The sequence below is a fragment of the Pleuronectes platessa genome, chromosome 7 (assembly GCF_947347685.1).
Source record: "Pleuronectes platessa chromosome 7, fPlePla1.1, whole genome shotgun sequence".
Taxonomy (NCBI): domain Eukaryota; kingdom Metazoa; phylum Chordata; class Actinopteri; order Pleuronectiformes; family Pleuronectidae; genus Pleuronectes; species Pleuronectes platessa.
Genome location: NC_070632.1, coordinates 15,837,781 through 16,078,660, shown reverse-complemented (window position 1 = coordinate 16,078,660; position 240,880 = coordinate 15,837,781). Strand labels below are relative to the sequence as shown.

The window sequence follows — 240,880 nt, the reverse complement described above, 5'->3', positions numbered from 1 at the left end:
CTAGAGCAACATTTTTTCCGAATTTCTTTTCTTCTGAGACAAAGGTATTCAGTAATGAAAAGGACAGAACGATGGGGTCACTGTTGCCTTACAAGGTTGTTGATTCCAACCTCCTGGCAGAGCAGGGTGGCTTTTCTCTGGATACTCCAGCTTCCTCCCTCAGGCCAAAGACGCACAGACACACAGGCTAACTGGAGACTGTCTGTAGGTGTGAGTGTGAGTGGTTGTCTGTCTCTTTGTGTCAGCTCTGCAACAAGGTATACACAACCCCTTGCATAATGTCAGCTGGGATCGGCTCCTCTCCCCTTGTGCCTCTTAATGGATAAGTGGTATAGATAATGGATGGATGATAATAAAAATTGACATAAAGACCTCACTGACTCAACATATCTCTCTTAAATATAAAGGCCTACATGATTATTCATTATACCTGACATGGCTTTCATCTTTAGGATATGAATTTAAGTTGACATTTCGAACGATATCCATAACCTGGAAACCTTTCTAACTTTGAACACGTTGAAAAACACCAGATCTCCCTGTTCCTTCTGATCTGGATCTGCAACCTAATGTAATGGGTTCGTCCCTGATCCACCGCATCCTTCCACCTAGTTTCATGTAAAAGATTCAATAGTTTTTGTCTAATCTTGTTTACAAACAGACAAGCAAACCAACAGGGTGAGATTATAACCTCCCTTTTTGAGGGTCGGCTACTCAGTATTGTTCTAAATGTCATCTCCTCTTAGAATGTGGATGTTTACAGGGGGAAATAATCAGCAGAGTAAGACTAACAATGGCTGAATGCACATCATCAATTTATGTTTACTGCATGTATTGAGTCATTATTTCGTAGTGATTGCCTGTATTACACAGATAGCAGTCAGATGGGTCGCATTCAGTATGTGCTCCCTTCCTGCTTCACGGAAACCAACAGGAAGAGCTGCGGGGGGCGCTCCGAGTCCAAACAACATGACTCACCAGCCCTCAGAGGGAGTTCACATCTCAGAAAATGATTCTCTATACACGTTCAACAGCGACATGTCCCTTCAGCAGCTCAGCGCCATGGAGGTGTCAAGATGAAACAACAAATGGCTGCCAGACATACTGCTGCTGCTGCAGCTGCTGCGTACAGCCTGTTATTGAAACGTTAAATATTAAATGTGCCCCTTTGATAGATGTGACAATATCTGCAACTATTACCTGAGGGCCTTGTACCTTAAGCCTGCAAGAATGGAGGATGGTGTAATACAGTTGAAAATACAGAAGTACGTAGGGCGAATCTTGGATTTGTCTTCATCTGGGGCCATAAAGGGGACAGAGTTTACACAGAAAGGCAAATCATATGACCTGATTCCGTGAGGTGCACATTTAAGTCATTATTTGCTTACGGTTACCTCAGTGTATAAAATTATATTTATTGTTATCGTCAATAAGACTGTAGTTTATTGTTATTTCTCCTGGATCTGGATCTGAGGAGAACTGTTTTCTGAGTAAGAGTCAGAGTATAGAGCAATTATAATCTACTTCATAGACATTATGGTGACATGGAAACTGTTGTGTCTCTGTCACATTACATATCATGTAATTTAGCTGATGCTTTAATTCAAAGCGACTTCCAAGTAGTTCATTCAACATCTATGAGGGGCCAGTTGGGTTCAGCATCTTGCCCAAGGACACTACGGCATGGGCTGGGATTCGAGCTGCCGACCAACACCAGAGCATTGGACAACTGCTCAGTCAGAAACCTCTTTCCCTAAACCATTACAGCAGTGCAGCCTTAAGTGCAGCAACACTGTCCTGAAGATTTCAGAAGTAGGGAGACATTAGGGAGATCGATTGATTGAGCAGGTACTTCCTGTGTGTACTTCCTGGCACATTGATTATTTATTTAAACAAATACATCTCAAAGCTATGGGTCACTATAACTCCCCTCTCAAGTAACTGAGAATCTGATGTTGAGGAAAAGTGTGACTCCATTAACCACGTTAAAAGTACAACCACCACAGCCAGACTGTCTGGCAAATACTTTGACCATGACTGCTCAGTAAGACATATCACAAACACATATTGGACTCATTTAGAAGCTATAGGAAAATTGAGTAATATAATTAGTGTACATGCACAGGCATTTTGTAAAACGGGAATGTCGTCGATTGATAAAATAAATGTAATCTAGTTTGAGTGCAGCCAGGTGAACATCGTCCGCAACAACTTTGTAATTCAATAAACGGGACGACTGAGTTTAGAATCCTAAAACCTATAAGCTAAAGTGGGGCATATATTGACTCTGCAGGTCATTTATACAGCAATATTTCCATTACATGATGGTAACTCCAACCTGGTCTGTTTGCCTATCGTCTTTAAACAGCTTACATTAGTCAGCAGCTATCACTTAAGGCAACATTAAGGTTTCCATAAATCATAACACTCCAGCCTCCTCCTGCATGTTTCCAAAGTGTGCAGATGAAATATCTGGCTCTTTCGAATGAAGAATCAACTAGATGGGCATAGAGAGAGAGAGAGAGAGAGAGAGAGAGAGAGAGAGAGAGAGAGAGAGAGAGAGAGAGAGATCCACAAATTGTTTTCTGAGAAATCAAGGAATATGGTGAAAACATTTCTTTTAATGATAATATATGTCCAATAATCCTGCTAACTAGCAGACACACAGATAAACACACAGACCATAACAAACTTCTTGGCTGAGGTAACAATTAGAGCTCATAAAAACTGTTTTACACAATTGGAATGGTTGTAAAATACCAATGGTTCCAAAACATGACACGGACATAGAGCAGAGTGATGCAATTGTCATATCCTCCAAATCCCAAATCTACACAAATCTACACATCTCGGTTTTGATTTAGCAGTTCAGTGCACATCAGTTTTTTCTAGTTTTCTTTCAAGGAATATTTCCTCTTTTCAATGGTGAGGGATCTAAATCAATTTCAAATGCTTGATAATTGGTTCAGTGGTAAAAACTTCACCCAGCTTCTAGCAGAGCCACCACGTCACAATTTGCCCCCATGCCCCCTGCTCTGCACACCACTGAACATCTTCCACACGGCTCAACACAGATGAAAACACGGCCCTATCAGCAATCAGGACATAACCCAGAGTTTTGCCATTTCCATCTTTGTCCCTGGGGCTGTGATGATGATTTAGAACAACTAATAGGAGACACAGCACTCATGCATTAAATACATCATTAAAGTGAATGACGCTGGACATGTTTGCTGGAATTCCCTCGAAAACACAGTCACAGTCACGCTCTCCTCCCGTCAGAGCAAAGCTGATGCTTCAGCACAAAATCACACTGAGCTTTCCCGAGTGCTGTGCAAACATGTCACTCATAGAATTAATGTCACATACACCAGAAAGACACAGGAAGTGCTCTTGAGAGTTATTATTCTATTTAATGCACATGCATTCATTTCTCATTCAGGGGAAATGACATGAAGGAAGCATCCATGAGTGATGTACCCTCACTCACTTCCCTGTTCATTCATTCAATATCTGAGGTCATAAATAAATCAATCCTAAATCGGATTTAATAGAAGGTTTTTGGACTGAGCGCATCATCCAATTTTAAATAAATGAACTTTACAAACACTTAACTAACAAAAGGGAACAAATTACATACAGATCTCATATGGAATTTAGTATTCAGTAGATATTATATCATGATAGTTTTACAGATAGCTGCAGTTTGGTCATCCGTCATAAATGAGTCAAACCTACCTGAGGAGATGCCCAGAGCCTGTGACAACTTCACTTCCATTGCATGAAGTTGTGCCTTCAATTTAAATCCTCCATTAGTAATGTCCTGTTCGACAACTTGTACAACTACAGAGGAGGTGCCGCCTCATGAACCTGTCCTCCCCACGGTGCTCCACCTTTGAGCTGTGAAAGAGTCCGGGTGTTGCAGCCGAGAAGGATGGGTGGAGTTTAAAGTGTTGTCGGGGCTGCACGCTACAACATCACAAACTACCATCTTATGACTGTAGAATATTGATTTAACGGGATCGGAGCATCACCACTCACCTCACATGTGGAATTTCTTATTATTCTATATGAGAATGACAACAAATCATAAGAGATCCCCTTTATCGAAGGTAAGTTTGACCTGAATGGGATGGATTCCACTGCAGTCTGATGTGAGCATGTGGGTTTATCATACTTGTGACAGATTTCTTTATTTTAATTTGAATTAATTTAAAAATGTATTTTTCGTGGTGTAGACTATTTCCCATACTGAGTGTTCTTTCAGCATATCAGTTCAGTGGACTGTAGTACAGGGTTATTTATAGGACAGCTGATGCATTGAACATTTGTTTAACCAGCTATGTTCTGATTCCCTATGGATTTATTCTGCTGGTCATAAGTGCTATTGCAAGCTTTTGTTTTGTTTTAGTTTGTTTGTTATATATTACAATTCAATATATATGCAATCTATATTTCAAGAAGGGACCAATATATATATATATATATATATATATTGTCACTATATATATATATATATATATATATAGTGACAAAGTAAGTAAGTGACAAATTATACAAATCATTAACAACATTATAAAGTCCAAAGCATAATTTGCTGTCATTTAAAATATAAACAAGACATTATTGCTTTTAAGAGGTTTTAATTTCCTTGTTGTGTTAAATTTTGTAACCGGCAAACATATTAGGGGTTAATAAAAATTGTATTATAAACCAAGTCGATGAGGGTTCTGAGACTTTCCATTTTGATTCATGAATATGGCCATAATTATAAGATTAATTTAATGTGAGGAAAATAAATTCTCAGAAAAAAAACTTCAGTATTTTTATATGAAATCCAGAAATGATAAGTTGTGTGAGAATACAAAGAGAGGTTGTAAGGCTGTTGTTTCCAAGGTGGATAAAAGAACATATCATAATGAAAAATGAATAGCCCACAGTTGTGTAACATTAAACTGCTGTGGAATAAATAGGGGATGGAGTTTTGTAATGTGCATTTTTAACTTTGGGGGCAACCTTCAAATATGTTTAGGTTTTCTTTTTTTAAAAGTGCGAGCCCGGATACAAGCTTCATAATCTCCAAAACTCGTTTTTGACATGGAAAATATTCAACTTGTGGCCCCAGAGGATGAGTGAGAGAATGGGACTGTCAATGAACTTTAAAATGTGGTGGTGGGATGAGAAAAAATAAGGGAACATACATATACAGAATTGCATATCTTCCGACCTTAATATAGTCATGTCTGTATTAATTATTGGTATCATTATTGCTGTTATGTTTTATTGTTTTACATAAAATGTGAATAACATTATGTATATGATCTCAAACTAGAATAACATGTTATACCTAATTATATATATACGCATGTATAAACTGTATACATAGATTTGATCACACTTTGTTATAACATGATTCATGAAGATTTATTTTCATTTCAAAACATGAGGTATACATGAGAGGGAATGAAACAAAAAGTACTGTGGTCCCGGTAAACAGCAAAGATCACAAGAATCTTAAAACTAAGCAGAATAAGTACAATTAAATAAAAACAATAAAACAAATGAATAATCTTATTACTACTGCTACTTATACTACTAGATAGATAGATAGATAGATAGATATAGATATATACTTTATTGATCCAGAGCAAAATTTTGGCTCTAGAAATACGAAGACTAGTACCACTACTCATAATATTATTATTATTATTAAATAATTTACATACAATTTCCACCATGTGATCTGCAATTGATAGCGGATTGATATAATTTTATTTATATAGGACATTTAAAACCACTTGGTTGACCAATGTGTGGTGGTGAGGTGAGTGGTACGACCAAAGAACAGTTAAAACGTAAAACATTAATGCATTAAACATACATTAAAGTTCAAGTAATACAAATAAAATACAATTCTAGCCTTTGATGCTGAGCTGTCAACAAACAACTCTGCAAACTTTGGTAACGATTTGAGCATGTTGAAGCCCTCAAAAAGGTGATTATGGTGTTTGTTTTGTCACTGGTCGCAAGGTGGCGCTGTTCGGCAAACTATCAGAAGTATGGTTTCCACACTGAGCTACGTTCACAACCACCAAACCCAGTCGAACCCAGTGGTTATGAACTAATTCCACCACAGTTAAGCTAATGACACTCACGCTTACATTCACTAACTGTGTGGATTAACATTATCCTCTAGTAGCATTAGCCTCTTTGTGTGAAGAAACTCTGACGGTTGTGTACGTTTTGTGTCTCTGCCACGGATGATTAACAGTTTTCATTATGCGGACGCCGTTGAACGCACCCTGGCGGAGTTGTCATCCAGCTGAACTCTGACCAAAACACACACGGAGGCAGAAACCACTCGACCCAGACGTCTGGACCGTCACATCCTCCAAATGCCGAGGCGGTCGCGGTGGGCGAGCGTGTTTGCTAGGCGGCCTGAGGACCGGGGCTTGTAGAGTAGCGCTAACTAGCTAGGCTGCTAACGGAGGCTAGGGACCGTTAGCTCATCGTAGCGTAATGCCAGGCGAGCCTACACCTACTGCAGCTGCTGGGAGTGGACACCGCTCCTTCTGTTGCCTTAACCGTGAGCCCGGTAGTGCGACAAGGGCTCGGCGGGTAGTCAGGCAGCCGCGTGAGCTACAAAGCTAAACTCACCCTCCGCTGCGCTGTGTGTCTTTTCCTCCTGTTGCTGCCTGGAGTAACCTGCCAGTATGGGGATGTGCTTATCGTGTTTCGGCGGGGACGACGTCGTTGTCACTCCGGATCCGGTGAGTTCCCGTCCTGCTGCTGTTATAACCACCCATGGCGTTCTCTAATAAAGCTAATGGACGTGTGAGTGAACTAAAGGCCTTACTTGGGCATGTTCAGGAGGCGCTGACCGGGTCTCGCCTGTGTAAACACTGACCCTGGCGAGTCTGCCCCATTTTAGGCCCAACATGGTTCTCAGCCCCCCAGAGAGAAAACCGAGTGAAAACTGTCAGCTGAAGTTGTCTGTGTTTGTTTGTTTGTTTACCAGGATGCGAGGAGACGACAGTTGGCCGAGGCCGCAGAGAAGAGACAAAAAGAGGTGAGTAGATAAACACTCGTTCACATAGTTCAATAAACAAATGCATTATATTGCCACAGCAGTGCATTGAATCCTGCTGCAGCGTCTCATGTGGCTCAATCGTATTCTGTTATCCAGAGAGATTGTTTGCTGACTTTCAGGCTGAACTCCATTGGGAATGCCTCCAAGCATAACACTGTACAATTCAACAGCAAGACACATTCCAGCATAATGACAACCCCCAAATACCTCCGATACAGAGCCATCAAAGACTGAACTAGGGCTGGGCGACATGGCCAAAGATATCATTATACTGTGATATAATATAACACCGTTCACATCAGTCGATATCAGTAATTATCACGATAAACGTGAAACCAGAATGGTGCACACTTCTGCCAAGGCCGAGCAGTCCCCTGATGAAACTTCATTTAAATTCACAAGACCTGAATTGTTATTTACACCAAATGCTCATGATCATAACTGTTAGTCCCCTAAACATGTCAGGTAATTTCCTCAAGATCTATGAATTACCTGAGTAAACAAGGAAAATGTTTTAAAAAAAAAAGATGCCCTATCTCACAATGTTGTAAAGTGGGGTAAACAATAAGCAACTGCCCCCTGACAGTGATCAACTCCACAATGTAACGGTATCTCCCCTGACCCAAATCGCATTCATCACATAAAGTTTTGTGGTAACCGGTCTCGCAGTTTTTGTGTCATCCTGCTGACTAACAGACAGACAAACAATCAAACCGATGAAAACAAAACCTCTTCTTCAGGAGCAGAGAACGACAAACACTTAATAAATAGCAAAATGTTTAACAAATCTGTGTCGGAACTATTAAACAAATTCTGTATCATACCTCCTCACTGTGCATGCACAACTCACAAGCCTTCATTTGTACTGAACTTTTGTTACGTTGCTAGAGATGAAAGTGATGATTGTTCTTGTTGTGTCACCGAGAAAGGATTTGTTGCATGGTTGTTGTTTCAGACTGCATTAGTGTCAGCTAGATGTATCTAATCGTTAACTGAGTGAAGTAACCTATTGTTAAACACATACATGCACCACATTTGAGGTAGATGCACTTGACAGTGTGGTGAGTCATTTTTTATTGTACAGAAAAACCTCTTTCAAACCCGTAAGAGCCATGTCAAAGTTGTAACGAGGTAAGTAGACATGGATCAGAATAAATCCCCCTCTTGTCCAGGTGAATCCTTTAACTGCCACATCCTCCCGCTCTAACTCACTCCTTTCCTCCACAAATTGGCCTCCTCACAATTCACACTGTGAACTACTACAGATTCAAATCCCAAGCCCTAATTCACCGTCACATTAGCAGTACTGCGCTATTGGAAACGGCTTTAGCCTTAGTGCCTTATTTGGCACTTGAATGCCTCTCCCCTTGCTAGTTGTGATTGCGTTTGCCTTGTGCTCTCTGAAAAGCTTGTGATAATACGATGTATGAAAAAATGATTTGACACCACATGCATGTTTTTGAGATTGCCTTGTATACGACCCTAACAACACGAACAAGTATTCAACAAGTTTGTACCGGAGCAAATTTCCTTTTAGACTTCTGTCACTGTCCGCTCTGTTTTTCAGACAGCATACCGTGGTGTTAAAAACCCAGAAGCGGTCGAGAGGAAAAGGAAAAAGCAGGAAGAAAGTGAGAACCAGGCGATGACAACGACTGCGTCTGGTGGCGGCGGCTTGAGGGTTCGTTTTGTGTTCATCCTCGAGCTGTGTGACTTTTAGAGCAACAGTGTCATAAGTGCCGTTCCTCTGGGGCATCGAAGAACAGATGTTTTATTTGATGTCAACTTAAAAAAGACTCTTACTGTTTGTTTTGTTACTCAGAATGTCTTCCCATTAGAGCTGGGCGATTTACATGCAATCGTTTGTCATTACTTCAGACGCCAAGAGCATACTTTGATATTCAAATATTGGAAATATTTACTGGTATCTTAAACGGATCTGTACCTTAAACCCAGGAAGCTCTATCTAAATAAAAGGGCGCGGTCACACAAACGCAAATGTACCAGTGTCGAACCTGTGCCTCCTGTTCACCTCCGATCTGTGCGAGCAAAGGTGCGAATAAAACATTGACCTCACTTGGTTGCCATTGGCTGCAGTTTTCATAGTGAGACAAAATGGAGGAGACCCTGATATACAGTGCCTTGCATAAGTATTCACCCCCTTTGGACTTTTCTACATTTTGTCATGGTATAACCACAGATTCAAATTTATTTCATCGTGAGTTTATGTAATGGACCAACACAAAATAGTGCATCATTTGGAAGTGGGGGGAAATATTACATGGATTTCACAATTATTTACAAATAAAAATCTGAAAAGTGTTGAGTGCATATGTATTCACCCCCTTTACTGTGAAACCCCTAACAAAGATCTGGTGCGACCAATTGCATTCACAAGTCACATTTGCAAGTCACATAATTAGTAAATAGGGTCCACCTGTCTGCAATTTAATCTCAGTATAAATACATCTGTTCTGTGACGGACTCAGAGTTTGTTGGAGATCATTACTGAACAAACAGCATCATGAAGACCAAGGAGCTCACCAAACAGGTCAGGGATGAAGTTGTGGAGAAATATGAAGCAGGGTTAGGTTATAAAAAAATATCCAGAGCTTTGAACATCTCTCTGAGCACCATAAAATCCATCATAAGAAAATGGAAAGAATATGGCACAACCGCAAACCTACCAAGAGGAGGCCGTCCACCCAAACTGAAGAGTCGGACAAGGAGAAAATTAATCAGAGAAGCAACCAGGAGGCCCATGGTTACTCTGGAGGAGTTGCAGAGATCCACAGCTGAGGTGGGAGAATCTGTCCACAGGACAACTATTAGTCGTCTACTCCACAAATCTGGCCTTTATGGAAGAGTGGCAAGAAGAAAGCCATTGTTGAAAGGGATCCATAAAAAATCCCGTTTGGAGTTTGCCAGAAGCCATGTGGGAGACACAGCAAACATGTGGAAGAAGGTGCTCTGGTCAGATGAGACCAAAATTGAACTTTTTGGCCTCAATGCAAAACGCTATGTGTGGTGAAAACCCAACACTGCCCATCACCCTGAGCACACCATCCCAACAGTGAAACATGGTGGTGGTAGCATCATGCTGTGGGGATGCTTCTCTTCAGCAGGTACAGGGAAACTGGTCAGAATAGAGGGAAAGATGGATGGAGCCAAATACAGGGAAATCCTTGAAGAAAATCTGATGCAGTCTGCAAAAGACTTGAGACTGGGGCGGAGGTTCATCTTCCAGCAGGACAATGACCCTAAACATACAGCCAGAGCTACAAAGGAATGGTTTGGATTAAAGAATGTTAATGTCTTAAAATGGCCCAGTCAAAGCCCAGACCTCAATCCAATAGAGAATCTATGGCAAGACTTGAAGATTGCGGTTCACAGACGGTCTCCATCCAATCTGACTGAGCTTCATCTTTTTTGCCAAGAAGAATGGACAAACCTTTCCATCTCTAGATGTGCAAAGCTGGTAGAGACATACCCCAAAAGACTTGCAGCTGTAATTGCAGCGAAAGGGGGTTCTACCAAGTATTGACACAGGGGGGTGAATACTTATGCACCCAACAGATGTCAACTTTTTTGTTCTCATTATTGTTTGTGTCACAATAAAATTTATTTTGCACCTCCAAAGTACTATGCATGTTTTGTTGATCGAACGGGAAAAAGTTTATTTAAGTCTATTTGAATTCCAGTTAGTAACAGTACATAATGGGAAAAAGTCCAAGGGGGGTGAATACTTATGCAAGGCACTGTAAGCTCTGTCAAACCAGTACTTGTAGACGTCGCGCATGGAAATTAGAACCTTCCTCTGCTCTTCACTGTACAACCAAATAAACACTCGTTCAACGACCACAACCTCCAACGGACGACAGACTACACGATCGATTACCGCACAAATGTATGTGATTCATTTTGGCAGGCGTTTGTCATTCGCCTACATTTGTGTGTCGGTGCCCTTACGCAAAACCAACATTTTCATATGTGTGTGTGTGTGCGTCTGTCAGAAAGCTCAACGTCTTAATGACCAGACTAATCTCCACCTTTGTTTTCCCTTGCAGTGGCAGGTAGGATGAACACCCTGATGGTAGAATCTGAAGTCTTGACTCGGAAGTCCGAAACACCATGGAGCATCGCTGCAAGATGACTTGACAGATGTCCGAGCTGCTGTCCATTGGTCAACTCTTTGGTTCTATTATTTGCCTATTTGATGGTGTTACGAGACAAACAGCTGCCGCGGCTTGATGCAAGATGATCTGACGTGAGGAGATAACATCAGGACAGCCCCCTTGATGCCAAGTTACACAAACCAGTGTGGACCCTCGGACAAATCGAGGATGATACACAGTAATAGCAAAAGCAGGCTATTTTATATTAGACCACACAAAAACAACATAACTCTAAACTCAAGTTGTGTATCTGGGAACACTTTGAAACAAGCTTGTCTTCAACACTCTTATAACATGAGCTTCATCGCTGCACCTTTCCTTTCATTTCCACAGTCGAGGATCAGTATTCACCGTTGATCTGTTCATGGCCAAATTACTTTTTCTGTCCCGTTATACAAAGGACTCATTTCACAAGATGGACACAGTTTATGTTTACATAGCAATTTAACTGTGCTTATTGTAGTTTTGTTGTACAATAATGAGCATTCATATACCACTTATTTCACCCTGTTCATGCTCTATGAGTCGGTAAGACAAAGGCTAGTGCAAACAGGGCTGTAACTTGTTGCTATTGACTGAACCTGTTATTCTCTTTGCTCGGAGTGTTTCTGTGACTCATCTCACATTGAAGACTGGTGCAGAAGGTAATGTGAGTTATGTCTTCGAGATTTTACGAAGACTATATGGTCAACAACCAGGCATATACTCTGCAGCATCATATAGTTGATTCATTCGTGATGAAGGAATTAAGCACTGAAAAATAGGGAATGATTTATTGAACTTGTGCACACAACCTTTTGCGCTTTGCACTGGCCTTTGTTACCCCCTTTTAATAGAGCCTAATTTCAACAGAACTTTTTTGGGTTTTCGCTGCACAATTCCAGTTGAATTATTCAAAGCAAAACTCTGACGTGTCGCCTGCTTGATTTGAATGAGATATCAATTGCGTTTATATATTGCAATGTGACAAACGGAAGCTTTTGTTAGACACCTATTTGCACACAGTTTGTCAATATTTGGTACACAGCAAATAAGCCAGCTTTCTTTCTATGTGGAGAGAGAAACTAGTAACAGAATTATGAAGAAACTGAAGGAAAGTGAATTGTGTATGTTGTGTTTTTTTCTTTTTTCTTTTTAAACTATGACTTGCTTTGACTGAGTGCATTTCTTACAGCCTTCACTTGATCCTAAATGCTTCCGGTGCTCTCTCCTTTTTGTAGAACAGGAAAGCCAATGGTATTTGCTACAATAAATCACATTTCTGCTACTCTTGTTTAAATTTTATGTGTGGAATTAAAGTTGATGAGAAAGATGATCCAAGTTCCGATAACATTTTGATATTGCAATTGAGATTAGGTTTGCTGATCTAGACTTAGATGGATAATTTATGAGTCTTCTGTCCTTTCATGTTAACTATATAAAACAGGACTGATGAACGCTGAACACTTCAAGTCACTATCTTCCTCTGGTGTTTGTTTTTCTGAGCTGAATTTGTCCTGAAGGAAAGATAAAAAGTTGACCCAGTCGTGCTTTGAATATCATCAAAAGATACTTCAACCTTTTTAAGATTCAAGTTTTGAGAGTTTATTGAAAATGTACATCTGAGAACAGAAACTGGTCTTATTTACTGCACATACACGTCTGTGAGTTACACTGCACAGCCACTGACCTCTCTGACAGTCCCTCATTACATTTCAAAGAAGAAGTTTGACAAATGAACCGATTGAATATGATCACATCGAGAATTAAGTCTCATCACTGCAAAAATCTAAACCTCGGAAACCGATTCCTCCTCTGATTTCAGCGATTGCACTGCCTCTAGAGGCCAATAGCAGTACAAACCCAAGAACTGTAGATCCTCAAATAATGTACATGTTATATCACAAAAAAACAAGGTTCTGTTAAACTACATACTGCAACTAGTGCAGGTGATTGTCCATGTTCTCACTATAGAAATTATATAAAACAGGAGCTACTCTAACAATTATCTATAATAAAATGACAGTTGTATAAAATTGCATTGCATAGAATAGTCATCAAGGATGTAAACAAGTGAAGCATTGAGACACTGAGACAGCCTCGTGACATGAGAGGGTAAAAGCTACTACATTTTATGGCTGGCAATTGGTTTGAAGGAGAGACATGTTGTTCTACACAAATACTACACAGTAGACTGCCACGTAAATATTTGGTTCATCACATGACTTTGGCCTGGAAGAGTTCCATGGACGATGCAAGTTCAGTTGAGTGTGGCATCTACTAGAACTATTTATATTTTCAATGTACTGTTAATGCATTTAGGACAGAAATATCAGATAAAGTCAAAAAGAAAACATGAAAAACAATGCCTTGGTGTTGGAATCCACTCCAGGTCTCCAAGGAGAACTAGCTTCCTGAAGACCCTGGAACCCCCACAACTTACTCAGCTTTATTCAGAAAATGTATGTTTTCGATATATATATATATAATACAGACAGGTACCACAGGCCTTCTGCATTCAAATAAGAGCATGTGCACTAAAATCTGCAAAAATCGTACCTAGAAAAAGTATAACTGTATATTGCTTAAAATACGATTAGAGATTGATAAACATCACAACAAAATTTGTACAGTTATTTGTACCCAGTTGAAACGATAAAAAAAAAAATTCAAAAGCTTTAATTTTACAATTACGTAAAATTTAATGAAACCTCCTTGTATGACTGCAGCCTTTATGTGATCAAAAACTTCCATGTGCCTCTTTTTTTTTTTCATAAAAAACAAAGCATCACTGTTACACCAGTGAGGTTTCCATGAATGTCTATAGCCACTGAACTTTTATAAAACCAGACATTTGTTAGACATCCATGTCCATTAAAGTGTGGAGGACACAACAGAGAGAAGTTGTCTTCTGTGCTCTTTTATCAATGGCTCTTTTATCTGTCTCATGTCCTCACTTTTTGCTGCGGTAGTGGGCTGCCACCACCAGGTAGCTGTCGGGGGTCAGGTCCTTGATGTTAGGGGACTTGCTGCTGACAGGAGACATCTTGCCCTCCACCCGGGAGAACTGGAGCATGCGGCACGGGTCGTGCTTCAGCAGGTAGCTCTCAAAGGTCTCCCAGCCTCCGCCCACACGCACCATCACATGCTTGTTGTGCAGCATCTGCAGAGAGAAACAGGATTAGGGCATCTCCTCTGATGTCGCTGTGTGTCAAAGGAGAGCTTTGAGCGGGGCGCTGAGCTCTCCCCTCTGCAGGACTAATGTCATTTCCCTGATTGACACAGTGGGTTGAATTCGAATGAGGAGTTAAGCACGGCTTTGATGAGGCCTCGGACTGGACTATGTCCCTGGAGGGAAGCGTTCTAAAATCTCCTACCAGCCTAATGCCTTGATGAGCAGGCTACTGGGGAACACAAGATTGATAAGTAACGTGTCACTGTTTGATTTCTGGAATTACAAATATGACTAAGGTGCTTGGTATACTGTTATAAAGTTCACCAGCTAAAATCTGTATATATAGCACTGATCAAAAATACAGCTGAATCTTGAATATCACTATAGTTATGCAGGTATTTAATCATAAAATGAACCTCCACAATATGTCATGATCGTCCAAACAGTAATATATGAGATAATTCAAATGTACATGATATTTCATCTGAACCAAAGTGGTGGCAGGGACAGAGGAAATATGTTTCATCCAAACCTGAAAACATTATCCTCTGCTTAACCACAGAATTATAAGCTGTATTTTTTTTGTCCATCATTCAATCTTCAACGTTTGCTTCCAGATGATGACACCTGCCGCACCAGGGCACATTCTCAAGGTTGGCTACCATGGCAACGTCAGCCATTATGATAAAGAGAAGAAGAAATGAAAGGCTCTGGTATATTGGTGGCTCAGACACTTGCATTCCCCAGAGGCTGCACACATAAAACATGTCTGACTCACCATGGAGCCCTATCGCCCCTTTCCTCATTAAGACATCATTACCTCTCTACTAACACAAGCTTGTTTACTGAACGCCAGAGAAAGCAGGTCACTATAAAGGTCTCCAAGTCGTTATATTTGTCCTTAACAGCACAATCAGGAGGATCATGATTCAGACCAATTTCCAGACTAAATCGTTTGATAAAAAGGGTAAACTGCCTCGTGAGTCCGTCACCTCAGTCTGGCCCGATATGAGGCTTCCTGCCCTGCAGCTCCATGACATGCAGCATTTATAAGCCTCTAAAAAGAATCAATCTAGAGGGCAGTGGCGGGGCACCGCTTCCAATCACCAGCGCCAGGCCTTCAGGCTTTGTGACTGTGGTTTTAATGGACCTGTGTAATGGTGCCGAGTGGTTTCTATCGCACTGCTTTCGGGGCAAGACCCTAACCAGGGCCTTTCCTCTCCTCAGTAACCCAGAGCAGGGATTGGGGCCCGGGGCTGAGCTGCGACAGCACTTCTCACAAACACTGCGAGGATACTCTCGCCCCTTGTTGGAGGTACAACCACCTCATTTATTCCCGGAGCTGAGAAGGTCATGCTGTACAGATTATTGTGAGGTAGAGTCTCACATGTGCTGCATGCCGCTGTTGTCCTCGCCAGTGACTGGTCTTTGTGTATTCATGCCGATTCAGTGGAAACAGTTACTGGAGGGTGGGGGTAAAACTATCAGAGGAATTTTAATTAGAGGATCTTCTCAGTGAAGAGTTCACACTCAGAGGCAGAGGGACAGAGGTTTAACTCTCGCTTTCGGCTTGAGCAAATGACGTATCTCACATACTGTAACTGTGACTAATGCACACGTGGTGATACTCATGTAACTCTTGTGTAAGTCTGTGACATCGTTTGCACGTCTGTCTGTGCTATAGGAATCTGTCCTCTGTTGCTCTCGTCTCTCTTTTTGTTTTCTCGGGAGGGAAGTTCAAGGTTGTGTCTGTGTGTTGTATTACGTTTCACATGATCTGGAATTCAGATTTTGTAATGATGTTTGGAAATGTCTCATTGCACAAATGAACACAGACATTTTTCTCCTGTAATATGTAGCTGTGATTAAAATATATGATATGAGGACAATCCAGACTTTTGGCTCTGCCTGTGGAGATTTCTGATTGTATGAGTTGTGTTAAATGATTGATGTCTCTTTATAATTTATTTTGTGTGTGATTTTATACAAATTAATGAACAAAAACAAGTACACATATTTATTACCACTTTTCTCTTGTGCACTTTTACATTTGAGCTGCAAGTACATTATACCTTTAATACTTTCATTGTGTAAAATTCACAAATAAGTTTTTATATTAACTTGTGTATTAATAGTGTTTCCATTATGTTTCATTACGTTTTATAAGGTATAGAATGTGAATACTCTCCCATTATTGCGCAAAATGTCCTAACAGCTGATCCTGAATACATGTAAACATGAAGCCATATTACACGGTGATGTTATACAATATTCAGCCTGATAAAGAGAATCTTCTCCCTAAACACAGTATCGACCCTGTGACTGTCTCTCTACACCGAATTTATTTGGTTTAAAGTTCATGTCAGGGGGTTGTGTTATGTGTTGTGATCTGAAATGAGGGTTTAAATCCCTTTAAAGTGGACGTCTGACAGGCTGCACTGTGAGCTTCTCACCACTTGGTTCCTTGGTTGCTCAGCAACACAATGAACACTTACAGCATGCAATTATTTAAACCCACACGACTACAAATAATAATGTTATGAATTAGATTCTTATTTTTGTCACAAATATTTGAGAGCAGCTTTATTCATCCATACCTTACACTAGTAGAAATTGGATTTGGTTGAGGTTTAACATCAGTAGTTGTAATATAAAGTGCTGACAGCAGAGGACAGCCAAGAGTAAACTCAGTTTTGCACGTCGACACATCCTAAACATACCGTCAGCAAGAATCAATTCACATTCTTTGAGGTGTGAAAACTGGTTGCGGGTTGCCAAGTAACCAGGATCCCAAGGGGGCCGATGCTACATCTCTAATCTGTGTTAGCCGCCATTTATATCTCTTTCTCTCTCCCTCCACACCCAAGTCGGGTAACGTTTCCTGGGCTGGTAGATTCAGTGTGATTATACGATGGGATCGCAGCAGCCAGTGTTGTGCGGATTATTACTTAGCAAAATATATTTAACGAGTAATAACTTGGTCATCGCATCATATGGAAATGTGAGGCCTCTGCTTTACTTTTATGGCCAGTCAGCCACATTATGTTTGGCTGAAGATGGACATTGTCGGCATACCATTACCAGTAAATGAGACCTCACAGCAAAGACGCGGCTCTCCAGACACAATGGATGATTCATTGCAGTGCCGGCCCCAAGTGTCAACTTACTGCCATATGCTGTGTGAATGGAGAGGAGTTGGCACTGCAGTGTGAGATCTCTTTGTTGTCGGCCCTAAACCGATTTGAAAACTAATAGAATGGATGAAATGAGATGAAAAAACATATAAACTCAAACTGAAGATTTCCTAAGTCCCTGTGTTGTGCTCTAAAATATATTTGCAGGACAGATACTGGCAAGTTTTTGGTGATCATATGAGTGCACTTATACTGCATTTGCAGTTGCGCTGTATACAATTGTGACGCAGCACTAAGGTGGTGCATAGTTGGTCTATAACCTAAAAAACACAACATTAGGTACACTGGTGGAAACATTATCCAGAGTCATCTAAAGACCAGTTAGAATGTGACATAATGTTTAGGTGGAGAATTTAAAGTCCTCCACAGGAGACAGTGGTATTATATGCAAAAAGTACCTGAAGCTTAAAAATAATACTCATTAAGTATGTCAATGTCAAATAGTTTGCATGTTCTCCCACTCTTCTGTGTGCCTGTGTTTGGTTTATCTGAGTGATCCAGCTTCCTCCAACAGTCCAAAGACTTGCAGACATGGGATCAGTCGATCAGAGACTCTAAACGGACCATGAATATGAGTGTGAATGATAACTGACCAATAACAGAGATTTACATTTTGTTTTGCTGGAGCTTCTCTCAACTGTTTCAATTGTCGTAACATATTTTTAATGCCGATAAAAAGAATTGTGTGTAAATTATATCTATATCTTCTGTATATCTTTCAGGTCATAAATAGAGCATAAAGAGAGCACAGCACATCTAGCATAAAACTACCTCAAAAAGAGCACATATTCAGTTACTAAATATACTCAGTCACCATTTAAAAACATAGAATCTGAGTACTCTGTGTACTGTGTTTTCCCCGTGAATAATCGTCATGTTGTTCACTGTATTTATTGTTATTTCACTAACACTCCTCCTTTTGTCTCTGATAATTATGACAGTACACTTGACACCATTCACAACAGTAAGCAGAACATTCATCAGCTTCGGCCTGTAGCAACTTCAAACGCCCAATTTAACATTTCTAATGGGGCTCACGTAATCTGGAATTCAGCTCCCCCTAACTCTGCAAACTCATCACCAGAGGGATTTTATAATAACTGTGTTCGGAAATTCCTCACTGCTGAGTTCTAAAACCTGGGATCTGAACTTCAACAGATGAGCACAGTTATTTTTCTTTCTGAAATGTGCTGTTATAGTTATGGTGATGAAGATATATGATGAGAGGAAACTCCAGACATTTGGCTGTTTGGCTCTCTCTGTCGGCACATATTTTCTGATTGTAAGAATTCCCTTGTGTGTTTATATATTTTAAATGTCTCTTTATATTTCATTTTTATGTGATTTTATACAAACTAATGAACAAAAACATACACAGATTTATTACCACTTTAGTCTCAGAGACAATAAAAGGCAGCTTACATGTTAATCGATAGCACTTGGACCATTTTCTGAATGGGCACTTTTACATTCAAACTGCAAGTGCATTATACAGTTGATACTTTTCCGTATGTAAAATCTTTATTACATTTGATATGTTTCCATTGTGGTGTAAGTTTTATGAGATAAATGCCTTTAAATACTAAACCAAATGGTCCATAAACCCAATTTTTCCTGGTTCTGAATATATCTAAACCTGAAGTCATATCATAGAGGGATCTTATGAAATACTCACTCGGATGAAAAGCATCTTCTCCCCAACACGGTATCGACCCTGCGACTGTCTGTCTACACAGAATTTATTCGGACACCTGCAGGGGGGGTCATTAGCGATACTTCTTACCTGTAACACACACAAAGACAACCTCGTCACAGATGTTTCCCCTGTGAGATTAAAAACAAAGCAAAACAAGAGGTGACTTACAGCATCATCCAACAGCTTCCCTGTGCTTTTCTTGCTGGACGTCACTTTGGGAGGAGTCGGGGAGGCAGAGGGAGAAGGAGAAGGGGAAGGAGAGGAGGCGGGAGATGGAGGGAGGGGCTGAGCTGGAGATGAAGGCGATGGAGGAGGTAGAGGTGCTTTCTCTTCTTGCTCAATCTCTCTCTCAAGTTGTATGAGGCCTGGAGGCTCCACATTGTACCTGCACCAAGGGAACAAGAAGCATCCATAAATTTGGTATAATACAACATTCTAACCAGGATTGCATTCAGTGGAGCGCATACCTCTGACAAGGCCCCTTATGAAACCACATTTAAATTCACTTGATCTGACTTCAATTTGAATAAACAGTCTCCTTCATTCAATTCAATCAAGTTTCACTAAATCCACACACTCATAAATATCAGTCCCCCAAACATGCCTGATTTTTTTAATCAAGATACATGAATTATTATCTGAGAAATCAAGGAAATGTCCAAAAATGCTAGAATGTGAATAAAAAAGAGTTCCTGGATTCGTCCCTAATTCAGATCTGCACCAACATTTATTTGATTCTCCCCTGATCCATACTGCAGCTTTCCAGCAAGTTTCATCTAATAACGGACAGGGGTGAAAACGTGATCTCCTTGGTGCGGTGATAATGATCTAACAAAGCATGAGGGATTCATGGATAAACTGAAATAAGTAAAGACAAATACCGTGATGATATCCGCCCCAACTCTAAAAGACAGAGGCACACCTCCCGTGGCTGCCTGTGAAGAACTGCAACAAGAGATAAAGTTTCAGCATTAGGTTTTTAATAATTATAAAGACATTGGATGATATCTGTCATAAGGCGATAAATGAGAGTGAGAGTGTGTGTGATGAAAAAGACAAAGATGTAAACTTATAAACTTCATGCATTCAAGTGTTCCTCTCCTGTGTAATCCTGTTGACCCAAAATCATATTTGCATTGATCAAACCTGGGATGTACACATGGACTTGAGGTGCATATCTACACGTCACTGACTATTGGACCACACAGTGAAAGTGGACACGGGATGTATGACACATGTGAGACACCACACCATGCATGATAGCAAACCTGGTGTTGTTACATCTACTGCTGAACTGATAAATCCATCCAGAGAAAGAAAGGTGGTAAGAAAAAGAGAGAGAGAAAAAGAAAGAAGGATGATGTCAGCTGTTGCTGAAAACAAGTGTTTTCACAACATTTTTTATTAGAATTACACGTCCCCTGCATTTGCAGGACCAGTGTTCGGAGCTTGCTGTGTGTAATTTGGCCTTAGAAGATGATTTACATAGTTTAAATTTCTAAGAGATGGTCGACCAGGCATTAGTCAGGAATTGAATATTTCAGGTATTTCAGGTGCGGGCAGGGTCACAAACTGTACAGGGGATTTTTCAGTCCAGACATAACTGCAAACACATTTCAGCAATTTGAGAAATCCTTTCAATAGAGAGACAGATAACAAACCCAGAGCCTGAATGAGGAAGAGAGCAACAAGGCCCATGAGATGAGGAAAACATTTGCATAGCGTTGGCCTACTTTCCCCACTAACTCACAGCCTTCCCTCTGTGTGCGCTCCCTTTGTTTTGCTCCAGACATTTTGTGCATGGTCGCAATTTTCAAAACCCGCTTGTCCTCATCACCAGCTTGAGCTCCCAGCAGCCCGCTGTCCTTGTGAGTCAAATTAACAGAAGGAGCCGAGGCAGGGCCTGGAGATGTGAGTCCTCTGAGTCACAACAGGGAGTGAAACAGTTCAACCCGTTCAATACTGCACCTGCACAATCGAGCCTTTCGCTGGAGGTAGAAATCTGAGTCCGATGGCCTGGCAGTGCCACTGACAGCCAAAGACGGACAGTTAAAGTCTGTATATGGATGTTGTTTGTCCTACACACTGATTTTCTGGTGTTTTGATGTTTATGGAAGAAAAAGAAGCAGACTCACCTAAATCCTCTGACTCAAACAGACACGTTTCACCAACTCCAACCTGACGACACCAGGCCAGGAAGTTAGCTGTGTTGTCCCGTGCAAAGAAAGAGCCAGAGGGGGCACTCTGCCGGCATGGTATCCTCCGATTGGGGATACTCTGTGGCTGAAATAAAGGTTAATCGATTATTAACCCTCAAAAATGAATCTATGGGATGGAGAGTATCCTCCAACATTGTGTTTGACAAAGGTCCGTCCGTTTCCATCATAACACTGATCCACAAACTCTCTATCTACACTGATTTCCTCTCCATCTGCTGAGGCTCTGGTTTCACTTCAGGATCAAGGACCACTTTTCATATAGATCAATATGGGAGATGGCGGTTTAGAAAACCCCCGGCTACTTTACCAGGCCTTCTGTGATTTGGGATCAAATGACAAGCTTATGGGTTTCTGCCCCCACACGGTCTGCTCGCAGAGATTTATGCTCCTTCCTGTGGTTTTATACAGGATATGTGCGCCTGTGCTAAGAGAAAGGTGCAATGAGCTCATGCTGGAAATATGAAGGCTTTTCAGGGTATTTTTCTTTTCTTTTCCAGGCTCGACTTTTGACTTCTTTTTTTTTTCCTGGTATCCTTTCTGTGGTTGAATTATACTTTGCCTTCCAGGAGAAATAATCTCTAACAATCATAAGGACATGTTATCATTTCTGTGGTTCCTCATTGAATTATCTGCAACTCTCCATGTCTGAAACTGGCACAGGAGGTTCTCGAACCTTTGGACGACACCATGTTTAAAAGGACGGGGACTAGGAATAAGAACAAGGAAGAGGAGGAAGATTATAAACCTTATTGATGATCTATACCTGACAAATTCTCAACACCTCTACTGCTGTAATTACACTATAAAAATAGCGTTGGAACATATATGTAGGTTTTATAACCACTAGTGCAGGACCCATTCTAAAACTGCCTGGACTGTTCTCTTTGTTTCTGCTGAGGAGCTACTTCGGAATTGTTCCTTGTCATTAGTGAGTTCTCCTGAAAAAGTTCTACAGCATACTATCACTTTTTATTGTTTGTTTGCTGGAGTTTTTTTTATAAACAGTCTTTGTGCAGAGTGAAGTTAGATTACTTTGTGTTCATCCTACCTGGTTTATCTCCAGTGCAGATTTTGAAATCAATATTTTTCATAAATTCAAAATCTCACAACAATCCAAACCAAAACCTCAGTAGTTTAGCTAAACATAAAGCATTGCAGCAAAAAAGTGCTGATGGAACTTTAGCACTCGTGAGCCCTGAATGTCTGTGTCAGATTGATATGGTGAAATAAAAATAATCAAATCATTAAAATGATCTGGCAGCGATTTAGACCCGCTGTTTGATGCAGTTGCAGACCCTGCTGTAGTTTATCTGAGGACATAAAAAAAGACGTGTTCAACTTGGTCCACAGATTGACACACTGCCGGACCCCCCACTGATGGATAAAGAGCTCTGGTCATTTGTTAAATCAATTTTTTATCAATATTGAATATCTCCCATGTCCAAATCGCACAAAAGTTTGGACTGCGCTGCCCTGGCCCACTAACAATAGACCTGCCAAGTGGGATAATCAGCCACTAGCTGAAGCAATATGTTGGGACTGGTGTCATTCTTCTCATCCAACTCTCTGCCTGAAAGTGAAAAAGTGCAATGATGCTTTAAATGTTAACAATATGGTAATAAATCATAACAGCTGACGAGAGAGTTGTATTGAAGTTGGCACATGGCAGACATCTGACAGCTTCATTCATCTGCAGTTGATATTGATTGATGTAAACACGGTGGAAGATGTGTGAGAGACGACATCTACAAAGTGTGATATATCGTTTCTCTCTGCTGCGATCCCTCAGTCCCACCGCACACACCACATCAACTTAGACTGGGACTTGAGCGCACATGGAAGTGTTCTCTAAAGTGGTGTAACAGTCGACAACTGCAGCCAGCGAGGGCCGAGATGAGCTGATAAAGGAACAGCTTTTTGTCTTGAATCATAAACCTTGACATGTCATAAGATGGGTGACAGCATATCAGGCCTTATATGCTACAACAAGAACAAAGGGCAATAAATCTAAAATTCAATAAAACATCATAACGTAGCTTTTGTTTGATTTTAAAACCTGAGTTGTGTCTCAGGCCTCCTTCTGCTCTCTATTGGCCTCCGGGATCAATAGGCTCCTCTATTTCAGTAGCTCCTCTGACGTCCCACGGCCGTTGACCTCAAGTATTTCCTCACATCTGTGCTGCTGCGCTCACACTGAGATCAGGAGACCCGATGTCATCAGCGCAGTCATGCCTCTGTGCAAACATCAACAGCTCTCATAGAACAGAAAAGAAGAGTTTTTGGCTTCTTTTCCTCCATTTGAAAAGAAACACGACCTCATCCATCTCACTGAGCATCCCATCATCAGACACCAGCTCAGTGTGTACATGTAACTAACTTACTTTGTTACTGTACTTTAGTACATTTATCATGGATCTATACTTTACCCGAGTAGATTTATTTTCAGGTACTTTTCACTTAAACCATTACATAAAATGGCAAATATCTGTACTTTCTACTTCTCTAAAAATATTGAGTTACATCTTCATATTGCTTTTTTATAATAAAAAGAGGGGAATCGATCCACTGATCCAATCAGAGCAGGCAGGTAACATTAGACCCCGCCTTCTGCAGCAGACGTCACCACCGAGAAAACCATAATGAGGTTATAGATCATTGCAGTAGGGAAAAGACTACACTCAGCAAGTACTTTTACTTCAAATACTTTAGGAATATTTAAAAACAAGTACTTACTTTACTAAAGAAAAGATAATTTGGTGCGTTTACTTGAGTCGATTTTTGTCCATTTATTTATACTTTTACTTCAGTTTGACTACCAACAGCAGATGCTAAAACAATCCAACAAATGTTCATGTTTACAAGATAATGGACTTTGTCACATTGACAAAGGTTAAAGCTCAGGTTGGTAATCCTGGAAGAGCTAGAGCCAGCTACACATTGAAAATAAGCAACCAACACATCCCACCTCCTCCCCTCAGTCCTTGTGCGCAGCCTGACAACTGCTAGTAGCCAACTTTTCCAATGAAATGATTGGTCGTGTTTATTACTGTCCTGCGTGGGCCACCGACACTGGCTTTTAGTAAGAAAACGTTATTTATTGATGGCTATTGGGATGAGGAGAAAATTTCAGCAAATAAGATTAAAAGTATCTCAGAAACCACTTACCAACCCTACCTTTAAAACATTCTCTTTTTATTTCTTAATTCTCATAGAGCCACATTTCACTCTTGAGGCCTGTGAAAAATGTTAACACAATTCAGGTTTGTCCAAATGCTCTCAACAGCATGCATCCAAGACTTGAAAATATATATAAAAACATTTGAACACAAGTCCTCGAGGAAACTGTCGACCCCAAAATTGACTCGCAGGAGCCCTGAAATTGATACGATCTAAAGATTTGCATTATTATTTGTTTTCTTGAGCACTGACCATGTAAAATACACATTTTCCCTGATTGCTCGGGTAAAATGACAGATAACCACGTGCAAAGTTATCCTTTAATCTTCCCCAATTCAATAAACCCTCACTCAAGCCTCAAAAGAAATCAACGTTCAACGTGGTTCTGCCAAATCTCACAGGGGATGTGGGGCCCCATCAGTTAGTGTGTCCTTGCCAGGCTCACTTTTTTCTTTTTTTGCCCCGCTGAAGGCTGCAGGCCCCCATCCCCCATCCCACCTTTGAGCGCTGCTTTATAAAATTGTGGAGGTCCAAGCAAAGTGGGGAATCACGGCTGCTGCTGAGCTGACGAAACCAACGTAGCACAGAGGGTGGAAAACAAATGCAGAAGACCATTTTAAATTTTCATCGAGAGGTTATGATACTGACATTTCTTTGGGACGAGTATACAGGAGCTTTTATTGCTCTGATTAAGGAAACGACTGATATGGTCCCAGTGATCGTCAATTAAACTTCAGTGCTGCTGCCTTCAAGCTGTCTGGTACCAATACTTTTTATACCACAACATGAAAAAGGATTCGAAGTAGGGATTTGAGTTAACAGCATTCACAGAAACTGTGTTACTTAGTCTGGATTTCACTGGATTTAGTAAGATGGATTTCTTGATGATAAAGTCGCAGTCTGATCGAACATTTCAATTCCGTCTTAATGATGTTTCCCTGCTCTGAAACAATTTTTTGTCAAATCATTCAAGCTGAAAGTCCCTGAACACTTTCGGCCCAGATTTGTCTTCAGCACATCACTTTTCACATTTCACTGTGTCTGTTATCAAGCCAGACTACTGTAGTGCTCAGGTTTCTCTGTACCTTTGTGTTGCCAAGGGCAGGCGGGTCTCCGTTGCTTTGCCTGAACTTCTCCTGCAGTGTCCCAGCCAGCTGGCACAACAGGAAGCCATTGTCTAAGCGATCCATGAAGCTCTCGGCGGTGATTTCCAGACCTGACCAGGGAAACACATAAAGAAAGCAGAGACCAGCTCCATGAATTCATCATAAAAGTGCTCATGTGAAAAATATATACTGTATAAGGAAATAAAATCGAATCTCCAGCCTGTTTCCCGATTGAAGCTGAACCTGACTCAATGTTGTTGACTCTCTCAAACCGCTGATTGAGCTTGGCTAACGCTGCAGGGTTCGGGCAGCTCTTCAGAGACCAAGTGTTCAACTTTTATAAGAAGATTCAGGGGAATCTAGGGGGGATTTTCTGGGAAAACACCATGAGGTGCCAGTCATACATACATATGAAAAGTTAGCGTCTGCTCATACTTAGTAATGCATCATTATACTGCAGAGTTGCACAGATAGATTGGTGATCAACATGTGGTGTCCAGTTGACTGACTTCCAGAGGACCATTCTTCCTTAGTTAGATCACTGTGAAATAGGAGGTGGTGGCAGGGGGGTGTCTGTGGAAAGAAACCGGAGAGATTTTTTTTTTTTCATCCCTTTTCAGTTTCTTATAGGAGGAGGGGTCTTGGGGTTCGACATATAATGAGTTCCAAATGTTGTAAATGAGCCCAGAAAAAAAGAGAGAGAGAGATTGAAATCTTGAGAAATACTCAGTGAGCTCTCGTCTTATACGCTCATACTCTCCCTCGCTTTTCTGTTGGAGGGAAATATATTCCAGAGGGCTCTCAGGGAAATATTTAAATTTATATACTCACTCCTATGAATCACTGAGTCTCTTCAAACTCGCTGCTTAACAACAATGACTCATCGGTATATTCAGAATTCCACCTCCCACTCAATCAGCAGACTCATCCTTACACCAGGACGCTCCTCCCATCTGAAACTGTAAACCCTCATCTGCATATCAACGCTGGTTGTGTTCACTGCTTCTCCTCTCTGAAGCCTCCACACCCTTGATCCCTCACCACAGCAGACCACAGGTTTCCAGCTCATCTGGTTCCAGTGCAAACACACACTCGACTGCCAGAGATAACAGGGAAGATAATGAAGTTGTGTTACGTTGTTCGCAAATAGACAGGAATCCGTCTCAGGGACTTAATTGGCTTAGTGTCAGTTTGACAAATGCCCGCTGGAGCGTACACACAGTCTGCAGCATGGTTAATAACTCCCAGTTACGAGGTGAGCAATTTGAAACACAGGCACAAAAAGAAAAGAGAAAAAACTCATAAATGAGGGAGTAGAGTACCACTCCTCATAAAGTCCAAACAGTTTTTGATAAATCTTAAAATAAATCTTCTCTCGGAAAAACAGTGCGAAATCGTTTAATTCTTACATCGTAATAGTCTGCTGGTAGGATTCGAGTGGATACTAGTGGGTCTGTGCTGCTTTAGAGCAATGGTTCTATATACCAGTTTTGCCTTAGAACCTTTTTGTTAAGTCCTCAAAGGGATAGTTTATCTGACACTTGGATGAGACCACACAAGCAGTATTGAGTCTTGTTATGTATTTTTTCTGTTGTTTCATTACTCTTGGCTGCAACACTGTTTACCCCTGAGATTCCAAAAGAGTTTTGTGGACTCAAACACTTCACCCACCCCTCCATAGGCATAGTGGTGAGTGGATGAGTGAATTTTCATTTTTCAGTGAACTATCCCTCTAAATGAAGCGATGTATTTCTCCCGTTACAGGGTGGATGCCTTAAAGTTGTGATTTCTCAAAGGGATTTTTCTATTCGCAGTCATTTTCAATAGAATTTTCTATCTTCTAATTTTAGAAATCTGTCTGTATGTGACTCAAATATCTTGAGAACAGTTTTTCTGAACGACACTTGTCTGGACTCATGTTAAAAGTCCAAGGAAGTGCGGTGTCAAGTTTGGTGCAACTTGGACACCCGATACAGTTAATCTTGATCAACTTTGAATAAAAAGCCGACCTGCGCTCTGTATCAGCGGTGGATGGGACTCGATCACAACAACAGCGCGTTCACAACATTGGCAATGGCAACTGAATCTCCAGTTCGGGGTCCTGCAGACTGCGTCAAGCTACACTGAACTGGCAAAGCGTCAGAATCAAGCATTCAGCTCAATCCCTGCATGTCGCTTTTAAAGTTTCAGAAAGAAAACAACAACCAGCATTTCCAGAGACCAAGCAAATAGCCTTTTCCAAGCAGGCCGGTTTAGAACAGGCAATAGTATTGTGCGAAAACTTAACCGTCTTCATACCTGCCCAAGGGTTTAACAGGAGTCACCAGATTCAGATTACATCCGCAGACTGTGTCATACAATTGTTGTGTGACTCCACTTTTGAATAAATGCACTACACAGGCAAATATATTACACAAAAACAACCTTACACAAATCTTCTGCTGATGCTCCCTCCTCTGCCTATTCTCCACCACTGACTGTGCAGCTTTCAAGAGCTGTTAATGATCCCCATTATTCAATTAAGGCAAATCCATGGGAGAGTGTGTGGACATGGATTCACACATTCTGGTGCTTTAAAATAGTTTGTAATGAGGTTCAGATTGATTCCAAGTCCCTGCGGAGGTGTTTGTATCAGCAATACCAGTTCAATCACTGTTAAAGATAAGGAAATGTGCAGGATTTTTCATGTCAGGTTATAAGAAGGGGTACGGAATAAATTAGCAACAACGCCTGCAAAGTTAAATTACTTAAAATGTTGTTGCTATGAGAGATACTAATGCAAAAATAATGCAAAATATGAATTATTATTGGATTTCTTTAACTCTTACTGACTGTGTGTAACTGCAACATGTACCAACAGTTAACATTTCAGCCTCTTGGCTAAAGAGTAATAATTTGATTATGTTATATTGTGGCGTGCACTCAGGGGTGTGTCCTCTCACCCAGTCGGTTGATGGGTAATGTTAGAGGCTGTAGCTATATATACTTCCCGTATGGGGAACATGTGCCAGTTCTTACTTGCTACTGAATAAACCACAGTAAACAGTACCTGCGTCTCTGCCTTTCCTTGTCTTGCCACAATATTATATTATATTAACATCTCTTGATCTCTGTGCTACAGTGAGCGTCACTTACCGAGGATATCACTGAGCCACAGGGCCAGGTCCTCCTTCATGGGCAGCAGGCTGGCTTCATGTCGACTGGCCAGCCACTGGTGGTACTGCTGCATGTCCGTAAGGCCGGGGCCGATGGGATGTTTGGGGCTCAGGGAGCTGCACATGGTTCCCTACAGACAGCCTGAGGAAGAAGAGGGAGACACAGAGTCTGAGGCAGTGGCAAAGTGTAAACCTTCAACGATAACATCTTGTAAATATCAATATCAAACAGGGTTTATTTTTATTTCATTTAATTGTTCATCAGTATGTCCTTATGTCGTGTTTTTTTTCTCCTTTCTTTTTCCCGTATCTCGCATACAACTCAGTAACGTTGTAATTCAGAGTCACCCATTCAATGATCTCTCAAGTATAGCAAGAAATAAATGTTGTAATGTGTAAGTATCAACTTGCTGTCTAAACAAACATTCAAACACAGAGTGTAGTTGTGTACACAGAGACACTGTATATCATTTGTCTAATTTTCCCAAGCTACCTCTGGCAGGGAGCTCATGTTTTCTTCTGCCTTTGTTTGTGCGTTTCAGGATTATGCAAACACCTACTGCAGCTGACCTGTGTAGATGGGTGGGGCATGACGCAAGGAAGAACCCATCACATTTTGGAGAGGATCCGGATAAATAGAGGATCCAGGATCTTTTTTTCTTTTCTTCCCTTTGTCTCTTCTCATAGGCGCGTTTTTCCAGACCCCTACACGGAACTGCAGGGACCATATGAATAATCTTGATATATGTACATAAAGGAAACACTTGTGACTTCCTGCAGAGGTGTAATCATCAGCATAGATGTTACCAGGCCAGGGTAAATGATGATGGCTTGATGGGGCATTAGCCTTGTCAGAGGTTTGCGCTCTTCCAGTGTCCTACTCCAATATATTTCTGGAGTACACGTTGTACTTTTAACTTCACTACATTAACTCGACAGCTACACCCACTTGTTACTTTACACACTCAGATCGTACACAACCTATAACCTGCTCATTAATACGATGCAGTGTAACAAATTAAACTACCAACAACATAAACAGTGATGCATCGGTAAAAACTAAACTATTATGATGTATGATGGAAAAGCTGAATCAAACAGCACTGACATTACTGCACAATTAGTTAGCATTTGATACTTTGAGGTAATGTAGCTCTGCTTTTTCTAAATTCACACTAGTATTTCTACTCTCTACTATAATTAATGCTCTAAATGAATCAACATGACAACTTTCTCCAATAACAACTGACATTCAGGCCCTTTATTCTCAACAGCAGAAGAGGAGGATCACATGAATATAAGTGAAGAGAGTTGTGAGTGCATTTGTTCTTTCGGCCAAATCCCGGTGTGGTTTACAGTCCAGCTGGTGATATAAGGCTTTTTCATGGACCCTGACAGCACAGAGACAAGAGAAAGCTTTGATGGAAGCCATCAGGACTCTCATTCAACAAACGCCGCACACAAACAAAGAGCTCCTTCAGATTACCCTGCTTCCTATATGACACAGACTATCATAAAAGTCTAATTCATGCAACACTGCAGCAGCCCTTAGGTTATAGAGCTGGTGCACAGACTGATATTAATATTAAGAGCAACATTTAACAGCTACTTACTGCCTGTAAAATGAAGTCATTGAGTAAATGAGACGTTCCTCACAGTCTTTTCCTATATCACGCTACAGCACGCCAAGTGTTGCCCTGCATGAGCAGGTCCCTTCTCATCTCAGTCCAGTGTCACTCCATTAATCTGGGACCAGGGAGCGACTGAAAAAACAACTGGTCTCCAGATGTAAGACCTGAGCGAAGCAGCAACACACATCAACTGCTCGGTAGCTAACAGTCACAGTTTAGAAACGTCTGTGCTGTGATTACTGTGTCTCTACAAACTGATATGTTCAGATTGGTGGTGCAGAGAGGAGTGACAAAGTCAATGGTTTGCATCATAAGGACTGAGGACTATTTTTACTAAAGACTTCCATTGGCATGTTTGTAGGGGACTTTATTTTGAAAATGAAGGCCAATGAAGGCCAATGTTCAAAATCAGATTTTCTGTACATGTGGGGCTTTTATGGTTATTGATGGAGCAGATCCTTAACTCTTTTAGTTCAAAAAATTACTTACAAGAGATGACAGATGGATGATATGACTGGTGGTGGCAGTCATCCTGTATGTTAGCTATATTTTGTGGGTGCATTGAAACAATGTTATCTGTAACCTGGAAACAAGCAGGAACATCTTACTCCACCTAGGCAAATAGCAACATTTGATGCAAATGACAAGGGGAGCTTATTCCAACGAGGAAGCAAAGCTGCCATGAACAATTAGTTCACAGTGAGATGTCTGAAAATGTCTTCTGAATACCGAGGCAGTGTAACACAATGCAAGGAATCTGACCTTTAAGGCAGTGAAACATTTCAAGGTCCAACCGGAGTCGGCAGCTACCAAATCACACCGCGGTGCAACGCTGGACATCAGGACGTTGATGTCCGACCAAGGTTGTCCTTTTTTCCTGAAGACAAGAGCTGCTGATTGTGTACAAACACTAATCTCTGGAGCTCAGCAGTCGCACACAGGTGCAACATTCCCACGTCCGCTGTGGTGCAGGCTGACAGACATGTCTCCAAGTACGAGACCCATTCATAAGATACCCACATTGGTGTTGTGTGTGAAATAAAACAATGGTGTTTGACATGTGTGTCGATGGGGTGCATTGCAAATTCATCTTTTTTACCAGCCCAATGAAGATGTTAATGTATTTTATCTGTTTTAACTCTGTTTTTAATATACTGCATATTTTAAAGAGTCACTGTCTAATGAAAAACATGTGTATCCATGTTTTGAATTTTTTCAGATAAATGACTCCTTTGTGGGTTGGGAAATATCTTGGACTTCTCAAGCTGTACAATTGTCCCGGAGCATCTGGAAATGGAACATTTTTGACCAACAAGCATTTGAATTTATTTGTTTTAATATATATCTTACATAAACGTCATATTTTTTTCTGCTCATATGACTCAAGTATACGGACTTGAAAATCGTTCTTTATGTAAACTTGAATCTATAGTTGGAAAGTATTCTTCTGCACCATGAACATCCTGCCGGGATTCCCCCACATTTTTCCCAGGGACGAGCCTTAAAAGAAACAACCAGCTGTTATTAAACATACTCGGTTCCTAGCACCACACTGTAGCCTGACCTCTTCAACTTCAGCCCATAAACAGCACCAGCGCTCTGGCTTGTTCTGCTGAACTTGCTGCCTCTTCCACTTCTGTTATTTCCAAAAGTTGACTTAAGAGGATGACATTGAAATCAGGAACAGATAACCCTCCTCGCTCAGGGATATCCATATATAAATATATATGATCTCAGTCCGAGAGGCCTCATGACTTCAGCATGCAGTCACAACATGGCACAGTCGGCTGCAGATCCCTCCAGGAAAGGCACACGGGTGGGAATTTTGACTGCTGGATCGCATCAATTAGAAAAACAACAAGAGTGGGTCTGTCCTGCTAACCCTCACAGACCTTCATGCCTTCCTCCTGCACGACAGTAAACTGATCTGGAGCCTGATTTGTCCACTTAAACAAGACAACTTATAGAGTTTCTGTACTGCAGATAACTTCTGTGTGTTATGTCAGTGAGTGTTGCGTTCAGGTAACAGCAGCTGAACCAACGTCTCTTTCAAAAAACATAAAATATTGTCGTACAACACAATGCTTGTTCATACATACACAATCTCATGCCACACGTTTCAATAAATACTCAACTGTGATACTGATTTAATTTAGATTTAATTATTTTACAATGTAAAAAAGTTGCCTCAAGCCACAAATTAAAGATCCCTGTGTGGTAGACATTCAGCATTTTGAGAACACACAGGTATTGAGACCTACTTGTGTGATAACTTGCTTTTGGACTGCGTTGCATCTGCCCCTTAAACCACTCAGCATTACATTTCCATTTACCACTGCAATACCATGTTTCAAAGCTGTCTCCTCTTTTTACAACTGCCACAACATGAAAACAACCACAACAGACATGTCAGCATTCTGGAAATAGGATCAAGGGGCTGGATGTCTGATGAGTTATGACTGAGATCCAGCCATGCAGGCACACACTAATTAAAAACCAATGAAATGACGGAGCTGCAACTGAAGAGAAGACCCCAGAGTGGATAGTTATACAGATACCTTGAATTAATCTTAGAAGAATTCAAATACAAGTTTATTGCAACAAGTTTATTGCAAGAAGAAACAACATTGAGCCCCAACAGAAGATGACATTATTCAGAAGACATTTTTTTCAATGTTTGTTTTAGTACAAGTTGCACCCAGAGCACTAATCCAGAACATGCATATACGTCTGGTATTAATTTGTCAGTATAAGAAAGCAGCCAAGTCGTGTCGTGAGTCGACAAAATGCTTCATATGTTTGTGTTTATGTGTGTGCGTGTGTTTGTAAGTGTGTGTGTGTGTGTGTTTGTTTGTGTTTGTGTGTGTGTGTGTTTGTTTGTGAGTGCGTGTGTGTGTGCTCACCCTGAGGGTTCAGCTCGCTGGTGTGCACCTTCCTCTCTCTCTCTCGCTCTCTCTCTCTCTCTCTCTCTCCCCTTCTCTCTCCCTTTCTCTCTCTCTGGTCCTCTGAGCTGCAGGATCCTTGTGTTCATGCTCCTCGCTGCGGTGCATCGACCCACAGGTTACTCTCCAAAACACTGAGCCACTGTGGACCGGGGAGGTCTCTCTCTAACCGCGCGCGTGCACGAGGGTCTGACTTCGCGCACACACACACACATGCACACGCCTACACACGTAGATGTATGTGTGTACACGCTGCTGATGGCAGGGAGGTTTTCTCCAGCACTGCCTCCCTCCCCTCGTCTCCCTTTCCTAATGTGACATTTCTGGATTGAAATAAGCAGATCAGTTCGAGAAAGTCAAGTCACATTGATTTCATTGATTTCTTCCTTGTTTTTAAATGTGCGCACACGTTATTTGATCCCATATATCTGACCTGTGTTAAATCTTGTAAATTTATATTTACTGGGATTACTGGGGTTGAATCACACCGTCGTGTAGTTATATAATAATTAGTGGGGAAACATTCTATGATTAAAAATAATGTTTATTCTCTAATTTAGGTTATTGTGCTTCGTTTGGTTTACTGCAGGTGGATATATTATATAATACAAATAAGATACAGTCTATGATAATAAGTTATACTTTCTTTAATATATGTTTGACACAGACTATAATGTAAGTTAGATAATTATATGATACAAATAGGATACATTTTATGATAATAACTTTGAAACATTCTATAATGTGTTAGATACATTCTATAATAAGTCAGATACATTCTATAATAATAATGGATACAGTCTATAATAAATAAGTTGGACACATTCTATAAGAATAAGTTAAATACATTCTACTAGATTAGATGAATTATATTATATAGGTTAGATACATTCTATAATAATAAGTTATTATTATTATTATTATTATTATTATTATTATATGTGAGATACATAATATACGATTAAGTTGGACACGTTCTATAAGAATAAGTTAAACATATTATATTATATAAGTTAGATACAATCTGTAATATAAGTTAGATACGTGTCTACACATTTATTTCTAGGGTATTTAAAACAAAAATATTATATAACCATAAAGAAGCATAAACAGTTTAGTTTCATAACTGTTGTGCAGTTACTCATTAGCTTTTATTTTGAAGGAGTCAGTTGAGCCAAGCTTTTTGCACCTACGACGCATGCGCAGTGGCGGAGTTAACTCAAAACAGCAGCGGGAGAGAAAAGGAGAAAAATAAGTGAGTTCCCTCTAGAATCGTCACGTGGTTCGTTCTGTGTATTCTCATCTGGTGATGTTTCTAAATGGGTCCTATCCATACTGAGTGGGACCACAGCTGTTCACCGACACGTGTTCAACGTTAGCCACAGTTTGTTAGCTAAGTTAGTTATGTTAGCTTCCTGGCGGCACTGGACAGGTTCTCTGTATCGTGTCTGTCCTCCACCGTGTCCCGTGTCTGTCCTCCACCGTGTCCCGTGTCTGTCCGGGGGCTGAGCCGTGAAGGCGGAGAGCGCCACATGGAGTCGGCTCTTAGAAACCTGTCGAGCTCGGTGGAGCTGCTGGCGGTGGCGGCGCACAGCGGAGCGGTGGACCAGTGGGATGACCACAGCCTGTCCAGTGCGTTTGACTGGGCCCGGTACTGCGAACACCTCTTCTCCAGGTTTCACAACAACCCCGCGGTCAGAGGAGCCATGGAGGAGCAGCTCCAGCTCACCAATGGACGTCTGAGAGCGGCGTTCCCCGGATCCACCGAGGTGTCCTTCCCCGACCTGTCCCGGTGCCAGCACCACCTGCTCATCGGGCTGCTGAACAACCCCAAGCTGCCCATCTCCATCATGAAGCTGCTCTTTGACAGTAACGCTCCTGCAGACAGCGGCTGTGTGGATGTGTCCGGCCTCTGCAGCCGCATCATTCAGTGCAAGTCTGCGTGTAAGGTCCTGAGTCCTCTCACTCCCCCCTCAGCTGTGGGGGCTGATGCTGAGGTGCAGGGGGGGCTGCTGATGGAGAGGCTGGGTGCCCTGATCACACATGGCAGGGCAGAGCACTTTTTAGACTCAGTCCTCCGGGGATGTGAAGGAGCAGCAGCAGAACACTTCTGTCTGGTCATCGCTGCAGCTCTGCTGACAAGGACAAACTCAGAAACGGCCTCACATGAAGTCCTCCTGGACTGGCTACTGAAAAAACAACCCAGCACGCTAGAGCGCACGTGTTCTGCTCTGCCCACCGCACGTCTTATGGACCTGGTCAAAGAACACCTGAAATTTAGAGACGCCTACCGTGATGTGCTAAAAAAATGGGCCTCTGAAATGGAGTACAGCATAGGTGATGGGGAATGGGTTCAGAGCAGAACAAACCCCCCAGCGTCCTTTCAGAAACTGACCGAGCACTTTCAGGCCTTGTTTGAGACGTGTCCCTCTCTGAGGGACGATGTAGAGAAAGAGTTAAATGCTTTAAAGATTTCTGACGGAGACTTTGATGTCAGAGGTCTGAGTGTGTGGGGAGACCTCCTGTCGGAGTTACACAAGTGACTGTCAGACGTGAGGGTTTAAGAGCTGTAAAAGATCCTCAAATACAATTAAATGTTTACGTCTACTTATATCCTGATGCTTGGTATTAAACCTCAGCGTGTTGAAAAAGCCCTGATTATTGAACGCTGTCATCAAAGGATCCACTTTCTTCCTGACTTCAAGTCTTTATGTCTTTGGTAAAGTTTCTGTGTTTAAGTATAATTCTGTTAACAGTATTGAAGCTCAGGTGTCATATTAGCGTTCTTATCGAAACCATACAATCGGGACCTATCCCTGTGTTGGACAGTTTTGGTATTTTTATACCGTTTAATTGAATTATTCATGTCACCTTTTTTTATTGCATCATATAATTATACACAAACATACACAGAAACATAAGGACAACATATTGGATACATTTACATAATGGAAAAAATAGCAAAAATCCTCACATTTGCAAATCTTTGCAGGTCTGAAAGCACTTGGCATTAATGCTCCTGCTGTGAAATTTAAGCCATGAGCCTGGTGATAATCAAAGTAACTTATTTTGAGTCAATACAATCGGACATTTGTTCAGTAGAGTTGGACAGATGGTAGCATCACGTGCTGCTTGTAATCAGCAGCAGCAGCAGCACGTGACCTGACTGAATTTCATTGAGAGCACTTGTCAGGCGGGGAGTTGGCACTTGTTAAATTGCTCTCTGGAGGTTCAAGGCTACATCATGAATCCCACCTTACCGTCCAATAATTGAATGATTATAGATGTGTGGTTTCAAAACCATTGTGCTTGTGGTTTTCACAGTGTGCAGACGTCAGACTGAAAATTGTGCGGATCTATGGAGAGAGGCTGTCAAAATGTCAATAAGAAAGCAAAGACTGTGTATTCCATTTTACCCTTTCCTGCCCACACCTAAAATCATTCTCAGCCCCTCACACCTTCTGCTACTATCGTCTTTCACCTCTCGATCTGGATGTCAACAATTTTGATTGGATTAATGCCAGTCATGTGACTCGACTGCCAATTCACACAACTCAGGCTGTGGCCCGTGCGTCGGAGCTCCACTGTGGCGAGGGATCAATTAGTCAAATCAGGCGTCTTCAATCACACCCTCCACAATAGCCGGTGTGTGTGTGTGTGTGTGTGTGTGACGTAACTCTGGCAGACAGCGGATTAGAGCCCCAGCCGCCGCCTGTGCGATGGGAAACACCAACACGGCCACAGCTCATTTAACACACCATGAAAGCAATTCACGTAGAGACAGACAAGGGTCACTGAGCAAGGGGCCGCCTGTACACAACCAATTTATTTCCAACCGATGAAGAACATATGCAGCAAGCTGGATGGAAACCAACTGTGATTAAAGGGATCCCACCTGCTCCTGTGTCATAAATACATGCAAATTCATATCTTTCACATTTTCATCAGGTTTTTATCAGATTTGATTGGAGAATTCAAGAATGTGAGAAGAAACTGAAAGTGTTTTTTTTTTTTTATTTGAACTTGAAATTGTATTTTTATTCAACAAACTAATGAGAACCCGTGATACCAAGCAGCACATCTTCATTTAGTCTTTCACAGATTTCTTTATTTTAGATTTTGTGTTCATCACCTTCTCTTCACAGCCTCACACATGGCAGAGCGGGTGATGCGATGCAGTCATGTGATGATCCAGACGTCTGCCTCCAAATGAGAGGCAACAAAAACAAGAGCAGCAACGTGATGTAGCGCTACACCCGTATTTACTTCATTCGATAAATACCTACCTCTTGTGTGACAGCTAATGATGAAGTAAATACCCATTGTATTCAGTGCGGCCCTCTGCTCTTAACCTCCCGGTTAAATTACAGGGTTGTGTTATTGTGTCCCTTCAAGCAGCAGGAGGTTGACACACCCTCTTAATATCTAGAAAACTAGTCAATTCAACCGTGTTAAACTGTCTACACTAAATTAGAGGCTGCGTTACAAGACGTAGACATGTTCGTGTCCTGAACAGTGTATTTAGTGTTGTAGTAAGAATCCATTGTGAGGCATTTATGTCCTTGTAGAAATACAAAATACTGTATTAGCTCCTCTAACATCTCCCTGACTTTTTTTCATTATTTCCAATGTAATAATGCAACAAACCACAGTGAGATGTGCTGAGGGCGACTGCTGCTCTGCAGCGTCTACAGGCTCCTGAAGGATAGCGTTCATTAAAACTCAGATCCAGCCCCCATCTGGTGGTGTGAAAAGGGAGTCCTCAGAGGGGTGGGGGAGGAGGAGCGGCGAGGGGAAGGGAGGTGGGGGTGAGGGGGGGGGAGCAGAGCCCTCCCTCGGCACGTGCCTATAAGCCGATCCAGCCCGGCCCTCGTCTGGCCTCGGTGACGGATCACAGACGCAGGAGGGCCCCTCTGCACACCTGTGTCCCCACGCTGAGGATGCAGCAGCATCCACCCTCATCAGACATGCACTCAGAGCCGGGCAGCGACATTTAATTTTGTTTGTTGCAGTGAGACTGGAAGGAAAAGATGGCTGTAATGTGAGATTTGTTTTGTCTGTACAGAGCAAGTGTGGGAGAAGCTTGAGAGAAAAAGATTATTCATTTCCTTTTACATCCCATGATGTCAGACACTCAGAGATTCTGTGGCTGCAGAAACATTGCTGCATTTGGCGCAGATCGATTATACTAATAAGAATAAAAGAAAGTAGAGCTGGAATGATAAGTGAGGATTAATAATTACTGAGGTAGTTTAGTAAGAAAAATTGACATAATTATTTAAAGCTTTAAAATGTGAACTCTTCTTTATTGTAACATAAATTGAATATCTCAAAGTTTTTCATAAAACAACACTTGAATACTTAACTGTGGATTCTAGGAAACTGTTATGAGCATTTTCTGGTTTGTTCCAGACCAAAGGATTCATTGATTAATTGAATTCAGTAATTGAGAAAATAACCAGCCATTCAGTCGATCTCTGTATGCATCTCTAAAAGACAATGCTTTATGTAATCAATTTACCCTCATGTGGAAAACAAGATGTGCAGGAGATTATCTTCTTATCCCGTCATCATTTCATCCAGATATCGAGAGTATCATCGTGTAAAATCTTATCAGCCTCTCATCCTTTGTCTGTGTGTGAAAGCTTACGACCATGTAGGAGGGTATAAAGCTGTCTTCATTATGTTATACGGGGGGAGGGGAACTGGATGGACCCGTGATAGATTGCCTCAAATGAAACTGTGGGAGATGCAGTTCTATGGTGGGAAAAAACAATCGGATGTAGAAATCTCCTTCCTCTGATCAACGCTCCCTGCAGAGTTGGCAGCGATGGAAATATATCAGCCTCTTTACTGTGGTAAATGTTTGATGTTGTTAAAAATGTTTCAGGACAAGTGTACGGTTAAAACTAATTATCACAAAGGGTTTTTCATTCGGAAATCCCAGAAGAAGCTCATAGCAAAATCAAGAGATTTTAAAAGTAATACTCAGAAATCAGTTTGGAGACACGTTCACCTTTTTCTAAAATATTTGCGTCAGTGTGTTGCAGTGGGCGGGGAGACCAGAGACACATAACATGTTATTCCATGTGAGACAAGTTGATTTGGGGGAGGCCAGCTCTTCATTAATAAAGCAATTAGCATGGGAGGAGAGGGAGGTGTGTGTAAATGCACTTGCCCCGACGTACTGTGGTGTCATGCCACTAAAGAGTAATTACACAATGCTGCTTTGACATTTTTTACCTCATGAATGGATCTTTTAGCGCCTGATGGAGTTGATTTCTAGATTGTAAATTAAAGGGTATCCGGGGTGTGGCGTGGCGGAGAGATTGCTCCGAGCGTTCTGGGTCGGGGACGAGGGGGGAAAGAAAAGAAGGGATCAGGAGGGATAATTGCATGCAGGCGGAGTCCCAGGGGAGGAGTGCAACCCTGTCATCAAACACTCATTCTGGCTGGGCCTCATCCCATTACAGTCCCCCAGGAGCCAAACTGCACCTGCCCCCCACACTGACGACTACTCAATCTCCTTTCACTTCACCCTCAGCGTTTACGCAACTCCGATCGTATCACAATGACTAAGACTTTCAAAAACACAAGGGGAGGAGGTTTAACTTGCAGGTGAATGCTGGGAGGTTTCCCACCTACTGTACATACAGGAAGGGTGGGTCGATGCCAGGTTTTGTCCAATTACCGTGCACCCTGACAGGACAGGCCGTCACCCGTGCAACGTCCGTGACCACCTCGGCTGGTTGGGCATGAGGAAACATGTTCCACGTGGCTGGTGACACAATTGTGTTTGCTGTCAAATTAACATGTCCGCCACGCCGAGGAGCCGGCAGCGGCGAGAGCGTTAATGGCTTCTCCTCCGATTATCTGCCCGGCTGAGGAGGGGAAGATTTATTGTGATTGTTGCCACGGCTGCTGCTACTGGAAGCGTTTCAGACATGGAGCTGCTTCCTGTGATCGAAGCACCAGTCAACACACCAGACTCAATGCTGCTGCCACACTGCGGTGTCCATCACGTGTTAACACCTTAACCACCGCCCCCCCGATCCTAGTACCTGTCGATCATTTCCTCCCAGGTGAGAGGTACGGAGGCCCTGAGAGAACAAGACGCTGCGGCTTCAGGATAACACATTCAAATCCCCAGTTGCAAGTACAACACAAACAAAAGTAAGACAAACTCAAGGAGCACGGGAGAAATCCGAGAGCAGACGTTTCATGCGTGCACAGAAGCAAGGTGAGGATAAGAGCTGAGGCTGGAGCGCAGGGAAATCTGTCTAAGCTAAATATCTGAGTGCAAGCGCACAGTTTTTTCACAGGCAGGGCATATTTGAGTGTGAGTGCAGGGTTTTAAGTGAAAGCATAACAAAATATGAACCTGCTCTCACAGTGAAAGACCATGCTCTTGAATAAAGCATAGGGAAAAAGATCCATAGTGTTGACACCGCAGTCTGGATTTGCATGAGTTTTCTCCAACCGCAGTGATTTGAGCTCTCAGGGCCACCATATTGTTTGAGTGAAATCACAGGCTTCATTTGCCGGGGGCTGCAGATTTTTTTTTCTTTTCCTGCACGTCTCCACCCTGTTGAGTCAGAGCGCCACTGAAAGCCTTCAGAGGGGTGTTTGATTTATCCAGAGTCTTAAGCAACATCGAGCCTTTCTTCCTGCTCCAGGGAGAGACTCAGAGTGATGCATGTGAATGGATGGACGCCATCTTTTCCTGAATTATTAAGTACCTCATTGATGGGCTGCACTTTGTCAGCCTCCACAGAGCAGCGCGTTGAATATAGTGATTTGTATAGTATCTACAGACATTTGGAGATTTCTCTATAGTGCAATGAGCATAGAAGATTGTGTGCAAACCAGGGCTCCAATTAACCATTAGTATCATTGTCAAAGTTTCTTATTTCATAGAGCTTGTCATCAGTAAACGTTCACATCTACTTTTTTGTGTTTCTTTCCATAATAGATTATTAAATCAGAGGATTCATTTGAATTTCTAACACTCTATGCAGTGATTTACAGCTAAATAATGTAACCATTTGCATTTATTACAAATGATTGCAGAATTAAATTGTATTATTATTATTATTAGTTACTGAGGTATTTGATTAAAATGCAAATGAACTGTGTCGTCAGTCTAATAGTTTTTGATTTCTCATATGTATAAACTAACAATCCCAGCTACAAAGGCAAAAGGACAATGTGACCGTTCTCGTCTCCAAAATGAATTCTTGATTCAAACTTTCATTCGAAGTCTTCTATAATTTAAAACTCCAATGTGCTCTGGAATTAAACAGTATTGATTTGCAACGTGATTGGATTTAATGCGGCGGATTGGTCAATAAGTGTTGCACATATCACGGTTGACCACAGCTGGGAAAAAGAGAGGAGGTCACACTGGGGAAAGCTGTGTTGCGAGTATAATACAGCAGATTTGTCTTCTTTCCTGTACAATTCAGAGAGATGTGAGATGCTGCTAAAAGATTTAAAGGTTCTTCATATAATTTTTTGCACCTTCATGACACCTCAGCAGCAGATTTTACCTGACACATTGAATCCAGGACTCTTTAGAAAGACAGACAATGATCCGATGGTCTGTAAGGCTGTAAGCTCCAGTAACAGCGTTAACACTTTGTATACCTCTCTCCTTCCACCAATTACCAAGCTACAGTGTCCAATACTCTCCAATGGACTCCAGAGACCGACGCCATTGATTTACTAATGAGAAACATGGAGCGAATATAGGAGATGCAGGACACTGATTGGAGAAAGTGGGTAACTGGTTAGTCCGGCTCCGCTCTCCGAGGAGCTCTAACCTTCAAATAGCTAAATAAAACATGTCCTCCTGTACTACAGTAAATAGCACACCAGCACACAAGGTGAAACAATGTTTTTTTGTTTTTATATATAAAATGATATGAGTATTTTTCATAACACTTTTTGACATCAACATACCTCTTCATTAAACACAATATTAGAAGCCATAAAATCACATTTATCTGTTTTACATAAACTCCAGGCACAAAGCCGTAATAGCATCTTTTGGTCATCTTAAAACAATCTTAAATATTCATATATTTTTTAAAACATCCTTGCAGAATTCGTACAGCAAACGAAGTAAGAGAAGTGTTCAAAGAGCAAATAAAGTCGGGTGGAAGAGCCATCTATTAATTCATTATTTCATGAGGCCCACTCAAACGTGACAATATCAAAGTGTCGATAAAAGTACTTTTGGTGACGATGAGAACAACCGAGAAACACAAGAGATCACGAAACCTGGTTGTTCACATACAGTACTGCATTCCTCGCCGTCAATACGCAGCAGCACGTCCCGAGCGCCACGAGCACTAAAGCCGGACTCTCCAGACACCAGTAATTTGTTAAAACACACACCTTATTGTTGATCATCACATGACTCCAAAACAATCACAGTTAGATACAGCAAGCCAGTGTTACGTTACAAAACAGGATGTGATGGGGTGGCGGCTGGTACACAGAATTTATTGCAGTGCACACCAAACATCAAGAAACAAGGCCTTCCGCACAATCACCGTCGAAACCTTTTTTTTTTTTTTTTTTGATTTGTCTCACATCACAGCCAGAACCTGATAATGAAAGTTCATTTGATCGTTATTATTATTAGTTATTAATGGCAGAAGACACTTTACCTAAGAACAATGCAGTATAGGCGGAATGAGGACTACCAATGACGTGTGTGGCGGCTGCATCTGAAACATTGATCTGAGCAAATTCATGCAACAAACACACTAAAACTCTACGGTTCAACTTCACTCACTCTATTTTTGTCGTGTAGTATATTATAGGCTTTGCTCGAGTAGACCTTTTTTTTGCAAGCAGACATCTCCCTGAAAAGGTACTGTCCATGAAAAATATGGCCTTTTTATATTCATGTTAACACAGATCAACGACCCAAAATCCACAATAGTCTCACAGAAACAGTATACAGGTATATACAGTACATAAAACACGTTTGAGAAACGGAATAGAATCTTGTTTTTAGAATACTTATTGTTTCAGTGCAATCAGAGTGGTATGTCAGAGAGAGACCCTACAAGATGGTCGACTGCAGCGTCATGTTGTTCAAGTAGATTGATGAGGTTAGGGCGTCTAAGACGTACAACATGGGCCTGCAGTTTTCTTTTCAACCCCTAAGCTCTACTCTGGGTACAACATGATAATCTAATGAGGATTGTTCTGCATTGCAATTAACTATTTCTTTACATTGGCTTCTTGGAACTAGAAGTAACTGTCTTACTTGAGTACACGGAATGGATTTAAATCTCTAATATAATGCTTAATTGTGCAATCTGCGGCGGCGAGTCTGGTTCTGCACACAGACTCACCACAGCTGTCCGGTTTAAGAGTAGCCGCGCTCGGCGTACATCTTTCCCGCCGGTTCCTGCACATACTCCTCCGTCTTATCCCAGTCCTGCACCCAACCTCCGTTCTGCTGCGAAGTGGCCCCGTAGGTTTTTGCCGGGGCACCCATTGCTCCGTAACTCTGCGTGATGTCACCCGTCTCCTCCGCTAGTTCATCCTCCTCGATGAAGCCGCACTTCTCGTCGCTGGTTTCCTCGGGGTCGGCCCATGGCTGTTTCTCCCCAGATGCAAAGATCCCATAGAACACCACGCCCCCATAGTGCACCATGGCAGCGATGAGGAAGACATATTGCCACTCTTCCCGGGTCTGGGAACAGAAAAGAGTTGTAGCCCAGTTGAGTCACTTCTTTAAAAAGGCCGCCACTACCTGTTTTTTCAATCAGCATAGGATATATATTGTTTTTGTCTCTTTCTTCTTCTCATTATTTATATGGACAGAAATTATCTGAATCAAAGTAAGTTGTGAGGCTGTTTACTTCTGTTTCCAGGCCACTGTCAATCAAATCTAACCAAACCAGTCCACAACCACAACATCTTCTTTTAGTGTTAATATTGATACTTGACTAGTACAAAATGTCTCTCTATCCTCTTCAGCAATTTGTCAAAGTAAAAGCACAGCGTTTGTTTTGTTGAAAACGAGCCATATTACAGTTTTTATTTTGAAAAGCTGTGAAATTGGGTCGGAAGATTGTGTCTGTAGCCGAACAGATCGACATGTGATGTATTAAATAAATTACATAGGGTAAATCTTTAAAACTTATACACAAACCATACAGATTAACAGGAATAAAGGCAATTCTGTTTCTTTTTATAAAAAAAAAATTATAATAAAATCTTCACTGCCCATAAACCAGGTAGGATGAACACAAAGTTTGTGATCTCACCTCTGCACCACAGACTTTAAAGAATATCTATCTTACAGTTTATATATGTATTTTAAAGTAGCACCTGAACATCACAACAGGTCAAGTGAGCAGCCCATCCCAAACGGACATGTTTAGACGAGGCACTGCACTGACAATTCAAATTCAAGCCATACTTTCAGGGGTTATACAAACAGCTCACCTTGTTCTTTGTCATTGCGCCAACTATTAGAGGGCAGACCATCCCAGACAGGGTTCCCACACCGTTGGATATACCCATGAGGATGCTGGCATAGCGTGGAGCGATGTCTAAATGGTTGACATTGAAACCTACAGAGCAAAAACAGCAAAAGTTTGCTTTGTATTTGAACAGAGATGGGATAGGATTTGAGACATAACACACAGTTGTAAGACTCACCTGATATTGCAAAACCACTAAAACCCACGGCCAGAACTAAGAAGGAGATGGCCATCCCCTTACTGTGAGAATAACCAACCACTAATAAGAGAGTGGCCTCCATCCCGAAACCTGAAAGCAACAGAACAAGGAGTTGACTGATGCACTGATGGCAAATATATAATGATAATAAAGACCTAATGGTTAAAGCCTCACCTCCACAGTTCATGATTTTTCGGACCATGGTGGTGGACATGATGTTGTGGGTCCGCAGATAGTCGGCTAACTGGCCACCTAAGGGCACGATGATGGTCATGACCAGGTGGGGTAGAGCCGACACGACTCCAACCTGAGGATCCGTGAGAAACATCCAGTGATCTCTCAGCCTCAGAACAAATCTTTGTCTGTGCTTCAAACTCTGACCCCAGCATCACATCAGAGCAATAATTCATGTGCAGCAATCTCAGCGTGTCTACGGGCTCGTCGTGAGGCTGAACCACAGCTGCCAAACCCGCTTGATTCATGCTCCACACACTCACAGGAGGGCAAAGATTATGTATCATTTCAGATTCTGCCATTAGGAAGATACATTCATTCAACACGGAGGAAAATTCACCAAACCGAGCATCTCTTTACAAAACTGCTTCACATAAGTCCTTTCATTACACTAAAACCCTTATTTAAAAGTCAAGACAAAACATCTGACAGAGCACTCTGGGTCATTTCATTTGAGACCTGATTGTTCATTAAACTGCAGTAACAAGTGCTTTGTGAGTTCTGTTCACTGAGGATCAGTGTCACAACTCAGGAGAATAAAGACCCAGAGTTTAAGTGACACCAACTCTTATATACAGGCTTTCATTTTTTACTTATTCCACCAGACGCATCGATGTTAGAAGGTCGTCGTCAACTGTGCACAACATCACTCACACTCCAGCCACATTCTTCTGCTCCCAATAACCAACTGTAACAACAATGGATTTGTGGGAACACTATAGTACACGATACAAGCCAAAACAAACCCTATCTAGGTCTTAGCTAAGAATCTTAAAAATGAGATCAAATTTATTATAAGACCTTTTCCAGGACTAGTACCAGGTATTATGAGGGATTTATTTACCTTGCTGATTTCAAAACCAAACACCTCTTCAAAGTATGCAGGCTGGCTGATGAGGAGCAGATAGAACGTCCAGCTCCTGCAGAAGTTGGCCACGATGATTGCATAGACGGGCATGGAGGTGAAAAACTTCCTCCAGGGGGTCTTATATTTCTATCAAAAGAGGCAAATCATCAGCTGAATGTACACTAATCAACGTGGAGTGATGAATAAATGGATACAGGCTGAGGACTCACTTCCATTGCGCCCATCAGCTGGGCACTTTCCCCGATGCTCTCCTCGATGTATTGCCGCTCCTCGACGGTGATGGTCGGGTGCTCCGCTGGACTCTCATAGGACACCAAGACCCAGAACATGTACCAAATAATCCCAAAGCATCCTGAAGAGATCGAGAGAGAGAAAAGAATCAAGCTGGGTTTCCTCTACAGGATTAAAAGTTCCCTGTCTTCATCTAACCGCAAAACCATTGTCCAGTCGACCTTCATGTCAGTCCTCGTCTATGGAGATATTCTATATTGTCATGCAGCCCCATCAACTCTCCACCATTTAAACCCAGTATATCACAGAGCATTACGCTTCATCACAAATGAAAAATTCCGTACAAATCTTTGTTCCCTGTGTCACTCGGTTGAATGGACTTCATTATAAAAACAAGGAGAGACAGTCATTTCATGTTGTTCATCTTCAAAGCTCTGCTGTTAAAACTTTCAAATGACCTAAGCTCTCTCCTCTCATTTGAAACCAGTACAAACAGCAAACAATCCAGTAGCTACTTAGCCCTAGAATGTTGAACAACAGTCCTGTGTTCCCCTTGGTAATTTTAAATTTGACTGTGATGTTTTTTTATGAATCTTGTTACTGTTGTTATTGATTTATTTATTTTTTTATTGCGTTGTTTAGCTGTTGATGGTTTGTTGCTGCTTGTGAAAGTGTCTTGTTCTCAGGCCTCTCTTGGATAACAGATATCGATCTCTGTGTGACTGCTTGGTTAAATAAAGATTGAATAAAAATAAAAAAACATCAGTCACACATAAACGTTATTTTAAATGATCGTGGCTGGAAAGCAATAGTCTGCCCGATGGAGATTGGCTGCAGAGGTTTTATTGCATCATCTAGGTATCTATGAACAAGCCCTGCAACAGATCATAACTGAAACTTCAGGGACGGCTGATCACTGCAGTGGCTCTGGATCAGGAGGAAAGACCCCAACTGGGCCCCAGGATGTCAGGGAAACACACCCTGTGGTTAACCTGTGCTGGTACTACCTTATCAAAGGGTGTCATGTGATTTAAAAGCAGAAACACCCACTGACACTGAGGTAAACAACTGATGATTCGTCTTAAACATCTGCTGGTGATCCCTGAATATCTGCTGGTGGTTGGCCACTTCACATCAAACTACAGGAGAAGACCTTAAAACATACAAGGGACATTCACCACATTGTCCTCAAATATCCCAAAGTTTTAAAACATACATTGTAAAGGTTGTGTGATCTTTTATAAGGTGTTAAAATTCAATGAATTCACGAGGGAGAGACTCACCGTACACGTAGAAGACAGAGGACCATCCCGTGTACTGGACCATGATCCCAGCCAGAGGCATCGCTATCACCGCGCCAGCATAAGATCCTGAACAACACAAAATATTATGACCTAGCAGAAATTGATCCTGGCGGCTTGTTCACAGAGAAGTGTGGTGTAGTCTCAGTGTTTGGTGACAAGTGTGGTCAGCACACATTTACACACATTGTGGGGCAAATATTTTGTCATCCTAAACCATTGGTGCATTGGAGAAGTAATGTGATGATAAAATCGATATGATACTATTGAGCCGATGGCCCATTTGAACAGAAGTATGATTATGTGCGTGTAGGTGTTGTACCACAGAAGGAAATGGTTGCCAGACGACTTCTTTCCAGAGGTGGCGCCCACTTGCTCCAGATCCCGTGGCATGCTGGGTAAGTGACTCCCTGCACGGTGACAGATGACATGACAGTCACACACTGAACAACACACACAAGGTGCTGATAATTGTCCTTCAGCTCCTTGATTTGCTAACTCTATCAATACAATTCATATCTACTTTTCCACTTCCACTCAATAGAATTGACATGATGTGTTGATATTCTGCCTGATTGACGCGGTCTGTCCTCATTTGCCGACGACACACAAGACAAATTGTAGTTAATAACAGACGATCTGATATGCATCGCAGCTGACCTTTCTAATCGAGACTAATGGCCGAGGTGAGAGTCGGAGCAAATTCAAGCTGACTACCTGCTTCACGGAAGAAGAAGGAAAAAACTGAGCTGCTCCCATTAAATCTTCATTACACACTAAGTGGCATACAATCAACTATTGATAGACACAAATTGCTGAGGCTTGCAGTGAAATGCTAATGTTTAATTTGCAGTAATAAGTCGACGGTTGCTGAGCACAGGCCACTCTGGCTCTCTGTGGCTCTCTCTTTCTCTCTCTCTCTCGCTCTCGATGGTCATGAGCTGCTATTGAAAAGCGTGTATACGCAGCCTCACAAAATAACAAAAGGACGACCTTCGGTCTGATAACAGCGTGTCTCTCTGAAACCATGTTTTTTCTCCTGAGCTGTGGGATCCGCCTGTATCAAGTGCTTTCTATCCCTTTTGTGATTCTATGTCAACGTGGAGCAGTTTGGTCCTGGCAAACAACGCACAATATCGCTGTTACTCAGGCTTCCACTGTATGTTCACTGCTGTTTGCTGTTTATGGACTAATCTGAAAATTGTATGCAGTAAAATGGAGTGTCTTCATAAGGGGCTCTAATTTCCAGTGTAAACCCGGAAGTTACGCATGAAACAGATGATTTCTGCAAAATCATGGTTAAGTATTGAATTTAATTCCATTAGTGGTCGGGTTCAGTTGTCGGTTTCATAACGAGGCATAGTTTTTTCTTTTTGAAAAGGTCAAAATCTGATATGCAAAGTGCAAAGTGTGTGGCTGTACCTCCACCAACCCTTGTAATATCCTCACAAAGATGACCAAGCCATAGTGCCGGCGAGCGGCCGAGGGGATGAACATGTTCAGGATGGACGTCAGCACGATGGCAGCCCCGAAAACCCTGGACAGACAGTGCATCATGAGCCATTGCAGACAATATTATCCAAACAAGATCATCGTCTAATCCAGCAAATAAAACATTATTTGAAAATTCCTCATAGAGGTTCTAAGCACTCATTAAATTAGAAACAGCCAACAGAACATTATATTATGTTGTTTTTTTTCCTAAGAAACACTGATGAGGAAGATAAATCAGTGCTAATTGGATGCCAAACACACACATACACACACACGCACGCACACACACACACACACACACACACACACACACACACACACACACACACACACACCACACACCAGGCAGTTCTTCAGTTTCCAGGGGAGTGAGGACAGGAGGTGTTTGTAGCAGAAGGCGTCAGTGAGCTCAGCTGATTTGGCTCGATGAAGCTCCTCTTCTTGCATCTTATTTAGTCTCAATTTCCCTCATGGAAAATCTCTTTTTAAAGTCTTATAAATTTAACGCACGAGGACTTACAACGTGACATCTACATGGTTATATTAACAAGCAGATTTGTTGGTTTTCTTCCACAAAAGGTTGTTCTCTTTTGTAATTTTTCCGTTCCTTTATTCTGTTGTCGATGAAAAATCTGTTGTCAGTGAAATAATGTGCTATAGATGTGGTGAAGTCGTAACTACAATCATTAGAAGCGGGCTTTGGCGGGTGTGGTTGCCCTGCTGCCTGTGAACATAAAGGATTAGACACGGTGGTCCCATGGGAGCTCATTAACATGAGGAGGCACGCCCGGCGGGCCTGAGCCAAATCCCCCCTTTATCTGCTGTAAGGTCAGACTCCTTTTCTCCGGGCCTGACGTCCATATGACTGACTAACATCCCCAATATTCCACCCCCTCCTCCTCCCCACCATTTACATTATAGATCACAACATGGACATGTATATACATATATAAGATGAGGGGAGGGGCCAGATATTTATAAACCTCACACTCGCTCCCACACTGTTTGGTCACAGCTCGATCGAGTGTTTTTTACCTGTTTGCGGCCAATCTAGAGGAGATGTACCCTCCTGGAATCTGAGTGACGATGTAGCCCCAGAAGAAGGAGCCATGGATCATCCCCACCGTCTCTGGGCCCCAGTTGAATAATGCTTTCTTTCAGACAGAAAAATACAACAACAAAAAAAATGAAATTAGGTGTAAAATAGATTGTAGAATATATATAAATACATATTTAAAGACAGTGTTGTACCTGATAGAGAGAGAGAGAGAGAGAGAGAGAGAGAGAGAGAGAGAGAGAGAGAGAGAGAGAGAGAGAGAGAGAGAGAGAGAGAGAGAGAGAGAGAGAGAGAGAGAGAGAGAGAGAGAGAGAGAGAGAGAGAGATATTTATATGTATTTCTTAACCATTTCGGGATCTTTCACTTGCGTTTATCTAAAAGTTTGTTTTGGTAGGTTTTCCTCTATAGTCTAGGGTGAAGGGCAGAGGATGTCTCAACGTGTTCTGAGGCAAATTGCCATTTGTGAATATGGGCTTCACAATTGTTTGGGGATATTGATCAAATTCTACATCTAAAAGAATGAATATTATAGATTTTCCGGCACATTATGAATGAAAATAAAACATCCTAAACAACCTACTTTGTCCATCATGTAAAATACATAATTAAAAAAAAACACAGATATGCTCAGAGTTTTTCCAAGTGGGTTTAGACATTGAAACCAATCGAGCAGTGTATTGGCTCAACCCCTACACCCAACCCGCGCGTGTGTGTGTGTGTGTTAGAGAGAGGGCGTGTGGTTCTTTGGGGAGGGGGCACCTCTTTGATGATGATCTCGCCGTTCACGTGGATGGTGTGGTTGTTGACCATGCTGACGATGGCCACACCCAGGTTACACCGGATGCCGAAGGAGATGCAGAAGCCGAGGCCGCTCAGCATGGCGATGATGTACCTGCGCGGCAGCCCGAAACACGTGCAGTCGCACAGGGGCGTCTTCCGCTCCTGGTCCTCCCGGGGTCTCCCATCCTCCGTCAGCTCGATGGCCTCACCTGTCTGCTGCCGCTTCTCCAGCCTCCTGCACCACAACACCACCACATGCTCCACTTTAATAAGACGCCAAATTTACGCACAGTCGAGAAGGGGATCCATGGGAATTAAAGATCCAGGCAGGTCGAGGTGCTTTTAAAAAGCTGTCAGTGGGATTTATTGTACATATAGATGTAATAATTGTCTGTGAAAACTTTAGAAAATAGACCTCCTGTATTTATCATGTATTTATTCACATCCTTAAGGCTATTTCCAGCTTCTGCTCTAGAGAAAATTAGCTCCCATCTTCCCATTGTGGCCTCAACAATGTCTCCCTATGTTTAAATGGCACAGGCCCTTACAGGCTGCACCGTTTTATTTAAAACCAGAGTTTTTTTTTTTTTTCTTTCATTTACAGTTTTAACTCTCCACTCTTTCTGCAAAACAAACGGCAGCCAGGCAACGGAAGAGAAAATGACCTTCATACCGCATTGCAGCAACATCAGCACCATCGCTGCATGTTTGGAGGATTTTTTTAATTCATTTTTCGCTCTTATTTTTGTATATTTTGTTAATTCATCCCCGGCGTTTTTCGCTCTGGAATTTTATCGCAGGATTATGAGGTCAACATTCAAATGCATACATATGATTGAAAACGCGAAGGCCTCATCCTCTGTAACATCAGGCCTTGTTATACAGCTTAAATAAACCCGACAGATTTCTTTTCGGTCATGTTTCTGTGTTTCACGTTCAAATCGAGCAGAAGCGAAAACGAAAGATTACCAGAATAAAACCGAGCGCAAATCATCAATCTTAAATTAATGCATCTTCAAAATGTTTCTTATATTAAAATTTTCTTATTTAAATTCAACCGCTGGCCATTGAAATTGCAAATCAAATAAGGATAAAAAGAAATTCAACGTATTCATCAGTGGAAGGAATGTCCCCCTACACCCAGCTTCCCCTACTGTCATTTACAAAAATGAACATCTGTTTCCTTTATTTCGCCATGGGTTCCTTGTGTCACTGTAAAGAATGTAAAAAGGTATTTGATAGGAAGTCAATCGATCTTGGATTTATACAGGTGGATACACAATGTAATAGATATCCCCCGACCTTGTGTCACGACTCGTTCTGTTGCATTAATTATTAAAAAACACCCACAGCCGCTGGTGGAGGGGGATCATCCTCCTGGGAAATATCTGATGCTTAGAAATTCGGGCCACACCATTGCTGCTTTCACAATCTCACACCCCTGATTCATCTCATAAACACCACATTTAAATTATAATTCAGGAATAAGCAGGTTGTTAACACACGCGTGCATTGTTTAATGTGCATTTCCTAACATCTGGATGTGTTCTGTGTTTGAATTCCTCGCCACAAATTGGATCGGGTGATTTAAAGACATGCAGGAATATCCTAGTTCCTTCTTCTTACCTGTGCAGCTTCCCCAGGGCCTTCCCTGCGATTTGTTTGAGCCCCTCTTTCGAGGTGGGCACGGCTCGCTCCGTGTCTGGCTCCATATCCGAAATCAAAATTATCGAGATTTTTCTACAACACTACAACAAATTGGAGTGCAGCATACAAGAGCATATTGTTGAGATATATATAATCCAAATAGCACGATTCTTTCCTTTAAACGGAAAACGTCTCGAGGTCCTGAAGAAGACGAGGCAGAAAATGGAGAAAGAGGAGAATCGTGTTCAGTCTGCTTCCACAGTCACTAAACAGCAGTCAAATAAGTCCGCTTGTGCCTTGCGCAGTGTTAATCCATGCAGTGCCATCTTAAGATCCGGCCAGCGGTCAGAAAACACACCAAACTGGAGGTTACAAATAATAAAAGTGAGATATTCTGGTAAGATTCTTGCACAAGCCGGAGAAGGTGGAGGTGAGTGAAGCTGCGGTGAGGATCTGAGGTGAGGCAGCAGCCGGAGCTTCAGCACCGCGGACAGCGCACAGCTTCTCCACCTGTCAGCGGCTCCGCGCACAGCCCCTCCTCCATCCGCTCACACAGCCCCTCTCCTCTAATTCAATCACACTGCAAGAGGCTGAAAACCTTCACAGATCATTATCGTGCAATGTTCTAATGTTCATTTCCCGTCCCCATGTTATTTTTAAAGGTAATACAATCTTCTCTAAAATCATCCATAAAATGTTTAGTGACAATATATTCCAAACATTTTCAGCCTAGCATTATCAAAACGTTTTCAGAGGTCGTTTTTATGTTTCAAGAATGTTCTTATAATCTTTGAACCGTTATTCAAACGTTTTATGGTGAGAGCCTTGATAGACCAACGTTGTCAAAACGTTTTCAGGGGCAGGGTTTTTTAATATTTAAAAAAATGCCATCATATTTATCATGTTTTTGTTCGGTAAACATTGTCAGAAACCGAAACAACCAAATCAACCAAAAATCTCTTGAAATGTGACATTGGAAAAAAAGTATTTACAAACTATATTACAGTGAGCACATGACCTCAATGGTTGGTGCCCTGCTGGCAAGTAGGACAATGGGGTCATGACACGTTGGCCTGAGGGTGGCACACCAGGCAAGTGAATGAGGTCACTCAAGTTGAAAGGGTTACATCTTTGTCCATGAATGTGCTTCCTAAATTTCATATATTTATATATAGACAGTAAAAATGGAATATATGTGGATACCCATATATTTGGGATTGGCCAATATCAGCAGGTAATAACTGGATTCCAGCCCCTCACACACTTCAGGCCGACCACCCATCAATGCGAAAAAAGTCAGACCTGAAGGCCCACGGGTACAATGCATGGCTCAGGTCGAGCAAAATATTTCACCAAGCTTGAAATGTGTCTGAGAGGTTTTCCACACGGCTTGGTATTAAAGTGTAAGTGCACCAACAATCATGAGGGTCCTTAGATGCAACATGCAACAATTTATGCAAACTGGACTTCAACCTGAGTGACAGTGAAACGCAGCATTTCTTTCAAATTTGTGAGAAAAGCGCCATCTAGTGGCAAATGCAAACATGTGTGTAGTGTCACCATGTCCAAACGAAATGCTCAAGTTGGTGACAGTCAGACAGACCAATGTAAAGCTAGAACACCACTTCCTTAAAAAAACGTCTTCATCTGACTTCATAAAGCCTTCCTAACACAGAGCTCTCACAGATTTCTTGTCACAGGAGCGATGTTACATGAATTACCAACACACTATGTATGTTGCTTTTAGAGTGTCTGGACAAAAGGAACTATTAATGCTTATAGTCCCAATCAGACTGGGGTTGTGTAGCCAGTCAGCCTCTTGTGGACACAATGAGTAAGAGAACATAAAAAAAGCAAAAATAACTGAACCTGGCAAAATAAATTATTAAATATATTGTAATCAGAATGTGATTGATATAAGGACACAATGACTTTGAACTTGACCTGTGTTTGATTATTCCTTCCACCACTGTATATTTAGTCTTTTTGCTCTCCTGTATTCTATGTCTCCTTTTCTCTTACATCACAAGCAGGTAAACATCCCTCAAATCTTCTAATAAGTTCAAGAGTGCTGGTTTATTTACATTATAGCAACATTACTTTATTTCTAAGCTGAAAGTGATTTCAGCAGCAACTAACGGTACTGTTATCTATGGCAGCACCAGCTGGATTGGCACAAACAACATTTGAGACTGAACAGAGTTGCAACTTTTTAATTGACAAATACTTGCATGACAATTAATTTGTAAGCGGTGTAATGATTGGTAAAACTATATGGGAGTAATCTTTACATCCCATATCGATTAATGTGATGATGATTACTTTGCTACACTAGCGTGAAGCTTCGCCTCCTGCGAGCAGATTTTCCAGGAGGTGTAGTGCAGTCTGTGTGGCCACAGCCACACTCTTCCACGTGTGTGTAGGTGTAGCGAACCACGTCTCCATTCAGGCAGTTCAAGTCCACAGTGTGTCTGCTGGTCTTTGTCTCCTTACAGCAGGAGCAGGAATGCTGCAGAGAAGCTAATGCCTCAGAGTACCTGAGTGAACAAGGGGCAGGATGAGTAAATAATCTACAAACCTGCACAAACTGCACCAAAACAGTTTTAACTTAACTATGTGCGTCTGTGACTTTCCACAAGATTCATGACCTATCCACAACCTCACACTTACTTGCTGAAAGTATTGCAGGATCCTTCACAGTACGGCATGTCTATCATCTCAGAAGACATACAGTCGTTTTGCAATATCTGGATTTTCATGGGTACCAACTTGCAGGCTTTCTCCTTCTCTTCACCTTTTCAGAAAATACACATAATTAGCACGTTCTTATACAAACACATTCTAACTAAGTGTAGAAACTGTCCAACTTACATATTTTACAACAACCATTGGCTGCAGTCTGAATTGTATCCTAAGGAGGAAAATAAACAGCGTCAACATAATTTGTTTTCGTTTAGGTCATCGCAGACACACAGTCGATCCGGATTCTTTAGACAGAAGTGATACTTACAGGGTGGCAGTTGCTCTGCTGGAAAGGTGGACACACGATATGTGAGCTGGTCGTTAGTAAAGTCTCACCGCTCTTAATACAGGTGTGATGCTCACACATGTTCTCAGGTGGTGACCAGGTTTCTCCCGGCTGGAGAGCAGTGTGATGGACACACACACGCACACACACACGCACACACACACACACACACATACATACATTGAAAAACTGAGGTACTTCAGGATATTACACTTCCAACACTCATGAATCGCAGTCCATCACTTACCGTCAACAGATGCTTGGTACCGTTCAGACTGAGTTCACAGTGTGTCTGTACACACTTTCCACAACATACTTTTGGATCAGTTTCCATATATTCATATCCCTGAGAGAAAGAGGAGAGTTAAGTTTCCAAGTTCAAAGTGTTCAATAACTCTGAGAGACGCTCTGACGAAGAACAAGCAGCATTTTCATGTATATGACCATAATCATTTATGTTTCTCTTACCTTGTCACAGGTTTCTTGACATTGCTTAAACTCACAGGTTACTTTGAAAAGTTTAGTATTGGGGTCCACCTGAGTACTACAGATACAGTCTTGACAAATCGCAGCAGGAACTGGAGATCCAGGCTTGTAAACAAAAAAGAAACGGGTTTTTGCCAGCCAGAATTCAAAGTGCACCGGGATTCGTGAGAACAAAAGTGATATTTTAACAAATTATTAGACAATCATTCTCTTATTTCCATTTCTTGTTTACCTGGTACTCAGCCCCTTTGTGGACACAAACTCTTTTAGGCTCTAGAAAAGGAAAAGACAACAAACATAATGTAAAAAAGTCTGTGTGGTCATTTTTGATATAAATACAAACTGAATTAACGAGCTCACCACATGTAAGTTCTAAACAGCATTTCCCCTCAGGGACACTGACGACTGGCATATATCCAACTGGACACTTCATGCTGTTAACTGGGCAAGTGCTGCTTTTACATTCTGTGGAGATGGTAAATGATGATAGTAAATGATAAAGCGCCATCCAGGAGAATCCTTGTTACTTTAGAACGTGGAAGAAAAATGTGCACTGATGCTGATTGTCTTACGGCAAACAAGGGAAAAACAACAGCTGTCTGACGGATTCGTTTGGTTGACAAGGATGAACCCTGGACCAGTGCAGGTTTCTTCAGGTGGCACTGGGCAAACCTTGGGCTTACAGGTCACAGTCTTAGTGGACTCCTCACAGACGCAGTCTTGGCATTTGTACTCAAACTGCTCATCGAACTGAAAGAACACACCACAGCAGTTTTTTTAATTCCCTATACCAAGGAAACAATACAGGTTTTGATTTAAGCTGATGTTGAAGAGAAGCATGGCTCACCTCACGAGGAATGCCCTCGGGATCAAGACACCCTGTTGGAAAATGAACATCCTGTAGGACTTCTTGATTGAAACAACATATCCAGCTCATTATTAAGACTTTGAAGAGAATCGCCACACTTACCACACTTATCAACACACACGCCAGACTCTTTGTTGAAGAGTTTCATTCCATCTGGACAAAAGCAGCCCTCGGTAGCATAGTTCATCATTACTTCATCAGGACTGTAATATTTGATGATGACAACAGAATGGTTAGGTTACATCATTTCTTTCAGACCGATAAAACCGTCGATTACTTCTACTGTTGTCTATAAAAAATATTGATTACCATATGCCATTAGGCTCTTATTCTCTGTCTTCTTCACAGTGACCCATAAAAAGACTACAAACCTTTGTTGTTAAAACTTACTTGTCTTCGCAGGTGGGCTGTTCTACAGGACTACATGGTTTGTAAACTGTGTTTGATGGGCAGTCACTTGCTGTTGGTGAAGAAAAAAAATCAATTGGTTCTTTTTAAAGTATTGTTGTGTGGCGTTTAGTATGTTTCGATTGCAACAAATCTAATTTGAATCTCGTGATTCCCCAACACTATGAAATAATTACATACCACACAGTGTAGTGTGGTTCCTCCAGTTTAGGCAAACCCCAGCCTGGGCACAGGCAGCAGCATAAGTCTGCAAACTTGTGCACTCCACTGCTGGGTTTGAAACATGACAGCTGTCATAAACACAACCTCGGTAGAAGTTCTCAATGGACACAACTGGATGGCACGCTGCAAAGATGCTGTGAAAGTCAAACCAACAAAAACACATGTCAAAACTCTATTGAATATTGATGACAATATGTCAAAGTTCAGGAATGTTTATAAACTACAGTGTATTACAGAATGCCTACCTGCTTCTAAGAAGGTCGCACAAGCTATCCGGCTTGCATGGAATTAACTCTGGTGGAGGGGGAGGTACTTTGGTGGGCAGCACAGATGGTATCTCACATTTGGGTTTGTCAAGGTCTTCGGCAGGCCAATAGTCAGCCATCACTGCACAACTTTCAATCAGCTGGCCTCCAGGCAACCTGCAGTCATTGGCCTGGTTGTTGTCACAAGTTCCTGACAAGTGAGTAACAAAAACAGGTAAAACAACAATCTGACCAAATATTAATGATTTTCTTATATGACAACAGGAGAGTGAGAAGCTCTTACCACAATGGCCCTGAGTGTTTTGGCCAAAGTATTGAAATGGAAGGTCAATGCTAAAGCCAGTTATTCCAAATGTAATGACCACTTCTAAACGGGGGATCTCCAGAACCATGTTAAGTTTAGAACTTAAGATCTTAATGCCGTTTTGTGAATAAGGTAGCTTCAGACGTACTCCATTTTTCAGAGCCTAGAGAGAAAATAAATATATTATATGCTGTGAAAATATATCTTCACTGTAATTTCATTGACAATGGAGAGATTTTCAGAACGTGATATAAAACTGCCCTATTGTCATTTATTGTTTTACCTCCAACTGTGCTGCTCCCATAAGATTATGATTTATAAGTTTGACCATTTGCGAATTATATGATATAATCAAAGATCGCGGACAAGAAACATCTTCAGTTGGATCACAATAGACGTTGTCAACATAAATCTTCAGCCCATGCTTTGGTAAAATCTCTTCCATCAAAACGTAAGTGCAGTTTCCTTGGTAACTGTAGAACAATCCATCAAATGTGATGTAATGAGGATCTCCCCAGCCTTCACATGAACCTAATGACAAACAAGAAAAATCAAAATCAAAATCCAATACGTATTTACAAGAGTGAAGAAGTATGTTGTACAACCTTAATAAGCTAAAATGCTTACAGTCACAAACATAATATTGGCAGCAGTAGTACTTGTCCCACACAAGAGTTGCATTGTGTCCGTTGGTACAATTGATGGGCACGGGGATTGGACATTCATATTCAACAATTTCAATTGTATTGTTCTCAAGGCATTTGGCCATGGTGCAGTTGCAGAGAAAGAATGTCTCATTTTGCTAAGGTAGGAGAGAGAGAGAGAGAGAGAGAGAGGGAGAGAAACGGGTTAAATCAGTGATATTTAGAAATATTGTGCAAAAAATGCAAGAAAGCCTGCTTTCTTAATCATTGTTTCCCTAAATGTAATTCAAATATACAAAACCATTTCAATAACATTATTCACTGTTTATATAGAGTTAAGTAAAACGGTTCTTACTGTTACATTCCAAGTAGGACAGGTAGGAGGTATTGTTGTAGGTGTAGTCGTAGGTGTAGGTGTAGTCATAGGCGTGGTGCAACTTTCTGTCTTGTTGAGAATCTCGCAAATATCAGAACATATCATTGTGAGACAAACATCTGATCCAAGGTCATTCCTGTCGTATATTACATCCCCTAATAGTGAAAACAAATGAGAATAATAGTTAGACATGGAACATAGTTACTTAAAATTTGCGACATAAATGTAATTGTGAAACCTAAATGTCTTTTACTTACCTGGCTTGTACTGCTTTCCATTAACTATGCAGTAGCATACTGTGGTGGCGCTTACAGTCTCTGTGGTTGTGCTTGGCTCTGGCGTTGTTGTAGTAGGTTTTGTTGTTGTGGTTGTAGACTCTGTGGTTGTGGTTGGCTCTGGCGTTGTTGTAGTAGGTTTGGTTGTTGTGGTTGTAGACTCTGTGGTTGTGGTTGGCTCTGGCGTTGTTGTAGTAGGTTTGGTTGTTGTGGTTGTAGACTCTGTGGTTGTGGTTGTGGTTGGCTCTGGCGTTGTAGTAGGAGATTTGGTTGTTGTGGTTGTAGACTCTGTGGTTGTGGTTGGCTCTGGCGTTGTCGTAGGTGGTTTGGTTGTTGTGGTTGTAGACTCTGTGGTTGTGGTTGTGGTTGGCTCTGGCGTTGTAGTAGGTTTGGTTGTTGTAGTTGTAGCCTCTGTGGTTGTGGTTGGCTCTGGCGTTGTTATAGTAGGTTTGGTTGTTGTGGTTGTAGACTCTGTGGTTGTGGTTGGCTCTGGCGTTGTTGTAGTAGGTTTGGTTGTTGTGGTTGTAGACTCTGTGGTTGTGGTTGGCTCTGGCGTTGTAGTAGGAGATTTGGTTGTTGTGGTTGTAGACTCTGTGGTTGTGGTTGGCTCTGGCGTTGTAGTAGTAGGTTTGGTTGTTGTGGTTGTAGACTCTGTTGTTGTGGTTGGCTCTGGCGTTGTTGTAGTAGGTTTGGTTGTTGTGGTTGTAGACTCTGTGGTTGTGGTTGGCTCTGGCGTTGTAGTAGGAGATTTGGTTGTTGTGGTTGTAGTCTCTGTGGTTGTGGTTGGCTCTGGCGTTGTTGTTGTAAGTTTGGTTGTTGTAGTTGTAGACACTGTGGTTGTGGTTGGCTCTGGTGTTGTTGTAGGTTTGGTTGTTGTGGTTGTAGACTCTGTGGTTGTGGTTGGCTCTGGTGTTGTTGTAGGTTTGGTTGTTGTGGTTGTAGACTCTGTGGTTGTGCTTGGCTCTGGCGTTGTTGTTGTAGGTTTGGTCTTTGTGGTTGTAGACTCTGTGGTTGTGCTTGGCTCTGGCGTTGTCGTAGGTGGTTTGGTTGTTGCGGTTGTAGACTCTGTGGTTGTGGTTGGCTCTGACGTTGTTGTTGTAAGTTTGGTTGTTGTGGTTGTAGACTCTGTGGTTGTGGTTGGCTCTGGCGTTGTCGTAGGTGGTTTGGTTGTTGTGGTTGTAGACTCTGTGGTTGTGGTTGTGGTTGGCTCTGGCGTTGTAGTAGGAGGTTTGGTTGTTGTAGTTGTAGCCTCTGTGTTTGTGGTTGGCTCTGGCGTTGTAGTAGGAGATTTGGTTGTTGTGGTTGTAGTCTCTGTGGTTGTGGTTGGCTCTGGCGTTGTTGTTGTAGGTTTGGTTGTTGTGGTTGTAGACTCTGTGGTTGTGGTTGGCTCTGGCGTTGTTGTAGTAGGTTTGGTTGTTGTGGTTGTAGACTCTGTGGTTGTGGTTGGCTCTGGCGTTGTTGTAAGTTTGGTTGTTGTGGTTGGAGACTCTGTGGTTGTGCTTGGCTCTGGCGTTGTTGTTGTAGGTTTGGTTGTTGTAGTTGTAGACTCTGTGGTTGTGGTTGGCTCTGGCGTTGTTGTAAGTTTGGTTGTTGTGGTTGGAGACTCTGTGGTTGTGCTTGGCTCTGGCGTTGTTGTTGTAGGTTTGGTTGTTGTGGTTGTAGACTCTGTGGTTGTGGTTGGCTCTGGCGTTGTCGTAGGTGGTTTGGTTGTTGTGGTTGTAGACTCTGTGGTTGTGGTTGTGGTTGGCTCTGGCGTTGTAGTAGGAGGTTTGGTTGTTGTAGTTGTAGCCTCTGTGGTTTTGGTTGGCTCTTGTGTTGTAGTAGGAGGTTTGGTTGTTGTGGTTGTAGACTCTGTGGTTGTGCTTGGCTCTGGCGTTGTTGTTGTAGGTTTGGTTGTTGTGGTTGTAGACTCTGTGGTTGTGCTTGGCTCTGGCGTTGTCGTAGGTGGTTTGGTTGTTGCGGTTGTAGACTCTGTGGTTGTGGTTGGCTCTGACGTTGTTGTTGTAGGTTTGGTTGTTGTGGTTGTAGACTCTGTGGTTGTGGTTGGCTCTGGCGTTGTCGTAGGTGGTTTGGTTGTTGTGGTTGTAGACTCTGTGGTTGTGGTTGTGGTTGGCTCTGGCGTTGTAGTAGGAGGTTTGGTTGTTGTAGTTGTAGCCTCTGTGGTTGTGGTTGGCTCTGGCGTTGTAGTAGGAGATTTGGTTGTTGTGGTTGTAGTCTCTGTGGTTGTGGTTGGCTCTGGCGTTGTTGTTGTAGGTTTGGTTGTTGTGGTTGTAGACTCTGTGGTTGTGGTTGGCTCTGGCGTTGTTGTAGTAGGTTTGGTTGTTGTGGTTATAGACTCTGTGGTTGTGGTTGGCTCTGGCGTTGTTGTAAGTTTGGTTGTTGTGGTTGGAGACTCTGTGGTTGTGCTTGGCTCTGGCGTTGTCGTAGGTGGTTTGGTTGTTGTGGTTGTAGACTCTGTGGTTGTGGTTGTGGTTGGCTCTGGCGTTGTAGTAGGAGGTTTGGTTGTTGTAGTTGTAGCCTCTGTGGTTTTGGTTGGCTCTGGTGTTGTAGTAGGAGGTTTGGTTGTTGTAGTTGTAGACTCTGTGGTTGTGGTTGGCTCTGGCGTTGTCGTAGGTGGTTTGGTTGTTGTGGTTGTAGACTCTGTGGTACTTGGTGTCTGAGTATTCTCTGACGTTATGGTTATATGTTCACTGACAAGGGGGACAGTTGATGGTTCTGATACTGTAGGACCTGTTACTACTGATATAGAAGTAGTTGTGCCCACAGTTGTAGTAGGTGGTTTTGTTATTGTTGTGTGTGTTGTTGTTGTTGTTTGAGACTCTGTGGTTGTGGTTGGCTCTGCAGTTGTCGTAGGTGGTTTAGTTGTCGTTGTTGTTGTCGTTGTTGTTGTTGTTGTTGTAGACTTTGTGGTTGTGGTTGGCCCTGCAGTTGTCGTAGATGGTTTGGTTGCTGTGGTTGTAGACTCTGTGGTTGTGGTTGGCCCTGCAGTTGTCGTAGGTGGTTTGGTTGTTGTGGTTGTAGACTCTGTGGTTGTGGTTGGCTTTGGCGTTGTAGTAGGAGGTTTGGTTGTTGTTGTTGTAGACTCTGTGGTTGTGGTTGGCTCTGGTGTTGTAGTAGGAGGTTTGGTCGTTGTGGTTGTAGACTCTGTGGTTGTAGTTGTAGCAGGAGGCTCTGTTGTAGATTTTATTGTTGTCTCTTTTGTACTTGAAATTATAGTTGGTGTAGTTGTATGAGTTGTGTGCTCACATGGACAACATACTCTGATCTTATAGTCAAAACACTTTTGTGGTCTAAACTGGTTCTCTTTTTTACATATTAAACCAATTCCCAAATCACAACTGACAACTTGGCCAGTTTCAGCCGTATATTCATCGAGGGTCATCTCAGGATAAAGTACTGATCTACAATCAATTTCTTCTGGGGTTTTGCAAATTTCTTTACCGCTTTTTGTAATATTCTCATATGTTTCCCAGTCATTTTTGTCCGTTATTGGGTCATGCACATTATACCATTCTGACCACTCACACGTGTCAATACAAGGGGTTGTGCCAGATTTGGTTGTGGTTGGCCCTGTAGTTGTTGTTGTTGGTTTGGTTGTTGTGGTTGTAGACTCTGTGGTTGTGGTTGGCTCTGGCGTTGTAGTAGGAGATTTGGTTGTTGTGGTTGTAGACTCTGTGGTTGGGGTTGGCTCTGGCGTTGTTGTAAGTTTGGTTGTTGTGGTTGGAGACTCTGTGGTTGTGCTTGGCTCTGGCGTTGTTGTTGTAGGTTTGGTTGTTGTAGTTGTAGACTCTGTGGTTGTGGTTGGCTCTGGCGTTGTTGTAAGTTTGGTTGTTGTGGTTGGAGACTCTGTGGTTGTGCTTGGCTCTGGCGTTGTTGTTGTAGGTGTGGTTGTTGTGGTTGTAGACTCTGTGGTTGTGGTTGGCTCTGGCGTTGTTGTTGTAGGTTTGGTTGTTGTGGTTGTAGACTCTGTGGTTGTGGTTGGCTCTGGCGTTGTCGTAGGTGGTTTGGTTGTTGTGGTTGTAGACTCTGTGGTTGTGGTTGTGGTTGGCTCTGGCGTTGTAGTAGGAGGTTTGGTTGTTGTAGTTGTAGCCTCTGTGGTTGTGGTTGGCTCTGGCGTTGTCGTAGGTGGTTTGGTTGTTGTGGTTGTAGACTCTGTGGTACTTGGTGTCTGAGTAGTCTCTGACGTTATGGTTATATGTTCACTGACAAGGGGGACAGTTGATGGTTCTGATACTGTAGGACCTGTTACTACTGATATAGAAGTAGTTGTGCCCACAGTTGTAGTAGGTGGTTTTGTTATTGTTGTGTGTGTTGTTGTTGTTGTTTGAGACTCTGTGGTTGTGGTTGGCTCTGCAGTTGTCGTAGGTGGTTTAGTTGTCGTTGTTGTTGTCGTTGTTGTTGTTGTTGTTGTAGACTTTGTGGTTTTGGTTGGCCCTGCAGTTGTCGTAGGTGGTTTGGTTGTTGTGGTTGTAGACTCTGTGGTTGTGGTTGGCCCTGCAGTTGTCGTAGGTGGTTTGGTTGTTGTGGTTGTAGACTTTGTGGTTGTGGTTAGCTCTGGCGTTGTTGTAGTAGGTTTGGTTGTTGTGGTTGTAGACTTTGAGGTTGTGGTTGGCTCTGGCGTTGTAGTAGGAGGTTTGGTTGTTGTGGTTGTAGACTCTGTGGTTGTGGTTGGCCCTGCAGTTGTCGTAGGTGGTTTGGTTGTTGTGGTTGTAGACTCTGTGGTTGTGGTTGGCTTTGGCGTTGTAGTAGGAGGTTTGGTTGTTGTTGTTGTAGACTCTGTGGTTGTGGTTGGCTCTGGTGTTGTAGTAGGAGGTTTGGTCGTTGTTGTTGTAGACTCTGTGGTTGTGGTTGGCTCTGGTGTTGTAGTAGGAGGTTTGGTCGTTGTGGTTGTAGACTCTGTGGTTGTGGTTGGCTCTGGTGTTGTAGTAGGAGGTTTGGTCGTTGTGGTTGTAGACTCTGTGGTTGTAGTTGTAGTAGGAGGCTCTGTTGTAGATTTTATTGTTGTCTCTTTTGTACTTGAAATTATAGTTGGTGTAGTTGTATGAGTTGTGTGCTCACATGGACAACATACTCTGATCTTATAGTCAAAACACTTTTGTGGTCTAAACTGGTTCTCTTTTTTACATATTAAACCAATTCCCAAATCACAACTGACAACTTGGCCAGTTTCAGCCGTATATTCATCGAGGGTCATCTCAGGATAAAGTACTGATCTACAATCAATTTCTTCTGGGGTTTTGCAAATTTCTTTACCGCTTTTTGTAATATTCTCATATGTTTCCCAGTCATTTTTGTCCGTTATTGGGTCATGCACATTATACCATTCTGACCACTCACACGTGTCAATACAAGGGGTTGTGCCAGATTTGGTTGTGGTTGGCCCTGTAGTTGTTGTTGTTGGTTTGGTTGTTGTGGTTGTAGACTCTGTGGTTGTGGTTGGCTCTGGCGTTGTAGTAGGAGATTTGGTTGTTGTGGTTGTAGACTCTGTGGTTGGGGTTGGCCCTGCAGTTGTCGTAGGTGGTTTTGTTGTTGCTGTGGTCGTAGACTCTGTGGTTGTGGTTGGCCCTGCAGTTGTTGTAGGTGGTTGTGTTGTTGTTGTTGTTTTGATTGTAGACTCTGTGGTTGTAGTTGGCCCTGTAGTTGTTGTTGTTGGTTTGGTTGTCGGGGTTGTGGTTTTGGTTGGCCCTGCAGTTGTAGTAGGAGGTTTGGTTGTTGTGGTTGTAGGCGCTGGGGTTGTGGTTGGCCGCACAGTTGTAGTAGGAGGTTTGGTTGTTGTGGTTGTAGACTCTGTGGTTGTGGTTTGCCCTGTAGTTGTTGTTGTTGGTTTGGTTGTCGGGGTTGTAGACTCTGTGGTTGAAGTTGGCCCATGAGTTGGGGTTCCAGTTGGTGGGGCTGTAGAGCTTTGGGTTGAAGTTTCAGTTGGAGTGGGGGGTTTTGTTGGTTCAGTAGTTGAAGTGATGCAGGTTTCATTTCCAAATATCACTGTTGCATTGATGCAGATTGCATAGTAGCACATTCCCAAGCTATCGTTCACATTATAAATAACTTCATTTTCTTCATATCGCGTCCCATTATAAAAGCAACCTTCACATTCCTCCACACAAGTCTGGTTGTGCTCATCAAATATGGGTTTATCTTCTGGGCATACAGGGTAACAGCCTGTAAAATTCATAACATAAAGTATCATAATATTATAAATGTATTATATATATCTTTTATAATGAAGACTGAAGCTGGCCAATGGATGTCTGAAGCTGATTTGTTATTTTTTTGATTAAAAAAAGTCAAATTAATCATAGCTGCATTCACTGTGAGAAAATGTCTTACCTTCAAGATTGGGTATAGGGTTAATACAAGTTCCTTCTGGATTTAGACAGGTCTTGTAACAAGGTTTGTGACAAGGGTTGTAATGCCACATGCAGTCTTCTGGGTTGTTGTAATAATCACAAAAGACAGCTAGGAAGAAAAGAGACAAGATACGTAAAGTATTTGGAGTAAAGGATATGTTGATCCAGCAAAACGAAATAAAGTATCGTGAGGTTAACAAGAACTCAAGCCTGAAAAAGGTTTAGTTTGAACTAAAAGACAAATTCTCAATAACTTAATGCCGGGGCCATAAGAGCTTTGTAATTTAAAAAGGGATTAATGGGCCAGAAAAGTCTTAAAAAACATAATTTTAATGACCAAAGGCCACAATTGTTGTTTACTTACGACAGATGTCTGGAGTTCTCCATGCAACACAGACTTCAGCTTCATTACAAGCTTGAGCATAAGCTGCGACCGCTGTGCAGAAACACTCACAGTCTCCTCCAGTGTCACAGGCACATGAGTCTTTCACGCAGTTTTCATAGAATGGAAGGGGGTTTACCTGCTCAGTAATAAAAGATTGATGTATTTAATATTTCCAACAACAGAACTTTACGTGATGATAGAATAGAGACAACTCTTATCACCTTATTGTGGCAGCCTTGGAACGTTGGCCCGGTTATAATGCTGCACATCGATTTTGCCCAGTGATGTCGATTGGGTGTCGCTTTGCAAGGGTCGACACTTGTTTCTGCATCTGGGCAGGTGCTGTGCACTTTCCAGCTGTTTGCAAATTCTGTGGGAGTGCTCACCTCCAGCTGACCCTGGGTGGTGAAGTCATTCTGGACATCACCGTCAAAATCTCCGCACAGGCCACACACCTTTCCCTGCACAGACAGAAGGAGTCTGTGACTGCTTTTACATGGAGACAATATTACATTTGAATATTCTTCACACTCTCGAGCATTAAAAGGAACAAATCTTCCCTATGCCTAAATGTATTTTGATATTGTAATACTATATAGTATCATGAATTGTGAATATTATGCCTCAACTACCTTTAGATCAATGGTAGTGCATAGCAATATCATTATTTTCCCATAGTGGTGTTGAACTACAAACATAGCTACACTACAGATGAGGTAAAAAGGTTACACCATATTGAAACTCAAGCAACTGTTAACATGAGAGATTTCAGTCATCATCACCATAACGACTACTGTGACTCACGCTGTGCTGGGGTTCCAGGAGGACGCGAACAGTTGTTTTGCGATCCCACATCACTGCCACACCGATGGAAGATTCTACCACCAAGTACAAGCCGACCTTTCTTATATTAATCGGAATATCAGGGCCGTGTCCCAGGTCCTCCTTTTCGTATTTACCCTTTGCTAGTCTGATTTCCGTTCGCTGTAAGGTTAAAAACATTTCTGTTGCTTTGACTGTCACACAAAAAAATGCAATTTGATTTGTCAAAATGTTTTTAATCTGAAATGTCCAGGCCAGAAATCAAAACAGGTGTTGTTTTGGGATCTTACCCCAAGTTGGATCCTGATAGTTTTGGAGCAGGTGGTGCCTGTAGATCCACACGGTACATTCTCTGTGACAATTCCAAAGTTGTGCTCTACAGTTGTATTGCCACACTTGTTCTGAAAAGAGAGAGCACATGATTTGCTTCATTAAGAGACACCACTGAACAAATCCCACTGTCACTTGACCTTTATACTTGTCTACAATACATTGAAATTGTTAAAGAACAAGTGTACTTCATGCTGTAGTTAATGGACCTTCTTTTTTATTTTTACATGCAGTTATTTAAAAAATCAATGCTGGTTAACATACTTAAAATCTTCATAAGCATTATATATTGACATTTCTAAAACTGATGCTGAAGTTTATCAATGATATGCAGTTGTATAAAAGCCATATCAATGAATTTCTGGCACAAGCACTGAGATTACAGAATCCAAAATCACATGCTATTTATATCTATAGTTCAAATCATTTACTATTTGGATATATTCAGTATGATGTAGAAATTCACAATGGAATGAATAATGAAATGTGTAAAAATAACAGCACCTTCTGCAAAAAATGTATTGCTGACTACAGAGAATAGATTTACCATCATGGTCCCAATGAATGGCCTAAGGTTTTCAGAGACGGTGTCTTCTTTTAACTCCTGGCTAAAAATGTAACTTTTTTCGGGAAGCCATATTCCTGCATTTAATTAGATTGCTATTGTTCTTTTATCTCTATCATTATTCTTTATGTACCTTCCGCTTTTCTATGTCAACCAACTCGTTTCTGTTGTGTATCATTTTGTATTTTTTTTGTAAAGTGCTTGTTAGTATTAGTATCAGTATTACTAGAGTACTGAGTTACCACTGCAAAGGGAGAAGTGAACGTGGGAATACGGGATTTCCATCACATTATGTCATTTGGATGATGTCTACATTCTTTATTTACCTTGACAGCAATGTAGGCACAATCTCCTTGAAAGGCATATGTTTGCTCATCAAATGTGGAGTAGTGACCACTTCCATAGATGATACAAGTTCCTGGACATTTTTTGTCTGTGCATTCCCACTTTCCACTCTTGCAGGTACTAGATGGATAAGAAATGTTTAAATACAACACAGTGCAATCAAGTGAAATAAACAGACAAATAACATCAAATGTGTTGATACGTCTAATAAAAACAAGGTCATACCAGTTGTTACACTTGTCAGGAATTGTTGCCCCTCGGGCGTACAGATGCCCGTCGTGCTGACATGGACATTCGTTCTCTTTCACACAGGAACCTTTGCCATCATCAACGAGGCCACTGGGACACTGGCAACCTGATTCACACTCTGTGAAGTCCTGGGAAGGAAGAAACACCATAACTGTCAGGAAACGACCATAGACACCAGTAATGTGTTAGGCCACATTGGATACAGCAGCAAAAACAACTCACACAATCGTTGTTGTCCAGATTCAAACAGGTTCGGGCACACTGGACTCCAAGCTCTCCTGTGCCCGGAGAGGAGCAGTTGAAAAACTCTTTTGGAATAGGGCATTCTGTGACAGAGGGAGAAACTGGTTGAGTCTCCACCTTACACAAATGTGGGTTGAGGTTGTGCAGGAAAAATAGGAAATACATAAAACAAAAAAAGACATACTTGATAAGCGGGCTCTCCAAGAATGACAGTGAAGCATCCCATTGGTGCAAACACTAGAAAAGACACCACAGACAAGAGATTGAACACATGGGTATTTCAAAACTATTCACCTTGGATCTATCTTATATACAGTAAATAAAACCTAGGATAATAAAGGCAAATGGCAACAAAATGGGAATAATTATATCACCAGTGTTCGTCCTTGATGCTCATGGACTTCCCTGGCTTGATGTATGCTTCGTTGTAGTAGCAGGGACACTTTGCCATGGGGACGCAGACGCCTTTGTCATTCAGGTAGAGACCCTCAGCGCAGGAGCAGCCGTCCACAGGCAGGAAGTCGGAGGAGCAGCTCTGCTGATTTGAGCCCAGCGATTTGCAGGTCAACTGGCATCTCTGATGTTTGTTAGAGAAGGTCTGAGATGCCGGGCAGCTACTTGAGTATTTGTCTGTTTTGGGCACAATTTTGAGGATGTTTACTGGGAAAGGGATACTGTTAACTGCAGAATGCATCACCTCAGCAGAATGAAGGAAATCCTTACCGCACACGTTCTCTCTCCAGTCTTTTAAGAACACTCCCTTCGCTGCACAAGCCCGCGCATAAGAGGAGAAGACGGCGCACAAGCAGGCCTCACTCTTCTCACAGTTACAGCTCGCATAAGTGCATCGCTGCGGAAGGGAAAAAATTGTTTTAAGGAACTACAATGACATCAAAGGGTAATCAAATAATTGAAATTGTAGAAAGATTATTCCTGTACCTTGTAGTACATCTCAGGATCCACTGCTGAGCGACACTGTGCAAAGGTGCTGTTTGGTTTCAGCAGCAGGGCGCACCAGTGTTTGGCGTACAGCTCTGAGAATGAAGAAACAGACACTTTTTAACTTTTAACTTCTACAACTGTGTTGAACTCTCTTGTTGCCTTGAATAGAAATTGCACGCCGACTACAAAACATTGGTCTGAAGCTGGAAATCCATCTAAAAAACACCAACTCTACTGTTTACCATTCTCTACACTGAGGGAACAGGGGTCGTCCAGTCTCTCATCTCGGTCTCGACACATGAGGTTGGCCTTCCAGGAGTTACTGAAAGTGATGGCTGTTCCTTCCACGATCCCCTGAGGTGTCTTCATATCATCAGACAGGACCATGTTGTAGTTGCCACATAAACCTGAAGACACAAGATATTTTAGTCAAATCAGAATCTTCAGAACCATTTATGGAGCAATGCTCGTGAGCTAACTCAAGCCCCACTCCAATGGGGTGATATACCTGTCTCTCCACAATCATCTATAATTTCACCAGTTTGAAGGCCTATTTAAACTGCACAATCACTATATACAGAATATAAAGATTTAATCATCACTCCCATTATATGTACATAATCATATCTGGGAAGTGCTGAAGTCGGAGCCTAGACGTCATACACTTACTAACTAGTTTTATTATTACATGTGTATGACAGAGCTGTGACAGACTGATTTTGTTTCAGCTTTCGGCATTTTTTTCAGTTCAATCTGTCCGTCTGCTCCATGTAAAGACGAATGTAAAACTCACCTCTTGTATTTGCTCTGTATCTCGGATCCAGACTCACATAGACTTGCATGACGGGCACATGCTGGATCTGAATCTGCAACCCAAACCTGGTCTGGAGCAAAATGTGAAAGGACGAAGCCTGGAAGATGTTGATGTCACCTGTGAATAAAGGAAGAGAAAATGGTTCATCTGTTAAAGCACGTCACAAATAAAAAAGAAGACAATGACATTTTGTATGCAGAGTTTATTATGGTCTGGCCCACCTAGAGCCTGGTAGGGCAAACTGATGGTCTGTGTATTCTGCTTCACTTTTCCATCTGAAGTGAACGTTAATACCTGGATAAGAACAGATTGAATCAGTGTTGCAGAGTTGCAGATATCAGTGTGAACCAACGAATGACTACAGTCTTCTGAGGCGACAGAGTTTAACTCACATTGTTTCTGTCATTGTTCAGCAGGATCTTCAGGGTTTTCAGACAAGTATCAAACTCTTGGTTTGCACAAGGCGCCAGCTGGATCAGGATGGTGAACTTTGGACTTGTGTCGTCCTAAAACGTAAAGCAGAGCAACAAATTATGATAATAAGTTATTATTTTACATCAGCATATTTTGTTATTTCTTCCATTGAAAGTGTACAAAGCTGTAATTCGGTCACCTTGCTGTCCACCTTGGCTAAGGTGTAATAGCAATCTCCATGGAAGGTGAAGGTTTTCCCATCAAAGGTGGTGACATGTGAGCCCTCCTCGACTGCACATGTAGCAGGTGTTTGGAGGCTCTTACAGGCCCATCTACCTTCCAAACATGTACTGAAATAACACAAGTGATTCAAAACCAACGAAACACGCACCCAAAATAATTCATTTTGTTTACACTATGAGATATGTCACATACCACTCTGATCGGTCTTGTCGGTAAACCTCACCGGAGTCATAGACCTTGTCGTGTTTGCACTGACACTCAGATTGAATGATGCACCCTCTCATGGAAATATCATCAAACACAGTTCCTGAAGCAGACGGTTATTTCATATGATAAGTATGCAAAATTGTGGAACTGTTCAAAATGTGTTGCAGGAAACATGTGAAGAGCACTCACCAGGAGGACAGAAGCAGCCGTCCATTTTGTGGTCCTCACACAGTGAACTCGTGTCCTGATGGGAGCAAGTGTCCAAACAAGGTGAACCGCTCTCCTCATACACCATGTTGAGGGGGCACTGTTGAGCTGTGAGGATGAAATACACTTCAAATCAACAGAGGTAGGATGTGGCTCGCTTGGATTAATTTGTGTTTATCAAAAGTTGATTTGTATGTAATATTAGATTGATTGAAAATGTTATTTAAATCAATCACATGTTACAGAGGTGTATATCAGAGACAAAAGGTGAGGCCAAATAATCTGTATCGCCCCCTGGTGGCTGGCTGCAGTATAAGTCATAAACCCCTGCTCCCCCATGTTAGTCCCGACAGATAAAATAAAATTCCACAAAAATGGTTTCGGTCATTTAGGTTGTTTGTATCAAACTGATTTTTGTTCAGGTGTCAGTGCTTTCAGATAAGTTGTAAATGGGGTGAACCGTCATGATTGACGGTTGACACTGACTCCCTATTGGTCGAGGGTGTGCACCAATAGGACCTCGATACCACAGCTTCACACCTCGATCACCACTGCCCTGAAACCGGCCGCACATGATGTCAAATGAGCAAGATGGCAACAGCTGTTATATATTTTTATACATTATATTTTAGCCTCGTTTCTGTATATCGGGAGGAAGCGGAAAACTGTGTGTTAAACTTCTGAGAAATGGACTAGTTGTGTGTTGGTTGTGTGACTACTGTTTGCAAACCACATTGCCCCTCGGGGACAATACAGATTACCCCTCTAATAATTTTCAGAGAGTTACACAATACCTTCTTTCCAAGAGCAATTTAAATGAGCTGCTTTTCCCTGAGCTGATTTCAGAACAAAAACATACAAAAACAGAAGAGACAACAAACATTACCACAGAACTGAGGTGTCCTCCAGCTGGGAGGCTGCCCTCCTGCATGGGAACACTGTCGAGAGAACTCAGACATTGTGCTGCAGACACAGAAGTCGTTTGTGAGGTTGGCGCAGCCGCACATGTCCTGCACGCAGGCCTGGATGTAAGGTTCAGGGTCGATCAGCTGGACGCAGGAGCTCCAGGACTCTGAACGCAACATCTGGTTACAGGTGGTTTGCTGAAAGGGAGGAGATGATAGGACCAGAGATGCTCCGTTGAAAATGCTGCACATCAATATAGCTGCTGCTAAAAGGCTGTGGACAAAAACTCACAAATTTCGCGCATGACTCGGCCACATTCACAGCGTCCAGTGATTCATAATCCTCTTCATAGGGGTCCTCACAATCTTCGTTTGGATTATGGACTTTGTGTTTGTTGCCAAACTCAATTGGGCTGATTCGGCGACCTGCATATAATCAAATTATATTTCGTCACATACAAAAAGGTTCAGCGGACGACTGATGAGCTGACTAAATACAAAAAGTGAACAGCACGTATACCATTGTGAACGAACTCATCGTAGACTGCAACACCATTGAAGTCTCCACAAAGTCCACATGTGCGATTGGCATAGTCCTGATCCAGTTCCACCTGCACCAGAGCAACACAGCAAGACATCACAACAAGCCTTTACAGCAACACTATACACTGAGCAGCAGCAGCGCACATGGTGAGTCATTCTTGATATTTAAAAGGTTTCCTCACTGAATATCATTGATAAAAAACTGTTTTTTAACTGATCTGCAGCTCGGCACTTCTTGTAACTGCTCATAAGGTGAAAAAAAAGGTTCAGGGTGAGGTGAGGGGTTGAAAACAGCATCATCCTCACTATTATATTTTCTGTTATTTAAAGGTAAAAGAGTTGCAGTGTTGCTTTACACCATTGTAATAACTTCGATACCCTATTAGAATACTGAAACACAAACACAACACATGCAGATTATGATGACCTCATCAAGTGAACTGAATCATGTGATTTTACACGATCTGAGTGTGAATGAGAAGAAGAAAGAAGAAGAAAACTGAAGGACAGCCTGACTTTGAAGCTGATTTATTCTCTTCTAACTGTTATTGAAAGTAAAACACGTTCCAATAGGCTCCCTTGAATTAAATAAAGGAGTCTGATTGTTAATATACACTCCTCGATATCTAACATATTTGAATTAAAGAGCAGACCTCATGTTGAGCTGTGTGGGTGTACTTTTATCTGACGTATCAAACCATCAAAGCTCTGAAGATACAACAACGTATTTTACCATGATTGCATCGTCAGTGTTCCACATGACCGTGATGCCCACTTTGGAATGGAGTTTGAGGTAAACAGCATTTTTTTCCACTTGGACCCCTGCGTTGTAGTACGGCAGCTTGACACTGGAATAAGAGAGGGTGTTTGTTTTATTTACTGTCAAAACAAGCAGCTTCTTTCAGATGCTTCACGTGTTCTTTACTCACGGCTCGTTGTTCACAGTGACCAGCGTCTTGCTGAGTCGGAAGGACAAGTCACTGAGGGTGACCACCACGTTGCTGACAGTGGGGTCTCCATCATTCTCCCTCCTCCTCATGTGCACTGAGAACTCCTGGTAGGACTCGTGGCAGTCAGAGACCAGATTGTAGTCACACATGGCAGGAAACTGGAACACGTCCCCGTCGAACGTCTTGAAGTGCTCGCGGCCCCACGTGCTGCAGATGCTGCTGACATGGTTCCGAACTGAGGAAAAATACAAAAGTGCACAAAATAGTTTTGAATTATTAAACGTTTATTAAGATGAGATTATTCAAGTATAATAATCCATTCGCACAGTCCTGAAAAAAGTCTTACCCAGTCGGGCCTGTACATCATCAACAATAACAAGAGCCAGCGCAAGGAAACACAACCCAACACATCTCCCCCTCATGATGCCTATGTGGGCTTTCTGTTTCCAGAGCAGGTAACAGTCAGGGGACCTTCAGCAGCCTTTTATAGTCAGATTGCTCAATTCTTTACTCCCACCCTCTTTCTTAGTGTAGCTCAAGTTTTATTACCAATACATGACAAACATGTGCTGAATGGACGTCCAACGCCTTTCACAAGTCCCATATAATCATTACTTTGTCCTTATCTCTCGATTGAACAAATGTGTTTACACTTCAAATACGTAGCAGTTTGATAGAGATGAGCAGCAATAAAAAAAAGTGTGATCCTGTTTTTTATTTGTTCTGTAATAATGTACTCGGGTGAAATCTCTGACCACTCAGTGTCATGCAGGGAAACTGTAGTTGATATAATGAAGTGACACATAGATGGTTCCGCTTAATTAATGCTGATAACAACATCAACGTAAAACACTATCAAAATAATTGAAACTACAACAAAGAGATATTTTGAATGGATGAATATATACGTTAATCGAGATAATAACACTTACATACACGAAACTTCCCAACTGTATTCTTGGTTATATTTAAAGTATTCAAGCAGATGGGTTTTTCATTTATAATTTTATATAATGTGTTATTTCTAAGGCATGGTGAAATTGGATTTGTATGGATGTTGATAGTTCAGTTAACATCTGAACATACATATATACATTATATATTTATATATTTTAAATGAAGGGAGACAAAGATAAGTTCAGAACATAAATCTAAATCTAAGCCTAAATCTGTCGTCAGTTAACAACATGTTAGAGAATGAAATTGAGCATTTTATTTTTGTGTTTGTTAAATATGTATTTTTCTGTAATATTACCTGAATGTGTTTTGAATGTGTTGGGACTCTGTATTCAAGACCTACATGTAGATTGCAGGTGTCCTTTATACCGACAGTCTCACTTAAACATGCCGTGCACGAGACCAGACAAAGTCATGGTAATTGGTTTGTGTTGGGCCCATAAGAGCCGAGTGTTTAACCCCAATATAACATGTGAAAACTGTTCTAGATGCAGAGAAATCCTGAAACTTAAAAGTCCTTTTACAACTTAGGAAGTCCGTAATTGCTCCAGCTGGTGAGTTTATCTTTTACTTTCCACCTATTCCTCCCGTCATCTTTTCCTAAAGCTATTTACTCATTGGTCTTATCTGTGGTTATATCCTGGATACACATCGGAATGTATTTCTGCACGGTCTCGATTTCAGTGGTAGCTCCTCCAAGTGCAAACAAGGCGGTGGACCGCTCCCTGAGGAGGACAGCTGCATGATGAGGAAGGTGATCAGTCATCAGTGGTCCAGCAGCATATGTCAGCGCTGGTACAGGAAGGAAGCTGCTCTCACCAAATTACATTAAGACCGTTCTGGATAGAGGTGGAACTATTTAGGATTCTGAAATGCGTGCTGATATTATACTGTTTATCATCCAACACATTTCCAATAAAAACTGACAGATTTGACATTTTAAACCAGGTACTGTGTCAGAAGAACTCAGCTGACTTCAATACCAGAAATCAAATACATGGATTTATCTATTTGTCTAATATATTCTATTGAACAGTGTGGGCGGAATTGTACTCGACAGTTGGAATTAAAATGAGGACTTAGGTTAAAGGAAAGTTTTTCACATGTTCCATTAGTGCAAATATCAGATGTGAAGAATAAAAGATTATATTCTCATGTGATTCTATGACCACAGGGCAAGACCAGTCTCCTGGAGTGGAACATGTGTGATCAGGAAAGAGGGACCAGGACGATTAAACGGGAAAATTCAAACCTTAAATCCAAAAATCTATTAAAGTGTAGGTTTTTCTTCAGGTCATTGTGTTGTTACCTCCAACGAGGAAGTTATGTCATCGTCTGCATTTCGCAAAAAAAAATACACAACCAACATGACTCAAGGAAGAAGCCAATTAATTTAGGTGTTGATCCTCATTAATATTGTGAGATGAGGTGTTTTTAAACATGGATTTTTCAAAAAAGAATTAGTGGATATTTTATGAAAAACAAATAGACATCTTTAGGAGACTGATATCTATGAGTGGTTGGAATTTGTTGCAGATCCAAATATAAATCTGGATCTAAATGTGGTTCTAGTTTTCATTTTACATTTTTTTAAAGTAGATACACACATAGGAGCCAGCTGCTTTTTAGCGTGATAAGTCTCAGCCAGAGAAGGCGTCAGTGTTTGCGTTGTGCCAGGGCATGGCCCGCTGTTTGCATGAGAGCATGTGAAGTTCAGACTGTGTGTGCTGGTACAACACGAAACCAAACAGTGTCTACTGTGACTTCTATTTGGGAGCGTTTAGCTGAAGAAAAAAACTCTCATTAGTTATGCAACTAATGGTAATTAGATTCAATATTAAGAACAGAAACTCACCAGAGGAAGAGTGGGTCTGTTAATGTCAGCCAGCACCTCAGTCAAACAGATGTGAAATGAACTGCAGCAAAAAAAAAAAAGCCTATTTTTGTTGTTGTGTGACTGAGCTCGACTTTTCTGTGACTGTTGTGGATTCAGGAGATTATGTGGTGATGGGTTTTTTCTCTAATGATGAAGTACTGGCCTCTACTGTGGAAGCTCAGTGGTTTTTTCCCTGGTTGTCGTAGCTGTAGTTGGAACCTGATGGTCCTGTTGATCACGCTGTTGTAACCATTGTATTTGTAACTACATCGGGAGGCTGTGTTGGTGACTGTCCTGTGATTGTTGGTGTTTGTTTTTCTGTCTTTGCTGAGAAGGTAAGGTTGTCTGTCATTGTTATTGGTTTTGGTAAGATTGTGGTTATTAGTTTTACTGTAGTTATGATAGAACTAGTGCTGTACATGTTTATAACTGTAATTGAGGTTGTACTGAATCTTCATGTACCTGTGGTTGTACACTTACATATAATGCAACATCTGACTCATATTTTGTAGTCCAAACAAATAGGAGCTATTCCACTATCTTTACCTAATGCCTATTTATTTATTGATAAATCTTTGTATTGTCTTGCTGTACAATCGCAAAAAATGGGTTAGGGTTAGGGTTGTGGGATTAAAAAAATTGTGAATTCAAGTATTTTAAAGATATACGTGATATTCACTCATGTGGACCCACTGTGGGGAGTACAGTCTGCAGTCAGCCACACAGAGGCAGTGTTGTGTAAATTAATTCAAGCCTCGTAGTCTCAAAGCTTTTTCCAGCCCACGTTGATGAAACAACGCTCCATGGTTGGACACCGGCCAGTTTGGGGGACACATAGAAACATCTCCGTACCTTTCCTGTCCCAGAGTTCACCCTGCTGTGTGGACCTGAACACCGCTTCAGGCCACAACCTCCCCAGTATGATACAAAGTGTTGAGTGATGGGTCAAATGCTGTTTAATTTCCCCTTTACAGTGAAAGCTACAAAAGTAATCGAGTTGTCTAACAAAGAAAGAATACAAAATACAACTGAGTAAAGAATAACATGTGTACATTCAAAGCAACTCAGTGGAGGCTTCAAGTCATAAGCACCCACAGAGAAGCATTAAGTCTGGGCTAAATCCGGGCTAAATCGAGACACGTCTATGATTTTAGGTGAGGCAAGGTTTATTCAGACGTGGGGGTCGAACATTCAACTATTAAAAGAATAGTTCTCCAATGTGCAGCGTGATACACTGGTTTACAAACCCTAATATAAACAATAATCACTAAATCACTAAAACTCCATTAAGCATGAACAGAGAAATAATCGAAGGATGGCAGTTTCATTCGCCCATTACATTATCAAAGCAATAAATAAAGTGTTGACATAGTTTAACGACCCCCCCCCCCCTTATCCCGAAGTGAAGCCAAAATATCCTCTTCAATCCATCTAAAATTATAGATATGAATGCTGCCATCTTGCAAATTTGGAGTCAGAGTAGCGAGGTTCGCCTAGAAACACACACTCGGCTGTCAACAATGATATTTCATTAAATTTTTACAGCATCAAATACATAATCGAAACCAAACGTGAAGGAAACAGAAACACTTGAACAGGCATCGGTGTGATAAGAACTGTGTAAAATGCCAGGAACAAACTTTACGATTTTTTTATTTGACTTGCATTCAGACTTTTATGCCTCCTCCATGTCCAATCCACCAACACGGAGGAGGCAGGGTTTGTGATGTATTCTGAAGACAGTCACCAGGTGACAGTTCATACGCTTCGGCAGGTCAGTTTCCATCTTTTAATGCCGTCTACTTTTTCAAAAATGGATTTCATGTGATTCTCAGACATATTCACACCATGGTAATAAGGGATCTGCTAATGTTGACTTGACACTTTATGCTATTTATGATGTGTCTTTATGTGTATAGTATCGGCTTTGTGCTTTTATTTTGAAAACCATTCATATTTAACATTTAACTAGGGATGCACCGATATGGAAATTCTTGGCCGATACCGATACCGATATTTAAAATAACAATCTGGCCGATAGCCGATACCGATATTTGTTTATTTTCTTTTTGTTGTTATTCATTCACCCTTTTGTGCCAGAAAAATAATTAAATCATTATTTAGAAAGCACTATTTAAAAAAAATTCAGCCCTTCATCACTCTTATCTTTTAATGAGCACAGATTGAATCAGATTTATGAAACAATCTTTGATTTAACTAAACTTTATTTAACAGAGACATATTATGCCCATTTTACCGCAAGTTGAAATGGTTCCTTGGGATCTTAATGAAATGTCTGTAACATATTTTGGTCAAAATACCACAAGGGTAATTTAAAACAGTACCTTTTTACCCTGTCTAAAACAGCCCTGTTAAAGTATCATTATAGAGAACGCTCTTCTCATTGATTTACGGTAGCAGTATTGCCCGTTTATTAGATGTGTTACGGCTTCTGTGTGTATGACGTGTGTTGTCAATTCCCTTGTTACCTGTGCATGAGACGGATGAATAGAGCCGGTGCACATGAGAATAAAGTACTTAAACAGACGCTACGCTCATACTTTTTACACCAAGTTACACTGCGTGAGTCAAGATAACTTAACAAGCCCTCCTCAGTTTTACCTGTTTTGAGTGTCGGGCAGAAATCACATCGCGTCAACACCCACCGTGGCCCTTCGCAATGCTTGTTTTAATTAAACAGTCGGATTCCCCTGGTCCGCACCAGTTCTCAGTCAGCTGCTAGGCGCCAGCCGGAGGGTTCCCCCAGCTGAGGTGATCCGCGAGAAGGGCCCGACACGCGTCCAGAGTGGCCGCCGCTGACCGCGTACCCGGTCCCCTCCCTTCCGCGCCGGCGATGAACACCGCCCCGCGGTACAAGAGAAAGAAAGCCCCCCCAGCAGTGATGCCGTGAGGTGCCACCGGATGAGGACCTCCCGGTGCCGCTCACTGAGCCTCCGGCGGCGCGGAGAGGAGGGCGACGGAGGGACAGCCGCGGCACGTGCCCAGCGGTTTTACCACAAATATGAACATCGGCCAATGATATCGGTGAAAGTCAAGTTTATTACCGATAAGCCGATATCAGTAAACGAGGCGAATATCGGCCGCTACCGATGTTCGGCCGATAAATCGGTGCATCCCTACATTTAACACATTTAATCATTAACCATTTAATCATTTGTTGAGGATATGATGGATGGATGATGGATTATTTCTCTGTACAATAAACAAACATAAACCAGAACATTACCATGTCTACCATCAGCAATGATGAATATCATGTGCATAAATGTGCTTACATTACAAAATGTATACAGCCATTACTGTCATCAAGCATCTGGAGTCTTCATAATGAACATTCACTGTAGGTAGGCTAAAATCAATCACCACCAAACGTTAGGAGCTATTAGGAACTAACAATTAATAAACATTTATTTAATTAGAGGGTATCATAAATAGGAATAATATGGATATAAAATAAATTATTTTAAATAGGTTTGGACAATAAAATTATCAATAATTATTGTAATATAGTTTTCATCAATAGCTGTAAAACAAAGCTTCGGGTAAATATAGTAAGGAGGTATAACACTATACCACACATTTAAAAAAGGTTTTGTTTGTCATTCTTTGCCTTGGAGCAAAAATCCGTCTTTAAACTTAAAAGAAACAATATGTTATTTATAATGATCGATGTCAAAAGATATCTAATTTAGATATCTTGCTGTAATTTATGACGATATCTTCCAGCCCTTATTTAAAACCATTTTCACATTGCATTTCCAACAACCTTATTTGTGGCCACATGGTCTCAAACAAAGGGGAAATGGCTGAACCCAGACATAAATAACATTTATCTTTGGGGCCTAAACTGTATAGATCTGCTATCAGTGTGTGAGTATCACAGTAAGTGATTCAAATACAAATATCCAAAGTTTTCTATAGTTCTTTGGGATATGTTATAGTGCAGGTGATGGCAGTGCGCACTCGGGTGTGACAGCAGACACCCCCTGCCTCCTCCTCACTGTCCTCCGGGCCCTCTTGGATACCACAGAGTCCACCTGCATGCCCGGACACTGGGAGAACACCACCGTCAGAGAGCCCTGGCACGCTCCCCTGAACTGGCGGCCTATACAGCAGCTGAACAGCGGGTTGATGCAGGTGATGAGGCTGCAGAAGCACATCTCCAGGGTGAAGGCCAGGTCCGAGGCCCACCAGGAGGCTGGGTCGTCCGGGTAGACCGCCCTCATCACGATGGCGGCGTTGCGGCTCAGGTGGTAGGGCAGGTAGAAGAGGGCGAAGAGGACCAGCGTCGCGCTCAGGACGCGCCGCAGCCGCAGCCGCTGCCTGTTGTGCGGGTCGGTTCGGCTCGGCCTCCGCCGCAGCTCCCGGACGCTTCTCAGGCCGCAGTAGCAGATGAGGAGCAGCGGGAAAAGGAAGCAGAGGATGGAGCAGGCCAGGGAATACGGTAAGCTCTCCCTGGTGTCAGTCAGCAGGACGTACAGGGTGCACACGGTGCGGTTGGTCTCGGGGCACGTCTGGATGAGAGTCATGCAGGCCACCGGCACGCTGAGGAGCAGAGTGGCCGCCCACACCACCACGCACAGCAGGCACGTCTTCCTCCGGCCCAGCAGCACCAGAGAGCGCAGCGGGTGCACGATGGCCAGGTACCGGTCCACACTCACGCACGTGACGAAGAAGATGCTGAGGTAGAAGTAGTTGTGGTAGAGCATCCTCACGGCCACGCACAACGGCAGCCCCAGCCTCCAGCGCAGCCGGTCCACGTGGTAGTGGACGAGGAGGGGCAGGGCCAGCAGCCACGAGGTGTCGGCCAGGGTCAGGTTGAAGAGGAACACGGTGCTGCGGGTCCAGCGGCGCAGGCGGTGGAAGAAGATCCAGAGGGAGAGCAGGTTGAGGGGCAGACCGAGGACCAGCACCACCAGGAAGAAGGACGGCATCACTGTGAGCTGGACCAGCGGTGAACCCTGATGTGGGTCCAGGTCACAGAAGGCTCTCTCTGGAGGCTGGAGATTCACCATCACAGAGGTTCAGCTTGGAGTTTTCACATGCAGTGTTAGTTCAAGTTTGTCTAATCCAACACCTCATTTAGTTGTAAACCAATATGGACACGAAAGGGGGAAATTATATTTCCCCTAATAGAAGAACACATAAGCTTTCAATCATCTTCATATTTAGCCACAAAACTCTGTAAGAAGCTGTTCTAGCTGTTCCATAAATCTCTTAATGTCCCGATAACATGTTTCAAATCCGGCCCGACCCTCTCCGACCTACCTGGACCTGAGTGTTTCCCATGTCTTTGTAACTGTGCTGAGAGAAACAACCCTGCCAACATATTTTGGTGTCGAGCACGCCCACCTGTGTGAACAAACACCCAATAGTTATCAGTGTTTTTTCCAGGCCATCTGTTCTGGTGACAGCAACTTTCATGTTTTCGGCAAGCAGGCCCACATTCAAACATCTCCCACAACTGCTCAAGTTCAACAGGTACTTTATTTTGGAGAATAGCCTTTTTTTGCATTACACATTTGTGAATATGAACATTACAAAAATGTCGGAACTAAATGGATGAAAATATGAAACTTTCAGCATAAAGTAAACAGGTTCACCCTTTTCATGTATGTTAACAGTATAAAATCAAATGTTATCAAAGCATAACAAGGATACAGACATTAGGAAAAAAAGTTAAAGAAATAAAATAAAGAGAACAAGGTTGTTGGATTTATTAAGGCATCAACAGGCATAGATCAGCAAGAAAAACTAGAACAGACCAATTTTGCTGGAGTGGTCACACCTGCAAAAAGGGTTTAGTTGCCTGAGTTTAAAGCAGTTTTACATTAACATTAACTTAAAATACTTCAGTTCTACTCTTCACTTGCATGTATGCATTCAAATGTGAATCCTTACAAAACGCTACATTTTATCTTTGTTTAACCCCAATAACAATGCTCAGAACAAGAAACTCCTTACTACAGTAAAACTCTTTGTAAATAAACAAAGACCATCGCACACTTCTAGTTTGAAACACTGATTATCATTATGTGGTGGAAGGACAACAAACAGATTGACATGTTTATGTCTTGGTAGTGAGCTTTTATTAAGTGCTTTGTGCAAAATAAAAAAAAAATGTGTGTATCTTTCCTTCACCACAAAGACACAGCTGAGGAAACCGGGAGGCTGATGTGCTTTGTGTAATGAAGCACACATAGTTGAGTAGGCGGGGGCTGCAGGCTTTCATTAGCTCTAACGTGTTGGTAAACAGAGGCACATTAAAAAGGGATCTCTTCACCCTCTCAGGGCTTTTTGCTTCTCATCTCCAGGAACAAGTCTCACTGTCAACAGTCGACAGCTGCTGCAGCTGCTCAACAACTGGCCATCTCAGGACAAAAATCTTGCCTGTACTCACAGTAATAACAGCAGTACACGTTTCTCTTCATAAAAACCTACTTCACAAGTCGGTTTTCGACCTGGAGCAAGTGTTGGGCTGTAACAAGGTCAGAGCAGGATTCTTTTAAAGCCACTAGGGTGAGGAAAATCATTTGGTAAAAGTGTGTTACTTCTGTGTCATGACCACAATAATGTCAAATAAACAATACTCACATTTGTGACAATAAAAAAAAAAAAAGTCCAGCATTAACTTTTAGTACATGACACTGGAACCCTTCATATCACCGTACATACAAACAAACAAATATTCAAAAATTGAAAATAAGCAAAATCAGTTTCCAAATAATATTGATAGTCTACTGGCAGATATATAAAAACAGTGGTTGTGTTATATAAAGGCATCCAGTCTTTGGTTAAGTATGGTGGCAATTAAATAAGTAGTCTTTTCGACACAAGATCTGAATGATCCTCATCACTATAATTACAAAAATGAGTGAAAAAAGCCATAAATATAAGACAGCATTTAAATTTTAAGTCAACATGCATGGAGATGTGGTCATTGTGTGCACTTCACAATCAGCAGCATGGCTGTGAATGATGGAAACCTCTATAGCTGTTCGATAACGGTCTGTGTGTGTACTGCACAAACAACACAAGCACTGCGGTAAAGAGATGTATCATAATACATAAGCAGGTCAATCTACACATCACCATGTCATCCCATCTTGTCCAGCTGATCCAGAAGCAGCTCGCTGGGCTAGAGACACTCTGACAGCACCTCATGCTTGGATAAAGATGGATAGATCATGGGCTCGCAGCTACAGTCATTGCTACAGTTGTTGTGGCTGAGTTGCTTCTTCAGCTTCTCCACCTCGTAGTTGTGGAGATATTCCTGGACCAGGTAGCGCTCTCTCTTCACTCGAGCCCTCACGTCAGAGGGAACATCTGGGATCATCCAGGCCACGAAGAACTTCACCATGAACACGACATGCTGCAGAAGAATAGAGTACAATGGGTTCATGTTGGAAGAATTACTTGAAGAGCTGAAGAAGAAATTCTGTGAGGAGTTAGACTTTGTATTATAAAAGAGAAACATTGTTCTTTCTTCACTATCTACAGCTCAAGGGAAGAATCTGAAGGTCGGTCCATGAGGTCACTAAGTGTTGGTGGAATTACCTCCATGATGATAATGAAAGCAAGCTTGGCAGCCAAAATATGCCAGAACTGCATGGTGTGGGAGTACTCCTTCTCGTGGCCCGAAGGGTAGCGGAAATCACGATACCTTCGAACAAAGAAAAATTGTTTTATGATTGCTGTAGCCTTATTTGATTCAAGATTGTTTAAAGTCATTTTTCAGTCCACTATGCAAAAGAGAATGAAATAGTATTTATGCTACTACTATGAGTAAAGCACTTCTATACTTGACACTGCAATTGGCAAGTACATTTTGTTAGAAATACTTTCTGCATTTGTAACTCAACTTAACAAACAAACACACACACTCACCTGCAGGAGGTGATGGAGCTGTTGAACCAAGCAGGGTTCTCCCCTTCCTCAGGGCTGTTGGCCAGTGGGAACGCAGATATATTGAAAGACGACAGGCTGTTGTTTATGTAGCCTTTCATATTCATCTCACCATCTGGGTGATAGGCATACATGTACACGAGCCGAGGGATCATATCAGAGGTGAAGGCCACGATGAACGCCTATGGAGCAAGGGAAAGATGGTGTGAGGACAAAACCACAGATACAACTGGGCAGATAAGGAGCAGTCACAGACAGTCCAGTACTAACATTTGTGACAACGGAGAGGACGGCGATCCCGCTGAGGATTTCCTCCCAGGCCCCGATGCTGTGGGCCTTGGATGCCACTGGGCGTCTGTACTGAGTGGTCAGCTTCCAGGCATCCACTCTTACTTCAATGATGTTGTTGATCAGTGCCAGCAGCGGGGCCAGGGGGAAGGAGGCGACGAAAAGCGTGATGAAACCAAACTGGATCACTGGGACAAAGTGAGGAGAGGTTAGTGAGACGCAGTATGATGGAAACAGCACCATCTGTTGTATCTCAGAGGACACTGCATCTATTTATCCACTTACCGACCTAGCTACGGATAAATATTCTTACTGAATGTATACTTTATTAAAGTATTGAAGTTGGATATCTGTACTTGAGAATTTGAATTGACTTAAATGGTGACTTGGAGTTTATGCAGTTGGTCTTGGCTGCACCCTAAGTTTCAGGTATGTCTTCCTCTGTGTAGTGGATTGGTGTTGTAATGAATGTTTACCCATTTCCAGGTACTCGTCGAAAAGACCCAGCTGTCCAAAGCACTGCAGATCGTTGTCCTGCTCCCAGCGGCTGTAAAGACTCTCTGGGTGTTTCCGTGCCTTCCTGCTGCCCCACCAGTTCATCAGCCACCTGAAGGAAACAGTGGGGTTGAGGGAGAGCTTCAAATGGAGCCACAACACAGCTAAATAGAAAGAGATGATTGTGGCACATTCAGATGGAATACTCACGGGACCAGAGCCTCTTGGATGTTGCCCCACACCTGTTTACCAGTCATCACTATCACCAGCTGGGTGGTCAGCTCAATAAGACAACCACCGGGGTCACACTAAATTCACATGTGGAGATAGAAAATAAACCAAAATGAACTTACATTCTTTACCTAAGCTGAGTTATTGATGCTAATCTTGCCGTATTGTGTACCTCTTCATTCCTCAGTTTGCTCCACTCGCCAAACATGTAGACGTATTCTCCAGGATAGCCGACAAACTTGCCCTTGAAGAAGGCCACGTAGAAGCAGGAGGAGTAGTAGTTGACGAACTGGAAGAGGAACATCTTCACCGTCAACTTGTTCTCATACTCCAGGTGTGTCTTTGGAATTTCTGTCACATAGTAAAAGGTAGCAAAAGATAGATTTTAAATACATAAAATAAATAATAACAACTTCTGCCAAGGAGGTTATGTATTTGTCTGCATTTATGTTTGTTAGTTAGCAGGAATACGTAGAACCATGACTCAGTAAACACATTTAATTTTGTTTGAATCCTTATCATCTTTTTTTTCCTCTTTCTCTAACATTGCGACATTCTGTGATTTACAACATGCTTGCTTACTTCTCAAAAAATAATTATGTATATTATTTAAAAGCATGTTACTGGACTGATATGTTTGAATGTGTGGAATTCGCATCAAAATGAAAGGCTGGATTAAGGGATTTTCAATTTGGTTTTGATAAGGGAATTGTTGAGCCTACTTACAAGACTGTGATAATATGCACTGAAGTGTGGACAGATGAAGACACGGAAATGTAACTGTCTTGTTTACATCCTCTCACTCTGGCCCTCACCCATATCTGTGATCCAAATAGCCACCTTCTCATACATGAGGTTGAGGATCATGATGATGACAAAGTTGATGCAGGAGGCGGTGACAGAGGTGGCCAGCTGTGGCGTGATGTAGGGGCCGACCACATGCAGCTGGGTGGTGGGGTTGTCCTTCATGATGCTGGCGAAGGCGGCGTACACTGCCAGGCGGTACGCTATTACGCCAATGATGCAGGCAATGATCAACGAAATCTTCCGGACAGAGACAACAGTGGCAACATGAAAGACAACTGCATGGCACAGCAAGGCACGAGACAAAAGGTACAGTGAGAACACCACAGCAAATCACAAACAGATACAGGTGAGTTACAGCCAACGGAAAATGTTAGAAGACAGGCTTGAGTTGTGCACAAATGCCCCATGAAAACCCAGCTACCATAAGCTAGCAACTAGGACACAATTTAATGTTTTTTTTACGTAAGCAAGGATAATAGTTGTAAATTCAACTAATATGCATAAAAGTTTGGTCTTCAATGTGTCTTAGTTGTAAGAGTTAAATCATTTTGACATAATTGCTATAGCTAATAGTAAACGCATGCATACATATAGACAATTGTGCTCATCTCAGCTTTTACATTATTTACAAGAGCTACATTTTAAAGAGGTTTTACGCAAACTGGCTCTGGTCACATGATACTGGTCATTGCATAGACTGTATGGATGGACGACACGTCTCCACTTCCTCCTTTTGTGCAAAAATGAAGCTACAATCCCCCTCGGTGCCACCATCTTACTCTTCTGACACCATTTGGAGCCAGAGTCTACGCAGTAGTGATCATGGTGTAGAGCCACAGTATCGAGCTGCCACAGATACACACGTTCGTCAAATAGTGAGTCTCAGCTGTCAATCATGAATTTTCATGATGTTTCCATAGCATCAAATAACGAATTAAAACGAAACTTAATGACCCCTAAGAAACTATTACTGAGTTTACTGAGCCAGATTGTTTTTTTTCCATGTCCCACCCACTAACATGGTTGAGACATGGTTCATGACCCATACTGTAGCCAACCACCAAGGGGCGATAAAGATGATTTTTTTACTTCTCTATGGGAAAGATGTCACGATGTCCATCTTTACATACAGTCTATGGTTCCATGTGATGATGATGAACACTATGATGGGGAAAGGTAAGTGACACAGGGAGGAAGAACAGATGGAAGATAGTTGAAAGCAGTGGTAATTAATGAAGAACCAAAGATACTATGCTCACCCAGAAAATGACAGTGGCTCCAGATAGACATAAGCGTGCACACTTGCTTGTTATGGGTAAGTATGGCTCCATTTCCTACATCATAACCAAGCAAAGCATGGACAGAGAAGTCAGTAACCATTTGTTATATCCTGAAAAGACCCCTCCAGGCCAAGTCCCTTTAATTACCCCTACCCACAGATAAGGAGAATCCCAATGAGAGTTTTTTACATGTAGGAATTTAGGCGTGAGTCCAATTATTTCATCGAACAGACTCCTGCTGAAGTCAAGCTCTTGCAAAAACCTCTTTCAAGACACCGATCCACCAGACAAACAGGAATTCAGCAAAGAGAAGGAAGTTCGTGCCTCCAAGTCTTTCCAGAAATGTCGGTTAACCACACAAAATACATCAAACCAACACTTCTCCCTTACCAACATTGGCATTCCACATTAAGTGCCACCCTTACCCAGAGGATCACGGTGGCCCAGCACAGAAATAAGTTGGCCAATAGATCTGTAGCAGTCCTGCTAAGAACCAACTCTGATTCCTAAAGACGGTTGGAATGTGGTCACAACATATTAAAGCACCCTGTTGCTGTTGCAATTCAAGTCTGTGCCTACTACTGTCACTATTTACAACTAATTACAGAACTAATGTTCTTGATTAGAAAAATCTCTATTCAAACCTGCTTTTTAGTAAAGGCACAGGCCTAATGAATGACTGCAACCCAATCTGTAGAGCCTGTATTGAATAAATACAACACATGCTGTATCGTGTAATCGTTCTTAGTCCTTACAAACAGTTAGCTGTCTGGTAAAGCCTTGTGGGAGCTACAAAGAAGTAGAGCTGCACATTAGAAAAGTATCATACAGGATATTAGTATTTCATGAGCACTCAAACACCTGAGTGATGTGGTTCAGCTTGCGTTTGGAGCACTTGGTCTCGTACTCTGGCCGGAGCTGCAGCTGCTGTTGCTCCTCCTCAAAGTCGACCAGATCCCACTCATACTCTAGACGAGCCTGCCGCCTCTTCCAGAGCTCCAGGAACAGCGTCACTGAAGAGACATTCAACCACACCAGGTGTATCAGGCTAACTTAACTTTTTAATCTCTATTAACATGTTTAAACACAAAGTCCTCAGTTTATAATATCATCAATACGAGCCTTGCGCAGAATGGTTTTCTCTAGCGTTTATGTTGTACGGGCCAATATGAAAATGTTTAATTCAAATAAATAAGAAATACGTGCATTTATGTTTACATTTGAATTAATACAAGTTCTGTATATTTGGTTGTAGTTGACTTCAGATTATTTATGGTTAATTTGTGAAATAGCAAGCCCCAATTATATTTCTTGGTCATAAAAGTTTTGATAAAAACATCTTAGGAATCATCGCCAATTTTCTTTGGCTGATATATATGGGTACCAGAATTATTCTCAATACTTTATATCTGTATCAGCACTCCCTAAAAATGTGTATCAGACCGGCTTTGATTAAATGTACTAGACAGTGATGTTGTTGAGGTTTTCAAGTATAATTGTTCAGTGCTTTGACCTCATTTAACTCTAATATATTACAGAAATGTCAGATCTTAAAAAATCAGCGAATGAAACCAAAGCTTAACGTAACAATTAATTAAAATCATTGAGTTAGCAAATGGGATTTGAGTAGTATAGTTCAACAAATGCCACTAGGTGGTGCACTGGGTCAGAAGATATAAAATACAAAGAGATAATATCTTTACTCACCCCATATCCCCATGAATATCGCAAAAAACACAGTTCCCACATTGTCAAATAGGTGTGATTGCTGAAAGAAGGGCATGTTTGACAAATGGTGAGATAATGAAATACTTGATTGACATTTAGTTGTTGCCATCCTTTAAATGTCACATATGTGGGTAGAACATGAATCCCAAACACAAGCAACTCAGGAGGAAAGTTAGGAATCTCACCCATGAGGAGTTACATGTTGAGTTGAGTTTCCAGAAGCCACATTTCTTGTCACACAGTGGGCACATGACGATCTTGCCTCCAATCTCCGCACTGCATATTTCTTTACTGTTGGGAGATGAGTACATTTTTTATTATCAAAAACATACAATAATATCTAATAATACGTTGACAAGACAGGCCAGTTCTCTTTGTAAAACTCACCTCCACTCATTGTCCTTGTAAGTGAGGACTCCGTAGACGAAACAAATCGTACCAACTATTGCAGCAAACAACAACATCTCAGTGTAGAAACCCAGCCAGGCAAAATAAATACCGATCTTCTCTCCGTAGTATTTCCTGTTGGAAAAGGAAAGACCAAATTGATTGTGAATTCCTTTGCTGTTCCACTAAAGTTGAGTTACTACACATCAGATATGACAATTTTGTTTTCAGATCTTGCCTGACAAGGTTGAGGGGTTGCTCCTTGAAGAAAAAGAGGAATCTGGCCCAGTGTTTGTACAGACTGTATCTCTCACTCTCGCAGTGAAGGTCCCTGGATTTTTTCCAGTATCTACACTGCATATACAGAAGAAAATAGTTCACATTCACATTTGTTGTATAAATCATCCTTTCATTACAACCTCACACACAGCTTTCACTAGGATATTACTGCTGGAATTCAAATAGTGAACATTCGATTGGTTCAGTGCCAGAAGTTCAGCAGAAGAGCCTCACATCGTGCAGGGGAAAGGCAGCAGTGTAGGTGCCATTGTTGAGTAGCCTCTTGATTCCCTTTTTGTCTTTATCTCCACATTCCTCCCTCAAGTATGAACAGCGAGACAGGATGTAGTAGACCTGAGCAGAGAGAGTGAAACAAATATAAAACTTGCAGTGCAAAAACAAAATCATGAAGTTGCCTCTGGGTTCCCCACAATTTTGAGATAATGGACCTTCAGTTCAATACAATAAACATGACCTGCTAAATTTGAAGGTAAGTCATCTTGATAACTATTTTCCAAAATGTTACTTCAGGCCTGCTTCAGCAGTATTTGCAGTATTCAGCTCTGAATGGAATATTTTATTTTCGAGATCACAACCAAGATAAGAAAGCCAAAGTATCCTTACGATCCTGTTGCGATTGGAAGGGGGGAAGAATGTCTCTTTGTCATCGATGAGGAAGAAGTCAGACTTGCTCTTGTCGAAAGGAGCGGTGAAGAAGTCCGGCTCAGGGTGCATGATGGTCTCGGGCAGACGGAACGGGGTGGACAGCCAGTTCATGGGCATCTCTGTGTTGTCTGGGATGTCGTTGACCTTGAACGGAACCTTGATCTTAAGCACGTCTGCGTAGGTGGCCAACACTTCCCATGGAGCGTGGATCTTCACAAAATAAGTCTTCCCATCTTCTGACTCCTGGTGATAATGACAGAAAAATGAATAAAGAGCTACTGGAAAAAGTAATATAGTAATAGGAGATAATTTATAGAGATCATGTTAAAGTCTTGAAACACACAGATATGTAATATGATATATGCATCCAGTATAAGTGGTGATCTATCTTGATAATCAAAATGAGAAACTTACTGATTTATCTTCTGTCTCCAGCTCCAGACCAACTTTGGCTAAATTGGCCTCATACACCCTCCTCCTCTCCTTGAAAGAAAAAACAGAATAGGTAAATATATTTATGAGCTGATTTCAGTTATATTTAGCTATTATAGAATTATGAGAATAAAATGTATTGTACAAGAAATTAAGTACACACAAACCTTACGCGTAACAGTGAGCAGCATATACAGTATTCAGATTATGAGCCATTCAGACATTATATGTACAACACTCAAATGAAATGTGTTATCAACTGAAAACAATCCATTTAAATTGATACAATTTATATTTCTAAACATAAAATTATATTACTTATAATGTGAGACGAGATGCATAATGTGAAGAGTGTACATCTGGATATGTGAAACCAATGTGTCAGCAGATTCTACAGCAGCAGCCATGGTAGTGAAAACTAGAGTTAGTGAGAGTTACTGTGTACATTGCCGAAAGTACAAAAGTTACCATTTGTCACTTACTGTTTAAGGTTAAATATTATCATGAAAAATATATATACAGAAATTGACCATATCATCACAGTACAAATTGACAGAGTGAACGCCTAACTGGGAGGATTTACTGCCAAGTTTTACAGCACACTGATAAAACACAGGAAGTGGCCTCCTATTTGGCCTTCCTCTAACAGTGGAAAAAATAAGAAGAGTCCTCCCTGACAAGGCCAGGGGTCTAAGTGTTGACTCGCTGACGAGGCTGTGACACACTGCCTCATACAGGAGGAGTGGTAACATCCACATGTGAAGGCTAACAGCTCAGTAGACACTAAAAGTATTTCAGTGCCCCACGGCTGATAGCAACTGGCCACAGAACAACATGTGACCAAACACAGAATGGAAAAAGTTGATTTACCAAAGAAGAAAATAAGCTTGTGACTCTTTGTCAATGTAGCAGTAACCTTAGAAAAGTCCTTCCCAGGATCAGGTTTGGAAACTCAGAGAAACAGTTTATCTAGTTTTATCAGTGTTGTGGTATTTAGAGTATGCCAGTGACTCACACTGTGAGGGTTAGGGTTAGGATTTAACATTCACTGCTCGTTTGTGCCACATTTTAAGATTTCAAGATGTTTAGTTTGTACAACAATTATTAATATTCTCTTTCATTCTGCTAGGTTGGAAATAAAACAACAACAAATCAAACATAAATACATAAAAAACATAAAGATAACATAGAGAAATAAAAATGTACCTCTCATTCGTTTCTTACCTGTTTTCTCTCGCCAGCTTTGTCGTCCACATAGGACAAGACAAAGTCAATCCTTCGCAGCCCATCACGGAAGAACACAGAGTCTTTACTCTGTTGTTGTTTGTCAATCTGTAAAAATACATCGAACAAACATTGAATACTGTTCAAAATATAAAGCGGCACTGTATCAGCACAACAAGTCCGGGGTGCATTCATAGCAGCCAAAGAGTATGTCAGTGGTTCACAGCAAAACCCAAAGAACAAGGCCTCCACACCACATCACACTCACATGTCATACTTTCACTCCAAACACTAGTGTGCTAAAGGGTTTTATGTTGCTCATGTCTCCCTACTAGGTTTTACCGAACAAGATTATGACAAACTTTTAAAGAAACTGATGTTGTATCTCAGAATGAATGAAAAGATTTCCAGAATACTAAAAGCTTTGATCTCAGGTCATCTCTCTACAACTCAAACACATCCTTAGGGTATATGTCATGGTAAAGGATTTGTGGAGGTCCACAAATACATTTAAAAAAAAAAACATTCTCAATCTCTACACAATAGAGACAGGCAGTAGCCACATTGGGCAAAAGGTTCCAATATTTACGTTTTCTGTAAATCCTGGGATCCATAGCGGTGAAACAACCTTTTGTTGGTGGCTTAAGAAATTCCAAGCATATGTATCAGCTAATGCTAACAGCTACATGGTTGGAAGGAGTGGACTGCAGAAAAATGCTTTACGGCAGGAGGGGAAGGCATGACTGTCAGTGCTGCTTCAGCTGTTCAGAAAGCTAAAAATAACCACATAGACCTGTCATCACACCACATCACTACAGTACAGTGACATACCTACACAGGGCCGCTGTTTATTCAGAGAATGCAGACATTAAGCACAGCAACCAACCACATTTAGAGCTTCTGCACTTCTGGCACAGATTGCCTTGTTGGTCGGTCTAATGTTCGGGGGGCAGGGAGGAAAGGAAAAGCACTTTACCTCCATTATCCTCTCCATTTATGGTTAGGATGCATCAGAGAAAAAAGGCCGGATGCCTGGGCAAAATTGCCTCTCTCCGGGAATCAGAGTCCTCCGCTGAAAGCTCTGTTTCTCTCACTCTCATTCCACTGATCCCAAGATCAGAGGAGCTCCAGTCCGGGCCCCTCTCCTCCCACAACAAGCCCTTACTTGCTCAGACATTCACAGAATAAGGAGGGAGGGGAACAGACAGGAGGAAGGAGTACAGAGGAGAAAGAGAGCAGACTACTAGAGATGATGTCAGCATTGTGGCAGCATAGCTGCTGCCAGCTGCTGATGCATTTAGTTAATGTAATAAGAGGAAGAGAGGAAGAGAGGGATCCAGGAAGAGAGGGAGATGACCATGACATGCACCAAAATAAAAGTCACAGTACACATTCAATTAATTATTCCCATAAACCCTGTTTCCTCCATATTTGTGAATGGGATATGAGAAAAATACCTGATTGGCACCGTGCAGATTCAAGATGGCAGCGTTCTGGATATTTTTGAGTAACTATGCCTGAAACAGGTTTTTCCCAAAAATCTGAAAAACCACAGCTAAAAGGCCAGATGACCACGTTAAGAAATCTGCTCTGGTAAGATGAGATCCTATAATAACTGGTGCATTATCTCCCCAGTCTGACTTGACTGTTTAAAAGGTACTGTTTAAACTATCTGAAGCCTCAACCACAATCTTATTCAAAGTTTAAATGTGACACTATCAATGGAAAATGTATGTAAAGAGTCTGAGCCACATTACACAAATGATCCTGAACAGCAGCAGTGCAGCTGGATCTGCACACTGCTTCCTACTCAACTCAAACAAGGAATTATGTCCCAGGGATCAACCTTTTTATGTCTTTCTCTTTCCAAATTATGTGTCCTGATGACTGGTCTGCATAACCTCTCAGTGGTGATTGGACCATGTTGACCATGGCAGATTGGCTGCTTTCTTTAACTGGGACGTCGCTGCAGAAACTCTCTAATTTGCTGTAATTACAGATCAGCCATATGGAATCAGTGCATCTGCTGGGACCTGCCTCTTCTCAGTAAAGCTGGAAGAGGCCACAGAGCTCTATACATTTACCCTCTAACCCACAACTACTGGGTGTTCAGACATGCAAGTAATGTCTTAAATAAGGAGGGTAAATTTAGAACATGGTGTAACATACGGTGGCTGTCGAAGGCAGGGAGGAGGTACCACTCCTAACCCTAACTTTCAGGGCATTTACTTTTGTAGGGGGGGATTTAAACATGATTTTAACATAATTTTCCTAAAGCTGGTAATATTTGGTTAGATTTTCAATAATTTACAGCTAAATTGCCTGATAATATATTACTTTAATGTGTTTTCTTCTGAGACAACTCTCGTGTCTAGTTTCAGTTTTATAATCCTCTTAGTTTCAAATGCAGCCTAATACAAAAATCACAAAGTTGCATTGGTTATATTTGTTCAGCAACATCTTTTTTTTCATTTAATCACTCTGTTATGTCTTTACTGAATCAATGCAATCCTCAAATTCGCCCTTAACAGAGAGAAGTGCTTTCTGCAGAGCTAAAAATGAAAACTGGACACTCCTATCCTGATCTTTGCAGAAAATTATACCTGGTTCAGCAACACTCTCTTTAAATACATATTATTGAGAAGCTACATGCAGCTGAAAGTTTGTGATCTGTAAGGAAAATTAAGACGTACACTCCCATGTCTTTTGGGAGGAGGACAAACCAGTCAGCTTGATCACAGAGACAATTTATAGACGTGCAGCTGCGTCTCCTCCAAAACTCCTTGAAGGGATCTTTGACTGAGCTTTCACGTAGCTTTAGGTTGAGGGAGTCTCATTACTTCAGGAGCTGGTTGCAGGAAGATTAGCTATTTGAAAAGGGTATGGACTTTTCATTAAAACGGTTACGCACCGTTAAAGCAAGACCACATTAGAGATGAAAAAGGAGAAGGGTACAGCACAGTATGTGGTTTGCCACAGCACAGTTCAGTCCTGTCATGAGCTCAGGGCTGCGTCTTGATTACAGTATAGACTTTATACAGTGTACCCGAACGGACACACACATACATAAATGCACACACAAAAAGAGCAAAACTTAAAATACAGTACACGGTGCATGTGCATGTTTGTGTGTGTACACGTGTGAGCGTACTACTGTAATTAGACTATAACACAACCAGGCTGTTGCTTTCTCTTCAGTGAAGCAGACGATTATCGTAGGTGAGATCACAGCAGGTGAAAAGAGCTTTTCCACTTTTAATGAACTCTCATGATGCATCAACGCACATTACAGCTCATGCCGACATGTTTCCATTACTCTGCAGAAAACAACATGCTCCCCAGTAGCCACCACTATGAGCTCTCTACCAAGATATGTGTATTGATTTCAACTCTTATGTCCAAGCTTTGTTTTCCGCATCCTGCTGGAGAAACACAACGCTGAGCAGACGTTCTCCAAAAAGCAGATAAAGTCAGGCAGACAGACATATGCACAAAGTTGCATCACATCACAAGCCTGTTTTACCATGCCATACCCTTGAACGAAACTTCAGGAAAAGAGCCCGCTTTCTCGAGAGCTGTGGAAAAACCGAGTGGAGAATGAGCAAAATCCTAACAACACAACAATATCAACAGCATACAGCTAAAACTGAAGCAGCAACCTCACACGGGGGGAATCAAAATGTCTGACACGCCACACTAGCATTGTGTTTAGACATCCTGACATAATACGCTCAAACAGTCCACCCTCTGAAAACAAGTTAATGTCCCAATCAGGTCCTTGCTCAGCTACAGTTTTGAGCTCGGAGATGACGTGAGACGACACAAACACACACACTAACACACCGACACAGCAGCAGCATGCATCTGGGACCTTGACTGGCGTCTTACCCCGGTCAAAGCATTGATTCGCTCTAAGGTCTGAGCCTCAAGCTGTGGATTGTCGCTGTGGTCAGAGGAGGCCAGGGAGGCCAGGCTGGTGCTGAGAGACTCACAGGTCTCTACACACACATCAGGCGTTACAAAAGACTTCAAGAGTAGAGTGAAAGAGGGAGAACAGACAGGAGCATCAGGGTTATCTCTGACTCTCTCGTGACATTTACATATGTGTGTCTTGGGGGTGTCTTATAATCCAAAGAAGGGAAGGATTTATATGTTTGCATGTATGTAAGTGCAGGTTGTAAATCATTATCTGGAAAAACAAAAAACGGATGTTATCTCAAACCGGGGGAAATTAAAGGTTCAGTGTGTAGAATTTAGTGACACCTAGTGGTGAAGTTGTATGTTGCAGCTGATTACCCCTCACCTCACCCTCCCCTTCCAAACATGAAAGAGAAGGTGTGGCTGCCATCAGTTGTCATAAAAACTCAAAAGGTGTTTAGTTTGTACAGTTTGGACACGCTAAAAAATATGGCTTCCTCCATTGAGAGGACCCACTCCCGATGTAGATATAAAGTATTTTTATACAAACGGCCCATTCTAGGTTAAAGAAAAAAAAAATTCTTTAACAATTTAGAAGGGTCATGTTGTAATATGTTTTATTCAATTACTGCCAATAGATCCCTTTCCCCTGAATCTTACACACTCAAATTTTTTAAATTCTACTAAGATCTATACGCAAACCTGTCTTGTTTTAGTGGGTGGGTTCATAAAAGGAAAACAGTGTGATTATTTAACTCTCAAGAGGGGATAAGAAAATCTTGATAAAGCTTTTCACTTGTACACAATGAACTTCCTGCTACCACTCCTACAGGAGGTAAGGTGGAAGTGAAGATAGGACACAGCCAAACAGAAATCGTTTGTGCATCCGTATTGGAAAGCTAAAATTAACATACAGTATAGGAAGCACTTGTCTTAACATATTCAAATGGCTGATATATGTTCAATTGAGGCACAGGATGTTATGAAGGTGCTGAAAGAATGTCAACGTGTGGTGAGTTTGTTGTTTACCGCTGACTGTCCCTGCTGGAAAGATCCTGTGCTGGACGAGGCATGTTGGCTGTAGCCATTTATATCATCTGCAAGACAGTAACACACAAAACACAACTTTAAAAATCGAATTACCGATGATAGTTATAAGACCATTCTCTCAACTCACAAAAATAAGAATAGCAAATAGCCTAGTGAATCTCAAAACAGGCAAGTTGGTGCGATGTAAGTTTCAGGCCAATGAGCAGCTGCCTGGGGTTGGTGAGGAGCCCTGACAGCCAATGTTGTGGTCTATATTTGTACAGCATTTTGTGGCAGTGCTGCCACAGCCCAGACAACATGACTCACAAAATCCCTGTGAGAGAATACACACAGACTGCACTGCACTGACGCAGGAAATGAGACTGAGAAGTCGGTTTAGCTCCCTTGAAAGTGAAAGCTCTCACTGTGGTAAAACGTGGATTCAAACACTATAAAGTTCTACATTTGCCTCAGTCCAAATCAATTATTACCTTCCAGTGCAGAATCTGATAAAAGAAGATTTGCATGAACAAATGTCATCGCAGTGGAAATTGCTATAGAATTACACTCTGTTGGCAACACTAGCACTAACAAAATAAAGCAAAGGCTGGTTAAAGTCTGAGTGTGTTTTAAAATAGAAATGCAGCAATCCTAATTGATGGTCTCACTGATGTTATATTTAGTTTGGACTCAACACAGAGAATGTGCTTAACCAGACCTGAAACAAGCATTCAAACCTTGTAATATGTAAACCTTTTCTGTCTCTATGTTATTACAGACCAAGTCAACAAAGAAGCACTTGTTCAAAACTACAAAAGAATTAAATTGAATATAAACCTATGATGCAAATGTGTCTCCTACAAGCTTTTTTGTTCTTATTGTTTTTTTTTACTGAACTTAAACTTTACCTAAAAGACTCTTGAAAATGTATTTTAAATGTAACGACTCAATTAAAAATGTAAATATTCTGAATCCACCCCCTTTAGCAAACCCACTCAAAAATGTAATTGGTCTTTACTTAGCCCATACCTCACCATCCTACCAAGTTTCAATACAATTAGTTCAGTAGTTTTTTGCATAATACGGCTAAAATACAGACAAACACCGATGAAAACATAACATTTTTGGTAATTAGCTGGTAGCTAATTTAGTACAAAGCACATTTTCTCTGTATTTGAGGATATAATATCCCATTATATATATTCCCAATATATTACTTTATTTGTTCATCATACCTATATACCTGTGAAAGTCCAATGTCTGGTGATTAAATTGACAGATAATAAAGATGTCATTTTAATTTAGAACATAAAATAAAACAGCATACATGCTTATTGTTAGATAGACTTTCTGAGTTGTGGCAGCACTCAGAGGAAACTGTTGAGTCATGAACAGTCAGTTTGATATAGTACAGTTAAAAGCAGATTTAAACATAAAGCTGAAATATACCCCCCCCCCCCCTTCACCCTGGACTTTTACAGCAACGATAAAGACAACTTCATCTTTCATTTTCCTTAAAAATCAGCTATGAGACTGACTTTGTTTTGCACTGCTCTGATTTGTTCCTGCCTACATTTCTTTCAAAACACATGTGAATGCCTCTCAAACAGTTGAGCATATTCTTGCACAGTTGGACACAGTGTTGTTGCTAACCCAGTATTAGCCACTCGGCGATGCCAGGAGTCTTTTTTTCCCACCTAACAAAGTAGCCTCCACAGTTAGGGCATTGTTCCAGAGAGAGCAGCTGATCACAGTGGAAATGCCACAAGGCGGCTGCAGTCTCTTTTTTTTTGCATTACCACAGCAACCCAACAGACCAAGAGAGCAAACCTCACAGACATCTGTTATTTACATAAAGAATGTTATTTTTACAGTTCAGCTACACTGATAGCGCTGCATAACAAAAACAGAGATATGATGTCCAGGCTGCTACTATTCTTTTGCATGCATGCGGCAGTGTTACATTTTGTACACATTTATTTACTCTCACTGTTACCACCACCTCATTTAAGGGGGCAGAGGAAATTCAGTCGCCTCTTCAAGCATTTTCTATATCAGCACAGCAGGATGAGTTGGTCTGATTTCCTCTGACAGGAAGCAATCAGCCATCTCTCATGTTTACAGTGGTGAGTTTCAGGTGCACACATTCACATACATGTACACCTGCTTCCACAGGCCAGTTCACATATAAAAGACATGTTTGATATAGATTCAATGTTTATTTTCAGTAAGGGTGAGCTGGGATGCAACAACAAGTAACAAACCATGCCGGTCTGAATGTGTGTGGTCAGACCAACCTGTAAAAGGTTTAACAAAACGGAGAAGAGAGAAAAGATTATTAGAGAACTTGAGCTGCCCCCATGCTTTGACTTTAGTTTCAGATTATATGTCCTGAGTGTGTCTGGAAATATAACAGTAAGAGTAGGACATTTTGAGGTTTATATATTTGCATCCTGCAAGTGCATGTTAGCTATTACTGGTTTGACTAAATCTTACTCATACAATAGGAATAATGCATATTTCTAATCAGGCATGGGAGCTATAAGGCTGTTTTCATTCAGCAGTCAGCATCAGGATGCCTCTATACTAAAATAACTGGGATTTGGAGTATTAGTGTGATTCAGTGTTTTGGAACTGTGAGTGGGATGAATGGAAAACACGATGGTTCCACTGTTACCTCAACATAAACACACAAGGGCAAGAGTAACTTTTGATCCTATAATAATCACTCACACTTCACAGTCTCAGCTAAACTTCTATCGTGCAGTTCTCTCCAAGCTGCAGATGAAACCCTACACTTTTATATCGATTCAGCATGATAAGAGTCACTGCAGAGCATCCAGGGTGATTCACCCTCCATTCAGCCGCACACCATACAAGGCTAAAAACTAAGCAGTTGTTTAGACATTCAAATCCAGCCAGGAGCCGAGGGAGAGGCAGAGGCAGAGGCAGAGAGAGGGACTCAGGGTTTGTGCTGGTGAATGTAATGGCTGCCTGTAATGACACAGTATTTCCAGTGAGCAGGCCAGCTGTCGGAGGGCTGTCTGGCCATAAGTCACTGCTGCCCTCCACGAAAAAAGAAGGACGTGGGTGTTTCAGAGGAAAAGTGCAGGGTGGGGAGTTAGAAAAAAATTATGAACGGCTGAGAATATGTTAATAAAATGAATTTAAAAAATCACGGTGTGAGGGTAAAGTTGTTACAGGCTCAGTGAAGTCAAGCCAAACTCAATAACAGCAACATAAATGTGATTTCAAATGCCCTATTTATCTTAGCTGGTGACTGAAGGTTACTGTTATGTTGTTGTTGTTAGAATGTCTCACTTCATGTATTGTGTCTGTAGAATATTCCTATAGAATAACGATTGTAGTTTTAGTGAGATATTTACCTGATATTAATTCAAGTTTTTCTCAAGACCATGTGGTAAAACCAAACTCGGTATATTAGTAATTAAATAACCAGTATTTCCCCAGCTTCTTAACACATGTATACATCCTAAATATTATATTCATATTTCACACTAGCACTTTAAGGTTTGAGGATTTGGCCACTCACCGTTGAAAGAGTCCGTGGGGCTCATCTCAATCAGGTTGTCTCCTCCTGCTCTTCCCGTTATTCGATTCATTTTTAAATCTCTGGTGGAGACAAAGTCTGTCCGCTCGTCTTCATCCACACAGTGAAACAAAATCCCCAGCGGGACGACGCGTGGTCTACAGAGAACCTGTCCACTGTCGTGTTTCCTCGGCTGTGTCCCCTGCTCGCTCGGTCTGTGTCAGGGCTCCTCTGACGGGCTGAGGCTCCTTCACCCGGCGGCTGCATCACATCCCGAGGGGAGGGGCTCTGCACAACGGCGCGCTGAGCCGGGACTCGAACCCAGCACACGTGTCCGCTGCTTGTTACGAGGAGCGGTGTCACTAATGGACAGACGTATGACGTCAGCTAACAGAGGCTAACGTTAGCGCAAAAGTAGAGTTTGGAGGTTAACTTAGCTTTTCCACGGACTTTCACCGAATAAAGACGAGTTCGTGTTTTTCCACCCGACGCTTCCACTCACGAACAAGCGGAACACGCGGTCACGTGATTTAAAGTTGTTTTCTGAATAGCTTTGCTCCTGAAGATAGTGTTGCCATGGTCACCACGGATTTAAGGCTTACAGAAATGTGCTCTGATCTAATCATCCAATCAGAGACGAGCATTCTCCAGACCCTGGTTTCACGAAGTTGGTGAAATTGTCTTAATGTCAGATGCAATTTAATAGTGTAGAAGTGTAGTTTATTCAACTGATATCAATATATACTCAAATATAAATGCCAAAAGTACAGCATGTTCATATTTATATACATATACATAAATATGTTATGCCAAAAGTATGTTTTATATTCATAAATATATTAAACGTATTTCTAATCATCTGCTCTGATGAATACAAACTAGAGTCTGAATTAATATACTATACCAGAATGTACTATATAGAATTATTATATTTAGTGATTTATTCATACTTTTTTTATGGAATTTAGGACTAGATGATGGCGAATGTCCCTCTTTCATTTGAAGGTCTTCTGCACGATTGAAGTTACTAACAGTAGATGTTAGCAGGTGTTAGCGGCTTCCAGCGGATGTTAGGGCCGTAACCTCAGTTGTGCACCTCAGGCCGACACAGGCCGAACCTGAGGGTACGATGAGGCTCAAGCTAAATCTGAATGGCTACTGGCTTGTATGGCAGCACAATGAAAACCATGTTTTACCATCTCTGTGCCTTTTAAAACTAAACACTGTCCCATTTTACAACACAGGACAAGACGGAGAATATGAACGTTCTACCACACTAATTAAACCCTGCTGCCAGTTGATGTTAGTGAATGTTAGTGACCAACAGCAGATGTTAGCGACATGTCTTCAGTTGTGTACCATAGCTTCATCAGGTGCCTTTTATTCACAAGACAGCCTCTCCTAAGGCAGGCCCACCACAGGTTGATCAGACCTGGGTGCAAGTCCCTTGCATCATGGGACCCAGTTGGGATCTATCCTGATCCAGAGCCATCGTTCTGCAGTGTGAGATGTTTCTTTTACGGTCTTGTACAAGGCTTGTCTGTGGATCCCCAGATCTTTGAGCAACCTGGGATGTTGCAACCTGAAAACCCAAATGAAAACCCAAATGTCCCTATTAATGGACCTAAAGCATGAGCCCACAGATTATAATCACTTTATTAATGGTGCCTTGACGGACTTAAAACACTTAGTGATCAAAGCCAGTGTATGTATTAATATATGAATGTGATAACATTAAAGAACACAGAGGGTTTGGGTGCCTTCAGTCCTGATGCTCTGTCACTGCGTTCCCTTATGCAAGTAATTTATATATTTATATATTCAATTTGTTTGGTCAACTGCCCAGAGTGAGAGCTTCCAGGAACCCCCATACAACTAACCACAGGAGCCTTTTATCTCGTGCCTCTCCAGAATGGTTTTATGTAATCCTGCAAGAAACTTTTTCCAACCTGATGAATGTTTGACAATTTAAGAAAAACATATTTCCCGTCATACTTGGAGATCAGTGACTAATTTATGCTCTGTAGTAAATCAAATAAAAACAATAGAGATTAAGCTCTTTGCTGAGGAACCCTCTCAAGGAAACCAACTGTGTGACTGTGCTGTGTCTCTCAGTAATCTTGGTTTTAAAGATCAATGTTTTACTTTGTTCAAGCCAACTTGTTACTTTCAGTGTCGTTCATTCACACATCTGTACGCCTGTTCCTCCATGACATGGAGTCTCCTAACAGAAGCTTTTCCCTGCTCCTCCCAACCACCTCCTCTACTCTGTACTTCCATGGCAGCAGTGGCCCCCTTTGTCGCCCTTCATGTGGTTTACACAGTCCTGCACTGGTGTAATTATGCTGTCCTCCTCTGTGGGGTGTGGCCATGTCCAGAAATACAGGCGCTTATTTTCGTGACCACTTTTTCGTCAGTCTCATATCGCCTCTTCTCCCTGACATGTGGGTCTTCCTGGGTGTGCACGCCTTTCCAGGGTTCCTCTGGCTAATGGTAGGAATCATGTTTAATAACAGGGCAGGGTGGGCCACCCGCTTGACATGTTAGTTAGAGAAAGGATGAGTAACAGAAATAGATCTGCAATGGGTTTCACATGTTAGTTATTCTTTATATAAATCTAATCACAAGCTCACAGAAGAAGAAAGTATCGGCCTAATGAATAGAGATGTCTCGTACAGCAAGTGTCAGTATCACTGAGAGGTGTAGAAGTATGAGTTAGAAATCAGATACAGTACAAGTAGCCTACATTAAGAATAAAGCTCTAAAGGAATTTTGTATTGATTTTTAATTGATTGAGCATGTTTTCTGGTCAGTTTTGGTGCTTAGCAACCTGAGTATAGTGACAGACAGTATTTCTAATAAGTACAATTAGTCATGCCTCTTCTTGACAGTAGAACGGAAGGAAGTAAAATAGCTGAATGTGCATTTATATAAAACTATGTGTAACACCAACACCAAACGTTTATAATAATGTTTTTATGTTGAATTGTTCACTAAAGACTAATTAAGATTAAGAATAAGATGCATTTATTAGTCCCAAACACATGCACAGGCACACTCATGCAGGTAGGGAAATGTAACCTCTGCTTTTAACCCATCTGGTGCAGAACACACAGAGCAGTGAGCAACCATGTATGGCGCTCGGGGAGCAGATGTTGGGGGAGTAAGGTGCCTTGCTCAGGGGCACTAGACAGGGTAGGGAGAATCCTCTTGGATTTTTGGACAGATCAATCCAGGTTCGTCTTTTTGTTGTTTCTCCGTGGAGTCGAACCAGAGACCTTTTCTGCCCATAGTCCAAGTTTCTGCCACTAGTCCACAGCCATCCCATCCCATCAATTATCAATGCTCAATGACCACATTTTGTGGTTAAGTGAAAGTTTTTGATGTCACATATTTTTCATGATCTATTCAATAGAAACATTTTAGTTTTTATAAAAACTTAAAAATATAATTGATCATGCCGAATGTCAAATGTATTCTAGAAACTCCTTGACAGTCAACCACATTAGCTTATCACCTCGACTGTGTCATAGGATTCCATAATTATTATTTTAACAAAACCTAATTGGAAATATTTGTTCCAATAATAGCATTAAATACTTATGCACTTAATAACCAGATATGTAGTAAAAATGTATAATTAAAAAAAATCATTGCACTTTGAGGTGGACTGTAGCTTCATCACCATGGATTTACTTTAAGACTGTAATCTGATTCACTAATGACCTCATGACCACCCCCCCTCAAACACACACACATACACACAGATATATTAGCATTCCCATGTTCCCATTACCTAAACACGATTCTAACCTGAAGGCTCAAACAGGTTTTTGATTTGAAGTTGTAAGGATCAGCCACACAGTCTCCAGTTCCCTCAAATGACCTCACCCCAGAGGCTTTGGTCAAACTGCAGGCAGAACTGATTTGTTTCTCAAAGCAGATCTCTCTGACTGACCGTCTCCGCTGTTATTTGCAAGTGATCAGATTGTAATTGTGTTTCCAGACAACCAATCTACATGGGTCGCTGTAGTAACAATGTAGGCATCAGCAGCGTAGCAACCGTCACTCTGGATTTGACTTTGTCGTTTTCTGAGGGACACTCAAAAGACACTCGAAATCTAAGCATTGAAGCAGCCAGAGCATATACAGTGTCTGAAGAGATTCATTTCAAATTGCATTCTTAACCGCCTACAAACCTCCACTTCCCCTTTTTGTCAGTACTTCCTAAAATCAATCCTAATACAATCTGGATATGCCAAAAACTGATCTTGACCGGCATCTGAACAAAGCCCTAATCTCAAATTGGTACTCACAAAGATATAATACTGCTCTTCCCACTGTGTCTGACTGTTTGTGAACTTTTGAATTATAAAATACCTTTGTTTATAATATCTAAGTCAGATAGTTATAAACCCCAATGAAAAAAAACACTCAAAATATATATATTCTTCTATAAAAACAGATGTCACGTGTGACTTGTGTGTGTGTGCGTGTGTGTGTGTGCGTGTTTGTGTGTGTGTGTGGGGGGGGGGGGGGGGGGGGGGGGGGGGGGGTGATGGGACACAGTGCATGAGGATGATTCAGTCCCGGAGCGTAGAGACTGAAATCAGAGTGTTTGCTGCCACCTAGGGGCGGACGGCTGTCACTGCTCACCAGTGAGGAGGAGGAGGAGGAGGAGGAGGTGGAGGAGGAGGAGCAGGAGGCAGCATGTTGGAGAACATGTCCTTCCACTGCACCTGGCCCACCGTCTCCATGTTGTCCCTGTTTGCACTCAGCTGCTGAAACCCACCGTGCACACACTGTCTCTCTGTGTGTCTGTCTGTGTCCACCGCATCGCTGAGTGACTGAGCGGGGACGATAGGTGGAGGCTTCAGGTGGAGCCTCACACACACTCACACACACGCGCACACACACACTGACACCAGCCACAGGTGGAGTCGCTTTCACATTCCACAGCTTGTGAAACGACAAAACACGCTCGTGCCCGGAGGAAGTGCGGAAGTCCACCCAGAGCCATCATGGCATTTCCCAGTGGGGCACATCGCTGACCTGACTGAGTGGATGGTTGACGGGAGTTTCTCTCTCTTTCCTTTTTCCTTTCCTCTTTCTCCGAGAAGTCGCCTCCATCTGCATTTCTCGCCATGCGCGGCCACAAGAGGCAGGTAGGTGATCGCACTCACACACAACATAGGTACTACAGGTATCGGGTCACATACGTGGAGCTGCTTTGAGGGCAGCTACCTGTGGAGCTGCTGTGTTAAGTTGCTTGTCGTCCCCCCCCTCACAATCCATCTGATCCGTGGGGTTTAATGTGATGTTTAGGATGAGTGGGTGTCCTTCACTGTCTGGATTTCTACATGTTTGCCACACCTTGAGTGTCCCCGGCCTATGTGTAACAATGTGCCGACTCTTCTGCAAGTGACAATAACACGGCTCATTGTGTCAGTCCGGTTAGATCGAAGCCTCCTCGGTGACAGTGAGTCAGTATCACCGCAGGTTTCTCTCTCCTGTCAGCCCTGTGGCATTCATCGACACACCCCCCATGTCATAGTTGCTCAGGATTCTTTGGGAGATTATAACCATTAAGGCACATATTCACGAGTGGGGGATTTCCAAACTGATGAAACCTAATTGTTTTTGTTTTTTTTAATGATGATCATATAAGTTATGTGTCAGTCAGGCTGTGACTATTTCAATTGTAAACATTTAGTCATGACGCAAGTGGTTTCTAGCATTGTGTTTTTTCCTCCTTGTATTTTCCTGAATGTTATTATGATTTTCTCTCATCATACAGTCCAGTTTTGAACTACTGGAACTATTCGGAGTGGTGAAAGAGAATGGCAGCGAGCAGAATTCCCCCCCCTCCGTTGGTAAGTTGACTTCATGTGTCCCCTGTGAGTCCATGCTCTGCCCACTCTGATTTACAGAAGTCCATAAAAATCCTCTCGCCTGTGTCTCTAAGCACACCCCACTGTCCTACGACTACGTCCTGGTTGCCAAGACGATTGGAGACCAGCATACAGCGGCCTACATGAAGCAAACTGAATTCATTGAGGAATTGAAAAAAAAGAAGATGAAAATCACAGTGAGTCTTTGTCAACGAGAATTTGTTTTCCTCTTGCAAATGTGACACGATTTGTTCATTCATCGTGTTTGTGTTTTCTGTCAGAAAATCATAGACGACGATCGCGTCTTCTACGGGATCCGAGCGCCACAAGAGATTTTTGAGAAGTACCGGTACCTGCTCAAAGTGTCGGACGCTTGTAACTGGAGCTCGGGTCGGGACCGTGTGCCTCTGAGCACCAGGTGAAATATGTTGCTGTGGCTATTTCTGGCATTTCAAACAATCACATAGGCTATTTAAAGCATTCGTTATTGTTTATGTTTCATCTGATCCTGTCATCACAAGGGACAATACACCTCTGTTTAATAACTATGTGGAGCGAGCATCGACAGCGTAAGAACTGTGTAGCCTCCTTGAACTCTCAGCTAACCTGTACTCTCCCAAATGACTGAGGCACTCTTTGTTCTCTTGAGTAAAACTTAATTTTTGTGATGCTTGTATCCTATTTTCAGGATAAGGATCGTCCACTTCATTCTGAATCACACCCCTATCCAATCGGGAGGTGAGAAAAGACTTATCCGATTTATTTGTAAGAGGCTTCGCTTTGAACCGGGCTCATAACGTGTTACATCATTCTTCTTGTCTATTCATCTTCCAGAGTTTCTGCATCATCTTATCAAGACGAAGGTTTTTGATGCGAAGTTCTGCTTACATGAGGTAAAACTTATTGAACTTTTTATTATCTCAACCTTTTACAGGTGTGGTACTGTCACTTTATCTTTTTTTACATCAAGTTAATAAACATAGTCACTCAATGAGACTTGAATAATAATTACTTCAATGTGAATAATTCAATTAAGCCAGTGTCTGCCTTTATTTTCTCCTCTGGGATCCAAATACTCTTTTGTCAAAGCAACTCTATGTAACTTGTCTATGTGTAGATACATCTACAATTGCATAAATAGATCTGTGAATGTATAAATAAATATATAAATGCTTACATGTAGATTAGTGGACTAGAAACAAGTCCAACTCAGTGAATCCTATAAAAGTCAGTGAACCATCGAAACAACATTGAAGCTTCTATTGTTTCACATGTTGCTGAAGAGTTTGGATTCTCTAAGAAGCTTCTAAAATCATGAAGTCAAACTTGGCAGGGTCCTTCCAAAAAAACACGGAGCTGCCAAACAAGTATTTATTGACAGAGATCTTATGGGAGACATATTAATGCAGTGACTCATCTGCTGCTGGGAAAGAGTGGGCATACGTGTGTGTGTGTGAATATAATGCTACATGTGCACTCATCTAAACACTGTGTTTACTGTATGTTATGTTTACCGGTTTGTACACAGCTCCTCATGTTGGTGTTGTCCTTTCATTTCTCTGTGCTCTTGCTTCCAGAAAAAGAAACAGAAAGAGCTGAAGCAGAACTGGGCACGATGGACAGCCTGTCTCCAAGGGCAACCCATAACTGCTGTCAGGTTTGGACTGCAACACAACAGCCTATTCATCGCCCTGCTTTGTACACAGTTGCGGATATTGCAGCATTATTGTTTTACATGTCATCTTACTGAGAAGCAGGTTCAAGGTTTAGAAAGGCAACAACAAACATGTCAAAGCCACCACCCCCTCCACAAACACACGCATGCACGCACGCACACACACACACACACTCACACGCACACACTATGCAGACATTGTGTGGACTCATGATTCCGAAATATGTACAGATTCAGTCGAATACTGAGTAAACAGCAGGACACGATCCTAACATGCTCTAGTTTATAGGTAAAACAATGAATATATGTAACCATTCACGTTAGTGTGCTGCGAGACAGAACCATGATTAGAGCTAATAACACATTTGTGACCAGATACATAATCACCTCACCAGTCAGGTTTTGTCTAAATCAGTCCACTAGTTGTTGCCCCAACGTGTACTTGTTTTAAAAAGGCGAGTAGAACATGGCCATAATATATATATTGGCCATATGTCCGTAATATATATATTGATAAATTATGTAAAAATTTTAATTTTCGAGAATAAGTTCATAATATACTAAAAAGTATTTGTTTATAAATAACAAAGCACTTTATATTTTGGCTCATCAGCACCACTTTGGGACCATGACTTTGAAAAGATTGTACAAGTGACTAAGTCTGTTCTGGAGAAAATAAGAACCAGACAGACTTGGAGGAAGTTGTTTATGTTACCAATGAATGCAGGGCTGTCATTGGTAACATATGCATGATATTCTCAGAGGTGAAACAATAAGAGTGGTTCAAGATTTTGGATCCTGAAGGCCTGTACTCTGACTGAACCCTCTCAAGCTCGGGTTCTCCTTGCTCCTTACTTCCTGCAATATTAAGACTTTTCTCTCATTACAACTTTATCCTAATGATATTATGACTTTTCTTGGTAATTACGAGATCGTTATCTGAATCTCAGAATTGTATTCCTGTTACATGGCCATAATACTCTCTCAGTACGCTGATATATAAAACCATGAGCATATTGTTATTTCCTATTTTGAATAAACAAATTTAAACATTATAAACATTTTTATGATCATTTATATTCATTTACAATTTCGTGAGTGCAAGTGTGTGTCTCTGTGTGTACGTGCTCATGTCAGGAACTACTTTGGGGAGAAGGTGGCCCTGTACTACCTGTGGTTGGGCTGGTACACCTACCTGCTCATCCCTCCTGCCATCATCGGGGTGATCGTCTTCCTCTATGGCCTCGCCTTCTTCAACAGCTCCCCACTCATGTAAGTATAGTGGTCGCTAAGACTAGAAAAGTGCTATAAATGCAGTTTATTTACCGTTTACACTGTGTTGTAGAAAAGAGGTGTGCGAGGCTGACACCATCATGTGTCCACTCTGTGACAAGAGATGCAAAGTTTGGCAGCTCTCCGACACCTGCACGTACGCCAAGGTACATCAGAGCATTTTCCGGTAAGATAACTGAATGGTGCACGTGTCTGTCGGTGCTCACTGCTTCTCACGTCTCTCTGCAGGTGAGCCAGCTGTTCGATAACAACGGCACCGTGCTCTTTGCGATGTTCATGGCTGTGTGGGGTGAGTTTTGTGTTTCTGTATTTCTATACTGAATGTTTGTACTTCTATATTGTGTTGTCTGCATCCAGATCCTTGCTGAAAAGAGATGGATTCATCTTAGCCCTTAAAATCTGTGTGATGGGCACATTTGACAAAGATAACAGCAAATCAGGCTGCAGAACTCCTCTCTAATGCAGATTTTTGGCTACACAGGACAACTTGCATGAATAAGTCTATTATCTGCCTTAAATGTATCTTTTCTTACTGCCTGGATTTTTTCTGATCACTGAGGAAAGTGCTGTCAAGGAGATGCCACATCACCGATAGCACCTACTTGTCCTGGCCACTCATATATTAATCAGCCCCGGCCATCTGGCGGTGGGTGGGGGTGGCTGAGCATTCGTCGATAAGAACACATTATAATAATAATATTATTAATAATAATAATAATAATAATTACTTGATTTGAATAGCACTTATCTAAACAAGGTTACAAAGTGCTTCACAAAACAAATCTTTCTTTTTTAACTCAAGTAAATACCTAATGTCTTTGGCAGCAGAATCAAAAGCTGTACTATTTAAGAAACTACAAAATTAATTGATTAGATAGGTATTGAATTGGTGAGCCTAATCTCGTCAGGCAGGGAGTTCCCGAGCCTCGGGGCCCTGACAGAGATAACCGGTCACCCTGAGTAGTCAGCCTTGACCTAGGGATTTCTAACAAGGACACACTGGTCGATCTCAGGATGCCACTAGGATTATACGGAGATAAGAGCTGCGAAATGTCAGAATGGGCAGCCCATGTTGAGCTTTGAAAGTTATTGAAAGAATCCTGAAATCAATCCTGAATTTAACCTATGGTTTGTTTCGGTTAAAATATGAGCAGCCGCATTTTGAACAATCTGCAAACAAGTTACTAAGTTATTTTGTTTGAATGTTTTTCACAGCAACACTGTTTTTGGAATTTTGGAAGAGACATCGAGCTTCCTATGTGTGTGAATGGAAAGTGTCTGACTGGTGTGAGGAGGAGGTAAGATCACTTTAATACATTACAGCTAAATTCAGTACAACCTGGTCAGTTCTCACTCTGGAATTCAAGGTGTGTTTCTTCTCTCTTGAATTCAATTATAGGAGGAACTAATCCTGGAAATTGTGAACAACCCAACCTGTGAACCCAAGAAGTACAAGCACTCCTACCTGCGCACCACCTTGGTTTTGATCTGTGTCACAGCCATGGTGGGTGACTTGTTGTTTTGACTTTGATGCTCTTCACATATTTTATGCTGGCAAAGTGTCAGACTCCTTGTTTTGTATTACATTCATGATAACATTTTACTGATGCTAAGATAAGAATCAGGTTACAGTATGATTCAAGTTTCAGGTAAAACAAGATTGGCTCTCGTTTTACCTCTGCCAAGGCCCTGCAGTCCTTTTAAATTCAATCCAGCCTCGCCCAGTTTCACACACTCATAGATGTCTGTCCTCTAAACAAACCAGATTTCTGTCATCAAGATCCATAAATTATTCACCTGGAAAAAAATGCATAGTTGTTAATGGAGGCCAACACAAGTATACTACGACCAATGCGTGCTACTGTGTTTCCACAGATACTGGTGATCATCGGCCTGACACACGCCTTGGTGGTGTTCAGGGTGATTGCAGCCGTGCTCTTGGCTGAGGGATCATGGGAGTTCCTGAGCACCCACTCCAACAGTGGAGCGATGATGCTGGGCGCCGTCCTCCATTACCTCGTCATCACCTTCATGACTCGGGTACACAGGTCTCTTAATGTTGTGCCGTGGCGGTAACACTCGCTCTGACTCTGACCTCGTCTTTGTCTTTGCAGATAAACAGGATTGTGGCCATGAAGCTGTGTCAACTAGGTTTGTTCACGTTTATTTTCATATTTCAAATGGATGCCGATGAACTGTGCTGTGAATGTTTAAACATTAGCTCTAAAACATCCTGTGTCGTACAGCTTTTAATATAGAAGGATTCTAAACGTTAAATGAGAAATTCTTTAATCACCAGTAACAGTTGTCAGTGGGTGGGGAGTGAAAATAAGAAAACAAATATTAGAGTGCTACGGCAGTACGGCAGGTAAACAGGCTGAAAGCAGGTCTGACACAGATAACACACAGCCTAGCAACAGGTTTACACAGGAAAATATCTTCCTGCACAAGGCAGCAGCTTGACAACATAAATGATGAGGCTGAGAGAGACTTAAAGCTGTCGTCTGTTCAGTCCCTCAACTCAAAAACCTTTGAACTATGCACTCAAGAAAGAGCTGCAGATAATAAGTTCACATACTCAATGTCTTTATTGTGCATTGTTAAGGCGTGTTTCATGAGGTAGGGTGGACATTGGACTAGTTGTAAAGATGCATTATAGGTCAGGTGATAGTCAGAGCAGGGAAACAGACTGAAGACAGCTACTGGTCAGACGAGGCATGAGAGGACAAAAGTCATTCGAAATAATAAAATCTGAAGAAAGAGTCTGAGTCAGAAGACCATCATTTTTGCCTTGGATCTAGTAAAAGCAGATCGTTTCACTTGTCATGTCAGGAGAAACACAGAGAAACACAGTCTCAATGCCTCATATCAGAGCCCTGGAACTGTTGCAGGGTTTCCAATGATACCGTCACCGAAGTTGTTAAATACACATGTGCTGTACCTTCTATAAGATGGCAGTTCAAGCTCAATTTAGATCTTATAATTTGACTGTAGAAATTTATTTTATTATTTTTAAAATAACCTCCGATTGGGTGACTAAATATTTAAGATCAATTAGATGTTGACTGAAGAACTAACATGATTTAGGTGAGTTCCAAACTCTTTGTAATAAGGATTCTGCTTAGTATGTGATATTGTGCCCTCCGCTGTTCAAATAGTGAAATGCAGGCATGCTAACACACTGACTTGAGGTCTGTCTTCACCAGAGGAAACCAGATCATTCACTACCACAGAGAAGAGTTTCACTGTCAAGATGTTCACCTTCCAGTTCTTCACCTACTTCTCCTCGCTCTTCTACGTGGCCTTTTTCCTCGGCAGGTGAGAACTTCAATACTTCAATATCAGTATTTGTTGACTGTCAGAGGTTGAAATGCACATATCAGCCACAACATTTGTACAGATGTTCTTGTTATGGGGTACAATAGGAAACTTAATATTAGAACAATCAGTCCTAGCAGTCGATATGTTGAGACAAATATGTGGTCATAGGGAACTGAGTGACTTTGAAAGGGGCTAAATGGAACAACTGGGTCAGAACATCTTTAGAAACAGCAGGTCTTGAGGAATGTTCCTGGTATCCAGTGGTCAGGATCTACCAGTAATCAAAACCCATGAATAGGCAACATCGAGTTATGCCCAAGGCTTGTTGACACGTGTGGGAAGTGAAGGCTCACGCGTTTGATCCCATCCTTCAGGGGTAGGATGATGGCCAGGATGCAAAGCTGTCAGAACACAAACACACACACACACAACACAAACAAACAGACCTCACAGTTTGCCAAGTATGAGACTGCATTGTCACAGCCTGTCTGAGTTGCCATGGTGACCCCCTGACCCCGGTCCGCTGCTGAAAATGCTGACGATTGGCACATGAGCAACAGAACAAGATAATGGAGCTCTGGTAGAAGGTGTGGAAACAGGATACACTCCAGCAAGGTGGAGGCAGTGTGATGCTTGGGAAACCTTATTACAGACCAAGTACTCTAAGTCTGGAATCCTTAACGGCAGTGGCCTCCCTCAGCAGGATCACGTGCCCTGCCACTCTACATGTAGTGGCCGTTCACCATGATCCAAGCTCCTGTAGGCCACTTAAAACTGCAGAGTGTCTTGTTTTGTCTGGTGTTCCAAGAAACTTAAGCCTACCTTAATGTGAAAACCCAATGTAGTTACACTAGAGGCAGGAAAACTTGAAAAGTGTTTATTTGAGCATACGTCCAGCATCACTACTGCTCATCCAACGTAACATTACATTTCTGCACGGTTCCGTACCGACTATATGCTCCACGACCTGGCGCTATAAACGTGTGTAGATCCACATCTATGCTTTATTTTGCCGCACAATACTACAGTAACTATAACATTATAAATACATTTTAACACATTAAAATAACAATGGAAACATAACTCTATTATCCTCTATTCAAACGCTTATATTGTCATAGAAACACATTCACAATTCAGCATCTGTAGGAGAAACAAGGTCCCATCTTTGGAGGCCCCACCTTCCACTTACAGGGTTTAAAGGATCTGATGCCCACGTCTTGGTGCCTGCAGGTTTCAATGTCGTGGCTCACACTGTGTCACTGTGTTACAAGAGCAGCATAATAATCACTTGTTTTTGTGATTTTCTCCCTTGACAGGATCAATGGTCATCCTGGTGGTTATGTACGGATCGCAGGGAAGTGGAGACTTGAGGAAGTGAGCGAACGTCTCTATCGAACTTAACACCTGCATTTCATGAGTAGAATGTTCACCTTCAGACGCAATGATGTTGTGTCTGATTAATTCCAAACATATCACTCTCTTTCGGGCAGTGTCACCCGAGTGGATGTCTCACAGACCTGTTCATCCAAATGGCAATTATAATGGTACTCAAGCAAACCATTAGCAACGTGTTCGAGTTCACTGGCCCGTGAGTATAAAGCATATTTTTGATAAATAATCTACATGTCCGATGTAAGATTTACTTTCCTAATGTCCACGCTGGTGACAGTTGTCTGTTTTGTGTATCAGCTGGTTCTGCAGGTGGTTCAAAAAGAAAAGAACCCGGAGGCTGGAGAGGAGATGTGGTAACTGCTACCTGAAGAACGATTTGGAGGAGAGCAAAGGAGCTGAGCTGTGTGATAACTGCAAGCTTCGAGACTGGGAAAGCAACTATCGCCTCAATGATGTCAACTCCTTCAGTCTGTTCAATGAGTTCCTGGAAATTGGTCTGTACTCCGCAGAAAGCTTTAACCACATCACAACGTAGATGTACTAAACAATAATAATTACTTTGCTCTCTCCTCAGTGATCCAGTTCAGCTTTACCACCATATTTGTGGCAGCGTTTCCACTCGCTCCTCTTCTAGCCCTGATTAATAATGTCATTGAGATACGCTTGGACGCCATTAAGATGGTCACTCTGGAGCGGAGACTGGTCCCCAAGAAAACCAACGATATTGGTGAGGATATAATATATAATATAATATAATATAATATCAATATTTCAATCATGTTGAATTGAAGCATATGTGTAAATGTTGTTGAAATCCATCTTCTGATGTTCTCCCAAGTCTTTCTAAATTTCTCACAATACCAAAAGTGTGAGTGCCAAATTTTAAACCTCAACTGTAAGGCCAGGACTTAGTATATTTGTAATTCGACTACACTTATATATCAACCAAGGTATTTAATATTCCTTGTTTATACTTTAGATTTTAAAACATTTAGATCACGTCTGTTTTTCCTAAATTCCTCGTACTACCTGAAAACTTCAGAACCTCTGATAATGTCAATAACCTTAATGTTTGCATGTTCACATATGAATATTGTTTTCCCTCAGGTGTGTGGATAGACGTGTTGGAGGCTATCGGTGTCTTAGCCGTCATTGCTAATGGGTTGGTCATCGGCGTGTCCTCGAACTTCGTCCCTCGTCTGGTGTACCATTACTACTTTGGCCCATGTGCTAATAGCACGGCGACAGATATTGAGTAAGATATGTGTATTCTTACAGAAGACGTTTGGTTTCTCATTTTGTGAGCAACACATTCTTTAAATACGCTCTTCTTGTTTTTTTTTCAAGCTGCATGGCTGGCTACATCAACAACACTCTCTCCATTGCACGAATGGATGACCAGATCACACGCAATGAGTTCTCAGCCTTTCAGATGACCACTCATGATGGTTTAAATGTCACCTCCTGCAGGTTTGTTCTGTTTTAATTGTATTTGTTAGAAATACAACTGTTATTTGCAAAAAGCCAAAGTCAAAACGTATAACTTATTACTAACAAAAGATTTGAAAGCAGTGATTCTTCTCACCTCCAGCGTTACCTGTTCACTCTCTCTGGATGGCCGACACTGCATCTTGTCCACACTGTGTGGGTTAAGATTTTAACGAAGTGGGAGATAACATCAGCTTTCTTTTCTTTCTCTCTTCACAGCTATAAAGACTACAGGAGTACCGAGGACTACAGTTTAACCCCACAGTTCTGGCTAATACTAGCCGTGCGCTTTGCATTTGTCATCCTCTTTGAAGTAAGCTATTTTCCATTGAGATAATTAGTAAAGAACGGATGAATTTCTTTTTTAATTGTTTTTACGAATCCCCCACAATAGACCAGCTTTGTCTTATTTCAAACTCAGATGGTCAGAGTTGAGTTTCAAATATGTCAAAACAGGGAGACGGACCTATAACAGTGTTACCTCTAACTAAAGACTACATGTCTAACCTTTACATCTCTGCTTGCAGCATGTTGTCGTCATATGCAAGTTCATTGCAGCCTGGTTTGTGCCGGGCGCTCCCCTTCAGGTCAAGAATGACAGACTCTTTGACAAACTCAACAGACTGAAGGAGGAACTCAGGTTAGTGTCACGTAGTATGTGGTTGGACTGCCGTGGCAGCCGTTGGCCACTGGTTATCAAAATGACATCACGTAATGTAACATGTGCCACTTGTGATATTGCTAAAATGGCACAATCCTCTACCATGGCCGAACAGTCCTGTTATATTTGACTATTCTGCACAACATTGCACAAACATAAGTAGTATTCCCCTAAATACAACACTTTCTTTTCTTTAACATCCATGAAGTATTTTCCTCAATTCTAAAAATTCAGTTTGCTTTTGTTGTGTCTTGTTCTTTGACAGAGATGGAACAACTAACCAATGTTTGTGTTTGTTCCTTGCAGGTCATATGTACCGTAACAGCATGCAACAACTTAAACAGACCACGTTTCTCCTTGGGAAGAGGAATCCAGTGTCGCCGCGTGCATTAAAGTGTCCAGACTATCAGTGTTGAGTCAATTTCAAAGCCTTTCATCATCTCTGTGAAGAGTTCAGACGGAGGCCTCTCTCTTTCCCTTATCGTTTGCATTCAGATGTTAACCTGCTGGGTTTCTCATCCATGAAATGGACTTTGAGTGGAGGCAAATTTTTCTTTAATAGAACTAGTGTACAGAAGGAAACAGATTTTACTAACCTTACATGAGATTATTCTTATTCTAGGAATGCACTGACAGCTTTCTGTTGGATCGCTATATCTGTGAGTTGTATGTCAGTGTTTTTATTGAACGCCTACAGATAATTTATACTGCTACTGTGAATACAGTACCGATCGTGTGTTAACATGTTGCCTTATATTGTAAGAAGCGCTGTGATGATTGTTGCATTACTGCAGATCTGATGGTGTCTTTTGTAAATCAGACATGACAATGTTTGCCTTATAATATTTTTTATTAACCAATAAAGGAAACTTTTGTCCTTATGAAATTTCATGCAGTTATAAAGTGTGTGGTAGATTACATTTAAAAATTGCTAATATACATATTTTCCCACACACACACTTATACACAAATATACATGTATATATACAAATATGATATATACAATGTATGTATATTAATGTGTATATGTATATTTATATATAAACTCGCACACATACATACGCATATATGTGTGTGAATGTATATGTGCGTATATAAATGTAAACAATATATAAACATATACACAAAAAATACACTACAGTGTATAGTATAGTCTGTGTATATATACAATTTGTACAGGTAACACTACCCTTTAAGAATGTCTTGTAACACACTTACTAATACTTCATAGTTAAGGTATAATCATTCATAATGCTATTATTTATCAATAATTTAAGACTTAGTGATTAAACCTCTTTATTAATGACTTATACCTGCATTATTGATTAGTTAAAACAAAGTGAGAAACTCGTGAAGAGGTCATTAATCAAAAATGAAATATAAAATGTCATCAGCTCCCCTCGCCTCGTGTGTTGTGGTAACACGGAGCTCCTTGACATTGTGTTGACATTTCCCAGGGATCCTCTTGTACTTGTACTAATCTTTGTGTACAGTATATCAATCCGTAGCGTATAATGTTAAAGAACCCGAACAATTTATTATCACATACCCGTTTATAACCACGGCTTATTTTTTGTCTTTCTCTTAATTTATGATTATAATTATGATTGTTATTGTTATTATTATATATTGATCTACTTTTTTGTGCCCTCTGGTTGTTGTTGTGAGTGGGAGCGGAGTAGGGGGGGGGATCCATTCGGTCAAACATGTAGATAAACAGTGAATTTACAGATTTTTTTTTACTAAAATCCATAAGTAAACCTCGTACAGAATAAAGCGAAAACTTTTATACGGTACAGGAGAAAAAAGTTTCACCGCAGCGCAGGTGGAAGTCAGCGCTGCCGCCACGTGGCCACGGGGGAGCCAATGGGAAGCTGAGTTTCAGGTCCGTCCAGGTGCAGCTCGGCTCCGCTCCATGTCACTGAACTGTCACTAACTGTCACTGGGTCTCCGAGGATGTGATGTAGAGACAAGAAACTCACACGTGTCGGTTCATCTCTCAGCGGAGGACGGAGCCGGAGGAGCAGAGCGGCGGCTCATGGCGCGGATCGTAGCCGCTCTCCTGTTGCTGAGCACCGGCTCATGGAGCCTCCTCAGTCAGGGTGAGTTCCTCTTATTGTGACTCCTTCAGACAGGAGACATGTAGTTAAACATCTACAATGTGAATGTGTTCATAGCTTTAAACTATATGCTGGGCACGAATCTCTGTTATGACCTTTATATATATATATATTATAGTGAGTCCATCTGGGTGAATAAACAGAAGGGTCACATGCTGTCGCTTGGCAACACGAGGACCTCACCTGTCCTTTGGACCCGGAAGTGTACCCGTGTGTTTAGGAAACTGCTTTGAAAAAGTATAAAGTCAAAGTAAAGTCAGGGAAAACCAGAGGGAGCAGTTGTGCAGGTTGTGGGTTTTGGTCACGTGATTCACAAGGTGCACATGCGCTGAATACATGTCAAAGAACAGGTCCATATTTATTGAGGCGTTAGTTTGTTGAATAACTTTCTATTGTGTCCTGTTGTTTGCAGGGCACGTGACTTTCCAACTGACAAGATTTTTTTTTTTGTATTTAGCTAAACACACATTAGCTCAGAGGGTGAGAGAGTAAACAGGATCACCTTCATGCTCCATTACAGACTCACTCCGTGTCCTTAGCTCCACTGAAGCTAAACACAGTCTGATGTAGAGTTTGCGTTAAATGTTTATCTCCACAGGCTGTTGTGTTTTCGCTGAAAGAAACAAAGCCTTTTAAAAGTGTTTGAACATTGAAAGTATTTATTCGCATTAAGTAGAAGTTCTTCTGCCTCAATACTTTCCTTAAAGGGATAGTTCACCCCAACATTTTAATTCACTCATTATCCACTCATCACTATGACGGTGAAGGAGTGGGTGAAGGGTTTGAGCCCACGAAAAACACTTTTGGAGTTTCAGGGGTAAACAGCGTTGGAGCCAAATCCAGTACAAGTCAAGTAACGGGTGACTACTTCTTCAAACAGAAAAAAATAAACTGCCTCAATACTGCTACTGTGTTGTCATCCGAGTGTCCATTATCCCCGACATTTAAATATGACTCCAAACAGCGTTTTGGCGCTACCAGAAGTAATGATGCAGCCGTTGTCCCACCATCGCATTGTGGTGGGGAAATAATCATTGATTTTAAATTTGTCAGTGAACTATCCCTTTATACTTAGATGGAGTATTGGCCTTATTGCAGCTCCTTCCATCCATCCATCCATTATCTATACCACTTAGCGTCTCGAGGGTCGTGGGGGGAGCTGCAGCCAATCCCAGCCGACGTTGGGGCGAAAGGCGGGATTCACCCTGGACTGGTCACCAGCACATCACAGGGCCAACCTACAGAGACAGACAATCATCCACTCTCACGCTCACACCTACAGCCAACTTTGAATCTCCAATCGACCCAACCCCCAATCTGCATGTCTTTGGACTGTGGGAGGAAGCCACACCCACAATAAAGCCTATGTTCAATATAGTTTAAATATGTTTTTTTGATCTATTAATATATATTTTGAAACAGTGGGTCGCTGACACCGTTTTTAAGGTTAAAGCAGGTTCTTGGAATAAGGGAGCACTGGTGCAGGGTTGATACAAATTTCCCTGAGCATCAGAACCATTGTTGGAACAGAAAACCTTGCATTGTTTCCCCCCTCACATGAAGACCACTGTGTCAGCCCCCTCTGTGTTTGTATTTGTAGCTCAGACGTGCGTGGATGAGAGCAGGTTTAAGGAACAGATGGTCTACACGGGGCAGCAGGGGCCTCCATATCGGCTGAACTGCCCTTTGGCGCCTCTTCCGCCGCGGCTCACCTGGCAGAAGGACTGTCAGCAGCTCCACCATCAGGAGGGGAACGCCTCCCTGGAGTTTACCCGTCTCTCCTTGGAAGACCAAGGGAATTACACGTGTATGCAACAGGGCAATGGCACAGCCTCATTCACCGTGCGACTCGTAGTTAAGGGTAAGTATTGCTTACAGTTTCATGATGTCACCAAAAACCCTGATACTTTAATCGTGCAGCTCTCCTGATAAGCTATTATTTGTCTCTGAAGTAAACTGAGAGTTTATATGGGGAGTAAAGGGCCTACTTGAATCCTCTGTCTGCACCTGCATGGAGGCATTTTGTTTCAGCGTGTCTTTCTAGGCCATGTGATAAAGGCCTCTATTGTTTGCAGCTCCAGCAGTGAACACAGATAACAGTGGTATGTCTCTACACAGAGCCCCAGTGTTCAAAAGCACCTGCATTTGAACCCAGCGCAGGCCTGAACAGACTGTGGGGGAATGTGGGAACCTCAGTGACACTGAACTGCACTGCTCTCCTCCTCTGGGACCAGACTGCGGAGGAATGTTACAACTCGCTGCAGTGGAGTAAAGATGGTCGATCGCTCTCCAACCTCACTCTTTACACCCAGAACACCTCCTCATGGTGATTTTAAGACCTTTACAACATTATTACCGTGATGTGTTTGAGGGTGATGGTAAACTGAGTTGTCTGTCCTGCTTATCAGGTCTCCTGCTGCCGGCCAGCTGATGGTGAACAGTGTGTTGGTGATCCCCATCAAGGAGCTGGAGGATTTTGGGCTCTACAGCTGCACAGTGAGGAATGTCTCCTCTGTTTTCAGCCTGCAAAATTCAAGTAAGAAAACTCAGGACACAGTAAATGCTGGGTTTCTGATGTTTTGCATCTTGTGGCATATTGTGTAAAAATTTACACACCAATTCAATTTAATAAAAAATGAAAAACAAACAAAAAGACCCAAACTTGACAATACAGATCATAGAGAATATGGGGACAGAAGATTACAAAGATAGAATGTGGCACAGAATATGTCCTGTAGTTTACCTATAACATAAATCATATAAAACTGTACTTGTGATCAGTGTATTTAAACTATAGTTTGTATATAAAAATGGACGACAGGTCTCCGCCTGCTCAGGCTATCCAGAAATGAAGCCAAAATATCCTCAGTATAAACCCAAAAAGACGATGAACAGGATAACGGCTGTGAAAACTGATTGTAAGAAGGTAGATAAACACTCACTGATTAAAGTGATTAAAGAAAGCAATAAATAAATACATTATATACAGTATGTTCATAGCATAAAAAAACAGATTTTTTTTTTTAAACCAAATGTAACAGAAAAATTAGCACTCAAACAAACACCAGTGTCGTAAAAACTAAGTTTGTTAGTCTGGTCCATGACGTATCAATAACATGGGGGAGGGAATTATGACCTATTCTACAGCCAGCCACCAGGGGGCAATCGAGACATTCACTTTTAGGAAGCTGACATGTTGCACATCTTTAAACGGTCTATGATTTAAACCGGCCAGCTCCACACAAGGCACCTATTGTCTCATAGCATATTAAACTATAGCAAGGACCCTGGCCCAGTATTTAATATGTCAGGACTAGTGTTACCAGTTCAATATCCTTGGGATTTTCAACATGAATTAATTTGAAATAATATCACTCATCTTTGAATTGATTATGCATTAATAATTTGTTTATTCAGTTACACTCTACAAACAGAAATCATCTATTGTTTGCTTTTTTCATATTATTATTTGTGTTTGTGTTCAGACAGACCCAGCCACACAGCTGCTGTCATTGCAGCCGTCTTCCTCCTCGTCCTCCTGGCTGTAGCTGCTGTCGTCTACTCCAGGTGTCACCTGAACATCAAACTGTGGTACAGGAACTCCTACGGAGACTATGAGCTCAACGGTGAGACTGATGCTGAGGTGCCATTAAATACCAAAGATGATGCAGCAGTAAAGTCACACTACTATGTTTGTGTTTCTCTGTGTCATCAGACGGGAAATTATATGATGCCTACATCTCCTATGTGAGCAACGACTATGACAGGAAGTTTGTCAACTTTATTCTCAAACCTCACCTGGAAAATAAAAGTGGCTACAAAGTGCATCTCAATGACAACGACATCCTACCTGGCGGAGGTCAGTTCAAACTTCGTAAATATCCTGTCTTGCAAATTTTGGGCTGTTATTTTTCTCTTGTTTTTAACTGTTACGGCAACATTTAGCAAAAATATTAACTCTCAGGAGTCTCCTATCATAGCAGCATGATCAAACCACATGACTGTCCCAGGTTATAGAACAGAGCCACATGCAGTGCTCTTCTCAACTCCAGTCAAAAGTGCTGACTTGATACTTGCTAGTTTGTTTATGGTGTTTATAGGCCAAGCAAAAATGGAAATACGATGATATAGATTTGATATAAATATTTACATGTCCCTAAACGTATCCAAGATTGAGCAGGTGTCATTTTCATCAAATTGAGAAACACTTGAAGATGCTCTTTCAGTTTTATAATAATATCTTTATTTATTTATTTAGCATGATTGGTTTTCATAGCAAGAAACACATAATTTTCCAGGATCCCGCTACAGATTTTATGTTTCTGGTGTGGTTTTGGGTCCAATATGTTAATATACTTTATCAAAGTGAAAAAAAGACTATATTCTAGTAATCATAGGAAAAAATTGAGCCGAAAAAAAGATTACAATGATTTTGCTTCTTTAAACAATACACATTGTGTCTCCAGAACCTTCTGCAGAGCTGTTGATGAACATGAGTCGTTCCCGGCGTCTCATCGTGTTGCTCTCTCATGCTTACCTTGAGCAGGACTGGTGCTGCAGTAACTTCAGGTCCGACTCACAAACAGCACACACACACACACGCCCGAGCTAAATTAATATGGCATCATTACAATGTACTGCTCAATGTAAGTGTTGTTGTGATGTATCTAACTGTCTATGTGTATACATGACACTGTTGCTGTGTGTGTGTTTTTTAGACAGGGCTTTCTGCACTTGTTGGAGATTTGTCAGCGGCCCATCTTCATCATGTTGGAGGGTCAGTCCAAACGCATGAGGCCTGAGGTGAAGGAGCAGCTGAGTGAGCAGCAGCACCGCCTCACTGTCCTCACCTGGAGACACAACTCTGTGGTGAGAGCCACTGTAAAAATGCATCTGGGGGGAGTTTAAACACCGTTATTATGATTCTGTATTGGGTAGTATTTACTGTAAGTCAACCTCGTTGACAGAATATATTGCTCTTTACGCAGAATACCTTATAAATGTTATATCTGACATCTAGGCTTTCCCCTGCGTCTCTCTGGCTTTCGTTTGAAGGGATTCACAGATGATATTGAATGATTTGAATATAAAACAACAGTTTTGTAGATGCCTTAAATCTTGTGTAAACTTGGTTTTAGTTTCCTCTAAAACATTAAATATCAGAATTCAGAAGTCACTCATGTAATCTGCTTCCTCAGGACTTTGTGGATGTGGTTTGATCAGATTCTACATTGCAAATCCAAATAAAAACAGACAAGACAGTCTGGACGGTTCTGATATTGTTAAATCATTTGCCAACAACATATTATGCTATTTTAACTTTATTTTAACAAAATGTGTCATTTAATGGATATTAATATGTATGCACAGTACATACAGTACTATATAATACGATATTAGCGAGCAAGGCTATTTATGGTTCATGAATAATTAATGTCTCAGTCTGACTCTAACAGCACTGTGTTATGTTTGGTCCCTGTGCTCACAGACTCCTTCCTCAGTCTTCTGGAAGGAGCTGGACTTATCGATGCCTCGCCAGGTCCCCTTCCACACTGGGTACGCAGGCGACCCACAGACTATGCTTCAAGACGACAAAGACCCCATGCTGAGCCTCGAACCCGACTACCTAAACTGCAACTCAGATATTGACCCGGCTGGAGATCTGGGTAAGAGCACTAGTCACTAATATAACATTCACTCCTGACTCTTTTTATGACAATGCAAATACCTTTGCATATACTAAAAAAACTAATTCTTTTTACCAATGCAAATTAAAGAAACATCTTATGAAGTTGAAATAACTTGCACAAATTAGGGTGAGAAGTATCAGGTTCTATGTACAAGTTTAAAATTCAATACAATTAATTCCATATTAGGAAATCACAATATTTGATCAACTTGAACATATCTGCTGTATTGGCTTGTCTGTGATGGTGATATGTGTATTTACTTTGTTGGAAAAAGTCTATCAGACTTCTTCCAAAGATAAATCATCCAATCAACCCCAATAGAGTTACCCAGGATAAAACCGCAGGTTGTTTATATGGGATTTGGTGCGGGCATTTTTACAAATACACCATTTTTAAACCTTGTGTCAAGGGGAGGTCGATCAGAGATAACCTGGACAACATGTTCTCTTTCAAAGCGGTAAAATGAATGAAATGAAGCAGTCCTTGTTCATCAGTGAGCGTCAGTTGTGTCAGTAGGTGGATTTTATAACTCATTTTATTACCAGACTAGTTCTCTATCTGTTTATATTGAGATAATATCAGTGTATAATGGCGGCCGTTTCCACGTTATCAAAGTTCTCAGCAGTAAATGCTATAATTATATGACATGTTATCTCAATTAGTCAAGCTCTGTATGAAGGCGTGGTGTCATGTCACCGAACTATAAGTTTGTGTGAGTTACATAAAAATAAAATCACAGTTTAAACAGCACAAAAAGGTAGAAAAAAACCCAAAATTTTCATTGATATTTTTAATTTGGATTCATCCACCTTTTTCTCTTTCTGTTGCAGGGCTCCGCCTCCCTGTGTACAAGGCCCGGGCCGGAAAAGCTCCCGTCCTCCCTGCTGCCCCCGTCACAGCCACTGAGCCCCGACCCTCGGACATCGACGTGTCCGACTTGGGCTCACGCAACTACGGAGCCCGCACAGACTTCTACTGCCTGGTCTCTGAGGACATATGAGCCGCACCACCCTCATCTCTGACACTGACCACCTATATGAAGATCTCCATCGGCGTGGCTTTATATTGATCCCTGTTATGCAGTTAAATATTTTGCTTTTTCTTTATGATGTGTTGTTAAAAATCTAAACAGTGTTGCCATAGTTACTTTGAAAAAGTAACTTAGTTACTTTACAAGTTACTTGATTTTAAAAGTAACTAAGTTAGATTACAGGTTACTTGATTTTAAAAGTAACTAAGTTAGATTACAAGTTACTTTATTAGTTACATTCAGCAGCTGCCGACAACACCCCCGCCGCCTCAACATAAAAATGACAACCGGTTTTGCCAACACTAACTTTATTAGACACCGCCGGAGGTCCCCCCCCCCCCCCCCCGCGCGAACGGAGGGTTCCCCCAACGGGCGCTGTAGCTGAGGTGATCTGACGGGACCGACACGCGTCCAGAGTCGCTGCCGCCGACCGCCGTACCCGGTCCCCTCCAACCGGTCCCCGCCTTCCGCAGCGCCGACGGACACCGCCCCGCGGCATACTAGAAGGAAAGCCCCCGCACCGCGGATGAGCACCTCCCCCCCTAAAAAAACGTCGAGGCGTGCCGCACACCGAGCCTCCGGCGGCGTGGTGAGGAGGGCGACAGGGCGACTGCTCCCCCAGCCGCAGGACGTGCCCAGCGGGCTAACCACAAATACCGAAATAGTAACGCAAGGTGACTTGGACAAGTAATTTTAATCTGATTACTGGTTTGGAAATAGTAACGCGTTAGATTACTCGTTACTGAAAAAAGTGGTCAGATTAGAGTAACGCGTTACTAAGTAGCGCGTTACCGGCATCACTGAATCTAAATATAACCGTTTTATATATTTCCTTTCACCTATGATTGATGTTTCATGTTTTTTGTATTTTCTACTGTTGGGAAAAACATTTGAGGATCTGAAGTTTGTGTCAATCAGGGAAAGAATCGATTTAATGTAAACGCTTAGAAATTGTTTTAATCCATGAGATTTGACATAGTCGTCCAGCAGAGGGCAGAGTAATGTGTGTGTGTGTGTGTGTGTGTTTGTACCTGCAATAAAAAAACAAGCTGAAATAAGGGCGAGGCAGGGGAAGGTCTGGTATTGTTCCTGTCTGAGCAGGATCAAATATGTAAACAAGGAGTGGCCAACATTGCACCATGTTAATGTCGGTACTTTTACAGCTACACAGCAATAAACGCTGCGGCGCTCACACGCATGAAAAAATGCTTACAAGACATTTCATTTCCACATTTTTTCTTTATTAGCTGAAAAAGATACAGATGATCCACGTGCCTGAATACAACGCAAAAGCAAATATGAGAACTCAGTGTTTTTCAAAACGCCAACAAAGACACATACACACTTTCGTAACAATTATTTTCTTTAAATGAACTTGCACAAGTCGATTTATTTAAATTCAATTTTGCCAATCTAAATAAATTCAATCTGAAAAGTGTTACATTTTGCAAATGGTCTAATACACTAAACAAATATTGCATTTGTTCCGTCAACAAAGGTAAGACTGTATCCTTCCAACCCTGTTTTTCTTACTCGCACCATTTATTACATTAGACAAACAGCAGTTATATAAAACAAGAAGGAGACGGATTTGATGTTACTTTATGAGTTCTCATTAAAACTGTGATCACACAGCATTTTATACGACAAGACAGATTTTGCAACTAGAAAAAGCCCACAACTAAATACAAAGGTCCACTTAGGAGGCACAATCTTTATCCCCAGATTTCTGAATTATTATCTATTTACATCTCTGCAAATGGTATATCTAGATATCTCCTCTGACATACATTCACTTATAACTACGCGTTATAATTTTGACACTAATACACACATTTGTCCAAAAAAACAAAGTACAAGGCTACACTTATTCAAACATGTGATTTCTGTGTAAAAGAGCATTATTTACAAGAAGAATGCCACGTTAGTACCGACATTTAATGCTATGAAATAAGTGCAACGAGAAGAAAAAGGCACAAGTGTCATGCAAGTTGTCATTTAGGAGTTTGACAAAAGTTTTAAAAAAGGGCAGCAAAACAAACAGCTGTTTGCATTTTATCTGGATACACATAGCCCTGAAGAAAAAAAATCCCTGATTCTGCACTAAACACACACACACACACACACACACACACACACAAACACACTCACACTCACACAGCTCCAACAAAGAGATTTTAAGGTGCACACATTTGTATCAGAGTCCATCGATAGTCCCTCATAGCTGGACCACATTTCTTACAAAAGTTCATTGACTTTTAAAATAGACAGAAGCTCTTTTCTTCCAGCGGGTCGATCCTCTATCCCTGGTGGGTTCTTATTATAAAAAAATCTATTATCTTTGGATTGAATGAAGAGTTTATTTACTGCTCTCCCATAGAATGCTGGTAGAGTGCAGGACTGATGGGTGGTTTAGAAGTGGACGTGCAACACATCACCTGTCGGACTTGTTTTAAATCAGCAAATCATCAAAATCCTGTCGTACGAACCCTTTCTGTAAAGCAAAGAAGAAAAATAGACATGAAACACAGAGAGATGATTATGCAGGATTGTTTTAATTATTTCTCCACATGGTTGATATACTTCCCACCACAGTGTTGTGGTGTGAACTACAGCTCATTGGAATGTTGGAAGTTTAGCTGGAGTGACCTCTGCCCTCGCAATGCAGTGTAATCCAGGGTCGAATAATTCAACGTTTAAATATAAACATACATTTTGGCACGTGTACATAACCTTGTTAAAGTATATTTAATATTATAGAATATATATATATACAAAGTGTGAAATGAACATTTACAATTTTTTTGTTCTGTCGTGACTTGTTCATTAGGAAACTCAGCACCGCACCCTTGGGTGGGGCAAGTCGTGATCTGCACAAGGCAGTAAACCTGGACCTGCCTTACTGGGTGTGAGAGTGTGAGAGTGTGTTGAAAGAGCAGCAGTTGAGAAGGGACAAATACAGGTTTTGAACATGTGCTACCCAAATGATACGGGAATCGCAGAGAGTGGGGACGGTCATCCAGCTCGTAAAGACACACACACACACACACACACACACACACACACACACAATCTCTTCTACTTTCACTCATTTTTACGCTTCAACACACAGGCAAACAAGCTCACACACACCCACACACACACAGACATCGAAATGAGGGTGGGGCCCTATACAGAGAAAATGTTCTACTTATCATTGTCAACACTCACTGTCCCTGCCAGTGTTTTGTACTTAACTGAAAACATTGTGCACACACATTCATTCAGTCAAACTATAAGCAGCCTTTTCTCGACGTGAAGGGGGCAATTTTGAGGTTCAGTATCTTGCCCAAGGACACTTGGCAATGCGGATTGGGGAAGACTGGGTTCGAACCGACGACCTTCCGGTTAGAGGGCAATAGTCGCCCAACACAGGTGTGTGTTTTATAAATATTCATTTTGTCTAAAATATGAATATAATGTCTGTAAATAAGCTGACCGATGACCGAGGTCGGAAGGTTTAGTCAGAAAAGAAACAAAATTCTTCTATGAAGAAAAATGTTAGTACATTTCAATATGGGGTTATGGGTTACTCCTTTTATAATATATTTATGACCTATATCATGGTTCAGTAATATTCAATACTAGAAGTGAGTCTGTCCTTTCATCACACTTATTATTCAGAAAAAAGAACTATAAATGTTCGTTTTTTCTGGGGGGCGATATTGTCATTCCACGTTGTCTCACCTTTTTGTACTCTTTGTGCAGTTTCTTGTACTGGAACATGTTGGTGAGAACTGTGGCTGCTGCTTTGGCTGCTTTCATCTTCCCAGCGCTGGAAAAAAACAAGGGGTCGTCAGAAATGACCTCGTGTGAGACGACAGGCTGCAACATTCTGAGCAACATTCGGTATCCAATGTCATGTAAATGTTTAGATATGTTTTACAGGACTCATGTTATCTATAGACTTATACAGAATGTTTTAACCATCGCCAAGTTACGACCACTCACCTGCTGCCAGTCGAGTTCTTGATGGCGACCAGTTTGGGCAGGCCGTTGTGAAAGCTGATGTCTCTGGCTGCTAAAGAGCTGCCCGTCACCAGGTTGTTGAGAATACCACAGATGTTCACCACTACATCGCTGGACGGCTCCTGCTGGTGCTCATTGTCTGGCAGCTTGGTCACCAGTAGGTTTACAACCTTCGTTGCTGAATATTGAAATATGTAATGTTAGATAACACTGCATTTCTTAAGACCTCGGAAACAATCAGCTATTTACCATTTGCAATGATATTCTTTGTGAACATGTAAAGGTTCCTGCCAAAAAGTTGACATGTTGCTTATGTACAGACTGCTGTCAATCAACTCCTACACTATCCTGATTGTACAGAACAACTGAATGTCTCATTGAGAGATAATTAAATCTTGATTGCTGCAGCTCTAGTATTAAATATTTAAGATTATTATTAATTAATGCTTAACTCCATTATTCTTGGTATCCTGGATGTTCTCATTTGAATTTCTCATCCTTAACTCTTCAGGATCTAGTTTTGAGCTTAACAGATTACAATTATTCATCCAGATATTATCATAACAACACAAACAAAATAAAAATACAACATTTCAATGCCAAGAATTGGGTGCAATTTTAAATAATAATATAAAATGTGTGTAAAATTTCCCAAATAGATTGTCAGTAGCTTTGAAGGTTCAAATGATCAGAGATAATTTTGCTTCCATGATATAAAAGTGAAGGGAATCACACAGACAAGCTGAAAGGGGCTAAACACATGTGAATAGAACACGAGCCAGAAGTGTGCCTTCATCCAATGTGCCAAATTAGAGTTTGTCTCACATGTGATACAACAAATACTTTAAAACAGACAAATCATGGAGGAAAAATGGAAGACTAACCCATGTCGCCCTTGTCGTTGGCATGGCGGGACAGATTTCGGAGGAGGCCTGTGAGGGAACGCAGCTCCAGGTCCTTGTTGGTACGTAGCAGGTCCAGCAGCGTTGGCAGAATGCGCTCGTGCTCCAGAGCCCACCGGCTCAGTACTGACGCCCACTGCAGGACAAAGAGGAAAATAACTCATAAATGAGACAAACTAACATTATAGCATTCAAGTGTTCCCACAGGTTAACTGACAAACATATGCTTCTTACCCTCTTGTCTCCGGCTGTGATGTTCTGCAGAGCTCCGGCAGCTGCCTCGCGGGTGGTGGAGTTGATCTCGCACTGATGCAGCACGCGGTTGTACAACCCGACTATCTGAGGGTGCCACAGCCAGTCCACGCCCTTCGGCACCCGTGCCACCTCGCTGAAAGTGGAGAGATCCTGGGGCTTTCTCTGTTACACACAAGAAGACAGAGGTGAGATGGAGGGTCTGGGTCCTGGACACAAAAAGCCACAAGTCCAACAGGTACGTACGTCTTTAGCTTTCCTGCTCTGGGGTGTAAAGCAACCAATGGCCTCGCCCATCCCTGAGTCCTGATCCCTGGTCGGTCCTTCCAGGCGCATCATGGCGGATGGAGGCATCTCACTGTAGAGCTGGTAGGAGAGGTTCCGCAAGACACACACTGCGTTTTCCACCCCCTAAGATCACACACGCAAAGATACACACAGTAAAGGTCAGACGTGGGTTGAAGAGATGCTGTTCAAATGAGGCTCAGTCTCCAGACGCTCTCACCTTGTCTTCTGCCTTGTTCTGATCGAGGGAGGACTTGATGTAGGCGACCAAAGAGTCCACAAGTCCGTGGGTCTCTCTCATCTGCTGACGGGTCTTCTCGTTCACAGAGCTCAGATTCCTGCACACACAGTCATTACAGATACAAGTCAGTCAGGAGTCATGCGTTTCATTAGATGCAAATGGGGCACAGCAGAGTTTGGCATGGTTGGGTTTTTCCACTTTTGGCACGATGCTTCAGCTTAAGAACATTTTTTTTATTAAATCAATAATTTAATTTAAGAGTAGATCAATATTTTGCAGAAAGCTTTGCAAATATTCCCCACATGCAAAGGTATTCATTAAAGCCCTCAGGTGTGCACACAGAGAGAGCCGAACAAAAGCGGCTAGAGCGATGCGGGCTTCTTCAAACAGCAGTGAAGAGTAATGGGTGTGGTGAGAGCTCCAGTGGCTTTCAGCCGACACATGAGTTCCAGCGGCCTGCAGGACTGGTTTGACCTCACAAGTGTGGTCATGGGAGAAGAAGCAGGCGCAAGCCAGAACGAAAAAACAACTAATTCAGTGACATTTTGCAGCTGCAGCGATGGGTAGCAGAAAAATGTAAGTGCACCTGAGGCAACCCGTGGTGTTGTAGTAGATGTCGGCCTCGGAGGCGGACTGATAGATGTCCTCAGTGTCTCCGCCGCCGGACAGAGGGATGAGGACCTTCTCGGTCAACTCAGGAAGCGTCTCCCGGGCCAGTTTCTCCTTCAGGTTGTCTTTGGATGAAAGGTTCCACAGAATACCTGCATACACACACACACACACACACACACAAACACACACATCAGGGACAGGTCAGCAACAAATTCAAGCATTATTGTCCTTTTACCACATTACTGCCGACTTTTTTACTTTTTATTTCTCATGTACGATGTCGGAAGGCTTTAAATTTTCATTTGAACCATGGTGATTTTTATCCTTTGCAGTTGAAAAACACACTTATTGTCTTTCTTGTGGAGAGTTGGGTGAGAAGATGGATGTAGCTTCGTGTTCATAAAAATCGAATTGGTCCTGAACTCGTTATTTTAGGATGACCGGTCTTTCTATGAGACAGTTGAACCTACAAATCTGGAAAAGGCCCATCTGCTTTGTTATTTATCACTTTCCCAAAGATTACTTTTTCCTTTACATGCGCCATCGACACAAGCTATAGCAGTGCAGTAGAAATAAATCACTGTGGCTCAAAGGTCACAAAGACGGGGCCTCTGCTCATCAAGGAGCAGATACACTGTAACTTATCCTCCTCTTCACACACCCTATAGAAAAGATAACAGCTCCACCTTTGTGTGCTCAACTAACACACTGCATTCCTCTTACATCTCCACCCTGGAGTCGGGCTTGCAATATCCGTCTTTTTCTTTAATTTTCAAGAAGTCACTGAGTGAGAAAGTGCGATCGCTTCTGCTGACAACAGACGATGATGCAGATGCAGACCAGACAAGAGGAAACTAAACTTGTTCAGACTCGGGCTGTTGCTGCCCCGACAGACGTAAATGTCAAATAAAGAGGAAATGAAAGCACAACCACTGAGAGAAAGAATGCTGATATAATGAAAAGAGTTTCCACTCCCTTTTTAAGAAAACAAAACGAACTGGGACTTTATTTACAGTAAATACCGACTATCTGGATTCTCCTGCGATCCTTCCCGGGTGTGGTATAGTATCACTTTCAAAATGCTAGTCTTTGCCCAAGGTATTTCAAGGACATCACAGGCCAAGATCACGTTGCATCCAAACACCAACTAATCAGCATTCAAGGCTGCTGGAGGCGAATGTCCCCGGCAAGCTGTGAGAAACCTGCTCCGCTCGTCGTGTCCTACTTTTGTCTGAAATCTGTTTTTTTTCCTACCTGTGATGTTTTTGTGGAGCTCGTCGTCGTTCTCCTTGAGCCCCTCGACCAGCTGCGGGATGCCGCCCTCATCGATCAGCGCCACTTTGTTTTCCATGCTCTCGTAGATGAGGTTGCGCGTGGCCCCAGTGGCGTAGCGCTGCACTTCCTGGTTGTCACTGTTGAAGAGCCTCACCAGCTCAGGGATGCCCTTCAAACGACGCACCTGGAGAAACAAGATCATGAGGCTTAGGATTTGTCTACTTTACATTTAATGCTTATTTTTTTATTCTTTCTCCTATTATTTGGTGTGTTTTTTTTGTTTGCTTTTAAGGGAAACTAAGCGTAAAGAGTGTTCGGATGGATTCAAATCTTGATAACAGCATCTTTCACATTCAGTTTCATCTCATGCAATGTTTGCTTGGGTCTGGACTGTATCCATGGCAGTGATTAAGAGTTGGAACTATTTAGCTCTTCCCCCTGTTTTTAATTGCAAATAAATCCAGAAACTGTGGTTTCATGAGGGGACTGTTGGGTTTATGCGAAGCTAAGATAACTTTAGCTGCTGGCTGAACCTTCATATTTACTGTATAGATATGAGAGTAGATAATCTTCATCCTCTAACTCCAACGAAGAGACTGAATATGTTAAATGTGTAAAAGAACATTTCCTTTTTAGAGGAACAATTACGCACTGACCGCAAGTCTCTGCCTGTCCTCAACAGGCTAAAAGCACTGAGGCCAGAGCAGATAAGAGGTTTAATCTTTACTATAAATCAGCCATTCAACGTGTTTACTGGGCAAAGTCCACATATGCTTACTGCATTTAAATTTAAATAACAGAAGCAAAGCTGTCACTGCCTCCTGTCACCAGATCATCCATCATGGCGCCAACCGATTATATAACAAAGTGTCTCAGGGCGGAATGCAGAGAGGAGAGACCTGGAGGAATTTTAACAAACTGTTTTAAATACCTCTTGTTTGGCCTCGTTGTCGTTGTAACACTCGTGTTGAATGTAGGCGGCACCCAGGACCTGTAAATCATGGTCGGGCTCCCTCAGGTGCTGTATAGCTGTGGCCATATCCAAGGAGGTGATCCTAGCAAAGAAGCAAAATACTCATTAAAACCAAGACTGTAAATCATTTTGGTGAAGTCGTCACGCTGCTGTACTGCAAGATAGCACACATTCTGCATGACCTCTGGATGTTTGAGTGAAACCAACAGAGTGGCCGCGATAATTACTATAATCAATCACGGATGATTTGTATCATGTCTGAAAAACTGTTGTATTTCTTCCAAATCAGACACTGGCCTGTGAATCGGCTCGGCTAACCACATGCTGCGGGATGTGTGAAATGCAAGGACAGACACTCAGCTGCCACACCCAAAACCAGTTCCACCACCATGGAGCCACCTCCCGATCCACAGCTCTGAGTAAAAACACACACACATACACACACACACACTCCCTCACTAAGACCCCCTGACACATGATGGTTGAGAAACCATCATACTGGTGCATATAGCTTCCCTCTGCTGCCGCTGACGTCTCAGACACATTCAACAAGCTGAGTCACCCGAATGAGTCGAGCTGTCATTTCCATCATCGAGTATTATGAACTAATTAAAGGATACAGGATGATTATATTGGCGTTTACTGACAAAACATACAGAATAATAATGTTCTCACAGTCAATAACTCCCACTCAAAATATCTGATTAGGCCATAGCTCTCTAATCTAAACCCCATTCCCAAGTTGCATGTTCTGAAGCAAATGGAGCATTCACTGGGAACTACTTTCAGCAGTGGAGTAATACACATGCGGTGTGTTAATGTTTGCACAATCAGTCTGGTGCTGGGTGGTGATCAGGATGTGGCGCAGACTAAATTAAACCTAAATGGCCAGTGTTTGTCATAATAAAGGAACATGTTGCCAGTGGTTTAAGGGCAATAGAGGCACAGAGGATTAAGGTGCAGTAAACAAACACTTGGCTTCACAGACAATATGAGTTAGGAGCCGCTTCACTCTTGGTTCTGGCCTTTTCTTACGACTTGATCAGACGTGTGGTGCAGAGTGCCAGAGAACACCTATGAGCATGCATGGTTGAGTCGTGGCTCCTTTAAAAGGCTATTTACCTGCTGCGGTGCAGAAGAGTTTTCATAAAACTATAACTGACCACATGATCGAATGTTAGACTGACTTCACGAATAGTTTAGTTTGATAGAGAATATTATGCTGCAAAAAATTTAGCCAAGTAGTATTAGTACTGATATAGTAGGTTTTAATAAAGCAATAAAGGTGAATGAACACAAGTAAAATGTGTTTTATATGATTTCATTTGACCCTACATGTCAATTTGGAAACTTCGGCATTCCATTTGTTTTATTCTATTTCCATACTTTGATAAAAGCGTCTTCACGCTGCACTACACCTATGGACGTGATAAGGGAATGAAAATCATAGAATATTTATTCATGATACCAGATTTTAAACCTCCTAATATGAGTCCGCATCAGCGGGTTGGTCATTATGTGGATGTGGACCTTTTTGCTGACACAGATATGTTCAACCTACCATTACACACGCAGGCTCTGTCAATAATAGTGTGAGAACATGAAATGCACCGTCTGTTTCAACTGGAAATGCTGAACGTGTGAGTGTCTCACCCGCTGAGGTTAGCCATGCTGGCTCCCATCTCCATCTGCCCATTGAAGATGTCCATCCCCCGGCCGACACTCTGAATGCTTTTGGTTGACATGGCGCGGGACAGGGTGCCCTGACGCGGCATCATCATGCTCGCCTGGGAAGCCGAGGCCACTCCAGAACCGATGAAGCCCCTGTCCACCATGTCCCCTCCTCTACCGTAGGAGCTCCCAGACACGGAGCCCATGCTCAGGCGGTTTCGGTTTGTAATCCTGTTGATGGTGCGGTGGGCCGGGCCTTTGAAAGACTGTTGGTGGACGATCTCCGCATCCCCTCCTGCCATCCCTCCGACACGGGAAAGAGTGCCACTGAGGGATCGCTGCATGCTTGGCGCGTAGGCCAGGCCGCCTCCTCCTTGCCTCTTCTGGCTGCTATAGCCGTTTACCGTGCCCTGGCTGTACTGGTGGTTGTAGATGGCGTCCCGGTCTGAGACTAAGCTTCCGGCGTCGCTGGCATCGACCATCCAGGGATACATAGGCTGGGGTTGCTGCCGCATTGTGTGCATAGAGAGGGTCTCTGAGTCCATTCGGGGCTGGGTATTGGTGTTGCCCTGGTAGCTGCCCATGCGCATGTCCTCTCTGTAAAAACCCCCACCACCACCACCACCACCACCACCAGCTCCAGCTCCACCACCTCCAATACTGATCCTGTGGAACTGGGCCAGATCTGGGCCGCTGGACCGGGCGCTGAAGCCTGACCTCTGGGATACACGAGGAGCCTGAGGCTGAAGAGAGGAGGAACTGTTACAATCAAATGTGAGCAGAGTTATTCTCTGTGTTGTATTGAACTGTATGTGTGGGTGAATTTGCGATGAGTCACCGGTTTCTAAATGTGATCACCAACATGTCAGGAATCAAAGGTAATGGCCTCAGCATTCACCATTTAGGCGTGGAGGATTTTTTAAACTAATTTAAATGAGACGTATCAGACAGCTATTAGAAATCTACAAGTTAAGGCAAGGTCACGCTCAGGTTCAGAGCTCAAACATTAGCGGAATAAAGCCAGCGTTTTCCTGTTGAATCCCAAAAATAGAGGAATCTAGAGGGTGGACATGAAAACCCTGAGCTGATCTCATCACAGCCTCCTGTGAAATACCACACGTGCTGAGCGCTGTTCATGACCCGCTGTGACACCAGCAGAGGGCCGGAACTGGTGATGTTTGATATGTGTTAAGAAATGTTTAGGCAGTGAGATAATCTGGCCGCACTCACCAATGTTCTGGAGCCGGAGGTCATGTAGGAAGACTTTGAGCTGAAGTTGGGGTTGTAGGTGTGATATTTCACTGATGAAGTGCCACCGTATTCTGAAATAAAGCAACAAAAAGGAATAACACATGAGTACTAAATATAATACATACATTTACAAAAGTCGAGAAATATTTTCTGAAAAGACAAAAAAAAGCTCCAATCCATTTGTTGTGAAAGTTTTATATCTTTTTTATATTTTAAATCAGAAATTTATTAATACATTTTTTTAAAAAGATGACGCTCCAAATTAGTCGATTGAAATGTTTTTTCCAGTTCTTAAACTTCTTGAAACCTTGATTCATATCTTTCGGATTTTTAGGTGGAAGCAGAATAATGCTGGCTCTCCTTGACAAGCTTTGGCAGAGTTAAAAACATAAACACTTGTTTACTTTTACAAGCTCATGTTTTAACAGGGATATCTAATTGGTTGTTATTATAACATTATACATGAACATAACAGACTTTGACATTTAAATTGAAAAAAAAGATCAAATAAAACGATGATCATAGGACCAGAGTGAAGATTAAAACACATGGAGCTGTCTCGCCTCTCTAATTCACAACAATGATTTGCATGAAAAATAGCAGGTGTTGTGTTACAGTTGGAGACTGAGGACGAGACTGTAACAGGAGGAGGAGTCCAGTCACCAGGTCTCTGGTTACCGCTCACCTGGGAGAATACTTCTCGACTGACACACACATTGATCTCTCAGCACGGAGAGCGTGTGAATGTTTCCCTCCTCTACAGGTCGGTGTGAGCGGTGAAGCTGACGGCAGCAAAACATTGAATACGGTCCGAGCCTTGAGAGGCTGATCGCTGAGTCAAATATCTGGGTCAACTGAAACCAGAAAAGTTCAGTGATAAAACCCTGTTTATTAAACTCAGTGTGTGTGTATATGTCAACCAATAATTCTGTCCAGATTCTTATTGAAATCTCCGTGGAATGAATCTGTTGTTCCAGGTATGATACATTCATGCAAACAGCCGTGCAGCTGTGTGAGCCTGCACTTACTATTACTATACTAAAATAGTTAGTACTAATAGTACTAATGATAAGTAATGATGTACTCATGATAACATTGGCTAAGTAGAGGGGCCCTCAGTACATACCTCCACCAAGACTGACTGGCCTCCTTCTCTCCATATTGCACACACATTGACATCAGACATCTTCTACAAACTATTTGTATTATATCACCTGTTCATAGATATGAGCTTCTACCTTTTGATTATAATATCTTCTTCCTCTTCCCAAACCTGTCAAATCTTGCCCTGTTACAGAAAGTGATAAAAATTCCTAGATCTGGATCCTTAAATCAAATCTGCTCTGAAAGGTAATATGTTCTTTCTTGGCCCATGACCCAATTTACCACAGTTTCAATAACATCTTTTCAGTAGTTTATTGCGTAACCCTGGCAACAGACAGACCAACAGTTATGAAACCGTGTCAGCTGAGGTAGAGTGCCATTCGATTTTCAGGTAGACTACTTGAATTTGATTTGAAAGGTCTAACTTGTGAGCAGAGTGGAAATTTGCCGACACCCTTGACTTGTACTGAGCAAGAATACACAACGGCATCTCTTGGCCTAGATTCAACACAACCCGGGCAACGCCCGACACACCTGAGACCCACAGTTTTTACAACACGCAGCAAACACACCCTGAAAACTCCTCCATCAGGAAACTTTTTTTTCCTTCCTGTTGTTTTTTAAAAAGTGAACTTTGTCCACTGAATCAACAAACACACAAAGGTTTGCACAGTCGCGCACACCCACACACACAAACTTTTTCCACTCTTACTTTCTGCTGAGGCTTGTCCACATATTAACACCAGTTATTGTCATAGAGAGAAACTTGTTGCAGGATGAACATTTAGATTCAGAGGAAGGGGCGATCTTTGCCGAACCCTCAGCATGTTTCCCTCATGTGTAAACACATCCGATCACAATTAACTCCTCTAGAACCACCAAACCACAGAAATGGCAGCCTTCCCTGCCGTGTCATTATGTATTCTTCCTCTCCTTCTTGAAAAGGTTTCAAAACATGATTGAGATGACTTGACAGTATTTAATGTTTGCCTCTGTTAAGCCGCTAGCGTTGGCCCCTCGAGGGGAAAAAGCCGAAAACTAGTAGGGTGAGAAACAGTTTCTGCCTCAGCCGCAGCCCAGAATGTTTGATGTTGATTAGGGAAGGCTCTGACGTGGAGGTGCTTGGAGAGCTCGCGGCGGTTTGACACATCCATCATGGAAAGTGATGGAATGTCTTTACACTTTAGGGGACAGGTAAACAAGTTTTAGCCTCCACGACTTCTACATTCACTCAAACTGCATCCACCAGACTCATTTCTCTTACTGCACGAAATGTGTCGCAACACCCAAGTACACTCCTGGAAACCTTTCATTCACCCTGATGCTTACATAACAATCCCACCTCCACCTTGTCTGACGACGCAGACACCTTTTTACAACTTCAAGACTTTGAACAGAAGACAATGACACTCCAGTCATCTTCCAGGTATCTCTTGAACTGTTGGCCCCTTTCAGCTGAGCAAGGCCTGAAACACAATCCCACAGGGGGAGGCTTTCACTTTACCCTGCTATCGGGGAGGATCGTGAAAGCAGCTCTTGTTTGGGCCTGTTACACATTAACCCTTTCTCAGGTCATATGCAGATATACACATACACACACACCCATACCCACGCACACACACACACACACACACACACACAGAACACTGTACGATCGCTGCTGCGTTCAGTTCAGAGCAGCTGAATGGACAGATTTGCCCTGATGAGAAACAAACCCGCAGGAATGCAGCAGACGACACACACAACACACACACACACTCACACACACACACACACACACACACACACACACACACACACAACAGACATATTCAAACATGTTTAAACTGAAAAGTTTTATTAAAAGCTTCCAATGATATGAGTCATAGCCTACTAGAGAAATGTGAATTAAGTTAGTTTTGTCAACAACAGAAATTAATAAGCTTATAATCGTTGAATAAACAAACAGGAAACATATTATTCAAACCAAATAAGGTGGTTTGATTATTCTTTTAAGAAAAAACGGGAACCAATCCACAGGTTCAAGCCTCTTAAATGAGAATATGTCTGGTTTTCTAATACACAGATATTGAAAAATAATCAATAAATCGTCCATTTTAAGGAATGAATGAATATATGGTGGAGAAGCAAATACAATTTTTGAAAAGAGTTCAGCTCTTTGGAGTAAAGCAGAAGGAAACATGGTTATAAGACTGACTGGTCAGACTGGCGCACAAAGCCACCTGACTCCTGTACATGGGTGGACACTGAGGGCTTCTGCCTTGAATTCACAGACCGCTCTAAACTGAACCTAGATCCGCTCAGTGCGCGCAGCCAAGCGGACACATCCAGAGACACAGAGAGGAACATGTATCCAGAGCAGTTCCCCTGAGAAAAGGTGAGTTAAGAGACCTCTTTACCTGACGTGGCGTAATGCGAGGCGGATCCATTCTGACGCGGAAGTGTGGACTTCTCCGCCATTCTCATCTGGACCTGCTGCTGGACCCGCCGCGATCTGGACACCTCGTCCGACGCGGAGCCCCCATTCCCGAGGCGGACCTCAGACGGGAGCACGTAGCTGGTGACGGATGTGTGGGGCTGCAGGGCGGACAGAAAGACATTCTCAGAGCCCACGACACTCATGGTGGAAAGGTTAGGAGGAGACACGCTGGCGTCCGGACAGAGCGCAGCTGCGAACAGGTTGTTGTGTGTCCGCTGAACGTGGCGGAGGCGACTGAGAGGCGCACCAGCAGGGGGCGGGGCCTTAGGGGGCAGAGGACACCTGACGTACAGGTGAGTGAGCTATCTGTCTGTGTGTGTCTTTATGTGTGTGTACACACTGCTGTGTTAGTACTGCCATTATGAACAGACTTATCCAAATTCACTGGATAAACCTCCATTAAACTGTTCAAACCAAATTATGTACTATGCTATGCTATGCTATGCTATGCTATTTTATGTTGTTTTATGTTGTGTTGTATTGTTTTAAATTGTGTTGAGCTCTGCAATGCTATGTTATGTTATGTATTTTTATATTGTGATGTTTTATGTTGTGTTGTATTGTTTTAAATTGTGTTGAGCTCTGCAATGCTATGTTATGTTATGTTATGTATTTTTATATTGTGTGGTTTGATGTTGTGTTGTATTGTTTTTTACTGTGTTATGTTATGCTATGCTATGCTATGCTATGTTGTGCTATGCTATGCTATAGCATGTTATGTTATGCAATGTCATGTTGTGTTAAGGCCAGGTAGTTTAATGTATGACAATATAATATTAAACTGATTATATGTTTTATAAATACAATACTTTTGCATTTGATATGTTACCCATTTTCAAAGCAGGAGTATCTTTATATTGCAGTATTACCACTTTAAATTGAGTAAAGGATCTTTGTATTCTTGTAACACATCTTTAAGATTATGTAAATTGTGATTTGAAAAGTTCAAAAAGAGAAAGAGAAACTCCACATTTATTTTTAGTTGTACTGTGTTCTGATCACGATCACAGCTACATTTCTGTTCTGTTACATAGAGTGGATTCTGTGGACTTGTTAAAATATATTAAAACTTAATTCGATGGAGTGAATAAACAAAGTAAATAAACCCGGTTAAACAACAGATTTACATTTTTTTCATTTAGCTGACGCTTTTATCCAAAGCGACTTACAATAAGTGCATCAACTCCGAGGGTACAGATCCAGAACAACAAGAATCAAGAAAGTATAATTTCTTCAAAATAAAACAAAACTAAAAAGTGCTATAAGTAAGTGCCATGTAAGTGCTACTAAAGTGTTAGTTGCAAAGAGTTGTTAGTGTTTTTTTTTTTTCATTCAAGGTAAAGTCGGAAGAGGTGTGTTTTTAGTTTTCGGCAGAAGATGTGTATACTTTCAGATGTCCGGATGTCGATGGGGAGCTCATTCCAGCATCTCGGAGCCAGGACTGCAAACAGTCGTGATTTTGATCACGAAAGTGTTTAGCTCGCAGTGAGGGAGCAACGAGCCGATTAGCCGAAGCAGAGCGGAGTGAACGAGCTGGGGTGTAACGTTTGACCATGATGATTGTTAAACAAAAACGACAGTCCTGTCTAGCAGCCCCTAACCCTTAATGAGCAATGGGGGTAAATGTGATGGCGTTGAGGAATTAAGTCTTAAGTCTGTTCTTAATATATAGTTCTTAAGTCTGAATAAACCGTTGGATCATGAAGGTAAACTTTTTTTTAGAAACAGATTATGATAAAAAAAGACAATTTACTGCAACAAAATTATCATCAGGTTGGATAAACATCTCTAACTTATTCTTAAATGGCAGCTGGATGTGTTGCACAAGTGGATGATGTATCATATATGTTAATGCAATTCCAAAGATATATCTTAACTATACTTCAAGTTGGAATTTAAAATACAATTGTCATTGAGATCAAATGCATTGACTTCGATCTTCCTCCATTTCCGCATGTGCTGTATGTGTGAAATTATTCTTAGTTTTATTAGTCTGTACGATGTAAGGTTCAGTTTGGATAATTTAGTGACATCTAGTGTTGAATTTGCATGTTGCAGCTGAATACCCCTCCCCTCACCCTCCCCTTCTACACATGGAAGAGAAACCTGTGGCAGCCTTCAGTCGTCTAAAAACTCAAAAGGGTCTTAGTTTGTCAGGTTTAGGCTTCCATAAAAAAAAAACTATATACAGAGGACCCACACCCGATGTCAATTTAAAGTATTTATATATAAATGGCACTTTATGGGGTAAAGAAAACAACAATCGCTGCCAATAGATCAATTTCACCTACAGACTGGACCTTGAATTCATTACACATCTGTTGTTTGTCTGTCTTTTTGTAAGTGCAATGATTACTGGCATCAAATCAAGTTGAGTCTTGCAACTGAGCCTCAGCTTGACTGCAGGACTGTTACAAGGTGTGGCTCACTCTCACTCTGTTACGTCAGAGACATACCTGTTTTATCTGCTTTGTTTTATTTCAGCCTAGCAACCGTGAGTCACCATGGCCACAGATACAAAGTTGATATTGAGCTTGGGGGTGACACATGCTACATGCGGTGCAGCTGTAGTATCTACCTGTCTGGAACTGATGTGAAGTATTTAAAAAATCACATCCGGTGAAGAATAAACATGTTAAATTAAACTGGTTTAGATCATTTTAAACAAATGTCTAGTGAAATCATTTTGTTTTCTGGATTCTTTTCTTCCTTAGGATTTAAGAAGAAAAAACAAACAAGAAAATCAGAAGATGAATTTAATCCTGTTTTAAGGTTTTTCAATTAGCCAATCATTTCCCTAATTGAAAGACCGATATTTTCTTTCCCCGTCGATGATTAAAGTCAATAGATTTACACAATGAACCAGATGTAGTAAAAGATCTATAGAGATACAAAAGCTGAATGTTTTACCATATGTACTATGTATATATAATCTTATATTTCTCATTTCTCTATTTTTTTATTATCAACCATCTTTTCTATTTATTATATTTATCGCAATGCTTTGGAGATTTGTAGCAGAATGTTTTTGTACGTTCCATGACAAAATTCTATTCTCTTTTTTTCTATTCTATCCTTTTTCGTCAGAGAATATTTGTGCGTAGAAAATAATCCCTCACAGCTTTAACACATTTCAGTAAATGCATCTATACAATTTAATTAAAACGTAATGTTCTCAGTGGAAATTATTTCCCCTCCATATCATAAACAGCAGTGGAATTATTTAAATCTTATCTAAATGTCTTTAAAAAATAAGTTGACACTTACCATAACCATTGAGTTGTTGGTGGATGCTCTTTCTCTCTCTGAAGTGTTGAACCAGCTCGTCAGGGCGTCTGATCTGCTGAGGTATTAGACGGCATTAGAGGTTATAGAGTACTTCTATAGGCACCACCCTAATAATTATCATCGCATCTTTTTCAGTGTAGGTACACGTGGTGCCTCCCCGAAACAAAAGAGATGAGTCAAAGAGTGTCACATTGCTGGGTGTGTTACTGGAGAGGGGACAGATTATTAACTCTTCCCTACACGCCGTGTGATTTGATGATGTTGGTTCCGATTTTTTTCTTTTTAAGATGTTGCAACATTTCATTGTTGAATCAGTCAGCACATCAGATTATCAGAGCAGGTGTTCTCACTGAGTTCTCAGACTGCTTTAGGAGAACAGGTACGGTTACTGACTCAGAGCAGCGTGTGTGTGTGTGTGTGTGTGTTTGTGTGTGTGTGTCAGAGAAAGTTGCGCATGAGAAAGTAACACCCATGTTCTGTCTGATGCGTCACACATTTCGTCTGTTTTTTGACCACACCACATGGCCAAAAAGATGTAAAACATTATGAGAACATGAAACTGAATGGGAGTTAAACACTTCTAAGGGTTGTACTGTCGTTCGTGCTGACACCTCAGCTGCTGATGTTGGTTTAGTATTCAGTCAGCAGAGGAACATTAGTTGTCTAACTAATACATTTTTAAGCCAAAATGTCAAAAGAATGTCAGTTGAAATGTTTCGCCTGTGACAACTTGCTCTTCTTTTTCAATGTTATCAGATTCTGAACTAAACATATTTTTGATATTTGAATATGTTACTTTGGGCTTAAAGAAACTGTGATGATAATCTTTAAAACATTTTTTTACAAGCAAACCATTAGCTAGTAAAGGAGTATTTTACACTTTGGTATTAATCATTCACTACACGATCGGTTTGGATTTCAGATATCGGATAAGGAGTTCTCTTCAAAAAAAGACATTTAACACACCATAAACAAACAAACAGCAGGATGATAAAACAAATTCTATGATTTATAATAATAAAATGAATGTGTTAGGTAACTGTGATAATTATAAGGAGGTAAGAATAAGATAAATGTGATTCCTGCTCTCTGACATTCCTAACCTGTGACTTTCTTCACATTTACTTTCCTAACTTATTACCTCAGATCTGCCAGCCCCTCTGCTCATGCTCTGTAAACATTTAATAATGTGGTAACCCTCCATAACCTGGGCCTGCATATTTCACAAAAGTGACAAAATATAGAACTGACCATAAAGCATCATTTTAACATCAAGAGACTCATGTTTCATATTTGATATACAGTACAGGCTTCACATGAGCTAATATACGCCTTTCGTTAAGTAATTCATTAACACAGAAATGAAAAATATAATCGTTTTGGAACCAAACTTATATTTGTACAAAAATAGCCATTAAGCATCAACCTGATAAAACCAGGCCATGTATGTATTTAGGTTTATAACCGGGAGTCTCCAGCTCACCAAACAGAACTTGTGGGTGAAGAGCTCGCTGCAGAACTCATGACGAGTTGGAGACAAGATTTTAAAAAGTGTGACTAATGCCTAAATATACAGAGGTGCATCAATCTAAGCAGGTAGATGTGAAGGTGTAAAGCTGGAGACTGAATCTGAATCTGAGGATTTATGTGTTTGCCGAACTTCAGCACTGAATCTAACTCGACTCCAAGATTCTCAGCCCATGTGTGACCGACGGTTGTTGATTACACTCATGTCAGTGTGGGACATGTCATGGGTATTAACACGCTGCTATTACAGTCAGCACTCGTGTGGGAAGACGCCGCACCAGATCTTCCCTTCAGCCTCATGAGTGTTGATGTTGAAACCTGATGTCAGCTTCCAGTTCATCACAGAGGGGTCGGACGGGGCTGAGGTCACGATTCTGAGCAGGGAACAGATGAGAAAACCTTTCACATTAACACAGGACAGGGGCTTATTTATTGTGTGTGCATGACTCAATGGTAACACTTCCCTTAACTGGAGATTCGAGGAAAGCCTGAATCCTGCCTGAAATCCGGAAAGCCTGAACATTCTTTATTTTAACATGTGAATACATTGAGGAGGGGACCTAATTTACACGACAGCCAGGTAAGCACAAAACATTCCAAGACACCAAGAAAACATCAATAAAAAACTGGCAAATAGCGAGTGCCATAATTACAACATGAATTTGAATTTGAAGTAGATTAAAACAATAACAACTAGAGGTACAAATAAGTTGAGGTTAAATACCTATATTGCCCTGAGGATATAAACGTGTTGAGCTTAAGATTGCTCTGTATGTTGTTCCAGGCTGTAGGTGCATGATGAGAAAAACTGGATTCAGTCATGCAGTCATTTGAGTGTGTTCAATGGGAGCTCACTTTAACAGACAACAGTGATACAACACCTTTCACCTGGTACCTTTTAAACCAACAAATCTTTACCGATGAGATGGTTTCAAGTTTTAAAAAAATTGCTCCACCGCTTATACAGGCAAGCACCACTTTAAAAACTATAAAAACTATAATGCTGTTTATTTAATCTTTGGACATGAATGGGATGCAGAGTGGGAGCGTCACATCAGCACTTTCTCTGCGTGTCTCTACATGATGTATAAACCTAATTAATGAACCACTATTTGTTTGCCCTCACAGGGTTCCACCACAGGAAGTAAACTCTACTCGAAACTCTGATTCACATCTGCACTCAATTATTGAAAAGGCTACACCGAACTAACACTAATCCCACAGCCCTATGAATGTCAATCTCATATAAAAGGTTGTATTGTTCAGTTTTTTAAAACTCTTTAGAAAGGTGTTGATTGAGTTGATTGGCTTTTTTGGAGTCTCCTGAGTTTCACTGTATTAGACTGAAAGGGGTTTTCTGTTTCGAGTCAAGAATGGAAGACAAAGAGATCACCATGTATAAGAGAAAAGTCCTCATACATGTAAGTGTGTGTTTGTGTGTGTGTGTGTGTGTGTCCGTGTGTGTGTGTGTGTGTGTGTGTGTGTGTGTGTGTGTGTGTGTGTGTGTGTGTGTGTGTGTGCGTTGTGTGGCATTTGGTTTTGGTTGTCTCACACTATCACTGTGCTGGAGTTTGATTTAACACATCTATGTTTCCTGAACATCTGTCCAGTAGACAGGGATCATAAAACATGTCGGCGTATGTGTCTGAGCTTGTGGGCACCGTGAGCGAAACCTGCACCCTGACGTTGTTAAAGAGGAGACCTGTGATGAGGAGACGAACGTCAGGGCGGTTCGAACACGTGTGTGCCGGGAGTGTCTGCTGCCACTGTGCCAGAAATACAAGTCAGTTCAGTTTTTAATATGTTAAGCTGAGCTTTCGGATAGAGGGCGCTGATTGGGCAAGAGAGGTGCTGATGTCACACTGCCCCCCTGTGGAGACACAGGCTACATATTTGCAGCTTTTATTCTGTTTAAAATAAGTGAAGCTGAAGGAGGTTGACAAAACACATGGCACTAATACTTTACTGCACAGATCAAGTAGCTCAAAGTGATAGTTCACCCAGATATGAAAAATCACTCATTATATACTCACTACTATGCTGATGGAGGGGCGGATGACATATGAGTCCACAAAACACTCCACCCACCCCACCCATTAAACCTCCAACCAAACAAATCTTTCGACAGCGAAGGTAATTAAAAAAGAATGATCTAAATTGAGTTTTAGTGAGTTAAAGGTGAACACGACAGCCTCAGTAAACTTTTTTTTAATTGATTTTTCCGACATTAATCAAAATAATGCAGCTTGGTGACACTATATATTTACTTTGTTCATTCACGGCCCAATGCAATGGACCCATGGCCCCTCAGAAGGGCCCGTCCCCCAGTTTGAGAAGCACTGAGCCGGTGAGAGATGAAATAATTGTCTCTGTAACAAATAAGAAAAAAACTAAACAATGTATTGATACTCAAAACATCTTTATTTTCCAGACTTATCTCTGTTATTTGCTACTGTTTTACAAAATACTGTAGTTTTGCCTCTTCAGGCCACTAGAAATAATCAACTTAAAAGTCAGAATCCCTCTTTAATCTACTCAAAACTTATAGACATGATACTTATGATAAGAAATTATTTAATCTGAATGGATCAGGAGAGAAAAGGGTTGAAAATCAATAGTACAAAGGAGGTGACATCATTTCTTAGCATTACTAAAACAGGATAAGTAACTTGTTTTGTGCTAAAAAAGACAAAACACACATAGCAGAGACATAAAGCTGACTAAAGGACATACAGGCGAGAGTAAGACAGAAGCCTAGTCCATGAAACCCTGCTAAATCTTATTGTTACACTAACACTGCAGCCACAAACAATCAGGGAATACATGGACTCTCCTAAGTGTTATTAACATATACAAAGTTTATGTATATATATACAATTTATACATCCAACAGCAATAAGTTTAATGACTTGAGAGAAACCTTTCACAAAAAATACTGTAAATAATATAAAAGATTCATATGAAGTGTTGTATGATAAATAATAAAGAACATCCGACACACAAAAGCTAAAATAACAGCAATGATAGATGAGCAGTATCAAGATCAATTCATTGTTTCTAATCTAAAATAAAAAGAGGAGATATCCGTCTAGTGTTATAATCAAAAGGGGAAAAGGAGCTGATGCATAATCAAAATAATCCCATTATACAATGATGCTGCCTGTTGGCTGGAGTCCTAATACGCTCCAGGGCTGTTGCGGATCCCACAGCAGAGCACCATGGTGAAGATCATCTCAAAGATCTAAACAGAAAGAACAACAGAACAGTTTAATTCAATATGTCTCGAATCCAGCACCTGTGTTCTTATCACAGCTGATAAAAGCTGGAGTTCGGAAAACTGTAGAGAGTCGCTGCTGTGGGAAAGATACGTCTTTAATCTACACTCACCATGATGACAGCCACCACCAGCGCGGCCAGACCAATCAGGTGGAGCTTCTCGGAGAACAGCTCGTTCAGTTTTGTGTGACAGCTCTGCGACGAGACAGAAGAGAAGAGGTTGTGAGAGGCTGAATCTAAGCTGTTCCTGTCCCACACTTCTGGATTATTAAAGATGTTATACGTTATCGCATCATTATATCGCTATGACTTGTTGAAGTAGTTTGGGTCGTGATGGTATTAAACACAAGAGTATGTGATTTGAAACCAGCAGCCAAGGGTAATAAAACCTTACAGACATTGTTGTGTTATTTTTTATGCCTCAGCAACAGCCAGTGGCAGGAGGTATTTAGTTTTCTGGCTGTTTGTCCGTCCCATCACAAGAACGATATGAGGACATTTCTTCAGATAAAACATTCAGTCAGACACAAGGATGAACTGGTTAGATTTTCAAGGTCACAGTGACCTCACACATCATGTCTTTGGTCTCTTGAAAACAATATCTTAAGTCTGTCTTTCAGGAATTTTTAGAACGAAATTCCTGGATGTTATTAAATCGCTTAAATTCAAAGGCTTCACCACATATGAGTCTGGACAGACAGGGATATAAACTACCAACTTAACTGGTTGTCTTAACAGAGGCATGAAGCCACTAATTACATTAGTGTCAGGTTTATTATTAATTATTGTATTACAGTTTGTAATACGCACAGTGTTTAGGAATACTGAGAGTGACCTTTTGACAGTTCAATGATCAAATTTCAGGATTGACCCCAATCGGCTCAGTTTTAAGTGATTCTTAAAAGTTTAGTTACATTTTTTTTAAAGGATTGAAAGTTAATAAAATTGTTATACAGGAATGTCATTTCTAGGGAATTAATAATCAAACAAATAACGGGACATTAACATATTGATGTAAAACAATTAGATATCGTAAGATATACATAGCCTACACATCATCTTATAATGAAACATTTTCTTTAAAATCCCCTTTCTTAACAGCACTGTTGAATTAGTTTCACATCCAGCTGGGTTTGTTAAATATTACTGTTTGTAGTGAGTGTGTTTAATCACTGCAACTACTTCTAAAAGGATAGGACTAATGCTAATTCAAATTAAAATTTTTGTAAAAACTGTCATTTATGTGTCCATTTTTCTAAAGGAGAAAAGTCTCAGCTCCTGAAATATATGAAGTTATATAGCAGCAGTTTTATACAAGAAATCCACCAGTGTATTCAAGAAACAGTTGTTGCTGCACTTCTTCAGGTCCGCGGAAAGAATCTCACTAAGTTTTAAGACAATTCAGACAGGCGACTGTTTTTGATTTGTGGCTTTATTAGTAGAATTAATGTTTACCTGAGATTTGATAAAATCCCCTGCAGTCTTCCTTGGACACAAGGTGCTGGACACTTGTTTGAAGAGCGCCGTGTCATCACCTTTACCACAGCAGTCGAGCTGAAGAGGAAAGAAGAAGAGGTCACTAAATCAATAAAGTGATCACTCAGGTATATTATCGCTTATAAGGTTTTCCATGGTGACGTACCGTATTGTGGAAAACATCCAGGACCTTGATGGCAGCGTCTTTACTGGGAGACCCGGAGACGTCCACGGCCTTAATGTATGCAGCGTCGTAGAAGTTGATCAGCTCTTTGGAGATCTGTGGAAGGCAGGGAGTCAGAGACACAAATACAAACAGACAGAGTAGGTGCACTGGAGCAGAGGAGGAAAATCAATACAAGGATCAAACTACAGGCAGGGCTGCTGCTGCTGGTGTGTGTGTGTGTGTGTGTGTGTGTGTGTGTGTGTGTGTGTGTGTGTGTGTGTGTTGTGTGTGTGTGTGTGTGTGTGAGTGTCAGTGCGTGTGCTTGCATCACTTACCGTGTCCCTGTTCATGAAACCCCACATTGCTGCAGCCACTTCACAGGCGAACAGGATGACCAAGAAGAAGAAGAACTTAAGAGAGAGGAGAAATAAGTGTTTGAATCTGAACCTCTGTCACAGATTAAAAAACATGTCATTCTAATTCAAGAAAAGAGCTCCTGCTGGATAGAGTTCAAAGGTGGGAGCTGCAAAGTCAAAAGAGATGTGACACTCACTGTGCCCAGCAGACACTGAGACTCCTGAATGGCGCCGTAACATCCCAGGAAGCCAACGAGCATCATCACAGCTCCCACCGCGATCAGTATGTACACGCCTGTAAACACAGAGTCAACACAAAAGTGAACGATCAAGTTTTCAAGAGGATGCGGTCTACCCTGTGCACCACCAGAGAGCAGCAGTGTCAGAGCGGCCTGTGCCCGCTGCACATTCATCAATCCACACATTGTTTAGAAAAGAGCCTTGATGTTTCTCCAGCCTTCCCTGACCGATGACGCAACATTATTGACATCCTGAACAGCACCCAGATCATGTGAGAGAGAGAGAGAGAGAGAGAGAGAGAGAGAGCGAGAGAGAGAGAGAGAGAGGTGGGGCAGAGCCCGGGCAGCTGCCAGTCCAGGAAATGCCTTCCAGACACTCCCAACCCCCCACAAACCCCCCTCTGCACTGACCTCTGACCCCGAGCATTATACTTCCCCAGGAAAGAGAGGGTAACCATGTGAATACACACTCAAACACACACACACACACACACACTGTTTTGTGTCATATGAAGAAAACATAAGACTTGTTTATATTGAAAAAGCTCAAGTTATATATATATATATACTTGAGAAAAGCAGTTTTGGGCAGGTATCCATGGTGATGACAAAATACACAGTTTCACATGAGTTTCGGTGGGAGTGAGCAACAGGCTCCTGAAGAGCAGTGAAGCTCCACGCACAGAAAAAGTCTGGATTAGGTTTTATTCATCTCAAAAGAAAAGCACTGAGCACAGTAGAAATCTAAAAAGTTATATAGGCTACATGTAAATGTCTGTTGCACGAGTTGTATGGTGAGTTTAGTTTAGAAGACAAAGGGGAAGCTGGTGTAGATTATAAAAACTATTGTAACATGCAGCCTCTTCTATCTGAATGAGTTTAATGGCCTTATTAAAACATGAAACTGTTAAAGCTGAGACACCATAGTTTGAATTTTTTTTTATTCGTAGTGGAGGAAGAAATTATAAGGTACTTAAAAAACAAATCTGCAAGGCCTGCATTGAAACTTTTACTCATGTTAAAGTATAAATACATAATCATTGTCAAAAGAAATGTGGTATTAAAGTAGAATGCTTGTATCTTATTGTATCTAGACTATTATATTATTAAGTTACTGATAAGTGATCGTAATATAGTAAAATAACCTCTTAACTGTAGTTAAGTACAGCAACTGCATGAGTACATTTACTGTCTAGCACTAAATAGAAACTTTAAAAAAATGAAGGAACACACAACAGGAAATAATAAGCAGGTCCCCTCTAGTTTAGTCTATTTATATACACATTCACATGTACAATGCGTATTTGAGTCGGCTGTTGTTTCCAGTTCTAAAGCTGAACACTGAAACTCATCAGAGTGATGACTTGAGATATTAGAAGTTTGGGGCTCAGTTTTTAAAGAATCATTCAAACAAAAAAAATCTCCATAAACTGCAGGCTGTTTGAGATGAATCTCTTCACATAAGTCAATCCCTCAAACAGTCCAACTCTCTCTGAAGAAGTATTTATACTTTGACGCTACATTTGAAAGGGAAATATACTTTTTTACTGCACTAGAATTATCTAACAGCTGTGTAGACATTTCCCTCTCAACCTCTCATATGGTTTCTGTCAAATAACTTTTTCGTGCCCAAAGAGGTAAAATGTGTTGTTTTTGCACCTCAGATGTATTTTATGACCCTTTGCAGGGGTGGTACTTATGCATAAATAAAGGATGTGAATACTTCGAGCCGCTGCTTTTAGCGAGAAGGTCTGGGAGCAGTCTTTTTTTCTGGGTTTTTCTATTCTTACACACAGGAAAACACAAGCCTCTAATCTGGGCTGACAGCGCGGCCTGGGACAGACAGATACTGGGAAACCTTGCTGCTGTAGCGGCTGCATGTCTCTAAAACCTCACACCCTGAATCAAACATCACGCACAACCCTTCCTAATACTTACATCTACACCCTCTTTTCTCTATCTCTGTTGCTACTCAACTCCCTCCTCCTTTACTCCCCCCCCCCAGCCCTGTCTCTCTCTTTTCTTTTAGCCCTTTTTGTTGTAGTGAGAAACGGCTACCAGTGCCAGTAGCCCGGCAATGCAGCAAGGCAGGCATTACTTCCACTGCCTTCCATTACTATGACAACACCCTTTAAGCTTTGAATGCTATTGAGACTTTCAGGGTGACAGGCAATTATATGCCACAGGGGAAGTTCATTTATTTCTTGTCTGGCTGTGTAATCTCCAGAGGGGCAAAAAGAGGGAGGTGAATAGGAACTAAAAGCCCCACTTGGACTTCTTGCTCTCCTCATCCATTATTAATAAACACGACCCAAACAGGCAGGAGCTGGGAAGCCATGTCCACACAGCCAGAGCCTGACACCAATAAACTCAGATGGACCTGTATGTCAGTCAGGATAAAGGATCATAAAATAACTCAATAGCAGTTTTACACAATTGTTTAATATGATGGTGAAGTACACCCTTTTTCAATCTCACCAAATGTTAGACGAGAGGGTTGATACCACTTTAATTTTTGGACGCTTAAAACGTCCACTGTCAGTAATTGGACAGAACTGTGTTTGACACATTTAATGACACAAGTGCTGATATACGGAGAGGCCATCTTGGACTTCGAAGTCGGGGGTTGGTGAAGTTCCTCCCACCTTCCGAAATTCTGACTTGAGGGGGCGTTCCAGCTGCATTCTGTGCTCTGAGGTTTAATGGAACGCGGCATAAGCTAACCTAACCAGCAGCTCCCATCTTAATACTACTTTGGTAAATAATAAGCGGATTCTGCTCAGCACAGCAGTAAATAGAGAAGCAGACAAAATGTTTTATTTCGTGAGCTCTAAGGTGATGGTGGGCAGGTTTTATAAACTTTGTACAGAGGCAGGACACCATTTACCTTACAGTCTTAAAGGTTGAGTGTGAAAGATTTAGGCTGACCCAGAATGTGAAACAATCCTAGAGATGTTTTCACTCATGTTATAATCATAATAAATTATAATCAATAAATTGTACGAATTGTTGTTTTCTTTACCCTAAAATTAGCCCTTTATATTAAGATACGTTATATTTATATCAGAAGCTGGTCCTCTCTATGGAGGACGCCATGTTTTTGACAGTAGTCCAAACTGAACATAATTGAGTCTGAGTTGAGGGGTATTCATCTGCGATATCCAACTTCACCACTAGATGTCACTAAATTCTAAACACTGAACCCTGCTGTTGAGCTAAGCTAATCTAAACTAAGCTAACCCTCTCTGTTGGTGTTATCATAAGAGTGGCAGTAGGGACAGCTCTATTATTTACACACATTTGTTAAGAAATAATTAGAGTGGCTGGAGCCCCAATGTAAGATTTTGGTTAGCACTTAGGTATAAAGCTTTGTTACTAAATATTACAGCAAATTGAGATAAATATTAGACCTTTAAGAGGTGTTTGTTTGTTGCCATTTTGTTAGAAATGTCCAGTTTAGACAAAGTAGTGAAAGTCAGAGCAGGTTTCAGCTGGGATGCTGCAGATAATGATTTTCCAGTTGTGTGCAGTGATGTAGGCATGCAATTTCATATCAACATTGATTTTGCCTGCGTTCCCACAGTTCAAGCTTTTTTTTCGGTAATGAAACAGTGCAAAAAAAGCTCCAGTATTCAGGCAGGAACTTTTGCATTAATCAAACAGTGTAAAGCAGCAGCAATGTCCACTTGTGTAACGAATTCTGTCACACTTACTGTATGTCCTACAGAGAGCATGCAGCTCTAACCAAACCAGACTGCCGACAACTGCCGACAACTGCCACCAGTGATGATTTCAGGCCCTGGGTAAGAGGCAGGAGACTGCGTATATCCAGCCTTACATAAATACCACTTTGGTGTGCCAGCATGCTAAAAACATCCACGCTAAACTCTAATTTGAGGGGTAATGTGCACATGTAAAAGGTTATTTGCATTATGCAAGGGCGTATGTTCAAGGGAGGGTAGAAAAAAAAGATACATTCCCCTTGATCTTGCCTGGGTGGGCCTATCCGCCCTGCCTTTAAAATCACAAGTGAGCCTTTCCTCTATAAAAAGCACGAGCCTGCCATCGCTCTGTATACTTACAGAGGAGTAAGTATGGGAGAGGATGAGGAGCCCAGATCTAAATTAATGGGCTCACTGGAGTTCACCACCACAACACACCGAGATGATGGACCTTTGAAAAGTTTCAAACATATCATGTATTGTAGGTTTTTGTGCCAATCTCTGGACGTCTGAGGGCAGAAACATGATGATGATTTATGACCCAAGTTTGTGCAGAGAACACAACCTGAGCTACATACTCCCCATTCTGGGATTCAGTTTGAGCTTCAAGACTTTGGGAGATGTACAGAACATGCAGTGCTGCATTCACACAAAACCAAAGATTCCAGAGTATGGAATGCTTTAAAGCGACATAAGGCACATGGTGGCTTTACTTTTCCTCACAGCTCATTAGTTTGCTCGGAGCCCACAACATCTGCCTGCAGCATCTGTTCTCTCCCTCTTGAAAGCGCCTCAGGGCTGAAGGCTGGGACTAAAGTTCATCAACGTATAGATATGATTTAGAGATCATCAGCTGTGTGTTGCAGAATGACAGCTGAGGTGTAGATGCTGGCTGTGCCGCTCTTAAGTCGTGCTGCGGATCTACGTACGTCCTGTTTCCTGCTCTTTTCTTAGAGGACACGCCGCTCCTACTAATTCTGGACGCTGAGTATGAAAGACAGGTATTTCTGTGGGTTAGTTCACTTCCAGGGATGTGTTAACTATGAGTTTCCTGTCATGTGTGTAACAAAGTGTAAACTGTGAGAAGTTACCAGAAGAAATTAAGTGTATGTTTAGAAGTGGACAACTTAACAAGAACATGTACACATAACCGAAATAAATAGTTTTAGTGAAGGTTCGCCTTTCAGACTTTAACATTATTTATCTTTGTTGCTTACGCCAAGGAGGTTATGTTTCCACCCCTTTGTTTGTTGGTCTGCATGTTTGCTTGTTTGTAAGCAAGATTAGGGCAAAAACTAGAGGAGGCAGGATGTTTTATGAGTCAGGGAAGAAGCCTTTAAAGTTTGGTGCAGATCAAGGTCAAGGGGGCAGGTCCAGGAATTTTTCTCATCACTTTCTTTAACATTGTATGTTTTTTAAATATTTTTTACTGACACTTGAGAGCGCATACCTCGGTCGAGGTGGTATGCGCTCTCAAGTGTCATTCTAGTTGAGAATGTGACACTGAGGAGGTGATTCACTTTCATGGCATGCGTCCAAAGTTTATTGTATTGTTGTAGTTGATGGTATTGTAAATTAGAGCACTCAGTGGACATGTATCCTGTTGTATGAAATGGGCTATTAATAGCATTCCCCTCCATTCATGTGATGATTAGAATATTCCCCCAATTCTTTTTTAGACCAATTTAAGATTTTAGATATCTAAATTTGATCACAGAGAGTATATGAACCACAGAAAAGCTTATAATCTGTAAATTCCGACTCAGGCATTATTTAGCTGTTGTATGAGGAAAGAACCGGTTTTAGTGCGATTGGGAAGCTGTAATGTTAAAGGAGTATACTCACTGATATAGAAAGTGCCCGGTGCCTGGTGGCCCTCAAACTGCAGTATGAGGAGGTTGCTGGTTTGACTGTCATGGCGCAGCCACAGGGCCACTCCTAAGATCACACCTCCGGCCAGCTGTGCAAAGAGAAAAAGGTTTTATTGATTCTCTCTCATGGGTTTTTACTTTGGTTAAACCTTGAGGGGGGTCAAAGCTTTTTTTAAATGTTTGATAGTCAAGAGAGATGTTGTCATGAATATTAAAACAAATCTGTAGTCATACATTTTTAAGATTTTTTTGACAACCCATCACAGTGTCGTCAGAGGATCGTGATATCTCGGACACTGACTCGACTCTGCAAAGATCTTATCAGTGTCCAAACCTTCCTGCTAATATTTCTTGACCTGTGTCATCGGCTCGGCCGCGAGGCAGCGCACTGTCCGCTGCCATGAGAGGATATCCTGACACCTCAGTGACCTACGGCACGGTGTCCTCGCAGCATTGTTTCAAGCCAACTCAACAACTTTGTTTATCAACTTTATCTCCCTGGATCTCTACTGTGTTCTATATCTAATAACACATTAATAACATAATGAAAGTGATAGATCATAAATACTGAAGAATCCCACCCGCAGCAGTATTTTGCTCCACATAATGACTCCCTATCTCTTTAGACCAATGTTTAAATCGAGATATTTGCACATTTAGGACTGAACCCCATTGTTCGCCAAGAAACAGGAAACAGGATTCTTCACATGAAAAATAGCAAAAAGAGGAAGAGAGGGCTCAGAGCTTTCACAACAGCACAGCAGCAAACCCAACAGAGGAAACACTCCATCAAGTGCAGAGGGCGCAGGATATGGTGACTCTGTGCTTACTTTAACAAAAGAGCGATGGCTGTTCTGTACAGACAAACCAACCGACAATTCACAAACAAGTGAACTCGGTCCTCATTGTGTGCAAGGCCATGACACAAAATAGAAGACACATCTGCAGGAAGTGTGATGTGATGTAATAAAGCATTAAAAGTCAGACAGCTGCATGAGGCGAGTGTGGCAAGTCCCTTATTAATGAAATAACCTTCCAGAAAAACAAAATGCACTGGAGGAGAGTTTTCTTGGGGAAATGGACAAAAAATGATGAATGAAACTGCACCATCACCATCACTGCACTGCTGCCTGGTGCTACAGTGCGGTGACCAGGTAGGAACAAAGGAAATCCCAGAGGGAAACGTCTCCCCCCTCCCCCAGATGTTCAATCGCTCCCTTTATGTGTTTTTAATTTGGAGGGACCCAGACTCCCCTGAAACAGCAAGAAACCCCCCCCCCAGAGCTCAGCTACATTTTCAGAGTTTTCTCCAAAACCAGCTGCAGGGCTCAGACTTTCCTGTTTATCATTAGTAAGTTGATTCTGTGAATTGATCTGAAGCTGAGGCTGCTCCCTTCTCTTGTGCTCGGCCATGCATTTAAAAAATACTGTTGATTTAAGAGCAGATCTAACTCGGACCTGGACAAGGGGTTAGTGTGAAGTGTCTCCTGCACTGATGATGCCCTCCTCTCTGACACAGAACAGCATCTCCTCCAGGATTGATCATCAGTGAATCTAAAGCCCTGAGCTACACAGATGTGGACATGGAAAGCTGTTAGGCAAGTGAAAGAGAGAAAGTTTGAGGAAAACAGAGGTAACGACGAAAGGATGAAAAAAAATCAAAAGCTACTTAAAATGTAAAATGTCTTCAACTCACCCAGAAAATAAAATTAAAGAAGAATAACATATATTTTATGCATTTCGTGCAGCCCGCCACAGCCATGATGCCAGTGTGTTTATCAGCTCCTTCTTGTTATGGACAAAAAAACAAACACTGTGTGAGCCCAGTCCACGGTCCGGTAACAGGCACGTCTCTGCCACAGGACTCAGGTTTATTCAGGCTTCAACGCTGGAAACTCCTCCTTTATAATCTAGAGTGAAAACCGAGACGAGGCACTACCCACCACAGAGGAGAGGAGAGGACAGGAGGAGAGAGAGGGAGACGACAGGAGGGGAGAGAGGGAGACGACAAGATCTGCATCAGAAAGAGGGGAGGGAAGACAGAAAGAAAGAAAGAAAGACAGAAAGAAGGAAGGAAAAAAGAAAGAAAGAAAGAATTTATAAACAATTTAAAACCTACTCAAACTGAAAATTTGCATCACTGTGTTAAAACCTCATGGTGAATGTCATATTTTTACTCTACTTTTACTCTACTCTTTTTACTGTTTTTTGAAATGTCAGGATAATTAACAAACTTGATCAAACTCATTAGAGGACCCACAAGTTGTTTTGTGTTTATTTTATTGTGTACAAGGGCGCCCTCTGCTGACATGTTAAACCAAGGCAAGGGACCTATTGGCTAAATGTTACAAAGCTCAAGTGCAGCACATTGAGTTGCAAATGAAATGATCTCAGCCCTTTCTAGGTTCTAAGTTTAAGTTGTAAATATGTTGTGTGTCTGTGCCGTGACAGCTGCAGACTGTCACATTGGCCTAAAGATCACAGGCTGATGTCTCCCTCCCATACATCCTGAAGCTGTCTGTGATCACACTCTTTGTGATGTTATGGGCGGATCTTTTCACGGCTCCAGGGTCACACCTTCTCCTCCAGCTGCGCCTCCTCTCGCTGTGACTGAGGGATGACCACTACAACAACAGCCGTAATTGGAGAAGTTGCCAGATGCAGCCTCCTCCACTGGGCATGCTCACTGTGATGTGATGAGACTGGGAGAGGAGGAGATAGTGTGAATAACAGGCAGTTTTTGGTGTTTTTTTTAGGAGGATCTCATCTTTGATTGTCTTCGTTTGGATCAGAGAGAGCAGCGTTTTCCTGCTGCAAGAGGAGGTGGAGGTTGTTTTTTCTGAACGGTGCAGAACAGGGAGCGGGCAGGGGAACAGCCTGCAGACAAAGACCTGCTGAGAGGTGGCGGTGGCGGGTGTCGGTGAGCTTGAGCGTCGGTGTTAAGGAGGTGAGTCTGTGGGCAGCATCAGCAGCGGAGGAGGAAGAGTAGGAGAGTCTCCATCGCAGCTCCAACAGGAGCAGCCGGGCAGGCGCTGTCCGCTCAGCACCACCACCGCAGTCACCTTGAAAGTCACAAAGCTGCTGTGAGACCGATCCGATCCATCACTGCAACCCAAAGAGCCGGATCTACCCTGCTGCCAGGCGGAGACCTCCGCAGCGTCTGTGCTGCTATCACGACATCTTGGATGTACCGACGATGTGACGTCCCTCCTTAATGTGATGCCATTGGCTGCCATCGTTTTTTGGGATCTTGCTTCTGCCCCCTCCAGTGAGCCCGAGCCCCTCTGAGTCCCCAGCTGCCTGGCAGGTGTGAGGAGAATGAAGCCTGGTCCAGCATCAGCCCTGATTTCTGTCTCATAGCTGGTAAGAAACGACCGGTTGCTCTGCGCGCTGCCTCCCTCCTGTCAACACTTTCAGTTTGATCCCCGGTGTGCACGGTGGCACGGTGCGCGTGCACCTCTCCGATGAAGGGAAGTTATTGGAGAAATGCCTAAGGGACGCAATGGGCCTGAGCGACGACAAGGATCGCATTGTGATAAACGTGGGAGGGATCAGACATCAGACATACCGCAGCACTCTGCGCACCCTGCCCGGCACCCGCTTGTCCTGGCTGGCCGAGCCTGATGCCCCCAGCCACTTTGACTATGATGCCAAGATCGAGGAGTTTTTCTTCGACCGCCACCCTGGCGTGTTTGCACACATCCTCAATTACTACAGGACAGGTAAGCTGCACTGCCCCGCCGATGTCTGCGGGCCCCTCTACGAGGAGGAGCTGGCCTTCTGGGGCATCGACGAGACAGACGTGGAGCCATGCTGCTGGATGACATATCGCCAGCACCGGGAGGCAGAGGAGGCCCTTGATAGTTTCGGCGGGGGTGGGCTGTTGGACCTGGGGAGCGAGGATCCTGAGCCGGAGCAGGAGCACGGCGAGGATGATGTGGATGAGATGACAAGGAGGCTGGCGCAGGGGGACGCTCATCACACCAGGAGTGGGAACCTATGGAGCCGGTGGCAGAAACACGTCTGGGCCCTGTTTGAGGACCCGTACTCCTCTAAATATGCAAGGGTGAGTATCCCATTCAGATGTTTGCCTGTGCCAAGCCATCGCTGTGTTCTTACTATTCCCATAATGAGTTATTATGAACTCAAATGTGGGTAATTTGTTTGAAACGGTCAGAGATGCATGAGGAGGGCTGAATAGGGAATTTGTCAATGTGCCTTGATGGAGAGTCAATGACAGTCAATGATGGAGCTGACAGGCTTTTGATGACCTTGAAATTACTCTCTCGGGGATTTCCACAGCAGGGATGTGATTGTTCAGAGGAAGGAGGAGGGACACAAATCAACCAAAGACCTCATCCATCAAAACCCTTTATATGAAAATGATTTCTCCCAACCTCCCCTGTCTGTCAGAGGAAGATAAAGAAAGTAATTTGGACCCACACAGGTCTTAGGATTGATAGTTCCATGACACGAGGATCCCTGGGCAGGCCGTGGCTGGCTCTGTGCTCAAATAGGTCAGCGGCACATTAGGAAACCAGATCTTTGGCACCACCAGAAAGTTCGCGGCAAACCTCCACATGAACTAAAAGGGTTTTTGTGAGAGGTGACACTTTTTGTTTTGGCCATGGGCACGTCTCCATCTGGGCACCATGTCTCTAAATGGTGAAATGATCATTATTATTCTTGGGTTTTTTACCTGTCTGCAACAAAGACCGCTGCGCTGCAAGCTGCTTTAACAGCCTCTGCTGCCTGATTGGTATAATTAGTTGCCATGCCACATCCAGCAAGTGTAAACTGTATTGACATGTCCACACTCTTAACACCTAGCATCGGTGAAAGTGGTTTAACCTATAATATGCACACACTTCTGTCAGATTCCCCCATTTGCATGCAGGAAGTTTCCTAAAGCACAAAACTCCTTATATGTGTCCGACAGTTACACAAAGAGTGAGACGAAAAGCCGAGCGAGGACTGACAGAGCTCCACCAAGAGGCTGCCGAGAAGATTAATTAGAAGTGAGCCTCAGAGTTAATTACAGACTCTATTCACAGTGGATACATCAGTGGAAAACCCACTGCATATCACTGCAGGCCCTGTGGTTTGCCGGCAACAGTGAGAATTAGCCAATAAGGAGCAAACAATCGTCCCCCCACCCCTCCAGGCCACACTGTTCCTATCAGACACAAACACACATCATTTTCGAGGCAGTGTGATGACAGGCAGCGTTTGTTTATCTGTGTGGAGGCTTGGATGCTCCGAGGGACGAGGGATCGAGATGTCAGGAGGCAGTAGCGGTGGACATGAATGTAGCTTATAACAAATAGGGGTTTGTGAGTTTGGAGGATGCTGGCAGTGTTGGTGATGTTGGTTTTTCATCTCTCAGAGCTGAATCAAAAATCACAAGAGAATCTGCCACTTAGAGCTGCAACTATAAGCTAATTATTTAGGCATCCAGTGGTAATTATTTTCGATTAATAGAATACAATTTGGGCCATAAATATGTGTCATATTCAAAGAGCTATTTTTTCTCCACCCGAGAGTCTAAACAGATAAGCCATGTCGAAGAATAAGCAAACTAGCAATGGTTTTCAGATTAGAAAAAAGAGAAACATCATTTTTCTGCTGTAAACACCTCAGTCCCTTTATGAAACCACATTTAGATCTGGATTTTTATTTGGATCTGCACCAAATTGCACCCACTCCTAAACATGCCAGATTTCTTTCATCAAGATCCATGAAATATTTTCTGAGAAATGTTGAAAGACGGCACAACTCTTAATGCCAAACATGTAACTGGTTCTTCATTGAACCGTAACACATCCTTCCAACAAGTCTCCTGGTAATCCGTCCAGTGATTTTTGTGTAATCCTGCCAGCTAACTGACGGACAAACAAAGAGCTGAGACGAAAACATATCCCCCTTGAAGAAGATAATAACACCAGGATCTGTTAGTAGGAGCTGCAACTCAGGATCTTTGGTCTTGCATCATGTGATTATTTTTGGGACTAACTGAATAATAATGAGGCCCAATTATGGCCACCACCATTTCCTAAAGTCGTGGTTGCCATAGAGCCTGGCCAAGAGTTCAAAAGTGGAGAATAAGAAAAGCAGCAATAATTTTCATTTTCATCAAAATTGTTGCTTATCAATTTTCTGTTGACCAACTTGTTGATATAGTTTACAACCTTAGCTATAAACATGTCAGTTAACACTGTATCTGTAGGGCTCAGACAGTGACAGATACAGGGTTCCCCGGGCAAACATAAACATTCTTTCGTGACAATTTAGTTCAATCTGAACACATTAATAAATCAAAATTGTCCATAGGTGTGAATGTGAGCATGAATGGTTGTTTGTCTCTGTCTGTTGCCCTGGTGATGGCCTGGCAACCTGTCCCACCTTTTCCCCAATGGCAGCTGGGTTAGGCTTCAGCTCCCTTAGCCTACAGCATATGTGAAAGGATAATGGATAGATGGAGGAATTTATAAAGGAAAGCATAGATTCTCATCTGCATTTATAACCAAATCAAACCCACTGATAATGAATCTATACCTTTTTTTGTCCCTATTTGTGCTGTTGATTCTTTCCAATGTGATTTATGTAGGTCGCGGTTTGTAGTGCAGATTTATTGGTCTGTATTAAAGCGTAGGGCGTACTTGTTATTTTGCACCAAACATACTGTGGAGGGGGTGGACAAAACAACATTATGCAATGGGATAAAACACCACCACATACTACTGACTGACGAACTGGATCAGCACACAATGAACAAGCTGCATTTTTAATGGCCGCTTCTATTTGTCAAGTTTCCTCTTGTCTAGACTCTTTTGTAGTCTATTCAATCCCCCCTAAACCCTGACAAGTTATATTAGTGTGTAAATTGTAGTAACAATTGAGCTCTAATATTCATCTCTGTGAATGTAGAGCGGAGGACGTCAATGTGCTGCAGAGTCACTGCTGAGACAGTTTCCCTCTGTGCCATCAGGCAAACATGGAAGGGAGGCAGACATTCATAAACAGCAGCGATTTCCTCAGCACGGTGCAATGAAATGCGAGTGATGAGATGTTAGGATGGAGGGGCCTGTTTTCCATCTCATGCAGCGTGCTCGCCTCCCTGACACACTGTGAATGGAAGTGGCCGGCTGAGTTTCCTTTGCTCAGTGGAATATGTATGACTTCCTCGTGCCCAGACAGGCCCCACTCTGACGTACCGTCTCCCTCATGTCATGTCTACTGTCATGTCCCAGCTACTTAACAACACTATGCCTTAGTGCATTAGCATCTATTGCACTTCTGTCCATACTGGGAGAGGGATCCCTCACATGTGGCTCTCTGAGGCTTCTACATGTTATTCCCCCTGTTAATAGGAGTTTTTGGGTTTTCCCTGACTCTTTCTGAGGGTTAAAGACAGAGGAAGTCACACCTTGCTAAGCCCTATGAGACAAATTGTGATTTGTGATTATGGGTTGTACAAATATAATTTGATTTGATTGACTGATTAGTCGTGAGAAGTGTTACAGAGCCCCGATCACGATCATAAAGCAGTGCCATTTTGAGGATATTTCTAAATCGGGGGCCATAAAATGGCCACAATTTAAACAGAGGGAACGGTTATACGTCCAACATCCATGCACATATTCATAACTCCTGATTCAGTAAGGTCAAACATTTAGATCATTCCTTGTCCACTGTTAGCTTTATAGCTTTGATATTATATATAATATATATTTTTGTCAAGACTACTGACAGGACAGGGGTACTTCAGGGGCCCATCAGATTTCAGCTGGGCCCAGTGTCCCACTGGCCCCGCCCCCTGATCCGCCCATGTCATAAAGCCAACTCCATGCATGAACAGATTTCTATTGATCTAATTTTGGCAATTCATGGGATGAGTGAGTAGATATCCGCTTTCATTGAAGATAGAGCTGTTTTTTATCTATTCAAACTACAGTAAGTCACACGGGCGGTAACACATGCTGTAAATCAGTGATCAGAGGATAACAGGAGCACAGCACTGCAATCAATACCCGGGAGAGGATGCTGTATCGGTTACACCCATGTAGTAGTAACCAGAAATAACAGAACCTAAATGTGATGAAATGTGATCACCTGATCGATACATGATATAGGCCAAGGTATTCTTTTCTCTTACGAGTCTGTGAGCAGCTAGGATCTGAAAGCCTCCCAGGAGCTGCTCATCTGGACAGTGTGACCTTGTGTTGGGAAAACCTACTGTACCAGTGCAGCTGAAGGGAAGAACCCAAGCAAATTTTAGTCATGGGGGTTGATCCCAACGTGCCCGCTGCTGTCTCTTTGGAATTCAGCATGTAGCTTACCCTTGAGAAATCCAGCATGACCTTGAGATACAGCAGAGGGAAGGGAAGGAAGAGCGGCATTGATTGTCCCTTTTTTTACAATGAATGGAGATGCACAGGGAGCTGGGGAGCAGGGTGGGGGTGTGGGGAGCTGTTGGAGCGAGTGTCTCAATGCCACTGTCACTGTCAGAGCAGTTGCCTTTCTCTGAGATTGAACTGCACCGTGTCGGGCTAAGAATGGCTGCTGAGGCGTCAAGCTTTGTCATATTGCATGTGTTACTGTGCTCATTATCCTCTCTGTCCTTCTTCCCTCCATTTCTTCTCCTTCACCATGCACACGTTTCCTGCCCAGTGGGTAGCTCTGGCCTCGCTGTTCTTTATCCTGGTGTCCATCACCACCTTCTGTCTGGAGACCCACGAGGCCTTCAACCCCATTATCAACCGCACTGAGCTGGAGCTGGTGGGCAACATCACCGTGGTGCACACCTACCAGGAGACGGAGACTGCGGCCTACCTCACCTACATAGAGGGTGTTTGTGTGGTGTGGTTCACTTTCGAGTTTCTAATGCGAATAACTTTCTGTCCAAATAAGTTTGACTTCATTCGGAACGCCCTGAACATCATCGACTTTGTGGCCATCCTGCCCTTCTACCTGGAGGTGGGCCTCAGCGGGCTCTCCTCCAAGGCAGCTAAGGACGTGCTAGGTTTCCTGAGAGTAGTCCGCTTCGTGCGGATCCTGCGTATCTTCAAGCTGACACGGCACTTTGTGGGGCTCAGGGTGCTGGGCCACACACTGAGAGCCAGCACCAACGAGTTCCTGCTCCTCATCATCTTCCTCGCCCTTGGTGTTCTCATCTTTGCGACCATGATCTACTACGCTGAACGGATAGGAGCCAACCCCAACGACCCTCGAGCCAGTGACCACACACACTTCAAGAACATCCCAATTGGATTCTGGTGGGCTGTGGTGACCATGACGACCCTTGGCTACGGAGACATGTTCCCCCAGACGACCTCCGGTATGCTGGTGGGAGCCCTGTGTGCCCTGGCGGGCGTGCTGACCATTGCCATGCCCGTCCCTGTGATTGTCAACAACTTTGGAATGTATTACTCGCTGGCCATGGCAAAACAGAAACTACCAAAGAAAAAAAATAGGCATATACCACGAGCTCCCCAACCCGGTTCTCCTAACTTCTGTAAGTCGAGCATCAGCTCCCAGCCCCAGAGCCCCATCGCCCATGACGACGACGTTTTCGAGATAAAGTTTCAAGGTAAGAAACAAAGACGATTCACATTCTCCTCACTTCTCTACGTTCAAGACCCAGACACTTCACTGCTCAGCGGCTTCACTCTCTGTCTGTTTTTACACTTCGATCAGCCCCTGAGTTCCCACAGAAAGTAGTCAATAAAATATGTAATGAAAGGCACATTTGTCTCTACATAGAAGAAAAGAGAGGCTGAGGCAGACCGTGAGTAATCTTGCTATTGATTTTGGAGTTAATAATGCAGTAATTCAGACTTCCCTCCGTGTATTTGTAATATTAAGAACATATAAATAGAGGCTTTAGTCACCTGATCCCTCTGGTTGACGACGTGTTGACCTTTGAAACATGAGAAGGAACAAGGGACGGTCCAAGGCAAATATTGACAGCAGCTATACATACAGTGATTATCAAAGGGAATCCCAAATGTGCTTTCAGCATATTGAGCGTGGAAATATTAGATAAAGGACAAAGGCATTGTACCGTGCTGGTGTATGAAACCAGATTTGTTTTGTGTGTGTATGTGTTTTGCTTTCCTTTTATTTATTGTCTTCTTATTAGACTCCAAGCTGAACGGTGAGGCGGCTAACGCAGCGCTGGCCAACGAAGACTGCCCCCACATTGACCAGGCGATATCTCCGGAGGAAATCTTCAGTCCCAGCGAGCGAGAGCGGCCCTGCTTCCTGGTCACGACTGCTGAACGCCCCAACCACACAGGGGGCAGAGTGAGGAGGGGTACGTACAGTAACAGCCAATCACAGGCCCCCGTAAGACACTGACACCCCGTAGACCATAAACAGGACACGCTCCTTTATCCCTCTCTGCTGAGTGTATTAAACACACGCGTCAACACACACACAACAACAAACCTCTGATTGCAACATCCACACACTTTCACAGCAGTTGCTTCGTCCCGATGGGCATTGTACATATTCATATATATGTATATAGTGTCACAATAGCATTTGTTAAAGCCAAGCACAAGCACCACAAATGTCAATAAGACATGTCCGCATCTACATAATATATTTTTTGATACCATTCATAATGTAATACCCCTATTTATTTAGAAGAAGAAAGCTATTTTCGAGATTTATATGATCTAGAAGGTGTTGTCCTACAAAGAAGGTATTATGTGTTATGCGTGTACCATGTATTTATATGTGCTTTAATGGTAAATACCACCGGGATCCAGACTTCTGAGTACATTGACCATAACGGTGCATGAAGTGTCTTGCTGATGGGTGCTATCAGTATGGTGAAGGAGCACAACACAAAGGGGAGGCTAATGTCAATTATTGTTAATATAAGAGCCAAATTCAACCTTAGGAATTGTTACACTTTAATACCAGGGTTAAGCCCTTTTCATTTATTATAATTAAATCTAATAGTAATGTGCGAAACATTCCTGAAAAGATCAAGTTAGACTTCAGCTGTGTGTGCAGCCAGCACATCCACAGGATAATGGCGAACAGCATGAAATTCTACCTGTAGCTGAAAACGTTCCCTGCCTGAGGTGCCTGCCTGTTTCTTTTCCGAGTGTTGTGCAGTGTTATACTCCGAAACCATTCCAGTACCACCCGGTGCATGCTGTTGTACTCCTGATGCACTCAATGCATGGAGAAGAAAAAAATCTGTCTCAAGTCTGTGTTGACCTGTTTCTTTGGAGACAAAAACAAGAAAGCAACAGGTGTAGTATTTACCAGTTGAGGAACGGCAAAAAAAACAAAACAAAAAAACATTTTGTCGTGGATTCAGTGCTGCAGTGTACTCAGAACGTTCTCTGTTTTTCAACTGAAGGTTATGAAAAGCCTTGGAGCCTTAACAGCATGTCTGGCATGAGCGGGGATGCCTCTGGAGTGTCCTCAGTGTCTGCCCTGCCCTGCAGCCCACCCTGTCTAATGCAGCACTCACATTCTCCCATCCCATCCATTATGTAGCATGGTTGAGTAGCAGACACAATGCCATTGGAAGGCCAGTCCACACCCCTCCTTCTTATCCTTCCTGTTTTTGGTTTTGTTTTTACACTTGCCTTTGCTCCTGCTTTCTTTCATTTTTTTTATAATTTTTTTTTTTTTTCCTGGACAACTGTATCTTACCTGTGCTAGTACTCAAGCTTCCCAAGTGTTCTCCTTGGGTGTGTCATCATATCCTAGACTAGACAACATTGGCACATGCCACTCTGCATGGGTCACCTCAGCTGCAGACAAAGCACTGTTCTACTTCTACCACAGGCTAACCCCACTCTCTGCCTGTGTGTACATCATTGCCTGTTGCTCTGTTGCTTTTGATCTCACATACTCTCCTGCCAGTAACTTTTCTAATCTCATCTGCTTTTACAATTTTGTGAAAGAAATTTTCATAAGATGTAACCCCTGCTAACGGCCCAATATGCTGGATATTGACAACACATGGCTTTGAAACATATCAAAATGGAACCATGGCCAGCTGTTAAGGGAACTCCTCTAAAGTGCTTTGTGACGTTGCAAAGTAGAGACGTTCACTTTCTGTACAAGTACAACCCAGGCGAGGCTTTATGTTATCTGAGTGGCCATTAGAAAATATATTATTATAAGATGATGTTCATGATGTCCAATGCAACATGGAGATGATGACAATTCACATACAAGTGATGATTACATCCAATGTCAAAAGAACTAAAACTGTTTGTTCATTTGCATGAACTGCATGAGAAATTATGTTCAGCGAGAAGCTAACTGTATTGTAGTACCTGTAAGAAAAGAAAACAAACTTTTTTCTTTCAAAGCTTCTAAAGCTTTGTCATGTTTTTATGCATTTTGAGACAGCTTTACAAGAGACTCAGTCATAGCAGAGGTTTGATGTAGCTGCCATTCTTTGCCTTTCCCCAAATTCATACATTCATTTGATTTAATCGACAGGGGCCTCCAGCTAAAATAGTGTGATTTGACTTGAACAATCTGCCATAAAGCCAACTAATGCTGTTATGAGCATAGCCAGTTTTTATACTAATAGTTACGTAGTTACGAGTTTTTAAAGTGCCGTTAGTCTGCAGCAATTTCAGTGACTGCAGTGATGCCTAAAATTAATGCGAGACTCAAGAATTATTAAACAACGGTGCCTTCGTACCTGGTGAGTCAAAAGCTGTCTCTCAATTCAGAGTCTGCATCCTTCGGAGGATGCTTTTAAAGGCCACTTGCGTCCCAGTGGCTAGACTAGGCTGTCACGTTTCAAAGGCTCCTTCAAAAGCTGACACCAATGCACTCTACCATCCCAGAGAAACTTTGGCTACAACCAATAGATCCTTCTCGTCCCAACCTATCCCAGGATTCATTGTATTTTTTTCAAAGCGGTAATAATACCAGCAAGCAAGGAGACATCGAACTCTTCAACTCAACCAGACAGCTAACTATGCACACGTGAAAAAAAAACGATGGGGGATTAAAAATGTCTCTGCGAGTCCAACCTCAGCTCCGGTAACGCTCGTGACACCGCTGTAGACCGGACCGTCTACTTTCATTTCGGCCTTCGCGGTCTACGCAGCCCACGAAGGAGGCGCTCTTCGTGGCTCGGGTAGATAGTGTCAGTGACAGAGATGCAGCCCCTGAATTAAGAGACGGGTAAAGCAAAAGAGAGATTAAAATTGAAACGATATTACATAAGTGCTCCCGGTGTAGCATTGACTCACTTTATATACCATGCTCATAACAGTGTGACGAAAGCTTTATATTACAAGGTGCACCTTGTACTTTTTGCACCTCCCTACATATCCTTAGTGATAGTAATAGAACGTGTATTGTTACACCACACAATCCACAGTAGAACTTCACCTCTAGTGAGACACAAAACTCCAGCAAAAAACACCAGAAGATACTTTCTTAACAGTCCCTAACTCAAGAAAGATTTTTGTATTGTAAAGCACAACACGTTATTAAAGGGGACCAGGTAGGTTACTCCTGCAGTATATATCTCTGTTGATTTAAAAACATCAATACTGATACTGGTACATGTATTGATACTGTCCCAATACTTATGCACAATTATTTCAGGGCACTTTAACAAATTTGATGTTGATCAATCAAAAAAAAAAAAGAAGATACCTTTTTAGAAGAAGATATTAAGTACAGCATCTCATCTAAGTGTTGTTCTTTATCTGAATGAGCAGAGTTTTACTTTTTTAGTCTTGTCTCTTGTGGTAATTAATGGGCGTTATATATTTCAAAAGAGAAAAAAATAGAACTTGTGACGATTTGATGTGAAGAGATGCAGGTGAATTATTTGCTCATGCAATTCAGGTGAGAAAAAAAAAATAACAAAACAACCCATCATGTTATGTGGGTCTATACTTGGGGAAAGGTAAATGCATGTATTTTACATTTATGCAACAGAAAAGTATTCAAATAAAAGATGTAAATACGAGTCCTTGCATGAAATAAATTTTATACACAACGAGCGTTTAGACTCCGTTTTTATTCAGCAGCACATACATACATACGACCTTCTTCGACCGCTAGCAAATGGCTAGTGGCGCCTACTGCTGTTTGACCCTCGGTCCACCTGTGTTCGGGTCAAACAGAGGATTTAAAAAAATAAAAAACGAGATGACCGAGAGAGCATGATGAGAAGTATACAAACGCATGACAGTGACTGATGTACCGTTCTTAAACCCGTAAAGTGCCGCATGATCGGGCATGTTTATTAACCGACTCAGCGTCCAACCTCTGCACACAGACACGTCATCCTTGTCTGATGCCTTGGCTACGCATGGAAAACACATGGTAAACCTGTCGTTTACCATGAACAACTAACGGAGCACATTTTCTTTACTCTCCAAGCTACTGTCATGTCTTGACCTCTGTCGCCCGCACCTCAGACCTCTCCATCACCGCCATCATTTCCACCATTATACATAATTTGTGTATTAATTTCTTTTTGTTATTGTTGTTTTTTTTTTTATATGTTTATAGAGACCCAGCGACAGCACCGGAGCAGACAACCAACAGAGTCAGTTTGTGTTATGAACCATGGTGTGCCAACCACTATGTGTATGACTCATAACGGCCCATCACCCACCTGAGAGTGCTGTAGCTATGTTGTGTGTATTACTTAGTATTTTTAAATGGGTGTGACAGTGACAACCTGTACATCACAAACTCAGCATAGATGTAGCACTGGGGAAAGTTTTGTTGTCAAGCCTTATATAGCTCAGTATCTGGTTACTGTGTTGTAATTTTGTGTGCCTAATTTGTGTGTGCCAGTGCTGTAAATACGCTTTTTTTGTGTGCTGAAGCTGTGTGTACCAATGTTTTTGAGTGATCATCCGATATCTGTGTGCTTCTTCTTCTGTTGAAAGAAAAAAAAATGTTGCTCCGATTCAAACCCCACCCTCTCCCGCACCACAAAAACACCAACACCAAACACCAACACACATACACAAACACACACACTGTCCCAAACAACCTGTCATATTGTTAACTTTGCACTGTCATGGTCACATCTTTGTAGACTTTTTTGCACTGTTTTGCACCAGTGACCTTTTCTTAACAGTCCTTTTCTAAGTTCTCAGGCATCAGAGAGATAACATCCACAAACAAATGTAAAGAATACCATCATATTTTCAACAAAAACAAAAATCCCTTCTCTTACATTGTATTAATGAGGCATTTATATGACAGAGTGACATTGAGAATTGGCTGAGACTTTTGTTTGGCTAAACAAATGACCAATACATATTCAGCTTTCATTGAATGTTGAAGAATGTCCGTTTATTGCTGTACTACAATTAACCAAGTCATTTCACAGCCCATAATTATTCTGTAGTACGTTTTAATTGACAATCTTGTAGAATTGGACTTTTATAATTTTTCTGCACAAATCCAAATTCGTGTATTAGTGTGTAACTAATGCCAACACCTCATACGCCTCTCACCCTGGACAAGTGCCTATGTTATGCAAATTATTCTCACCATTCAGGAGTTACTCAACCAACATGATGAACCTAAATGTGAGTTCTATTTCAAACTAACCATACTGTCACCAGCCATTCAAACCAGTTCAGTACTCGAAAAGTACACAGGATATAATGGGAGTCCCCGTGTGGGTCAGTTTCTAAAGGCAAAGCAGTGAGCATACCCAGATAAAGATTCGGGCACAGATTCATTGTCTGTGTAGAAAAGTTGAGAGTGATGAGGGACCAACTTTTTACCAAACCACTGCGGAAACACTGCCAACTATTCGCTGAGACCTGCGTGCAGTCAGGTTACAGCAGATCTGGAGCTGAGCACCCACTCATAAAAAAAAAAAGAAAGAAGAGAAAACAGCAGCTGTTGTCATTAATGGAATCACTCAACTAAGAGGCAACTAATGTGTGCCGTTCAGTGAGACCTCAGAGTGTGTGTTTGAACACCATGCATTTGGTGGTTAGTTATTTCGAGAAGGTGTTCAGTGATCGTTTGGATTGGTTTGCTGTTGAGGGATTTTTTTTTGTGTGTGTGTGTTTTTTTTTATTAACAATTCAGGCTTGTACAATAAATAGTGATAAATAAATAAAACACAGAAATGATATTTTTCAGCGAGTGATGATTTTTTATTTTTAACTCAGCTAAATTTTATTTTCATTGATGCATACGGTCAGTGACAGCGATGGTTTCCACATTTTATTTGCATAAATGTTAATTCTAAAGCAGAACCTTTAAAATTCAAAAGTAAATACATGGAAGCATGTCATCCCTTAGCCCCACTGAGTGCTGCTGCCCTTGAAGGAGGCACCGTCTTAAGACCAGCAGCTGATCCACAGGTGCTGCATTGCGGTCGCCCACAGCTTATAAATATGTAGGTAGGGTTAAACACAGCGGACATGTTTCTCCCACGAGAGATGAATGAAGGATACAAGTGGTGCAAATTAGACAATCATAACTGACAAGATAATAAATGAATGATGCACAGATGGAAAATAAAATAAAAGCCTACGTATGAGCGGTAAATCAAGTGAAATTCACTATGAAATGCAGAGATTGACGACCTCCTGACATTCAAGATGACTGCAATAAACCCACTGACATGGGAAGATGGAGGTAGAGCACCAGTGTAGCTTGGCAGGAGGACCAGGAGCCACAGCCATGTCCTGCAGAGCCGTCCCGGTCATGTCAATCAAAGTGACAGGTTGGCCTCTGTCCACATAAAACATTACCTCAGCCCACGTACGTCCACATGAAGGTGTCAATGACGACATACTAAAGTATGACCTGCTCAGGTGGCATCTGAAAGGTGGAGGTTAATAAACCTTTGAGGGCTCTGGAATGCACCAATGCATCACTAAATCAGTCAGAAATGTGGTAATTCACAAAGTCCCTCTGTTTTTCTCATCTGTGATTGTCACATGCTTAATGAATGAATGTCCCTGATGGAGTCGGTGCAGAGTTTTATCTTGACCCAGTTGTCGTGGCGCACACAGCCATTGAGTGTCCAGCCCCGCAGCCGATGAGAAGAGGTCGGAGACCAGATATGAGCTGAGGCTCAGGGACGTCCGTCTGGGAGCCGTCGCCACACATTCCGTGTTCGTTCCAGCCCCAGGCAAGGAGACACCCCTCTGGAAGGGAGAGGGGGTCATGGGTCAGTGGAGCTGACGGGGGGGAGAGACAGGGATGTAGCGCAGTAGCATGTAGAATACAATTAGCAGCCTGGTGTGCAAAAAACAAAAAGGAGTGAACATGATCTCTCACTTACACACACTGAATGTGACTTCAGAGGACATTGCATTGATTTCCTATAACTACCTGGAGACCCTGGAGACCCTGGAAACCCTCCAACGTAACCTTCACCCTGACGTTAACCTATCACTAACCTTAAACATGTCTTCCCCTTACGATCTAAGGATTTACATTACGAGGACTTGCTTCTTGTCCACATAAGGAAGGGAAGTCTCCATAATGTGACTGTGTAAACACATCAAGGTCCCCACAACGCAAGCAATAACTAGAACACACACACACGCACAGTCTCGGTTCCCAGCGCTGACACTCGGACAGTAATGAAGCCTCCCTGCTCTTCACAGCTGGTGAGCTTGTTGGTGGGTGTGGTCAGGTCTGTATCACAGAGGAGACACGTGCCATGGCAACATAGTTACCTAATAGGCTCCATTGCCATGGCAACAGAAGCGAGCTTGCTTTCTCAAGGGTAACACATCGTCAAGCTTTCCCTGTCGTGCAGTTGTGTGTCCCTCATGCCATTTACTTCATAAAGAGTCTTTGTCTTTCTGCGTTTTTATCTCCCTCTGAAAATTAGGAACGTGGAAGATTTGGATTTCTCCACAGACATCTATGTTTTTGCCAGTTATCTGAGCACAGTATCACGCCAGCAGCTTATGTCAGTGTGACAATCTGTCCCACATGGCGCATGCATTACAGACGTGCATGTGGCCACATCTTTGAAACACATTTATAACTGCACTGGGTCGTGGTTGTCATCTATCAATGAAGGTAATGTGTCGAAACGTTTTGTTCTTTGGAGGAAATAAAAAGCCATATTTTGGTGCTGCGCTTTTTCATGAACTCACTGACGGGAACACAGCACATCAGTGTTTCCATGGCAACAAAGTGCCTGCATAATATCCTGCACGACAAAAGGATAAAAATCAAGAAACTCAAACCAAAAAGCAATTTCCTTGTAAGCAAATCCATCCCTTTGGTTTTATGTTCAACAGTTTAAATTAACACGCCTGACACAATCTGCTGGCGGTGCACTTTTTCTTATGGCCCGATACTTCAGATACATGTGAAAGCAGATGTTTGCCCTTCCTCGTTCATGCGAAGTTCAACATGTTTAACAAAGATCTTTCCTCAGATTGGATGAGCCTGACCCACAGCGTCTTCAGCCCGTCTCCTTCCTCTGAACACCGCTGATGAGTTTCATACATGACGAGCACTTCTTCAGGTGCAAACGGTCGAGGGCTGAGCAGGCAACAGATATCATGAGCAGCATGCAGTGCTCTCCGTTCCTTTCTGCCTGACCTACTTCAGCACCAGAAATAGCAGCACTCAGGTCTCTGCTTCCAATCCTGTTTTTTGCTATTTCATGGCTCCTGCCACCGCGCTGGAGACAGGAGGAGAAAAAGAAAGACAAGGGGAGAGCGCGGGAGAGGAGCGAAGTGCAGGAGGTTCACCTGAGCTCTCCCTGCACCGCTTCTGCTTCCTCATCACATAACTGACCTTCTGAGAGCGGTGCTCTATGAGAACTGTCATTATGACTAACAGTCTGCATTAAAACTCTCCTAATTGTAAATGGCACATCCAGTTAACAGGTTGAATTGGTCTGAACATTAATAGCGGATGGCTAGTTGCTTTTTAGCATTTCCTCTCTAATGGAAGCCTTGGCTTGTGTTTCAGTGTTCATCTGCAGTATTTATAGTCATGCTGATATAAAAAAAAAAAAATGGGTCAGTGTTCAAATTTTAATGTAAGAGATTTTACTTCCAAAATGTTTTACAGTGCACAGTGGTGAATACAGGAAAGCCAGCATGGCATTAATAAAGTACAGTACATTTTGTAAGACAAGTACTGTGTGTTTACTGTGTGTGATTGCAGTGTCTGTATTCTCTTCTTATGTAGATAAAGGGAGATTGCTCTCCAAACGCTCGACTGGAAAAACATACCTGTAAATGTGCGTGTGTGGTTAATTCAGCTCCTTTACAGGCCTGTTGGGGTAATTGCTCCTCTCAGTGATACCCATGTATCCATGCTGTAATTACTTCCTGATGTAAAAGTCATAGAGCAACGAGCCGACCCTAGAAATCCTCTGCAGCATTACCGGAAGGATAATTATAATGTTTCATACTGAGGTTCAATTGTAACATATTAGACAGTTTTATTACTAATGCTTTGGTCAAGAGAAGAGGATTATCTGAAATAGTTCCTCCTCACCTTTGTGTGTATTCTGTGTTCTTTTATGTGGTAGGAGCATGAGTAGGAGTAGGAGTCGTGTCAGGTCAGGAATTACGTCTCTTGTTTCAGCCTCTTGCACTTACCGAACACAAATCCTGTTTCTGCTCAAGTTCTCTGACACCTGTCTTCTTGAATATATGTTTCTAGTGCAGTTGTGTAAGGTCGTCGGATGTTTATGCCCTTCCGTTTTTCTGCAATACATTATACTGGCAGAAGTGGAAGTTTAAGACAACTATATGGTAAAAAGAAAATCGACAAAGAAGCACCACATGAGCTGAATGAGAAGGAAAAGCCAAGAGCGTGTCAGGACAAAATACACTCACCGACAATGGCGAGGTTGTGTTCAGATCCACACGCAATCTGTAGAGAGAAAGACAAAAGGACGTGAAAGGGTTTATCTGCTTACAATGCATATTTGCATGTTGAAAGCAGACAAGACAGTTTTAGGACTCAGAGAATTGTTTTGCCAACATGGAAATAAAGATTACAGCCGGCCGATATACATTTTTTGGGGACCGAGGCCAATATTAAGAAGTGTAGAAATGGGGGTTGATTTCATTTCAGTATAAAATCACGTAAGTAAACGTCAAGTAAACAACGTATCATCAGAAAGCAGAGTAAACAAATGCAATAGAAATGGCCGCTCATTCATAAAAGCCAAAACCCAGAGGAGTTAATGCCACAATTTCAGCATGGCTTCCTCTGCAGATTTTTTAATTTTATTAAGTCAATCTGTATTTCCACTTCACAACTACAGGAATTGAGAAGACGGAGTGAAATGCTGATCATATCATCGGGAACACAAACTAGAGTTCAACTGCTTTGATGAAGTCATGTTTTTGATGAAGCATACCGCATGAGTCACATCTTATATAGAAGCTCCCACAATGATTCCTGAAGCATTGACAGATAGTAAATTGTTACTGCAGTAGCGTTCATAGGCCTCATAAAGATATGACAGTTTACTAAATATTGACTGAGTGGGTGTACAGTTATAGCCGGTCTAACGTGGTCGGGAAGGCTGAGAGATTCATAGTCCACTCAGCAAATTCATCTCACTTTTAGCTTTACACACATGAGGTGACTACACTTTGACATACGCCAGTGCAGCCGCAATGATCTACGCGTGGAGAGGGAGCGATCCGGAGCTTGGCCTTGTCGGTCCCTGACATCCACTTAACTGGCAACAATCTCCTAACATATAGCTGCCATTCAGACGGCAGGTTAACTGCTGCAATCCCATGATCCTCACACATAACCGGCCTTATGGGAGAAGGGACCTCTGCCTTGGCTAAATGTGAAAGGTTTGCTCCCATGTGGAAGATAATGGATGAGAGTGAGTGGGAGTGAGTAAGACTGTGAGTGTGTGTTTGTGGTCTTTACTGGATAAATAGTATGAAGCCCATCATTAAGAGGTTTCTGTCTCTGGAACTGCCTCTCACTCAGTAGCACTGGCTTCCACCAAACAGTAAATCATCTTCAGATGCCTGTTTTGTTAGTTGGGGTCTGCTGCCCCCTTCTGGATTGACAGTCATTTTTTTTAAACATGAGGTCGACAACCACTATAGTTTAGTTTTTAAATGGGCCTGTGTTTATATCATGGGGTTTGTTGTAGTTTGGATTATTTGCATCAAGCACACAAAGTACCTATATATTGCAACTATACAAAATAGGTAATTTTTCTTTTATTTCAGATTGCCTTGGAAGAACTGGCTATAGGGACACCAGATGAAACTTGGCCTATAGAGCTAACTCTGGCTCAAGACACATAAATGAGAACTGTCCCTATTCAATAAATAAATAAAATAAAATAACGAGTCAATTTAATAAAAACATCAATAATTACTATTTATCTTGTTCTTAACACCATTCAGTCAGCAGAAGTCAACACTGACATCTCTTTTACAGCAGAATTAGAAATTTTACCCAATTATTTTAATCCTTGGGTCAACACGGTTAAGAAGCCAATAGACTCCTTTACCGTTGCCAGTAGAGGAGTTTGCTTTTCAGTTTTTTTACCGAGCCGCTCTTTCACCTCGTCTTGCCAAATTACCATATTCACCCAGTTGTCTCATTTCTATTGCTGCCGGTCAGAGCAAGAGCGAATAAAAATCGTTGTCTACTAATGATAACGGGTCTTAGTGAGTTTTTCAAGGATGGATGCCTCACCTGTGTTGCTCCCCTGAGGTCTGTAACCTCTGTAGGGAGACAAACCTCCTGGTTTTCACTTCCTGTTGAAGGACCAGCTGACTGCTGCTCTGCGTTCTGAGTGGTTGCTGCTTGTCGGCCCAGCTGTCCATAATCTCCTCTGCCCCACGAGAACACTCTTCCACTCTCTGAAATGAAGTAAGGCCTGATTCAGATATTGCAAATGTCTGTAAAATCCTGTTAAACCTGTTGAGGACCTTAGATATAATTTGCTGTATAGGTGACTTTGTTTCACCTGTTTGAGCAACAATGTGAGTCCAGCCGCTCCACACATTCATTACTTTCTCTCCACCCAGCAGCGAGCGCCTCAGAGGAGTTGGAGAGGACAGGAAGGGCTCAGAGGTGGTCAGCTGACCGTGCTTGTTGCTTCCCCACAGGAACAGATCACCATCTCCTGCACACGAGACAGAAGCAACACGACTCGTCACCCAGAAGAGGCAGCAGCACATAGGCAGAGCCGTGATTACGGGAAACTGGTCAACAGATAACAAGACAGCAGGGAGCCCTGTCATAAAGATGTATGGACCTTTAGTGGAAGACAACACAAGGGTACAACCTGGATGCATCAATGCCCCCTGAGGAGGACCAGCATTAAATTAAAGACATATCTGCTTTAAAATGATGTCTTATGTTTGTATTCTGCTCCTCACTTTGTGAAATCAGGCGACTTCACACATTTCTAAGGACTCAAAGAAAATTTCTATGTTTACAAAGCATGAACCTTTACATTTCCTGTTGTTACTGCCAGTAACTTGCTTGAATGCTTACATCTGTCCTTACGTCAACCAAGACTCAACATCCTGTATGTCTAGTTCTTATAGAAGAAATATAAAAAAAAAAAAGTGTTCTGATAACCTGAAAGATTTATTTGTCTTAGAAAAAAAAACACCATCCTGCATTCGCCCCTTAATCTTTATCTACACCAAAATTATATGGGTTCTCCCAGACCCTATCGCTCCACCCGTTTTGGTAGTTTTTGTTTATTCCTGCTATCTAATAAACAACCCAACTTGAGGGCTGCTCAGAGAGCTCATACTTCAGCCAAGTTAATGCCTAATCACGCTTTGCCCAATCACGCTTTGTCAAAAAAAAGTGGGAAAGAAATCCTGGTTCCACCATCCAGATCTACTACAACATTTAATGGGTTGTTCCTTAGTTCATGCCCCACCACCCGTCCACAAAAATTCAAGCAGTTTTAGCTTAATACTGCAAACTAACTGAAAAACAGCAAAATAAATGGTGATGAAAACCTAATCTCGATGGGTGAGATAATAAAGCATCAGGAATTTTGAACACATAAACTTAACCTTCCAAATCTAACACAATGACTGGTATTTAAAACTTGAAGGGCAATCGCCCACTTTATTAACATTTTACCTGGACATGTATTGGGACCAGATACATATAACACGCACACACATTTTGTATGCAAACTGTTTACATTAAACAGCTGATATGGCTGCCAGAAAATCCATGCATTCGTTTTTATGCAATGCTGCTAACGATCAGACAAACAATTTCAGATGAAAACATAACCATAATGGCGGAGATGATAAATAAACCAATCACAGGGTAACAACTGATATTTACGCTGTTGTCATACCTGTGAGGCACACAGAGTGCGCTGAGCCTGCAGCTACCAGGTGTGATATTTTCTGATCCAGACCTGCAACATGAATATCTGGTGACATTTATCAACCATCAGTGAATCGGTAAATGTTTTTCTGTGTTTGTGCTCAGTGCATGTACCTGGTACCAGACAGGGCAGCTGAGAGCAGAGGTGTGATGGGACAGGGTGCGGACTGAGGGCTCTCTTAGCGTGACTGAAAAGGCCAGTTCCCCATTGATACACAGCACCCGAGCCTGAAGGCCAAACAAAATATTAGAATCTGTGGATTGACTTCTCAGGACAAACATACTGTGGACTGTTTACAATTCTTACCAGTGACAGCGAGGGAGTGTCTAAGTCCTGCTGCTACACTTACCACGGGATCCTTCAGACACTGAGGACAAACAGCACGGTCACTTGCGTCAATGAAACTGATCAAACAAACCATGACATGACGTTGGTTTGGAGCAGAAAACTATATAAGTGTATATACAGTGCCTTGCATAAGTATTCACCCCCCTTGGACTTTTTCCCATTATGTACTGTTACTAACTGGAATTCAAATAGACTTAAATAAACTTTTTCCCGTTTGATCAACAAAACATGCATAGTACTTTGGAGGTGCAAAATAAATTTTATTGTGACACAAACAATAATGAGAACAAAAAAGTTGACATCTGTTGGGTGCATAAGTATTCACCCCCCTGTGTCAATACTTGGTAGAACCCCCTTTCGCTGCAATTACAGCTGCAAGTCTTTTGGGGTATGTCTCTACCAGCTTTGCACATCTATAGATGGAAAGGTTTGTCCATTCTTCTTGGCAAAAAAGATGAAGCTCAGTCAGATTGGATGGAGACCGTCTGTGAACCGCAATCTTCAAGTCTTGCCATAGATTCTCTATTGGATTGAGGTCTGGGCTTTGACTGGGCCATTTTAAGACATTAACATTCTTTAATCCAAACCATTCCTTTGTAGCTCTGGCTGTATGTTTAGGGTCATTGTCCTGCTGGAAGATGAACCTCCGCCCCAGTCTCAAGTCTTTTGCAGACTGCATCAGATTTTCTTCAAGGATTTCCCTGTATTTTGCTCCATCCATCTTTCCCTCTATTCTGACCAGTTTCCCTGTACCTGCTGAAGAGAAGCATCCCCACAGCATGATGCTACCACCACCATGTTTCACTGTTGGGATGGTGTGCTCAGGGTGATGGGCAGTGTTGGGTTTTCGCCACACATAGCGTTTTGCATTGAGGCCAAAAAGTTCAATTTTGGTCTCATCTGACCAGAGCACCTTCTTCCACATGTTTGCTGTGTCTCCCACATGGCTTCTGGCAAACTCCAAACGGGATTTTTTATGGATCCCTTTCAACAATGGCTTTCTTCTTGCCACTCTTCCATAAAGGCCAGATTTGCGGAGTAGACGACTAATAGTTGTCCTGTGGACAGATTCTCCCACCTCAGCTGTGGATCTCTGCAACTCCTCCAGAGTAACCATGGGCCTCCTGGTTGCTTCTCTGATTAATTTTCTCCTTGTCCGACTCTTCAGTTTGGGTGGACGGCCTCCTCTTGGTAGGTTTGCGGTTGTGCCATATTCTTTCCATTTTCTTATGATGGATTTTATGGTGCTCAGAGAGATGTTCAAAGCTCTGGATATTTTTTTATAACCTAACCCTGCTTCATATTTCTCAACAACTTTATCCCTGACCTGTTTGGTGAGCTCCTTGGTCTTCATGATGCTGTTTGTTCAGTAATGATCTCCAACAAACTCTGAGTCCGTCACAGAACAGGTGTATTTATACTGAGATTAAATTGCAGACAGGTGGACCCTATTTACTAATTATGTGACTTGCAAATGTGACTTGTGAATGCAATTGGTCGCACCAGATCTTTGTTAGGGGTTTCACAGTAAAGGGGGTGAATACATATGCACTCAACACTTTTCAGATTTTTATTTGTAAATAATTGTGAAATCCATGTAATATTTCCCCCCACTTCCAAATGATGCACTATTTTGTGTTGGTCCATTACATAAACTCACGATGAAATAAATTTTAATCTGTGGTTATACCATGACAAAATGTAGAAAAGTCCAAAGGGGGTGAATACTTATGCAAGGCACTGTATCTTACACAAAGGTATGACAAGCATTACAGAGGCTTCCAAAGTTTTGGGTATGTTGTATTATTACAGTCAGTAAAACACACACGGGTGTTGTGCTCACCTTAACAAACAGTAAATCTGCAGAGTGTGTGACTTTCGGTCCAACACCCAGTTGTCCAAATGCATTGGAGCCGCAGGCCATTACCTGACCACAATCTGTAAGTGCAATATGAAAGAAAGATCTCACACTGAAATATTCAACTTCTGTAAAGGTGGGAGGTGGTTCCAGGACTTTTCTGTGATTTCCTTTATTCCTTTAGGTTTATTTTAGTCACTTATTATCTAAGTGTTATTAATTTAATTATTCATATTTTTTTTTATTTCTGTGAGTGTTTAACTCTGTGTTTAAATTTGATCTTTCCACAGTTAAGTGTTCACAACTTTCACGTTTTCTCATACTTTGGGCAGCACATACTGCATCCACCAATAAATGTTCTGGATATATAAAGGTTTGCTTGCTTGTTTGCTTGTTTTGGGGTAATTCCATTAGAGCAGAGTCTGTTTGCAGCCTCACAGGAAGTTGGAAAAGATTCTCACGAGCAAGGGTTTGTGTCATTAGACTTTCTCAAACAGGATTTTTCAGAAACTTCTGTATCATCAGAAATTTAGTTGACAGATGTATGTACACAGTGGACATTGACACAAATACAAATCCAAATTATTCCCTAATAACTAAATAGAAATAAATATTATTCTACATCATTGATCATTCCTGCCAAGAACTACTTGAGAGAAATGCTTATTCTAATCTCGTGAAAATGTCAGATCAAGTGTAAGTAAAAAAACAGTAGCGCTCACCGGTGAGAAGAAGAGTAAAGTCCCAGCCACAAGCCACATTCGTGACAGACTGTTTGAGGCTGGGACAGAGCTGAGGAGTTGGGATGTTTGCATGTTGCCCGAGTCCCAGCTGACCTCTGTGATTCTGTCCACACACAAACACTTCTCCATTCTCTGTCAAAGACAAAATACTAAATTAAACATATGAAAACCAAGCAAGAGGTTACTGAGTTTAAAAACACAAGCGCACTAACTATATAAATTGAATTGCTGTTGATTTGCAGTAGTCTCACATAAACATTACAGAGCATAAAATTGCACATTGACTCTAAGAAAAAAGCATATTTGTCAGAATAAAAAACACAAGTTACTTGGATTGTTAGTTTGAATTTAGATATTATGTATTTATGTATATTTATATAATATATACGGGGGTGGGATCTAACGGGGGTTTGGGGAAAGAAGGAGAGGGATTGAATTACTTTTAAAGCCACAGGGCTGACAGGTGGAATTTGAGGATAGTTGTTAAATGACACGATGTTACACTCTCTTTGTACAGAAAGTGGTTTGCACCTGAAGTTGTTTGCCAGTAAATCGAGAGAAGAAGAAGAAGGAGAAGGAACAGGGCGGGACGTACCGGTGACGAACACGGAGTGACCGCCGCCTCCGCACACACACCGGAGCGTCTGGTCCTGGAGAGCCGCGGTGTCAGAGAGCAGGGGCTCGGACTGGTCCTCCACATGTCCCTGTCCCAGCTGTCCGTGACTGTTGGCCCCCTGAGCCCCAAACACATCCGTCCCTTACTGTGGTGCTCAGGACTGACACTTTACAGCCGCTGGTTTTAGCTGCACTTGTAGTTTCCTGACTCCAATGCTAACGTTAGCCAAAAGTGCTACACTGAGGCTGCCGAGACAAGTGTGTCTCTGCCGGTGGTGAGTATTTAAATCAGATAAACTCCATGACCACACACACACACACACACACACACACACGTACACACGTTTAACACAAGCGTGAAACAGGGAAGACGACAAACTTACCCAAGACCGTAAACAAAACTCCACTCGCGAGCTCGTTTCCATGGAGCACTACAGCTCCCTGCGAGCGAATCCAGAGGTATTTGCGACACTGTCGTAAAGCCAACTATCATCCTGTTTGGCTGTTTCAAAGACTGTATATAAACAATTAATATACTTTATATATACAATGTCGTATTATGTTTTAAGCACTTATTATATCAGCATATCATTCCTGTCTATGTCCTGTACATTTGGCAGAATAGACAATGAAGTTGACTTTGATTTATGAATTACATTCTACTTGAAATAGTCAACTTTAAACAGAGCAGAATCCCAAATCACTTGGCTTTACAATCTGTACAACATGCTACGCACTCTGTATTAAGAACTTGTAATAAATACATTTATTCACCTTCTAATATTCACTTCAATCATTTACTAATGCTTCACACGTCACTGGCAAGCCATTCAAACAGCTTTGGGGTGGCCAGGTTTTTGGGGAATCCTCTATAAAATGAGTGGCCAGATAAGCCGACTCGCCTAACTTGCTAAAACAAAGTTTTCTCAGATAGATGTGAATCAGAGTCAGTTAGTTTAACACAAGTCAAGTATTTATGGTAGATGAATTATGTGGCTCCAGAACAAAGACATAATTTGATTTACAGAATAGAATTACACAATCTCCAATCTCCCAACTCCCAACTTTTACCATAACTTTAAGCATTCCTTGCTGTCATCATTCTCCATCTTTAGCATAACCAACATCTCTCTCAATAGGTAACAAACCACTGAGACACTCTGAAGACACAATGAGCTTTTCTCTTTATTATATTTTTTCAATAGTTTGATACATAGCTTATACTCATCATTTCTATATTTCTTTACAGTAGAAAAATAATGTTTTGATTTCAGGATCACTACAATTATATTCACGTGAAGAGAAGGTTCTCAAAATCAACACTGTAAAATAAAATGGGTCGGGGTGCATGGGCCAAATTTGCCATAATCAGTCAGGAAAACATTCTTATAACACAGTGTTTTCGCTTTTATAATTTCCCTCAACAACGCACAGAAAAACCAGCATGACACATACACACCAAAAGAATACACATAAGGTACATGTTATACATATCACTGGAGTGAGGAAGATTAAATGGGAAGAAGAGATAGATTAATTACAACAAAATAATCACATGATCATATACAACAGCAGAGTTAACAACAGGGAGACCGAAACCACATCTGTGTAAGCAACAGCTGAGGACGCTTTAAAATACCATGATGACGTATCAACTGTTCGTTATACAGAAGCCAAGCACACCACTACAGTTTAGCAGCTCTTTGGGTTTGGGTAAAGTACTGATATCAATGGCAGTATATTGTATTTGCCATACACCATGCATTGGGGACAACAGAGCAGTTAGCCAACGGCAGTGCACACATTCATTGTACCGACAAAGTACTATTCACAACCAGTATCTGTACAGCGATGCTGGGGGGGGGGGGGAACAGCGAGCACTGATGTAAGGTGGTTAACTCGGACTCAGACACCCAGCTGCTTGTTGAGCCGGATGAGGGCGTCGCCCACGATGTCGAGCTCGTGTCGAAGCTCCTCCACGACGCTGTTGATGCTGGGCGTGTCTTTTAGCACGTCCACACTCTGGGTGTAAGGGTTGTATCGGACTGTGAAGGGACGCTTGATGGTCTTGGCGAACTCCCTGAAATGAAAATAATATCATCACTGACTAATACGCAATAGAATTTTATTACACGTGAAACAACAGTGTAGTTTGTGGATCTTTTTTAATCTTTCACTGCAAGGTGTGTCATCATGGAGATATTATGTTAAATGACAGAGGAGCAAAGCTCACCTCATCTTGACTTTGGCCTCCTCGAAGCTGTCTGACACAAAGTACACATCCTGAAATGTTGTTATGATGCATTCTTGTTTGGACGTGACTTTGGGGTCAAAAGGCATAATCCTTGCATTACCAGAGAGTGCATGCTGAAAGAGAGAAACATAAGAAAGATGCTCCTGTAAAAATATTTCATGTTTACACAAGCCCACGTCTGGATCAAGTTATTACATGGGAATCAGTCTGTATTTTAAGTCTGTTTACAGAACCAATTTCAGTTGTCTTTCAATTAATTAATCACAGTAAAGAAAATCTGAATAGTACAATTATCACAATAATAGACAAAAATAGGGTAATTATTTTTGTATTATTTGCGTAGCACTTTTTTCTAACCAACCTTTCTTGGTGCTTCACACATGGATAAAAGAACAATAGACTTAAATTTAATAAGATTTAAAATAAACAAAACAATCAAATAAAGTAAGAAAAAAACTCAATTGAAATATACCAAGAAATGAAAGCTTTGTTTTCCAATAATCTTTTAAGAAGGGATTTAAAAGCATTAACAGATGTAACATTTCTGATCTCAGAGGATAAGTCATTCCAGAGTTTGGGGGCCTGTACTGCCAAAGTACAGAGGCCTTAATAAGAGGTTTAATAAGATGGTTATTTTGGTTCTAGGCAGCTCTTCAGATATTCTTTTAATATACACTGCATAAATACGTATATTTAATTTAATGTCGCTGTATATTTCATTTCATGTCAGGACATAAGACTGCATTAAAACGTCCACTGTACGCATCTCGCTCAGTTACACTGCCTTTACCTTAAGCTCACTAATAGATGACAGCAGTCCTGCTCCATATGCTCTCAGCTTCCCTTCTTGTTTGCATAGGCCAAACTCCACTGTGAAGAAATAGCACTGTAACAGATAAAACAGAAACTATTATTACAGGTATTCTGGCTTCATTCAAACTTTGCTTTGAGTCATTTGAACTGAATCAGTGTCACTCACTGTGGCCAGTTTCTGAACAGAATCATCTGAGGCCCCAAGTGAGGCGAGACCGATCTCCTGAGAGAACTGGGCAAAGCTGGGCTCAGCAAGCAGAGGCACGTGACCCAGCAGCTCATGGCATGTGTCCCTGGGAAATAGAAGACCACTGAATATTAGCTCCAGTAGCCTTATATGTGCATTAATGACAGTTTTCTTAATATAGCAGTGGGTATTACTCACGGCTCTGGGGTGTATAAGGGGTCGGTGCTGTGACGCACATACTGGGTACAATGGAAAACGCGAAAGGCCAAACCAGCAAGGAAGTCACGTGGGGACAGATAGCCTGCCACAGGCCTGATGGTAAATCCAGTACGTTCTGAGGAGAGGATTGCAGCATATTTGAGTAATTTACCAAACTGAAATTCAAAAAGGTTTTATTTCCAATTTTTGAGCAGAAGAATCATGTTTTATTTTTCAAAGAAAATCCATCCTACCCCTGAGGAAGCGTGAGACGTCCTCCAGCTGAGGGATGTTGTCCTCGCGACATTCACAGTATTTGGACAGCAGCGGCAGGTTCTTCAAGTATTCTCGGCACGCGTGCGTCGGGTACAACTTGATGAGCTCCCTGTACACAACACCCCAGGTCTTCACTTCCTCCTCTGTGAACTCAATACGAGGAATGGGATCCCCACTGAAAGAAGAAGTCATAACTTAACAGATTTCCACTGTCAATTCTCATTGTATTGCTTGAGTTCCGTGTTTCCACAGAGGCCTATCGTGGCTTTTCATGTTTAAAAACCAGATAAAGTGTTAGTCATAAATATAACATACTGTTTGTAGGCCATGGCGAGATCTGCAAAGTACTTTCTCCTTTTCCGGTAAACGTTGTCCTTAAAACCCTGATGGAGAAAAGGATGCAAAGATAAGAGAGTGCTTCACATTAAAGATATTTATCATTTCAAATCAATCGTACAGGTGTATATGGGCAAACTTACAGGATGATCGGCATCCAGCTCGGAGCCATACATCAGGACACGGTTGGCGCACTTGTCAAGGTCTGAAATTTTCGTTGGGAACCAGGGAATATTGTACATTTCTGACAAGTGAAGGAGAGAAAAACAGTTAAGTGTTATAATAGGGTTGAATTGGCTCCAGTATATGTCTGCACCATTTCAATGCGGTCCCACCTTCTTGTAGACAGGAGTTATCTGGAGGCTCCATATCCACCACGTTCACATGCTTCCTCAGCAGCTGGATGATCTCATTCAGTTGCTCGTGGTTGCTGTCGCAGTCCACGAATATCTCGAACTCAGAGTTGCGTCTTTTAGATTTTCTGGACTCTATATGTATGAGGTTGACGTGGTTTTCCTGCAACAAAGGATGCGAATAATTCTGTTATCCCCTGAGATTTAAGACGTGAAGAAAAGCGTATGGATCGATACTGATAGATAGATTCTGTTAACATTCTAAGTTTGAGCTTACCTGGAACAGTTTGAGTGCCTTTACAAGTCCCCCCACTTCATTCTTCAGGGAAAAAATGATAGTAGCTCTCCCTTTCTCTGATGTATTCTTCTTTTCAGTGTTTTCCTCGATTTTGGTGTAGGTTGATTTGTTTATCTGTAAATAGCAAGAAAAAATGGATGGAGTTAAACTTGTCTAACAGCACGAAATCATCATCATCATACAACAGCAAACAGTGGTTCTCTTCTGAAAGTCATTTAAGGCAATATTTAACTTTTAATAACCTTTTAAAAATATGTGAGGATTTAATTTCATCTGAGTATAGGTCTACAGATTCTATCACTGTTGTTGTTCTAGCAACCCTAAAAGCAAATGTGATGCAAGCAGAGAAAAAACAAATCTAAGATTGTAGATCGTGGGGAGACAGCACTTAATCGAAGTGTCATGTTCTGTAGTTTTTGTTAGGCCTCAACTATCTAAGTTTCCTCCTTATAATAATACTAATACTAATACAAATAATAATATTAGTATTAATAATACTAACAATGTTTTCTATATAGCACTTCCATTAAGTTAAATACACAGTCATAAAGAATAAAAACACTAAATGTATGACAGAAAGTTAAGCATCCATAATAAGAATACAAACTAGAATTTAGTCAAATTGGAGGAATGCTCTTAATCTCTGAAGAGCACCGTTCAAAGAACCTTCTCTTATGAACCTGCATCTCTCCAAACAACTCCTGCGAACCCTGACCGCGTGTAGCAAGTATTACACCCTGAAAGTAGAAAACAACAACGCAGTTTCGATGCTGGGATTAGTGCGCCCCAGCCCGCTTGTCCATTTCAGCACACTGGACAGCGCTCGCACGTTGACTCAGGCGTGTGCGCGCTGCTGCTCACGCCCGTGTGAAATTCAAGCAGCTAATCCTGCATCAGATTTGACATGTGTGGCGATAACATGCACACACCACAGAATGACTAATCTCCTTACAATCTCTGTAACGTTTTCTCCTTCACTATAGTTGCATTCCTGTCACACGAGGTAATACTTTACTACTGAACAAGGTGATTTACCGGGGTGGGGGGTGTGTGTGTGTGTGTGGGGGGGGGGGGGGGGGGGATCTTTCAAGCATCAGTTAAAGTCAGCTCAGTCGCTTTCCTACCCTGTTCCGACTCTCCAGCATTGTGTAAACCGCGCGACAGACCAGGTGTCGGTGGAGCCGTGCCGGTACTATCCGTGACAGCATTAGTGCATGGATGGAGACTGGATCACCAAGGCTCCCCGGGGTCAACTCTTTGCGTCTCGGTTTAACGAAGATGAACCCGTGTCTGTGTCGAAGAATCGCCTTAATGCAATCCCATTTAGATCGCAGGGAAGCCTATTATTAGCTCCGTGCGTGTGGAGGTGTGAGCCTCCAGTCTGTGCAGCGCGCAGGTTCAGGTCTGCAGGGCGCACGGGACGGTTTTACGCGTCAGACTTGACCCTCATCAAATAGCGTGATATTTCTTCCTTTATGTCATTAATGCAACATGCACTGTTATTATTGTCTTTTTATATACATATTAAAAACTTAACTCTATAGCTGTGAAATCATTTACAATTAAGCATGATTAAACCATTTATTTGTTTTTTACTTTGGTGATGAAAATCATTTTCAGTTTTCTGCTTTTGTGCAACAATTATTTTGTGTGTCCTCATTTGAAAATGCCTAAAATATTCTGTTCAAAGCTCACAGACACATTGCCTCCTAAAGGCACATGAATGTAGTCACATCTTATTTCACATTTTTTATTCGTTTGTAGATTTGTTTTGCTTGTTTGAGCCACATTTAGATGGATCCATGCAGAGAAATATTGACGCAAACTGTTCGTCTAAATGTCTTAATTAAAAATACATTAGATTAATAATGTGTGCTATTATGTCATCACCCTCAGATCCCCCTCTCTCCTGTCAGTGTGCTTTTAATGGAAACATCACAGACTCTGCAGGTCCATCGGTTTATCTTTTATCTTCCATGTAAATCAGGATGTGCGTGTACAAACAACACACAAGCAAGCATTTCGGTGAATTCACTTTTAACTTCTTCTAATTAAAAGAAAAAATAGTATCCTACAATAATAAGTTGCTTATGAGTTGAAATTGGGAGGTATGCTAATTTACCCCTCTTAACCCTTTGACGTAAATTACACTATAACAGAACGGCTTAAATTAATCTGCGCTGACAGCAAGGTAAAGGCTTATTCATTAAGATGACTGCACCAATCCCACACAACCACTGGAAGAAAAAAAAAAGCAAAGTCTTAAAATATCACATAAAAGAAAACCTCTGCACCTCAGCCAACACTCATTGTCTTACAACAGTAGGAAAAACGCGGAGGGACAGGACAAAACAAACCTGAAGGTTAAAACAGTCATAAAGATTATTTGTTCGGATTTCTTACCTCATTGTTTAGAAGCTTTTCTTCAAATCCGATGTTCATGGAGTCAAAAGATCTTCCTCTACGTGGTCCTTCGATTTTGTTTGAGTACATGTTAATGTTCAGTTGTGTTTTTTCTTTTCTTTTTTATGTAGCCTATGTATACAATAGCTCTTTACAGGTGATTTGTATCAATAACCTCCTCAATGTAAAGTAGGCTATCTACCCAGGGAAGCAGCACGCTTTGCTATTTAACCACAGCGAGAAATAGGAGGGGGCAATAATCTGAGCCACAGCAGCAAATGGAAAAAGAGCAGCACCGCCCACGTCATTAGGGAAAAAAGGGGGGAGATGTTTTTTTTTATTATTTCACCTATAAGGTCCCGAAACAGCATGAATGGCATCAATCACAAAGTCTGATTTTACAGACTAATGATTAAACTCTTCCTAAGGTCATGTAACCTACCTCGGTGCATTTCTGAAAACCCTTAAATTCTGGTGGAAAAAGATATGATCAGGAATTATTGCTTTACTTCTTTTAGTTTTTTGCAATAAACTGTTGAAATATGGAGAATATTCTACGTTTAACCTGTTTTGTTCAGCCGCAGTGGACCCAGAGCCACTCGTGTTTGCACAAACAGCTAATTCTCCTTGTTTGTTGACACCTTGAAGAGGTCAGGCAGTAAGAGGATTCAGGCGTAGCCCACCAGCCTGCATTGTACAGAGATCCCAGCATACCCCCCTTTCTCGAAATCCATTCCCCTGCACGGTAAGCACCTCTGGGTTCTCGTGCACTTAACAGAAATAATCTGCGTGTTTTCTTTCTGTAAGCCTTTTAATAAGATCAAGACAATCAGTGGGAAAGGCCTCGGAGGCCTGAGCGAGCAGCATCAAGACGATGTGGCACTAGAACCTGAGAGACCTCATTACTTTAGAGAGATAACGCCGCTGTTCTCTCTAAGCTGCCTCGCAAAATAGGAAAGTCTGAAGTGTCTTTGTCTGGTCGGCCATCACTTTGAACTCTTATACAGCGCTACATGTGGCCGATGCACATGTAGCTGGTCTCAGGTGGTCCTGGCCTGTGTTACCCGTGACATGGGAGGATGCTTTACACAACCCTGAGAAGGCAGCGAGGGGAACTTCCGCCTGCCAGGAGCTGAACCCAGGTCTGCCGCCCTAGATATTGTGTTAGGCAGAGCAGTTAGCAAGGGTCAAGCTTTCATTATACATGCATGTTTTATTCTAAATGGCAAAGCATTGCCAGAGGAGATCAGCTTAAATGTAATTCAGTCATTATATAGGCGCCGGTCTGTTCTGTCTCTTCTGGTTCTGGTTCTGTGAAACACATCTGGCAACATATTCATATTGACAAAGGAGTCAGCAATGACATGAGGCCCTGTGTCTTATTCATTAAGTTTTAAGCTACACACACAGAAACACAGAAACACACACACACCTTAAGATCAGTGATGATGTTTACTTGCCTGTTAGCTTAAGCTCCTTATCACCTCCACATAGAGGGCGACCGTTTCTGCTTTAATGCACTAACACAATACAACACATCGCCAGAGCAACAACACAAAACATTAGCACACCCCCGCATTTGACATCTGCATACAGTTATTGTAAGTCTCAATTAGAAATAATAACCACAGCAGACAGAGTGCATCCTTATATCATCCTGAAGCTGCTCATAGAAAGACATTTATTAATTTTAAATTACAGCTGAAAGGATTTATCGATTACTGGATGAATCAATGCACAAAACACCAATTCAATTACTTCTTCAGCTCGAACATCAAATATTTCCTATTTCCTTTTTTAATGTGGCTTTTGTTTTTACTGTGTTTTTGTAAATTAAATATGAATATGTAGACTGTTGATCAGATAAATCGAGCAGTCTCCACTCAAGGAAGTTACATCATCTGATATTATGTTGGCTTAAACATTTTATAATACCGCAATTGAGGTATGAGGGTAATGAGCTGACAGATCTGAACTTATGAGATCTGACATATAGTCAGACTGCATTTACAATTAATTTCTGTCTCTGTGGGAGCACTGGTTGCAGCAATCATACTGATGGGGAGCATCAGAGTATCAATTGCTGCCTAAAAATCAGATTTTCTCAGTGTGGTGGACTCTGGATAAAACAACCATGCAAGGATTTTAACATCTAATAAAATTTGCAGTTGTATTTCTTATTATCTTCAGTCTCTGTAAAGGAAACGGGAAAAGAACATTTGGATATCTGTCAAATAAACGCATGAGGTTCTGCGTCCGTCCATTGACACCAGCATACGTCAGTGGACGTCACAAGGAGTTAACCAGGCTGCAGCTGCCTAAAGCAAAACCAACAGTAATGTGGACCTTATAGACAAACCTTGTGACTAATACTCTTTCCTTTTCCTAGAGTAGGTATTCTAGGCTTGTGTCTCTCTAAAGAATGACCGGGAAAAGGACAAAGCTACTGAATGGCATGAGTGCGTCATTGTTCAGGACTCAGTAATGAACTGTTCTTTTCACAAAGCCCAAACACTGAGCTGCCACTGAGCAGGATCAAGCACGTCCAAATCCACTTACAAATACATTTTCAGAACATCACTGTAAGGCTGCGGTCGCTCCGGTCCTGTGTTTGATCTCTTCAAGTCTTGACAGCTCCTGGATCAGATCTCTGTTGTTTAATGTCATTTCAGTATTTATTATGAAGACACCATTTCTGATGTTATTTGTATTGATTATCTGTTGCAATAGTTACCGACTGTTATAAATAATTTGATGTTGCCCGTGCTGCTTTCCCTTTCACAGGGTGACACAGTTGCTCTGAGATGCTTTTCTGCCAACAAGTACTTTGACAAGGCAGAGAGAGTGTGGCCTGAATAAAAGGCTCATTGTGGTCCACCGTCTGGTTGAAGCAGCTACCTTACGTCACCGCAATAATTAGCTTCAAGGATGAGATAATATGATGCAACGATTCAGCCATTCACAACCATTTTACAAGCAGAACATTTGAAGTTCTCACCCTCGATGATCATGGAGACATTCTTCCACATCCAGGTTTACAAATGTACTGACGTTCAAAAAGCACAAGGTAAAAAGATTATTCAATTCCTCTTTATATTCATCAACATACATATGTATGTACTGTAAACTATGTTTATCTCAGTTATACCTAACCTCAAATATTTAACCATACTTATAATGATCTGCTGATGGAGCAGATAATGCTCTTCATGCTCTACTGCACTCAGATCATGTGAGTGCTCAATAAATACATTCACACGTCTCAGTGCTGAAACAAAACCTACTTTTATGGAAACCAGCCGTGGAAACTCTGTTGTTGTTCCCCCATTTCTTTATATCAAGTTTTAGTCTTCTGTCTTAATTACTCTGTGGAGGTGTGTGAGAAGGAGACGCTGTTACAGATGTGTCAGTGTGGGTGTGTGTGTGTGTGTGTGTGTGTGTGTGTTTGTGTGTGTGTGTGTGCGTGTGTCAGCTGCACCGCGACCTCTCTGTCCCAGTTCTGTTCACTTCAATCAGGGGGATTTATTCACAGTGTCTGAGCACCCAGAGATCTCTGTGGCTAATCTCACCCCTGGTGCTAAGAAACTGCCCAGCATGAGCATTAGAATGTGTTAGAACTGCTCCACATCCCACTGGGACGTGGGAGAGAAGTTGCTCTAATATTCTTCTATAAGTTATTGGATTTTCCACAGGGAGGTCAGAGGTCACAGTGCCTATGATAGATATTCAGTGTCTTGCTCATAGATGCCTCAGCAGGGCAGATGCCAGCTGAAGTATTTATATTCACACGTTACTGTATTACTGTTTTCAACTCTGTAATAAAAAAAATTATTTGTTTTATATGCTACACAAAGACTAAGATAGCTTTTGCGCAAACCCCCAGTCAGTTACTAGAAAAACAGGAAAATAATGGGAAAAAAACCTTAACTTGAGCTTTATAGTTTTCCTTCATGCCTTCTGCTATTCAGTGCACGATTTATTCAATTATTTTCACAAAAACATGTTATTTCAAAAATATTGGCGAACTGGTAATTATGCAACTAGTATGGTTGTGTTTACTTATCGTTATGTATATGTGTAACAAAATGACATTATATATTGCAGCTTTTTGTAATCTCATTTGGAATGTGCCAGAGTTTGGAATGACAGCAGAATACAAACTATATGAACAAACAAAGAAATAGATGCAGTTAATATATAAACAGGGGCTTCAGTATGCTACTTCAATTTATTATTTTCTCATCTATTGCAGAGTGCAGATTGATTGAAGATCAAAGTTGAGTTGAGGATCAAAACCCCAAATACAAATTCTTTCAGCATCAAATGCAAACACTACAGTGAACATACTAAGCCATGAATGCTCAATCGTTCTGTGAGTGTCAGTCAGACAACATCTGTTTAGTTGCACTTGATTTAATTGCTGTGGCAACAGACACCAAAAACAGTTATTTTTAATAAACAGATTGAATGACTCTTTTCTATTATAGATAACAGTATATTCAGAGTAAAGACTTGGAAAGATCATGTTTAACAGAATAGTGAGTATACAGTGTTTTTCATATCATTTCAAGTCAATGTGGTTCTACCTCTGTAGAATGTGCATGTAGCTCTTTCACTCCCGAGTAGTGTTGTTTGAATTTCCAGAGAAGCCAAGGTCTTCTAATGACACTTCATCACCAGAATTCCACTCTTTCACCTGAACCCGCGGCTTGTTTGAAGAACTAACTAATCAGAACAGTGAATGGTCGTCCTGCGTGTGCTTCCTGTTGCAGGACTACGGCTCTTTAATTAGCTCCGATTCTTTCATTGCAGAGCAAACAGCAACATATGCCACTTGGTGACAGGCGTCCGTGTACACAAGGACAGGACAGGATAGAACTGAGCCCATAAACACCTGCCGCATTCAAAATAGAAACGTCACAATGCAAAAAAAAGAAAATGATAGTAAACTTTATGATTCACTAGAAGTATCATGCAAAAATTCCGGCATTCTATTTAAATATGTTTTAGTTACTAATGAATTTAGCTGATAATACAACCTCATTTCTCTGGTACAATCAATTTTTTTTTTAATTGCATTAATAAAAATGTTTTCAACCAATTCCAAACATACCTCCAAATTTGCTGAAGATCTCTTACCAACTAAAGCAAATATTCTAATGCTTTCATCTTCAAGATATCATCTTACTATCGAAAATCTATTACATTCACTACAATATGAATTTAACCAGCCTTCCTCATGCTGTGGGTTGGATTATCTGACACAGACCTCGACAATGACCTTGACACAGACCTCGACTCAGACCATCATTCCGGAAGCAAGGTCTTTTTTTGCCATTGCTGATTAGAAATCAGCAGTTGAAAAATATGGTGTCCCGCAGGGCTCAATTCTTGGACCACTGTTATTCAACCTGTCGGGCTAAATTAACCATTTGCAAGTCAAATCCTCAAGTGTCATTTACACGGACTTCCATTGAAGTGGCAGATTTAGTCTCAATTACTTTTAATATAATCTATCAAAAATCTTTATAAAATCGAATCCCTGCTTCAGTTTAAATTATGTAGTTAGTTGCTCCGTTTAAGGACAAAGGCCTTGTTGGTAACCTGTGTGGGTTGGATGCAGTTCAATGTGTGGGTAGTAAATCTAACTCGAGAGTAGGAGTGAAGAGTATCTGCAGGTTATGGCTGCTAGCCACATTAATGTACTGTACATCCTATAGGTAGTGAGTTATAGTAGTTCACTGCTGCAACCGTTCTTGATTATGAACGTCACAACGTCTCACCATCATACCTCATTAGTGGAGTGATCTGGACTGTCAAGACTGGTTACCAGCTTATGAGCCAGGTTAAAATTAGAACGAGTGTGTAATACATGGCCATAATATTGCTTATCACAGCTGACCATGTGACTATGGTTTAGAGCAATGCTGGATGCAATTAAACTTCCATCAGACAAATAAAGACAGGCTGGAAATACAGAAATATAGTCAGCCTACTTCCTGACGAGGAGGAAGAAAGAAAATCATTCACACACATGCAGGCACCGAGAGAAGTGGCATCAGACAGGGGAGAAATAAAACAGCATTTGCAACGCGACATACCCTCAAACACATTCAAATATTACAACAAATAACTCAAGAAGGTGATATAATAATCATAGATCATATCACAGGTTAATGCTCATCACAGATTTCAGGATGCATTTCTCACAACAAATTAAATGTCAAATGGCCAAATTATTTATGCACGCTATGATATTTTCTCATTTGTCATACTGTATCACATCATGGTCACAAGCTTCTTCTACTGCATTAAAACCTATCTTCTCAATATACAAACAGACAATAAAAGTCATGGACCGGAAACCCATGAGATGGCATCACTGCGGCATTCTAAAAAAACACAACCTTTTCACCTTTGATAACTTTATTAATTTTAGTCATCTTCAATTGTTTTTCAAGTGTGTAAATAACCATGTGTCACCACTGTTGTCTGAATTGGCCATCAGACGTCAGAGCTCTCGTCGGGCAAATACACGAGCCTCCATCAATGGTGATTGTCTTGTTCCCATGCACAGGACATCTTTCGGTCAGTCTGTCTTCTCTGCAAAGGGGGCAAAACTATGGAACCTCTTGCCCACTAGTCTAAAACTAGAGACTAACAGCAACACTTTTAACAGAGAACTAAAACAACGGCTCAAATCAAATCAACAGTGCTCACACAAATAATTTACAACTGGTTATTGTTTGATCATGCTGCCTTTGTTCTCTACGTAGCCTATATATATATATTCAACTCATTATATTGCTGCTCTGTACTCTACTGTATACTGCATTTTTACTCTTTTTAATTATCACTATCAGTTTTTTATCAGTATTTGATCTTGTTTCTGTCTTGTTCAGTTTCTTTTGTTGTTTTCAAAAAGCCTCCTGTGGACAGGTGTTGTAAACTAGCATTTATGCTAATACACTGTAAACAATGCATCTGGTTCGTCCAATGACATTGTCATGTCCATGTCCAAATAAAATCTACTACTACTACATATAGTATTAAAACTACAAAAACTAATTTGACATATCAGTGTCGAATAAAGAAAATAACCAAACTACAATTTGATCATCTTAAGAAAAACAGTAAGAATTAGAGGTCTCATGTCATGTGCATTACATTGTGTTGATGACACATATACAAAATATTATTTCTGTGCCACTGACACACAGTATAGCATCCATGCTGTCTGGTTTAGTCTTTCCATATCCTGACAGATAAGCTGGTCCAAGCAGCAGAAAATGCAGTTAAATGCAAACACAGACGTCACCTCATCACTTTTTGCGAGCAGGAAACGTCAGTGTCTTTGATATTTGAGGATCACAAAGAGGAAAGTTTCATTGTGATTCTGTTGACAAGAGATAGAAAGCCAGGGAACTCAGGAAATTAGCTGAGGGGGGCTTTGATTGCGCCCAACAGCATCATGTGTCTTTATTAACACGCCTTGACCAGGTGGTTGTGAATAGGCCAGGCCCTAGAATCAAAGGAGAGGGGAACGTGGAGCTGCTCACGCATTCTTCCTCCCTTCATTATCCCTCCTGCTCGCCCAGCAACAGGTACTACACCAGTGTGAGGGGTTTTACACACACACTTAGGACGGCTTATATCAGATGGGTTATTTTTTCATCAAGGGCGAATCAGTCTGAGTGTCAGGGCATGACACAAATTTATTCTCGGAAGATATATGATCTTGAGAGATCAGTTTAAATCTTCGAATCTGTAGAAGTAATATAGAAGAGCTGTTTAAGAGCCTGGAAATAAACCTTGATACAATATCTTAGAACAACATATTCATGGGTATGTATGTGAAAGGTAGTGTTCTATTCTTTCCAGGCTACATCAGGACGTTGAACACGTTTGAGTTTTCACACAAATGTGAGACCAAAATAGAACAGTTCTGACTGTAAGGCAAATGTCAGGTCATTTAAAAGAACAGGAAGTTAGTTGTGTGGGCAGAGGTAAACACAACAGGAATAAACTGACATCCAGCATCAGCATCAGACAGGCCTGACATGCCTCATCTCTCTGATGTGTACAAAGCACCAGTCGCACGAGGTGCGGCCTGCTGCGTTGTGTTCACGGAGTCAGATCATATCAAGCCCCTGTGAAGAGCGGCAGACTGACAATGAAGTTTGGCAGGGCAGCAGGAAGCATCTGGGCTTCACTCTCATCTCTGTGACATGACGCGCCTGCGAGCGAGGCCCGGAGTCAGCGCGGCCCCCAAAGAGCAAGTCACTGGCCACAAGCAGTCTTGAAAGGCCAAGCACGATTACATCCACATCATTCTAGCCAATTACAGCACAAACAGGACGTGACTCGCAGATCAAGGCACCAGCCACGTCTGAACATCATGGGTCCATCAAGGTTCAGACCTCGTCGACAGGCAGCAGCATTAAAAAGACAGGTTTGTTTCCCCATAGGGTGATCTCTGCCTCGCGTGCACTCGACCATCCCAGGATTTCCATTAGAAAGAGTGTTCTCCATATCAATCCAAGCTTTAATTAAAAAGCTGCTATATTCACAGAGCCTTCTTACGCTCGCTGGAAATGCGCAGGCCGCCCCACTCCTCTCCGTGAGTGGGCGAAATGGGGCTTTTGGAAACCAAATGAGTTCATTGTGGCCGGGCTGGGGCCTTTCATCTAATTTTATTGTCCTTACAGAGTGACTGTCACCCTCTGGTAAACACTTGATGTTGTCATCAGAATCAGCACAATTACTCATATGCTTGAAAAGGTGACTCAATAGACACTCAATGCAGTCTGATATATACAAATATATATAGTTACATAGTTTTAGAATTACTCAAATAATTTATTGTGACAAATGTATTTCATGTTTAATAATTAAACATATGAACATTTTTCATATTTAAATTGTCTCTTTGGACTTGAGTCTATTTAATTTTCTGGATATATGTTTTACAGAGACACTTGTTGACATGTGTCAAATAGAGGAGGATAATTAAATCATAAAATGGGGTGTATATTTCCAGTTGTAAACTGTGTAAAACTACAGAAATTGTATTTAAATAAAGAAGAAAAAAAATATCAGAATTATAAAGGCCAATTAAGTGTCCTGTATTGCCCTGTAAATTTACATAGACCTTTAATGAGTCCAAACATAGTCCAACAGACAATTAGAGGATTGTTTTTACCATTATTGGACGACTGTATTATTCCTCTAAGCCTCTCTCAGTTTGCATGAGGTTTGTTCATTCAGCCACATAATGATGCTTCAGTAAACGCTGATAAACAAAAACAATTTTTATTAACAGATCAAATGAAACCAATACAAAAATATGACTCTCAAAACAATTTTAAAAACATCAGAACAACTTGTACGACTCTTACAGACTCATCTGAGCCTTCCCAGTGGAAATGTAAATAATCTGACTTGAAGCAGGATCCAGTACAAAGAGCAGTGGTGAGGGTCTGGATGAGCGTGTTGCTGGTCGTCTCATTCAGGAAACTGGCTCCTCATCGTGTCTGCCAGCTGCGGATCAGTCTCTGACAACATGAGCTGCAGGTGCTGAAACTACACAAGAGGAAGATGGGTGGGGTGGAAACATGGTGTTTATTTTCCACAGAAATTGTGTTGGGTGGCAGCGGCCCATCACACGTACTGGACCGAAACAAGCTCCGTAAATAAATCCCTTTATGTGAACCAATGACATTTACCTGAAGTGGTGACCAGTCCCAGAGAAAAACATGCGAGAAAAAAATATTTGTAGAAAGTTCAATGACAATTTAACTCGATGAATAAATTGATTACTTTAGTAATAAATTGCACATTTTGTGTTGCTAACACTAGAGAGTCTTAAAATGTACTCCATTTAAAACCACGAGAAACTGAGTTAAAAACTAGGGGCTCTAACCAACCAACTGAATGTAATGCAAGATTTAAACTAATCAAGCGTTTTGAGGCAGCACTTACTGAAGCTTTAAACTTGGGAAACAAACTGCCTGCAGCTGTGAGACACATCTTCTCTGTCAGAAAACCTTTCTTCACCAGATCTGCAACGGTGTCCTGTGAAGAACAAACAAAAGACCTGTCAGTGGCCTTTCACAGAGAACAGGAAGTTGTTGTGCATATTATTTTATGATTCTTCAACAGTTGCATTTGAACAGAGCGCTCCACGACCTTCGGTATCTGACTGCAGATATCAGCAAGAAACTCAGTCGCGATCTCCGCCAGAGTGTGGAGCTGTTCGTCTTCCTTACTGCCTTCATTATCTTTGCATTCACTGTGGAACTGAAGCACCCGCAGAATGCTCTCCACAAGGGGCAGACCTAGAAAGAAAACACAGAAGATATTTGCACTAAATCATCTTTTCTATTATTAATTAGAACTAGGCACATTCGAAAAAGGCAAATGAGGGCGGAGGGAGTGCTGAACCCTTAAACGGGCAACATTTAGCACATACGATATTTTCTATGTTTTTCAATGTTATCCGTTATTGTGCAAAAACACTAAAGGACATACTAGTGTTTTGCCTTGCATTGAGAAGAGTTTGGGAAAGTCTTTCTTCTCACCATGAGCAAGATACTGAAGTTCAAAGCAGATGCACAAAACAATTCTATCACTTTGCATTTGGATGTTTTTAATTTAGCCAGGTAACTACTTTAGACAAGAAAACAATCTGGGGGATTTATGTGTAAATCTAGAAAGAACAGTGAAGCAGTTTGACCAACTCACTTATGTCACTTTTGCTGGGCCACTGATCCTGGCATCTATAAAGAGCCTGGAGGACAGAAAGCGACTGAACCAAAATGTTCTTCTTCTTCTCCTCCTGCAGGACAACGGGAAGATCCTCGGGCTGGCAAAGGTCTTCACATACAATCTCACAGACAAAGTCCCATACTGCTTTGCCAGGCCCATCAGGGGACGCTAGAGGAAACAGTCAAGCATAATATTACCACATAAAGGTGACTCGTTAACTTGTGAGATGGTGGGACGACAGCTGAAGATGAGTCTTACCGAAACCCTGAATGCCCTCATCTATGGTGGTGAGGAGTTGGAGGGCATGAAGGTAAACCTCTAAGCCAGTAGAACTCTCTGGTCTGTGAAAACAAGTTAATCCTGTTGAATGCTGAGGCTCAGCTACATTATCAACAGTGTTTAACCGTTATACTCTGTTGTGTCAGAACAACAATAAAATATACATATATTTTACGACACAATGTCAATAACAGCAAATCAACAATACATTGAAGAAGCTAAATATAAATATACAGAAGGAAAAGGAGAGTCCGAGAGCGTCTTTTCATACTAAAATAATGAGTAAAAATAGTAAAACACATGAGGATCTATCTAAAATGAAAGAAAATGTTACTTCATATTCGCATCAATTTATACATCGGAACTAGAACCTGAGCGATTTATTGTTTTGCTGATAAAAATCTGTCACTATGAGCCTTTCACACACGTAAACATAAACGTTGCATTAAAGATGCACATGTGAGTTTAAAGAAAAGGTTTATTTTCTTAATACAAGTTATATATATATATATATATTAGAGCTGTGAAAAATAACGCGTTAACGCGTTATGATTAAATTACAGGATTAATTCGTTTGTTTTTTTTAACGCATTTAACGCATGCGCAGAAGGACCTTCCAATTCCGCCGCCTCTGCACTAGTTGCCGCTCTAATGCAGTCAGACGGCAGCTGCCATTCAAACAAACAAACAACATGGATAATTCCAGAGCTGCCAACTCTCACGCTTCCGCCGTGTGACACACGCTTTTGCATGTTTTCACACGCACTCACGCCACACATCCAATTTCTCACGCCAAAAAAAAACTGGATCTAATGGGTTAGGGTTAGTAACCCTAACCCTAATGGCTAAGTCACGATCATTTTTTAAAACATCATCGTATCAGGCCGTCATGAAGTACCAGGAGCGGGCGAGTGTGTGTGTGTGTGTGTGTGTGTGCCCCAGATAGCGCACCGGTCCCGAGGCTCCGCCCCCCGCCCCGCGCACTCGCTCAGAGCTCCTTCACGTGAAGGAGCTGGTCACTGACTCACCGGCTGCTCAGTGGAAACAGTGAAAACACAGAGTTTCTCTGGTCTCAGCTGATCAGAGCTCAGCGTCTTGATCTGTGTCCGCCTCCAGCCTGACCTGCTCTCACTTTTCGTTTAAATATTTCGCCAACTAAAATATATATTTTTAAGCTATTAGGCTGCAGCTATATGTTTTTATTTATTTAAAAATAGGGTACTTCTTATTTCATACATTTTCCACAAATACGGGGAGGACTCAAATAACCCTACAAAGGTCTGTGTTTAATTTATTTCAAAGTAGGCCGACACTTGCCTGTGTATTTTCTTCTCTTCATAAGCGTTTGGTTTTTCCTTTGTTGTAACAGGTAAAAATATCAATCAAATGTCAACAGTTTTCTTTATTGTTGTTCGATAATTTCATAAATGCAACAAACCATAGTTTAGTATAGTATAACTTTAAATAAAACTTTATTAGCTTTGTTATCAAATATGTTTTGCGGCTCCAGACAAATTTTATTTTGGAGAAGAGGGTCCATTGTGTTGCTTAAAAAGGCTACTGTTTAAGCACTTTATTTGTTGCACTTTTTTGTCTGATGGAAAGTGTGGTGGGAGGCGAACATAAATCATTAACTGCTCTTAAGAATACAATTATTTAAAATATAGGTTAGGTTTCAGTTCAGAATTAGTTGAAAACCATTGTAATCAAAATGTCAATCAACCTACCTTGGTCAAATCTTAAACAAAGGTCTATTAATTAGGCTATATTGTGGTCATTGAGGCACAACAATAGTTTTCTGGTTGAATGTTCAGCTCAAGGCTAGAAGGCCCTACAAGTCATGATCAGAGGAACATGAATCAGAAGAAGTTCAGGTATTGCACATCTTTAGCATACCACCCAAAAATCCACTAGAATGCAGGAAACAACATCTACTTAAACCAACATTTCCTGGGGGTGGACCTTCAGCTATGTCTTTGCGTCACAGAATGTAACCAATGTTGTCCATCTCCAGTCGGCCGCTCCTATCAACGACTTCGGGCCCCAAAGGCCACCAGAATGCAGCGAACAACATGGATACAACGCCAAATTCCAACAATTCCCTGATATTTGAGCCACCAACGTGTGTGGCTGTGTGCGCGGCAAAATGTTGGTCACCCCCGACAAAATCTCACTCCAAGGTTTTTTGAAAAGTTGGCAGCTCTGATAATTCTGATGAACCTGAGGACCTTCTGGACGGGAAGATCGTGTTCCAAAAAAAACAAAGATCGAACATTCAGTAAAACCAAGGTGATATGCACACTCTGCGAGAAGACATTATCGTTTCACCGTAGCAATACCCGCCTAACCACCGCAACGCGAAGCATGTGTTGGTCGGCGAGGGGCGTTCAAGTGGAATGCGACAAACCAGACTCACTCGCAGGACACATTGTGCAAAAGAAGCGGTCAGCTTTACTGTCAGAGAATTTGAACAAGTTAGTTTGCCTCACCAACTGGCTAAAGAACGAGTAGCTAAGAGGGCCTTTAGAGGCATTAGATTGTATCATGGTGTGGTTAATGGTTGTGTGACAAAAAATATAAAAAATGTCAACCATCCTATGGCTAAGAAGCTCAAATAATTTCTGTTTGATTTTAAAAAAAAAAGTTTTATTCAACCACACAATGGCTAAGGAGCCCGAATATTGTTTAAGATGAAGATTATATTAATGTTCCATATGGAAAAGCAATGATAACTGCTGAAGAACTGCTGAGTTGCAGCACAAAAGAAAAGTTAAATGTCATAAATCTTGTTTTCACAAAAATATTCCGAGAAAATCGGTAATGTGATTAATCATGATTAATCCATAGAAACCTGTGATTAATTTGATTAAACATTTAAAAATTAATCATTTCACAGCCCTAATATATATATATATATATATATATATTTATATTCGGCTGTATTTGTGTTTTCCTTTTTATTAAGAATAAAATGTATGCTCAACTAAAAATATTAAGCCTCAGTTACATTTCTTTGCCATAAGGTTTTGACATCAACATCATGGGAAAGGTTGCCAATATATCAACTCAACCCTCATTAAAATGGTTCATTTTTAAAAACTGTATTTTCAAGGCTTTCCTTGTAGATTTTAATATTTCTATTGAAAATTAACGTAATCATGAAAATACAACTACCATGCTCCTGAATTAAAACATTCCCACCTAAGCTGCTTGGCTGCTTCGAGAAGGCATGAGGCCACATCCAGACGGCTTTCAGCATCATCCCCCTCCTCACTAGGCTGAGCTGTGATCCAACTCTTCATCAGCTCTTCGTCAAGGTCAAACAGTTTGTCAACCAGCTCTCCCACCTTCTCGAGCAGGTCCTCTATAAATCAGAGACTATTCTTTTTAGGAAGCACACAAAGGTTACAAAAGTAAAACTTCTTTAGCTAATGATTAAAAAAGAAATAAGCAAGAGCAAAAACAAAGTACTGTTGGTGGAGCTGCTCATGATGAAGCAGAGGTTGGATTGCACAGATGTCTGCTGTCGTATTCGCTGAAGCCAGAGGGAACAAACATCTTTCTGAGAGAGACCAGTCAGCAGAAACCTGCAAACATCATCAGAGAGAGTTAACACTTCTCCCTCACTCCCTACATCTCAGATGTCGAGAGGAAATGGAAACCTCACCTGCATGTTTCCAGAAGGGTTGGAGGATCTGCGTCTGCAAGAAGAAGCAACAGCACAGCTCTGTGGACACACAGGGAGTAAAGATGGAGTAAAGATGGATAACATGACTAGTGCCCAAGGGTGAAGCCAAAGGGTTTCAATTGCAACCTGGTCCAGGTCAAAAATGTCACCTCCTACTTGTTAATGGATGGGACATGGACCATACAATTATTAATTTTTTTAAATCACATAAAAAAACAATTCTCAAAGGAGGTTCTTCATTTTTGGTAGTTTTTAATCACACTAATGTTTGTTCAAGTTAGATTTTGCTGGTAAGTTTTGTTTGAATTAGTTATTTGATGCTATACAAATATGGTGAAAGGTTGACAGCTAAAACTAGCACGTGATTTGTCAAGCATGTTTATCAACAGGACCTCGCTACTGTGGAGCCTGGCTCCAAATGTGCAAGCTGGCAGCATTCATATCCAGAATATTTTAGCCGAATTTTATGGAGAGTGCGAGGAAGACATGTCGTGCATCTCTATATACAGTCTATGTATAGTATCTCAGAAACGACGATGACAGATGATGACTTCTACCCACACTAAGTCTTCATTTTGGCTGAGAGTCAGACACGTGTCAGGAAAACAAGCCATGTTCCCGAGGATTCCCACACAAATTTCCTAGAGAAGCAGAGGAAAAAATCATTGACAAGTGGCTGGAACTCTCGCAGCTCAGAAATAGACATCGGATTATATTTGAGACTGTGCAAAAAACGGAATGGAATTTTACTCACTGTGAGTCGTGGACATTTAGATTTGACGATCATCCCCAGAAGGATATCAGGGGCTTTAAATTCCAGCATAAAACCAGCAACGTCCTATAGATGTAAGGTAGATAAATAGTAAATATCGAAACCTCTACAATTGTTCACCTCTCACCTCATTGATATCAATGAAGTTGGGCTAAAAACAAAAACGGTTGTCAGTATAATCCAATACAGTTCAAGGGTAAGACAAACAACAAATCCTCAAATCCTCTAATACAGCTTTAATCAGGCAATAGAAATGTTTTAGGTTGTTAAAGTATTATTCGTAAAGACATTGTCATTTAGAAACTAAACATTATAAGCTTACAGAAGGGATGATTTATTGCAGAGCTATTATAAGAGCCCGTATTAGCTAGGTACCCATTTAACTGTCATCTAAGGATATGTTTAAAATGCTTTATGAAAGACACAAAGACACCAGCTACATATTTCATCATTTGATTCACAGTATTTGGTTCAACTTCTAGTGCAGATCATTTAACTTAATTTCAAATTAGCTTTTTTTGTAAATGTTTACCACTGCGACTTGTTTTTTTTAATTATCTAATTTACTACATTAATGTCTGATCAATTATCACTTATACTGTCCAGTACATGATTGATGACACAACTTAACGTCCCGTGGTAAAGAAGAGCGTTTGTAAACAAAGACTGTGAAGCATATGGGACAAAGGTTAATGGGAACTTGACCTTGTCCATTGTCATATCCCAAACTCTAGATAGATCTTCCTCATCATCATCCTCGAGCTGCATTGGACCTTCAGATTCTTCCTCTGAATGATCTTTGATCATCTGGAAGACATTTAACAAACATGTTGTGATTTTATGATGTACAGTTTGCTGCAGAGAGCAACTGCACAGGACATACAGAGGAGATGCTGCTATCAATATCTACTCAGGATTTGTCATCGCTTCTGATTTGATTTGTCATCTCTACATTGGCTGATGAGGAAAGTATATTGTAAAATAGCTCTAGTAAAAGGTACAACTCAGGATTAAGTTGTCACTACTAGACAAGTTCAGATTAGTTGCTGCTGTGATTTCCATTGAAGATATGAACTATTAAATTAATACATTTTTACGTAACAAATCATTATGTATTTTATGAAATCCTCCACAACAGCCTGCCTACCCGGATGAGACGATTCAGGGTGGTGAAAAGCCAGAGCTTGCTGTACACAGTGTTTCCAATTGCATCCACGTTTTCATCCTCCTCTCCATCAGCTGTCTCTCGGGGGGGTGATGGGTTACGGTCCATTACAGGGGACTGTGCAATTAGAGATGTCGATCTCCATTTCTCCATCTCCTCTCCATCGCTAGAGTCACCAGACTCGATAGTAGAGTCATCACTCAAGTCTTGGGAAAACAACAACAGATGGTGGGCTAAATTAGAGTTGGGGACAGAAGAATAAATCCAAGAGCAGAGGAGAAATGCGAGAGCAAGCCGTTTGTACGCTGGTACAGAGTCAGTGTGAGGAGAAGAGCTGAAGCTCGGGAAATCTGTGGAGGCAACAGATATTGTGCGAGTTTGAGCACGAGCAGAGCAAATCGAAGCACAAGCAGGAACTATTAGAGTGAGAGGGCAGGGTTTTTTAGTAGTAAAAGGATTACAAAATATGAATGGGAATTGAGTGAGTCCTGCTCTCAAACTGAAAGACCAAGCAGTTGGATAAAGAAAGAACACGTAAGGTGACACCTCAGTTTTGACATTTTGAATTCGATGTTCCAGACAGAGAACCTCAGTACTCTATTATGTGGAGTGATTCAATTTCACACTGACTTCTGAGGTTGCACTTTGTGGTGCTGTATAAATGTTAAGCAGAGAGCTATTTACAGAATATGCTCAGTGGGGGAAATACAAGTAAAAGTCCTGCAACACCAACACTGAAGGTACAGAGTGTAACAAATGTTCATTATGCAAAGTACTATCTGTTATGCAGGCTTATTTGATCGAGTATCTCAGATTTATTCATAAATTAAATGATGCATCTGATTTGACTTAGTAACTAGCTCTCACACAAATGAGTGTTGAATACAAAAAAATCATTTTATTAAACGTAGTGCAGTAGACGTATATAGTGGTATAGATAAAGACTACGTTACTGCCTCCAGTACCTTACAGTACTGCAGTAAATACACACGATCATTTTAGTATTGAAGAAGTTCAGATTAGCAGTTTAGGTAGCAGCCGCAGATACCGCAGTTAGCTGTGTGTTGGTTTTAAAACAGCTTCACTCATGAACTTCATGTCAACTCACCCATGGTGTTCGCTCTCTGTAGACGAAGTTAGCTGCTGAACAATGACGGAAGTATTCGTGAGGTTCTTCTTCTAGACATTACAAACAGCCGCCATTTATCAAGTCACTGGCTGCGCATGCGCGGAAGCGGTACACTTCTTCTTGTAGTGGTCGACCACCTAGAGCAAATTAATCTGCTTCCCCCTGCAGGCCGTACGGGGAATGACAGTGTACCTGTAAGGAAGGTTTAGTCCTTTTCAACCCTTCAGGAAAGAAGCCCAGTAGATGTGGATTACTAACAAGTTAACAATTATAAAGGGTCGATACAGTTGATGTGAAATGTTAATATAAGAGCTGTTGTTTTATAATGCTCTTTTTTTATATTTAACAAGTAAGTGCACAGCACAACAAATATGCAACCAACCTTCCCCAACATCCTCTCATGATTACAAAGAGAGAAACAACACAAACAAACAAATGAATTGATATGTAAAAAAAATACAAAATTCAAGACAATTAAACAAATAATAATAGAATCATACAGTACAATTTATGGGGAAAATCCTAATATACAGAGAGAAGATTGGACTAGTCCAGATGTGTGGCCTCATCTGTAGGAGTAGTTGTCTCCGTCCTTTATATCTTTAAACTTATAAAGCACTGTAAGACAAAGGTGATCAATTCCCTGCAGGCTGCATTCAATTCTAACTAAACTATAAGTGAAACAGTTCACCTTTCAGACATGGCTGCGTTTCTGTTCAGCAATGATGCAGATGTAAATGTTGGTAAAACACGAATAAGTGCTTTGTGGTTTGCGGATGTGAATGTTAGTGTGATATCACTAAAAAATCTTTCTAAGTTTCTAATGAACTATACACAGAAGTTAGACTGACCTGCATTTATAAATAGTAATACATTGTGTGTTCTACAGTCCGTAATGTTTGCAGTACTACTGTTTTTACATTTTGTCATAGGTGATGACACAAGTCAAATATCAACTCACCTGCTCGAGCAAATAATAACCTCTTGTCTAAAAAGCATTTACATCATCATATGTCAAATTTAACCCGTGTTTGAACTCATAACTTTTTCTACTTGCAGTGGCACATATATTCTGATGGTTGGTGCACTACAGAACTCTGGGTTAAACCATTAATGCAGTTTAGTTGGGATCAATGGGATTATTAAGCCTTCAGCTTTGTACACCTTGAATCTGAGGTTACTTTCCATGTTCTCAAATATCTACTGCGTTGTGAGCTCCTTCAATGTCCAATATTATCACCTCGAGAGGTGGACAGATGTATAAGGAGGAAGGGAAATGTGTCCCTGGCAGCATGGGAGTGTTGATTCAGGTAGGGCTGTCCAATTCAACAAATTCCCATGGAAAGTTTTCATAAGAGGAAGGACTGTTCCGCATGTATACAAGCGGAACAGTCCTGCCCCAAACACACACAGGTTAAAAGATGACAATGAATTATTAACAGGAATTACTTGTTATCATTTCACAAACTAACTGAAAGGATCTCTGAGGTTATCAAAACAAAGTGGTGTGTCAGAGTGGTGCACATGTATTAACTGAACACAGACACAGAAATACAACAAATAGATTTGTTAAAATACAGTAATATGCACAGAATATTAGTTGAGAGTTGGTGAAACACTCAATAAAATAATGTAATCACATAATATCCATTATTATCGTTTCATTGTGTGTTTGAAAAGATTTTTTAACAAACATAATCGCAATTTTTCATTATACAATGACAAAACAGACTAAATTTGAATACAACAAAGCGAAAACGCTGCCAGTTCACCAGATATTATAAGTAAACTTTCACAAATCTCACAATAGTCTTGGGGTAAATCAGCATGAATAAATGAATCAAGTAAAATGTGTTCAGGCATCAGGTCAGGTTGGTGTCCCTGTTCACATGAGGTAATCTTAGAGTGCTCTAAGAAAGGACCCAGAATTCTCAGAAATCAGTCCTGTGAGTTGGATTTGTACAGATGTATTTGTATAATATTTTAATACATTTAATTTCATATTCAGGCTGTCTTAAGTGTTGATGTGGAATAGGTAGCTCAGAGCAGTGATGCTGTAGCACATGTGTTTTTAGTGTGTCACTTTTTTTTAACGTCAAAGTAACATATTAAAGACAAAATAAATAAAGAGTAAATTGTCTGTATTTGTAAAGAGCTTTTCTAGTCCAGAGGACCAATCCGAGCACTTTACAATACAGTTTTTTAGATTCACCCATTCAAACAGTGGATCTATGTGCAGCACTTTCTCTATGAGCAATTTTCGGGTTCAGTAACTTGCCAAGAACACTTTGGCATTCAGACTGGGGAAGACTGGGATTGAACCGATGACTGTAATGATAGAGGATGACTGCGCTAAGAAATTAAAATTTTGGAGAAAAAAAATACTCCCCAAACTTTTTGATTAAAGGGTTAAAAACTACCCAACCACATACTGGGATAATCTGACACTACCTGGCTAGATATCAGTCAAGAAACGTTTCGTTGGCTCTGGACTGTCTCCAAACTCAACCAACTGAGCAGAGCAGGCGATGGAACAGGCAGACCAACAGAGCAGAGGATTGTGAACAGACGTGTGGCTGAGAGTGGCAGGTATTATCTTAGAGGCAAGTGATACTCAGTCCACAGCATGTACACCACTTAGTGAGTTTGACAATCTGGTGGAGTCTTGGGTTAAACAAGTCTTATTACATTACATTAAATTCCATTTAGCTGAGTCTTATAAGGGCCACTGCTTCTGGCTTGTTGTGCTGGTCAAAGAAATGATGGAAGAAAGAAATTACAAGGCACCAACACAAAAAAATTACACATTTCATGTCTGCATAATTCACATGTTTGGTCAACGTACGAGGAAGTGACTTGTGAGTTTACTTAACAGATAAGAAGGAACAACACAAAACCTCAATCCTGTTTGAATACATACATATATGTCATTAAATACTGCTCTAATCCTGCTAAAATCACATTAGCCGAGATATGACACCTGAGAGGAGGCAGATGCAGCTGAAGTGTTGCTATAAGCAGCGTCTTCACGGATGAATGGAAACAAAAGCATCAAAAGGTTGATACTCCAAATGTTCCTATTACCCCTCCTAATCTGCAAATACACAGACAAGTATATAACATGTGAGGGTCGTACCGGTCGGCAACAACCTTCCCTCTCAGGACGAGGAGCATCATGAGGGCAGCCAGGGAGCAGCTGCAATGGGTGGCACTATGGGTCGCCGTCTGCTTTGGACTGTCTGCAGCCAACTCTGGTATGATCTGTAGATTCAATAGGACACAGAGAGAAATGAAAAGAAGAAACTTGAGATCCTGAGAAGAAATGAATCCAAAGTGTTGTTGGATTTATTTACATACGCATACTAGATAATGCAAAAAATAAATGAAGTCAGCTTTTGTCTAAAATATGACGATTTGCAGTGCTGGTAAAACGTCTTTCCTCTCTTTTCAGGCATGGGTCAGACAGAAGCTAAAATGCTAGTAGTCCCAGGTAATTGTTTTAAGGATGACATAACAGACCAAAACATTTAGAATATTCATAATTTGAACTGCAGTGCAATAAACTCTTTCCTCTTTTTATGATTAGTAATTAACGTCACTAAACGCTGTGTTCTTCACAAACTAGAGGTGAGATCCTTCCACGATGACGGCGTCTGCAGCACATGGGGAAACTACCATTTCAAAACGTTCGATGGAGATTTCTTCCAGCTTCCTTTCACCTGCAACTACGTCCTTGCGTCCGAGTGCGAAGGCAGTTTTGAAGATTTCAATGTTCAGCTCCAGCGACAGGTGACGAATGGGGTTGTCTCCATTAAGAGGGTCATTATGAAACTGGACGGGGTTAAAGTGGAATTAGCCGACACTTCCATCAAAGTCAACGATATACAGTGAGTCTGTTTTAATGATGTGAGTTTTCCTCAACAGCTGATGTGCAGATTACTGAGATGTTTAACTGTGATGATGTTTTCGTCCCCTCTAGTGTCTCTATACCTTTCACTCAACCTGGCATTTCAATTGAAAGAACCGTTTCATATGTCAAACTCGAGGCAAAGCTGGGTCTGGTCCTCATGTGGAATGAAGATGACGTCCTCTGGGTAGGTTAATTCAAATTCACTTTGATGGTATATGACCTGATGCACTTATGCATGATTGATATCTGACTCAAGTCAGGTCGATACAATACAATACAATAGAGAAACCCTTGGTTTACCTGAGCCAGCCCATCTGATACTGGCTCATATTATTTTCACAGTTTAGAGATTAGCACATGCATTGAGAGAACCGAGTATTAAGGGAGCAACTGTGACACATTGCGTCAGGCTCACGAGAATAAGAAAACACAAATACTCAAAGTACTGGCAAAGAACAGAGTTATAAAAAAAACGACATTAAATGGAAGTGTTCCTCTCAAGAGGAATGGACAAAAGAAGAAACCTATATATTTAGTTTTAAAAATACATTTAGATGAAGTTAAATGATTTCTTGTTCATTACTGCAATTTATAAATTTCCCCCTGGTATAAAGATTGAGCTGGATCCAAGATACAGGAATCAGACATGTGGCCTGTGTGGTAACTTCAATGGAGTCCAGGTTGATGACAAGTCCATCACAATAGGTAAATACTAAATAATAGAGCTTAGAAACAAGATTGCACAAAAGTGATCCTTGTGTTTGTTAAAACAATTTTTTCTTTTTGATAAAGGGGATTCTTCTGAAGAGTACGGGGAGGAATGGGAAGAGAATGATCCCACTGATAAGTGTGAAAAAATCCCCTCTTCAGTTATGCAGACCTGTGAAAAGCAGGTATGTGAACATATATTTGCTTTAAAGGATTCTATATGCCACATTTAGGTACAATTAAAACCCACCCTGATTCTACTGTGACACACAGACGGACCTCTGTGAAAACCTGCTGTCAGGAACTGCCTTCCACAGCTGTCAAAACCTGGTCGATACCCATTCCTTTATCAGAGCGTGTGTGATGGACCTGTGCAGCTGTAACAGCAACAGTAGCTCCTGTTTGTGTTCCACCATCTCAGAGTTCTCCCGTCAGTGCGCTCACGCAGGTGGAAAACCTCAGCAATGGAAGACCACTCAGCTCTGTGGTAAGATTTAGATTTAACTGTTTCACCAAAGTTATTTATCGAAGTCCCTGATTCTAAATTCGCAAATTCTTGTGTTTAATAGCAAAAACGTGTCCGTTCAACATGGAGTACAGAGAATGTGGGAGTCCCTGCACTGACACCTGCAGCGACTCTCAGAGAAGCCAAGTGTGTGATGATCACTGCACCGATGGATGCTTCTGTCCAAATGGTGGGGTCCCTGATTTAAAAAACAGCACAATTTATGTAAACTCTTCTTTTTAGTCCTCTCAAATTATTAAATCCTGACTTTGAAATAGTTGACTTGAGCTCCTCAAGAATATGTAATTCATCCTGATGAACAACTGATAAGTTACTGTGAGATAGATTTTCGTATTCTTCGAAAAAAACCTTTTCTAGTGAAAAAAAACCAAATTAATTTAATGACTATCATTAGATCTGGCATCATTTACACCCATGTATTGACTTTGTGACTGATGTTTTTTTTGTTGCGATAAAGCTCCGTGTGACAACTTGTTTCATGGTAATCTGTCCATTCGTTTTTGTGTAATGCTGCTAACAGTCAAACAAACCCATCAAAAAATTGCCTCCCTGGCAGTGGTGAACAATGTTCACTCTAATACCGACACACATATGACTTTTGCAGAGTTTGCATCGTTTTACTCCTCTAAAACTAACGCTGTCACTATGTTTCTCTCAAGGGACCATCTTTGATGACATCACACAAAGTGGGTGTGTTCCCTTTGACCAGTGCTCCTGTTTGCACAATGGCAAGCCGTACGGTCCAGGGAAATCCTACTCGAGGCCATGTGGTGAATGGTAATTAATCCTATTCTTCATTATATTCACAACATGTGTACTTAAGCTGGTCTGTTTAATTAATTTAACCATATTCTTTGTTGGCAGCACCTGCACCAGGGGTGAGTGGAGCTGTCAGGACGATGACTGTCCCGGTATCTGCTCCATACTGGGAGGCTCTCACATCTCCACCTATGATGACAAAACTTACACATTCCATGGAGAATGCTCTTACGTTTTCTCCAAAGTGAGAAATCAAAGCTGAAATTAATTTATTCATTCACAAAGATATTCGCAGCAGGGGTAAATGAGAGATAGAGAGCAGGTTGGAATCAAATGTATTTTTATTTTCTTGACTGTAGGAAACTAACGGGACTTTCAGAGTCCTCGGTGATATGGCCAGATGTGATGTGAAGTCTGATAAATCAACTTGCCTGACTGCGGTCACGGTAAAGCTGGCAAAACAAAAGGTAAAAAGTAGCCTATATTCGGGTTCAATCTTATTAACCGTAAATATGTTTCTTGGTGATTAAACAACTCCTTTTTACCATACAGCAGAAGATTATAGTTAAAGCCGACGGACAGGTCTCATATAACAAGCAGATCTCTCAACTGCCTCTTTTCACCGGTGAGTGACTTGCTCATGTTTTCAGATACTCAGAGTAAAATAGTCTCTTTACTGAGAATGTTTATTCCTCCACAGACGATGTAACAATCTTCAGTCCATCAACATTCTTTATTGTGGTCCACACCACCTTCGGGCTCGATGTTGAGATTCAGCTCACGCCGGTTATGCAGGTCTACATCAAAGCCAGCGTGTCCAACAAGGGAAAACTTAAAGGTAGGTTTTAATTCTTGAGAATTGTTGATAATGTTGTGAATAAGAGTTTATACCTCAACCAAGGCACAACCGTCTCCTTAATTTAATTAAGCTGCACCCAATTGTGCACACTTATAGATGTCAGTCCCCGAAATATGCCAGATGTTTTTTCCATTAAGATCCGTAAATTATTCCTTGAAAAACGGATGAAATATTCTGAGCCTTTGTGTGGAAATTTTCTTGTACCATGTTTCACCCGACCACTTAGTTTCTTGGAAATCAATTGAGTTGTTTTTGCATAATCCTGATAACAAGCAAACAAACCGACATGACCTCCTTGGCGGAGGTAAAAATCTATTTAGTATTCAGACAAACTACCTCTATCCAGGTCTTTGCGGAGATTTTAATGACAATCAAGCTGACGACTTCAGATCCACAAGCGGACTGACCGAGGGAACATGTAGGACATTCGCCAACACATGGAAGACCAGAGCCGGCTGCCCTGATGTGTCAACCACGTTCGCGGATCCCTGTAGCTATAGCATGGGCAAGGGTATGTCACCAAAGACATGTTCATATTTAAACATCATTCATCAAAACTCTCCATGCAATCCACATGTTTATTTGCTTTTGTAGAGAGATATGCCAAACAATGGTGTTCCCTGCTGTCAAAGCCAGGAGGGATTTTCGCCAAATGCCATTCTGACGTAAACCCAGACATCTATGAGACTGTAAGCAGTCATTTCTCTTGTTCACAATCTAATGCATTAGTGTGTTTTAATAAATTTGTGTTATTTCACTTTTTAAACAACCACACGTCTCAACAATTCATGCAGCTCATTGCTCTCTCTCTCTCTCTCTCTCTCTCTCTCTCTCTCTCTCTCTCTCTCTCTCTCTCTCTCTCTCTCTCTGCAGTCTTGTATCTACGATACATGCGCCTGTAAAAACAGTGAGGAATGCATGTGTGCTGCCCTGTCCTCCTATGTGCGAGCATGCGCTGTTGCAGGTGTCTCACTGGACGGTTGGAGGACCACTGCATGCGGTGAGTTTAGCTCGAACAATAAAAACGTTAAATAAGTGATATTTATAGTACTAAAGGCTTAAGTGACCTATTTCCTTTCAACAGATAAGTACACAAGGGGCTGCCCCTCTACTTTCGTGTATGCCTACCAGATGAAAAGCTGTGGACGCACCTGTCGCTCTCTCAGTCATTCAGACTTAACATGTGAGGTTGAGTTTACTCCTCTTGATGGCTGCGGCTGTGCTGAAGGAAAGTACCTCAATGAGAGGAGGGAGTGTGTGTCGGCCTCAAAATGCTCCTGTCATGTTGGGGACACAGTGGTGAGGCCCCAGCAGGCCATTAAAGTCAATGGAGAGACTTGGTGAGAATTTCACATTTTGCAGAAAATGTAAATTACATTTTTGGGTGCTTTCTTGCAGGAAATAAGAAAAATGGTCCGCTGCAGAGGGTTACCCATGCATAACAGGGTCACTATCTCCTGAGTGCACTTAAGTGTCTTCATAATCTGTTAAAGTATATATAGCTTGTGTGTAACAGAAACAGTGTTTTATTTTTATTTTGCAGTCATTCACACTGTAGTGTAAGTTGTAGCATTACAAAACAAGTAACCTACCAATGACTGGCCCTCATGTTGTCACAGACCAGCTTGGATCTTCACTGCGAGCTGCAAGGATAGAAGCTGATATCTCTCACATCTTGGTGCAGTGATCAGCACTGTTGCCTCACAGACAGTTTTCTCCAACAGTCCAAAAACATGCAGATGGGGTTTGGTTGAATTGAGACTTTTAAATAGATTATAGGTCAAATTCAATTCAGCTTCGAACTGTTGGTTTTGTAACCACCGAATGCTCAAAGTGGGGAAATGTAGTAAAAGCTCGGATTTCTAGGCTTTAAATGAACAATGTCTTTCTGATTCCTTATCTTACACAGCAAATGGTCTTTTCATTTAAGACAGTATTCTTTAAAAATCTTTGGATGACACGCTTGTGTAAGCACCAGAACTTTACTGCCTGTCGAAGGACGGGACATGATTAAGATCCCCTGTGGTACTTGCCACCACCAAAATATTGTTGTATGTACGTAAAGTATAGACAGTGTATGACTCAGTGTTAGATCATGTGTGGCCCATATGATAGCTATAAATAACGGTTGTTCCTTCTTCTTGACTTGGTTCTTTATTCAACAGAAATTGCCACCATAATACAGTTTATAGTTGGCAACACCTCTGCATAATGGACAGTGTTTGGTCGAATAAATCGCAGGGCAGGATTAATAACAACATTCCTTTCTCCTCTCTTCTGTGCTTTCTTTCAGCTCCTGCCACCATGGAAAACTGAGCTGTAAAGGAAGTCCAAAACATGAATGTAGGTACCCCTTCCCAAAGTAATATTCCTTCTGCAGCAAAACAAAATATATATGTATGAAAAAACTCCAGGCATTCACTTTTATCACTATCATCAGATTGCACCGATCCAATGGTTTTCTTCAACTGCTCCACTGCAAACCGAAGTGAAAAGGGAACTGAGTGCCAGAGAAGCTGCCAGAATCTGGAAACAGACTGTGTAAGAATCAGACACATGTTCATGACTGCTGTTGAGTGTTCTACGCATGTACAATGAAGAAGTGGATTCAAATGGTAAATACTGTTACACGCCACAGGTCAGTCCACAGTGTATCTCAGGCTGCGTGTGTCCTGCTGGTTTGCTCTCTGATGGCAAAGGAGCCTGTGTACAGGAGGAGGACTGTCCCTGTTCCTATAACGGACAGTACTACAGTTCTGGACAGACTGTCACTGTAGACTGCAATACCTGGTGAGCCCTCTCATCTCACTGTGAAGTGTCTGTTAATTCATTAACATGTTGATATTATTAAATCTTTCTGATTTTATAGCACTTGCAGAAGCAGAAAATGGACTTGCACAACTCATGAATGTGGTGGGACCTGTTCCATGTATGGAGAAGGGCATTACATGACGTTTGATGAAAGGAGATTCTCCTTTAATGGGGAATGTGGTTATGTCTTCACCCAGGTAAAGTATGTTCCTCTGTTAGGTGTTTGTGATTTGGATTCGGATTTTAAAACTAATATCAGTATCTGGCAGGATTACTGTGGGGACGATAGGAATGGCACCTTCAGGGTCCTGACTGAGAGCATCCCATGTGGAACATCTGAAAGCATCTGCTCTACTAAAATCAGGCTCTACTTAGGGGTACAGCACTCTTTGCACAACACCTTACACAATTATATGTGATTCAAATGATTCCAACTTTGTGGAAATTAGAGTGTTTTGATGTTTTTTTTCAGAACAAAGAAATTATTCTAACAGAAGAAAATGTCCAAGTTGTCAAACAAAGCAAAGGGGTGGACATACCCTATCACATCAACACTATGGGTCTTTATCTTGTCATTGAGGCGAAGAATGGCCTTGTTCTCATGTGGAATAAGAAGACGATGTTGATGATCAAACTCAGCTCAGCATTTAAGGTGAGTGAGAAGATGTGCAGATAATTGTGAACACAGTTTCCATTTTATAAATTTACCCAATCTCATTCCATCCCAGGGCAGAGTCTGTGGTCTGTGTGGAAATTACGATGGGAATACAAAGAACGATTTCACCACCAGAAACAAAGAAATTGTGGTCAATGACCTTGAGTTTGGAAACAGCTGGAAATTGTCGCCTTCCTGCTCCAATGCAAATATATCAACAAATCCCTGCAGTCTGTACTCACACAGGCGGGCATGGGCATTAAAACACTGCAACATAATCCACAGTGAAGTCTTTGCTGTCTGCCGTGAAAAGGTAAGATTAGAATTACCTCTCTGTGGTTGTATGCCTCAGCCAAACGCTGCAGTTTCAGTGTAAATGCATTTTTATTCAGACTCATATGAGCTCACCATGACTTTTACCTACAAAATTGTACCTCTGACATCTAAACAATTCATCATGGAGTCTTAGTGACAAGTGGTCAAAATTTTGGGAAATTCCCTAAATATCATGTTCAGAAACATGTTGTGTGAGGCCCTGTGGCCATGACCTCTGACTTTTGACCACATAGATCTAATCAGTTAATATGTGAGTCTAGATTAACATTTATGTCTAATTTGAAAGGATTCTCTAAAAGCATTCCTAGGATAATGCATAAAAAAGGTAAAAAAGGTTTTAGTGAAATCACAGTGACCTCGACCATTTTCATCAAGATCGCAATCAGGTCATTCTTAAGTCCAAGTGAATGTTTTTGACAAATGTAATGAAATTCCTTATTGGTGTTCCTCATGTATCACCTTTACAAGTGCATGAGTTTACCATCACCTTGACGTTTGATCTTCAACTGCCCAAATTCTAATTAGTTCATCTTTGAGTCCAGTTGAACATTTGTATTACATTTGAAGACATCCCCTAAGAGTGCTCCTCTGATTTTGTGTTCACAACACTTGTTTTGCAAGGTCACAGTAACCTTGCCTATTAACCACCAAGTCCTAATCAGGTTATCCCTGGAAGACTGAGTTCTGGAGGCTCTCCTTTGTCCCCAGAACAAAGAAACATGTGGTCAGGGTTTTGATAAACATGTAGGCCGAAGTATAGTTCACAAATACTAGGACCCAACACTACTCTCGAACGTCACATGAAATATGACAAACCAGGTCATTGTAAAGTTACACTTTTGCAGAATAACTTCATTCATTTTTTAAAGGTGGATCCCAAAAACTACCATGATGCCTGTGTGAGAGACACATGTGCCTGCAACACAGGAGGAGACTGTGAGTGTTTCTGCTCGGCTGTGGCAGCCTACGCCGCCGCCTGCAATAAGGCTGGAGCCTGCGTGAAGTGGAGAACTCCCACAATCTGCCGTGAGTGTTTCATGTGTGTTACCTTAACTATTGCATACGTTTACGAGTAACAAGTTACAAATAAGGTAAATTTAATATAAAGGTTTCATAGTTGGTGTTAGTTAACTCAGATCAACAAGTTAAAGATTCTCTCCTGTCCCATTAGCTCTGTTCTGTGATTTTTACAACGCTGATGGGGAGTGTGAGTGGCACTACAGCCCATGTGGAAAACCTTGTATGAAGACATGCAGGAACCCCTCAGGGAAATGTTACAACCACATTCCAGCATTAGAAGGTACAAATGGCATAAATGTGACAGTTTTTTTGTGTATTCCTCAGAGAGAACGGATCGATCATGCATGCTCTTTTCTACTAAATCCCCAAACATTTCAATTTTTTATATACTTTCATTCACTTTCAGTTGTTGTCAAGGTTTAGTTCAGAATTTTTTTCCCAATCAATTCTTTCCTAGCACCCTGATTTACAATGTCATTTCGCTTTCTGAGGCTGCTATCCACATTGCCCACTTGAACAACCTTATTTGGAGGAAACTACCATGAAGTGTGTGCCACAGGAGGAATGCGGCTGCTACGATGATGAAGGGAAGCATTATGAAGAAGGGCAGGACATGCCTACAAAAACAAACTGTCAACGCTGGTAGGACGCTTTCGATCTTAGTAATGCAGTATTTTAAGATACGAGTAAGCTTAAAACATTTATTATGATAACTCTTAAAACAGAAGGAATTTGATACAAAGCACATTCTCAAAGCCCCAGGTTCTGATAGATTAGTGTTTGTGGAGTGCATAGAGTATTAGTGATAGAATGAATGCTGTTTGTTTGATGTTTGTATTGTTAACATACAATATGACATGTAACAATACTTCAAAAACACATCGCTAGCCAATTAGGTAGTCAGCTGTTTTTTCCTTCCAATGCTTGTAATGAATTATGATTATTCATGATTGCATCTGAGTCACGTGAGGTACATTTTCATCTGCAATAGTGGTGAAGTTATCAATTCCCATGATTCCACACTGCTTTGAGAAGTCATCAGACTTAGTCATTTGTGCTCATTGAGAGACCCCTTGCGGCCGAAGTTACAAGCCATATATTAAAATTTCTATGAAAAACACAACTTACATTTGTTTAGAACAAGCTGGTAGTACTATTTAGCGTATTTACAGGTTGATATATTTACTAAATAAATAACTGCTTAAAGTGTATATGTGGAAACATTTGTATGTTTAAAATCTCATCTATAATACATTTGTTTGATTTGGGAGTATGTTACTTCCTTGTAACTGTGCAACTTTAATTTAGTATTTTTATCTTCTATAGTGTGTGAAGTATAACTTCACTGAGTTGGCCTGTGGAATTTTGAGTGTGCATTAAGAGGTGGGGAACATCTAGCTATGGCTACTTCGATTATTGAGAAGAGTGAGTGTGCTGACAGGGAGGTAGGCAGATGTCAAGACGTAAACTCATGCCTGTGGTAAGTGGCTGATGTTGGCAGGTTATGGCAAAGGCATAGATTTATAGTACAGTCAAAAACAGAGTAACAGAGCAAAAGGGTTTCTAGCCCTGAGGGATTTATGATCTGGCTGATTCTTGGTGATGGGACTGGACCTTATGTAGTGCAGGGTCTTGGGGTCTTGATTTGGAGACAAGGCCGGAACTGCAAAAACAAGTCCACCTTCTTCACAGTTGGTGCTGTAACATCAGGCAATAAATATACGTACATAAAGATTATAATATTTTTCAGATAAACCTGTCTTCTTTCGTTTACCTTTCAGTAATTGTTTTTCAACAAAGAGGAAATGCAGCTATGATGTCCACGGTGAGTAGATATTAATATGTGATATTGTTTTAATTAATGATATGTTAACAATATATAATACTAACATTATTATTAACTTAACATTATCATTATACATTTTTAAAAGTGGAAATACTCTGTCTGTTTATTTTATTGTTTAACTTTAACAATTGTATTGGCTCTTTGAAATGTGCTATATTTAATCAAGTTGAAATACATTATTTATTATGATTGTAGTTATTAATGATGACCTCGGTTGCCAATGAGAGGGCTACAGACTAATTGAAAGGACAATAATAAATCAATTAGGTATAAATCAATGGCAACAATAAAGATTTATATACTACCTTATCTTTTTTCAGCTTGCAGATGCTTATATGATGGCAAAGAATACAAGTTTGGAGATAAGATATACGCCACAGATGATGGAGATGGACACTGTATCAATGCTACCTGTGGAGAAGAAGGAAATATTACTAGAACATTTGAATATTGCATAACAACCACCCAGACACCAACCTTTAATTTTACCACAACAGGTAAGGAAACCTGACTGTAAAAATGCACAGATGACACATGAGAGATTTCTACTTTGTGTATTTTGAAAGAATTCTGTCTTTTCCTTTCTTGTTAAACACAGTAAAGCCAACAACCACTACAATCACAACCACAACCACAGAGAAACCCCCCACCACTACAACCACAACCACAACCACAGAAAAACCCACCACCTCGACAACAACAACCACAGAGAAAACCCCCACCACTACAACCACAACCACAGAGAGACCCACTACCCCTACAACCACAACCACAGAAAAGCCCACCACCTCTACAACCACAACCACAGAGAGACCCACTACCACTACAACCACAACCACAGAGAAACCCCCCACAACTACAACAATAACCACAGAAAAATCCACAACTACTGAAACACCCATAACAACCCCAATTTCAACCACTACCACAGAGAAATCCCCCACAACTACAACCACAACCACAGAGAAACCCCCCACAACAACCCCAATCTCAACAACAAACCCCCCAACCACCACCGCTAATTGCTTTGTTTGTAACTCGTCTGGTTGGATCAACACGGGTTACCCTACAAAAACCTTAGATGGTGGAGATTATGAAACTTTAGACAATTTTACTTTTTGTAGGACACCTCTGGAGGTAAAATGTAGAGCAAAAAGCTACCCAGATACACCTCTGAAGGATTTAGATCAAAAAGTAACATGCAACTCAACAGTCGGACTCATCTGTCATAACAAAGACCAGGGTCCACCTCCTCATTGTTTGGACTATGAAATACAAGTCAAATGTTGTACTTACATGTGTTCCACTACAACCACTATAACCACTACAACCTCAACCACAGAGGAACCCCCAACCACTACAACAACAACCACAGAGAGACCCACTACCCCTACAACCACAACCACAGAAAAGCCCACCACCACTACAACCACAACCACAGAGAAACATCCCACCACTACAACCATAACCACAGAAAAATCCACAACTACTGAAACACCCACAACAACCACAATCTCAACCACAACCACCACAACCCCTTCAACCACTACCACAGAGAAATCCCCCACAACTAGAATCACAACCACAGGGGAACCCCCCACCACTACAACAACAACCACAGAGATACCCACTGCCACTACATCCACAACCACAGAGAAACCCCCCACCACTACAACCATAACCACAGACAAATCCACAACTACTGAAACACCCACAACAACCCCAATTTCAACCACAACCACCACAACTTCTTCAACCACTACCACAGAGAAACCCCCCACCTTTACAACAACAACCACAGAGAGACCCCCCACCACTACAACCATAACCACAGAGAAACCCACTACCACTACAACCACAACCACAGAGAAACCCCCCACAACTACAACAATAACCACAGAAAAATCCACAACTACTGAAACACCCATAACAACCCCAATTTCAACCACTACCACAGAGAAATCCCCCACAACTACAACCACAACCACAGAGAAACCCCCCACAACAACCACAATCTCAACAACAAACCCCCCAACCACCACCGCCAATTGCTTTGTTTGTAACTCGTCTGGTTGGATCAACACGGGTTACCCTACAAAAACCTTAGATGGTGGAGATTATGAAACTTTAGACAATTTTACTTTTTGTAGGACACCTCTGGAGGTAAAATGTAGAGCAAAAAGCTACCCAGATACACCTCTGAAGGATTTAGATCAAAAAGTAACATGCAACTCAACAGTCGGACTCATCTGTCATAACAAAGACCAGGGTCCACCTCCTCATTGTTTGGACTATGAAATACAAGTCAAATGTTGTACTTACATGTGTTCCACTACAACCACTATAACCACTACAACCTCAACCACAGAGGAACCCCCAACCACTACAACAACAACCACAGAGAGACCCACTACCCCTACAACCACAACCACAGAAAAGCCTACCACCACTACAACCACAACCACAGAGAAACATCCCACCACTACAACCACAACCACAGAGAAACCCACTACAACCACAACCACAGAGAAACATCCCACCACTAGAACCATAACCACAGAAAAATCCACAACTACTGAAACACCCACAACAACCACAATCTCAACCACAACCACCACAACCCCTTCAACCACTACCACAGAGAAATCCCCCACAACTACAATCACAACCATAGGGGAACCCCCCACCACTACAACAACAACCACAGAGATACCCACTACCACTACAACCACAACCACAGAGAAACCCCCCACCACTACAACCATAACCACAGACAAATCCACAACTACTGAAACACCCACAACAACCCCAATTTCAACCACAACCACCACAACTTCTTCAACCACTACCACAGAGAAACCCCCCACCTTTACAACAACAACCACAGAGAGACCCCCCACCACTACAACCATAACCACAGAGAAACCCACTACCACTACAACCACAACCACAGAGAAACCCCCCACAACTACAACAATAACCACAGAAAAATCCACAACTACTGAAACACCCATAACAACCCCAATTTCAACCACTACCACAGAGAAATCCCCCACAACTACAATCACAACCACAGAGAAACCCCCCACAACAACCACAATCTCAACAACAAACCCCCCAACCACCACCGCTAATTGCTTTGTTTGTAACTCGTCTGGTTGGATCAACACGGGTTACCCTACAAAAACCTTAGATGGTGGAGATTATGAAACTTTAGACAATTTTACTTTTTGTAGGACACCTCTGGAGGTAAAATGTAGAGCAAAAAGCTACCCAGATACACCTCTGAAGGATTTAGATCAAAAAGTAACATGCAACTCAACAGTCGGACTCATCTGTCATAACAAAGACCAGGGTCCACCTCCTCATTGTTTGGACTATGAAATACAAGTCAAATGTTGTACTTACATGTGTTCCACTACAACCACTATAACCACTACAACCTCAACCACAGAGGAACCCCCAACCACTACAACAACAACCACAGAGAGACCCACTACCCCTACAACCACAACCACAGAAAAGCCCACCACCACTACAACCACAACCACAGAGAAACATCCCACCACTACAACCATAACCACAGAAAAATCCACAACTACTGAAACACCCACAACAACCACAATCTCAACCACAACCACCACAACCCCTTCAACCACTACCACAGAGAAATCCCCCACAACTAGAATCACAACCACAGGGGAACCCCCCACCACTACAACAACAACCACAGAGATACCCACTGCCACTACAACCACAACCACAGAGAAACCCCCCACCACTACAACCATAACCACAGACAAATCCACAACTACTGAAACACCCACAACAACCCCAATTTCAACCACAACCACCACAACTTCTTCAACCACTACCACAGAGAAACCCCCCACCTTTACAACAACAACCACAGAGAGACACCCCACCACTACAACCATAACCACAGAGAAACCCACTACCACTACAACCACAACCACAGAGAAACCCCCCACAACTACAACAATAACCACAGAAAAATCCACAACTACTGAAACACCCATAACAACCCCAATTTCAACCACTACCACAGAGAAATCCCCCACAACTACAACCACAACCACAGAGAAACCCCCCACAACAACCACAATCTCAACAACAAACCCCCCAACCACCACCGCCAATTGCTTTGTTTGTAACTCGTCTGGTTGGATCAACACGGGTTACCCTACAAAAACCTTAGATGGTGGAGATTATGAAACTTTAGACAATTTTACTTTTTGTAGGACACCTCTGGAGGTAAAATGTAGAGCAAAAAGCTACCCAGATACACCTCTGAAGGATTTAGATCAAAAAGTAACATGCAACTCAACAGTCGGACTCATCTGTCATAACAAAGACCAGGGTCCACCTCCTCATTGTTTGGACTATGAAATACAAGTCAAATGTTGTACTTACATGTGTTCCACTACAACCACTATAACCACTACAACCTCAACCACAGAGGAACCCCCAACCACTACAACAACAACCACAGAGAGACCCACTACCCCTACAACCACAACCACAGAAAAGCCCACCACCACTACAACCACAACCACAGAGAAACATCCCACCACTACAACCACAACCACAGAGAAACCCACTACAACAACAACCACAGAGAAACCCCCCACCACTACAACCATAACCACAGAAAAATCCACAACTACTGAAACACCCACAACAACCACAATCTCAACCACAACCACCACAACCCCTTCAACCACTACCACAGAGAAATCCCCCACAACTACAATCACAACCACAGGGGAACCCCCCACCACTACAACAACAACCACAGAGATACCCACTACCACTACAACCACAACCACAGAGAAACCCCCCACCACTACAACCATAACCACAGACAAATCCACAACTACTGAAACACCCACAACAACCCCAATTTCAACCACAACCACCACAACTTCTTCAACCACTACCACAGAGAAACCCCCCACCTTTACAACAACAACCAAAGAGAGACCCCCCACCACTACAACCATAACCACAGAGAAACCCACTACCACTACAACCACAACCACAGAGAAACCCCCCACAACTACAACAATAACCACAGAAAAATCCACAACTACTGAAACACCCATAACAACCCCAATTTCAACCACTACCACAGAGAAATCCCCCACAACTACAACCACAACCACAGAGAAACCCCCCACAACAACCACAATCTCAACAACAAACCCCCCAACCACCACCGCTAATTGCTTTGTTTGTAACTCGTCTGGTTGGATCAACACGGGTTACCCTACAAAAACCTTAGATGGTGGAGATTATGAAACTTTAGACAATTTTACTTTTTGTAGGACACCTCTGGAGGTAAAATGTAGAGCAAAACGCTACCCAGATACACCTCTGAAGGATTTAGATCAAAAAGTAACATGCAACTCAACAGTCGGACTCATCTGTCATAACAAAGACCAGGGTCCACCTCCTCATTGTTTGGACTATGAAATACAAGTCAAATGTTGTACTTACATGTGTTCCACTACAACCACTATAACCACTACAACCTCAACCACAGAGGAACCCCCAACCACTACAACAACAACCACAGAGAGACCCACTACCCCTACAACCACAACCACAGAAAAGCCCACCACCACTACAACCACAACCACAGAGAAACATCCCACCACTACAACCACAACCACAGAGAAACCCACTACAACCACAACCACAGAGAAACATCCCACCACTACAACCATAACCACAGAAAAATCCACAACTACTGAAACACCCACAACAACCACAATCTCAACCACAACCACCACAACCCCTTCAACCACTACCACAGAGAAATCCCCCACAACTACAATCACAACCATAGGGGAACCCCCCACCACTACAACAACAACCACAGAGGAACCCCCAACCACTACAACAACAACCACAGAGAGACCCACTACCCCTACAACCACAACCACAGAAAAGCCCACCACCACTACAACCACAACCACAGAGAAACATCCCACCACTACAACCACAACCACAGAGAAACCCACTACAACAACAACCACAGAGAAACCCCCCACCACTACAACCATAACCACAGAAAAATCCACAACTACTGAAACACCCACAACAACCACAATCTCAACCACAACCACCACAACCCCTTCAACCACTACCACAGAGAAATCCCCCACAACTACAATCACAACCACAGAGAAACCCCCCACCACTACAACAACAACCACAGAGATACCCACTACCACTACAACCACAACCACAGAGAAACCCCCCACCACTACAACAACAACCACAGAGATACCCACTACCATTACAACCACAACCACAGAGAAACCCCCCACCACTACAACAACAACCACAGAGATACCCCCCACCACTACAACCACAACCACAGAGAAACCCACTACAACCATAACCACAGAGAAACCCCCCACCACTACAACAATAACCACAGAAAAATCCACAACTACTGAAACACCCACAACAACCACAATCTCAACCACAACCACCACAGCCCCTTCAACCACAACCACAGAGAAACCCACTACAACCATAACCACAGAGAAACCCCCCACCACTACATCATTAACCACAGAAAAATCCACAACTACTGAAACACCCACAACAACCACAATCTCAACCACAACCACCACAACCCCTTCAACCACTACCACAGAGAAATCCCCCACAACTACAATCACAACCACAGAGAAACCCCCCACCACTACAACAACAACCACAGAGAGACCCACTACCCCTACAACCACAACCACAGAAAAGCCCACCACTACTACAACCACAACCACAGATAAACCCCCCACCACTACAACAACAACCACAGAGATACCCACTACCACTACAACCACAACCACAGAGAGACACTCCACCACTACAACCACAACCACAAAGAAACCCACTACCATTACAACCATAACCACAGAAAAATCTACAATTACTGAAACACCCACAACAACCACAATTTCAACAAAAACCACCACAGAGAAACCCACAAGCAGATCTACAACATGCTTCTGCAACTACCAGAATCAGACTTTCTCCCCAGGTAAGCAATGAGCCATTGCTATTATTGTGCATAATACTCCTGCACTTTGAGGTGCTGATGCTTTGAGGTCAAAAACTTTTTGCATTAACACTTGTTATCAGAGTTTTTCTACACTTCCTTAGATCTTGGACAAAGCTATAAGGATTTGATGTGCATACAGGCAAGGCCATGCATGCCAATTAACACAATTAGCTTAAATGGGTCAAGGAATTTTCTTTCAATCCTTTTCTGTATGACAGGAACTCCTCACGATTTGTTAGCACAGTGGAGGGATACGTGTACATATAGCAAGTTTGGTTAATACCTCACCGTTGCTGGTGTAGTGGTAAAATAAAAAACAGCTATTCGAGTAATATTTATTAAAAGTTGCATTATAATTGTGACGAACAAGGTATTTTTCAACATTTTCATTATTTTCCTTTCTGCATGAATCTGGATGAAAACAAATAATCTTAAGGGTACTTATATCTAGAGTGTGAAATTTTATGCAGCTTGATTGAATTTAAGGCGACCGTTGGGCCTTGAGGGGGTCATTTGTCAATTCATCATGCTGCATTGTCTTTGTCCCTATAGGGAGCTTCATGTACAATAAAACTGATGGTGCTGGCTGGTGTTACACTTCATATTGCAATTCAACATGCAACGTTGAGAAGCTTGTCAGACCATGTCACTCCACCACTCCACAAGCACCGACCAGCACGACGTCAAGCTCTGGCACTACAACACCAACTGGCTCAACGAAAGTTACAGGATCCACAGTGACGCCTTTCCAAGACTGCTCATATCTGGAGCCACCCAGAAAGGTATTTGAACTATATTCTGAACACAAAATCTGTCAAATCTGCTGAAGATTAATCCCTGTGAAAATCTGAAAACAAGATTTTTGATTACTTTGGATAAAGTGAAGATGCTCATGACACATATCTTGCATACACTCATTGGTTTAGTCAATGAAATATACAAACAAATCAATATATCAGGACAACATTTCTAACATCACATCGGACAATGAGTATGAAAATAAATTAAATTATATGCTGTGATCCACACAGTCACCAGAGCTATAGTCAATTGAACACATATTTTGGACTTTTTGGTCACTTTTCACCGCCATCATCAAGACACTAAATGAGGCAACATATTTGGATGTTCCCCCCTCCAACAGATTCTAGAGACCAACATGTTGCTGAGACCTTTCATGTTCATTTTTTTCCTTCATGCGTCATTTCTGTCACGTCTGTAGCTTCTTATTCTTCTTCTTATATCTTCATTAGAACCAACTGTTTTTTTAAGTTTGATTTCACTGTTTTAGGTCTTAGTTGCCTTAACCAAAGCTGAGGAAATTCTTCCACAGATCCAGTCACACAATTAACATACATAACATACATAACGACATACAAAATTACACAATAAGAGACATTAAACATATAAACAAACAACAAAACAAATGCTCAATTCAACTAAGCATTATTTCTGTGTGAAATTCTTTCCTCATTCCCTCAATGGCATGAATTATAGATATATATATATGTTTTTTACAAAATGCTCCTTGGACATTTTTGTTATGATTAAGTGGATTGGTAAAAGTATTGTTTTTCCACTAACAGCATGGAGAGACGTGGAAGCAAGACAAATGCACCACAGCAACATGTTATAATGGTACAGTACGATCAGATCGTACAGTAACATGTGATTCAGTGACCAAGCCTGTCTGTGAAAATGAGTTCGAGCCACTCAAGGTCTATGATGAAACGGGCTGCTGTTATCACTACGAATGCAGATGTAAGAGCAAATCAAATTTAAAAAGAAAAATCCAGCAGCAATTTATAATACATCAGCAAAATATAATCTCTGCAGTTTTCCGAGCAGTGTCTTTTATTCTATACTTGCAGGTGTCTGCAGTGGCTGGGGAGATCCTCATTATAAGACATTTGATGGTCAATATTACAGCTTCCAGAAAAACTGCACATACGTCCTGGTCAAAGAGATCATTCCCAGATACGGTTTTAAGATTATTATTGACAATGAAAACTGTGACGCCTCAGGAACTGTGACCTGCACTAAATCCTTGAGGGTGTATTACAAAGAGTATGACATTATTCTCACGCAGGAGAGGATTCCCAAGTTCATAAACAAGGTAATCATCACAGCAATCAAATGATCAGAGTTTTTCTAATTATATAATTATAATGATATGCAGTGATGATCTGTAGAAAATGTTATAAATGCTGAAAATGGTCGGTTTACAAAGACTCTTTGATATTGTGTAGGTCTTCATCAACGACCAGCGGGTTATTCCAACCTACTCTAATGAGGACCTCAGTATTAAAAGTACAGGGATCAAGCTGGAATTGAGAATCCCAGCAATTGAAGCATATGTGATGTTCAAAGGACTTTCATACAGCGTTGAATTGCCATTTGCGCTGTTCCACAATAACACAGAGGGACAATGTGGTAAGTTAATTATTGGATTGTTGTCAGAATAAATGAATTGGAAACATTGCTTTACAATTAAGAAAGTGCCAATGTAATATCTGTCGTGTTAATATTTAATTTCACAACAAGGTACCTGTGACAATAACAAGACAAATGACTGCAGAGTACTAAAGCCCACTACTCATATCTCGTGCCCTGAGATGGCAGAACACTGGCGTGTAAACGATACGAAAAAGGATTATTGCGAGAGGCCACCTACTGATACAACACCCCCACCTGAAGTTGAATGCGATCATGATATCTGCAACATTTTGAACAGCACGTAAGAATTTCCTCAATTAACTCGTCATTCTGCAATGTCACCCGAAGTAACACTGTGCTTTCTTTTGATTTGTGCATTAAGGGTGTTTGAGAAATGCCACAAACTAGTCCCACCACAATCCTTTTATGAGGGCTGTAAATTCGATGTTTGCCAAATGCCGAATTCCAGCCTGGGTTGTTCCAGTCTGGAGACTTATGCCACGATGTGCGCCGATGTTTCTGTCTGTGTAGACTGGAGGAAAGCTACGAATGGACAGTGTGGTAGGAAGCAAATGGTGTTCAAATTCTCAGATGTCCACGTTACCTTGTTCGATCCTGTTTGAATCTACATTCTCTTATTGTAGATTATACATGTCCAGAAAATAAAATCTACAAACCTTGTGGACCAACGGCTGTGCCAACATGCAATGCAAGGTAATCGGTCGGGTCAATATCCCTAAATAAGAAAATTCTCTCAACGGCCATGCTGCCAGATCTGTCCACAATCATAAGAATGATAACATTCTCAATGACAATGCTGACATGCTAATATTAAGCAAAAAAATTGTGCGCTAGCTAACATGTAATAATTATGTTAGTGCTGAGCACAAAGAACAGCTATAGGAGTGTAATGTACTTGATATGCAAGTATTGGACATATTGGATAGTATTGGACAATTTCAAAATGTAAAACTAAATGTTTCAGAGTGATGCATGAATTTTTTTACCAAAGGTTGTGGTCTTCTATCAAATAATTGTTTTGGCATTTCACTTGAAAACACAAATGTGACCCTCATGGTGGCACTAGAGACAAAATTTCACAGGCTCACTAAGGTCATTAGGTTTCACTCACTGGGGACCATGAGCATTGTTACCAAATTTAATGCCAATCAATCAAATAGATGTTGAGATTATTTTCTCTGGACCAAAGTTCTGGACCGACTGATGTCATGGACCCCTACTATGGCTATGACAAAAAAAATAATACTTGACGTCTACATTGATTTATACATACGTGTATATGTGTGATTTTTCACCATCAATTATTTCCACATCTAGGTACAATGACAAGTATATAGAACAATGCCCAGGAGGAAATCCTCCACACAACGATCAATTTGATGGATTCTTGGAGGGATGCTTTTGTCCAGAGGGGACGACGCTGTTCAGTTCAAAATTGGACGTTTGTGTCGACGCCTGTAAGAGCTTTTTATATTGAGAAGAGAAATCTAAATCTTTGTGTGTGTGACTGAAGATACAGATTCAATATTTGTTCATTGTTCCAGGTTGTACTGGACCTGATGGCCAACCTAAACACGTAAAAAGCCAAATCACACAAACATTTTCATAATTCACAGCGAGTTCTAAACAATTCTAAAAAATAATTCTGTTCCGTCACTTTACCAGCTTGGTGAGTCTTGGCAGGTTGGCTGTCATCAGTGTGTGTGCACTGACGAGATTGTTCAGTGTGAACCGCGAACTTGTCCCACTCAAGAACAAGTGACCTGTGCTGAGAAAGGTGCGGTGTTGGTGAACCGCACAGTGGACTGCTGTGAGATTCTGACATGTGGTGAGTGATTTAAGATTCCTCTCCCACCACCTATAATTATTCAAATCATCAATTCAATTTAATTTGAAGATCACATATTTACAAATCACAATTTTTCCTCATAAGGCTTTAAAAAGGTGCAACATCTTCTTCCCTTGATTCTCAAAGAGAATGAGGAAAAACGACCCCAAAAAACTTTTAGCAGGAAGAAAAACACTTTGAAGCAGAAGCACATCAAACGAATAGCAATATTTACAGCAAGAGAGATAAAGGGGGCAGCAAGGAACATTGTAATGATAGCAGTATTTCTTATATGGGTAGTATATATGAGGAGGCATATAGTTGAATGGGCCCTTTTTTCTACCTCTGTTATTTGTAGCATGTGGCAGAACCATAATGATATGATGATTAGTCTTATTAGTCCAGTCCACTTATTGGATTACTGTAAAGACCCAACAATCGGCTGATTAGAAGAGGTGGGGAGAGTGAAAGACAATTGGGAAGGAATGGGAAAGACAAAAAGTTGTACGCTAAGCTTCATTATGCCGTTTTTATTGACCTGAATCCTTTTGTAATGGTTTTAAACCATCAAATTCCTGTCAACATATTACCTATTACATTACATTTTTTTTTATTATTATTATTATTTTATCCGTGATTGATAATGTACCTGCAGTTGTGTGTCTTGTTATTTAAAGATTTGAAAAACCAATCCACATGTCATTCACAGAAACTCCTGGCCAGAGCTGTCAAATGAACAGGACCTCCACCTACCTGAAGACAAAGAATTGCACGTCAATTGTGCCCGTGGAAATGACAGCCTGTGAAGGATCCTGTGGAGCCTCCTCGTCCATGTGAGATTCATTAGAAAGGATAGGAATTGCATTAGCCAAGTGTTTGTTAATATTGAACAGCAACTGACTGACACCGAGCTTGTCTGACGCTTTATTTACAGGTACTCCGCAGAGCTCAACAGCATGACACATGCATGCTCATGCTGTAAAGAAATGGCCTCCAGCGAGAAGGAAGTGGAGATGATCTGCTCTGATGGAAGCAGTCTGAAGCACTCCTACATTTCAGTTGACAAGTGCGGCTGTCAAGTCGCGGAATGTTCTAAAAACGGCAAAGAATAGTGGAAAATGTTTGAAACTGGAAACTAATCTCACTCAAATATTTTTTAACTTGATTTTGAAAAATTCTACTTTATTTACTTCGAGCTGTTCCACCTTCATGTTTCATGTCTTCCTAGGATGATTCAAATGTTTCCTACATATGTAGACACTTGGTCTTTTAACCTTTAGAGTACCTGCATTTGTTTAAAGTGAGGCCTCTCTCGCTTCATGACGATAGCACAGGCTGGTGTCATGTTCTCTTTTAACTTTTTCCAAACATCATAGGATGTTTTTCTGTCTAAGAGGGTCTTTATTCCAATACCTCAAGAGAAACAATTAGATATAATGTATACTGCATAATGTTTTGCAGTTTTTATGTTTTTGGTGAAAGGTTTTTCCAACATCTGATCACTTACCGTTCTGTCAAATATGAAAATCTTCAGTGCTAATAAAACTACTAATGATCATGCATTCTATATTTGTTCAGATCTTGTTTATTTCTTATGATTTAACTTGATGTGGCTGAATGACACATTGCTGGTATCAAGAAAAGATATGTTTAGTTTTTCTATGACAGTGCACCATCATGTATAATGAAGTCTGAGAACATCTTCCCATTCACTTGAATAGGAAAGTGGTATCAGGGTATTGGACCCCAATGCGTAACTCACACATATTTGATTATTAGATGTGTAGATATAAACAGTCAGCCATATTTAAATGGCCTCTAATCAATTCCGACCCCTAAAATATTTGTTTCAGTAATTGAGTAAATAAGAATTAGTTTCTGTAACTGTCATGTTTCAAGTTTTGCGTTAGATAGACAGGCAAAATTGGCTGAGTTTTAGGTCTTTGTTGTATCGATGGGTGACCGTCAGGATCTTCTGCAGGAAAATATTCAGTTCACTTGATATTTTACTTTGGGCATCTGTGAAAATGAAAGGTGAACAAAGAAAATAATAAAACTGGGAGGAGTTGAGATCACAAGATAAATTGGAATTGCACTCGTAAACAGTCACCTTATATTCAATCGAATGCAAAGTTAATTTCACACAGGCATATAGATAATATCATTCTCCTAAATTCACTCAATGTGCCTAATTTCTTAATGTTGAAAAATGCTCTATCTCACAATTTTGTATGCAGATCTAGATTCACAAACCCCCAAACAAACAATTGAACAGGGGTGAAATAATCAAATCCTTGATCAAAGTAATAATAGTCCCAATTATATAGCTTGTCCTGTATCATGGGATTGAAAAAATCACTAGCAACTTTCACCCACAGTCATAGTAAATAAATAAAAATGTCTACTTATGAAATAAATTAGTAAAACAAAAAGACACTTCATTACATTTTTTTTTTTATTCTTAAAGGGATGGTTCAGACAAAAAAAAATCCCCTCATTAAGTTTCCAATCCAATCCAAATACAGTACAGTGGTGACCTCCATAAAACGTTAAGAAACAACCGAACAATGTGAATGTCTGGGGTTAATGACACTTGCATGGCAGATGGCTGACAGGAGCAGTATGGAGGCATTTTATTGTTTTTATTGTTTTTTTTACATTTGAAGAAGTTGTCACCATTTACTTTGATTGTATTGGATTTGGCTGCCACACTGTTTAGCCCTGAGACTAAAGTGTGTTGTGGACTCAGACACTCACCCACCCCTCCTTCAGCATAGTGGTGAGTAGATAATAAATGAATTTTCATTTTTCGTTGAACTATCCCTTAGAATATTGGGTTATACACTGCAGAAACATGACATGGCATTAAAATGACCTTAAATTAGTAGCAGAGAAAGGATCATACATTTTCACACACTATGGATTACACTTCTAAAAGAATGTCACATCGAACCGCAATTCTAATCTCTGCCTGAGAGGGGCAGCAATGTGCCGCAAACAGCCTCTCTGATATCAGCTCTCACCGGAACTCATTGTCCTCACCGCTGTGCCTCACCGGAACGTTTAGAGTGTGGCGCTCAGCATGGCAGTCATGTCGGCGCTGGGCTCTGGGCGTCCAGTGTTCATGTAGTGAGGATTCAGTCAGAGCTAAGACACTCTGCCATTGTTATACTCTGGTGTACATCGGTTAAAGATTATGTGTTAAGGACAGACGGAGGTTGTTCGCTGCTGTGTCGGTTTATTCGGAGGTAAAGTAAGTTTTCTGCCCACTTCTCCCTCAGGCATTTTCTCCTCTTCACTGTAAGCTGCGGCTAACTGGTTAGCTAAGTTGATGTGATGAAACCACAGCAGGTTCCTATAGTCCTATTGTATTATCTATCACAGCATAGGGCTTTGTAGGGAACAGCACATGAACTTGCCATCTGCTGAATTTGTGCTTGTATCTTCGACAGAGTGCTTCTTGCATCACTATAATGCTCCTCATTGTTGTTTCTGCACCTGTCAAGAAACGATGGCGTGTTTTCGCCATAGCCTCAAAAACATTTTCTTTGAGGAATAACGTTATTCTTTGTAATCTCCTGTTCGCTCTTTCATCTGTGACCCAGTTTTAGGTACCTAAGACATCTTTTGTTCTCTCAGGTGTCATTTGGGACGATGGCATCACTGTCAGAAGAAGTGCTGCTGGTGGTGAAGAAGGTTCGCCAGAGGAAGCAAGATGGAACACTGTATCTGATGGCTGAACGTATAGCCTGGGGTCCGGAGGGCAAGGACCGCTTCACAGTCAGCCACCTGTTTGCAGATATCCGCTGTGAGTGTTGGGCACCACCAGCTCACACCCAGTGCTGTGATAATGATGTGTTTTTGGTGGTGGTGTTCTTCAACTATCATTCCTTCTCTGCACAGGCCAGAAGATCAGCCCGGATGGTAAAGCCAAAGTTCAGCTCCAGCTGGTGCTTCACACCGGCGAGAGCACCACATTCCACTTTTCTAATGACAGCAGTGCGATCAAAGACAGAGACGCTGCGAAGGAGCTGCTGCAGCAGCTGCTGCCCAAGTTCAAAAAGAAAGCCAACAAGGAGCTGGAGGACAAAAACAGGTGAAACAATTTAGTTTGTTAGGCTGGTAATATTCAGAGTATTTACAAATTGCACGAAAAGAGGAAAACCATCTGACTTAATGATACTAACAGATGTTGCCTGTGTAACCAAAGCTTAATATTAGCTGCTATTACATGGTACATGTACCGATAGCGGAACTTATAAAGTACATTCTTATCTTATCTTGGATGCAATATTAATTATATGATATAAGACAAGAAACTATCTAAAACCTTATATAGTTTAAATATTTTCTAGTCTTAAAGGAAAGATTAGAATCAATTAACCATACTTTGAACTTAATAAGAAAGAAAACAATTAGTGTCTTCAAGTTAACTTTACTAAAGAGGTTTAAGCAAATTATCAGAAATTGTCTTGTCCTATTTTTTAATGAAAGGAGCAATGATCATCTCTCATATGTTATTGATTTATTTTCCCTGCAGGATGCTTCAAGAGGATCCTGTGCTTTTCCAGTTATATAAAGACCTAGTGATGAGCCAGGTGATAAGTGCAGAGGAGTTCTGGGCCAACAAGTTAGGGGGCGTAAACAACACAGACCCAGCACTGTACGACAACAAACAGGAAGTCGGTATATCTGGAGCCTTTCTTGTGAGTACAGATCAGAAGGAGACCATACAGAATGAAAACAACCTAACCTTAAATTTCATAACTTTATTCTTTGAGAATTTAAGTTGTAATACCTGAATTTGAACAGATGTCCTTTTCATGTATTACAGGCAGACATACGACCTCAGACAGATGGCTGCAATGGCTTGAGATATAATCTAACTGCTGACATTATTGAATCCATCTTCAGAACGTACCCCGCAGGTAAAGAGTTACTTCTCCACTTCAGTCAGATACAGTAATGATAGATCAAGAAAAGGCTACTGTCATGTCAGCTATTAATTTCAACTATGATGATTTTACAGATTCACACACTGTCAGCCATCAAGTAACTGATATTAACTGTGCTTCTGCTTATCCTGATCGGAATCATAAAGACGGAATTAAATGTCTCTATCAACTTGGATTGTGCTTGCAGTGAAACAGAAGTATAGTGAAAATGTGCCTCATAACCTGACGGAGAAGGAGTTCTGGACCAGCTTTTTCCAGTCCCATTATTTTCACAGAGACCGCATCAACACAGGAACACAGGATATTTTCTCTGAGTGTGCCAAGCAGGATGAGTTGGGTAGGAGCATTTTCTAGTGGAGTCAATACGTGTTGTTTCATTACTGCAAAGTGAAAGTCAGCTTTCATGTATTAACGTTTTAAATCTGTCTCTCGCAGGGTTAAAGTCGATGGTGACTCAAGGAGTGAAGAATCCTCTGGTCGACCTCCTGTCGTTAGAGGATAAATCATTAGATGAGGTGAGATAATTGGCCAGCAGCAGCCGTGTTTTGCTATTCACTAACCATTAACTTTCTTCTTCTACTTACTCCCAAACTCAAAAAAACTTGACTTTTTTCCTTTGGTACAGGGTTATGGAGTACGCACAGCAATGCCCTCAACTTCCAATGCAAACCGGACGGTAAAGGAGAGCAGCAACTCTGCCATTATAAAGCGCTTCAACCATCACAGTGCCATGGTGCTGGCAGCAGGCTCAGGAAAGGGGTGAAGACAAGTTTCAGACTATTGGATTCCTACTGTACTTTTTAAAGAACTTCACAATAACCTGTGTCTCTCTTTTTTCTAACTGTTGTGTTTGTGTAGGGAGACACCAACAGACCCTGCGAGTGAGACAAGCAACACGAATGGAAACTCCAGGGATTCTGACTTCTTACAACCTCGTGTAAAGAAGGTATAAGGGATCTATAAATGTATACATTTCTTCAAAATGCATAAGTTCTGCTTTAACAGACCTTTTTTTCTGTCTGCAAACTTTTTTAGGTTAAATTACAAGAAGCGATAGAATATGATGATCTCCAAGGGGAGAACAGACCAAAAACAGTCCCACTGAACCTTAAGAAGTCTGACAGGTACAGTTTGTCCACATGTATTGTTATATTTCTTTTGTTCATGACTGTACTCAATAAATTTGTGAAAATCAAACCTTAACCGGTCGATGATGTCTTGAAATTTCTTTTTAGGAAGTCTCACTTCCTCTGGACAGAGTGCAACATTTGTATTGTTTCATAATAGATATGATATTTGATTTAAAGGTCAGAGTCATGGTTTCTCTATGCTAACTATATAGTTCAAGTGTATGGGAAAGTGTTCTCAGACTATCAGAACCTACTGTAAGTTTCGAGTAGAGGGGATTGGATGTGCTCTGGACATGTTTTGATATGTTTTCTCTATCCTTCTCCTTATAAGGTACGCTCATGGACCAGTGCCACTTCAGTCCCAACAATATACAACTAGCCAGGAAATCATCAACTCTGTCAACTACATCCGCCATGAAATGGCCAATTACAAACCCAACCTCACTCAGGTGAGATCCTTCAACGTCTCGAAAACCTAATAAGAGACGAAATCAAACCTGAAAATGTGATTTAAGGTCATCAATGAATGATTGTGATATTTTCTTGTGATTTTAAGAAATATTCTACAGTTTCAATTTTTGCTATAAAGTTAGGAATATGTCAACTGTTCCACGACAATGTTTCACATCAGTTAAACTCCTCACAGGTGTTGTCCAGCACAGCAGCGACTTCTGCCATCACTGCACTTTCTCCAGGTGGCGTCCTCATGCAGGCAGGAACACAGCAAGCCATAAATCGTAAGTTATCATTGAACTACATTAATATTACTTACTGGGAAAGTTGGTGACCGTGAGAGTCTGTAGCACTTATGACACGTGTGAGGCAGCTGAACTGCTGTTGAGCAGCACGATGGACTTTAAGTTGTCTGGGCTACTGTCTACATATATCGTAACATGGAAGTAGGAATTATTTATGGAAAATTAGACACTCATTTCATTAATTTACTCTAAAGTTTGTGAAATTTCCACTGAACCACTGATCTGATGTGGTATTCACCTGAATCTTGTAAATATAATTATCTTTTCTGAGAGCTTTATCTGAATATTTGTGTCTTGCTTTTTTCCTTTTCAGAGATGATACCCACTGATGTTCAAGGAGAGTTGAAGCATCTCTACGTAGCTGCTGGAGAGCTATTAAGACACTTCTGGTCCTGCTTTCCTGTCAACACTCCATTTTTGGAAGAGAAGGTAACGCATTTTTAACCCTATTCAAAGGAAGTAGAATTGATATTGTCACCCTGGTTGTCCCTTATTACCTTTCTTGACGCTGCAAAAAAGTTAATTGCCACTTCTAATAAT

The 240,880-nt window shown here is 41.5% G+C and overlaps 17 protein-coding genes across 27 annotated transcripts in view; 7 read left to right on the top strand and 10 right to left on the bottom strand.

The window, feature by feature from the left end:
• Positions 1 to 6,483: 6,483 nt before the first annotated feature.
• svip (small VCP interacting protein) lies at positions 6,484 to 12,532 on the top strand. Of its 2 annotated transcripts, XM_053426960.1 has the most exons (5): positions 6,484 to 6,770; positions 7,019 to 7,069; positions 8,175 to 8,221; positions 8,658 to 8,771; positions 11,158 to 12,532. In XM_053426960.1, exons 1-4 carry the CDS (start codon positions 6,714 to 6,716, stop codon positions 8,737 to 8,739), a joined length of 237 nt encoding a protein of 78 aa, XP_053282935.1. In that variant the 5' UTR covers positions 6,484 to 6,713; the 3' UTR covers positions 8,740 to 8,771; positions 11,158 to 12,532. The 2 variants fall into 2 exon arrangements, with proteins under 2 accessions (XP_053282935.1, XP_053282934.1); XM_053426959.1 differs by lacking the exon at positions 8,175 to 8,221.
• A 292-nt stretch (positions 12,533 to 12,824) lies between these two features.
• Positions 12,825 to 33,770, bottom strand: LOC128444448 (growth arrest-specific protein 2). Of its 2 annotated transcripts, none has more exons than XM_053426946.1 (8): positions 33,501 to 33,770; positions 28,947 to 29,108; positions 25,791 to 25,921; positions 21,445 to 21,592; positions 20,191 to 20,254; positions 19,478 to 19,694; positions 19,289 to 19,396; positions 12,825 to 14,407 (listed from the first exon to the last, which is right to left on the bottom strand). In XM_053426946.1, the coding sequence occupies exons 2-8, from the start codon at positions 29,089 to 29,091 to the stop codon at positions 14,198 to 14,200; spliced, it is 1,023 nt and encodes a 340-aa protein (XP_053282921.1). In that variant the 5' UTR covers positions 29,092 to 29,108; positions 33,501 to 33,770; the 3' UTR covers positions 12,825 to 14,197. The 2 variants fall into 2 exon arrangements, with proteins under 2 accessions (XP_053282921.1, XP_053282922.1); XM_053426947.1 differs by having other exon boundaries at positions 21,445 to 21,586; positions 33,501 to 33,768.
• Positions 33,771 to 35,040: 1,270 nt separating this feature from the next.
• On the top strand, positions 35,041 to 36,400 carry fancf (FA complementation group F). The gene has a single exon (XM_053426948.1). It carries the CDS (start codon positions 35,072 to 35,074, stop codon positions 36,080 to 36,082), a length of 1,011 nt encoding a protein of 336 aa, XP_053282923.1. The 5' UTR covers positions 35,041 to 35,071; the 3' UTR covers positions 36,083 to 36,400.
• Positions 36,401 to 43,923: 7,523 nt separating this feature from the next.
• LOC128444442 (vesicular glutamate transporter 2.1-like) lies at positions 43,924 to 52,926 on the bottom strand. Its single transcript, XM_053426940.1, has 12 exons — positions 52,841 to 52,926; positions 51,194 to 51,449; positions 50,412 to 50,530; positions 49,305 to 49,419; positions 48,205 to 48,292; positions 47,865 to 47,951; positions 46,560 to 46,702; positions 46,327 to 46,476; positions 45,423 to 45,555; positions 45,228 to 45,338; positions 45,012 to 45,139; positions 43,924 to 44,253 (listed from the first exon to the last, which is right to left on the bottom strand). The coding sequence occupies exons 1-12, from the start codon at positions 52,924 to 52,926 to the stop codon at positions 43,924 to 43,926; spliced, it is 1,746 nt and encodes a 581-aa protein (XP_053282915.1).
• A 2,261-nt stretch (positions 52,927 to 55,187) lies between these two features.
• Positions 55,188 to 74,671, bottom strand: LOC128444135 (mucin-2). Its single transcript, XM_053426442.1, has 49 exons — positions 74,596 to 74,671; positions 74,229 to 74,484; positions 74,033 to 74,147; positions 73,277 to 73,367; positions 73,049 to 73,182; positions 72,738 to 72,954; positions 71,834 to 71,959; positions 71,630 to 71,744; positions 71,394 to 71,544; positions 71,173 to 71,286; positions 71,002 to 71,074; positions 70,760 to 70,897; positions 70,209 to 70,373; positions 69,964 to 70,058; positions 69,748 to 69,874; positions 69,399 to 69,654; positions 69,209 to 69,261; positions 69,004 to 69,107; positions 68,758 to 68,909; positions 68,514 to 68,652; positions 67,583 to 67,693; positions 67,275 to 67,454; positions 66,692 to 66,931; positions 66,450 to 66,606; positions 66,066 to 66,194; positions 64,070 to 65,897; positions 62,558 to 63,940; positions 62,216 to 62,428; positions 60,571 to 62,143; positions 60,148 to 60,447; positions 59,721 to 59,958; positions 59,443 to 59,528; positions 59,071 to 59,245; positions 58,727 to 58,974; positions 58,423 to 58,606; positions 58,119 to 58,329; positions 57,832 to 58,007; positions 57,634 to 57,703; positions 57,346 to 57,446; positions 57,223 to 57,254; positions 56,948 to 57,125; positions 56,736 to 56,840; positions 56,608 to 56,648; positions 56,358 to 56,480; positions 56,137 to 56,235; positions 55,872 to 56,000; positions 55,733 to 55,772; positions 55,532 to 55,655; positions 55,188 to 55,398 (listed from the first exon to the last, which is right to left on the bottom strand). Exons 1-49 carry the CDS (start codon positions 74,669 to 74,671, stop codon positions 55,188 to 55,190), a joined length of 11,382 nt encoding a protein of 3,793 aa, XP_053282417.1.
• Positions 74,672 to 81,038: 6,367 nt separating this feature from the next.
• Positions 81,039 to 82,118, bottom strand: LOC128444134 (succinate receptor 1-like). Its single transcript, XM_053426440.1, has one exon. The coding sequence runs from the start codon at positions 82,116 to 82,118 to the stop codon at positions 81,039 to 81,041; it is 1,080 nt and encodes a 359-aa protein (XP_053282415.1).
• Positions 82,119 to 82,571: 453 nt separating this feature from the next.
• ano5a (anoctamin 5a) lies at positions 82,572 to 101,571 on the bottom strand. 2 transcript variants are annotated; one of them, XM_053426961.1, is made up of 22 exons: positions 101,326 to 101,571; positions 97,773 to 97,840; positions 96,714 to 96,851; positions 96,359 to 96,400; positions 92,826 to 92,933; positions 91,584 to 91,652; positions 91,128 to 91,412; positions 90,738 to 90,857; positions 90,463 to 90,578; positions 90,225 to 90,359; positions 90,023 to 90,128; positions 89,817 to 89,877; positions 88,971 to 89,122; positions 88,089 to 88,163; positions 86,838 to 87,066; positions 86,195 to 86,373; positions 86,002 to 86,099; positions 85,773 to 85,903; positions 85,279 to 85,484; positions 84,991 to 85,190; positions 84,661 to 84,766; positions 82,572 to 84,475 (listed from the first exon to the last, which is right to left on the bottom strand). In XM_053426961.1, the coding sequence occupies exons 1-22, from the start codon at positions 101,393 to 101,395 to the stop codon at positions 84,242 to 84,244; spliced, it is 2,928 nt and encodes a 975-aa protein (XP_053282936.1). In that variant the 5' UTR covers positions 101,396 to 101,571; the 3' UTR covers positions 82,572 to 84,241. The 2 variants fall into 2 exon arrangements, with proteins under 2 accessions (XP_053282936.1, XP_053282938.1); XM_053426963.1 differs by lacking the exons at positions 96,359 to 96,400; positions 96,714 to 96,851.
• A 4,455-nt stretch (positions 101,572 to 106,026) lies between these two features.
• Positions 106,027 to 117,932, top strand: LOC128444434 (anoctamin-9). Its single transcript, XM_053426924.1, has 24 exons — positions 106,027 to 106,487; positions 107,120 to 107,195; positions 107,288 to 107,410; positions 107,495 to 107,631; positions 107,902 to 107,951; positions 108,048 to 108,106; positions 108,791 to 108,870; positions 110,026 to 110,160; positions 110,234 to 110,327; positions 110,410 to 110,470; positions 111,397 to 111,479; positions 111,581 to 111,685; positions 112,057 to 112,221; positions 112,296 to 112,332; positions 113,388 to 113,499; positions 114,822 to 114,879; positions 114,996 to 115,093; positions 115,195 to 115,391; positions 115,472 to 115,624; positions 116,005 to 116,152; positions 116,245 to 116,367; positions 116,605 to 116,698; positions 116,913 to 117,025; positions 117,353 to 117,932. Exons 2-24 carry the CDS (start codon positions 107,163 to 107,165, stop codon positions 117,366 to 117,368), a joined length of 2,274 nt encoding a protein of 757 aa, XP_053282899.1. The 5' UTR covers positions 106,027 to 106,487; positions 107,120 to 107,162; the 3' UTR covers positions 117,369 to 117,932.
• Positions 117,933 to 118,915: 983 nt separating this feature from the next.
• On the top strand, positions 118,916 to 126,251 carry sigirr (single immunoglobulin and toll-interleukin 1 receptor (TIR) domain). The gene is made up of 10 exons (XM_053426938.1): positions 118,916 to 119,148; positions 120,767 to 121,027; positions 121,285 to 121,492; positions 121,575 to 121,702; positions 122,652 to 122,792; positions 122,882 to 123,025; positions 123,633 to 123,735; positions 123,885 to 124,035; positions 124,655 to 124,832; positions 125,687 to 126,251. The coding sequence occupies exons 1-10, from the start codon at positions 119,085 to 119,087 to the stop codon at positions 125,854 to 125,856; spliced, it is 1,548 nt and encodes a 515-aa protein (XP_053282913.1). The 5' UTR covers positions 118,916 to 119,084; the 3' UTR covers positions 125,857 to 126,251.
• An 854-nt stretch (positions 126,252 to 127,105) lies between these two features.
• Positions 127,106 to 141,165, bottom strand: pkp3a (plakophilin 3a). Of its 2 annotated transcripts, none has more exons than XM_053426922.1 (13): positions 140,860 to 141,165; positions 137,336 to 137,427; positions 136,088 to 136,848; positions 134,393 to 134,516; positions 133,441 to 133,645; positions 132,161 to 132,335; positions 131,554 to 131,671; positions 131,295 to 131,459; positions 131,031 to 131,213; positions 130,779 to 130,932; positions 129,877 to 130,072; positions 129,613 to 129,700; positions 127,106 to 128,380 (listed from the first exon to the last, which is right to left on the bottom strand). In XM_053426922.1, the coding sequence occupies exons 1-13, from the start codon at positions 141,080 to 141,082 to the stop codon at positions 128,339 to 128,341; spliced, it is 2,526 nt and encodes an 841-aa protein (XP_053282897.1). In that variant the 5' UTR covers positions 141,083 to 141,165; the 3' UTR covers positions 127,106 to 128,338. The 2 variants fall into 2 exon arrangements, with proteins under 2 accessions (XP_053282897.1, XP_053282896.1); XM_053426921.1 differs by lacking the exon at positions 140,860 to 141,165 and adding an exon at positions 138,042 to 140,233.
• A 6,991-nt stretch (positions 141,166 to 148,156) lies between these two features.
• LOC128444453 (CD81 antigen) lies at positions 148,157 to 158,834 on the bottom strand. Its single transcript, XM_053426952.1, has 8 exons — positions 158,557 to 158,834; positions 156,835 to 156,949; positions 151,226 to 151,323; positions 151,008 to 151,082; positions 150,673 to 150,786; positions 150,486 to 150,584; positions 149,142 to 149,225; positions 148,157 to 148,995 (listed from the first exon to the last, which is right to left on the bottom strand). Exons 1-8 carry the CDS (start codon positions 158,620 to 158,622, stop codon positions 148,930 to 148,932), a joined length of 717 nt encoding a protein of 238 aa, XP_053282927.1. The 5' UTR covers positions 158,623 to 158,834; the 3' UTR covers positions 148,157 to 148,929.
• A 1,528-nt stretch (positions 158,835 to 160,362) lies between these two features.
• kcnc1b (potassium voltage-gated channel, Shaw-related subfamily, member 1b) lies at positions 160,363 to 172,700 on the top strand. 5 transcript variants are annotated; one of them, XM_053426930.1, is made up of 4 exons: positions 160,363 to 160,926; positions 165,531 to 166,449; positions 167,002 to 167,175; positions 171,387 to 172,700. In XM_053426930.1, the coding sequence occupies exons 1-4, from the start codon at positions 160,363 to 160,365 to the stop codon at positions 171,494 to 171,496; spliced, it is 1,767 nt and encodes a 588-aa protein (XP_053282905.1). In that variant the 3' UTR covers positions 171,497 to 172,700. The 5 variants fall into 5 exon arrangements, with proteins under 5 accessions (XP_053282905.1, XP_053282904.1, XP_053282903.1 ...); XM_053426929.1 differs by lacking the exon at positions 171,387 to 172,700 and adding an exon at positions 168,241 to 168,512; XM_053426928.1 differs by lacking the exon at positions 171,387 to 172,700 and adding an exon at positions 168,241 to 168,512 and having other exon boundaries at positions 166,945 to 167,175.
• A 276-nt stretch (positions 172,701 to 172,976) lies between these two features.
• Positions 172,977 to 184,229, bottom strand: sergef (secretion regulating guanine nucleotide exchange factor). Its single transcript, XM_053426943.1, has 11 exons — positions 184,149 to 184,229; positions 183,746 to 183,884; positions 183,130 to 183,282; positions 182,393 to 182,487; positions 180,508 to 180,568; positions 180,315 to 180,428; positions 180,169 to 180,231; positions 178,801 to 178,959; positions 178,527 to 178,693; positions 176,681 to 176,717; positions 172,977 to 174,007 (listed from the first exon to the last, which is right to left on the bottom strand). Exons 1-11 carry the CDS (start codon positions 184,188 to 184,190, stop codon positions 173,841 to 173,843), a joined length of 1,197 nt encoding a protein of 398 aa, XP_053282918.1. The 5' UTR covers positions 184,191 to 184,229; the 3' UTR covers positions 172,977 to 173,840.
• Positions 184,230 to 185,670: 1,441 nt separating this feature from the next.
• On the bottom strand, positions 185,671 to 191,067 carry tph1a (tryptophan hydroxylase 1 (tryptophan 5-monooxygenase) a). Its single transcript, XM_053426942.1, has 11 exons — positions 190,884 to 191,067; positions 188,460 to 188,594; positions 188,165 to 188,345; positions 187,973 to 188,073; positions 187,809 to 187,876; positions 187,472 to 187,668; positions 187,218 to 187,353; positions 186,999 to 187,125; positions 186,810 to 186,905; positions 185,999 to 186,132; positions 185,671 to 185,845 (listed from the first exon to the last, which is right to left on the bottom strand). The coding sequence occupies exons 1-11, from the start codon at positions 190,971 to 190,973 to the stop codon at positions 185,671 to 185,673; spliced, it is 1,440 nt and encodes a 479-aa protein (XP_053282917.1). The 5' UTR covers positions 190,974 to 191,067.
• Positions 191,068 to 200,179: 9,112 nt separating this feature from the next.
• On the bottom strand, positions 200,180 to 208,806 carry saal1 (serum amyloid A-like 1). Its single transcript, XM_053426941.1, has 13 exons — positions 208,663 to 208,806; positions 207,537 to 207,760; positions 207,095 to 207,196; positions 206,372 to 206,455; positions 206,179 to 206,258; positions 205,597 to 205,656; positions 205,401 to 205,516; positions 205,131 to 205,293; positions 201,909 to 201,991; positions 201,627 to 201,818; positions 201,072 to 201,220; positions 200,865 to 200,957; positions 200,180 to 200,465 (listed from the first exon to the last, which is right to left on the bottom strand). The coding sequence occupies exons 1-13, from the start codon at positions 208,664 to 208,666 to the stop codon at positions 200,388 to 200,390; spliced, it is 1,428 nt and encodes a 475-aa protein (XP_053282916.1). The 5' UTR covers positions 208,667 to 208,806; the 3' UTR covers positions 200,180 to 200,387.
• A 3,001-nt stretch (positions 208,807 to 211,807) lies between these two features.
• On the top strand, positions 211,808 to 235,064 carry LOC128444425 (mucin-2). 2 transcript variants are annotated; one of them, XM_053426909.1, is made up of 42 exons: positions 211,808 to 211,937; positions 212,135 to 212,173; positions 212,309 to 212,570; positions 212,663 to 212,777; positions 213,208 to 213,298; positions 213,386 to 213,486; positions 213,575 to 213,788; positions 213,871 to 213,996; positions 214,487 to 214,604; positions 214,692 to 214,830; positions 214,946 to 215,053; positions 215,142 to 215,211; positions 215,287 to 215,424; positions 215,792 to 215,956; positions 216,040 to 216,134; positions 216,319 to 216,445; positions 216,530 to 216,785; positions 217,739 to 217,788; positions 217,886 to 217,986; positions 218,084 to 218,235; positions 218,315 to 218,453; positions 218,526 to 218,633; positions 218,729 to 218,908; positions 218,985 to 219,224; positions 220,117 to 220,273; positions 220,419 to 220,547; positions 220,759 to 220,909; positions 222,049 to 222,092; positions 222,434 to 222,610; positions 222,712 to 229,191; positions 229,765 to 229,994; positions 230,799 to 230,973; positions 231,084 to 231,328; positions 231,462 to 231,645; positions 231,757 to 231,949; positions 232,031 to 232,209; positions 232,293 to 232,362; positions 232,987 to 233,126; positions 233,214 to 233,245; positions 233,335 to 233,497; positions 234,207 to 234,330; positions 234,432 to 235,064. In XM_053426909.1, exons 1-42 carry the CDS (start codon positions 211,859 to 211,861, stop codon positions 234,607 to 234,609), a joined length of 12,264 nt encoding a protein of 4,087 aa, XP_053282884.1. In that variant the 5' UTR covers positions 211,808 to 211,858; the 3' UTR covers positions 234,610 to 235,064. The 2 variants fall into 2 exon arrangements, with proteins under 2 accessions (XP_053282884.1, XP_053282883.1); XM_053426908.1 differs by having other exon boundaries at positions 215,139 to 215,211.
• A 1,494-nt stretch (positions 235,065 to 236,558) lies between these two features.
• The window catches only part of gtf2h1 (general transcription factor IIH, polypeptide 1), a 5,636-nt gene continuing 1,314 nt past the window's right edge, over positions 236,559 to 240,880 (top strand). Inside the window, exons 1-13 of one of the 2 annotated variants that reach the window (XM_053426934.1) lie at positions 236,559 to 236,745; positions 237,137 to 237,305; positions 237,401 to 237,593; positions 238,038 to 238,203; positions 238,332 to 238,425; positions 238,640 to 238,789; positions 238,888 to 238,967; positions 239,078 to 239,211; positions 239,311 to 239,398; positions 239,488 to 239,576; positions 239,914 to 240,031; positions 240,229 to 240,319; positions 240,654 to 240,769. In XM_053426934.1, the coding sequence (XP_053282909.1) occupies positions 237,152 to 237,305; positions 237,401 to 237,593; positions 238,038 to 238,203; positions 238,332 to 238,425; positions 238,640 to 238,789; positions 238,888 to 238,967; positions 239,078 to 239,211; positions 239,311 to 239,398; positions 239,488 to 239,576; positions 239,914 to 240,031; positions 240,229 to 240,319; positions 240,654 to 240,769 (1,473 nt within the window). In that variant the 5' untranslated portion in view covers positions 236,559 to 236,745; positions 237,137 to 237,151. Of the gene's footprint in view, positions 236,751 to 237,136; positions 237,306 to 237,400; positions 237,594 to 238,037; positions 238,204 to 238,331; positions 238,426 to 238,639; positions 238,790 to 238,887; positions 238,968 to 239,077; positions 239,212 to 239,310; positions 239,399 to 239,487; positions 239,577 to 239,913; positions 240,032 to 240,228; positions 240,320 to 240,653; positions 240,770 to 240,880 lie in introns of both variants that reach the window. The other variant, XM_053426935.1, reaches the window with a different exon arrangement.

Excerpts from the sequence above, each read along its gene's own strand:
- ano5a (XM_053426961.1), bottom strand. The coding sequence starts at position 101,395 with ATGAATCGAATAACGGGAAGAGCAGGAGGAGACAACCTGATTGAGATG. Across the intron at positions 92,934-96,358 it reads TCCTGAAGTTTCGTTCAAGG|ATTGACAAACAACAACAGAG; the intron begins GTATGGCATGGT and ends GTATTTTTACAG. Across the intron at positions 86,374-86,837 it reads TATTTGGATCACAGATATGG|AAATTCCAAAGACACACCTG; the intron begins GTGAGGGCCAGA and ends ACTATGTGACAG.
- LOC128444135 (XM_053426442.1), bottom strand. The coding sequence starts at position 74,671 with ATGAGGGGGAGATGTGTTGGGTTGTGTTTCCTTGCGCTGGCTCTTGTT. Across the intron at positions 72,955-73,048 it reads CCGAGTCATGCGCGAAATTT|CAAACCACCTGTAACCAGAT; the intron begins GTGAGTTTTTGT and ends CCTCCCTTTCAG. Across the intron at positions 58,975-59,070 it reads CCAATATTATGTTTGTGACT|GTTCATGTGAAGGCTGGGGA; the intron begins GTAAGCATTTTA and ends GTTTGTCATTAG.
- LOC128444425 (XM_053426908.1), top strand. The coding sequence starts at position 211,859 with ATGAGGGCAGCCAGGGAGCAGCTGCAATGGGTGGCACTATGGGTCGCC. Across the intron at positions 213,299-213,385 it reads TGACAAGTCCATCACAATAG|GGGATTCTTCTGAAGAGTAC; the intron begins GTAAATACTAAA and ends TTTTTGATAAAG. Across the intron at positions 231,950-232,030 it reads TGCAACATTTTGAACAGCAC|GGTGTTTGAGAAATGCCACA; the intron begins GTAAGAATTTCC and ends TTGTGCATTAAG.
- fancf (XM_053426948.1), top strand. The coding sequence starts at position 35,072 with ATGGAGTCGGCTCTTAGAAACCTGTCGAGCTCGGTGGAGCTGCTGGCG.
- tph1a (XM_053426942.1), bottom strand. The coding sequence starts at position 190,973 with ATGTACTCAAACAAAATCGAAGGACCACGTAGAGGAAGATCTTTTGAC. Across the intron at positions 188,595-190,883 it reads AAAAGCTTCTAAACAATGAG|ATAAACAAATCAACCTACAC; the intron begins GTAAGAAATCCG and ends TGCTATTTACAG. Across the intron at positions 187,877-187,972 it reads AGCTGGATGCCGATCATCCT|GGTTTTAAGGACAACGTTTA; the intron begins GTAAGTTTGCCC and ends TTTCTCCATCAG.
- svip (XM_053426959.1), top strand. The coding sequence starts at position 6,714 with ATGGGGATGTGCTTATCGTGTTTCGGCGGGGACGACGTCGTTGTCACT. Across the intron at positions 6,771-7,018 it reads TCGTTGTCACTCCGGATCCG|GATGCGAGGAGACGACAGTT; the intron begins GTGAGTTCCCGT and ends TTTGTTTACCAG. Across the intron at positions 7,070-8,657 it reads CAGAGAAGAGACAAAAAGAG|ACAGCATACCGTGGTGTTAA; the intron begins GTGAGTAGATAA and ends TCTGTTTTTCAG.
- LOC128444442 (XM_053426940.1), bottom strand. The coding sequence starts at position 52,926 with ATGGAGCCAGACACGGAGCGAGCCGTGCCCACCTCGAAAGAGGGGCTC. Across the intron at positions 48,293-49,304 it reads TATTACAAGGGTTGGTGGAG|GGAGTCACTTACCCAGCATG; the intron begins GTACAGCCACAC and ends GTCACCGTGCAG. Across the intron at positions 44,254-45,011 it reads GCGCAATGACAAAGAACAAG|ACCCGGGAAGAGTGGCAATA; the intron begins GTGAGCTGTTTG and ends TTCTGTTCCCAG.
- sergef (XM_053426943.1), bottom strand. The coding sequence starts at position 184,190 with ATGGAAACGAGCTCGCGAGTGGAGTTTTGTTTACGGTCTTGG. Across the intron at positions 182,488-183,129 it reads CTTTACTCTTCTTCTCACCG|ATTGTGGTCAGGTAATGGCC; the intron begins GTGAGCGCTACT and ends TTGCACTTACAG. Across the intron at positions 178,694-178,800 it reads TCACATTGTTGCTCAAACAG|AGAGTGGAAGAGTGTTCTCG; the intron begins GTGAAACAAAGT and ends ACTTCATTTCAG.
- LOC128444134 (XM_053426440.1), bottom strand. The coding sequence starts at position 82,118 with ATGGTGAATCTCCAGCCTCCAGAGAGAGCCTTCTGTGACCTGGACCCA.
- kcnc1b (XM_053426928.1), top strand. The coding sequence starts at position 160,363 with ATGGGCCTGAGCGACGACAAGGATCGCATTGTGATAAACGTGGGAGGG. Across the intron at positions 166,450-166,944 it reads TTTCGAGATAAAGTTTCAAG|ATTTGTTTTGTGTGTGTATG; the intron begins GTAAGAAACAAA and ends GTATGAAACCAG. Across the intron at positions 167,176-168,240 it reads AGGGGGCAGAGTGAGGAGGG|GTTATGAAAAGCCTTGGAGC; the intron begins GTACGTACAGTA and ends TTTCAACTGAAG.
- LOC128444448 (XM_053426946.1), bottom strand. The coding sequence starts at position 29,091 with ATGTGCAGCTCCCTGAGCCCCAAACATCCCATCGGCCCCGGCCTTACG. Across the intron at positions 21,593-25,790 it reads CTGCCCTTGGCAACACAAAG|CCACAGAGTATCCCCAATCG; the intron begins GTACAGAGAAAC and ends CCTTTATTTCAG. Across the intron at positions 19,397-19,477 it reads GGAAGCTGTTGGATGATGCT|GTAAGAAGTATCGCTAATGA; the intron begins GTAAGTCACCTC and ends TGTGTGTTACAG.
- pkp3a (XM_053426921.1), bottom strand. The coding sequence starts at position 138,444 with ATGAGTACATCATTACTTATCATTAGTACTATTAGTACTAACTATTTT. Across the intron at positions 131,672-132,160 it reads AACACCACGGGTTGCCTCAG|GAATCTGAGCTCTGTGAACG; the intron begins GTGCACTTACAT and ends CTGTGTGTGCAG. Across the intron at positions 131,214-131,294 it reads AGAGCAGGAAAGCTAAAGAC|AGAAAGCCCCAGGATCTCTC; the intron begins GTACGTACCTGT and ends TGTGTGTAACAG.
- saal1 (XM_053426941.1), bottom strand. Across the intron at positions 205,657-206,178 it reads AGCCAAAATGAAGACTTAGT|AGCTGTGCTGTTGCTTCTTC; the intron begins GTGGGTAGAAGT and ends GTGTGTCCACAG. Across the intron at positions 205,294-205,400 it reads CATGAGCAGCTCCACCAACA|AGGACCTGCTCGAGAAGGTG; the intron begins GTACTTTGTTTT and ends TCTGATTTATAG.
- LOC128444453 (XM_053426952.1), bottom strand. The coding sequence starts at position 158,622 with ATGGCTGTGGCGGGCTGCACGAAATGCATAAAATATATGTTATTCTTC. Across the intron at positions 151,083-151,225 it reads CTCAGTGTCTGCTGGGCACA|TTCTTCTTCTTCTTGGTCAT; the intron begins GTGAGTGTCACA and ends CTCTCTCTTAAG. Across the intron at positions 150,585-150,672 it reads TGGATGTTTTCCACAATACG|CTCGACTGCTGTGGTAAAGG; the intron begins GTACGTCACCAT and ends TTTCCTCTTCAG.
- LOC128444434 (XM_053426924.1), top strand. The coding sequence starts at position 107,163 with ATGGCAGCGAGCAGAATTCCCCCCCCTCCGTTG. Across the intron at positions 107,632-107,901 it reads CGTGTGCCTCTGAGCACCAG|GATAAGGATCGTCCACTTCA; the intron begins GTGAAATATGTT and ends TCCTATTTTCAG. Across the intron at positions 113,500-114,821 it reads GTGGCCTTTTTCCTCGGCAG|GATCAATGGTCATCCTGGTG; the intron begins GTGAGAACTTCA and ends CTCCCTTGACAG.
- sigirr (XM_053426938.1), top strand. The coding sequence starts at position 119,085 with ATGGCGCGGATCGTAGCCGCTCTCCTGTTGCTGAGCACCGGCTCATGG. Across the intron at positions 123,736-123,884 it reads TGGTGCTGCAGTAACTTCAG|ACAGGGCTTTCTGCACTTGT; the intron begins GTCCGACTCACA and ends TGTGTTTTTTAG. Across the intron at positions 124,833-125,686 it reads TGACCCGGCTGGAGATCTGG|GGCTCCGCCTCCCTGTGTAC; the intron begins GTAAGAGCACTA and ends TTTCTGTTGCAG.